The following is a 288,358-nucleotide window of genomic DNA, read 5'->3' on the forward strand; positions in this document are numbered from 1 at the left end:
TGCCACTCAGTAAAGATGGATTTGTCCGAGGCCCTGCTAAATCAATGCATATTCACTGAAATCTCTTGTCATTGTTCTGTCAGAGAAAGCTCTGCATCCATTCTGCCACATGGAGATCTGGCTAGGCTCTATCGTGTTTGTAACCAGCTGGGACTTTTACTGGCTTCATTATGCCATTTATTTTATCAGTAGACAGTTTTCCTCTAGTCTTTGTTTTGCTTGGTGGAAGTTATGCTCCTTTTGTTTGTGTTATAATAGAGAACAAGCCATTTCCTTTTCAACATTAACAAGCCCATCAGTCATGCACTTTGACTTATAATTTTGAGTGCCTTTCAGCACTTTTAGGACCAAGAAAAGATGACATTATTCTGAGCCACAACATTACGGGGGCAAGAAATTCCCTCAAGAGGTCATATAATCTAATCCTCTGACTCCAATTGAACATTAGCTTTTGAAGAGCTCATCACTTATAGATAAAATCTTCCTTTTTTGCTTTATATTCACATGACATTGAAGGAAGCTACATTTTCTATGAGCCTAGAGGAAGAGAAAATGGCTTTCTCCAAGCCAAGGAATCTCACTACTCTCATTTGCCAAGATATACAACCTGGCAAAGAAACCTGTAAACGGATCATCAGTTCTGACCATACCTAATAGTTGAAGGGCTAGGTTGGCATATTTATCTTCTCTTGGTGTATCACAAATTACCACAAAGTTAGCTTAAAGTAACACAAATTATCTCACCATTTCAACGAGCCAGGAGTCCAGGAATCCAGGTGTTTTTCTCAAAGTCTCATCAGATTGAAACATAGGAGCTGAACAGAGCTGTGATTTCATCTGTGGCTCAGGGTCTTCTTTCCAGCTACTGATGGTTGAAAATTTTCAGCAGGAAAAGTAAGATTCCCATTTCCTTGCTGGCTGTCACCTGGGGGCTCTGAAACCTGCTCACCATTCCCTGTCATGTGAACATCTCTACAATACTGCAGATTCTTTTTTCAAGGGCTTCTGCTTGAAGTCCCTCTGATCTCTTAAGGGCATATATTATTAGATCAGACCCACTCACAACCATCTCCTCTTGACTATCTCAAAGTCAACTAATCAGAGACCTTAGTTACATCTGTAGAATCCATTCAACTTTGCCTAATCACGGGAGTGATACCCCTTAATATTCCCAGATTATATAAGGTGTGCAGGGGTAAGAATCTTGGGAACCAATTTAGAATTCAACCTATCACAAGTGGAGACACAGTAACCCATGATGTTAGCTTTGATGCTTATAGGTCAACCTCAAACTTAGTGACTTAATAATAATTGATGATTCACTTCTAGATTCTATGAGTTGGCAGTTTGGGCTGGGCTCAGTTGGGCAGCTCTGATCAGCTCATCTGGATTTACTCATACAACTGCAGTGAGCCGCTGGATTGACTTGGGGCTCACTGGTCCTGGATGATCTCATTCACATTTCTGGTGATTGGCAACAATGCTACCATTCTCCAAAATCTAGAAGGCTGTACCAGTCTTCTTCACAAGGTAGCTGGGTTCTAAAAGCAGCAAGAGGAATGGAAAGCACCTTTTCACCCCTGGGTTCTATCATGTTTCCTAATTTCCTTTCAGTCAAAGCAAGCAACATGTCCAACCCAAGATTCAAGAAGTGGAGAAATATATTCCTAATGGTAGGAGTTAAAGATATTGTAACCACATTTTAAATCTGCCACACCTACTAGAAATTTAAAGTCTTTCAAACAGGATAAGAAAGGCCACTGGGAACAGCATCACCATACCACACAGATATACTCTACTTCTGAAAAGCAAATAATGATTCTAAAATTCATTTGAAAAAAGAACTCTTTTAGTTCATCTTTTGAAATTAGACCATTTCTTTTAAAACCAGAGTTTTTCCATATTTCTTTCAATTTCTATTTTTCCTCTGGTTTCTTTTTAAAGTAGCTTTTCTACTTAATAATACAATATTGAAAGATATAAATCACTATTTCTCTATTACCTCATGAAAGATTTTGTAACTACATGCCCCCTTACAACCCCTTCTTATTTCAGCTTCATTAAAAATTAGGATGTACAATAAGAATATGTAATTTGACTCAATTATATTCAAAAACCAACCAGACTTGGACCTCGTCTCTGACATTGGAGCCCTCAGCATTCAAAGAAAATTACAAATGACTCAGCACATTTAATGATAATGCAAGCAGCTCTCTCTTCTTTCTGATCAAAGACTATAAGAATGAATGAATATCAATCAAAATAAAAGATTACAGGAGGAAAAAATATTTATTTGGCTTCATCTTGTCAGTAAAAATAAACCAAAGCAAGAAAAATCTCAAGAATAGTTTCTGAGAAAGTAGAAGGATAAAGAGAATGCTGATTTAACCTTATAAAAAAGGCACTATAATATAGGATTTTGGGAAAAAAATGTTTAAGATAAAGATATGAGCATTAAAGAGTAAGGGAGTAAAATGAGAAGAGAAAGGCCGGACAATATCTCTGTAACAAAAGCAAATACCTAATTTAAGTATAGCTAAGTATGTAGTTTAAATATGTATCATTTTATTATACTTAGGTTTCAAAAAAAAAAGTAAGCAAGGGAAAAACATTATATAGGGTCAACTTCCCTTAATACTACCAGCAGAATTGCATTTTTAAACAAAGGTGTGTTTGTATCCTTTACCTGCTTTAAAGAAGAACAAAAGCACTGATGGATTTTTATTATTCCCAGGATAAACCCCAAACTGGCATAGTTAGACCTAATATACCTAACAAGAGTTGCTTCAATCTCTGTGTTTTTATTTTACTCCATCTACCCGGAGGATTCATTAGTGCAGTTTTGGACAATTTCTTAAGGAATAGTAAGGTTTTGTTTCCCAAACCATTGTTAATTATTCTAATGGAATTTACCCCTGAGCACAGTAAATATTTCTTCATTAATCTGTCCTCACTAGATTGTGAATGACTCTAAGACAGAGATTATACGTGGTCCATTGTTAAAGTTGTAGCACAGAGCCTGAAACATATCAGGCGCTCATTTTGTGAGAATGAACAAATCAATCAATCAACAAATAAATAAATGGAATTTTTTTTATGAAGTATAAAAGAATCAGAGGCCAACTTCTCCAGCCTTCAAAAGCACTGATTACCAGAGGTCCATGGACTCCCTTAGAGTGATTTGACATGTCACCTGTCATTTTTTTTATAAGCTGATTGAGTAATACCAAATGTTAAAGTCAGCCAAATAGTGTGCCCTGGAGACTCTCTAATCAGTTTTTTTTTGGGCCATATACTAAGGTGTCCTTTTATTTCATTGAAATACATGTTGGATTGCCTCACTAAATATGGTTTATGCCTGTTGTCCTGGTATAATTATTATTTGTGCCCTTTTCACTTCCAACAGTATTATTCTGTGGATCCTGAAACTCCAGTCATTTCCTGTTAGCCTAAAGTGTCTAATCCATGTGAATATTTAGAGAGTATAGAATAGATTGAATTTGGAACCACAATATCAAGGAATTAGGAGATTTGGATTCTACTTGAAGACTTGCCACTAACTTGATGTAATATTCATTGGAATCCACTTAACATTGAATTTACTTCAGCTATATTATCTGGAAAATGTAATAGGGGAAGGAGGTAAAATAGTATGATATAGTTTAAGATTTAAAAAACAAAAGTCCATGGTATTTTGATAGGGATTGCATTAAACGTGTACATTGACCTGGGTAACATTGACATTTTCACAATATTAATTCTTCCAATCCATGGCACTTGATGGGATGAGCACTGGGTGTTATTCTATATGTTGGCAAATTGAACACCAATAAAAAATAAATTTATAAAAAAAAAAAAAGATAAAAAAAAAATGAAATCAGGCAGCCAGGGTGGCTCAGTGGTTTAGCGCTGCCTTCTGCCCAGGGCGTGATCCTGGAGACCCAGGATCGAGTCCCACATCGGGGTCCCTGCATGGAGCCTGCTTCTCTCTCTGCCTGTGTCTCTGCCTCTGTGTGTGTGTGTGTCTCATGAATAGAAAAATAAAATCTTTAAAAATAAATAAAATAATTAAATCAAACTCTAGATTGTACAAAGTTAGAAGAAACATAGCATAGAGAAATGAAATGTACAGAACATCCTCAGATCTTATTATATTCATTACTTTTTTTTATGCTATCCCTTTACTAAACTTTTTACAAGAGTTGCAAGCAAATAAAATGTTGACTGTTTGTCTGTCACATCTTTTTTCTCTAGTGAAGGTGTAAATGAGCAATAAAATGGTTACCTGGTTGGTAATAGAACAGAGACAGTGAAAAAGTGGAGGACCAAAGCAATCTATAAATAGGCTAATGAGAACCAGAGTAACTGAGTAGATTGCCAATGATACTGTCTTCCTCAGAAAAGAAGGAAAGTGATATATATGATATTATATATATAATATATTATATATATTCTGGGATTAACCCCATGAAAGCCAATCTATAAAATATTAGCTTTCTTAGAGTTTATTTGATCTAAGAAATAACACAGGGCAAAACAAAAGCAAAAAAGGTCATAGCCTGAAGACCCCAGGTATTCTGTGTCCTACGCTCCACCGCGCTACATCTCACAAAACCTGCATGCAGTACTATGGGCTGGCATCAATCTCTAATGGGAAGAATGATTTTATAAATTCCACATTTCCATTAGAATTATCTTACAACATAAATGTTACTACCTTATGTAAAATCTCACAGTAATTTATTTGCCATTGCCCATGGGATATAATTTAACTACTTTAATAGTAAATAAGAAGTTTCCATGGTAATTAATATCTACCCTTCAAGTGTCTTTTCTTATCCCTTCACCTCACTGTTTACCATGTTCTCAGCACACATCCTATAAGAAAAGTTATATTGAAAACTGATCATTTAGAACTTTGCAAATGCCCTTGACTCTATATGTAATGCTTGATGATCTTCTTCTTGTACTTCAAAGATCAGGTGTGATGTCATTGTTTGCTCCTTCCATCTCTTCTACCTCAATTCACTACTATAGATCACCTTATTTAGACTTGAAAGAGGCTTGGAAGTTTTGTTATTTCCTGAAACCCAGCCAGCATTTTTCCATACTTCACTTGTCACACATACCCCCCTATATCGGTGAATTGTGAAGAATATGACCGTGGAATCAGAGAGATTTGGATTTCAGCTCTGCCGTAAGCCAGGCATCTCTGGATATCTTTTAAAACTTCTGTTAGTCTTAGTTTCCTCACCTAAAACAATAGTGAAACTAATGTCAAGCTCATAAGACTGTTCTGAGGATCAAGTGAAAAAATGGACAGAAATTGTTTACTGCAATACCTAGAAGTCAATGAAAACTAATTGTGAGGGACACCTGAGTGGCTCAGTGGTTGAGCATCAATCAGCCTTTGGCTCAGGTCATGATCCTGGGATCAAGTTCTGCATAAAGCTTCTGCAGGGAGTCTGCTTCTCTCTCTGCCTATGTCTCTGCCTCTCTCTGTTTTTTTTTTTTTTTCACAAATAAATAAAATCTAAATAAATAAATAAATAAATAAATAAATAAATAAATAAATAGAAACAAAGAATGAAAACTTTGAAACAAAGAAAGAAAAATTTTCTCACTAAATTGTGCAATAAAAATCTCATTCAGTTTTGTGTCTCCAGCACCTTTTCATGGTGCCTGTCTCAAATATGAAGGATTTTAATTACTCATGTCATTCCTTATTCTGTTTTGTGCTTCTATTCCAGAAGAACTGATCAGAAAGTCTATGATTATTTTAAAATTAACATCTAGAGGACTGTGTAAGTTTTCCCGAGGTTTTATCTGGAGAAAATATTCCTGGATGTCTAAGACCTAAGCCTACCATCAGGGAGAGGTAGATACACTTGGGTGGGGATATGAGTACCATTTGCCTACTAACTTACTAGAGAGAAAATAATCTTTTCTTCAAACTGCAAAGGCTGACCACCACATCAAAAGAAAATCTCTTGTTTTTCTCTCTGTAGTCAGTGAGAGGCCATGCCTATCTACCACGGTCTTTCCCTTCATCCCATTTTGTGCTTCCTCTATTCTCCTCCACATGAAATTCATTCCTCACATTATTCAGATTTCTTGAGAAAAGTTTTTAGTCACTCACTACTTCAGGACATAATTTAAATGACACTTCAGCACTATGGAAAGATCACATCTCTTCTCCACACCCAGACATTATTAACTCTGTCAGAGTCTGGTCATGGTGCCTCTACCTATGTTGAAAGAATCCATTAGAATGAAAGAGAATATACAGACTATTTCCAGCACCACCACTTCTATTCTTGTTTGGAGATGATTAAGAGGAAAATCCATGTCACAACCTGAGCCGGAACCAAGAGTCAGATGCTTAGCAGACTGCACTATCCTGGTGCCCTTATACAATTGATATTTAAAAGGTTTTTGTATTTCCCCCAACCCCCAAGAGCCATATTGGAAGCTTTTAAGAAGTGTGAGCCAGTTTGGTCAGCTTAAAAGAAAACACATGGAATTGGAGTCAAAATGAAGTGCTAGGTCTCATTCTGCCACTATGACCTTCAGAATGTTCCTTCATCTCCTTAAGCCTCATTTCTTTATTTTTGGCATGAAATGTAAGCCTATATAACATCTAATTGAGGTGTGCATATTTCTACAAACTATAATGAATAAATGTATCCTGAAATATTTAGGCTTAGATAGAACTTTTCACATTTAGAATCATGTTGACAAAATCATGGCTAATAGTTCCTACAGTGTCTATCATCCTCAGAAGCACTAAATTCCAGAGTCCTATATAATCTTCTCCACCTATCTATTCCTGTAACATTTAAGATCATAAACAATTAGTTACATTGAATTCTAATTTCCAATAAGAAAATATTGACTATGGAAGATGATAGCCTAGAATTAATTTCCAGAAACGAAGGAGTGAGTGAAAACAAAGACAATAATAAGAGTCTACCTAACATGGACTACCATGGTGATTACAATCCCACAAAATGCTTCCTACTGACAGACATCATATTAGCTCTAATATTAAACAAATTATTGTCAGGGTTTCCAACCAGATGGTCAGCAATCACGAGCTCCTTGCTAAGCAATTCTTGAAGGGGTGCCAAAGTGGTTGTGTGGTTCTCGTGATCTTCCTGGATGTCAGCCATGTTGTATCCCTTGTGACTTACATCCTGGGGACAAACACTGGCCACAAATCGTCAAAGCGATTTTGGTCATTGAGCTGCAATATCACATGATCAGCAAATGCTCTTTGAGATGAGGAATAGAGGTAAATGCATATACTTGCTCACACTCCATAGTGAAAAGCTACCTTTTAAGTTCAATTACTAAACGATTTAATGCAATACTTTTCAGGTCCCATGATGTCCAGGTACGCTTCTGCAGAAATCTAGAGGAAAGGACTGCCTCATATTCCTCAAGGGCTATGCAACAAAAATATTCTATTTGTACTCTTTGCAATTGGAAAGGTACTTGAGCCTTTGCCCTTGACATTGGTGGGAATAGCCCCCAACTTTTAAGAATCATAATGTCTTAGATCACTTAAGGGTTTCTCTTTATTTACATCACTACATTCCTTTCAGATATGTTTGTGCTACATACCTAATTGTGAATCAGGTCTGGAAATTTTTTATTCTTAATATTTGTAACTACTTGGAGAAAAAGATTAAAAAGTGCCAATGAATGATTCCTGGAACTCCTTCAAATTTCTGAGGTGCAAGGGGACAACAAAAGAAAAAGGACAGCTCATATTCTTATTTTTTCTATCATTGTTTTATAACAGTTGACAAATCCTTAGCCTTTCTGAGACTCAGGAACATAACTTGAGAAAATCAGAGGACTTCTGGAGTCTCCACTAGCCCTGACATCTATGGTTCATACACAAAATAAATGGAAGTGACTAACTATTGGAAACTTGTTGTAATGGCATATCATTTGTCACAAGACGTAAAAATCCTTCATGCTCCTGAGCTGTTGGGAAGCAGAAGCATGAAGGAAAGTGAGGATGTGTACATATTGTGGGGTTTTTCTTGTGATCTTTAAATAAAATTAATCATGTTTATGTCTTATTACAAATGTAATCGATTTTTGCCAAAAGCATTAAAAATTATAGAATAATAATAAATAAAAATCACTAATAACTATCAAAGAGAAATAACCCTTGAAATTTTGAAACAGAATTCTCCAGTCATTTTTATATTCCATCTTATACACATATATCTTTAACACACTCAGTCTTTGTCTTTAACAAAATTGAGGTATCTCCTTACTGTTTGTAATCTGATTTTATTCTTTGGAATTCACCTGATACTTGTTCTAATGCCATTAAATATTTTTCAACAATAGAATTTAAATAGATGTATCTTTGTACTATAGGGATAAACAATGATGCATGTATTCAATCATTTTATACTGTGAAGTTAATTTATTCCCAAATTTTGCCACCACAAATAATGGTAAAATAAACATTCTGATAGATAAATACTTTTGCAAATGTCTCATTATTTTCATACGTAAACTTCCCCAAATGAAATTACTAGGCCTAGTACCAAAAGTAATTTTTAGGTCATCAAAACATAAATCATTGAAATATATTTAACATTAAAATGATGAACTAAGAAAATTCTAGAGGTGCAGAGCGTTATGGAGTCCACAGAAAAGATCATACTCCCATTTTTAGATGGCAAAAAAAGCTCCAGAGTCAACAATTTTTTCACCCACGTTATTGTTAGAACCTGAGGTTAGAGTCATAGTCTATACCCCAATTTAGCGGCCTTATGTCCAACAATAATGTCTTTCTCCTTTTCCCCAACAAAGGGTTCTCACTATTTTTATTTTTAGTGGTAAACTGGAGAAGTCCACAAGAAGTAGAGGCACTGGCTCTGTCCGTCCAAGGAGGGTGCACACTGGAGGAAGTCAGTATCCTGTAGCTATCTGGTGCCAGCAGGGGACTGAACAGACCTAGACTGAGCACTCCCTACTTGCTTTTTGAAGACACAGCTACTGGAGTGCAACAGTCCTTGCTTCCCCTGAAACTATCTTATCAGTTCCCACTCCTGATGCCCTGTGGATGCAGGGAAATTGTTAGCATAAACACTCCCATAAACAACTCAGTCAGCCGAAGTGCCAAAATTAAGCTTCTTAATTTAGCAGTTTGATTTAAAAACCTTTTTCTCTCTCAGTTTCAAGTCAGTTATTTATAAAAGTTTTCACTTATCTGACAGAGTCCAGCTCTTCCAAATAACTTTCCCCTCCCTCTGGGAAGCACTTATTTAGTAGCTTGCCCTCTGAAACAATGAAGAAAAGCACACCTAGGGACATACGGACAAAAGGCCTCAGGAATTGCCAGAAAGGAAGACATTCTAAACGAGAGGACCCTGATTTCACTGAATTCAACATCATAAAGCAAGAGCCATCCAGAGAGGTCACTAAAATCAATCATGTAACTATTTAATGAATATTTGCTATTGGTTGTCTGGCCCTGTTTGGAGGCCTGGAATAGAAGATTTAAATCTGAAATTCACAGATGTTGCTCATGTACAGCTTCCATGTGAATCAGAGTCAATGAAATTAGAGCTAAAAGAGACAGTAGAGATAATCAATCCTAGTCTTTCAATGAGGCCAGTATATCGGGCAATTGGGCATTCAAGTTCCGCATCTTTCATATTGCAGCTCTACAGGAGATATTCAACACCACATGCCAAGGGCTCACCATACCCCAAATGCCCTTTCAATGACTGAAGAAAGAACAAACCATTTACAGTGTACTTGTGTTCAGTTTCGGTGCATTCTTGTCTTCAGAAGTCTAGATACTTTTAATATTGCCAGATTCTTCTTGATATTTTATAAGTATTGTATAATGTATACATGATTTTTCTTTTTCTTTTGTTTCTTGGAAGTTGAGAGGTGAATGGGAAATCCAATTAACATCTAAATTTGTTTTTATGACCTATATTTTTTTATGTTTACATGTTGTTGATTTTCTACTTATATTTTATTTGTGTTGTAAGTGGCTTAAAATTCTTTATGAGATAACTAAAGTGTATACTAAATTAACTTAAATGTCTGGCATTTCAGTTCAATGTAAACTGTTACTGCACCATCAACCTTTGATAACTGAATTATAAAGTGGGATGAGAAGTAGAATGAAATCCTGTTTGAAGTGGCTTTGAATAAATTTTTTTTAAATGCAGTTAAAAAAAAAAGTCTAGATAGTGTATCTAAGGCATCACTATTAATCAGGATGCTTGTATTAACTGTTTCACTTCTACACTTGGATGAGTAAGTATTTCTATATGACAAAGTGAACCTGCTACCATAGTCATTGTCAGCCTTTGGGTCCACTCATTTTGCTGAATTCACAGGGTTGTCTTAAATGGGAAAAATATATATGGAAGTGGTCAAATATATAAGTGTACTTTTTAAGTCTATGAAGTACTCTTTCCATATAAGATTAGTTTTTTTAATAGAATCAGTATACTGAGATTGCAAGTCTAACCATAATTATTTACCTTATTTGTTGCTTATTATCAAGCTCAACTTATGAGGATATTAATGATAATAATAAGCTGTGAAGGTCATACCGGGCTAATCATAGCAGATGCACATAAAAAAATATATCAGTATGAAACACACCCAAGGAATCTCATTGATGTGGCATGAAGTCAGAGAAATTTTTTTGGAACTGAAAGTCAAGAAACGTAAGATACCATTCCAGCTCTGCCTTTTCCTATTTGGCTTTGAGCAAATCACTTCCTTGTGTGAGCCTTTCTTCTTTTGCTCTGTGAAATAAGGGTATTATGGAAGATGGTCACCCAGGTGCCAGTGCCCTTAGGCTTGAAGATTTTACTGATGTTTATTAATCAGAAAAAAACAAAGACAGCAAGAATCCCATCTGACATTTAGAGATGATTGGTCGAGGGACCACGAGTTTCCCAGAAGTGGAGAATGTAAATTTGAATAAAGACGTGATGTAACTTTGAAGGCAAAGTGACTGTGTCTCTGTCAATTCCTGAGTGACGGGCTCCCTGGGTGGCTCTGCTGGCCCTGGGAAGACAAACCGTATTTGTAGTCAGCATGGAACAGACTGTAGGTCAGAAATGAGCCCCTTTAGCCACACTTGAATGACTGGATAGCAGCCTTGTCAGATGTGTCTGTGCTCAGTGTCGAGAACAGTGATAGACATATGCTGGCCATCTTTCCCATCCGTTAATATTCTAGACATTTAGGAAGAATGTCTTGTAGATCAAGAATTCAGAAGTCAGTTACTGGATGTGCTTAGATTTTGCAACACAGTTTTTCTGTTCAAATGCAAACTTCTACTACTTGAATGTTAAAAGATACCTATGGTCCTCCCCTGGGCCCATCTCTTTCTACTTCTGAACAAACAACTTAAAACTTTTTGCTTAGATTCAGTCTTGAAATTTGTGCTGATTGATATTGATGTCCTCATTTGTATCCTTGGTGTTGATAACAGAAAGAAGTTCTAGCTCTTTGAAGTAAATGTGTTCAAAAGGACCCCTAATTATCTTCTCTTAGTTGGAAATCGGTATCTTACTTTACCTCCTGACCAGCATAAATTTATGTGAAAATGGATGAGACTTTAACAGAAAACATATCCTGTTCCCAAACCAGCATATATATAAACTTGGGAATAAAGAAAGAGAAAAATGAAAGTTACAATAAAGTGTGGATGAATGCAACTTTATAAAAAGGAATAAACAAATGGAAATGCAACTAACTCTCCAAAATTATAGAATTATAGAGCTGATAGGAACTTCAGAATCATTTTATCCAAATCCTTCAGTTAAACAAAGAACCTGGGCTCAAGATGATAAAAATAGCCTGCTCATAGCCAGCTGGCTACTTAGTGATAAAATCAGAATTAGAATTCAAGTCTGTATAACTTATTTATTCCATTTGAAATTATAAAATCGTGAGGTCAAGTCTACGCCTTTATTTATGTAATAACAAATTTTTTTAATACTTTTAAGAAAAAATTATGAAAGTTACTCTTTTAGGAGGAAATATCTTATGCTACTTACTATTAATCTTAGTCAAGTAACCTTCAAAACCAATGCCAGGATATTCCTTAAAGAATATTCTTGGGGCATCTTGGCTAGCTCAGTCAGTAGAGCATGTAACTCTTGATCTCAGGGTGCTAAGTTCAAGTCCTGTGTTGGGCATAGGACTTACTTTACTTTAAAATATGTGTGTGTGTGTGTGTGTGTGTGTGTGTATTTTCTCACTGAAATTATAAAATGAGGAATTTTCATAATTAAAATTTTCTGGCAGGTATCATAAAAAAGCTATCTGCTCCCTAAAACTATGAGCGAGGACTCTGAATATTTTCCTCCCTGGAGAGCTCCAAAAGGCAATTAGGAAGTATAAGAAAAAAAAAAAAAAAAAACAAGAAAAGAGGCCCAGGGATTAGAATATAACAGCCCAGGATAATAAGGATAGGCACTATAAATTAATTCTATAATAAAATAATCAAATATTGGATAAACATAATCTGACTGGTCATCTCACTGATGTACTGCAATTTATTCCAGAGATTGGGAAAGAGAATACAGATGGATCATTATACATCCATCACCACACTTGGAAAACCAACTTCAGGTTCCCACTCAACAGATTGCAATGTGTAATCATTATTCACATTTATCTCCCAGATATATGTACTCATACATATAACGAAATGAACTATGTAGACAAATATATATTGGGTGTCAAAAGAATGACATAAAGAGTAAAAAAAGGCAAGAAAAGTAGCAGAATAAAAGAAACAACGTTTGAGTAGGATGTTCTGTGGGCCAGGCTATTTGTATATAATTACATTTCAATTTTTCAATAAAGAAGTGAAGCAAATACTACTATTCTCACATCAACAATAAAGAGGCTAATACTCAGGAAGGTTAAATACCCTGCCCTAGCTCATAAAATCTAATAAGTGATAAAGTCAAAATTCAAACTGATACACATCTGACTTGAAGAGGAGAGGGAAATCCCTGTGAACTAGGGTAATTAAGGAAAGCTTAATTTTATGCAACCTGAGAATGGTCTAATAGAAGTAAGATACAGAGAAGGCATTCTAGAAGACTATGCATGGAACTAAGTATGAAAAACTAAAGGTAGATGGTAGATAGATCACTTGAGAAACTAAGCTTCTGATTAAAATTAAATTTATAATAGATAACTCAAGACTTCACTCCAGTTAGCTTTCTTTCTGGAAGAGTGTTATGCTTTTCTAGAAAATATAAGTCAAAATTTAATAATTTCTAATGCCCTGTTAAAATAATCTTGTGGCATGTGGAGGAAGACTGATTCTATGGTGGCCCCATGATTTCCCATCTTCTGGAATTCATGTCTTTATGTAATCTCTTCCCTTGAGCATGAGTGGCACCTGTGACTTGCCTTAACAGTAAAATATGACAAAGATGTTGACATGTCACTCCTATATTATGTTTACATAATATAACACTTCATCTTGTTAGCCAACGAGCTCTTGCCTCCCTGCTGGCCCTGAAGAATCAAGCTGTCATGTTGTAAACTGCCTACAGGGCAGACCACACGGCAGAGAACTGTGGACAGTCTCTTGGAGATAGTGGCCTCCCGTCAATATGCAACAAACGAAACAAAACAAAAACAAAAACTAAACCAGAAAGTTCACATTCTACAGTGCAAGGAAATGAATTCTGCCAATAATCTGGATGAACTTGGAACTGAATCCTTCTATGATTGAGCCTTCAGATAAGAAGGCAATCTGTAGGCACTTTGGTTATAGCCCAGTTAAAACCCTGAAGCAGAAACCCCAGCTAACCGTGCCTGGACTCCTGACCTGCAGAAACTGCAAGGTAATGCCTTGGTTTTGGTCATTTGTTATGCAGCATGGATAACACACTTTCCATATGGTAACTTGTCCAAGCTGGAAACTCACAAAGAGCTGTAGTTATTAAGGAATCTCCAGTCTTAGACTGTTTGTTCATTCTAGTTGCATTTCTGATAGTGATGACTCTTAATGACATAAATGGGATAGTAATTTGTTCAGCTGTTTCTAACACATGTGAATCATTGGAGACAGCTTCCAGAAACTATTCCTCTAAGTAGCATATCTGGATGATACGGCCTGCTGTGTGCCTTCTGCCCTTAAATTGTTCCTGCTACTTGTAGTCATGACCCTTTTATCACCTCCATTAGGGAATAGGTCACACCAGAGTCCCTGATTAGCTGGAGTGACCAAATAAATCATTGTCCAAACTGAAACAATCTTAAGAGCACAAGGAAAGAGACTGGTCTTCTCTGCTTCTAAGATATCATGATTCTGTGTTGTGAAAGCTTGAAATCTTAGATTTCATGGGTTTCAAATTTTGATGGAACTCAAAGGTGATATATGATGCACATTAATCAGTATCAGTAGAGTAAAACAGTACTGTTCCATTAAAATTGTCATGGCAATGGCTTTCAGTACAAATTTATAGTGTATCTTTTCTGACAGCCCAAATCTTTTGGTCCATGCAGCCATATATAGTCTCCATGCAACTGCAGATCATTTATTTTAGCACTTGAAATAACAACCGGATTCATTTGATCCTGAGTAATCTTGTACTCACACCTTGTTTTTGTTTGTTGTTCTTGTTTTGCCAAAACAAAAATAAAGCTAAAGTGTTTTACCAACAGAACGTGTCTATCCCAATGGAATAATAGAGATACCATGATTTTTTTAGTCCTGGAAGATTTCATGAGGAAGTACCATATGAACTCATGTAGAATTATTTTTATGTCTTTATTTTTTTTTAGGTTTCACATTACCGGATGAGAATTACTAGGTCCAATAAGATCCGCGCTTACAGTAAAGTCTGTGATAGAGAAATATTTGGTAATACGTCTTGTATTAACACAAAAATACAAAATTGCATTTAAGTACTTTGTAAAGAGATCTGAAGATTGATTTTTGTCTATAATTCAATTTGTGGGTTGAATACCTGCTATAGGCTGCCTGTGTCTTCTCTCACTTTCCCTCTTTTAACCATGCCAATTTGATTGTTAGAAGCTCCTTAACCAGAAGGGCAGAGGCTAAAGAAAAGAACAGTTGTGAAAATCAGTTCAGCTATTGCCCTCATAAAATTTTAGTGAAGACATTTGAAATTACTAGTTGGAGGTTTCATATCTCCTTGCAGACTTTCCTCCATTAGGTATAATTGAGAGTTATCTATGTATGAGTTCCATAAGCCACTTTAGAAGTTATGATGTTTATTTGCACTTGAATATTCAAAAAAATCTGTGAAAATATTTTAGGCTATTACCTGTGAGTAGAAGATTTTCTTTAGATTCCACTTAAAATGCAATATTGTTTAGCCTTGCGTATTTGCCTTAAGTAGTCGGTAGATTTGAACTTAGTGGCATCTATAAAACCACTCATTCAGGGAAAACAAAGTAAATGGAAGAAGGAAGAGAAGAATTTTACCACCAGCAGATAGATTTTAGGTATGAAGTAAAGAAGAACTTTTGGGGTGGTAAATAGTAGCTACATTTTGGGGAAAACCTAAGAAAATGAGTAAAGAAATTTTCTTCTAAGCTTTATTTAAACACAGGGCACATTCTTTTCACTGAGCTGTTTTTCTTGTGGTCTTACTGGAAGGCAAGGTGAGCCAGGTGAAATCATGGCTCTTTCTAAACTCAGTGGTCCTATGCAAATCATTTCAAACCCGTTTTGTTTAAAAAGTTGCTTGCACATGATTTCCTGCCTTTGAGAAATCTTTATGATATTGCTTATTAATCTTCACATGCGTGATAGCATAAAAAAAGTCACTTCTGTTTAGATTCAAGAAAGATTGCCATCAAATCCCAGTACACTATTTACAATGGAGTTTCCATAAAAGCTGTTCAGAAGCCCTCACGATTACATCACAAAAACACAACACATAAGAAAGGAAAAAAAATCAACTTTCAGAAGTCTAAAATAATCACTGAATAGAGCAGCAGTTTAAGAGAGTCACAAGCACACTAAAGCTGCATTGATTTATATTCCACTATTATGAAATTTTAAATGATTACTTGACAGGTAGATCTTTGAAAAAAAAAAGTTTCCATGTAATTATGTAGTATAAATAATATGGTTTAGATAAATCTAGCATAGGAATTAATTTTGAAATATTAATATGGAGGCAAGTCATTGGCCAACTTCAAAGGCATCTATTGTTCAATACGCTCAAGCACTAGCTTGTAATCTTCCCTCTCCAAACCTGGTTCTCTCAGTTTTTTCAATTTGTTAAATTAAACCACGATCTATCATTCTTTATGACAGAAATCATTGTTGACATCCCCACTACTCCCCAAACAGATCCCCTTTAACAAATCCTGTCTGTTTTACGTACTAAAGAGTTCTCATGCCTGTGTAGGTCTCCTCTTCTCCACTACCATCATCGCCCCCTAGTCCAACTATTATCTTTTTGCCTATATTTCCACAGTAATCTCCCAACTACTCTCCTTTCCAATCCTTTTGTCTCACAGTGGCTAGAAATTGCTTTTCAGAATGTCATTCCCAACCTATACCTCTTAAATCCTTTATTCACTTCTTATTACTCCTAAGATAAAGATAGAGTTATTTAAAGTCACCGACAAAATCAACTTTGTCGTCGTCTAGTCCTGCCTACATCCTCTACCTGAAAACACTCTGTCTATCTTTTGGGAGAGAGGATTACTTAACCCCTATGCTGCCTTTTCCTTGTGAAGAGTCCTCTGCTTTGAGTAACACCACTAGCGTGTTGTCTACCCTTGCTCATTCCAGTCTCCATTTACCTGCCACCTCCACCTCTCTTGATTGGTTCTGTGCTCCTCCGAGAAAGAAACAGGCATTCAACATTGACCACCAACCACTACAGCAGAATTGTCTTTATTTTCACCATTCCAGCTTTCTCGCTTCTGCCAGAGACTTTTCTCCATGGTTCTCCCTTTGCTCTGGACATACTTCTCTTCACTTATCACTTCCTATATTTCAGTTCAAGTTCTTTCTTCCTTTTCTTTTTCACTGAGGCAAATCCTCCTTTTATAGACTGCAGGATCAATGCTTACTACATGGCAAGTTCACAATTTTTTTCTAATGATTTGACTACTTACTATCCATCTCTTCACTATTCTAGAAACCCTCTGAAGTCCTGGGCTATCTTGTTTTTTTCTTCACTGAATTCCCACTACCTAGCACAGTTCCCTTTAAATATTTGTTGGTTGACTAAATAAATGAATAAATGAATGTCAGACATTCTTAGATAATGGTAAAAATTATAATAAAAGCTCCTTTTGATATCACTTTCTATGACAATATATACCACAACATTGATCAAATAAGCAGAACTCTCAAGTTGTAAGAAATTTTGGGTGAATTTATATTTATCAAATATTTCATAATTCAGGTTTTTTCCTATTTAGCTTAGATCCCTCCCTGCCCCCCCCACACTATGTTATATTGGCAAGGTTCTACTTTATGTAAATAATTAAATATAAGGAATACCAAAGGAGAGGGCTAAAGACTAATTCATCAATTGATTCATAAAATAGTTGCTAAGTGCCATTCCTACATTTGGACAAATTGCTTAACTTCTGGGTGGTAAGCCTCATTTCTTTAAATGTGAAGTTAATATCTGTATCACATGACTACCATTGTGCTAAAAACAAGATAAAGTATGTGAAATTGCCCTGCATATCACTTGTTCATTGTAGGCTTTCAATGATGACTTTTCTTTTTGTGGTATAACATGTAACACTATTTTATTTTATTTTTACAATAGCCAAACAATTAGCCAAACAACAAAAGAGTTATTCCCATATCTCTATTTCATAGATCATAAGTCTCAGAGAGTTTAAGGGGCTTGTTAACATTTCCCAGGAATTAACAACAGAACTCATGATAAAATCAGTTCTCCTGATTTCTACTCCACTGTATAATTATTTTTAATGAGGAACATGTGGTCAGAACTTAAAATACTGCAACCTGAGTCTTATCAGAGTTCAGAAAAGAGAGAGATGTCACTGTTTAATAACAATGGAGCTAAACATTAGGCCCAATGAACCATTTTGACATTTCTAATCAGCTGAGATAATACCTTTTCTCTAGGTTTGAAAGATTTGAAAGTAAAATAGCCTCTGGAATTAAACAAAACAATAACAAATAAGCAAACTAAAACAATAACTGTATCCCATTCCAGAAACAGGAGAAGAAGGTAAGAACTGGAATTTGCTGACACACTTTTTTAGTCTCCAGTATTTTATTTTTTATTCTATTTTATTTTATTTTGGTTTCAGGAGTAAAATTTAGTGATTCATCACTTACCCATAATACCCTGTGCTCATCACAGCAAGTGCCTTCCTTAATCCCTCTCACCAGTTTATCCCATCACCGTCTACCTCCACTCCAGAAACCCTGTTTGTTCTCTATAGTTAAGAGAGTCTCTTATGATGGGCCTTCCTCTCTCTCTCTCTTTTTTTTTTTTTTGACACATTTTGACTTTATTTTTTTTCTTTTCCAATTTGTATTTTGAAATATCTTCACGCTAATTTGCAGCTATTTTATTTCACATGCTTTGAGTGTTTACTGCCTCCTCCTTCTGAATGATCTTTGCCTTTCCTGATACTCCACATATAGGTTCTTGCAATTACTACCCTCTCACTTCTTACCTCTCCATTACCCAAATTTCTTCATCACTTTCCCCAATTTCTATTGGCATCTTCTCTGCGTCCTTAACAATGAGACTTCCTTGTTATGCACTTCCTTAATTTACGTATGTTTTTATACAATATTCACTACCAAGACATCTGCTCCCTTCCAGTCATTAGAAACATGTAGAAAGAAAAAATATTCATTTCTCCAATGAAAACCACTTAAATGGTTAAGTAAATTCATTAATAGAAATTCTCCATTACTTTTTGTTCCCTTTGTTCTGACTTATCCACTACCACCTAATATCTTCAGGACTATATTTCTGCCCTCTCTCAAATATTTACAGAGTAGCTGTACGTCTTGGGTTTTTACCTCCTTGGGATTGTAAACAAAGAGACAAGATGATGGTGAGAGATATGTAGATAAATACATACATACACGGAGTGTACATTTGTGAGTATCTGTGCATGTATTGTGTGCTTCCGTGTATGCGTGTAGTGCCTGTCCTCAAAGATCAGAAAGAGAAACAAATAATTATAATTTAAAATATCAATGAAAACAAAGTACAATCTATTTCTTTCTCTAATGACCCTTAGGCAGTATCCACTGAACTGAACTATATGAAATTGTCAATATTCAATGGTTTATGACCACATAAGGAAAAAAATGGCTTTGCCATAATATTTAACCTAATCAAAGCATCGAAACCATTTGTCAAAAAGGAAAAAAAAATGTCATCCCCAAACTAAACCCAGCTGTTCTTTCACCATGAAATGAGATAACTGAATTACTTCACTTTTTAAATGAATTAATGGAACTGACCTGCTTGGGCCTTCCATAGAAGCATTTTAATTTAAGCAAACTTTAGTTTCAATGCTACTTTACTCACATACGGAGTGTAGTTAATATAAAGTCAAAGGCCAGTGACCCACTAATTGGTGCTCCCTTTTGGCGTCTTCCAGTGGAGCATGCACAGGGAGAAAAATCTGCGTGGTTGCCTTAAACGCGCACTTTTGCGCTCCCCCAACCACTACCCCACCTCTCTCTCTCTGACTGTGCTCCAAGGCAAACTTAAGCAAACGTTTTTCTTTTTTTTTTTTCCACAGTCAGGCAACATTTATCCTAACCAACATTTACCCAAATCGATACATTTTAATTGAAACTAATGGCAGTTAGCTTAAACCAACAGATTTTTCACTGGCCTAAGTACATTAAATCAATGTATTTCTCAAAATTGCTATATCTATGTAAAACAATGCATTTTCATTTTATCCAGGACACATTTTTATTCCACTCTAATCTGCCAAGTTAAAGAGTCAGACTGAAGTAATAGATTTTTTTTTCATACCAGCCCTAAGATCTTGAATGAAAGAAACATATTAATCATTCAGATATATGAATTCGATTTTCATTCGATTTAATGTAACAGACATTTATTGAGCACCTACTGTTTGTGAGATACTGTGCTTGACACTCTGGAGAGTACAAAGTGATTAAGATAGAGTTCCTGCCCACAGAAGCTCATAATTTAGTGGTGAATACTTCCATGGACAGGATTAATTATAACATAAGACAAACAGCAAGGGAAATGCAATGGAGGAAGATATTAACTATGACTGAGGGGTTCAGGAGGAGCTATGAAGGAGGTTGCATTTAAGCTCATCTTTGAACAATAGATACCCGTAGTGGGAAGAACGTGCTAGATAGATTGGATGGCTGGGATGATATATCAGTTTGATAATACCAGCTATTATAACTAAATATACCTCCTAAATGTTCAATAGCTTAATGAAATAGAAATTAATTTCTCACTACACAACAGTCCACAGTGGCTGTTCCTGGTCAGGAATCAACTATCCTTAACTGATGTTTCTAGAATGAAGGGTCCTTTCCAACTGGTGACTTTAACATCTCCTAGGACTTCAAAAACTCTGCATCCAGCAAGTAGAAGGAAAAGAGCTTGGAGAACACACATTTGCTTCTAACAGCCTTAGCTGAGAGTGATACCAGTCACTTCATCCTTTGTTCCGTGGGTAGAAACTCGATGCAAATGGACTGAAGATGTAGATCGTACCTGAAAAGCTACACCCTAGCGATAACTGTATACTATAGAAGAAGGAATATGAACTTAAGTGGACAGCCAGTTACTCTGCCACAGAGACACCAGGTGAGAAATACAGAGGGTTATGAATGTGGCATAAAAGACATATAGGGAATATTTTAGGAGGTTGGATAGGCCAGAGGATGAAGAGTTTTGTACATCACCCTAACTATTAATTCTACACATATTGGGAGCCACTGAAAGAGATTAGTTTTCTTACAAAAGAGACCCCAGATGGAGCTGGAGTGGATTTTGCTAAGTGAAATAAGTCAGTCAGAGAAAGACAAATCCCCGATGATCTCACTCACAGGTGGAATTTAAGAAAGGAAACTGATGAACATAGGAGGAAGGGGCAAAGAAAAAGAGGAGAGGGAAACAAACCATAAGAGACTCTTACTGATAGACAACAAACTGAGGACTGATGGAAGGAGGTGGGTGGGGGATGGGCTAGATGGGTGATGGGGATTAAGGAAGGCACTTGTGATGAGCACTGGGTGTGGTATGTACCTGATGAATCACTGAATTCTACTCCTGAAATCAATATTGCATTGTATGTTAACTAAAATTTAAATAAGTGAATAAATAATAAAATTACAAATTAATAAACGAGACCCCACAATGTCCCCCTCATGCCTTCCATCATAGGAGGACAGAGTGAGAAGTTAGCAGTCCACAATCCAGAGAGAGCCTTCACCAGTACCTGAGCACACTAGCACCCTGATCTAAAACTTATAGTCTCTAGAACTGTGAGAAATACATTTGCATTGTTTATAAGCTACCCATTCTGTGGCAATTTGTTACAGCAACTCAAACCAACTGAGACAGACCCCTATTTAATTTTCTAACCCATCAAATGAAAAAAGCAGTGCCTCTTTGAGAGGGTGGTTTACCCTGTGGTTTACTTCTAGATTACCCAAGAGGACAGTAATGGGGACTTTTATAATTGTTTCTTTTAAAATGAGAATATATGTTTATGTCACCTAGGTTTATAAGCTTAAGTAGAACAATTCATGAGATGGTAATATAGCCGTCACTTTTTGAGGAACTACAATACACTAGGTGTGCAATGTACACTATTTCTAATCCTTACATTTTAAAAACCTGGCCTTCAGATAGCCTCCCCTACCCTCTTCATTCATTTTACTAAATTCCATCACTGTGATGTGAGTAAACTGCTTAAATGCTCTGTTTTCAAGAAGATGCACCTGCACTGCAACTGGGCAAAGCTGGCAATTGCATGCCTAATCGGGCACACGATTGCACACTGACAACATGCCAGCATTTCCAGCAGGTGGGCCCATGAGAAATGAAATTAACTCTTACCTTGACAAGAGCCTGCAAACAAGTATTTGGTCCTCAGCTAGGGTTCGCTGTCCTCTCTTTGAGCATTCCATTACATACACAAGATTATTTGCTGCTTTATTGCTTACCTACAATTTACTCATGAATTTATCTGTGTTAATATGATTTATTGAAAATCATCTGGTTTGCAAAGCTTTGGATCTCCATTTTTTTGTCTTATCACATTCCTAAACCATAACATGTGACATATACATTGGCTATAAGTACATATGTGTTTGTTTATAAAAGTGGCACATTCTCTAACAATGAGAAAAAAATCCCCTTCACTCCCTCATCCTCAATGAATTTCCTGATAGTGTTTCCATCTTGCCAAATGGAACATTTCCCCCTCTTTGCCTCTCCCAGTACAGCTGATTTGATATGGTTGATTAAGAAGAAGAGACCTTCCTACTTCCTGTTCTGAGAAGGGAGGGATCATGTCTTATGTTGGTTTTTATAATGATTATGGCATCTGAGAATGCAGGTACTTTATCTTCAATTTTCAAGACCTATGAGGCTGCTGCCAATGAGCTTATTAAAGGCCACTGAGAAACTGAGCAGAACCAAGTACCTGGATTTGATCTATTGACTTGATTCCTTTATGCAAATTTCAAAATACAAATATCAGTTATGGGGCATTAACTATAGAATTTCTTTAATTTATCACCATATATGGTTCTTGTTAACTTCCTACAGGCATGCAGAAGTGCTTTACACATCTGAACTTTGGAACAGGGAACTCTGGGTTAAAGTCTTTGTTCTATCACTTATCGATTATGTGATTGAGAACAAGCACTAAACCTCTGGAGTTGCAGCTCTCTTTTCTGTATAAAAAAGGAATAATAGTTAACTTACAATTTATTTTGATGATTAAATATGTTCCATATTTAGAGTCCATCACAATGTCAGCCACCTAATAGTCTTTAAAATGTTGATATCAATCTGTAAAAATATATGACATAAGCTTAATGTTTACATACTAAAATTTATATGACACATATTAAATATATAACACAAAACTGAGTGGGACCTTTTTTTAAAGATTTCTATTTATTTATTCATGAGAGATACACACAGAGAGAGAAGCAGATACATAGGCAGAGGGAGAAGCAGGCTCCATGTAGGGAGCCTGACGTGGGACTCGATCCCAGAACTCCAGGATCATGCCCTGAGCCAAAGGCAGATACTCAACCACTGAGCCACCCAGTCATCCCTGGGCTTTTCTTTTTGCCCTGGATTTAGTGCTTGAGGCCCAAAGTTGAAGACAAATTGGTACTGTGTTGCCTACATGTAAAAAGAGAACTTGTAGTAATTGTGTCCTGACATCATCTACTGAGTCATATTTTGGGGAAAAGAACTGGCCCTACTTTCAGGTGCCCAAAAGGAATGTTCCACTAACAGCTTTCTGGGTCTTAGAAACTAAGACCAAGAAGACAAAGTTAGCTGAGAATGACTGGCATCCTAGAGACTGTAGTGTTTATGGTTAGAAAGGAGGTGCTCCTCCACTCCTTTGTGAAACTGTCACAATGTTAGAAGCACTCGTCCTAGAGACTAGTGTTGTCCTAAAGGAGGAAAGACTTGCATCTCCATTTCCTGCTAAATGACTGAGAAACCACAGAAGCAATGAAAGTGAAAGTGAGTTGTTGGAGAGAATGACTTGCATTTTCTGAAGACTAGGAGTTTATAAGAACATAGAGCCTGGGGTCCAGGTATTGTCAGGAGATTGCTGAATATGAGAGACTTGCTTTTGACAACAACAGGACAAAAAGGGATCACAATATCGTCTGCTTAGGGAAAAGATGGGGCAACTTCCCGCCTCATCCCAGTTTCCTGCAACCCTTAAAGGACATTGATAAGGAAACCAGTTATTCCTGATTCCAGAGAGCCCAAGCGCTTTGAGGTACCTTATGCTGGCCAAGTCTTAAAAACTAAGAGAGCATTTTGGAGGCATGGATCACTAGTAAGAGCTGAAGAGAAGCATGACTGCTCTCTCTAAATGGGTTAACTGTAGTAGAGAATTCTAAATTAAGGCTGATCACTGCCTCAACAAAGCTACATGAACTAACCATGTGGAAGCCAATCCGCTGGCAGAGATACCAACAACGAACAAAACGGACCAAGCCAGAGTTAGATTAGGGATGCCTCCCCACAACTAACAAGCTTGAAAAAAATGATGTCTTCCTCACCTATTTCCCTTCCCATCCTTCACACAAGAAGCTTTAAAAGGGAACAGATACTAGAATAGGATGAAAAATGAAAACGAAGGCCCTTTTCAACCTCAGATCTCTTTAAGCCACAGGTTAACTGTGTGCTGAGGGAAATGATGAATGATAATAATGAAAATAATAATTATTATAATGATAGCTAACACTTCTATCTCTTTCATTCTATACCAGGCAACATTCCAGGTTCTTCATGTATAGAAAATCACAAGAGCCATATGATGTAGCCTATTTTCCTATCTCCATTTCACTGCTGAGAAAATGGAGCTCATTTGAGTGTGAGTGACTAACCCAAGAAACCAGAGCTAATAGATGGGGCTCTTGGATTGAAATTAATAGAGTCTGTCTCTAATATTTGCACTCCTAAACTGCAGTTTAGAATTGTAATATGGGCTGAGATTCTAATATTCAAAATGTATACAAATTTTCATTGAAGGACATGAGAAGACAATTTGACAGAATAAGTTTGAAGACAGAGATCGAAGGAAAATAAAAGCATTGCATATGTATACCGTACCAAGTTAGCTGCTCAATAAACTCTCAATAAGCTGATTTTAAAAGTATAGTATATATGATAAATGGTACACACATATAACATATACATTGCAAATTGGAGGCTCACAAGGGCACCCAATAAATTTTTGTTAAAAGAATAATATTTGCTGATATAACAATAATTACTGTAATGTGTATCATTCGCTACTATAATGGGTAACATATGTGAAATTCTATGCAAATGTCCATAATTGAAATTATTGATCACAAGATATTGGATTTATCTTTATTTCTTAGATGTTTGCCATGAGCTTTCTTTATTGAAAAGCCCGAGAAGATAAACACAGATGCACCCTCTTAAGAAAACAAACTCTCATTTTTTATTTTTATGTCATTACAATGGAAATGGTAGATGCTTGATCACAAGGGAAGTTTAATATTAGATTGAAGAAAATATTAAAAAGTACAGACACTGGCTAAAACAAGTCTATACAGGCACAGGGGAGGGTCCTGGTGACATGCTAGGTCTTCTCCACATCTAATTTTGATAATATGATTGATGATGTGATTTCTCATAAGTGGTGGAAAGAAACAACATCAAAACTAATCACATTATGCTGGCATTTGGAAGTCTAAATAAAAGGTATGTGAACTCATTACAGGAAGATATTTTTTCATTTGAAATTTAAATTTACCAGCCCATCCATATTTGTCTGGAAAACTTGTGAATTTGTTTGTAGATGAAAATGACCAGAGTTGAGCAATCAGTTCCAACTGATTACGGTTTATAATAGGCAGCACAGGGACTTCCTGGCGGTTACAGATCTGCCTTTACAATCCCAAGAATCGGGAGGAGGATGCCATGCTCTGAATCTTCATAACCGTGTTTCGCTGTCCCTTCAAACAAAGAAACGGCCCTCCAGATGCTAATGGAATTTCTCTTTGCAAATTTAGCTTCTTCTGTGGTTTTATTTTTCTGTAAAATGGAAATGTTTAAGAGTTTTAAGTTGAGAGGATAGTATGCCTTTATTTCATAGACGTTTCAATGATACAGTCATGGCTGTGTGGCAGTCTCTACCAAGGGGGAAATTAACTTTAATATAAAAACACGCAGCTAGGAGAACTCAAGAAGTCTATCATTTTTCCAATATGCAGTATTCAAACCCCACAGTTGCACACCCTACACTTAAGCTATCAAGAAATTTAGGCTATTTGAAATGTTACAAATGTGCAAGCAATACCCATTATCCTAGATGGGCGATACAATTTATGGAAGATATAATAAATAGAGGGAAATTTAGTATGTTTGTTCAATATAGAGTAGGTAATTGAAGTACAGGATCCAAAGTAAAACCATAAACAATAATTAGATAGTGGCAATGTGGAGAGTTGGCTGTGACCCACATAATAATACAGCTGAGCCTCAGCAAAGACAGAAGCTGGCTTGCAGTTGGAAGCAGATTATAAAGGGAATGTATGTTTAATAAACATCTGGAGAAACTGTGATAATATCCGAAGAGGAATCTTCTGAAGGAGGGAACTCTCTAATCTTAACCTTACAATCTTAATTTGTGGAGGAACATATGATTACGTAGATGTTATTATGTACATCTGGCGTGGAGTTAGCGTGATGTCGCTGGGAGCCTCAGCATTGAGCAAATTGCAGTAAAAATGTGTACAGTTGCTCAGTGCAGATAGTAGCACTAAAAGTTCTCTTCAAGGTTGTTGTACTCTTTAGGGTCTTGGGTGCGAATAATAGAAAGAGAGGCTGTCTACTTTAAGGCGAAAATAAAATTTAAAGGAGGGACACAAGAAGCTCACAGCATTACTGGGGGGTTTGAGGAAAGGATTTGAAAAATGAGAAGGCCCAGGCAGCAGGAACAAAGTGAACAATGCGCTGTCATTTCCGTTGGAAGACGCATTTTCTAATTAGTGTCTACCGCTCACTCAGAAGCCAAACTACCGGGAGAGAACCCCTGATGGATTGATGGTGAGGTGAATGTGCACCCCTCATTGCATAGAACAGGGAGGGGTAGAATATGTTCCTTGAATCTTTCCTCAGGAGGTATATGCTTTCTGATGCTTATTACATAATCAAATTATAGGTATAATCATATCAGAGATAATTTATCTATTATGTAGTAATATGTAACATAACACGTACCATAATAATATATTTTAAAAATACTCTAGAAAGCGCTAGGATGCAAAAGCTCCACCTTTCAGGAATCTCTTTCAGACATGAATCATTGAAGGAAGTAGGAGGAAAAAAAGCAGTACAAGATAGAGCCCAAAGAGGTAGCTGCTACTACCCTCATTTTACACGAGTGGAGAGAAACCTAAGAGAGTAAAATAAGATGCCACATATTAACAGTCTGAAAGGAAGGAAATGAATATCATGCCTAATGTACAATGAGGCAGTTGAGATGGGCATAGTTTATTGACAAAATTGGGAAAATTTTGAGACTGAAAGCATCGCCATTAATATTTTTGACAGGACAACAGGTTTAGACACAAGTATCCTCGGCATATCATATCCTTGGCATATCAGAATGCAACAAGCCTGAAAAAAAAAAAAAAACACTACATCATACAAAGGACACAGTTTACTGGCTTTGGTCACTTTGGTCAGAAGCAACCAGAACAGAGCTGCCCCAATAGAACTTTCCACAATGATAGAAATATTCTATATCCAGGTGTCCAACATGAGGAATCTGTCCAAAGTCTGGCAGTCACTAACCACATTTGGCTATTGACCCCTTGCAATGTAGCTAGTGTGACTAAAGAACTAAGTTTTTGTTTTGTTTTAATTTTATTTATTCATTTGAGACAGATAAACAGAGAGAGAAAGTGCACGTGTGAGCTGGGGGAGGAGCAGAGGGAAAAGGGGAAGCAGATTCTTCACTGACCAGAGACCCCGATGTGGCCATGGTGTGGGGCTTGATGCTGGATTGATCCCTGGATCCTGGGATCATAACCTGAACCAAAGTCAGACTCTGAAGCCATTGAGCCACTCAGCCACCCCTAGAAGTAAATTTTTGATGTATTTAATTTTAATTAATGTAAACAGCTACATGCCTCATGGCTACCCATAAGGAGAGGTCAGAAGTAGACTTACTTAATGTTCACTAGATTTTTATAGCTATTTATTATAGCACTCTGAGAGGTGTTTTAACACGGGACTTTATCAAGACAATGGGTGTCATTAGACAAAAAAATGAGTACGTGAAAAAAACATACAACTAGAAAGGGGCTGGAGGACTGAAACTTTTTTTTCCCTAATGCATTGCACTGATACTAACAGGCAGCTCATGGTATACACAATCTACCACATACAACCAATGACACTAAAACCAATCATAAGCAGCGTCATGACACCTGTCTGTTGACTATGGGATGTCACAGTGATGGCAAATTGCAATAAAAGTTTCTAGACACCTTTCATTTGTACACCAGCAACAAACAGTGTGTGTATCAACTCCAGTCCATAGATCACGTGGCAAGGGGCCCTGCTATAGGTACAATAACTCAGGTATAAACCTACCATGTTCATAGAAGCTATTACAAAAGATGGGAAGATGGGGAGGAAGAAGGAGAAATCAGCTCTCCATTTTAATGGCCCGTGTATTAGATACACAGCATATTACTTGCACCCTGTTCTTACTGAGATCACTAATGGACATTTACATTCCCAGCAAATAAAGTGCTCTATCGTTCAGCTCCACTGGATCCAATGCAGAGAATCCAGATGGAAAAGCTCTGCAGCTGTTGTGGGGTAGAGCTGAGGGAAGCGGTTCTCAGTTTGCCCTTACAGATCGCTCAGATAGGAAAATAAGTGGGAAATACTTAGATTTCTAGTCGGCAGGAGGGTAAGGGGATCAATGATAACGGTAACTAGGGGGTAACAATGTAGTATCCTGAAAGAGAAAATCTGCTAATCACTTTGCTGGGGAAAGTTAATGTTGTTTTTACAGTTTACTCACTTTGATCCCAAAGATTATCAACATGTCAAGCCAGATCATATCCCCTTGGCCATCTTTTATAATGGAAAGGCAAATTTAACAAATGTGTTTATGAGATATATACATATATGTATGCATATATACATATATATATTTAAAGATTTTTTATTTATTTATTCATGAGAGACACAGAGAGAAAGAGAGAGGCAGAGGGGGAAGCAGGCTCCATACAGGGAGCCCGACATGGGACTCCATCTCCGGTCTCCAGGATCACGCCCTGGGTTGAAAGTGGTGCTAAACCGCTGAGCCACCCGGGCTGCCCTGTTTATGATATATTTCAAAAGTGAATAAAGAAATGTATTTTCTCTTTAAAAAAAAGTATTTTTTATTATAAACATAGATGAAATGGACATATGTTTATTGAACTGAGGCAGGAGGGACCCACAACACTAATGAGTAATTTTTGTACAATGTCCATGATTTTGCAGCTCCTCAGAATTCTTTCTGATAATTTTACACATTATAGAGTGCTACTTGCTATAAAAAATATAAAGAAAGAAAGAAAGAAAGAAAGAAAGAAAGAAAGAAAGAAAGAAAGAAAGAAAGAAAGAAAGAAAAAGAAAGAAAGAGTGGCCCCTAATATTATCCCTAATCCCAGCATCTAAAGATTAGGGGCACCTAGGTGGCTCAGTCAGTTAATTGTCCTGACTCTTGATTTCGGCTCAGGTCATGATCTCGGGGTCGTGAGATGAACAGAGGTCCTAAGAAGGTTCTCTCTCTCTCTCTCTCTCTCTCTCACCCTCTACCATTGCCCCTCCACTCCTGTCCCTCAAAAAACGCAAACACCATATTTACCTTGTGGTGTATCGGATGCTATTCTTGCAAGAACACCTATTTTTGTGCTGGAAATAAGTCTGCTTTCCTAACAGTCCCACTTCGCAGAGCAATACGTTCCTGTGGGAAAGGAGGCTTCCAGCGCTGGAGCCGCACTCTGAACAGCAAGCTTTGTTGATGCACCCACTACAGAGTTGGACTCTGCTGTAGGTCTTGTGAATAAGACCCTGATACTCACAAAAGAAGAACTTATCTGGGGGTTTTTGGTTGGTTTGTTGGCTCAGCGAGAATCCATTCTTAAGTCATATCTGAATTTCTGTAAATTCAGAATTAGTGGGGTCCGCGTTAATGAGGTTCGATTGTATCCCAGGCTATTGATAAAATTGCCATGCCCCAGATTCAACGCATGCCTCCCGCAAGTTAGACTGCTGCTTCCACACGGGTTGAAGAGGGCAGCTTCTTCCTGGTACACAACATCAGCGCTTTTTAATTACACTATTATGTGGTGTAAGGTGGACCTCTAAGATGACCTACCCGAGGAAGTCAGCACTTTTTGAGTAAGCACCAGCATATTTTTTTACTTCGCTCTGCAGCCCCCTATTCACTTTCAAATGGATCAGGTTTCCTTTCTCTAGATCTTTAGCTTTTGTCCATTAGAGTTTCCCCCAAAGACCATTTTATCAAACAAAGCAAAACACTTTAGAAAAGATTGTAAGTTCTTTTCAGAGTTATAGCTTATGCTTTGTTTATGTATAGTGAACACTTACTGAGTTAGCACTCCCCAAAGGAAAATCTGGGGAGATATCAGAAAAATGTTTTCGGTAATTGCTACTTGGTCTGATCTCCTGGTATTTTGTGGTGTTTTATGCAGCATTAATGGTATCGCCTGAGATGCTCAGGGTACAAAAGAACTTCTAAGTACAGGTCCATTATCAAATATAAGGGAGTCATTTTCAAATCTCTGAGGGAATCAAGGGAGTTGGTATTTAAACGCTGTTCTTGGAGCAATGTGACAACAACATGCCTCGAGAAGATTTAATACACTTTAATGTGTGTGTGTGTGTGTGCGAGTGTGTGGACACGCATCCCTAATCACAAATGCGATGGGTAAAGATCCAGTACCTCTCTGTCAGGCACGCAGAAATTTCTCATCACATTATGATTATTATTATTTATTATTATTTTGCTAAACCAGCCATTAACTTTCAGTATCCTTCTAACACATGTTCGGAATTTATGTAAATCTGGGAGCTACTGAAAAGCCTTTCAATTTCATTTAATTTGCTCTCCAAATTGTTATTTGGGGTCTTTACAGCTTAACTGTTCTCACTTGCAAATACTTGGCAGGGAGAAGGCCCAAACAAGCCTACCTCTCTTACCACCGTGGGTCATTCCTTAAGTTCCACTGCCCAGTGAACAGACTCTTCCTAGACCTGAAATCTGGTCTCATCCATTGGTGATAAAAATGCCCACTCATTCGGTGGAAACAGAAGCATCTCCCAGTTTCTGTCATACAGGACACACTGTATTCTTATTCCATATTGTGTCTTTATTTTGCTGTCTCTTTGTTCTTGGATTCACTAAGTGCCTCCCACTAGACTGCAGAAGCTCCGGATGGATTCACCTGCATCTGGTCACTACTTCTGCAGGACTGGGGGTGCAGTCTCTGGAATTCTAGCTCAGGTGGGCCCTGAGAGCTGCTTTCCCGATGGTAGGTGGAAATGTGACGTATTCACGGTTCAGAATCTGGATGCTGAAGTTCATTGGCTTGACTCCTACCGGCTGGGTTTTAACCTAGGTAACCTTTTCCCTCTCTTCTGCAAATTTCCCCTTCTCCCTTCCTAGCCTTTTGTTTGGGGAACCGGGTTACCACCCTGAAGACATGACAAAGGAGGCCGGCAGCACCTACACAGTGCCTGTCAAAATCGGCTAGATCCTGTGTTTCCCTATAAAAGCCCCAGCCCCTTCCTTCAGGCAGGCTTGTGGTTTTGAAGGCCAGAGCCTGCTGCGGCCTCCTTTGGCTGGAAAAGCAATAAAGCTTCTTCCTCTCAATACCCAAACTCTGTCTTCGCCTTACAGATTTTGGTTCTGGAGCACAGAGGCAGTTTTCAACACCTTCAGAAAGAAAAGACAAGGGGAATACAGGCCTTTAATCTCTAAAACCATCTACCCACTGAGTGTGCTATGGACCTTGAGATCCCAAAGTCATATTCCCCACGCCCTTGGATATTGAAGAACATGTGTGAAAACAGCAAAATAATAATAGTAAATTAGATGATCATCGTTAATATAGATTGAGTCATTTCTAGGGAGCAGAGGCTGTCATAATACTTAACTCTATGATCTCATTTAATTATGTCAGTATTAAAAATAGTACCTAATATTTACTGAGTGCTGACAATATACAGTCAACATTCCAGATGCTTGATTTAAGCTCAAAAAAAAAAAAAATCCTTTGACGTAGATACATTGTGACATCCACTTTTAAAAATCAGGAATCAGAGGTACAATAAATGAATAATTGGCACAGATGCACAATAAATAAGGCTAATTTGTCCAATGTTATATTGCTAGTAAACAACAAAGTCAGATCAGGAACCTGGACGGTCTGAGTCAGGTATAGATCCTGTTATTGCTCAAAGTCACCAAAGAGTGTTTTATCCCCATCCCCTATCCCGCCTCTAATCTGAGTGTTGATGTGTCTATAAAAGAAAAAGAATAGCATAACTATGTCAGTGATTTGAGTGTCTTCAACGTGTGAACAAAAGTAGTTGTGTTTTATGTGTCAAAAGTGCGACTCTGGTTTCAGCAAACATTAAAAGTGATCAAGAGAATAGGACTGGTGGTGAGTGTGTTGGTTCAATGCTTGGCTTCAAATCCAGTTCTACCAATTCTTAGCAATGACTTCTGGGTTCCAGCTCAGCTTCCTTATCTTCCAGCAGGCCTACTAGTGCAGTACCTTCTCATAGATTTCTCTGAATTAATGCAAGTTAATGTGTTTAAAATATAACCCTGACGGAGTCAGCAATGTATAGGTTAGTTAATATTATCATTTGGCTCCATTATGCAGAGCTAGAATCAAAAGGGGAAGTTTCTGTGAACAGATTTCAACTCACAAAATAGAACTTATTCAAAAGACTGTCCAAAGATAGAACTAGGAGAAATGAGCTCCTCTTAATAGAGGCATCCAAGGCACTGGGGTTTGGTAAGGAATCTGCAAGGTCTATTTATTCCCTGGATCGCTGTCAGACCAGTCCACTCTAAACTGGCTTCTAATTCAGAGGTTTTCTATTCCCATGATTACCCTTCATCATTTTTGTCAAAGGTGAGCGCCTTACTGCCAATGAGCGTGTAAGAACGAAGAAGAAATAAAGGCGCTAGAACAGTGAGGTACCGTGGAAAAAGACACAGGCTTGAGGCAGCTGAGCATTTGACCTTGTGACTTTGGGGAAATTCCTTAACTGTTTTGAATCTAAGAAAAGGGTAGGGGAGGCAGTGCTGGAATGTAGTGCACATGAAAGGTACTTAGAACCTACAAAAAGCTAGAGATGAGGGTCGCATTTAATTCTAGGGGGAAGGAATCAATGCAGACCTAGAGTATGGAACACCATGCAGGCGGGTCTAGAGCTAAAGAAGCAGAGATTCAGGAGGACTCTGGTTTGCTGGAGATGTTGCCTTAAACCAAAGAGGAAAGCACAGAAGGGAGGAGGAGCCAGATTTAAAAGCAAAGCCGGTTGCTGCATAAATCTCCTTGAGGTCTCCAGCAACAACTCTGCCTCCCTTTTTTGAGAAATAGCCCTATCTGGGTTTCCCAGTTATAGCTCAGTCGAGAGAATGCTGGAGAAATAAATTATGCCCCCACCCCACATTTTAGCTGTCTTTGGCTACAATACTATGGAAGCCACCATTCTTAAAGAGCGTCATCTTTTATTTATTAGCATCATGAAACATCCTGCAAGTAACTGAATTATGTGATCAATGTTAATGCTAATCAAAGTTATCAACGTCGAGTGTTCTCTTCTCCACATGGCGTGGTCCTTGCTGCTCCCATGATGCCAATTGCATGATTTGTACATAGCCCTAATTTGCTGATTAGACTGATCGTCTCAGTTCCTGCTATTCCGAGTTCTTACCCCCTTGCTATTTTTGGTTTCAGTTCAGCATTAATATTAGGGAAATGCCATCAGAAAGAACAAGGTATTTGGAATTAAATCCAGCCAGACAAATTTTAGAACTTTAAATATGTGAATCTTTTGAGTATCTGAGTTATTAACCATTAGACATTTAATAAATAATGCAATCAGATTAGGAGGAAAACTGATTTAAAAAATATATACATTTATTTCTCATATAAGCCTCAGTCAAAATTTAATTGGAATCAATAAGTCATATGCCAAGTACAGGAAATTACATCCTATAACAAGTGCATCTTGTCTTATTTCATTCATTTTCAGATGGTAAGTACAAATTCATACATAAATGTGTTAGAATATCAATACATAATACTCTGCTCATAATATTTCTGCTCAGACAGAGGGGATTCTGGAATCAGAGAAGGACACGATTCAAGGGGTGTTAAAAGGGAATGGAAGAGAATGCACGCAGTGGGTGCAAACTCTATCCCATTGCACCAAAGCCAGAAGTGCATCGGCTGCTCCCCTTTCTTACTGCCCCAAGTGAAACGGAATCACATCTCTGTATTTACTCTGCCATGTGGCGTTGTGCAGTTTATTTCACATTCTATGAGAAATGCCTGTCTCTTGAGAGGTGGTGAAAGTGAAACAAATCAGCAAATAGGAGCTCCTCGGCTGCAGTGCTGGACATAGCACACAGGTGGAGCTTAATAATTGCTCTGGTTCTGCTTTCTGTTTGTTGTGATACCTCACTCTGTCACACTTTGACATTCATCATGACTTGGTTTTGGCAAAACAAAGATGTGTGTTGGGGTGAGAAATTACAGGAGTGGATAGTACAGGTCTAGCTCATCACCGGGAATGATTCCATTTCTGGCTTTAGAATTGAATTCTTTAATGTCTTAGTTTTCATACTCTTGGTACAGGTGTAGATTGAAGAAACCCCTACCGTAGTATTCTGGGTTAGTTCTTAAAATAACCTGTGCTGTTGTTGTTGTCTTTCTGATTATAAAGTTATTGCTTCCTTAATATTGTTAGTTAGGGTGGGGGAAAAAAGGAAAGTATAAAGAATAACGATAGTAATGGTAATTCCACAGTTTATTGTTAACATTCTGATATATTTCTTTCTGGTCTGTTTTTCTATCCATCTGCCAGTCTCTGTGTCCATACACACCTACATACATATAGATGAAAAGAAATACAACCATATATGTATATATAAACACACACACACATATATATATTTTAAAACATGCATATTTATAAATATGAAAATATATTCATAAAATACATATAAATGAATATATATGACATATGCAACATGGATGTGTGAAATATGGACATATAAATAGCTAACATGCATGTGTTTATATATGATTTACTAGATTGCTCCCAACTTTTTCTCTTTTATCAATCGTGCTGTATATATCACAAACTTTTATCTTAATTTATATTGTAATCTTAAAGTTGACTTCAAAATGTGGACACACTGAATCCAAGGCAAGTCTAATATTTAGCTGCTATGCACCCAAGTGGCATATCCTCCAGCATTCATTTGGATTAATCAGTGGTAATGCTATATCAATAGTGTAATATTTTGAATAAGAACTATGTTCTAAGATTATGGAAATTTTGAAATGTGTTGCTTTTTAAGAGAGATTTTTTGCAGTTCGATTTGCATAAGCCCCCACCAAGCCAAGCTGGGAAAATAAAATCTACTGGGTTATCTCGAAGTTCTCTGCTTGCAAACACACGAGCTGCAAATTTATCACGGAGGGTTAATCAGTAGAATATAACACAACAAATATTAAATCTGTAGATTACCTCAAAAAGTGAAAATCTCCCTCAAGTAACATTCCTAGAGTTCAGATCTATGGCCCAGGCTCACTCTAGGCATCCAGAGAAGTAAGTGGCTTCTTACTTACTTAATGGTGGCTTCCACCATTTCTGTTCTCTCCAACGCTCCCACCCCAGGCCTGTCCTGTGGGGCCACCACTCTTGGTTCCTGATGACTAGGCCCTCATTACCATTTCCACCATATCTCAGTACTCTAGATCTACTCCAGTCTTATTTGGAAAGGAAAGGATTCCATTCTTAGGTCTTCTCTGGGAACTACCGCTTCCTCTCAAAGTGGGACAAGCCCTCTTCCTGCCTCCCAGGGCAGCACACAGACAGCATTACCTTCGGTTTCCCTAAGGAGGTTTTGCTGGCTCTGACCTCAGAGCAGGCATGTTTCTCCTTCGGTGATAAAAAGATAAAACTATCCAGACACACCAGGAAAAATATAAAGAGAATTTTCTGCTAACCAACAGTTATCAAAACTCAGCTATAAAAAATATTATAGGGGATTGTCAGAAGTATATGTATATTTATCCACCTTTCTACTAAATTTTAACCTTTGATTACATTTGATGATGAGAAATCTAATTTCTGAATGGAGGAATGTTATAACGTTGGTCTATTGGCCTTCAATAACATCAGTCTGAAGGTTAAACACAAGCATGTGAATTAAGGCCTTTAAATTGACCACATTATTACCCAGAGATTAAACAAACAAAAGGGTGGATGATAAGTTAACTTTTATTTTTCTGTAACTATCTAAACTTCTTTAGGGGTCCCTGCCCAATAGATGGTCAGGAAGGTTTACAAAAATTACCAGTTATGGATACACCCCTCTCTTTCAATTTCACCCAGTCTCTGTCTTGCAAATATTCCATCAAGAGTGTCCTCCCTTCCTTTGCTCCTTACCAAGATGATATCTGAGAGTAGGAGAAAGCTTTCAGCCTTTGCGTACTGGTAAAGAGGTGATATCTAACCTCTGGCTCATGCTCTCCACGTCAGGCAGCTGGTCCCTGAGAGAGCACTGTTGGGCACATCTTTTGAAATGTACATCTGGCCCAGCCTCTGGATTTCCGGTTGGGGTGTGCTGCTGCTGTCTGCCCCTGGGGTCCTGTGTGCATCCACTCCACTCGGTCTGGGTTGTCCACCCAGCCTTACTTCTCACCAGTGCTGTGGGTTCCTCCAGGGACTGGACTGTTACAACTGGCCAGTCCCTGGTCTGGGGGCTGCTCAGTTGCCTTCAGTATGAAGTCATATCCTCTTGTTAGAACAATACTCCCTGTTAGGTTTTCCAGCCACTCCCATCAGCACTTTTATTCATTACTGGCCCATCACACACTCAGGTGCTCAGGGCCCAGCAGCTCTGGATTATTAACTTGGGCTCACACCTCACCACCACTGCTCATTCTACCTTTTCATGATGGAGAAGGACCACACAACACAGACTATTTCTCCCAGGAGTATGAAGAGAAGCTCATCAAAACTCTTGCTTTTATCTTTCGAGTATGAGATCTCTTCACCTCTGGAGAGAAGTCAAGAGACTTTTCCTCCTAATTCTTCCATCTTCTTTGCACAAATCACCAGGCTGGAAGAATCAGTTTTCCTTTTTCTCTCACTTTGGCAGTAACTTTTATCTTATTTATTCTCTTTCCCTCCTGGATGCCCTAAACCTAACAACTCAGTTTAATTGCAGATAGGATAAAGAAAGGAAAATAAGCTTATGTATAATGACCATACATGGATTAGAATTTGAGAAATACTATTTTCTTTATTTTATAAATACAGATTTATTAGTATAATAAGAGGACAGATTGATTTACAAGAAACCCAATGGAGTATACTATTAATGCTAGGTCAAGAAGAATACTCCTGGGTTTCACATCACGACAGTGGTACATGGTACATGCAAAGTTTTGTTCCAAGCATGTTACATGTAATCACTTCCTTTAAATAACCTATAAAGCAGGCACTGTTTTTTTTTTTTAAGATTTTATTTACCTATTCATGAGAGAGAGAGAGAGAGAAGAGAGGAAGAGACACAGGCAGAGGGAGAAGCAGGCTCCATGCAGGGAGCCCCATGTGGGACTTGACCTTGGGTCCCCAGTATCATTCCCTGGGCTGAAACTGGTGCTAAACCTAAAGCAGGCACTGTTATTTTCACTATTTTAAAGATGAGGAAGCAAAAGCATGAAGAGGTTGATTATTCTAGGCAAAACAGTTAATAAGAACTAGATTTTGAACCCAAACAACCTGGCTCCAGAGTTGGTGCTCCTGACCACCATAACATGGTGCTCTTGACCATTCCTGGGATCCTCAACCCACCCCTTAGTATCACTTCTTTCTTTCTTTTTTTCTTCTTCTTCTTCTTTTTTTTTTTTTTTTTTTTTTTTTTTAGTATCACTTCTTTCTTCCATCATTTGCTTATTGTATGTGTCCTACATTCCAGGCAATGTTCTAATAGCTAGACTCTCTGAATAAAGAAAGATAAAGCCTGAGAAATATAAAGTGAGGAGAAGTATAAAAAGCAAGCTTTGAGCTCTTTATTATTCCATAAAGAAAAAAAAAAAAGTAGTCCTCTTAGTGACCACAGTGGTAAAGTTTTGGCAAAGCAAATGCCCATGACACTAAGGAGCCCAGTCCAGGCAGGAACACCTATTTATGTTTCCTGTGCTATATTGGTCAAAGAAGGCTGTGATGGCATGGAGAATATTCAAACTTGCAGGCTCAGTAGCTTAGCAAACTTTAGGATGAGCTCCCAACACATTAGGTCATGATCTCAGGGTTATGAGATCAAGCCCCACACCAGGCTCCATACTCAGCACCAAGTCCGCTTGAGATTGTCTCCCTCTACCCCTCTTCCCATCTTCACACAGTAGCACTGTCTCTATCTCTTTCTAAAATAAATATCTGTATTTTTTTTATTATAGCCATCCTAGCAAGTGTAAAGTACTATCTTGTTGTGGTTTTGATTTGAATTTCTCTGATTCCTAATACTCAACTCTCCTTTAATTTTTTTTTTTTTAATCAACTCTCCTTTAAACAGACTTATCCTAAGTAAAAATATCTAGGCATCCAAAGTAAAAAGGTCTCTGTTGGCTACATCTTAGTGCATATTAAATAAATATAACATTTGATATATGTCACACTTGAAACTCACTACTCTTATTTTCTTGCATCCACAGCCCCTTTGTCAGCCCCCTCCACCTTTTTTCCTATTCCTTGTTTGGGAATCCCAGCAAACACAGAGCAAAGTTTATTTAAAAAGAACTGGTGAAAACTAGAAAGGCATATAAGGGAAAAAAAGAGAAAAGATTTAAAGTTTTCACTGACCATAATTTCCATATGAGCCAACAATGCAATGTGGCAGCTCAAATGATCACATGTAATATCAGCCCATAGTAACCAAAGAAGGGGTCACTATTCCATGCTCTGCACTGGCCCTACAACAAATGCAGCCTAGGCATTCATCCTGGGGCCACACATAATGAAAGATACTGGCAAATCAAGGTCCGTTCAGATCTGGGCAACCCAAGAGATATGGGTAATAAAAACAAATTCCAAATCAGAGCTTGAAGTATCTGAGGATGTTTGAACTGGAAAAGAGAAACCTAGGAAAAATGCTAGTGATGCCTAGACCTTATAAAGCAACACGAAGCCAAAAATAGATTTACTTTGTGCCAGGGAGCTATAGTTCTCCCATACATATCCCCGTGGGACACGCTGCTTTTCAGTAGTTCGGTGAATCCCAGAGGATGTCTTACTAAAAACAATTAAAGACCACAGATCTGGGATTGAGTCTCACTTATTACAAACTAGAGGAGACTGGGGCTATTCCTATAACATCACTTTTGTTCATTCTTTATTGAGAGAGATACCGGTGAATTTATATCTAGTATAAGAGAAATTACACATAAACTCAGTAATCCTCAGGGGACTCTGAACCACTCTGGAAGGTGGAACCACTGTCTGAGAATTACATACAGCCTGACTTCAATTCAGTATAATGATATGGGATCTAATAGTGAAAAGGTCAGAATGTAACCTGAAAATATAAATACCGTTAGATAGATTCTGATACTCAATATGTGGTTGGCCTCAGTGATACCTTTCCTTTCAATAAAATAATTTTTATAGAAAAAAAATTACATTTTCAGACTTTCTCTCCTTCTCTTAGCTCTAGGATTCACCTTACTTCTTATAAATATTTGTTGCATACAGCCCAGCCCTTCCTGAACCATGGAATATATATCATGTGGCATAATACGATTTTACAGATTATTGTAGCAGGTATATGCAATGGATTTAGTTGATGGTACAGAAACTTCAAATCAAATAGAAAGATATAATCTGCCCTGGGTTGCTCAGTGGTTTAGCACCTGCCTTCGGTCCAGGGCATGATCCTGGAGTCCCAGAATCGAGTCTCGCATCAGGCTCCCTGCATGGAGCCTGCTTCTCCCTCTGTCTGTGTCTCTTCCTCTATCTCTGTGTGTGCCTCTCATGAATAAATAAAATATTTTTTAAAAAAGAAAGAAAGATATAATCTTCTCAAATCTTAATACATCTTAAATTCTTACCCATCTTCCTGTGCTCAGAATTGTTTTAGGCATCTGTGGTTAAAACACTGTATTTTCATTTTATCTTTTATATGATTACTTTTTGTATAAATGGCTTCCATTTATGCTGGTATCATAAACTTCCTTTTTCATATAGAATTATTTCAGTAAAAAAAATAAATCAATATGAAGAACAATCTATGTAATGATGCGTTGGTATAGGACTTGACCAAATTTGAAAAGGTGATATGATAATGATGGATTTTGGGAAATACTAGACAGTCTTCATAAAACTCTTTCTCTTCACTCTGAAATGTCCGAGGAAAGTGTTAGTGCTCATCTCAGCATCTGTTCTCCTACTTGGATGACCTTCCTTCCCCTCCTCATTTTCCCATAGGTTTTCTGATTCACTTTTGTGGCAGCCTGCAACAATCCCTGCTAGGGAACATGACCTTCTGCACTTAACTACCTATTTATTTAGTCTATCTATTCCTTTAGAATGTAATAATACATTGTCTATCCATCTAGAATGTGAGATAGATCATATATATATATATATATATATATATATATTTCACAATAACTTTGAGTAAATAAAATTACCTACAAAAAGAATCATGGTTTTCCTACCCCTATTCAAGCACTTAGATATTTTTCCCTCTTGAGTTATGCTATATTCTGAATTTATTTTTCATTTGGACACTTTCAGGCAACAAGACCTACATTACTCTGCTTTCAGGTTTAAATTGGTGTAATGCATGTGTTATGCTTCCAAAGTTTTTAGGTTTTCTGTGTCAGTTTTGTTTGCTCTTAGTGTTTAGGTTTTGAGAGGCAAAAGTGGAGACTATATCAAACTTTCTCTGCCATCAGGTAAAATGTTATATCAAATTAAGCATATCATGAGTTCATTCTATATTATGTGCCTTTTACTCAAGAAAATGGCCACTAATGGTAAGACCAAACATGTAATGCCCCTTAGATATCATTGGTCTATAAAATAAATGACTATACTTAGGAGTTTAAGTACCTAGGACTCCTATAATTGAGATTATAATTATATAATTATATAATTATATAATTATATAATTACTCCTATAATTCCAGATTAACAGAAATTCATTTATAGGTAAATCATGAGAAATACAATTTAAAATGCAAGAACAAAAGAAAAACACTATCCTAAGTTCTTTGAGGCACCTCCACTTATGTCCCAAATTTCAAGTGTGATTAAGTACTATTTTATGCTTGATTTATAGGATGCTGCTTTTCCTCTCTCTAGAAAAACCAGAGTTTTTAAAACCACTGTCATGTCTGTCATTTCTACTGCCATGTTCTTGAACTTAGGGCCTAGATATTGATTTATTGAGACTGCTTCCAAAGCTGGCCATGTTTTATTATACATTTCTTTATCACTTCTCTTGGAAGAGTGTTCTATTTCCCCAGGTAACATTGATTCTCACCATCTTATTCATGAGGGTTTGGGAACAAAATTCTGCTTAAGCCTCACTTTTTACTCTCAGTTCTGTGGACCCAAAATGTATCTAAGGTGACAAAACCATCATAAGCCTAGGAGCTTATCTGCCAGAGTTCTCCTCCTCAAAATGACATATTATCCCATCTTTCTTGTTCCAGATGTGGTAATTCATCTTTAAATAAATGTTTCATGTGATTTTAAAGCTTTTTCTCCCTCTTCTCAGACCACAGCTTGTTTTATTTCTCCTTATATGTTCAAAGATAAGGATGAGGGTATATTTCTCATTGGAAACAAATCAAGTGAGAGGATAATAGAACAACATCTTTAAAGTACTAAGAGAGAAAACTGTCAGCTTGGAATTTTATATCCCATGAAAATACCTTTGAAAAACAAAGGCAAGACTTCCGGTTTCAGTTTCAACATGTAAAGAGCTTGGAAGTCATCACTCTCATCCTTACAACAAGAAAAAAAACAGAACAAAGTAAATATCAATGACTTTTCTTAGACCCATTAGAGAATTGAGGTGACAGAGCAAACCACAACCCCCAAAACTGTAGAGAAGAATACAAAAATATCATAGCCAAGATCACCTAAACTGCAACAAAAGCCACTGGAACCAGAAAGTGGTAGGAATGCTTAAAAGGTAATTTTGATGAGTTGCTGAAGGCTGAGAATGAAACACCCCTTTGTGTTTCAGGCAAAAGGAAGAGAAAAGTAACCATTTGAAATATATCCAGAGCATTCTCCATAACAATGCTCTGCTCTCCAAGGAAATCTGTATACAGGAGCCTTGTCTTCCAATTGTAAAGGTAATTAACCAACTTCACCCACCTCTAGCTTTCCTAACTCATTTAAAGAAAAAAAAAAAAAAAGGTTCATAAACACTTCTGAAAGTCAAAACCCTGAGATTCAGTCCAACAAAAAGACTAAGAATTGATCATAATACCATAGGATGCTTACTCTCCCCTAATGCTTACCGCTACATCAGTAGAGCCCCAGTATAATAACAGTGGATTATTAAAGAGAGGAAGACATAGAATCTCCCTAGGAAACTGCTCTTAGGGAAACCTAGAGGGAACAGGGAAAGAAAAACATAACCAAGGACACTGAAGGAAACTGTTTCCTCCAGCATCATTTAGCCATAGTAGACATACAAGAAAACTAACCATATTCTAGCTCAGAGATAGCTTAATATAAAATGTCACAATAAAGATTTCTTTATCTCAGTTCTTATTATCCAATATATCATAGCCAGTTTTAATAAAAAAGTACAAAGTATGCTAAGGGTAAGAAAAACACATCTAAAGTCTCAAAATAAACATCAGAACCAGACTCAGACATGAACAGATTTTCAAATTATCAGAGAGAATTAAAATACTAATGATTAATATCTTAATTGCTCTAGTGGAAAAAGTATACAACATGTAAAGATGGGTTGTAATGTAGAGAAAAAGAACTGTAACAGAAATGAATACTGCCTTTGATGGGCTCATCAGTAGACTAGACATGGCCAAGGAAAGAACCAGTAAGCTTGAAGTATGTGAAAAGAAATTTCCCAAATGAAATGCAAAGTAAAGTAGAAATGAAAAACAAAACAGGATGTATAAGAACTGTGGAATAATTAAAAGTGTTACATATGTATGATTGTTGTGTAAGAGAAGAAGAATGATAAAAAGGACCAGAAGAATTATCCAAATTAATAATGTCTGAACACTTTCCAGATTAACAACAAAAAACAAACAACAGATTCAGGAAGTTCAGATAACACCTAGAAAGATAAACACCAAAAACAAAACAAAAAAAAACAAACAAAAACCCCTAGAACATAAGCTAATTATATTCAAACTGTGAGAAATCAAAGACAAAGAAAAAATAGTCAAAGAAGCCAAAAGCCATAGAGGGGAAAAATACGCTTTATCTATAGAGAAATACGTATAAGAATTACAGAGGACTTCTTGTCAGAAACTATGTAAACAAGAAGAGAGTGAAGAGAAATATTTAAAGCGTAGAAAGAAAAACATAAGCACAACCCAGAATTTCACCTTTCCAGTGAAATTATCCTTCAAAAGTGAAAGACACATAAAGAATTTCTCAGCCAAAAAAAGAAGGAATTCATTGTTGGAAGAAATGCCCTGCAAGAAATGTTAAAATAAATTCTTCAGAGAGAAGGAAAATGATGTAGAAACTGGGAACTGCATAAAGGAGGCACAGTGCAAAAAAATACATTTAAGTAAAACAATTTTCTTATTTTTAATTAGTCTAATAAATCATTGTTTCTTCAAAGAAATATAAGTAACATTATATTGGGTGATCATAACATATGGTTAGGTAAAATGAATGATAAGAATGTTGTAAGGGACAGAAGAAAGAAATAAAAAAAAAAAAAATCTGTTATAAGGTACTCCACTATCCATAAAGTGGTATAGTGTTATTTGAAAGTGGACTTAGATTAATTGTAAATACATATTGCAAATTCTAGGTCAGCTACTAAAATATTTTTTTAAGTATAATTGATATGCTAAGAGAAGAAAAAAGTGAAAATATAATGCTCAATTAAAACCAGAGAAAGCAATAGAGGGGAAAATCTTTGGATAGAAATAAAAGACAAATACAATGAATATAAAACAATTATAGACATGGATATGCATAGTCACTTTAAACATAAAATGGTCCAAAATAAAATTAAAAGACAGACAAAAGACAGACAAAAATAAGTCAGACTTATTTTTCTTTTAAAGGGCCCAACTGTAAGTAGTCTGTAAGAACACACTTTAAATATAAAAACACAAGTTATAAGGAAAGTGATGGAAAAAGGGATATCATGCTAACACTAATCAAAAGAAAGTGGAAGTGGCTATATTAGCTTCAGACAAAGCAAATTTCAGAACAAGAAAAATTATCAGGATATTACATAGTGGTAAAAAGATTAATCCTCCAAGAAGATAAAATAATCTTTAATGTGTATAAGTCTAAAGACAAGCATTAATATACATGAGGTAAAAACTGATAGAAAAACAAAAAGAACTAGACAAATCCACAAGTGTAATTCAAGACTTCAATACAACTCTTTCAGTTATTGATGGATATAGCAAGCAGAAAATCACTGATGGTATAGTTGAAATAAACACCACTATTAATCAACTGGATGTATTTTACTGAACAATAGTGGAATACACATTTTTTCTCAAGCTCAAATGGAATACTCCCAAAACTGATAGCATTTTGGCCATTAAAAGACCCTTACTAATTTAAAAGAATAGAAATCATGCAAGCTATATTCTTAGACCACAATGGAATTAAACTAGGATTCAATAACAAAAAGACAAATGGAAAGTCCCAAAATATTTAGAGTTCAAACAACACAATTCTAAATAGCAACAACAACAAAATCTCAAGAGAAATTTTTAAATAATTTGAACTAGGTAAATGAAAATATAAATTACCAAGATTTGTGGGATGTAGCAAAAGCAATGTCTAGAGGAAAATTTATAGCATTGAATGCATATATTAGAAAATAAGAAATATCTAAAATCAATAATCTGTTTTCACCTAGGAAATTAAAGGAAGAAGAGAAATTTATTCCTAATGCAAATGGAAGAAAATAAATAGTAAAAATTAAAGCAGAAATCAATAAAATTACAATCCAAAAATGCAATAGAGACAGTCAACAAAACAAAATGCTGGGTTTGGGAAAGATCAATAACATTGATCTGGTTAGACTAATGATGAAAAAAGAGAGAAAATATACATTACTAATACCATAAATGAAAGAAGTGCCATCATCACAAATTCCATGGATGGTAAGAGGATAATAAAGAAATATTGTGAGCAGCTCTAGGTGCACACATTTGATTACTTAGATAAAGTGGATTGATGCTTTGAAAGACACAAACTATCAAAATTATCACAAAAAGAGAAATAATAATTTGAATAGGCCTATAATTATTAAAGAAATTGAACAAATAATTAATGAGCTTCTAAAAAGAGAGCACTAGACCAAGATAGTTTCACTAGTGGAACTCTACCAAACACTTAATAAAGAAAAAATACTGAATTTTGTAATCTGTTGCAGAAAACAGAAATTGAAGAAACATTTTCTAACTCATTCTATGATGCCAGCATTGGATTAATATCAAACCAGATACAGACATTATAAAAAAAGAAAACTGCATGCCAATTTCTCTTCTGAACATAGATTTTTAAAATCTACAAAATATATTATCACACTAAATCCAACAATGGACAAAAATTATACAAAATGACAAAGTGGGATTTATTCCAGGTATGCAAGGCTGGTTCCACATTTGAAAATAAATTTATGTAATCTACAATATCAACAGGCTAAAGAAAAATCACATTAATTGATGCAGAAAATGCATTAGGCAAAATCATGGTACAAACTCTCAAAAAAGTAGAAACGGAAAATGATATCTTCATCTTTATAAAGAACATTTACAAACTACCCACAGCTAACATCTTATTATGTACCTGGGTACCTCCCCACTAAGATCCTGAACAAGACAAGGATGCTCCCTTCTCCCCACTCATTTTCAAAATCATAGTGGAAATCTTACTTAGTAGAACAAGACAAGGAATGGTAATAAGGATATACAGATTGGAAAGAAAAAATAAGATTCTCTCTTTTTCACAAATGATGAATTGTCTATGGAGAAAATCCCAATAAACTGCCAAAAAAATCGGCAGTAAGTGATTATAGCCAGATCATAGAATACAAGGTTAATACACAAAGTAAGTTACTTTCCTTTATGCTACCAATGAACAATTTGAATCTGAAAATAAAAAGCAACGCTATTTAAATTAACATAAAAATTAAATATTTGGGTACACATCTAACAAAGTACATATAGGATCATATGTACATATAGATACATACAGAAAACTATAAAATTCTGATTAAAAATATTTTTAATTTAAATATATGGAATGATATTCCATGTTTATGGGTTGGAAGCCTCAGTATTTTTCAGGTGTTGATTCTTCCTAACATAGATTCAACACAATTCATCTAATATCAACAAATTATTTTGTGGATACTTTAAACATGTTATAAAGCTACAGTGATAAAGATAGCATGGTATTAACAAAAGAAGAGAACAGAATAAGGAGCCTAGAATTCAACCCACATAAAAGCCTAGAATTCAACCCATAACTCATCTTACTAAAGATTGAGTTCAGTCTTTTCAATAAGGTGCTGGATTTCCATATGTAAAAGAAAAGAATTTGGCCACACAACTTACTTTCACAAAAACTAGCTCAAAATTAATCATAGGCTTAAAAAAATGAAAAATCATAAAACTTTTAGAGAAAAACATTGGATAACATCTAGGTGATCTTACTATGATCTATGATAGAAAAATTGATGTTAGACTTCATCAAAATTTTAAATTCTTTTCTACAAAGGACACTACTAAGAGAATGAAAAGACAAGCTACAGATTGTGAAAAAAATATTAGCAATACCTATGTTTTACAAAGGCCTGATGTCCAAAATATACAAAGAGCTCTGAAATTGAACAATAAAAAACCCCCACAAATAATCCAATTTTAAAATGCACAAAAGATCTGAACAGACATCTCAACAAAATAGATATATAGATGAAAAATAAGCATGTGAAAATATGCTTCATACCATTTTTATTATGAAATTGCAAATTAATATAATGATGAGATACCACTACACACTTATTAAAATGGCTAACATCCAAAAAAAACTGACAATATCAAATGTTCATAAGGATATGGTACAACAGGAATTATTATTCATTGGTGGTGGCAATGCAAAATAGTATAGCCACTTTGGAAGCCACTCCAACACAGTCTTATCATAAAATCCAAGAATCATGTTCCTAGATATTTGCACAAATGTGTTGAAATTTTATGTCCACAAAGAAACCTGCACATGAACAGCAGCTTTAATCATAATTGCTAAAAACTAAGTGTAAATAATATTCCTTCTGTGAGTAAATGGATAAACAAATTGGTATATCCACAAAATAAGATATTGTTAAATGATAAAAGAAAAATCTATTAAGCCCAAAAACAAACAAAAAAGACATGGAACAACCTTAAATTCATATTAAGTGAAATCAGTCAGTCTGAAAAGGCTACATCCTTCAGGTTTCCAAATATATGACATTCTGGGAAAGGTAAAAATACGTAGTTGATAAAAAGATCAGTGGTTGACAAGAGTTTGAGATGACTAGGTGAAGCACAGGGGATTTTTAGGATAGTAGAACTGCATAATATGATCATAGACACATGACATTATACATTACCAAAATCTATAATACATTAAAACACAAAAGAGCAAACTTTAATGTATGCAAATTTTTAAAAAGTCATTTAACGAGTCAGAGAATTCTAGGAAAAAAATGCAGACTGTTACACGAGGATTTAATTGGATTACAAGTGTATGAAATGACCTCAATAAAATGGGTAGGGGAAAGGTGCTGAACTAAGTAATAGTGGAAATGAGTGGATTCTATATAACTACAGGCACAGGAAACTGTACATAAGTCCTCTATTTTAGTAGATCAAGTCCATGAGGGTAAAAGTTACTAAATATGATACTTCTATAAAGGCATATTGGAATTGAACCACTAAGGAAATGAAGGGTGATGACAGAAACCAGATTTGCAACTGTTGGAATGGAAATTTACAGACTGCAAAGGAAGAAAGCTTGGTGAGATCCATATTTTGATGGGTTAGAGTTGGAGTCGTCAGTATGAATTCATATTTAATATAGATACAGATGGCTACGTACAGAAATATTTAGATAGGTGTATATATGCAGATTTGCATGCACACATATATGTCCTTGCTTTGTCAGCTGAGAGGGGAGGAAAAGGGAAAGAAGGAAGAAAGGAGGGAAGGAAGGAGGGAAGGAAGGGAGGGAGGGAGGGAGGAGGAAGGAAGGAAGGAAGGAAGGAAGGAAGGAAGGAAGGAAGGAAGGAAGGAAGGAAGGAATACTAATAATGTATTATTAGTTTCACAGGTAGAGTTCAGTGACTCATCAATCTTATATAACGCCCAGTGCTCATTACATCACAAATCCTCCTTAATGCCCATCACCCAGTTACCACATCCCCCCATCCTCTTCCCTCCAGCAAACCTCAGTTTGTTTCTTATGATTAAGTCTCTCCTCTCTGATTTTGTTTTATTTTTCCCTCCCTTCCCCTATGATCCTGTTTTGTTTCTTAAATTGCAAATATGAGTGAGATCATATGATATTGTCTTTCTGGTTGACTTATTTTGCTTAGCATAGTTCCATCCATGTTGTTACAAATGGCAAGATTTCATTTTTGATGGATGAGTAGTATTCCATCGTGTGTGTATATATGTGAGTACACATATGTCTATACATAAGTATAGACATGTGTACATAAGTACACAAAGTACTTTCCTCCTACATCCTACTTAATCCCTTCAATAACCCATGAGGTTAATACTATTTTTCCACATTAGAAGTTTAGAAAAAGCAACAAAACAAAAACAAGACATACAGAGGTAGAACAATTTGTATGAGGTCAAGAAGTGGTCAAGTCAGGGTTCAAATTCTCTATTTTTAGGCATGTATATACACAAACCGTTGGGGCCATAATATGAGTATTAGTTTTCTAAGATGTGCTCAATTCAAATGTGTAATTTTATTGATGCCTGTACATCTTTACTAAGTAAGAGTGATAAAGTTCCTGCCTTCTTGTTTCCCATAGGAAGCTCTTTGCATACGTGCAATATGGTTTGTTGTGTGAATATCTACTTTTGCCATTGGATAGTAGGTTCCATGCTTTTTTCACTGTTACATTCCCCTACCTCTTTCCTCAGAGCCAAACACACACACTCACACACACACACACACACACATATATTACATCTTCTTTATCCATTCATCTGTCAATGGACATCTGGACTCTTTCCATAGTTTGGCTACTGTGGCCATTTCCGCTATACACATTGGGGTGCAGGTACAATACAAAGACATTTATATTTTAGGGGCATATACCCAGTAGTGCAATTTCTGGGTCATAGGGTAGCTTCATTTTCAACTTTTTTTTTTTTTTAAGATTTTATTTATCATGGAAGACACACACAGAGAGAGAGAGAGAGAGAGAGAGAGGCAGAGACACAGGCAGAGGGAGAAACAGGCTCCACGCAGGGAGCCTGACATGGGACTCAATCCCTGGTCCCCAGGATCAGGCCCTGGGCTGAAGGCAGCGCTAAACCGCTGAGCCACCCAGGCTGCCCCTATTTTCAGCTTCTTGAGGAACCTCCACACTGTTCTCCAGAGTGGCTGCACCAGCTTGCATTCCCACCAACAGTGAAAGAGGGCTCCCCTTTCTCTGTATCCTTGCCAACATTTGTAGTTTCCTGACTTGTTAATTTCAGCCATTCTGACTGGTGTAAGGTGGTATCACATTGTGGTTTTGATTTGTATTTCCCTGATGCCAAGTGATGTGGAGCATTTTTTCATGTGTCATTTTTTCATTGGTCTTTTGGGCCTTTTTTGGAAAAATGTCTGTTCATATCTTCTGCCCATTTCTTGGTTGGATCATTTGCTCTTTAGGTGTTGAATTTGAGAAGTGTTTTTTTTTTAAGATTTTATTTATTTCTTCATGAAAGACACTCAGAAAGAGGCAAAGACACAGGCAGAGGGAGAAGCAGACTTCCTGTTAGGAGCCCAATGCAGGACCCCATCCCAAGGACCGCTGAGCCACCCAGGTGCCCCCTGATAAGTTCTTTATAGATTTTAGATACTATAATCGGATAAGACATTTGCATAGATCTTCTTCCATTCTGTAGGTTGTCTTCTGGTTTTTTTAACTGTTTCTTTTGCTGTGCAGAAGCTTTTGATCTTGATGAAGTCCTAATAGTTCATTTTTGCCTTTGTTTGCCTTGCCTTTGGAGACATGTCTAGCAAGAAGTTGCTGTGGCTGAGGTCACAGAGGCTGCTGCCTGTGTTCTCTAGGATTCTGATGGAATCCTGTCTAACATTTAGGTTTTTCATCCATTTTGAGTCTATTTTTGTGTATGGTGTGAGAAAATAAGGACACCTGGGTGGCTCAGTGATTGAATATCTGCCTTTGGCTTAGGTCATGATCCTGGGGTCCTGGGATTGAATCCCACATCAGGCTCCTGGCAGGGATCCTGTTTCTACCTCTGCCTATGTCTCTGCCTGTCTCTGTGTGTCTCTTATGAATAAATAAATAAAATCTTAAAAAAGAAGAAAACAAAAGAAAATAATCCAGTTTCATTCTTCTGCATGTGGCTGTCCAATTTTCCCAACATCATATGTTGAAGAGATTGTCTTTTTCCCATTGGATAGTCTTTCCTGCTTTGTCAAAGATTAGTTGACCATAGAGTTGAGGGTCCATTTCTGGTTTCTCTATTCTGTTCCATTGATCTATGTGTCTGTTTTTGTGTCAGTTCATGCTGTCTTGATGAGTACAGCTTTGTATAGAGGTTGAAGTCTGGGCACTGTATCATAATTAAAGGGTCTATCCAACAAGAAGACCTAACTAACAATTGTAATGTCTATGCCCCAACATCGGAGCAGCCAATTATATAAACTAATTAATAACCAAATTAAAGAAACACATTGATAATAATACAATAATATTAGGGGACTTTAATCTTCCACAAACTGCAATGGACAGATCATCTAAGCAAAAAAATCAACAAGGAAACAAGAGCTTTGAATGATACACTGGACCAGATGGACTTCACAGATAAATTCAGAGCATTCCATCCTAAAACAACAGAATACACATTCTTCCTGAGTGCACACGGAACATTCTCTAGAATAGATTACATCCTGGGCCACAAATCAGGTCTCAACTGGTATCAAAAGATGGAGATCATTCCATGCATATTTTCAGACCACAATGCTTTGAAACTGGAACTCAATCACAAGGGAAAATTTGGAAAGAACTCAAATACATGGAGACTAAAGAACATCCTACTAAAGAATGAATGAATCAGCCAGGATATTAAAGAAGAATGAGAAAAATTCATGGAAACAAATAAAAATGAAAACACAACTGTTCAAAACTTTTGGAATGCAGCAAAAGCATTCTAAGAGGGAAATATACTGCAATACAAGCCTTTCTCAAGGAACAAGACAGGTCTCAAATACACAACCTAACCCTACACCTAAAGGAGCTAGAGAAAGAACAGCAAATAAAGCTTAAACCCAGCAGAAGATAATTAATAAAGATTAGAACAGAAATCAATGAAATAGAAGCCAAAAAACAAACAAACAAACAAACAAAAACAAGAGAACAGATCAACAAAACTAGGAGCTGGTTCTTTGATAGAATTAATAAGATTGATAAGCCCTCGGCCAGACAAGAAGAAGAAGAAAGAAGAAGAAAGAAGAAGAAAGAAGAAAGAAGAAAGAAGAAAGAAGAAAGAAGAAAGAAGAAGAAAGAAGAAGAAGAAAAGAGAGAGAGAAGGAACCAAATCACTAAAATCATGAATGAAAGGAGGGAGAGACCACAACCAACACTGAAGAAATACAAACAATTATAAAACTTATTATGAGCAACTATTTGCCAACATATTAGGCAATCTGGGAGAAATGATTGCATTCCTAGAGATGTATAAACTACCAAAACTAAAACAGGAAGAATTAGAAAACATGAACAGATCTATAACCCGCAAGGAAATTAAAGTAGCAATCAAAAGTCTCCCAACAAACAAGAGTCCAGAGCTGGATGGCTTACCAGAGGAATTCTTTCAAACATTTAAAGAGAATTAATACCTATTCGGAAGCTATTTCAAAAATAGAAATGGAAGGAAAACTTCCAAACTCATTGTATGAGGCCAGATATTGGTTTCTAATGCCATTATCCAATAAAAATAATCAGAACTTCTTGAAGAAACAGTTGATTCATTGATGGGTAGGGAATGTGCTAAAAGGGCCTGGAACATTTTATAATGGCAGAAAGTAAAAAAGTTCTTAAAAATTTTAAATAGTAATGTGACTATGTCAAAAGGGCACAAGAGCTATCTGAAAGAGCTCCTACTAGGTAAATCTGGAATAATTTTAATAAGAAGATAAGGTAGTATTAGATTTAAACCAAAGCATAAAATAATTATCAATGCATCCATACTTATATAAATAAGTGATTGAATAAATTAATAAATGAAGAAAAAATCTCTCATGCAGAATTCCTAGTAAATTACATAAATAAGCTATTCTAAAGAAGATGGAGCATAATTCCTCACTCCTTAAATGTAGATTGTGCAGTGACTGCCTTTGGAAAGAGGACAATATGAAAACAAAGGAAGAAAAAAGTGGCTTCACAGCAGAGAAACCTTAAAAACACTATCTCTGTTAGGTGATCATAATTAACATCAACAATGATAAGAAGTCATGCTGAGGGATCCCTGGGTGGCGCAGTGGTTTGGCGCCTGCCTTTGGCCCAGGGCGCGATCCTGGAGACCCGGGATCGAATCCCACATCGGGCTCCCGGTGCATGGAGCCTGCTTCTCCCTCTGCCTGTGTCTCTGCCTCTCTCTCTCTCTCTCTCTCTCTCTCTCTCTCTCTCTCTCTCTGTGTGACTATCATAAAAAAAAAAAAAAAAAGTCATGCTGATAGTATGTATTCCTGATCTGATGTGATGAAATGGCACTTTCCCTCTGTGATCTTCCTTCCAAATCTCACAACCTCAGTATCATCATGAGAAAAAAAAATTAGATAAACACCAATTGAAAAAAATTTACAAAACACTTGACCAGTAGTTCTGAAAATCATCACGGTCATCAAAAGCAAGGCAAATTTGGGACTGTCACAATGAGGAGGAATGTAAAAAGACATGACAACTAAATGTAATGGGATGCTGGAATAGAAAAGGATAGTAGACTACAAACTAAGGAAATCTGAAAAAACTAAAAACAAGTGTACTGGTATTGAGTCATGAATTATAGCACACATACCATATTGATGTAGGTGCGAATAATGGGGGAAATTGTATAGGACTACATGGGAAATCTCTGTGCTGGTCACTCAATTGTTCTGTAAGTCTAAAGCTTTCTGTAAGTCTAAAACTGTTCTAGAAATAAAACTTTTGAGTAAAATATTTAAAATAAAAGTGAAATAAAGTCATTGAGGAACACACAAGCTAAAGGAATTTATCACAGACCTGTGCTACAAGAAACATCAAAGAAAGTTCTCAGGCAGAAGAATTATGGTATCAAATGAATATATGTATCCACACAAAGAAGGAAAACATCTGGGACCCCTGAGTGGTTCAGTGGTTGAGCATCTGCCTTTGGCTCATGTCGTGAACCCAGGGTCCTGGGATCGAGTCTCACATCAGGCTCCCTCTGGGGAGCCTGCCTCTCCTTCCACCTATGTCTCTGCCTTTCTCTGTATCTCTCATGAATAAATAAATAAAATCTTAAAAAAAAAAAAAAAAGGAAGGAAAACATCTGTGAAGGGATACAGATGTGGGTAAACATAAAATACATTATCCATTAGTTTTAATCTTTTTAAGTGATAAGTGATTATCCAAGACAAAAGTAGTACTAAAGTATTATGGAGTTCATAACATATGTAGAAATAACAGTATGACAAAAAATAGTATAAAGTATGGGAGGAAATAAATGGCAGTGTTCCAACTTAACTTTCTTATGTTTTACAGAAAGTTACATAATATCATTTGGCAGTACACTGTGATAAGTTAAATATATATATTGTAAACATGATAGCAACTCATATAAAAGAAGTATAATTAGTAGATTTATATTGAAGATAAAAAGAAATAAAGTATTCAGTCTAAAATAAGTCAAAAGTGAAAATAAGAAATAAAAAAAATGGGACAGATAGAAAACAATTTGAAACATAGATTTCAATAATCATTATATTAAATGCTAATTGTTTAAACTAAATTAAAAGACACAAACTGTAGATAAGATTAACAAGCAGGATCTAATAATGTTGCCTACAAAGAGATTGATGTTAAGTATAAAGACGTAGATCTGTTGAAAACAAAAGAATGAATAAATATACCACACAAACTCTAATCCAAAATGAACTGAAGTGGCTATATTAATATCAGACAAACTAGACTTGAGAAAAAAGAAATATTACATTATATAAAAGTAATGGGATAAATTTATCAAAAATATAGAACTCTAACATGTGTCTGTGCCTAATAAAAGTATTTAAAGTAAATAAATAAAAATCATATAAGAAAATATATTTGAATCCATGATTTGTATTGGAGAGTTTAACACTGAAAATAGGCCTTTATTAAAAATCTATAGCTAACATTTTATTAATGGTGAAAGATAGATTTCACCGTAAGATCAGGGACAAGGCAAGTATGTCTGCCCTCACTACTTCTATTTAACATTGAATCAGAAAGTTCTAGCAAAGCCTGTAAAGGAAAAGAAGAAACAAAATGCTGAGGAAGGATTTTGGAAAGGGAAAATAAAACCACTATTTTCATTCACAAATAGCATAATTGCCTATAGACAAAGTCACAATAAATCTAAAAAAAAAAAAAAAATAGAGTCAAGAACGAATGAGTTACTTCAGCAAAATATAGGATACAAGGTCAATAGGAACAAAGCTGTATTTCTATATACCCACAACCTAGAACTGACAATTGAAAAATTAAAAAAATACTTGTTATTATAGTATCATAACATGTCATATACTTAGGGATAAATGTAATAAAATATGTACAATGCCTATCTATTGCAAACTATATTATGGGGAAAATGAAATAAATAAAGAAAAAATATACCATACATATGTCTAAAGACTGAATATTGTTAAGATGTCAATTCTCACCAAATTGATCCATAGATTCAAGGCAATTTCGATTCAAATTCTGTCAGGTTTGTTTTTACTTTGTGTCACTTTTAAAAATTAAGAATATGGTTCTAAAATTGAGTCAGAAATGTGAAGAGAAGAAAAAGAGAATTCCTACTACCTAATTTCAATACTTCAAGATAAACACACAGTAAAAAAAAAAAAAAAAAGAAAAACTATCATTATTGACATATAATTGTGAACACAGAGAATCACAGAGGGCAGATATACACATGGAAAGGTGCTCAATATCATTAATCATTGTGGAAATACAAATGAAAAACACCATAAGATACCACTAATACCTATTAAAATAGCTAAATCTAAAAAGACTGACAATACTAAGTGTCGATGATATGGAAAACTAGAACTCCTCATCCATTGGTTGTGAAATGTAAGATTGCACACCACTTTAGAAAATAGTTTAACAAATTTTTAATAAAGTTATATGGAACTTTATATATGCTGATCATGTAATATAGTACTGATATATATGGATCATGTAATAGATTACTGATACATATATATATAAACACACACATACTGAATATATACTGATCATATAATGCAGCAATCCTACTTTTGGATATTTAGGAAAGAGGAATGAAAACATATGTTCACGCACAGACATGTACAGAAATGGTTATAGCAGTTTTATTTATAATAACCAGACACTAGAAATAAACTAAATATGTATCTTATGAATAAAAAAAATAATTTATAATACATTTATCTAGTAGAATGGAACCCAGAAATAAAAAAGGACAAACTAATGATATATGCAAAAATATGGATGAATTTTAAGAGCATATGCATTATGACTAGGACCTATATACTACAAGCTTCAATTTACAGGAATTTCTGGAAAAGATTAATATACAGGGACATACATTGGAAGTGTATTCAGTAGGTCTGGGAGCAGAGGGAGAAGGGAAAAGAGCAAGAGGAAACATTATGAGATGAAGAAAATATTCTGTTTTTATTATTCTGATGATTATATAACTACATTTATCTAAAGTCCTCAAATTATACACTTAACAGAGTGAATTTTATTATTTATAAAACATATATCAATATTAAAGTCTTAAAAGATAACTGAGGGCACCTGGGTGGCTCAGCCGTTGAGCGTCTGCCTTCGGCTCAGGGCGTGGCCCGGGGGTCCTGGGATCGAGTCTTGCATCAGGCTCCCTGCATGGAGCCTGCTTCTCCCTCTGCCTGTGTCTCTGCCTCTCTCTGTGTGTCTCTCATGAATAAATAAATAAAATGTTTTTAAAAAATTAGCTGAAAAAATGGTAATAATGATCGTTGTCTAATGTTTTATGATAAGAGTCAATGTTGGTTGATAGTTTGAAATAGATCACCTTCATCATCTTGGGGATTTGTTCTTATCTCCTATTCCTAGTTGACTAACGTTTTTTATCAATAATTGATGTTGAATTATTTTAAAATGCTTTTTCAGCGTCTATCAAGATAAATTTTTCTTTCTTCTCCTTTGATCGATTGTTGTGATGAATTATTACTTGGTTTCTTAATATTGAATTGTTCGTGCATTCCTGGAATAAAAACCTATTTGGTCATGGTGTGTTATCTTTTAATAAACTGCTACATTTGATTTGCTAATATTTTGCAGTTATAGTTCTAAAGATCTTTAGTCAGTTTTTCTTTTTTTAGTGTTCCATTTTTCTCATGTTTTAGTATAGGATGTTGCTTAGTTCATCACTGAATTGGGAAACTTCATCAATTACTATCATCAGACATATTTTACAACTGGTTTCAAAGAACTCAGCATGAAATCATTTGATAAAAATGACCTTTTGGTAATTATTTCCCAGATAATGTTTCTTATCTTTGATGTTTTATTTTTTGAGCTTCAACATAAAGTATCAATTTTTTTTTAAGTATCAATTTTTATAATAATTTTTTTCTGGAAATTTGTCCGTGTCATTAATTCTTTCAAAAATATACAGAACGTAAAATAAATTCTATAAATCTATAAATATTTGAAAAGCTTTAATGTCCTCCATATTTGATGCTGCATTTATTTTACCTTCTAATGTAGCATAGCTGCATTATCTCTTTTTCTTCATTAATTTTGCCAAAATTTTCTTATGATTAGTACCTTAGAACATCTAATATAGTTTGTAATAGCCTGGATAATTTTTCAATATAAACTTGTCTGAGCCCAACCACAGAATTGGTAAAGAAACATTTTTTATAAGGGAAGAGAAAATAAATATTCCATTTAATCTTTTGTCTTCCATTTTAATTTAATGTAATTTTATGAATACCTTGTTTTGTTCTGTTTATCCATGGTCTATCTCTTTCTTATTTTTCGTCCTGATAAGGAATTTGGAAATCCTGTTTTATTCTATATTTGAAAAAACTATTGGTCTTTTCTTTATAAAATTATATATGTCAAAGTAACACATATATTACTTGGAATTCTTCTCATGAGAGACTTGTCTCTTCTCCCTCATTTATTTATTTATTCAATAATTTATTTATACCCATATGTACTCATGGATATTTGTTTCATAGTCCAATATTACTTCATTTCTTTTGTTTGTTCACATTATTCCGGCATTGGCCATTGAGAGCTCTATTAACGTCTCTTGTATCTTTTGACATGGCCCCATCATAATAGGGCTTTTAAATTTTTTATTTCTCAGCATTCATTACCTCTGGCACTACAAAATACTCCAGACTCACCTTTTCTACTTCCTGCCCCAGCCTGTGAATTAGTCATTTCTCCAAGGAGCCCTTGATCCTTTTACTGAAGGATGGTACTTAGGAACTAATATCTGGGTACCACATGTACTTGTTTATAATGGGATGTCATCACTTCTAGGCGGTCTCAGCTGACAAAGCAAGAAAAGTTTTGTATATAAACTGACCTGTGTATTTACACACACACACACACACACACACACACACAAATGTATTAAACTAAACAGTATTTCATAGTGATGTTCCTTTTCCCCTTGGTTGTCTGCAAAATCTCACTTCCCACCTGGCTCTCCCCATCTACCATCCATTTACTTAATTGTTCAATTCCTGTATATATGTATAGCAATATGATAATTTTTAACTAATATCCCTGTGGAAAACAACATTATCAACTAAATTACAGTAATTATGTACTGTTTTGCCTTTAGCTTTATAGATTCCACTAATTTCTAAAGTTACTTAGATCAGCACATTTTCCCTCATCACCTTTAGTGATGCTATTTCCTAAATTTTTAATATTAGTTAGATTGTTTTGTCATATTCTGCATTATATCTTGGGGTTTCTCAACCATCCAAATGATTTTTTAAAATTTATATATACTATGTAGAACTCACCCTTAAAAAAATGGAGCATAACTGCCCACATCTTGAGTGTAGGCTATATGTGGAAATTTCCTTCCAAAGAATATATTATTGAATGATGGAATGAAGAAAGTAACTTTATGGTAGAAACACCTAACACCTAACAAAGACGACCTCAGTCATGTGATCAAAATTAACATCAACAGGGATAAGTCCCATTAGTAGTATAAACTTTTGATGGAATGTGATGAAAATAACACTTCCAACTGTGACCTTCCTCCCAAACACCCATAACTGCAGTCTAATCATGTGAAAAACATCCAATAAATCCATTTGAGGGGCATTTTACAAAGTTACTGACCAATATTCCTCAAAACTGTCATGTTCATCAAAACCAAGGAAAATCATGGAAGCTATCACAGTCAAGAGGAGTATAAGGAGACATGAATAAATGTAATATGGTACATTTGAGCAACGACAACAAAAAAAGGGCATTAGGTAATGCCCAAGGAAATCTGAATAAAGTATGGACATAAATGATAAAATATAATATCGGTTCACGAGTTGCCACAAATATACCATTAAATGTGCTAATAACAGAAGAAACCATATAGGTTCTATGAAAGCCCTCTTACTATATATTTTTTTCAATAAATACAAACTATTCTAAAATAAAATATCTATTTTTAAATGGTATATATCTAATCACTGTCCCTTGATAATTCAAATACATTTACCTTTTTTTATTATCTTCTACTTCTATCTTGTAATCTAGTATTTATATCATAATTATTATTTGAAATTTAAGTATTTGCATTGTCTCTCTCAAGAATTACTTTCCCAAGAAAATAAAACAAAACAAAAATCCCTGTTTAACTAACCAATGAATTTAGCAAAATTGTGATGCCTGGGTGGCTCAGCAGTTGAGTGTCTGCCTTTGGCTCAGGGCATCATCCTGGAGTCCAGGGGTCAAGTCCCGCATCAGGTTCCCTGCATGGAGTCTGCATCTCCTCCCTTTGCCTATGTCTCTGCCTCTCTCTGTGTGTCCCCTGTGAATAAATAAATAAAATCTTAAAAAAAAAAAAGAATTTAGCAAAATTGCAGGATTCAAAATCAATGTACAAAAATCTGTTGTATTTCTATACATTAATAATGAACTATTAGTAAATTAACAAAACAATCCCAGGGGCACCCAGGTGGCTCAGTCAGTTGAGCATCTGTCTTTGGCTTAGGTCATGAGGCCAGGGTCCGGGGATCAAGCTCCATAGGGGATAGAGCTCCATATCAGGCTCCCTGAGCTGTAGGGGAGCCTGCTTCTCCCTCTCCCTCTGCTCCTCACCCTGCTTGATCTCTCTCTCTCTCTCTCTGTCAAATAAATAAATAAAATCTTAAAAGAAAATAAAAGAATCCCATTCACAATTGCATCAAAAAGAATAAAATACCTTGGGATAAATTTAACCAATGAGGTAAAAGACGTGTACCCTGAAAACTATAAGACATTAAGGAAAGAAATTGAAGAGGCACAGATAAGTGGAAAGATATTCTATTCTCATGGAACTTAATTTGAAAAGGATGAGAAGGCCAAAACTTCAAGAAGGAAGTTGTGAAAAAGGAAAAGAAAATTGAAATGAGACTCCTTTGAACAGATTTACTACTGTAGGAGAAAGAACTGGTAGAGAAGGGTTGAAGACATAGGAGAAAAAAAGAGAAAAGAGATGGAGTGAGGTAGGTGAACAAGTAATCTAGAAAATAGTCATAACTTATTATATGCTAGGTTAAATTGGAAAATGATTAGCATGGGTATTTTTGCTTGCGGTTCTGAAGGCCTACTGAGAGTTGCAGAACATGAGCTCGTTTGTGGGACTAGAAAGGACAGAGAGTTGCAGGGTAGACATAGAAATAAGACTGAGTGGAAGAACTATCTAGCAAAAGAATGGCCTACGGGATATAGCCAAAAATCCTAAGGAAAGGGTGGATAACTAGAATGAGAGGGGAAAGTGGGAATAGGAGTTATGAATTAAAGAACAGTATAATCTGCTGATTCCCAGATTGGTGTCCTGTGGCTCACTAGGCTTCATTATTATATTTTTAATTGCTGACATTAGTTTGGTGAAAGCAGTCACAAAACCTTGGTTATTCAGAACAAATGGTGGTGTACTAAAGTCTTTCAGTAAAGAACTATTTCAACTTTTATTAACACCATTCTCCTAAATTTATTTGACTACGCTCCATTTTATCTTCCTCTGTGTGATCTTATTGACATACCGAAACACTAATTTTCCATGTAATACCATAATTTGGTAACTGATACTATAAATGAAGTAGGGAAATGAGAAAAATTGGAATGAGCAGATAGTAGTCAAAGAAGGAGCATTTGAATTTAAATTTCCAGAGCTAATACACACATAAAAGGAACAGGATAGATAGAGTACGTAAATGAGCAAGCAGTGTAAGCGAGCTGCAGTTGAGTTGAAGAGGTCAAGAGCAAATGGTGTAGGTTGTGAGTGGTTCGCTATCATGGATAGAGAAGTAACCTATGATGTGGGAATAGTATCTGTGAGCCAGATGCCAAAATAGTGTTTGAATGTTGGGACTAATGGTGAAGCTGATTGAAGAGAATATTGTAGAGAAGTTGAAGGTGCATGGCTTGTTCTTTGTAAGAAGAAAAAGTTAACAAACATAATAATTCAGGAACTTCTTTAGCAATGTTGAAAAAATTTACTCTTCTCCCTGGAAGCTGTGCTCTGAGGATGGCAGGAATGTGAGAGACCGTGCTTATTAGCAGAGGAAGAGAAAATAACAGCAGTGGATAAATGGAAGCTCTGTGTTGTTTCAGTAAACGATGCTGTTATGGGTTGAATTGTGTCTCTCCGAAATTCCTCTGTTGAAGATCTAACCTCCCAGTACCTCAGAATGTGAGATTATTTGGATATAGGGTCTTTAGGTTCAATGAGGTTATCAGGACAGACACTAATCCAATACGACTCATATCTATAGAGAAAAAGGGAAATTTGGACTTGGAGACACATGTAAAGGCAATGAGGAAAGATTTGGGGAAGCCAATGGGAGGGGCCCAGAACACGTCCTTTCTCGTGGCCCTGGGAAGGAACCAACTCTGACCTCCAGAACTATGAAGGTCAAGACATTTCTGTTGTTTGTGGTGCTCAGTTTGTGGTGCTTGGTAACCCCAGGCTTAGCAAATTAATATAGATTCATTTGATCAGAAGGTTGAAGATGAAAAGAAGTGTTTTTTTTTTTTTTTATTTGTTCTATTTCATTCATTCAGTCAGTCACTTTAGCATAGGATGGGCTTTTCTAAGAATATGGTAATAGATGTGGGAGAGAGCAGATGTCAGGAGCTTGTTGCTCTCCCCCAGGAAGCTGACACCATGGCTCCGAAAATCCAGCTGCTGGTGCTGGATGGGTTGGTCCTTGTTGCTTCCTGTTGTTAAGGGTAAGGAATTTACCTCCCAGTGCTCTTTTTCTTGAATCAATCTGCTCTCAAATATCACATCATGAAGATGTGCAGAGATGACCTCAATGTTTTCATTCCATCTGCACTCATATTTTAATTTCCTTGGATGAAAATGAATCCTCAGCAAATTAGCTGGCATTTTGCTTTTCAGAGGAAGAGATGGGAAGTGCCTCTCCATTGTGGGAGCCACTCCGTTCACATCTTTTTTCCGTGCTGCATTTACTTGCTCACTATCTAAGGCACTTACTACATAGAGATTCATGTTTGGAGGGAATAAGTTTTTCATTGCACATGACACCCTGAATGGTAATACAGGAGCCTATGATACTCTGATGTGCACAGAACTTGAAATTTTAGCGAATCAGTCCACTGGGGGTTGGAATTTTTCTATATACTCTAAAATATTTCTGTTCCTAGAAGACAGCGGGAGAAAGAACTGCTGTTTGAATCAGAGTCAGGTGTAGTATGATTTTTTTAATATATATAAAAATGAATGCTGTGCAGACCGAGGTGGCTCCTTTTCCATCTGTCAGCACATTCTTTACAACCATGCATAAACCTTATTATCACACTCAGTGTGTTACTGCAAAAATTATCCCGGCCCTCAGAACGGTCTCTCTACAGCTTTGAGTGGAATTCAAACTTCCGTGCAGTTAATATAAAAACAAGCAACCTAGGAAGCAAAAGGGGGAGAAGCAACAGACATTTTCCTTTCACAGAATATCTGATAGAGCGCCTTCATTGTATCATATGTCCAAGGCTAAATATTTTGCATTGAATAAAATAGTGGCTGATGACACATATTTGGCCTTGATAAAATTTTCCACTGTATCCACATATATTAACCTTTGATGAAAAGACCCAAGAAGGAAAAAAAAAAGCATGGGTGGAATATGGCATAATTTCAAAGCCTTTTTTTTTTTTTTTTTTTTTTTTTTTTTTTTAACATTAACCTTTGAGATCCGACCTGTTGTAGTTGTGTGTTTGGGGGTATATTTGGATAGAGACATTACTGCCATCCTGTTCATATTTATGGTCCTGACCTTTGTATTATAGTAGCCTGCTTTGAAGCACAGTTATTTTTAATTGCTTTATGTGTCCATGGAGACTGTTCTTTGCCTCTGTCAGTTATATACAGTACCCCGGCACATATGTTTGCTCAGTGAATCTTTCAATGACTGTAATATTTACAACCACATCTGAATACAAGAGGAGGAAATGTTGCATTTTGGGGTGGCGTGAGTGTTGCGTGTTTGTGTGAAAATGTGCTTTATTGTCAACGTTTCCATATACTTAATGAGGTGACAGGAAGAATTAAAAGTGACAGATTGTTTTGGCTGCACTGGGGCCATCTGAGATATGGTCTCCTGTAATGCGGCTCCATAAACCCAGGCTGTGTGAAGCCCTCAGTGTATGATTCATGGCTGCAGCAGGGCCACTCACCGAGGTTTAACGAGAGAGAGTCATAGGTTGGGCAGCGGGAGGTTGAAATTGCTGTCAGAAGACAATGAAAAGCTCTATGTGCCCAAACCCGCCGGAAATTTGCAAGGATGCCCTGATGACCAGTGTCCCTAATGCCATTATTCTATCCGGTCCCAATTAGGCGTGGGGCACAGTGATTGCCAAAAATGTCTGACTCAGGACAACTCATTTGGAGAAAAAGAGATGCCCCTTCCTTTTTGTCTGAAGGAAACATGTGTTCCTGTGTGCTTTTAGCTGGTGGTCTGTGAGGTAGAGCCACAGAGGGGACAGAAGGAAACAAGTTTATTATAGTCACAGGTCCGAGCCCGGGGATCTCCACATGCCACACAAGATCATGGGGGAAGTGCTAGGTTTTGGTCAAGGGGCGGAAGATGGCAACAAAGGCAAAGTGTAGGCCAAAAACCCTGATTGGCATTTCCAAAGAAGCAAAGCAGGCCAAGTGATGGTTTAGGATTGGCTAGCTTGAATAATTCCAGAGGGCTTTATAGAGGTGGTCCTGGTATCGACCCTGGGATGATTCAGCAGAGGCATATTGCTTCCTGGGGTGTCCTGGCCAGATAGAGAAGTTTCTGTGTCTGGACTGGTTAGTTTGCATATCAAAGGCAGGCTGCCAGCTGAGTCCTTTGCTACCTCTAAGAATTGGCTAGTGGGGGTGAGGGTGGGAGGAACAGTCTCTCCTCAGCCAGAAAAGTTTAAGATGGCAAAACATCATAATATACAAAAAGAAAAAAATATATACAATACAGCACGTCTGCGAAGTTTCTTCTGCAAATGGATTATTGCATTGTGACAAACATATCTCAGGATAACCACTGTTGATGAAACCGGCTGAAGCAGTGCTGCTAAAAATGTGGTCTCTAAACTAGCAGCTTCACCATCTCCTGAGAGCTTCTCGGGAATGCAGATTTTCTGCCCCACCCCAGATCTCTTGAATCAGAATTTCTTGGTCCAAGAAGGTGGTGGAGGGTGGGGAGGAGGGGAGATCTCTATGTTTTATTTTTTTTTAATTTTTATTTATTTATGATAGTCAGAGAGAGAGAGAGAGAGAGAGAGAGAGGCAGAGACATAGGCAGAGGGAGAAGCAGGCTCCATGCACCAGGAGCCCGACATGGGATTCGATCCCGGGTCTCCAGGATTGCGCCCTGGGCCAAAGGCAGATGCCAAACCGCTGCGCCACCCAGGGATCCCTGATCTCTACGTTTTAATAAGCTTTCCAAATAGCTGTTTTGCACACTGAAGCTATATACCCCTTAATGAACCATACAAGTGACTACAAGAAAGAGAAAAGAAAAACAATTCTATTTATCAAAGACCCAATTGCATCAAAGGTAAAATTTGTTAATGAAAACCAACTAAGTGGAATCCTGAGGACTATTTGTTTGTGTTCTTATCCTGCTGGGTATTACCTTGGACCTTCAGGAAGTCACAACCTGTTCAAGACTCAGCCACCCAGTTGGTAAAATGAGAAAGATAAGGGTACCTACCTCTCGAAATTTTCAAGACATAAAGGTAATGATGCATTTAAATACACTTTGTAAATAATAAAGTGTAGACAATGTTAGTTGTACTTAATATTAAATAATCCTTACTGCACACACCATTTTGAAGACAGATCACAATGAAACAAATTTACACCAGGACTGGGGTCATATCCCTCTCTATGTATTAGATTTTATTGTGTGTCAGACACAGGGTTAAGGATATTACATACATTATCCTATTTAATTCTCCAAATAACCCTGTTTTAAAAAGGCTGTAGAGTTGTACAACCACATTTTTTTGAAAGAGTAAAGTAGATGAAAGAAGTTAAACAAATTGTTGAAGGACACGGAGATATTAAGTCCCATCCTTGTGATTCACACTGAGAACTGTGTGACTTTGAGTGTTTTCTCTCTTCAACACAATTCCTTCTTGGGGAGAAGAAAAAAAAAACAATTTCCACCAGATTCTCTAACATCATAACTTTATCTAAGTCTTAGTCTATAGCTCCACGATTGCTGAGCAAAAATGAGGCTCAATGAGTTACAGGGAGATACCTTGAAATTAAAAACAAACAGACAAATATAGTCACTATTCTCTGAGTAATAGAGTAGAAAAAAATGTTAAAGTATTTTTTTAATGTAATAGCACAGGAGGATACTAAGAAGAGTAATCTTAGGGCCTCACCATTAAAGTGTCCATTCTCAAGTGTCTTACTTGTGCAAGTTCTCACGCTTATATAAATTATAATATATAGCACGTCACATTTCTGGGGCCCCCAGGAACCATTGTGTGATTCCTGATATGCACACTTTGATTCATCAAATATACAGGTGTAAAATAGGAGATCAAGAAGTCCCAAAACCAGACATTTCAGATGTCAAGAGTTTAACGATCCTTACAGCAACTTCCCAGAGCTTGACAATGTAAGTTGTGCCCTGTTTGGCTTGATTTCTCACTGCCAAGGGAAACAAGGGTTCAGAGTATTTAAAGTGACTCAACAGAGCTTCTAAGTCCCAAGGCTGACACTGCTTTGCTTTCTTTCTCCATCTGTGTGTGTGTGTTGGGAAGTGGAGGAGGGGGGAGGCTCTCTCCTCTCCTTAAGAAGCCTGCCCAGGCACTGCTACTGAGTGGTTTCTTTGTAGACCAGACAGTGGGAAAAACTAAAGAAGGCAAAGGGACAGAGCGACAGAGAACAACAGCAAGACACAATAGTCGCCACCTTCCTGAAAGGGAGTCATTGTGCCACACAATGGTCTGGGCATTTCAATGCACAAGAAGGCAAAATCAAGTGCACCAACCCTTCCTTCACTCACATCCTGAGATGTGAAAAGGCTTGTCCTAGTTGTGGTCATGTTCTTTTATTCTTTCCCTCAAAGGGGGCTCAGGAAACAAAAAGCTCCCGTCTATACAGTGGCTGCTCCCTGAGCAGGCTGTTGAGGAAGTGGCATTTCCTTATTCCGCCCTTTCCCAGAGTGCTTCTGAGTCAGAGGGAGCATTCCTCTTGGTGAGACAAGCCCTTGTGGATGACAGGATCACTTACTCCAAGTTCCCAGCTCTTCTCTTAAAGTCCAGATGAATGCCAAATAGCACGCTGGCCAATATTGATGGAACATTGTTAATATAACGGAAGCCAAGGGTTTACCAAAGCAATAAAAGAACTTCTCCTTGTAGAGACTGATAACATCAATTTTCCATATTTGCTCCCTTTCTCTTGATTATTTGATAGGCTGGACACAATATTCTGGGAAGCAACCATGTGATAGAATACACATTTTAAAACCCTACGGACTAGAAAAATGTTCTTAACCTTTCTGAATTTCAATCTCTTAATATGTGATCAGAATAGTAAAGCCTGATTCACAAGGGGGAGTAGGTGTGAAGTCTTAAGGTAGATGAAATATTAAACCATCTCTTCCTTTGTAAATTGGGCCAATAAACACTTTAAGTGTTTCCTATGTTCCAATACTCTACAGGCATAGCTATAGTACAATGAAAGCCTCAAAGATCGTACGGTCTAAAACTCAAAAGTTTCTAGAATTCAGGTTCTCCATGAACTTGGTTTGAAGTAATAACCATACCCTTATTTTCACTTACCTGTAACTACAATTCAACATTTTTATGTATTTTTAGTTTTATTTTTTTAAGATTTTCTTTATTTATTTGAGACACAGAGACAGAGCATGAGTAAAGGGAAAAGAAAGGACAGGGAGAAGCAGGTGCATGGCTGAGCAGAGAGCCTGACCCGGCATTTGATCCCAGGTTGGGATCATGATCTGAGCTGAAGGCTGACACTTCACCGACGGAGCCACCCAGGCACCCCCCCCCTAAAAATTTAGCATTTAAAAAAATTATGAATACATGCAACAAACCATGGTAATACTTTATCACAAGTGGAAGCCATAGATATCATGTCAGACCAGTAGAAGATATCCTGAAATATTGTTTTCACTCACCACAACCTCTGAATTACAAGTTAGTGGGCTTGCTCCTTGAATTTCTTAGCTGATGCTTTAATAAATAAACATATTTACATGTCATACTGTATTATAACACATGTTTAATATTCTGGTAACTGTCATTATAATTTATTTTCTTTGTAATCATATGTATTTTATGTGTTTAAAAACATGGGGCACCAGGCTGGCTGAGTTGGTAGAGCACGTGACTCTTCATCTCTTGAAACTCATCATGAGTTTGAGCCCCATGTTGGGCATAGAGATTACTTAAAAAAACAACAACAACAAAAAACATGATTCAGAGAATGGGTCCATGGTATAATAGGGTTCAGAATCCTGGTTCTAGAAGAGGTAGTATTTAAGTCAACAATTGCAATGCGATACAATTAATGTTTTTGCAGTGGTACAGATAACCTGGTAGGGCTGTTATGGAATCTCAATTTGGATCAGTGTGTAGGTGTGTGTACAGTGGGGGTGTTGGGGACAGCAAGTCATGGGGGGTTAGTCCTAGAAAATTTCAAATGGAAATAATGCTTTAGTTTAGCTTTGAAGAGAAGATGAAAATTAGCCAGGTCAAAGATAGGAGTCCAGGTGAGGGGTAAGATATGAGAGAGGGGAGATGGTCATGGAGCAGTAGGTGTGGTAGCAGGGCAGTGGGAGAAGGCTGGTGTACCTGGGAAACTGTATGGCCAGAGCCCGGGTATACATGCAAAGTGTGGGACATGAGATCAGGGAGGTGATCAAGGGCCAGTGAAGGAATCTGAGCATTATACCCGATGTGGTATGGAGCCACACAGGTATTTTTAGCTTCTGCTATCATCAGATATGTGTTTTAGAAAGATCGCTCTGACTGCATTATGGATAGTGGATTATTATGGTGAAGCAATTGTAGGGGTGGTGGGAGGTGGTCAGGGAAGCCCTCTAAGAGTGGTTATGAGTCTATGTCAGCAATCCAGGCAAGCAATGGTGAGGGCCTGAACCATGGCAGTGGTGAAATATGAAATCACTTTGTAAAATGTAAAAGGCCACTCTGGAGTTGAGAGAAGGAGGGGGGAAATAAAGAAGAAAGGAGAGAAGGAAGAAGAGAGGGAGGTAGGAAAGGAAAGGAGGGGAACAGAAGGAAGATCTTAAGGGAAAGAAGGAGACATAGAGGAATTGTAGTCTTCAGCTAAGCAGACATTTGAAGTCAAAGTGTTTCATTAAACTACAATCACAACTGTTAGTCTACCCCGGAGGTGTGATAGGATTACCAGTGCACCAGGTCTCAGGCAATCAGCCAGATGGCCGCTGATTGGTTCTACTGAAAACTAATCAGAGCCCTTCTTCAGTGGTTCAATTGCTGCACAAATAGCCACAGCCAAGGCAAGCTCAGTGAACAGAAGCTTTGCCAAGTCTGCTTCCAAAAGGCAACAGGAAAGGTGGCACAATTTCTTTTTTGACAGGCAGCAAGAGCTTGGTTTGTTTACAAGAAATTCCCAGAGACTGACACCTCACATACCCATAGGCGCGCGCGCGCGCGCGCACACACACACACACACATGCACACATATGCACTGCTGGAGTTTTGTATTTAAGAAACATAATATAGGCTATGTTTATATTAAATTCAGTAAAGGAGAATTGCAGGAGCACATCTAAAGGTCTAATCTGACCCAGAAGTAGTAAATCAATACACACAAAAACATGCAAATGAGAAAAAAAATTCTAAAAGCAATCATGCAAAGAAATATCTGAGGATGGCTTCAAGAGAACCAAACTGTTTTTAGTGAGCTCAATTATGTCAGTTTTCTTTAGTTGTTTTTTTTTTCCTTTATTTCTTCTTTTCTTTGATATTAATTATTGGTGTCAAGCGGGAATCACCTATTAGACACTCTTGAAGCAATTTTTAAGGGCTTTGAGCTTATTGAAACTTGTTCTTTTATGTGACTCTGTTCCAAGCAAATGACATTTTGCTTTCATTTAGATGAATTCCTGGATAATTGAATAATCGTCCAGAAGAGACTAAGTCTGATTTCGGAAAATGTTCAAAGTCAAAGATGCTAAAAGGGAGTCCCCTTCAAAAGACATGGTTATGCAAATGAACAAAGTTGCATGTACTTCCAGAAGAGATCTTAATTTAAACAATTCTCCCCAGTACATCCTGAAGATTGTATTCCAAGTTCACAATTTGGCAAACTCAAATCCGCATTCAGTGCATTAGATTTTGTATAGGAATAGGTGGACCATGAGAAGTAAAGCAAGAAAAGCAAAGACCTTAGAATGGAAGTTCATGAGAGCAGTGACATCGCAAAAGCATAAAACTACATTAAAAAAAAAAAAAGATGTCAACATAGAGAGCTGTCTTAAGATAAAACTTATATGAAGGGTGCTATTTCCCTATTAAATAGATTAACATTGAAGTCCATGTTTTAAACAATTTTGATGGTGCTTCTGAAGCTAGAGCATGCTGCATTCTTGTTCCCAAGATTTAGGAGACCAAAAAAAAAAAAAAAATTCATGCAAGTTCTATACATGAAACCCTTTCCATTTTGAGGAACTGGATTTGTGTGAACATCTGCCAGCCCAACAGAAAGAAAAGCTCTCATTTCACACAGTTTGTCTAGAGGCAGAAGCATTTCCAACACGTTCCAAAAGCCACTAATGATACTTCACCCAGTTCAGCCTCCTGAAGCTTGGTACATAATTAATGAGGTAGTGGAAGTTCTCTAGAATGAGTTTTCATCTAAATAAAGGTGCCCGATGTTTATCTGTACCCTTTGTACTCATTGTTGCCTTGAATATACCGAGCTTCCTGTTGGTACAGGAACTATCGATTTGCTGACTAATCTTTTTATCTGATCATTATAGATTGTAACTCTCAGTCTATAACCTTTACACACACTGCTATTGTGGTTAAATAAAACACAATACAAAATAATTAACATGTTCCCATATCGCTATTTCTCTTCCAGGCAAGAGCAGAATGTAAGACTTTGATTTGACAACTGGACATTCATATTTTTAGAGAAAAGTATAAATAGAAGATGAATATACAATCTTTAGTTCCTTAATATAAATTACTCAGGAAGAAATAGTATGTAGCCTTGGGGAAATCAACAGCTTCTTCAATTGGATTGCTTCTGTCACTGTATGGACACAGTCTTGTTTGATGTCCTCCTACCATTTGTCTTGTATGGAGTCTTTTATCTAAATCCAAAGTAATGCAGTCATCAGGGCTGCAATTCAATAATAGCTCCACAGGAGCTGTCATCCACAGTTTGCTATTCATCTTGTAAAAGGCTTTGAGTTTTCAAAGTACCAACTAAGGTTGGCATTTCAATGCTGCGGACAGAGCACTTAAAGTTCTTTTGTGTTCACAAGAAAGGGAGTGAAATTGAGAATGGGGGGAGATTAAATGGCCAACCTGCTACTCTACCTGACTACCTAAGGGTAACCCCAAGCTACCCAACGGAGTGAAGACATTAGGTGATCTGACCCTCTCTGTAATGGGACATTGTGATGAATGGGGGACTCGTTGAGTGGTGTTTGGTTCATACTGAGCTCCACTGCTATAATTAAGAAGCAACACGTTTATGGAAATTGACCAAAAAAAGGAATATTAAAAAAAATTTTAAAGGAAATGTAAAGGAAGAGAATAATTCCTTGAAACATTTAGAGAATCAAAACATTTTAGAATTAAGAACATCTGTAATGGCTTCAGAGATGGATAAACTAAAGCTGAAAATGTCGATTAGTAGCCTCAAGCTCTCATGTGTGGCTGTTGTTCTGTGAGCAGGCTGGACTTGGATTACCATCATTGGGACTGATGGATAATTCCATTTTCCAATCAGATTCAGTTTCCAAGTTCTTCCATGACCATGATGTGTCCATTAGAAATGGCTAGCCTGAGACCATGGACTAAAAATTTATGGAACCATGAAGGAATTGAACCAAATACAATTTCACAGACCCTTGACACTTGGCTATTTGTTTGATGGCCCCTGAGTATAAAGGAGGTTGGAGACACTTACCCAATACCAAAGGTACCCAACTCCTGCACTACTTCACTGTGATTCTGGCCCTCAGCTTGCACTTCTGGAAAGAGGAGGTTGGCTGAGAGGAGCTCTAACATAACAAAAAGAGATCAGAGTACTACTGGAGACCTGGAGTCTAAGTCTAGCTCTGTCACTGTGATTAGCTGTGTGATCTTAAACAAGTCATTTGGTTTCTAGGTTTCAATTTCTATCTAAATAATGAGAGATTTGTGGGGCACTTGGGTGGCTCATTTGGTTAAGTGTCTGACTTCAGCTCAGGTCATGATCTCGGAGTGCTAGGATGGAGACTAGTGTGGGTGTCTGTGCTCAGTGGGGAGTCTGCCTCTCTCTCTCTCACTTTCTCTCTGCCCTTGCCCCCACTCATGCTCTCTCTCTCACATAACTAAATAATCAATCAATCAATCAAAAAACATTTATAATACAGAATTTCAAAGGTACTTTTCCATGATCCAATGAATATAATAGATGATGACTACATTTTCTGCACAAGTCATAGATCCATTCATGCATGCAACATCATAAACAATATCAACAACTCCATATTATATCCTTATTTGTCGAATTCTGTGTCAGTAACTGAGAAGAGAATAGGTTTTCAAAGCACTGCCCTCGTAGAATTTGCAATCTAGTGCTAGACATAGACACTTTATCTGTTCACTTTATCTGTCATTATTTATCAATAATGGCACCAGTTGTAAATTTACAATTGTGGTCACTGCTAAAACTGTGAAAAATGCATCGTGCTATGAAATTCACTTGACCAAAGAGGTCAGGGAAATCTTCCATGTGTATGTAAAACTAAGTCAAGATGTGAAAGCTGCTGAGGTGATCTTGTTTGCCATGGTCAATCTAACCTCCATTCTGAAAAGAATCAAGAATTGTGGGAAGATTTTAAACAGGAGGTAGCATACATATTTGCATTTGTATCAGATATGAGAAAGACCATTCTGCTGAAAGAATAGAGAAAAGGTTGAGGGAGAGCAAGACTAGAGGCTAAATTAATCTTCTTCATAAGATAAGACAAGTGGAATTAATTTTCAGCAGGAAAATTAGAAGAAAACCATAGTGCCTGAACTTGCAATACCAAGAATCAGGGCAGGGCACACCTCAAATCTACCTCTCAGGTAGATTTAAGAGCATCATTTACCTGTAATCTGTGACCACGTTACAGAGTTTTTCGTCCATTGGCAAATGTGAGTTTAAAGAGATATAAGTTGACTTTAAAGAAGAAAATTTTTTTCATCCTTCTCCTCATGCATGATTTAATGATGGATGGGTTGCCATGGGAGCAGATATTAATATCTGTGGCACTAATAAACAATCCTGAAGAATTCCAAAGCTGAATCATTACTTTATGATGGTTGGGCCACAATGCACATCCCATGAAATTTAGCCAGTCCTTCAGGATGGCCCATAATCTGTGAAAGGTTATTTTGTGAACATGCTTCTCAGAAAGGTCACGGGTAAATGGAAAATCCTGATTGATCATTTTAAAGGCTGTTCACAGTGACTGATATATTACTAAAAGGAAGAATTTCCAACCAGAATCAAACTATTTCTTCAGGGTAACTTCTAGGTATCCTGTCATATTCATAGTTACAGCAGTGAAGACAACATGTTTTTGGCTTGAAACCCCTACTCCAATTTTATTACTCACATTTTTTCTCACCTATATATTCACCTTTCCAAATTGAATTTTTGAGTGTTCCAAAATAAGCTCCACATGACTTGATCTTCACCCTTTACCTCAACTCACGACTGCATGCTTCCGCCCTCTCACAATCTATTCAATGCCTAGCATCCTTCAAGGTCCTGTTCCACATTTTACCTTCTCAAAGAAGATGTTCCATTGTCTCTTCAGTCTATTCAAATCTCTCTCTCCTAAGTTCTACGGATGTTATTGACCATGGTACCCTTGATCTTTACATCCTTATACTTAATTATTTTAGCTTATATGTAATATATAAATACACAAAGTATATGAATATATTAAGTATTATATGTATTTTACATATATACATACATATATACATATATGTATATATGTAAGACCTACAAACAGAATGAGAGAGATCCTCTAAAGAACTGGGGCAGAGTCATTTATTTTTCATGTCCTCATCCTTGCAGCACCAGAAGGAAAAAGAAATCACCTGAAAGAATACATAATAAATATTTGCTGATTGATTAAAATAATACCTACTGAAGAATGCCTCGAATCCTTCAAAAAGATTAGATAAAATAACTCCAATGTAAAAAGTCAAGTTATAATCAGGATATCACCAAGGAAACTGATTGATTTGCATTAATTTTTCTAAATCATGGTGGAATCTATTGGATGCTTTCTAGTGTAAGAAATTATACTAAAATTTCTAAAATCAAGAACTAATATGGTAATCAGAAAAATAAAAACAGAGTAGGAATTATAAAACCTTGACCAAAACTCACTACTGCTACTCAGGGCATTCATTTAGTAAATATAGCTTTTGCTAAAATTAATGTTTTGGACCATTATTAGGGGACTTTTGGTATTAGCTGGATATTTATAAAACTTAAGAGCCAGACATACTCAGCCTTCTCTAACCCCATCAAATTATAGATTCCATGACTTTCCCTGAAAAATCCAAAACAAAAAAGTATATGGAACCTCAAATTCATTGATGGCTTGGAAAATTACCATAAAGCCTAAAGAGCATGAAGGCCACATCGGTAGAGCTGTACGGGTCTTACCTTGGCTTATAAGACCCTGCATGATTTGGTCCCCGCCTCCATTTCCAATCTTATCTTGGACCAGTCAGTCTAGTTTCCAGCCTCACTGGGTTACTGTCTGGTCTTTAAGCATGCAGAACCCATTCACATCCTGGATACGCATTCTGCTTAAAAGTTCTTAGCATAGATGTTTGCATGGCTCACTCCTTATTATTCATACTTTAAATGAAATGTCACCTTCTCAGACTGTCCTTGTCTTACCACCTGGTTTGAAGTAAGATTCCATACATCAAACCCACTCTCTATCATCCAGATTTGTTTTGTTCATAATATAGTATATCATGTATATGTGTGTGTGTGTATGATATCCACATGTCCATGTTTGGCCCATTAGAATCACTTACACATTCTTTGCCCTGGGGTGTGAAGTCTTATCTCCTTCTCTAACATCTCTGCTTTCATCCATTCACTGAGACAGCAGTGATTTAATCCAGCTCAGATGATTTTTCAGATGAAAACCAAATCATTAATTAAATCCTCTTCAAAAAGCATATGAGGCTCATAGCAGTTCATTGAAGGTTCTCTCTCTTGACTTGAGGTGAAGAGTGAAGTAACCCCACCTCTCACCCTTGGGGATTTCATGGGACTGTAACGCAGTACTTCCCAAAGCCATCTTGCTCCCATCTCCCTGATTCTCCCGAGCCTTCTGCACATTTCAAGTGAAGGGTGGAATAGTTTGCTAGTTGCTCCCTGAACACTTCTCTTTACTGGTCTGTCCCACATCTCACTTTATTACCTGATCTGTACAGACCTTAACCAAAATATCTGTTTTAACAATTTAGCATCTTTAAAATTTCTTTTTAATTAATGTATTTTCTTCTTCAGAAAAATATTTCTTCCGCAGATCCCACTTTTATTTTGTATTTGGAAGCTCCAAGCAATAGGCGAAAAGCTGGGGAAAAACAATGCAGTCCAGAAGAGGCATGGAAAAGGAAAGAAAGGAAAGATAGCTCTCAACAACAAGCCCTGAGTTTACCAGCTCCGCAGAAAATATATGACCACCATTAATTTAAGGGGAGAAGATAAGTGTCAACTCAGTGAATTAGGTCATCATTTCTCAAACATTTTAATCTCAGAACCCCTTTAAACTTTTAAAAATTAATGAGAATTCCAAAACATTTTGTTTATGTGCATTATATCTATCAATATTTACTATACTAGAAATTAAAACAGAAACTTTCAAACACTAAAATATATGTGTTCATTCCTTTAACCATCAAAGCAATGACATCATCGCATTTCATGCAGCTTCTAGAAAACTCTGCAACTGTTATGAGAAAATAAGAGAGGAAAAAAAGTAAATAATGTTACTATTATTATGGAAATAGTTTTCACTTCACTGTGCTCTCGAAAGGGTCAGAAACCCAAAGGCATTCTCGGACAATACTCTGAAAACTGCTAAGCTAGGTGGCCAGTACCTAGTATTACTTTATATCTGAGGGGCCTTCAAAATTACAAACTTGAATTTTAACTTCTCACAGGGGAACTTCCATTTCAGGCAATTGCGTATGAGCATAAACCTTTCCAAAAACTCTCAGCTCAAATAAACAATCAATTTAATAGGGCGAAGGGGTTAAAATAGCCTGTCTGGCTGTAAGTAATTTGATTTAACATATGTCTAAATCCATTCGTCTTTCCTATTATACTCTATTCATTAGCTATATTTATCTGAGGAAAAATAATAAATATAATTTTGTTCAGTTATATTGGCATACAATCTATAGTTATTGATAGGTCACAATAATATAACATGAATGTATTTTTCTCTCTTTTGAGTAAGGTCTGGGAATTACTCATACCTGCCACATAAAATAAACTTTAGATCTAAACTCTCTCCAACAGCATTGGGAGATCCCACCTGCAAAGATGATGTTGTAATTGCACTGTCTCACTAACAGCACCAAACTTGTGGGCGTTCTCCTCACAAAGGAGAGCCTGACCTACTTTATGAAACATCCCAGAGGACATCTGAGAATCAATATCTTGGACTCAGAAAACTTAAGATATTTTTTTTTAAATTAGCCTTCAAAAATGATCACCTCCCTACTTTTTTAATAAGGATACCTTCCCCAGGGGAGAGACTTAACAAAAGTGCCCACGTGTCCAGGGTGGCAGAGATAATGGTTAAAACGGAGATTCAGTGGATCTCCCACGCAGGTGCTGTGATAGGTTTGGGAAGAACTACTTAAGCATGGTGCCCCATCAAATTCCCAGGGATTTTTATTGCATCTCTGACAACCAGTGTCAGCTAGAGCTGGAGCGCAGACAGCAGGTGCAGACAGCGAGCTCCTGGCCCAGTGTTGCCCAAACAATGGGAACAGAGAAAATTCACTAGCAGAGGGCCCAACCCAGAAGCCACCAAGACCAAACTACCCTTTTTTCTGCCAAGATGATAGGTAAATTCTGCTACAGAGCTTAAGGAAAGAGGAGGAGAGAAGAATCCTGCATTAAAGACTTCATCTAAAATGGAAGCTTCCAGGTTGATCATGAATTGACAAATTTCAGCTTTCATCAACAGGAGAAATAGGGCCTTGAGAACTAGGCTTTTTTTTTTCAGTTATAGAGACATAAAAATATCTTTGCACTTTGCATTTAGAGAATATTGTGACAGTAAACTTTATATTTGTTACGCGAGAATATAAAATTCTGGCTTAGGACAGACCCAATGACAGCAAAATACTATTTAACGGGAGCAGACTTGATTGCAAGGCAATCACATTTAAGCTTTGTATTACTTTTGTATATTTTTTTTTATCACCGGTCACCCCACTCCCACCCCAGGAATCAACCCTGTGAAACCTGAAAGTTTTTACTTTATTTTCTTTTTACCCTGTGCCCCAGCACTCAGGGGCTGGTGGGACTCACTGAGGCAGAAAGCTATGGCCACAGGACCCTGTTCCAGGCTGCATTTTTAAGGGGCCAGGGAATGCACACCTCTCCTACTCCCGCGGGAGAGCTTTCCTGGCAGCTCCATTTAGTGGAGTTCTAGTGCTGTCTCTTTAATATGCTAGTTGCCCTTTTAAACCACAGCCTTTTTTCTTTATTTTCTTTTTTTTTTTGTCCAAAAGGAAAGAGGGATCTGTCCCTGACCCTCATCACTATCACGTCCCGCCCCCCCCCCCGCCACTGCCCTTCCCAGGCTCCAGCAGGGCTTCCCCACAGTGTGTTGTGTCTTCCTCTCTCCTGCTGTTCTCTTTAGCCATTCTTTCCATCTTTTGTCATGCAGAAGCTGTTCCCAGGGCCCTCATTTCTTCTTCAGGAGGAATTATTCTATAAATAGGTATAATTTGGTGTGTTCCCTGGAGGAAGTGAGTTCCGGGTCTTCCTAGGACACCATCTTGAGCTGGATCCTTCCTTCCTTTTTTTTTTTTTTTTTTAAAATCAAATTTCAGATTTCAGGTGTATGACATGGTGATTTGACAATTATATATATTACACAATGATCACAATAAATGAGTCACCATCTGTCACCATACAATGCTACTATAATATTATTTATATTCCCTGTGCTGTACTTTTTATCCCTTTGACTCATTTATTTTATAACTGGAAGTTTGTACCTCTCGATCCCTATCACCTATTTTGCCCATTCCATCACCGTGCTCTGCTCTGACAACCACCACGTTGTTCTCTGTCCTTATGACTCTGTTTTTGGCTTCTTCGTTCATTTGCTTTGCTTCTTAGATTCCACATATAAGTAATATCATATTGCATTTGTCTTTCTCTGTATGACTTATTTCACTTAGCATAATACCCTCTAGTTCCATCCATGTTGTTGCAAATGATAAGATCTCATTCATTTTTTATAGCTGGATAATGTTCCATTGCATATATATACTACGACTTTTTATCCATCCATCTATTGTTGGACACTTAGGTTAAAGCAAAGAGTTTTGTCTGCTTTGTTTATGACAAAGCCTGGCACACATCAAAGACTCCAAAAATATTTGTTGAATAAATGAGTGAATGATTTGACAAATTAATTAGACGCTCCTGAGAAGCCTTTTTTTAAAAAAATATATTTTATTTATTTATTGGACAGAGAGAAAGAGAGAGCATAAGCCAAAGGGAGAGGCAGAGGGAAAAGCAGACCCCTTGCTGAGCGGGGAGCTTGATGTAGGGCTGGATCCAGGAACCCTGAGGTCATGACTGGAGCTGGAGGGAGACACTTCAGGACTGAGCTACCCAGGCACCCTTCCTGAGAAGCTTTGTAAAGTATAATATCCATGCCCAGCCCCAGAGTACCTCTAAAGTGGGCGCTGAGTCATGTATTAACAAGCTCTCCAGATGATTATGATACACTTTGAAGTTCAAGAATTGTGTGACAGGGCTGGTGGGTAGAGTAAGCATAGAAAACCAGGTAAAGGGTATGGGGTTTTATGGAAATGTAGTTGGGAGAAAGGACTTAACGTGCACTTGCACCGAATCTCTCCATAAAGCAACCCATACCCTGCCTTTAACTTCTATCTTAATGAATTGCGATTTTTACATTTCTATAGATCGAAGAAAATAGGGCCTTCGGTATAACAAATTTTAAAGGTGAATTTCTGCATCTTGACATTTTTCTTTCACATTTATAACAGTTTCTTTCTTTTCATTTTCTATGGAACATTATTATATCTTAACTTGGAGGCCTCATAGGTTTCTTCAAATTAGCATGTCTTTCGTACAATTTTTCATGCCCACCTGATCCTAAGATAATATTTTATAGAAAACCTAACATTTCATAGCAGTTATCACAATTTATAATTATATTTAGATCTGTTTATTACTTTTAAATTTTATTTTATTCTGATAAGTACACTTAACATGAGGTCTACCCTCTTAACAATTTTTAAGTGTACAGTAGTGTTAAATGTACAATATTGTTCATTATACTATAATGTTGTACAGTAGATATCTAGAGTTTATTCATCTTGCTTGAGTAAAACTTCATGCTTATTGATTAGTAACTCCCCAGTTCTCCTTCCCCCTCATCTCTGGAAATCCCTATTCCACTCTTTTCTTCTATGCATTTGATAATTTTAGATATCTCACACAAGGGGAGTCATGCAGTATCTGTCTTCCTAGGACTATCCACTTGGAACCTACCTTCTGACTCATCCATGTTACATACTGCAGAATTTCTTTTTTTAAGCTGAAAAGTATATTCTGTTGCATGTATATATCACATTTTCTTTATCCATTCACCTACTGGTGGACATTTAGGTTATTGCCACATCTTGGCTATCATGAATAGTGTTGTAGTGATCAAAGGAGTGCAAAATTTTTCAAGACGCTGATTTCAATGACCACTTTTAATTCTTTGAGGAACCTCTATCATGCTTTCTATAGCAGCTGCACCATTTTGTATTCCCGTCAAAAGTGTGCTGGAGTTCCGGTTTCTCCACATCCATACCAACAGTTGTTGGCTTTTTGATCAGTGTTTGTTACTTATGTCTATTTTCTACTTGAGAATGTAAACTTTATGAGGGGCATTCATTGACTGCTGTGTTTCTGTTAACCTGGAACAGTGTCTGGTATATAACTGACTCTCAACAGTATGTGATGAATGGATACACAGGGGAAGGAATAACTGGAGATGGATCCTGAATAGTAGCTTGACTGTATAAATAGAGGAATGTGGGTAGTCATGTCACACAGCTGCAGCAGCAGCACAGACCTTACCATAATGATGATGCCTTCTTGATGTGCAGCTTCCTGGAGTTGAAGGAAACGTGTAGCAGATGCTGGGACATCAGGCCAGAGACGAGTCATTATGTGGACCCCCCTAATAAGAAGATGGAGACAATTGAACTTAAGCCCCTAAGTGAAAGACCGATCAGATGAAAGCAGGATAATGGAAATAGTCTGACAGATACTATAGCGTATCTTTGTTTTGTTTTTTCCCCTACAGCCTACATGTTATCCTTGGCCTTGGAAACCATCCTTTAAGGCCCTGTCTTCCCTCCCTCTTGAAGCAGTAGAGGCAGAATTAACTGCTCCTGAGTAATTTACTTTTCCACTCATCTCCCAACCAGCACTCTGGATGGGGTTATCTGATTCCTGGCTACTTCATCTCTGCAAAGGGCCACTGAAATGCATCTTCTTAAATCAGGATATTCACAAGTGGGTGAAAAATACAAGACTAAACAACATTACATTCAATTCCCAGCTAAGTATGGATTTGAAAACATGCAAATTACAAACAAATTGATTAGCCACTTCTTTCTACTCTTTAATCATAATAGCTGGTGGATTCTGATCTCTGAAACATGGGGAGGAGTCTGTAAGTAGAAAAGAAGGAAACCAAAAAGAGCACGCACCTGCTGCTATGGATTTAGGTCTGTTGCTTCACTTGGAAGAGCCAAAAGTACCACTTGATATCACGTGTGAGACAATAAAGAAGTAGAAATACTAGGAAAGCTTTACATTTTACATGTATTAACTCAAATAATCCTCACCTCAATTCCAATAGTTTCCCTTTTTTCAAGATTTATTTAATCATTAGAGACACAGGCAGAGGGAGAAGCAGGTTCCCCATGTAGAGCCCCATGTGGGACTCTACCCCAGGGCCCTGGGGTCACACCCTGAGCCAAAGGCAGACGCTCAACTACTGAGCCACCCCCGTTCCCCTAATAGAGAGTTTCTATTTCAATCCCATTTGATGGGTAAGGAAAATCAAGTTGATGATGTTAACACGTCTGTGTCATACTGTGTCTGTGCCATGAACCACTGTGCTGTCTTGGTGACAGAGTATACATCGTGCCTCACATTTTTATGGACTATGAGTTTTATTTTAGTTTTTTTGATTATTTATTTATTTATTTATTTATTTATTTATTTATTTGAGAGAGAGAGAGAGAGAGAGAGAGAGAGAGGTGGAGACACAGGCAGAGGGAAAAGCAGGCTCCCCACAAGGAGCCCGATGTGGGACTCAATCCCAGATCCTGGGATCACACCCTGAGCCAAAGGCAGACACTCAACCACTAAGCCACCCAGGCATCCCTGGGCTATGAGTTTTAAAAATGTCTTTGTATACGCTGTATCTCCCTGACACTCCCACGAGGCAGCCCTGGTTACTTTCCCCATATTACAGATGAGGAAAACAGGCTTAGGGAAGATGAGTGACTAGTCTAAGGTCACACAGTTTGCAAGCAGCAAAGCCATGTTTGAAATGTGGGGTGCCTCTTTCTTCCAGATGGTCCTTTGTTTCGTTTCTTCCCCTAAACCCTATATGCCATCCTTGGCATGATTGCCCTCCTCATATCCAATATAGTTATCGAAAGAAGCAATATCCTCAGTGAAAAATATATCATTATTACCCCAGTTCGATGTCTCTCTTCTCTGGCCACAAGTGTTATGGGATCTCAGTCTTCAATGACAGGTTTGAATCTGAAGGAGGCTAGTATATTTCTTAGAGTATTCACAGTAACTGTCTCATTGTCCTAAACCCCATTCTTGTGACCCTTTTTCACTATTGACAGCGTTTAACAGAAAATTTCCACAAGCATGGCTATTAATTTTTCCCAGTGTGCCAGAATAGAGACAGAAAAATAGAGAAGGACACTGAACAAGACAGGTGCAAAAAGAGAAAGCTGATGCTTGGTAATGAGGTAGAAGGAATCACAGGAAAACAAACACCAGATGGAGAACATCTTATCTCTTAGAGAGAGAATATCCTATTTTCTTAGAATTGGTAGCCCTGAATCATGGAGAAAAGTTTAAATTACATCCAAATACACTTTTCTTGGGAAGTCAGAGAGGTGGGTAATTCATTTGTATAATGTTTTTTTTTTTAAAAAAAAAAAAAGTTTACAAAATCTGTCACTTGAAAACTTCACTTACTTAGAAAATTGACATTTAACTTTAAAAAGGGTAGGCCAATGGAAGCATTATTGCTACCTGCTCTCACTGTTGTTCAATATTCTTCAAGGTGACATATCTGACAGTCTCCAAATGGACATGGTTATCTTCTGTACCCTTTCTGCTTCCGAATGCTCTTTATCAATCACTACCTTCACTACCTCCAGTGTTTTTGTCACTGCCTATTTCAAGCCATCATCTAGATTGGTGCATTATGGAACTCCATCTTCCGCTTTCTTTATCATGGTCCAGGTCCTCATCCCAGGGCTCCCATATTGTTAACATTTGACATTTTGGGCTGCTAAGCATTCATCCCTGTTCTTGGTACAGTAGCCTAGTTTGGGCTCAGATATTTATTTCTCCACTTCACAGCCCAATGCTTTAGGGAAGCTGACTTCCTTCCTGATTCTAGAAGTGGGCCTTGTGAAACCTCAGTCATCTGGCCACAGCAATATTGTTTCAGGGATGAGTACAGGACTTAAGATCCAATCAAAATGAAGTCCTAGACTTCAGTTCCACCACTGAGAGAAGAGATGTCCTCTGCTTTTCTGCATGCACACACTGTGCAGCCCCTGGAGGTGCAGGCACCCATCTAGAACCATAAGGAAATAGCATTTGTGAACATGAACTTAAGACTGATTAAGTGGAGAAAAGAAATAGAGAGAAACCAAGTCTTGGTCATTCACTGAGTAGCCAGAGGAAGACTTGAAAGAAGCCAGCTATGTGATCCAAAGATTTCTGTTTCATTTAAATGGGTTAATATTGAGATTTTTATTACATATGACCGAAAATATCCTAATTCATATAGTCAATCTACCTTGCTCTGTTTCCTATCTATTTTCACATCTTTGCTGGAATAAGTCTCCTGCAACATTTTATTCCTCTTCTTTGTGGGTCATAGGCACTCCCCTCACTGTTCCACCAAAGATCCCCAGATTCCTATCTCACCACATTTTGGCTCTCATGACTAGATTGTTTGTTCAAAACAAGCTAATGTGCTCACATTTTTTTTAAGTTTTTATTTATTTATTTGAAAGAGAGTGAGCAGAAGAGAAAGAGAAAGAGAGAGAGGAAGAGGGCACAAGTAGAGGGAGGAGGGAAAGAAGTAGGCTCCTCACCCAGTAGGGGAGCTGGTGTGGGGCTTCATCCCAGGAAGAGGGTCATGATCTGAGCCAAAGGCAGACCCTTAACTGACTGAGCCACCCAGGTACCTCTGTGCTCACAATTCTTAAAAAAAAAAAAAAAAAAAAAAAAAAAAAAGAAAAGAAAAAAGAAAAAGAAAGAAAAGAAAAGAAAGAAAAAGAAAAAGAAAAACCTTTTTATGCTGTTTTTGAAAAGATTAGTTTTGTCTTCCTCTCTCCTTTCTTTTCTCATTGTCTCTCACTGAAGCATCCTCTTCTAAAAATGCTAACTCAGCAAACAAACAGAATGGCTTGTGTCTGACCCCTATGCATCCCATTAGGCCACTTATCATAACGGGATATGTGAATATGTGAGTAATATTTGCCTTTAATACAGTATTAAACATTATTGAAGCAATTTATTTCCATGATTTCACTTGAGCAGCACAGTTTCTTTATTACTAAAGGAAATTATATATTTCCATAAGTTTTATACACATATGTGGTATAATGGAAAGAGCAAAGATTCTTGTGCCAGAATTAAATGAGGTTCTCATCAGGTTTTGTCACGTAACCATTGTATGATCCTGGGTAAATTATATATACAAATCTAAACTTTCCACATTTTAAAAATTGAATTTTCACATAATAAGATCAAATATAAATGTATCTTCACTTTATATTTTATACTTATGTTTTCTAATACATAAATATATTTTTAAAGATTTTATTTATTTGTTCATGGGAGGCAGAGTGAGAGGGAGGCAGAGGGAGAGGCAGGCTTCCCAGGGAGCAGGGAGCCTGATGCAGGGCCATCCCAGAACCCTGGGGTCACTACCTGATCCGAAGGCTGACACTCAAAAAAATGAGCCACCCAGGTGCCTCCTAATGCATAAATATTAATGCAATTTTTAAAGTTTTAAAATAAAACCAACTTTAAACCACATTTTAAAAGATTATTGCACACTTCTAACATACAGGTCAAGAATATATGTATATATGTATTCTGAATATATATTTTTTACTTTGTGAAAGTAATGTATATTATTAGATGTATATATATTATAGTATTGCATATGGTGGTATATCGTATATGTACTAGTACATGCACATTTTAAAAAATATGGAGAAACGAAGGAAAAAATAATTCTATCATTTAAGAAATAACTGTTGATAATATTTTTGTATGTATCTTGTTATTTTTTTCTTTTTTTTTATTGTTGCAAGAACACTACATGAGATCTACTCTTTTACCATAAGATCCACAAATTCTAAGTATACAATATAATATTGTTGATTATAGGTATGATGCTGTATAGCAGATCTCTAGAACTTATTCTACTTACTTCTTGAAAATGTATGCTCTTTGATTAGTAACTCCCCAAGGAATATATTTTTAAACTGATATTTTATATACTCATAACTAAAAATTTGGTTTTATAGACTATTTTTTAATAGTTTTCAGCAATATTACCTATTCCTAGTATACAACTGAAACCTAAGACTGCTTTCTTTTTTTTTGGTTGGAAAATTACCTTATCTTTAAAGAATTACCTTCCTATGATTCTTTCAAAAAGCATTCAATATCTGACACTTTTCCCTTCTTAAATCAAAACAGACCTCATTATTTCTTGGCAACCTCCATAATTTGTTTTGGTAGACATTACTAATGTGCATCAATATCTGGTTCTTCTTCAATTCTAAACTTCAGCCTTCTTGCAACTGGAGGGATTCATGAGACTACATCTGGCCAGTGGTTGTGGTCAGATATGACATGAGAAGTATAAAAGAACTGGCCAATACCTTTCCAGCTGTCTCTTTCTCTACTATGTTGGCTGAACGGGTCATGTATTCCAGATGATAAAGGCATAAGATGATGGAATCTTCCTCAGCCTGATGGCTGCTTTAGTAACAGGACATTTGCCCTTCAGCTGAAGCCCCAAGAGACAATTAAGCTTTAATCTATGAAGGCAAATAGACCTCTCTCCTTGTATCTAGAATGATAATAGTATGTAATGTCCTTGGCATAATTGAAAAAATAGTTGAGTTGTGAAAGGCTGCCCTACAATGTTGCCAGACTTGCAGTGGACTTTGCCTGAGTAAGAAATAAATTTTGTTGGGTTAGTCACTGATATTTTAGATTTCTTTTTTGCCACTACAGAACCATCATTGCTGTCCTCAGACTGTTGTTTTAGGAAAATCTTACTTTGAATATCATTTCAAATTGTCTCAGTGTGAGGAATCCCAAATCAAGTTCCTTCATATGCAGGTAATTTAATTCTTCATATTACATCTTGAAATGGATAAAATATATCAATTTTCTCTGTTCCTAGAGACCCATAGACTACATTTCCAGCCCTGGATATTCTTATAGCACTTATTTGTATTATTCTATTTATTTACATTCCATTTTTCCTCTCGAAGTGTACTTTAGTAATGTTTGGATAACTCTTACTATTCCAGACTGAAAGAGAACATCTGCAATGGTCATAAATATGGTCTATGACTCTGAATTTCCATTCAACATAATTTCTAAAGATAAAAGCATTCTAACTCCCTCTCTTCTTCAGGCAGCATCCCAAGTATCTCATGTGATTTTCTTGGCATCCACTCAAGTTCTGATAAAGCTACTAGTGCCAATCTCATCCCTACCTGCTACCCTGAATCTGCTGCCTTTCTGCCTTGCAACTTGACCTTGACATTGTTGCTAGAATGTGACATTGCTAGCACTTCCCATATTGCTATCACTCCTTCTGGCAGTACCAAGGCTCTTAGTTGAGGTAAAGGAGGTCCTTCTACCTATCCCCTCCTCAGTGTTACCAAAGAATACTAGGAGAAAATGCAACTCAATGTTTTCGGCTAGCTCACAGGAGTGCCTTTAATGTCCCTTCATTAGCAATGACCTATTATTGATCCTAAGACTGGGAAATATACCTTAATTCTAATTTCCATTGGATAGTGGGGCTTAGATTTCTGGCAACGCATAGTGTCTTGGTCTAGATAACCTCAAAGACCATAGCAGAACTGAGCTTGTAGTACTGGACCTAGGTATGAGAATGAGGCAGAAAACAGATGAGGGAACATCAAGGTGGGAAGAGAGGAACATGAGGCATACTATTTTAAACATAATGAGTTTGAGGTACTGTGATGAGCATGAAAAGGGAAACACTGCTCAGTGATTTAGAACAGGAGAAAAAACACTCAGATTCAGCAGCCAGCAACACAAATAAAGTGACGGGAGTACATTTATGAGAGTATTCTATATAGCTGATAAATTACAAAGAAATACCATACCTGAAAACATGGTTAACTAAATACTAGAAATTTTTTTTCTGTTATGAAACATCTAGGAGTATTGAATTATAATATAACAGTTATCTGGAAGTACGCAGCTAATTTTACAAGTAAAAAGAGTGCCTGTAGGGGTACAAGGTCTTAAAGGAAGCTGAAAACAAGGAAACAAGTGGATGATGAAATCATGTTGACGGCATGTATGAATTTCTTGTCACCCAGAAACTTGTATGTCAATGATGTTGGGTCCTCTCAAGGTAAGGATTTGTAGCTGGAACCCAGAGACCTCAAAGAGCCATTTGTTCGGTGAAAGTGTAGACCATAAAAAAGTCTGCCTGAAAGCAAAGAGCAACATATATATTTTAGCCCAGACTTATATAAAAACAAAAGTTTCTCCTAAGAATTTATACAAATCAAGCTATCCCTAAAGAGAAATTGGAATTATCATTTGTATAATTTATATGATCTTACAAACTACACACATTTCGAATTAAATGATATCAAGTGAGTAGAATCCTACAATGCTAAGCAGAAGCAAACATAGATATTCTCAGGAGAAATTTGCCCTAATACAAGGCTTGTAGAATTTCTAAAAATAAAACCCAACCATTTGAACAAGAGTCCGTAATCCAAAATTAATAATACTAAGAGAAACAAGCTCCCAGAATGAACGTCAGAAGAACCAACAAGCAGTAGAAGTAGACTTCCCAGGGACTTCTGATACTGAAATCCTCAGAAACAAAATTTAAATAAGTATTTCTTAAAGATATAAGACACAAAATTAAAATACCACATAAAAATAAAAAACAATCTGAACTGAAAAAATAGAAATTCCCAAGATAAAAATACAGTCTTGAAATACAAAAAGGCAACAAAGGTATTACATATAAGATTAATTACAACTGAAGTGAGGATTAGTAAATTAGAAGGAATCTGAAAAAAATTACCTAAAATTCAGCACAAAAAGGAAGAGTTTTCAAATATGAAAGACAGTTTTAAAAATAATGGACAATAATGAGGTCATATAAATATAAAGGAAATGAGAGAATACAAAGAGAGAGAGTGAAAGAGAGTATTTGAAGGGTTAATAGCTGTGAAACGCTCACACTTTCATGGTCAGTTGCTATTGCCACACAGGCGGTCTTCCCATGCCATGCAACAAGTTCTCAGCAAATGAATGTAAAAGGAGGAGATGGTCACCGTTTATTATAGTGAAGAATAGATGGGCAGTTCCCATTGTCAACTTCCCTCCCTCCATTCTCTTTTTCCGTCAGTCTCTCTCAACCCCTTCCTATGCCTCCCTCTCTCTTTCCCCACCAAATATGATAAATTGATGATGGCATGTTAAGCTCAAAGAAACCTGGATCCCTCAGTTCTTGTTGTGAGGACAATAGCCCAGGAAAGCCAGTAAGCCAGGAACACCTGCACTCAAGTTTGCATGAGCAAGAGGGAAGAAATAAAATAAACAGTGTGTTAAACCAATGACTTTGGGGCCTTTTTGTTATAGCAGCTAGTATTAATGACCCTAACCAATACACAGAGACTCAGGAAACCCCGTGAATCTTAAGCATGATAAGAAGTATTTATGTGTATCAGATAAGATAATAAGAGCATAACAAGAGGAATAAAAACAATAGAAATTAAGTTCTATTTATTCTTCCTCTAATGTATCTCTTAAAGTTGACTGCTTTTTCCTGTCTCCATCACAAATACCGAAGTCAAAGTGTCCATTATCTTTTTAGTGAAATACTGAAAAAGCCTCCTGACTGGTCTCTCCATCCTACATTCTTACTCTGCCTCTAATTCTTTTTCCACCTGTCAGAAAGAGTGATCTTTAAGAAGTGGAAATCCATCATTATCATACTTCTGCCATAAAACTTGAATGGAATTCCATTTCTTTTGAAATATGGTTTAGACTTCATAGCATAATTTCCAAGACTTTCATCAATATGACCATGCCTACCTCACCAATTTCGTCTCTTGTTATTCTCACGGTCTTTAGCCATGCCAGACTTATTTTATTTCATTTAATGAGTTATTCTCTCATTTCTAGGTGTTCTAACATTGTTTGATTATCTGGAATATATTCATTTTCACTTACATATCTTTTAGCATCCTTTCACCAGAGAAGCTTCCTCAGGTAACAAAGATTAGTTTTAATCTCTAGCTTCTACTTTGAAGCATTCAAAATTATCCCAGAGTAGATATGCCTTACTTCTACTTTTAAAGCATTTACCATGGCAATAATGGTTGATTTCTTCCTATTTTGAGATTGAGGCTTAGTTCATTTCATAGGAGTTAGGTTTATAAATTTCTTCGTGGCAGTATACTAAGTATAGGGTGTAGTAGATGCTCAGTAAATATTTCTAGAATAAAGTTAAGAAAATGAATGAATAAATGAATGAACCAAAAGAATGCAGAGTAAGGCCATGTTTCAGGAAATTTCTGCTTATTTTAAAGATGGTTATTGAATACTGGACTGGTACTTGATCTTGGTGTCCATCAGAAAAATAATCAAATATTGGCAAATAAAGTTAAAAAAAAAAGCAAAAACCTCATCATCCCTAATTCACTCTAATTTTCAGTGTGAAACACTGAAAAAGCCTCCTGACTGGTTTGTCCATCCTACTACATTCCTACTCTGCCTCCAATTCTTTCTCCACCCAATGGGCCTTAGATATGCAAAATTTTGCATATCACAAAACTTGGTTCATTGTAGATTCTACCACTTAGTATACATATGGTCCTCATTTATTAATTTGCTTGTTTTTTCATTTGTTTATTTATTCATCTATTCATGATATATTCATTCATCCAACTGTAGCAGTATTAAAATGAGCACTTGTGAACACACTATCCAACCTAAGAATTAAAGAACTCCCCATGCCCTCTTGCCCCACTCTCTGGTGTAAGAACTGCCCTTGGGGGATGCCTGGGTGGCTCAGTGGTTGAGCACCTGCCTTCAGCTCAGGGAGTGATCCGGGGTCCTGGGATCGAGTCCCACATCAGGCTCCCTGCAGGAAGCCTGCTTCTCCCTCCGCTTGTGTCTCTGCCTCTCTCTCTCTCTTGTCTCTCATGAATAAATAAAAAAATCTTAAAAAAAAAAAAAAAGAACTTCCCTTGGTCTTGTGTTTATTATTGTTTTCTTTTCCAAAATTCTATTATTATGTACATAGATATACCTCAATTTTATCTTTTTACTTTAGTCCTTAACTTTACTATAAGAGTGTTATTCGGCACGTTGTCATCTGGGACTTCTTTTGCTCAATATCCCATTATTGAAATTAATTCATGTTTTTGTATGTAGCTGAGTCTATTTATTTTGCTGCTGTTTAATATTTCATTATATAAATATGTCATTATTTATTTATTTATCCTATTAGTGGACATTTGGTTGTTTCTAGTCTTTTGCTTTTATGAATAGTGTTTCTCATGAACATCCTTGTACTTGTACTTTATGGTAAATGTGAAAATATTTCTCTCATGTCCATATGTAGGAAAAGCACTACTAGAGCCATAAAAGCATGAAAATATTATAAAACTTACTTCCTTGTGGTCATTTTATACCTTTCTTTGCTTTCTAATATGATAAAATATTCAATATCAAAATGGCCTATTTACAAGTTAAGTGAGTTCTCTGCTTTTGAAATGTTTAAAGATTAATTAAACATTCACCTGTTAGGCTTTCTTCTCTGGGCAAGAGATGAGGCCATTCATCATTCATTCAACAAACATAATTTAGGATCATGTTGGTTATTGAGAATATACCAGGAAACAAGATAAGTATGGTTGCTGCTGTCTTGGAGCAAGACCCTGATAGTCAATTATTAATGTAATAAATGCCATGAATAAGTGTAGGACATTATAGAGTGAATAACAGAAATACCTCTTCTGGTCAGAAGATGGGGATGATGTAGGGGAATGCTTCCTACAGGAAGGATCCCAAACACTTAAACTTGATTTAGGCATAATTTTACCCAAGAGTGGGAAAACTGCAGATTTAGTGGAAGAGGTCTTCCTGATAGAGGATATTGCCTTAGACTTCTGTCTATATTTCTTCTCTTTCAATACTTAAACAGATTCTAGGGTCCAAGGCAGAAATTAGTGCCTCAAACAGCCATCTTCATGTTCTCCCTATCTTTCTTTCTCCCAGGGAGGGCTCCCCTCTGCCAAAAGAACCCAAAGACATATCAGCTTCAAATGATGGATCCTACACATCAGTTTACCAAGCAAGAACGCATGTAATGTCTAGCTGGGAACTCCTACTGCATTTAAAACATAATAGTTATTGAGTATTTCTGAGAAAGGAATGCAAACTTAAGAAAACAATACGGGGAAGTGGACCTTGCAGAAGATTGGGTCTTACCTAAGAGCAAACTTAGCATCTCTAATACATGAAGTAAATAAAAGGATAATAATGAAAATGGAAGGGTTTTCTCTAATTGGCATTGCATTTCAATATTTTTAATCTAACATGTATGTCCTTGCTTATTCTAGGGACTAAATTTATATTTTATTACTTTTGAGTTGTTTTTAATTCAATACACTGAAATTAAAAATCTGTAGACTTATTACAGAAACTTTTTTTTGGTCTCAGCATCAGACAAAATCAATCAATAATCAACAATAATTTTTGTGAGTCTCCTAAATATTCATTACTATTCTACAGTCTAAAAATAAATGAGACAAATAAAAGATGTCATATCTGAACCCCCAGAATATTCACTTCATTGGGTATATTTCTTTACATAGGAGTATTCTTTTATTTAAATACTTTATATACTATATAAATATATATATAATTATAAATTAATATATGTACTTTTCCCACCATTCAGCATTCTCTTCTGAGACCTTAATTTTGAAAATTAAATTTCTTCTGTTCCAATATAAAGCCTATGCATGGCCTTCTAATATTCTTTGTGAAAACTATTTGACAATAACAAACTTGTTCTCCTTTAATCCTTGGGACAAACAGTAATTTCTATTTATTTAAGTCTTAGTTTTCTGACTATTAATGTGCAAGGGGTCATATTGTGAAATAAAGGCTTAACAACTGGCCTGTTTGGAATATCAATGAGTTACTTTTAGTCATCACAAAGAAAATGCAAAGATTCTTTTAAAAAGTAAATACTAAACTGTCACAGAATTCATTTGGAGAAAAAGAAATAAAAGAATATTCATTTGCAACTGCCTGCGTACATTTGTTTTAAGGCATGGCAGTCATAAATCTAGAAGGAACCTGACAGCTTCTCATATAATCAAGTCCCTAGATAACCTGTCCATTCTGTAGATAAGGAGACTGAGGCCAGGAAAAAAATCAGTCCCAATCCAAAAATCACACAGCGACTTCGATGCCGTCATGTATAGAACCCATGCCTTTGACACCATGGATTGATTGCTCTTTTCCCTAAACTATGGTTTATTCCCTCCTGATAAGCAATTTCATTCCAGAAAAATGTTTATGGTCATGGTAAAGTTGGCAAAAGACAAAAGAAATAGGGTTGATAGAATGGGCATCATTTTATCGAAAATTTTCTTGAAGTAGGGTATCTGCCTACCCTACCACCACATGTGCCTGCGCACACACACACACACACACACACACATACAAATACAAACATGCGTAGATGATTGCAAGATATTGGAAGACGATCCAGTTTCCTATTTTCTTGTGATCCCACAGGAAAGAACCTAGTTCCTTCCACGTAATTAAGCTGTGCTGAAATTCTCTAAGCATATCTCAGCATCCCTAAAGCACACAGAATACCCATTTTATTCTGTGAGCTTGAGTTTCCACTCCTCATTTTCATTCTCTTCTGGGAAGGGTGGCTGCCTAGGGTGGGCAAAGGAGTTCAGAATCTGAAGTCAGACAAAACTGGATTAAAATCCACACTTAAGTTTTACCGCATGTGCTATCTTAGGGGAAGGTAATATTGCAGCATTGAACATTCGGTTATCTGGCCCCAGTTCTCAGGTAGATTATCACATACCTGGTGGGAAGATGGCTTTGGCTGTCAGCTGTCTGTCTCTATGCTTTCAGGTCTTATATTTCTGTGTGCACCAGCCTGACCTCTTGCTCATAGCACCTTTATCTTTTTGCTGAGGTCTTGTGTGTATAGCAAGCCAGAGGCACCTGAGAATTATCTTCTTTCCCCCCACACCTTCAATCCATTAGCAACAGCCCCTCAAACCAGTGACAAGTGGGCATTGGTATATAAATAAACCAGCTCCCTCACTCTTCCATGAAATAACTCTGAGACATATATTTGACAATGACTTCTAGGGTTCCTCAGCTGATTTATGTTCCTTTTGCCAACAATGGTAACTTGTCTAATGATGTATACTTTATCGGCTTCCTTCCATCCCCTGACTCATTTCTTCACTCCCTTATCAGAGTTTCCTGGACTCAGATCCTTATTAAACTATTTACAGCTGAATCCTTGTAGCTGCTTCTACATGAACTCAAGTGGAGAGATACAGACAAGTGAATAGGTCATTATAAGATGTGAGTGCTATAAGAATGTTAAGAATGGGATATTGTGGATATGCCTAACACAGATTGTAAGGGGCTTTATTCAAAGATGATTTCCTGGAGTAAGCAGTATTCAAGTTGATATTTTAAAGTATGAAGAGGGGTCCCTGAAGGTGGGAATTGCAAGTATAAAGTCTTAGAGGCAAGAGACAGTATGTCATCACATTTAAGTAGCTGGAAGTGGTTTAGTGCACCCAAAATAAAAGAGTGAGCATACAGGGCAAATGATGAGAAGAAAGTCTGGACAGGTAGGCAAGGGACAGATCAGAAAGTCGTTTGTTTGCTAAGGCAAAGAGATGTTCCTTTATGCAAGAGCAATAAAGAGGCATTGTGGGAAGTTAAGCAGAGCAGTGATATGATCAGATTTCTGTTATAAAAAAGATTCACATTTGACAGCACTGGGAAGAATGGACTGCAGGCATCAAGATAAAAAGTTGGTAGGCTCATTGGAAGCCCATGGTAATAATCCAGGTAAGAAATGACATGAATCTAAAGTAAGTTAATAGTAGAGAAATAGAAAAGAGAGGACAGATCTCAGAGTTATTGCTGGGTCAGACCAACAGGACTTTCTGAGGAATTGACAATGGAGGCATAGAATTTAAGAATGAGTCCACATGTCCAGCATCAGTGATGGCATCAAATGATGGTCATGCTACCCAAAGAACTGGCAGTCAAGGGGGAGAGGTAAGTCCAGAAAGTCAAATAGTGAATACAGTTTTTGATATGATGAGGGTCATATGCTTGGGAAAGTCACATGAAACCAGAGGTCTGGCCTAAGAGGAAAAGAAGCTAGGTCCAAAGGTGTAGAAATTAAAATCACTGTCACACAAGAAAGTGATGCCCTAGGAGTAGATGGAGTCAACCTTGGAGAAACATGTAAAGGGGAAACACATGACATTACTATGTAGCACAGGAATGCCAATATTCAAGGGACTACTAGAGAATAAAGAGCTTCATTAGGAGACTGGCAAGGACAGAGATGCCCAAAGCCCATTCTTGTGCCCACAGCACATGCAGGAATTTATCACAGACTTCTTGTACTTTGGGCCCCAATTTAGCCTTAAAATCTTCAACTTAGCACATTTGGAGCAGCAAGGGTCATAACTACGTCAAAGAGCTGTCGTATAGATTAAATAAGATAAATATGTAAAGCACTTAGCACATCCCACAAATTGGTAAGAACCTAATAAAAGATACATGTCAAACCATAGAGGTGGAGGCATGTAATTCTGTGCTAGAGGGCAGGGGAAGGAAGCTGAGGGAATTCTCTTCTGAAAGTCCTTATTTTCTCTGAGTAGGCATCTGGGCCATGTATAAAGAGGAGTAGAGGAAGTGATAGGGTGGAAGCATGAGAAAACTGGAGATTGTTCCAGATAGCTAGTGTAGGAAATGAGTACAGAAGCTGGCAAAGGACCCACATGGGAATTGTCCAGAACTTCTGAGGATCAGGAATGTGTCCGGAACCATAAATGATGATCATAAATAGAAAGTTTTAATCATAAAACAACAACAAAAAACCCATAACCAGTGAAAGAAAGGAAATAATAAAGATTAGGGCATAAATAAATGATGTAGAAACTCAAACAAAACAACACACAATAGAACAAATCAATGAAATCAGGAGAATCAGTCTCATTTTCCTTTGAGGATGAGACAGGAGAAAAAAAAACTCACTACATTAGAAAAAAAGAATAAAGTAAAATAATGCTCATGGAAAAAATAATCATTATGCTATGTGTGTTGCATAAGTTATATAAGCTTCATGGAAACTATATGAATGGATATTATTATTTCCGTTTTTCAGATGAAGAAACTGAGGCTGAAGTTTTTTTGTTCATTTGTTTGTTTTTTTTATAAATCACTCAAGATCACTTTTGTAATAATAGGCAGACCCGGAATAGACTCCAGGGCCTAGAGCTCAAGTGTGTGCTATGGGCAGATACATCTTCATCACACCAAATCTCTGTTCTCAAAACATGATTTCTTATGTGTTTTAGCTTCTTTCTCTCTGTTCTCTGTTGACATTTCACTGCTAATATCTAAGGGGATCTTTTAAATTGAACCAAGAAATAGACACTGAACAACTCATAATAATCTCAAAGCAGCCTTTATTATTTTGTTGCAGTTGCTGTTTCTCATGTCTTTGTGGATTATTTGATCTACTCTACTTCAATTAAAATTTATTTTAATGCAAATATTAAGATAAATCCCTTGTTAGTCGAGATGATTATTCCAGAACAAAGAACACTTTAATATTCACATTTACAATTATTTTATCTGTTCTTACTCTCCCTCCCTCCCTCTGCTTATCTGTCTGTCTAGCTAGCTAGCCACCTACCATCCATCCAGCCATTCATCTACCTATCTGTGTGATTCTCAATATTCACAGTAGTTATGTTCTAGAAAGCCTCCACCAACACCGAATTAACAAATATTGAACCATTGCTCCTAGGGGAAATACAGAGTTAGGTTCCTATGAGCCTCTGGTCCCAATGTTTTTTATAAAACCATCAATGCAAAATAATGTTTTATGTGTCTCTGCTTAAAAACGCCTTATGTAATATTATTTTTGACATGCCAACATTGAACTCAGGGCGAGAAGCATTCTGAATCCTGCCCAAATGAAGCTTATCTGATACACTTATTTTCTCATAGCACACAGTAACCGCACTTAAGAACTTTCACTTAAGAACACTAGCTGGGATTTCAGCATTGTGCCAGGGAACCATTTTAAATGGTGAAATCACCAAAAAATAACAAAGGTGTGAAAAACAAATGTGTATACAGTATGAGAACAATAAGGCAGTATCATCCTGTTGGGCTTCAGCCAGAAACATCAACACCTCAAATCTTCACCAAAAATAGTTTTAAAAATCCCATGAGTTTTGATTTGGGGGTTTTAAATCAGTTTTAACAAGTCAGTGAATTCACATGGGCAAAATCTGAATAAAGAAGATCGATTCTGTGTGTGTGTGTGCGCGCGCATAGGTGCATATCTGTGCTTTTCACAAATTAAAATGCTATTCTGAATATCAGTGAGTATTTCTTTATGTATCAGAAACTGTCCCCTGCCACACACTGAAAGGACTGTCTATTGATGACGAGTTCTATGTGGAGTCTCCTAAGAAAGGGACCCTTAGACACATTTGTGAAGTCTGGAAACTACTGGAGAACAAACTCTCACATTGGAACAGCTTTTTCCTTTAATAATATGCCTCCTTTGAACTGCTTCCTTTCTGTTAATTTGTATATCTTTGCATCTCTTTCAATATCAGAATATCAAAAATGATGTCTACATGCTGTGCCCATGAAGCCAATGCAAGGCACTGGACCGGAAATACCTTGAGGTGTGTTTAAAGCATTTCTCCTTTTGCCAGAATGTGAAAAACTAATTTTTGGCTTTTCTTTCTTAAACATTGGTGGTCAGGATACACTCATATACATTTTTTTTTTTTTTTGGCCAGTCCTGCAGCTTATGGCATTCCTGTTCCCTCAACAGGTTGCTCTGCTGCAGTCAGACTTACTGTCATTGGAGAAGACAGTAGCAAATAGGGTATGAGCTCACAGCAAAAAAGAATTTGCAGCAGTGCCTCCTCTTACCCAAACTTAGTAGAAAATCTCCTGCTGTACTCCTAGGTCTATTTTTTTCTTAATTAATCCTGTTTTGTATAAAAATTATGATGACTCTTTTGCTGCAAAACAATTGTAGAAGCCGTTAGTGTTTTGAGGCTCTCAGTGAGCTTCTCCTCTGATACTCAGAATTACCACTGAGTCCTCCCTGTTTGCTCTGTCTTCGTGTGTCATCATGCAGCCAAGTCGTTACCTTTTGCTACCTCTTGGGTACAATGGTGAATTTTGTTTTTCCCATTCATAGCCTAAATCATTTCATGTCAAAATAGATTGTATTTCCATGAATCCCGGATGTTTAAAATCTCTCTATGGTAAAGGTCACCCCATTTTTAGAGTCCACAGTATCATTGCTAAGTTATCAGCCCTCAGCTGTCCCCTCCCCAAACACTGCAGGTGTATTCATTAGGAACAATTCACCCCTCTAGTGGGAGGATGTGAGTACTGCAGCTCAAGCTCCAACAAATAGCTAAGTTTATGGCTGAAAGAGTAACTACAGACTTTTTTATATATAAGATTCCCCTTTTTATGCTGGTTTGTTATTAAATATAACTCAATAAAGAAATCTCTTTAAAATGTTCCTTTACTTGCTTATGTTTATACACAGGGAAATGCTTCAAGCTATAAACAGGCAGTATTAACACTAATACATTTTTGTTTACACTCATCTCCACTTTTCCCTTGTTTAGAGTCAAATAGAAATTGATTGGAAGAATGTTTTTTTGTGTACTTTACTGAGTTAAGCAATAATAGAGGATGTCTTTTTTTCCCCCGTATGCTTCCTATAAACAATGAGGTTTATGTTAAAATCCACAACTCAGCACCAAATGGAAAAACTGTTCAACTAAACTGGGTTACAGTGGGAAAATAGTGCTATTACTACCAATGAATATTGGTCGCTATTGTGGAAATGATGTCAAAATTCTGATTTCAGCTCTGCTGTTGTCTTGTTCTTGTCAGTTAATGTGTGCACTCACTGAAAAATGCCTTCAAGATTTACTAGGCCAGAAGTCCTGAGAGGTGAAATAATCTGCCCAAGATCACACAGTTAGTTAGTGGCCAAGCTGGAGCCCATTTCTCCCAATGTGGAAATGTGTAACCCTTCCTAGCACACAATCCCAGTCATGGTGGCGCAAGTCTGAAGTCACACTGAACAAGTTGAATCCCACTTTGGCTGTGGCTTGTCTGGGAAATCATGCACAAATCCTTTTTATCCCTATGGTGAGGATGTTGGGGATGCCCACCTCAGAGATGGCTTGTAGGCATTCAAATGAGATGTTGCTGGAAAATTACTTAGCATAAGATATGATGCATAATAAGTACTCAGTATCAGTATTATTATTACTATGAGCTTTTCTCTTTGCTGTTTTGGGGCAGTCTAAAAACAGAACTTCTCTTCACTCTCAGGAGTAAATGAGTATGTAAATTAGGAAAATTTAGTCTTTGTTTTTTATTCCATTACTCATAAGTATTTCAGTACTATGAGAGCATTACTAATCTTATCCTTCATTTATGCAGTAATATAAGGGTGATAACAGCTGTTTTAAGAGAGGATTTTTTTTTTCCAGAGCATCATATGCATTGCCTCTATTAAGCCAGATTTGAGAAATAATTCTAGTATAATTTAGATACTATGGCATATTAGAAACCAAAGATTATAAAGTGCAAATGAGATTTTTTTTTCTTCTGCTGACATCATAACAGTTTTTACAGAGCTATTATCATCTCAATGGATACGGATGTCATGCAGTCATTATCCTCAGATCATAACGAGGTGGACCATTAGTGCCTTCTTTGGAGACCTTATGGTCTGAGATGTTAATGAGCCTTTGGGGAACCCTAAATCCTGGGATGGTTGGCAGGATACTCCAGACCATAACAGAAACTTCTTTGCAATGACAATGGATCCTGTCAATTTCTATTAAGGAGCTTCTTAATTCCCCAATCATTAGGATACTAGAAGGACTTATTACTCTAGCCTATAATTAAGAAAGCTTTCAGCCATAAATCCCTTCCGTAGAGTCCTTCTCTCTGTTCAATATGGAATGAATAAAGGGTAAGAGTCCCACAAGAGGAACTATGGAGACAGCATCCATCTCAGGAAAATCTGACAGGATGACAATTCTCTCTGGTTTCTCCCAAATTCCCTCAGTGCCCATCCACTCCATCACAAAGGCACAGAACAGTGATGCCCCTTGACTAACACACACACAGGTCTCCAGCAACTGATCTGGTGGCGATCTTTTGTCACAATTGTCATTTGGGTTGGACTGTGTCAAGTAGTGATGCTGGGTATTATGACAGAGAAACACAAGTTCAAAGCACTGTTTCTGCCTTTAAATAATTCACGATCTTATTGGAAAGAGCAGATGATGAAGTACAGCAATGATATCAGAACGTAAGGCAACAATACAGAGAGGGAGAGGCAGTGCTGAGGTGATTGCCCAACAGTTGGTGGAAAGAGTACGTGCCATGAATTAACTGAGAAAATACGTACGGAAATAGATGCTTAATGAGCATTGCATTCTTTCCTATTTTAGAAGAGGAAGAGATCAATGTGAATTGTTTACTATTGATTCATTTCAGTATGCCTCAGTTTCTCAATAGTTAAATGACTGGATTCATACATCTTGTTGTAAAATATCACCAGAGAATCAAACGATCAGGTTACATGCGTTGTTATTTTCTATAAAAGGAAATAATCTCCAGCATGCAAAAGTGACAGGTGCTATAGAAATATTCAGATAGGGAGACATGCAAGCTTCATTACAAGTGAGGTTTACTATCATAACCTGAAATTTATTGCTTTAAAAAAAGCAAGGAGCCAAGTAGGAACAGAAATTATGTGCTGCCATAAAAATCAAAAATGAAAGAATCCAACCCGTTGACCTTGAATGTACAGAAACTTGAAGTTCCCTCATTCTTTTTGATAATCCTGGACTTTTCATCTAAATTTCATTCGACCTCAAGCAGACCTGCATTTGGCTTATTACTGAAATTTCATTGCTGAAATTTTCCAATGTAAGAAGTTTTCTAATCAGAAGTTAAATTTATAGAAAATCTCCACTATACGGAGGAAGAAATAAATGTCTGCTTCTACATTTTGTGCTTCGGGAATTTGAGTTCGTTTTATTGTGATGTTTCCAAATCAGGTCTTCTTCAGTACTAACGGGGGAAGGAATTGGACAGGACTCCATCTCTGAGTCAAAGCCCTGAGTGAATTGAAACTTTATAAAGGGGTCTGAGCTTCTGCTTTAAGTTGTTAATAAGAATCCCCTTGGTCTCGGTCTTTCTCATCTTAGGTAACTGTTGCTTTAAGGGCATTCAAAAACCAAGGTCTATGATCCGATATTTGAGACTTTCTTCATTGTTCTGTTTAAGTTCCTTGAGGCAGTCCATCCTTTTTGTTTCTTCTTTGCTTATAATCACTTTGTATTTGACGATCATGTCAGGGAAATCTGTGTAGTTATACTAAGCCTAAAGATAGGTGTAGTAAGCAACTGGTTTGAACATTTTCAGCTTCCAAGGGCATTTCACTAGCATACCTCAAGTTCATCCATCACTCCTGCTCCTCCTACTTCCCATAACATGAAAGGCCCTCTAAAGCACTGCCCACTCTCTGCTGTGCTAACTATTCCCTACATAAGCACACAGCCTTCTGACCACAAAGCTGCTTAAAATGAAATGTAGGAAACAAAAGAAAAACAACAACAAGAGTGACTCACATGGCTCCTTGCCCCCTGCCTGCGTCCTGGATCCTGGAGATGTGATCACACACACACACACACACACACACACACACACACACACACCACATAATGTTTTTGATCCCTCTACTTATACGTCTCAAAGGACAGCTCTGTGGCAACAGTTTTTATTTAGAAAGTCAGAACGCATTTCAGAATTCCATTGGGTATCTGAATAAGCCCCAGGTTTACACAAGGTCTAACTCCAGAACTGAACACCTTCTCCTCAAAAGATAGCTCTGGTCTCTAACAATTGCACGAGCAACTTTCATCTGCATTGTCCAAGAGGGCACAGGCCATCTCAGTCTTCAGATGTGGATGATATGCGTTTATGAGAAGTGTATACCAGAGCTCTGGGAAAAAGACCTGACATTAGTCCCAGATCAAATTAGAGATTAGAAAAAAAAAAATTGAACCAAATGTAAGCCCTTGAAGGGCAGATGTAAATTGGATAAGCTTCAACATTACAACTAACAAGAAAGAATTCTGAGACAAGAATGGAAAGCAGGATTCATTCACTCTAAGTTGCTGCTGAAGGAAAAGATAGAGCAAAATGGGCTGCATTGGCTGCTTTTTCTCCTTGTATAAGAAGGCATAATGGGGGCACCCTTGGGAGACCATGGCAATTATTGGTAAGAGCTATATCTCCCTCCAGGAGGTGTCCAGTGATACTAAGAAGACAAGACACAGGGTCGGCAGGAAGGAAGGAGGATATACAAGCTGATCTGCACAATGCCTTCCAACTTGGGTGTGAAGGAAACTGTTTATTTCTGAGACTGGTAATACTCTAGCAAATCCTGCCCAGTAGAATTTTCTGCAATAGTGCCATGATTCTTTATCTGTTCAGTCCAGTATGATGGCCACTAGTCTCACCTGGCTAATAAGGCCAGGAATTCTTGTTCATTCCCCAAGGAAAATTAATTTTTAATTTTATATGATTATAATTTACATTTAAATAACTACCATTGTAGTGGTTGCCTTATTGTACAGCATGACTGTAAGAGATAAGCATCGTTACAAAGACGCTTGCTGGACCACATGATACTGAGATCATCTCAGTACCTTCCCTGAGAGGCTGTGGGACCTTGAACAACTTATTCAACCTCTCAGAGCCTCAGAACCTTTGTCTACAAAGTGCCTACAACAGTATTTAGTTCTTGTAGGTTAGTGCCTAGAGCCTCACACATAGTATTCCAATATCCCTGCCATATCTGAGCCTGGTTCTGATGTTCACTCTATTTCTTCAAAATTGTGATAAATGAGTCTTTGGTAGTATGATGGTGAAGCGTGGGGGAGAAGTGCTGTATGGCCCTATGATTAGGTCTTAGTCTTCACTGAGCTGTGTTTGTAAACTGTGAACTTTCATATGAGCTTCACGGTCCTCCCCTCTACTGTCTTAGGTGGGGAAAAGGGCTACAGTGGGCTGAAGTTGAGTATTTCCTTTCTCCCAGGTCAGTTAGGGGTTGATAAAGACCCTAAGCTCCGGCAAAATAGTTTCTATTATACAAAGAACAGAGTACTCTGGCTTGTTTCAAAATAGCTAGTTTTCCTCTCCATCTGTTAGAAGCATGAAGGGTTTTTTCTCTGATATTCTATGAGGATCTGGTCAAGCCTTTGAAAACTTTTGCGTGTAAAACTCACAAAAGTGTAGGTTTCCCCATACCTGGGCCACCCTGGACTTTTTGACTCTCAGAGTTGTCTCCACTGAGCCTCCAGTGACTCATCAATTACAGTTCAGGCCCTCCTGCCCTGGCACTGATTCCCTCATAGGTTTCTGCTCCAGGAAGTTGTGATTCTCTGTGTATACCTGTCAGGCTCTCCAGGTGGGAGGACAGCCACTTGTGAGCTCTGCTCTCTGACGAATCTAAGAGTTCTCTTTCAGTTGGTTTGCCTTTTCACTGTTGTTAGGATAGATGGACAACTTCCAAGCTCCTAACATACCAGACCAAAAATGGGAAGTCCACATCGTATTAAGTTATGAAATTACATGATGAAAAAGAGGAGAGAAGCAGGTTGATTGCAAAGGGTATAAAAAGAAAGAAGGGAATATAAAAGGATGTAGGAGGACATAAAGGACATAGGGAAGCAGAGAAGGAGAGAGAGGGAAAGAGAAGGAAGAAGTAAAAGGAGCACCAGAAGGAAAAGGAAAAAGTGACCCATCACAGTATCAAGCATACAACAGGCATTTAATACCCATGAGCTCCCCTCCCTTTCTTTTGCTGATTCCTCACAAGACAAAAGAAAGTGCCCCTCTCCTGTCCACCACACCACAGTACCTGCTGGTTCCTTCCACGGAGCAAGGCTTCCTTGGACCATCTACGTTCCCACCTTACGTGAAGGGTCAGTTATTCTAGATCACAGATGAACCAAATGTCGGATGGAGAAGATGCAAGACAGAGAAGATGCAAGCTTTCTTAAGCTTAAAGACCTTCCAGATCTCCTCTAACCCAGAGGTCTTCTGACCAAAGTGATTAAGTAACTAAGTGCTCCGGGATTAAACACCTTGACAGCTGTTATCCCTTTCATGCAGCATCTCCTCGGCTTTCATTTGCTATTTCCACCTATCCTATCTCGAAAGGAGACCATGTTAAGCTGTTCTCAATCAGTAATAGCTTGGCATGGATCCAATTATCAGAATATTAATTAGATCTTTCACTTGTCAAATAGGTATCAAGTACTCACTCTTCCAGAAAAGATAGAGGGAACTGGGGGACATCATAGCAGGCCAAGATAGGCACTTACTCTCTTCAATGAGCTCAGATGTTAGAAAGAAGAGTCTTGAGTGGGTCATAAGACAAGTCAAACACGGAGCCCAGGCCTAAATAGGGAATTTTGAAAAATGTACCAGAACACAGAAAACAAGAGGAAGAGCCCAAAAGTGGGAAATCAAATCTCAAGCAGATAATTGGGTAGCTGCTGAAAACCATCTATGTAGGTCTTACAGCTGCACTTAAGAATGATACTATCTGTATCCCAAAAAGCTGAAAAGAATTTGCATTCAGTAAAATTTGAAAAGCACAGTTAACAGTAAATCAGCATCGCAGATGCAGACAAAAGTTTAATATTTTCGTCTGGCTAAGTCTAACTCTCAAAAACAAAGGTGGTACACAAGCACCCAGATCTTATTTTCTAATGCCATTCTCCAAGTAAAGACAGGAAAAATACCAGATAAGTTTGGAACATCAGGTCATTAAGTAATCAAGTACTCAGAAAACAAAATGATGGGGTCGTCTCAAAGGAGGACAGGAGCCAACTGATAGAGTTCCCATTGGCCAAGCTGGAACATTCAGAGCAAAGAAAGTAAATAACATGGTATTGGATTATAGCTCAAAGTATAAAATAAATATCCACGTGTCCACTATGAAATAAATAAGTAGTTGAATAAGTAAATGAATGAATGGGGAGAAGAAACATATCTCCCATAGAGAAGAATTTCTAATCACATATATAGGCCCATCACCTTCAAGGATTAAAGTTTGCAGTTTCTTTTACTTTTACTTTATTTAGTTATTTTTATTATTGCTGTTTTTGCTATTTGTGATATTGCTAAGACTTGGCATATTCTTGATTTATTTTGTTTTAAATTAGGGGTAAGAGAGCCAAGAGATATGGACGAAAGTCAACAGGAAATATTATTTGAGACCCATCCAATTAAATGGGCCCATGTGTGGAGAAGGAAGAGGGAAATTACTGGTAAAATAGTGACATCGAAATTTTATCATGCATTAGACACTAATACTGCTCCATGATGCTTCAGGTATCAAAATGGGATTGTCAACTGGTGTGGACTTCCCCAGCAAGGAAATACACTGACTTGTAAAATTAGTTATGTTTTATTTTTCTGTGGTTCCACTATTATTCCTACAATAGAAGAAACATCTATATGGGCTATTTCCTTCAAGAGTGTAGCACCCTTTCCAACTAAACTTCATTAATCTTCCCAGCACCAGCTGTGGCAAGGGGCAAACTCTGTTCTTTAGAGCTGCTACCTCAAGCCTCAGTTTAATGAACCTTAATTAGAGTGTGTGGCAAGGCCAAGATGGGCTCCGGACCCAACTCATGCCTCCAGGCTCTGAAGATTCAGCAACTTCCTAGGGTATTCCCCCTGAACAATGTACAGAAGGAAGGAGATTTTCTTCTGGCTGAATGTTGCACCCTGAAAGTGTCACACCTGCATTTTCCTCATAAGTCTGCATATAGAGAAGAGTTGAAGGAGTTAGTGCCTCAATGAGTCAGCAGTGGTCAAGGAAACTAAGCATAGGACCCCAGAGCTTCTTCCAGTGATCTTTCTAAAACGATAACCAAAAATCAGAAACTACGGTTATGTCCCGCCACCAACATTATCAACCATCGCCTCGAAGCCTGGGGAGAAAATGCAAAAGCTCTGGGCATACTAGGCAGACCCTTTGTGAGCTAGTGCTAACTCTTCAGACTCACCTGTCACACCCTGATCATGCTTTTCTATCAGTGAGACCAAACTCGCTCTCACCCGATGCTGTGCCTTTTTTGCATGTTGTTCTCACGGCCTGAAATGGGCTCCCACCCCCTCCTCCACCTCCATGAGGCCCACTTGGCAAGCTCCTTTTACCATTCAAATCCCTCATGTGAAACTTCTGCTACCACCGACTGGGACCAACCATCTCAGTTTGCATGGAGTTGAGGAGTTTCCAGGGATTTGGAATTTGAGTGTTAAAACCAGGAAAAATCCAAGCAAGCTGGGACAAGTTGGTCACCCTACTTGACCTCTCACTGACAGAATTAATCTGTCTCTCTAATTTTCCTACACTTTGTATTTTTAATGTGACTCTGAGTGGCACACTGCATCGCATTTATTCACAGTTTCCCCGATTAGAGTGTAAAATCAGGGGGCAGGGATCGGGCTTCATCTACCTGTGTAGCCCTAGGCAGTATTCGTTAAGGGCAGCATCATGTTAGAATCACCTGGAAAGCTTGTTGTTGTTGTTTTTGTATTTTTGTTTTCATTAAATGCCCTCCAACTCTCAAAGATTCTGAGTTAATTGATCCAAGGTGAGGCCTGGACCTGGGTTATTTTTTGAAGCTTAACCAAGTGATTCTAATGTGCAGTCAAGGTTGCTAACACCTGCTCTAGGGTAATGATTCTCAGCTAGGGGTGGTGTGCCCATCAAAACTAAACACATCACCTTAGGCCCAACTACCTACAGATTCTAATTTAATTCATCTGGAATGGGGGCCAGGCAGCTGTCTCTTTAAGCATCAGGTGATTCTAATTCATGGTTATGGTTAACCCATGTTTACATATATGCATATAGATAACCAAACTAAATTCCAGTCCATTCCTATTGTCCTTAACTCTTGCCAGGCCTCTAAATATTAATAAGGGCTGACCACAGACAGATTTTAATATCTAATGGAATTAATACCTTTAATATTTGGCTCATTCCATTATAAAAGGTTTTTGTCTTGTTTTGTTTTGTTTTGTTTTGTTTTGTTTTTGGCCTCCAAAGTATGCCCAAGCAGTGTTCATACCCTCCCCACACCAACCAAGTACATGCTATACTATCTTCAGGTCCTCACACTCATTATCAGCCATTCTCAAAGCCTTTCTCCCAAAGTTTTTGTTACTCTGCTCATATTCATGGCTTTATTTTCCTTCCTTCCCACTGTCTAACACTTGTACAAATAGTTTTCCAATTCTGTTGTGCCATCTTTCTAGCTCTATCCAGGTCTCCTACAGCTCCCTTGACGACCTTCACAGACCACAAACACAGTGGATGGCTTTTTCTCTCTTGAACACACTAAGCTAATTCTCCAAATCAGAAAAATTTCACTTTGAAAATCTGTGAGCAAATCCTTTCAGACAAATGTTTTGGTTCTTTCATGTCACTAAGATATGGGCTCAAATATCCCTCCCTTTGAGAGACCTCTGCTATCTGCCCTGTCCAGAGTAACTTCCCACAGTTACCATGCTCTATCATGGCAGCCCTGATTAGTTTCTTCATAGCACTTACTAGTTTCTGAAATTATCTGGTTCTGTTATTTGCTTGTATTTTTATGCCTAATTCCTCTTTATAGAATGTAAGCTCCAGGAGGAAAAACAGTGTTTCTTGCTGTATCATCAGCATGTACAGCAATACCTGGCCTGTAATATTTATAAAAATGAAATAAATACCTATCTATGCATAGATAGCATAGGAGCTAATTGGGTAGCCAACGTTGCTGAATCTGGAGCTACGGACTTTTCTGGAGCATAATTCAGGCTCTATAAATAAGCAAAAAGTAGGTCTCCACTAGCCAAAATTTATGCCACATATTCAAGACAGTGTGATTTCAGGAACATCGTGCACTCTGATATGAGATGCTCTTTGATTGGAATTCCATTGGTCTCCTCCCTACCCAAATCATCCAGGGCAGATTCACTGACCATCAACATTAGCATCACATGGGAACTTGTTAAAAATGCAAATGTTTGGGCCCTCCTGACCTGCTGAATCAGAATCTCTGGAGAGGGGGCCCACAAAACTGCTCTACAGAGCTCTTCTTATGATTCTTAGGCACACTAAACTTTGAGAAGCACTGATCTGGGTCAAATTAGAAAACCCTCTAAGCCCCAGTAACTTCCTTTATATTGCAAAATTGTTAAGAGGCCAAATGATAATGATGTATGCAGAAATACTTAGCACATAGGAGGTACTCAAGAGATAATGTTTTCCTTGCATTTACCTTTAAGGAAAATGATGTAGACCTAATTACTTTTAGGTGGGCAGAATTTTGATAATCTGCTTTTTTTTCTGGATGTCCAACACACTAAAAGGGAGATGCCTGTATTATTGAAAGGAAGCTAACTGCCTATCCATAAGGAAAGAAACAGAGGAATTATAAAACGTATGTCCATCTGGGGTCATTTCAGACAAGGGCAAACAGTCCTTCATGCCCCAGTAGCCCCTTATACTTCCGCACAGTTTAATAATTGATATCCGTAATGATGATCCTGCATTATTAAGTAAATGCAAAATTCTTCTCCAGAGTCTCTGCTCAAGTATGTTCAACTTTTATCAGAAAGAGTTCCATTTGAAAGATTTAAAATCGCTTTTTGGGGGGCCCAAATGGGAAAAACTTTGGTTACTTGGAACATTCGACTTGATAAAATGAGCTCACTCTCTGAGGATTGCAGAGAAATTAGACATTAGTATATGTTTGTCAACATATTTCCCCCTGATGAGTAGGGTACTTTTTAACAGAAGGGTCTCTGTCTTCTCTGTCTTTGGAAATCCCGTTCAGCATTGAGTTCAGGTGACTCCACACAAAAAGTCCCCAGAAAGATGGAGTCCCAAGAGGCTGGTTGACCTCAACAACTTGCATTTTCTACTGGGAAGAGAATGGGTCATCACTGTAACCACTGCCTTCTTGGATACCCTTTAAGCTTGTGCTCTTGCCGGAAAAGCTGAAGGGATAACAATTCTCAAAGTCACTGGCATTTATTGAAAGCCAAAGAATTAGTGAGCTCTGACATTTATAGGTCTTAAACATTAAAGAAGTTAAAAGTAGTTCGAGCAAGGTTCAAGTCTTAAATGTAATGGTATATGAGTTGCTGTTAATTCTCCAATAATTATTCTGTTTATTATTTCAACAGCCAGATTTGCAGTTCCAGTTAGCCCTCATTTTAACGACATGGTCTCTCCTTCCAAACTTTTCCATTTCCTGATGACCTAAGTTGTCTCTGATGGGACATTCCTTAGTGATTCACAATTTTGAGCACTTCCTACGTGCCAAGATTTGTTATAGTTGTTTCACATGTATTCATTCATTTAATCATCACAACAACCTAATAGGGTAAGGACTGTTATGAAATTTGCTTTACAGATCGGGATTCAAAAGCACACCGAGGCTGTGTAATTTACCCAAAGTTGGACAGCTAGTAGGTGGCACAGCCATGATTTACTCAGAGTCGGTATTCTCAGTCATTCTGCAATACTGTCTTCCAACAAAAGAAGTTTTATTTGAGGAAAAGATAATAGACTCCTAATTATTCACTACATGGGAGGGCAGTCAGAAAAGTCCAACCTAGGGAAAACTAGGATGCAGGGAAATCTTTCTGTCCTACTGGCCTTCTCCCTCCTTTCTCTGCTGTAGCATCGACGGCCCTTATCCATAACAGCATGATGAGAATGAATAGAACCTTCTCTCTCTCAAGTTTATGTAAAACAGCTGTATGACTTCTCTGTAGCATTTGCTGTTCCAAACTCAGTGCTGGTAGTCTGCTTAGCAAGAGCTTGGGGGAAAACAACTTGTTGCAAATGAGGTCAAAACCATTGTTAATATGAAATTTGGGCAAGTCTTTGTTGATTTGACTTTACTCAACTGTTCCTGGTCTTGGTCTCCATTAGCATCAATAATTGATGCCTGGCTGTATTTCTTTTGAAACTGCTGACTTTGAATAATACATATACATCCCTATACACAATATACACTATACATACCCACATATGTATACGTACATGAAACACACGCATGTGTGTATGTATACATGATGCACATACACATATACATATATGTAAATCTGCACAGCTAACACCGTACTTTAGAAGAGAAGATACTGGAGAATGCCCGTATGAAAAACTAATTTGAAAGGAGGCAGGCATTTGCTTAGTGGTATTGAACAAAATAAACAAAACCTGCCAGACAAACCTGAACTATAAACAAAATAAAGCCTCTGATGAGCACAGCAGGTTCATCCTTAAAAGAAGCCACTTTGTCTGGACAGGTCTTGTGCGTGAAGTTCGATGCGAGAGCAGATAGGAGAGGTCTCTTTGACGTCTTCTGAGGGAGATGCAGGGCTCGGTCGGTATGGGTGAATGAGAAAACTCTTTTGGCTTTTCAGTGAATACAGAATAAATGTCACTTTCTTTGGAAATGACCTTTCTGCTATTCTCATCTTTGTATATAAAGTTGCTGTGTGAGAAAATCCATGCCTATGAATTTCATTTCTGAAGGTACAACAGAATCATTCCATAGACATTTTCAAGATGGATGGACTAAAAGGTATCAGAATCAGAGATGAGAGTCGATTTCTTCAGTGATCTTGAAAGAATCAACATCACCAGGTTCTCGTCCAGTGTAATTCAGTAGGGGTTTTAGATTCTCATCAGATGAGTATTTGGATCGAGATATGCAGTGTATTTCTTAGAAAGGGGATTGTCTGGAATTGTTAGGTTTTCATTCACCAACAAAAATTGACAGCATGTCCCCTTCTTGGGGACTTTTCTTGACCCTTGTGTCCATAAAACACAGTGACCTCAAATTAGCTCCCTTATAGTTTTAGAGATGGGTGCACTCATGACAGTGCTAATGAAAAACAAAAATGTATACTCTGTTGCAGGACTGCCAGAAAAAAACAGAGGTCCAACACATAGGTCTTAAGTGGCCTGCATTTGTAAAAGATGGATATTCTAGCTTGTACAAGCTGAGAATTGCTACAAATGTGTTGCATTCTTCCAGGACTAATAACACAATGCCAAAAGCAATCAAGCTTTTAAAAAATCTCAGCTGTCCAGCAAATGGATGATCATTATTATAGCAAATCACTATGCACCTAAGAACAAATGAAGTTTATAGTTCAGTGTAATTCAATGGCCGGATTTCATCACCAGCTCTCCAAAGTAGTACAATCTATCATAGGAATACAATTGGTAATTTCGATTTGAAGACCTAACCAAGGTCTAATTAAGCAACAACTGCAATGTCCTCCCATCACCTTCCGCCATGCTGGAAGCTTCTTCATCTTTGAATGGTTACCTGAGCTCAATGATCCTTTGGAAAGTATTCTTTTAAAATTCTGCCCAGAAATTTCATCCTTTTTGTGTCAGGCCTCACCTCACAACACTAATGTCAGCTTTCAGTTAAAAAAAAAAAAATGTGCATAAGTATTATCACTGGGTTGCAACCTCCTTGAAAGAAGCAACTGTATCCTGTTCACTAAAATGCCTAGAACACAATGCCTAGAACCCAACACTATAGTTACTAGATATAGTAAATGTCATTAATTCAAAATTCTTTAACATAGGATTTGTGTTAACTCACACAAGTCTTGAGCTTGGGTTTCGATCTGCACCCTTTTATGATAAAAAAGCCAATTTTTACTTACTTCTTTAGGAGTAATACATTGACAGTTTGCAGATATGGATTGTGAAGGATAAGCTGGGTTATATAGCAGCACTTTAAATGCAGTATTTATATACAAATAATTATTATGCTAATTTCACAGCATCTTGATCTACTCATTAACACAGATACAAAGAATCAGCATGGTGTGGTAGAAAAGCATTAAAAGGGTAATTAGGAGCCCTGGGCTCTGATCCCAGCTCCACCACTCATTAGCAGTGTCACCTTGGCCAAGTCACTTAACCCCTCTGAGTCTGTTTCATCACCTGTAAAATGAAGAGATTGAACTAGCGCCCTTCCAGCCTTAACATCTTATGACTCTATGATCTTAGTGAACACCCAAGTGGCAACCACACTCTCCTTTTAATGCATCATCTGCAACACTCTCCCTGCTATCTCAAGACCGGCTTTTATAAGTGATGTTCTCTGAACCTGAGATGCTCTTCCCTTTGCCCACACTTCCCCTGCAGGAATTAACTCCTCTTTTCCTGGAGGAAACCATTTCCTTGGGGAAGCCTTCCTCGATTTCTCACGTCAAGTCCTACTATAATCTTGCACAGTTATGCTCCTCCTCTCTTCACAGTATATACCACCATTCTAATTTCTAATTGCTCTCCATCACCTCTATTAGATTGTTTCTCCATGAGGACAGAGACAATTGGAATATATGGAATAAACATCCGAGTGAATGGGTGAGCATGTGACATAGTCCAAACACCTTAATGTCTTTAAATGAAAGAGGGCCAAGGATTGACACATGCTAGCCTGACTCTCATTGCTGTGAATTTAAAAGTCACAAAATTTCCCTTTTTCTACTGTACCTCATTTCTTTAATTTAGCTCACTTGCAAAATTTCCCAAGGCAAGAGGTTGTTTTACTAGTTTCCATGTCAGAATTGAAGCGATACAAACTTGAACCAAGATTTTTTGTATTATTATTATTTATGTGGTGACATTTGCAGAAGGAAAAAGGTGTGATGGCTAGATTCAACATAAATGTGAACTTCTATAGTCTTTTTCTTCCACAAATACTGCCATCATTCTGTCTGGGTATGTGTACAATTTCAGCCCTAAGTTTCCCTATCAGTTTCTTCCATACATTTGTGATCATCAGTGAAGATTATATATAGGTACGTACATAAAATCTCACTAAAAAGTCTCAATGCCAAATCATTCTCTTTAGCTTTATCTCCTGTTTCTCTTGTTTTTTCAAGCCTGTTATGTTTTCAAGCAGTTTTCCCCAGTCATTTTCTCTGGTTTTAAACCTTTCCATTGGTAATGAATTTCGATCGTGAAGCACAGAAACTTCACATTTGCAGAAGTTCACTGTATGAATATATTTCATGCTATTAACTCTAGTCTCAAATCATATGTAACTAAGCACAGGCCCCCCCCTGTCATCTTTGTCTTCTACCTCTTGCTTTTTTTCAGAGAAAAGAAGAAATTGTGATTTATAATAAGTCCTGGCATTAAAAGAATATCTCATATGTCTCCTTTTGTGATTGTTCTGGACTTGAAGAATGACATGTAATAATAAATAGTCAGGTTTTAAAGGTGACAGTTTAGAATTTTAAAGAAGAGAAATAATGTATCAAATAGCAATATTACCATCAGAAGTGTGGCTAAATAGACTGAGACAAATGAATCTAATTCACTACTTTTGTATGTGAGCCCCTGGCTATAGATCCCAAATTATCTATTCCGATTTTCACACAGAATAGCAATGCTTGCCCAGTATCACTGGGGAGCCTACAATGTGTTAAACCTCATAGGTAAGAAGCTTTTTATTTGTAATTATTCTAAATTTACCAAAACTCAAGACACTACCACCATGGGCTTCATTAAGACATTCTTCACATAGACAGCTCCAAATCTTCTCTACGCCCAAATATGTGGGCTGGTGACTGTCGAGTGCTTAGGAAAGCAAAAATTGGACTATTGCCACTCCAGGGATAGTCTTTCCTTCCCCTTTTTGCCTTTGGCTTGAACTGTGTAGTCTGATGTACCCACATCCTTTGACCCATCCAGCAGTAAGCATCTCACTTTGGGGAGCCTTTGGGTTTATAAGTAAGCCAACATAGAAATCCTAAGAGAGACATCTGCCCACTGGATCTTTCCAAATAATAAACCATCCCGCATTGTTGAGAGTCAAGTGTCATTTTGGTGTCTTTTCAGGTCTGTGCCAAAAGATCTGGTCTGTGCCTGGTGACATCTACGTTCAGCTAGAGACTCAGCTGGAGCCTCTTTCTGTTTAGCTCTAGCCACTGAACCTCAACAGCTCCACGTGAGTGCCACAGTTTAGAATCAGAAACAAAGACCAGAAACTCTGCTATGAGGTTCAGTCTGTGCCTGTGTGAGGGAGATAAAAGATTTCCAAGTACTCTGGCAGAGCCAGTTTCCCTCACTCCTACTGTCTCGATATTAAGATGTTGTATAGGAGAGAAGAATAGACAAGAAGAACCACCCAGGCAGGAAAGGATGACACTGGAAAACAGCTTTCTGCAGAGAATTTGACAACAGTTCAAAGGAACTGGCTGCATTCTGAGTCATCAGCTAGTTATTCTTCCCATTGACTTTAAGACAAGACAATTCCATCTCTGGAGTCCATCTCATGATGATCACCGTATCTGGGGTGATGTTGCTTTGCTTTGACACCTACACAGGGCTCTCTGCAAGCTAACTTGTGTGGAAAAGAACCAATGGACTACTCAGAGCATGAGTGAATTTAGAAAACTTTAGGAACAATGACACAGAAAAATACTCTTATTCCTGAAGAGTGTAGGACTAGACAAAACAACTTTGAAACACACCACTAATCTATAGCAGCCCATGTTATGCTTTTTATGAAATATGTGAGTATTGATGCATCTTAAGCCCATTAGCAAAAGTATAAATACCTTCCTCTGTCTCCATTTTCTCCAAATCTCTCTGAATACATATAATACAGGTCTATGTGAGTGTTGCAATTTTTAAAACCATATTTGCCAGCCTTTTCAAATTCTTGGGATGCTTAAAAATTAAATTTGGGATTCACTTTCCATGAATATGTTCCTTGCAATAATAATACCGTCATCCTCTGAGTGGGCCATTAAATGTGTTTATAGATCAGACATGCAAAAGACATTTTATCATAATCATTTCTACTGGTTTGTATTTAGATTGCTTCTTGCAATTTCTACTTTTAGTGGTTAAGAGTCTTTCTGGCTCACTTTTTAAATGCACAAAATCAAAATGCAAAGGCAAAATTCCTGTCAATGTTGAAAAAAAGATATTTAAGAACTGTTCAAATCAAATTTATATTTCAGTCATTTGATTTCCCCCAAATGGAGAAAAAAAGCCTAATCAACAGAAGAGCTTTTCCCCAGTGGTTCATAATTCTCTTCAAGTAAGGACTCAAGAAAAACATTCTCCCAGAATCACACTGAGGAAAGAAGGAAATCCCTGAAGTCATATTCAAGCAGGGAGGGGAAAGGGAGAAGAAATCACAGTGGACTGTCCCAGTCGTCTGAAGGAGTCAGAACTAGGATGGCTCCAATGAATAGATATCCAATGAAACTAGAATTCTGTACCAGCCTTGGACTTCATAGTCCATCCATATATTCAGCAAGGAGGACTCTGCTGCTGGCCATGCAATGGCTGCTTTGGAGACATGGAATCCAAGGGAAGAGGAGCAGGGGAAAAGTGCAACTTTCTCTATGGTGATAAAGAACAGCCACATATCCAACTTTGTGTTTTCAAAGGCTCCCCTTTTGAAATGGTATATAGTAACACCTCATAAATTTGGACCCAATTATAGGCCGTCTCTCCCAGCAGTCAGGATGGTTTCCTGGGAAAGTTTTATTGCCCACCTAAAGTCAAGGAACTCAGTGGGAAAGACTGATGTGACAGCTCAAGATTGTTTTGCAGAAGTACATTTTTATCCAGGCTTATTTTAGTCACAAAACCTCCCGCTCCTTTAACATATAGCAGGATGGGAAAACCTTCTATTTACAGGAACTTATGTCCTTTTTTTTTTTTTTTTTTGCTATAAGATTCTGGCTTGAACTTGGGGTGTCAGCTCAAAATCACCTCCTCATTGGAGACATTGTCTACCCAACTATGATAGCCCCATTCAACCTTTCATTCTGTTTTAATGTCTCTTTTTCTTAATAGTTCTTTTTACTATCATACTGCTATTTACGTGTTTATCATGTCTTCCCCATGAGAATGAGAGTTCCAGGAGAGCGAGGACCTACCCAGGGATGTTTAGTACTATATTAGACCAATGCCTGACATGTAGGAAGCGCTCAGTAACAATTGCTAAATGAATGAAGGAATGATGTAGTGCTGGTGGGCACTATATTATGCAGAGAAAAGTGATAAGGAAAGGTATCTAATTTGGGTTCTGGTCCCCAATTTCAACATTTGTGTGTGGAGGTTCCCCTACACCAACAAGCAATGCTCAGATATCCACTGAGTGTTCTACGATCCAACTCAGTTCTAACACTACAGGAAATGGAGTCAGATTCAACAGGGCTGCCCCCTACCCACTTCGGATGCCAGTCACAAATCCAGGTTTTTATCACCTGTGCTTCTGACCAATGAACTATAGATAGGAGCCTCCATTGGATTCCTCCTTGGACTCCAGATGCCAGTCGTAAGTCCAGGTCATTTTCTGTACTTCTGACTGACTAGCTACAAATCAGAGGTTCCCACGACCCTCTTCTTAGGTTCAATTAATTTTCTAGAGTTGCTCACAGAACATAGATAAATTTTTCTCTTACTAGATCACTGGTTTATTAGAGAATGACATAACTCAGGCACAGCCAGATAGAAGAGATGCATAGGGTAAGGTATGGGCAAAGGGCCTGGAGCTTTCATGCCCTCTCAGAGAGCACCTCTGTCCTCAAATCTCCACATGCTCATAAATCCAGAAACTTTCTGAACTCTATCCTTTTGAGTTTTTACAGAGGGTTCATTACATAGGCATGATTGATTAAATCACTGGCCACTGGCAATTGATTCTACTTCCAGCCCCACTCATCTCCCCAGATGTCTGGGTGTGTGACTGAAACATCTAACCCTCTAATCACCTAGTTGATTCTTCTGGCAAATAGCCCCATCCTTAGGTGGTCCAAAGGTCACTTTATTCACATAATGGGAGACACACTGAGCTCTCTTATCATAGGAAATTCCAAGGGTTCCAGGAGCAGTGGGCCAGGAACAATGGACTATAATCAAATATGTGTGAGTAATACACTTTGGTTCTCTAAATGACCAAATATATGTTTCTTATAAGTCACAATATCTCAATATCTATAAGAAGATATCACTGGTGCTGACATCTGATGGATATACATAGTGGGAGTCAGCCAAGCCAGGAGGGCAGGGAGCTGAGCAAAGGGTGGTTGGATGAGACAGACAAAAAGGGAGGCAGTAGGGTCCTGAAGGTCCTGGCCAGGAGTTGAGATTTTATTCCAAACACAGTGACAATCTGACTTACATTTTTAAGTGTTCAGCCATGGTGGATGCATTTTTAAAAATTAACTCCTATTAAAAACCCTGCAATGCAGTTACATTTTTATCAAAGTGAGATATAAATAACTGTGGTTTTAAGCACCATTTAAATGGCTCAAAATCTCGGGGAATCCCTGGGTGGCTTAGCGGTTTGGTGCCTGCCTTTGGCCCGGGGCGTGATCCTGGAGTCCTAGGATCAAGTCCTGCATCGGGCTCCCTGCATGGAACCTGCTTCTCCCTCTGCCTGTGCCTCTGCCTCTGTGTGTGTGTGTGTGTCTCTCATGAATAAAGAAATAAAAAATCATAAACAAATAAATAAATAAATAAGTAAATAAATAAATAAATAACTCAAAATCTAACAATTAATAGGCGGTGTGAAAGGAATCTATACCCAGGTCCATTCACTCCAAAGAAAGTTTCATTTCCTCTATTCCACACTCTTACAAGGGGCCATGCCATGCAAAAAAACCATCACACCCATTTATATTTGCTAATTGCCATGCGAATTATAAATGTTTTTCAAGTTCTCTGTTAAAACAGGTTTCCCAAGGAGATCTGCTTTGCAATACTTCACTTGGTCTGGTTTGAATAATTGCTTGCTCTTGAACACAGGAGGGCTGCATAATCTATACAACAGCTACTATTTTTTGATCATCATATTTAACCATTCTAATTTTCCTTGAAGTCACCATCCCCTCCAATCAGTAATGATCAGATATGTGCAACTGTACATTTCTATAGAGAATGGCTCTTTTGAGAACTGAACTCATAAGATCTCAGTGACTAGAAAAGTCACAGAAACTTCAAGCTCCATATTTCTCAAATTTGAAGAAATAGGGTCACAGATGGTTTCATTTCTAAGACTATGTGCAATCTTTTCTTTCTTTCTTTTTTTTTTTTTCTCTTTGTTCAAAATAAGTTTCCTGACTCAACTTGAGGGAGTGCCCTCAAGCTTTCCATCTTCTTGGAAAAATAATTGACAAAACCTCTTCTTTTTCCTATAGTAATTAGGAGGTTTCTGCTCCTTCTTCCCCAAAAGGAAAACATTTTTCACCAATTTTGCCTCTGCTGCTTTAGAGCTCTGGATGAAATTCTGGGAACTGCATGAAGTGTGTGTAGGTGTGGCATCATCACCGTTAACCCAAAGCAAATCTCTTCCTCTGACACCACGCGCTTCCCATCTCCCCAGAGAGTGTGAATCTGTTCAGCAACACCTGCTAACAACTGAAAAAGGAGAACTGCCTCCTGAAGGGATAATCCCACACAGTTTTTGATCTAATGTGGCAGCCAGAAGGAAGACTTGCTATGGGGTCAGAAGCATTGCTATTCCCAAACTGCTAGGCACCACCCCACAAGCATCATGTGAGGCCTGGGAGACAGAATAATATAGGAGTTGACAAGAGACTCTGGTAACGGGGCTGCTGAAGGCTTTTGATGATAGGCTGGGAGCTGTCCTTGCCCCTTCTGCAATGCGAACTGGAAGAGAAACTTGCCTCATTTAAAATACCCCTTAGAGAAAGAAATAGCAGCAGGAACTTGGCAAAGTAATATTGAATCACTCCTCCAAAAATGCCTCTTTCTATGGACTGGCTGCAGAGGTCGTGACCAGGGTGGGTTGTCTCTTGCTGTTCCTTTTGAGGTGTGGGTTCTAAGCTGTGTGCCTTTGTCCTCCCCACCTCCCCAAATGTAATTTTCCAGGTGGCTATCAATAAAATCAGATGATTTGTCAGGAATAAAGCAGACCAGGTGCAGGGTCCCCAGGATCCCAGACACAGCCTGCTGCTAATGGAATCAACTGCTTAATGAATGAGGGGCTTTACAAAGACCCTGAGGTTAAAAGTCAACAGGAAGGGCTTCAACAACAACTTTATTAGGCAGATGTGCGCCGTGGTATTCTAGCCTGAAAAATACCTGTCTCAGATGGTTTCTCTTCTATTTAAGGATTCCAGTGGACAAAAATCGATTAAAATACACACATGCACACACTTAATAAATTACCCCAGGGTAACTTGCTTTTCAGGTGATTAAAACCATTTGGCTTGAAGCTTCTGCCTTAAAAATCTTCCCACCCTCTGGAAGATGTGCATATAATGGCCTAGAAGTATCAGCCTATTACATTTGTTAGGCAGATTTTTTTTTTTCAATTATGGCCAATATGTATACCAGAAAATTACCAATGGGGGAGTTCTTAACACAGGTTGGTAGGAATTGATACACTGCCAATGTTATTACATAGTTTATGAACTTAAGAGGCACGTTTGTAAACTTAATTTGAGAAACAGAGGTTCCAATTCTGATTTTAATTGGCATATGACTAGTGGCTCCCGACAGACCCACTCCAAGTTTTCCACAAAAATGTGGTCAAATGGAGATCAAAATAGAGATCAAAATAGACTCACAAGGTTACCAAAATTTAAAACTACAGTCAACTTATTGCTAGACTCTTGGAAGAATTAATACTATAAATAAAGTCAGTGGGAATACAAACTCTACAATAGATTAAAAATAAGTGCACAATGATTAACAGGGCTTAAAAAATACATTAATCATCAAAAGTTTCTAAACTAGCAGCATGAAAAATAAATGGCTAAAAAAAAAAAAAAAAATCCTGTATAAGGAATGACCAGTAAAATCCTGAAATCTACCAGAATATAGAGAAGAAAAAAAAAGAGAAAATATATGAGAAAAGATCTGATGTCTAGAATACCAGTAGACATGTTCCAACATCCAAAATAATAAAATTTTCAAAAAGACAAAAATAGATTAATTATTAGAGCAATAAGTAGCCAAATCCCCAGAGACACAAAAAGGGCATATGGCATTCAGCTCAAAAGGCTTACTGAGGGGATCCCTGGGTGGCGCTGCGGTTTGGCGCCTGCCTTTGGCCCAGGGCGCGATCCTGGAGACCCGGGATCGAATCCCACATCGGGCTCCCGGTGCATGGAGTCTGCTTCTCCCTCTGCCTGTGTCTCTGCCTCTCTCTGTCTCTCTGTAACTATCATAAATAAAAAAAAAAAAAAAAAAGGCTTACTGAGTTTCAGCACAATGAATAAAAAGAAAACCATACCAAGCATCACTGTAAAACTTGAAACTCCTCAAGATAAGAGAAAGTTCCTAAAAGCTTCTAGAGAAAAAAACTGATCACTCCAAAATAAGCCAAATCAGACTGGTATTTTTCCAGCAACTTCAGAAGTGAGAAGGCAATAGAATAGTGCCATAAATATAGTAAGGAAAAATTGTTCTCAATCCAGATTATTATACCCAGCCAAGTTATCTATAAAATTTAGAAGTTAAAGATTTTCAATAAGGAATCAGAAAGTGCTTTGCACACACTATTTTTAGGAGATACATGAGAATATATTGCAGCAAAAATATGCTAAGAAAAAACAATATCCAAATGATCTTTTCAAAGATGGGGTGAGAATGGAGATTATTGCTCTTTCTTAATTAAAATATTTAATTTAAAAACTTAAATTAACATTAATGTACAGTGGATTAAAAAGTCATTTGCTTAGAAGATAATTTTTCTATTTTTCTGAGTTTCTTTTAAATTAATAAATAAAAGGTCTACACTAATCACTAGATCAGTCACTTACAAACTTTAGAACTTATAAGTAGCTGGGTTTCTGAAACTATGAATTAGTAGGTCTGGGAATCTATTTTTCAAGTCATTTTGATGAAGCTGTCTATGGACCATATGCTAAGAAATAGTAGATTATGCGTTTCCTGAGGAAAAAAGATGGCTGTTGTTGTTGTTTGCTGTTGTTGCCTTTTCCTTGACCATAATGTCTATGGAACACAGCATTATTATTTTTTTTCTTTTTATTTTTGGAACACAGCATTTTTAATAAAAAATTTAATGTGTAAGAAAACTGGATCTCAGACTATCTTCTGTGTGAATGCTGCCTTTTGGGATGGAGTGCTATTTCCACTTAAACATCAGCAATGCCTCTTACTCTGCATCTAGTCCTAGATAGAGAATTTCAGAAAACAACTGAAAAGTAACATGAAGATAAACGGCCCAACTTATAAGCCCTCCAAGTAAAGGACTGTGAGTGAGCCAAAGTGGGAAAAACCTGGAAAACAGAGTGCATTGGTGATTACAGCTTTTCTCTTCACAGCAGGGAGTAATGATTAGGGATGAGCCCATCTCAAGCCAAAGGAGAGCCAATTCAAAATCTGCTTAGAATTGCAAACAACGTATATTCCTTTCTTGCTAGCTCTAAATCCAAAACAATGATCTAATCAGCACCCAAGAGGAAATCATTCACCTGATTTGTTGACTTGACTTGACTGACGATGGGACCCTGTAGAAGAAAGCCTTGAGATACGGCTGGAGTGCAAGTAGGTTAATGGGAGGACATTCCAGGAAACTTTGATCTGGGAGTAAGGAAGCAATACGTAGAAGGGAAGGAAGCCAACAAGCTCATTGAGAGAAACAGGTGCTCAGACCCACTGCAGACCTCTGGGAGTACTTAGGACATGCTTTGAAGTTGTCCACACAGAGAGGTTAAGAAACTGGGGAATTCGTATTCCCCATTGGGCTAACACAGTGAGATCTACTCCCCGGGTTGCCAACTCTCCAGCACTTCTGTCCTGTACCCAAGCAGGCCAGAGAAACCTTCAGGTGTAGAACCCCAGATGTCTGCAGGGGGAAGCTATTAGCCTGCCCAGAGATAGATCGACTATGTATCTGGTTTGAAGAGATTTCTTTTCATTAGACGACAAGAAATCTAACATAGAATCATCACTTCATGGAGGTGGGGGGATTTTGGAATTAGAAAAAAATTCAGCTTGAGAACACACACACACACAAATCTCTGAAAAACATTTACTATAATAACCAGAAAAGTGTTTTGGAAACGGTTTCTATTCTGAGGAGGATACAAACAGTGCAGCCTCTCGAGCCAAAGCAGAAAACCAGGGGAGAGAATAGATTGTGTTGAAGAGACCAATGGGATGTAAAGAGGTGGGAAAGAAAATTTGGGGAGAAAGAAAAATGGAGTTAATTGCAGAGTCAAATTCTGGCACTGAAATGAGTAAAGAGTACAATTGCTATAGCAGAAAATAGAATGAGTATTACAGAAGAAAATTTGAGATCTTAGAGAATGCATGAAAAAAAGACAAAACAATAAAATTTGCTGAAAAGGAAAACCATGAAATTCTATCGAAGGGCTATGAGATGGCCTCCCCAGCATCCCCCAAATTTATTTAGCAATGCAGCCGCCACCCTCTTCCCCACCCCATAATAGGAATATACAAAACACAACAATAATAAAGCTAACAATAAAATAGCAGTAACAATAGCTTACCTTTGCTAGACTCTTGCCATGTCCCAACACTGTTCTAACAGCTTTATGCATGTGGACTCATTTATTCCTTTGGCGTCCAGCATGTGGACTGAGGCAAAGGAAGCCAGTATGTAGCTAGAGAGAGAAACAGGCATATGTACAGGATGGCAGATATAAGACAGGGACATGGGAAAGGTGGACCTTTGTCATTTCCATTGTTCTTTTCTAGCCAGTGCTTCTTAAACTACCCAGGACCTTTCCACTAAGTTCCTGGTTTTGCTTACACTGGTCTAGCATCTCCTAAATATAGAATCACACTTTAAGAAAACCAGATTACCATTGTTATTAGGTTCCTGAACTCCAAGGGAGTGGATTTGTGGTGGGCGTGTACCCTTAGGTGACTCTTCTCTTCTCCTGGTAGAAACTATCACTCACTTGTAACCAAAAGAGCATGGCAGCAGTGATGGGCTGTCACTCTCATGATTACATTTCAACATATAAAACTCTGTCTTAACAGATAGAGATTCTCCTTGCCAATTTGAAGAAGGAAGCTGCCATGTTGCAAGGGAGCCTATGAAACCAAGCGTCTTCTAGGCATAGAGGGCAAACTCCAGCCTACAGCCTACAGAAGAGACCCTGAGCTTTCAGTAAAAAGAGACCCTGCTATAGGAAAACGGATTCTGCTGGCAACCTCAGTGAGCTTGGAAGCAGATTCTTCCATGGGCAAGTGTCCAGATGAGAATGCAGCCTGGTCAACCCTTGATTGTAACCTTGTGAGACCCAGTCCAACTGTGCCAAGACTCCTGACCCACAGACACCATGAGATAATAAATGGATATTGTTATAAGATGCTAGGTTTGTAATTAGTTAGGCAGCAAGAGATAAGTAATGCAAAGGTAAGAGGCTTATAGGTTTCTGGTAAAACAAATGAGAAATGAAAAGAATAAACATATTTATTCTGGCAAAATTTTTGTATATTTCCTGGCAGATATTTTGTATTACAATTATCATTTTTTTAAAAAAAGTCCTACAATGACAAAACCAGGAAAAAAAAGAACTGTTTCTATAGGAACAAAAATCATATTTAGTTATTTAAAAAAATTTACCTCAGACTTCTTATTTGAAACACTGGAAGTCTAAGGGCAGTGTGGCAACATCTACAGAGCTGGAGAAAAAGAGTTTTTATAAGGAGCTTTTTCTATCACATTTTTCATGCTTGAAAGAAAAATACATTCTTAGGTATATGAGAACTCAGAAACCATAATATTTTTATTTATGTGTGTGTGTGTGTATACTTTTTTGACTTTGGATTGGCTAATATGTGTGTGTGTGTGTAAAATATACAAATATGTGTATATCTAGATAAACACATAAATGTATACATGGAGATACATATAAATAGATGCATTATATGTATATAATGGTTCCTGAGTTCTTGTATTTTCCTCTATGTACCTAGTTATTGATATGTTTTTATAAATATGCTTCTACACACACAAACACACAGATCTTAATATATGGCTGTGTGTGTCATGTACTGAATGTCTATGTCCCTCAAAATTTGTATGTTCAAGGCCTAACCCAAAATGGGATGCTATTTGGAGGTGATGCCTTTGGGAGATAATTGTGTTTAGAAGAGATGTTGAGGGTGGGATCCTCATAATGAAATTGGTTTTCTCATAGGAAGAGATCAGAGGGCTTATTCTCTCTCTCCTCTGCCTTGTGAGCATATATAGCAAGAAGGCAACCATCTGAGCCAACAGGAGGGTTCTCACTAGAACCTGACCATTCAGACTTACCAGCCTCCAGAACTACGAGAAATAAATGTCTACGGTTTAAGCCACCAAATCTATGATATTTTATTATAGCAACCTGAGCTAACATATGTATCAGCCAACCTAAAATTGAGCAAAATTAACACCTCAACAGTGGGTATGATATAAAAAGGTGTGGTTTCCTTGTATGAATATGCACTGGTTCAAAAGCTAACCAACTTACCACAAAGTCCTAAGACGGAGAATCAGTTTGTAAAATAAATTTGATTGAATTGGCACCAATAATGAATTTCTAAGATTATCGAGGAGTGCTGTTATTTCACAATACCATTTGGCAAAAGTCTATATGAAAAGAATTTTTTTTTTGATCCACTGTCTTTTGTAAGAATGGTCTATACTGAATAAAAGGACGCAGACTTCTAAAATTTCTCTCTTTTAGCATCAGATTCAGAAATACTAATAAATGGCATTATTGCTATTTATGAAAACCAAACAGATGAAGTGTGGCCAGGTGTAGAAGATGGATAAGGATGGGAGCAAGGTGGAAGGAAAGATGGCAGATTCTGGGTGTGTCTGTCTAGATAACACTACAATTAGAAAATTAGCCAATTCTTTTCAACTATTCCTTTAACAAACAGGATAACATAAGCTTCCTTTCTAAGAAGAATAAATATAAAACAAGAAATAGGAGTCTCTCTTTAAGAATGAAATCTGCATAAATGAAAGGAAAAATCTGAAGACATCTCAGAAACATTAATCCAAAGGCGATGCAATAAGTGACCTAGATTTGAATATTTTGAGTAACTTATGAACAAAGAAATTTCAAATCTTGTTTTCGTAGACTCAGTATTGCTGTATGCCCTCGTGTATAAGCCCTGGTCTACCTGTCCTCAAGGCTCAAGGAGATGAGTGATTACTAATGTGTATAGAGTCATTTTTTATATGTTTTCAAAATAATTTAATCTAACCCTATATCAGTATGATGTCAAGTGTTGTAAAAAATATTTTAGATACTTGTATAATTCTCAAAGTATAGCTACTAGCTAAATATTTAAGAGACAATGAGATCTCAAAATCTTTTTCCCCCTTTTCCACCTATATATATAGAGAGAGATATATCCAGGTATCTTAGTTTAAACTACAAAAATTCTATGTAATTTCTGGTGTTTGAGATAGTGAAATATTCTGTGTATCTGTTCCTTGCTCTGGCTCAATTAAATATTCCTTAAGAAATCTATGTGATAGTCTGAACATTTGAGGCAGTAATACATTTATAGGAATTTATGCTAAGGAAATAATGGGAAATACAGTCAAATATGCAATAGTATTTAGCATATTATTTAAAAATAAAATTTGATGCATTCTAAAAAAGTAAATTAAGGATATAGTTAAGTGGATTATGGCAAATTATTGGGCAGATAAATATCATGGTAATCTATTAAAACTGCATATACTCAATGGCTTGCCTTCTATTTAATGATTCTAGGGAATAAAAACAAATAAAATAATGCTGTAGATACATTTTCACTTTTATATATATACAGTTATATATAGAAAGCTTATAAAATACAGAGCTGTAAAATAAAGAAAAAAAATCACCCATTTTCATCACAGAGTGATATCCAATATTGGCTTCCTAGTTCTTTCTTATTCTCTTTTAAACAATTCTGATATAGTTATTTAGCTTTCTAATTTTACTTAATAATTTACCATAGAAATCAGTTCTGAAGTCAGAGTGCCTAAGTTCAAATCCCAGCTAGACCACTTACACACTATATGTCATTTTGACAAGTTATTAAACCTTTCTATCCATATGTTTTCTTATCTGCAAAGTATAGATAATAATAGTACTTATTATAGTAGACTTATGAAAGGAATTATTTTAAAGAATAGTAATACAATATATATTGAGAGCTTAGCATACATAAAGCAAAACAGACTTGAAAGAAAAAAATAGACAATTGAACCATAGTGTTTGGAAATTTCAACAATCCTCTCTCAGTGTCTGCAAGAACAAGTAGACAAAGAATCAGTAAAGGTATAAAAGATGTGAACCATACTATGAAATTACTTGAACTAATTGACATTTATAGGACATGCTACTCAATAACAGGAGAATATACATTCTTTTCCACTGTAAATAGATATTCCATAGACAATCAGATAGACGATATTCTGAAAAATGAAACAAATCTCAATAAATATAAATGAACTTAAATCATTAAAAAAGCGTCCTCTAGGGAAAAAAAGTGTTCTCTGACCACATGGGATTAACTAAAAATCAATACCAGAAAATACAAGAAAAGTCTCCAAATGGTTAGAAAATAAACAACACAATTCTAATAATACATGGGTCAAAGAAGAAATCACAGTGAACTTTATAAAACATTTTTAACTAAATGAAACTGAAAACATATCAAATTTTGTAGGAATGCATCTAAAGCAGTGCTCAAAGAGAATTTCAGAGCATGAAATTAGATTTATATTTAGAAATTAGATTTATATTAGAAAAGAAGAAAAATTTCTAATCAATACTATAATTTTCTACCTTAAGAAACTATGAAAAGAAAAGCAAACTAAGTCCAAAGTAAAAGGAAGGAACTAGTAGAGATAAGAGTATTGATATATCAGTGAACTAGGAAAAAGAAAAATAAAACCAAAAGCTATTTTTAAAAAAGTTTAATGCAGCTAATAACCCTCTAAATATACAAATGCTTTTTTTTTTTTCCAAAAAAAGAAAAGAGAGGGATGCCTAGATAGGACAGTCAGTTGAGCATCTGACTCTTGGTTTCAATTCAGGTCCTGATCTCAGGATAATGAGATCTAGCCCATGGTAGAGGTCTGAACTTAAGACTCTCTCTCTGCCTGACCCTTCTCCTCCTGTGCTCTCTTTCTTTCTTTCTCTAAAATAAATAAATAAATCTTAAAAAAAAAAAAAAAAAAGGAGAGAGGGAGAAAGAAAACACAAATTTCCAAGTTCAGAAATAAAAAAAAAGAACATTACTATGATTCTATAGCCATTAATAGGGTAACAAGAGAATATTATGACAATCATACAACCACAACTTAGATATAATGAACAAATTCCTTGAAAGACACAAATGACCAAAGTTTATTCAAGAGGAAATAGATGACACAGATAGCCCTATACCTGTTAAAGAAAGCAAACTTACAATTAAAAGTCTTTAAATAGATAGGGATGTAAAGAGGCTGGTGGATCCTGGCCTAGATGGTTTCATTGATGCAATCTATCAATATTTAAGGAAAAAATAATACAAATTTTATACAAACTCTTTCTGCAAATAGAACACTTTCCAACTCATATTATAAAGTTAATATGACCCCTGGGGCATCTGGGTTGCTCAGTCTGTTAAACATCTGACTCTTGATTTCAGCTTAGGTCATGACCTCAGGATCATGAGATGGAGCTCTGAGTCATCTCAGTGCTCAGCAGGGAGTCTGCTTGAGATTCTCTAGCTCCCTCTCCCTCTGCTCCTCCTCACCCCCCCCACCTTTCTCAAAAAATCAATCAATCAATATTTAAATAAAGTTAATATTACCCTAATACAAAAGCAGAGAAAGATAATTCAAGGGGGGGAAAACACCTACAGACAAACATATCTTATGGATATAGACACAACCATCATTAACAAAAAAATAGCAATTGACTCCAGCAATACATAAAAAAGACAATATATCATGAACAAGTAAATGAGTGAGGTTTATCCTAAGAGTAAAATTTGGTTTAATATTTGAAAGGTAATCAATGTGAACCATTTTATCAACAGATGAAGAGAAAAACTATATGATCATATTAATAAATGCAGAAAAAGCACTTGATAAAATCTAGCACTCATTATCATAAGGACTCACAGTGATCTAAGAATACAGGAGTATTTGACCTGATAAGGAACATAAACACACGGTTATGCATATTGATATACCTAATGGTGAAAGACTTAAATAATTAATTAAATATTTAAAGAATTGTTTTAAACTATTGTCACTTGTAGACAATAAAATCACATATATAGAAAATATTTAGATATTTAAAAGTTATTAAAACTAATTGATGAGTTTAGCAAGGTTGCATAATAGAGAATCTATATTCAAAAATCAATTGTGTTTCTCCACATTAGAAGCAAACATTTGAAAATTGATTTTTAAAATACAATTTATAACAGCATTAAAAAACATGAAGTATTTATGAATAGATTTACCAAAATATGTGTCTGATCTATGCACCGAAAACTACAAATCATGCTGAGAGAAATTAAAGAAATCCTAGAGAAATGGAGAAAAATGCAGAGTTCATGAACTGGAAGATTCACTACTGTTAAGGCATCAATTTCCCCCAAATTAATCCACACACTTAGCACAGTTTCAGTAATAATCATTGTATATTTTTGCAGAAATTGCAGGCTGATTATAAAATGCATTTGGAAATACAAAAGACTTATCATACACAAAATGATTTTAAAAAGAAACAGAAGTGGAAGAGTTATATTACCTTCCCTCAAGATTCATTTTAAATCTCAATATCATTGATATAAGAAGAGAAATATAGATCAGTGGAACAGAAAAGAAAATTCATAAATAGAATTGCAAATATACAGTTAATTGTTTTGTTTTGTTTAAGAAAAAGGTAACATGTAAATTCATTGGGAAAAGAAACCTTTACAATAATAGTATCAGAACAATTGGATAACTATGTGCGCACAAATGAATCTCAACCCTTACCTTACAGAAATTATCTCTAAATGAATCATAGAACTGAAAAAAGAAAAGAAAAGAATTTTAGACCTATATGTAAGAGCTAGAATTACAAATTACTTCTAGGATCTTCGCATACTTGAATTAGCTAACAATTTTTTAGATAGGACCCAAAAACAAGTCATGGAAGAAAACTGATATACTGGGGCTCATCAAAATTTAGAATGTCTTCTCTTTGAAAGACATTATTAAGAAAATGAAAATATAAGCCACTGACAGAAAATGAATGGAAGTCACATGTAATGTAAAGAATTCTTATGACTCAATAATGAAAAGACAAATAATCCTGCTCCCACCAGATTAACACAAAACAAAACAAAACAAAACAAAAACCCACCTGGGTAAATATTTGAACGGACACTTTGCAAAAGATGATATACAAATAACCATGAGCAGCACCTCAACATCACCAGAAATCATTAGACATACAAACTAAAACCAGAATGAGATACCATCACGCACCTACTAGAACATTCTTATCAGTCAGGGTTCTCCCGATAAACAGAATCCGTAGGATATGCATACATACACGAAGATTTATTTTGATGAACGGATGTCATGGTCATGGAGGTTTGGCAAACCCAAAATCTGATGGGGAGGTTAACAGGCTGGAGATTCAGCAAGGAGTTGCAGTTTGAGTTTAAAGCCAGTCTGCTAAAAAAACAAGAACTAATGTTGCAGATTGAGAAAGTCTGCTAGAAGGATTCCCTCTGGCTCAGTGGAGGTCAGCCTTTCTTTCTATTCCCACCTTCAATTGATTGAATGAGGCCCATTCATATTTCAGAGGACAATCTGTTTTACTTAAGGTCTATCAAGTTAAATGTAAGTCTCAATGAAAACACACTCACAGAAACACGCAGAATAACGTGTGACCACATAGCAGGGCAGCGTGGCCCCGTCAATCAATGTGACACATAAAAATCAACCATCACAAATAACTGAAATTTTAAAAGGCTAATAATACCAAAAGGGGGTAAGTGAATGAAGCGATTGTAGGTCACATACATTGTCGGTGGGGATGTGAAATGGCACAGCCACTTTGCAAAGGGTATGGCTGTTTCTTTTAAGTTAAACATACTTTTATCATATATAACCCAGCAATTCTACTCTAAGAGACGTGGAAATATGTGCCCACACAAAGACCTGCATGCAAATGTGCATAATAATGACATTCCTAAGAGCCAAAATATTGGAAACAACTTGGCTTTCTACTAACTGGTAAATGGGTAAATACATGGTGGCATGTTAATATAATGAAGCACCACTCAACAGTAAAAAGGAGCAAACTAGGGATGATGCAACATTGTGGATGGATCTCTAAACTGTCATACTGTGGGAGAAAAGTCATCTGTAAAAGACCATATGCTGTAGAGCCCATTTATCTGACATTCTAGAAAAGACAGGACTATAAAAATAAGAAACATCCCACTGGTTGCCAGGGACTGAGGTGAGAGGAGTCCATAAACTACAAAAGGATTCACGGGAAGGTTTCTAGGAAAAAAGTTGTTCTGTATCTTTTTTTTTTTTTTTTTGTATCTTGATTATGATTGTGATCCCAGGATTGTTTGCACGTATCAAAACACTTCAAACTGTTCACTTTAATAATGAAAATTCTATTTCAATAAACCTAACTTCTAAAAATGGATCAAGAAATACAACCCAATCAATATATCAATCACACAATTAACTGCTAATAAATGTTTTCAGATTATGGAGATGGAAATCATCGAAAAAAATGTTCAAGAAGTATTCGGTATTGCGTCATTATTATTTTCTCAAATCATCAGAAGTCTTTTGAGAACAAGGTAGTCTGTAAATTCAAATGGAAGGATCTCCGTCTCTCTCTGTTACACACCCCTACGAGCACATACACACACAGATGCACACACACCGGGTTTTCTGGAACCCTGGGGAAGGCAACCAAGATTTCCGTGGGATCACCCTGACAAAAAATGACACGCCAGAGATTTGTGTGAGTACAGGCTGGATTCTCCTCTTTTCCACAGGGTGCTCTTTAGTGTAAAGGCGCTGGCCTGGAGCAAACTTAAGGGAGCCAATTTAAGCATCATGAATTCAGTAGGTGAAACCCAGCAAAGTTAATACCAGGGACGATTAAAGGTCTGTTTGTGAGCAGAGGCAGAGGTGGAGGAAATGTGGCAGTTGCCACGCAGTGGTGAAAATTACATGTTCAGGATCTCTCAAGAGGAAGCCCTGGGGTCTTCCATAAATAGTTGATGAGACGTTTTTCCCTTCAACGGCAGGTAGGTGTGAGCCTGGGAGATACGTTTGACACTGACTCTAATGAGCACACAATGTTCCAAATCCTGATGTTTTGATCTTTGATGTAACAGAAGCTGTTTCTACACGAAGCCTTCAAACAGACTGAAAAGCAAAAGGCCGTGTGATGTTTGTGAGCGCATTTGAATATCAGAGCTGCATGTTTATTTTAAAGCAAGTAGACATGCTCTGCATTTGGGGGTATGAAATCATTGTCCACAACCGTCTGGAGTTTTGGAGCTTCTAGGTTTGCTTCTGCCTCTGCCCCAGTTCTGCGATTGGGCGAAGCACTTCGTTTTTCTAGATCTCATTTTCTCCACCAATGAATTGTGTGGGCGCTGAGCGGGGGTGGGGGATGTTAACAGAGTATGAGACTCGGAAATGACAGGATTCAGGACCCAGGCATATTTTGTTTGGCATTTTTTGTTGTTGTCGGTTAAAAAAAAATTAAATAGGTTGCCAACACTGAAAAATCAAGAGATTTTTCTCAACATAGAGGTTTATAGCTGCTTCAGAACACCTTGCAGATAATCAATCTTCATTTGAGCATGAGACCAAATGGCTGGGTTTGAGTTACAGTTGCATTATTTAGACAAGGCGTCACTCTTCGTTAGCCACAACCCCCATTCCTAAATGTCACCTGCCTGGCTCTGTAGACATGAGAATTCATGACACCTGAACTAGCTGCTACTAGGTCCCTTCCATCCTCAAGATGCCGTGACTCAATTTCTTTTTTGTCTTTTTTTTTTTTTTGTAATCGTTGATATACAACCTAACATTAGTTTTAGCCATTTGTTGTTGTTGCTGTTATTTTTGCCGAGGGTTCCAATGTAATTACCTCAAGGAACCAAACTAGTGAGAGCTGCTAGAAAAGGCTGGAATCTACCAATTGCTTATGCTATTGTCTAACTGCCTGTCGGTGCCAGAGCATTGCAGACACCTTTCTTCTGATCAGAGAATAACATCTGTGGAAGCTGTTTCACAAAAGAAAGGAAGGAACGCAAGATGCAAGTCCGCTGCTTAGTAACCCAAAGCAGAAGACTACCCCCTGTTAAAACTCCCTGACCTGACCAACTATTTTAGCAATTGAAACTGCACCCACTCTGTCCAGGAAGATTAACATCATCGTTAAATTTCATTTGAATGAACATGTTTGAACACCTGCTGAAGACCACACGCTGCACTAACCTAACAAGAATACAGAGATACATAGGGCACAATCCCTGCCTTCATAGTCTTCAACACTCCGGTGCAAGATTTAAGATACAGATACTTTATATAACATAAAATGTGTTTGATTTTAAAATTTTAATGATTAATGACTATAAAATATTTTGATTAAAATGTCAATAGAAGTAGACATGGCACAGAGGTCATGTAAACGGTGGTTCTCCAGAGCCTTTGCCTTTACTGTTCCTCTGCTTGGAACATTCTTCCCCTAGTTTCTCAGTGGTTCACTCTTTCTCATCCTTCACATCTTTGCTCAAATACCTTTGCTGATCAACCTGTTTAATTCAAACTACCCCTCTTCCTTGCCTTCACATCCCATAATCTTGGTGCTGTTCTCTTTTTTCTATAGCACTGATGACCATCTATATATTTTGCTTATTTATTTTGATTATAGTTCATATCCCCTACTGGAATGCAAGCTCCAAGATACAGGGATTTTTTTTAATGTTTTGTTCACAATCATTTCTGCAGTTCCTAGATCTGTGCCTGACATGTGGAAGGCACTGGGTAAATACCAGTTGAATGTCTCATTGAATGAAGTAATCAGTTCTCCTCAAGAAAGTCAGGGAAAACTTCCTGAACAGATGGGTTTTGAAGGACGAATATAAGTTCATTTTGTTAAATGATGAACTGGAGGGAGAGCAGTTTAAGAAAAGAGAGCAACATGTTCAAAGGCAAAAGTGTGAGAATGGTCACTGTATATTCAAGAAGAGTATCTATATAGAATTATTATATGTATATTATCAGTAAATCTGCAATCGTTGTAAGTTATAGTCTCTGAGAACGTGAGATACTCTTCTAAGCCCTCTGTAGACAATGCTTCATTTCACTCTTACATAACCCTTTGAGGTTTAATTATAAGCACTCATCTCCCAGATGAGTAAATGGAGACTCAAACAGGTTGTATCTTGCCCAAAGCCACATGGCTAGTGAGGCCTAAACGGGAATTCAGATTTGTTTAGTGCATCTAAACCTGCGTTCCTTCCACAGACAGACTTCCAGTACGGCTTCCCTCAACACTGGCTCCATCATAAACTACCCAGAGGGTCACCTAAATAAAGTACAGCTGATTATTCTCATGGTTTTGAATCTTTTAGGAATATTTTAATAAGGCACACACATCACAAAGGGACTGGATAGCATACAGAAATCTTCATTTCTTTGGTTTGAAATGCCTTAGTTGCAACTCAAATTAGTGTTTCCCCTCCCAGGTTCCACTTGCGTTATCTGTTTGTCTAATATCACACATGCACCCTGTGATAAGAAGCCAAAAGTTTCAACCAAAAGTCTCCTTTGTTGTTTGCAAGAATCCTTTATGATATTTTAAAGGAAAGAAAAAGGAAAGGGAAGTTATAGAAAGCAAAAAAAAAAAAAAAACAGATAACTTCTGATTTCAAAACACACTAATCTTGTCTCTCTAAGGACTGCTATTAGGCATTTGTTTAGCTGGTGCTGATTTGGAAACCAATTGAATATACAGTGTTTATTTCAAAGCATTATTTTCCCCTGCCACTCTGTAATTTTTCTGGGAGAATATTTGCATTTAGATGCTACCTGTACAAAGCGATGGCTATGACCATAAACAATTTGAAGACAATGAAAAAAAAATACTTAAAGCAGAGTGAAAGAAAGAGCACTTGCAAAGGAAAGAAGTGAGAAGATAAAATGAGAAAAGGGTGCTCCTTGATTTAGCTTCACATAAAATAATAAGAAATCAAAAGAGAGCCAGGAAAACAGTGAGGACAACTCAAAGAAAAATCGGAGGCAATGAGGGTGCTATTTTTGTATATTAAAACATAATTAGTATTCATCATGCTCTCTAAAGAGGAAGTGGGAAATTGAGAGAGACAGAAAAGCCAAGGAAAGGAGTGAGTACATGGCTTGAGATAATCAACGGAACACAGAGCAGTGGAGATCACTGGAGAGACTGGAAGGCCAAGGTCAAAGTACCAACAGTCCAAAAAAACGCCATTCTTATAATGTTATAACATACTTCCAGAAAAACAATAATCAGTCCATCCATCTATTCATTCAGTCATTCAACCAGTGTTCGGAGGGTACCTACCGTGCACCAGTCCCTTTTGATATTTCATGCATTTTTCTGGTTGATGCTTGTTTGCTCTACCTGAGTCATAGGTCTGGTCTGACCACACCATTCTCCTACTTGATTATATTCAATGGCTCCTGTTATTTCTGGTTATTTACTAAGCATTCTAGATCATCTAAGACCTGACCCTCCTTTCTCTTTCCAACGTTATTTATTTATTCTTTCTCGTTTTATCCCTTGGCAAACCAATAATTCCCTCATATTACAGAATGCCCTAAAGTGTTCCATTTCCGTTGGAAATATGAAGATGAATAGTGATGACCTTTTCTTCAAGAAATCCAGAACTGGACACTCAGATTATGATCAAATCTTGAATAGAAATAAATTAAAGAGTCATTTCATATCGCTTTTCCACTAAAAAAATTTAAAAATGAGTTACTTGAATGTGTTCGCTATGCTGTGTTAAACAGCAGACTCTCATATCTCATCTTTCATAATGAGATCTTTTGACCTATACTTGGCATTCTGTGCAACCCGCCTGTGTCATGGGTTTCAAACGCAGAGGAAAGAAGGGGTATAGGATAAAAAAATATATGGTGAGAGGTGAACTTTGTAATTTATAAAGAGTGAAACAAACAAGAATGTAGGTCTGATTCAAATCATGTTTTAACAAAATAAGCAGTTGCCTGTTTTCCTGCAGACATCCATAGGACTAGAAGGAAAGTGGGTACGTGCATGGCTGTGGGGGTGCTGGCGGTGGGGGTTTAGGCGTGGGGGATCTCAGTACACGAACTGGCTGATAACCTCGAAGCCAGTGAAGATCTGAATTATGTTGAAGGAGAGACACAGCGAGTTGAGTCAGAGGAGGAGTTCTGAATGTTAACGTGTATAAAGTAAAGCAAGCCCTAAAAGGAGAGAAAGAGCTCTGACTCAAAATCAAGAAGAATATCATCTTCAACTGGACATTTAGATAGTCCCCTTCCTTTTCCAGTCTTTTGATATCTCATGCTTTTTTCTGGTTGATGCTTGATTGCTCTACCTGGACCATGGGTCTGGTCTGACCCCACTGTTCTCCTACTGGATTATGCTCAATGGTTCTTGTTATTTCTGGTTATTTACTAAGCATTCTAAATCATCTAAAACCCGACCCTACCTCCTCTTTCTAATGTTATTTATTCTTTCTAATTTTATCTCCCGGCAAACCAATAATTCCCTAATATTAGGGAATGCCCTGAGGTGTTCCATTTCCAAACCTGAGTCTATTCCGTTTGCTTGGCCTCCCTCTCCCCATCTGTTCATGCTCTAACTCTGCTCATTCAAAGAGCCAGTTCAAATGTGACTTCCTCCATGAAACCTTCCTTGATATTACCAGATGGGGATAATCGTTTTCATCTCAGAATTCCCATAGCACATTTATGTAATAGCAATGCTTTTCTCTCTTTCTAGATTATTATCTCATTAAGTAAAATCCTTGTTTCTGAGTTAGGTTTATATCACCTAAATAAATGGTGAAACACCGTATCTGCCCATAAATGACTAAACTAACAATGGAAAGGAGATCATATACATGGGCTTAGATGAAAACAGACAAGGCCGGAAATAGACGGAAACAAGGTGGAGCAAGGAATAGACAATAATTAGAAGATGATCCTTAAACCTCACAGCCAACCTCCAAACACTCATAAGTGCTATGATGTTTGTCAACACTGAGAGATATCTTAAATAAATTGCCAGAAGCTACTTTAAAACATGTATTTCATGTGCTTCATTTATTAAACAATATCTAATTCAAGAATTACATTTTTTTCCTGCACTGTGTGTTTGTAGAGAGAAGTATTTGCTGGGGTTATCAGATGTGTTTATTCATTTGAGATGCATTAAAAATTTTATACAAAAGAAATGGAACATTTGCTCATAATTTCTTATGTTTGCTTCCTCCCCCTATATCTTTACTTTTATAATTGTATTTTGAATATTTATAAATAATTGCATCATGTGCAATGACCTTGTCCACAGGGGACCTTTAGGCCTCCCATTACTGATTTTACCAAGCTAGAGAGCCTTCCTGTGTGTCTCCAACACACCCTAGAGTCATGGGGATGTGCCCTGATGTAATTGGCCCAGCAGGCATCTGAGGACACAACTGAGACTTTTGCATGTGATCAGAACCCATCACTGTTGGAATATTGTTTTAAATCCTGGACAACCACAGCCCAAGAAGCTTTACAAGCAAACCTCGTGCATAATCTTCTTCCATACATGGATGGTAAATATCTACAATGTGTTAAGTTTGGTAACCAGATTCCATAAAGCCAAGCAATTTTTGCTTCACTAAATTCCCAAACTATATCCAACCAGATAAACATATCCCCTTTAGAACTGAGTTATCTACACTTTTCCCCAGAACTAGAGACTTTTCTCGCAACCGCTCTGCAGTCAGACCCCTTGGGGTATTAGTTAGGGGATCTCCTTCTTTCCCTTGGTCTCATGTTCCCATGGGGCAGCATCAGCCAGAGTAAAAGTCCTAGTCGCTAACTGCAATGCAGTGTCTGTTAAGGAGGACGGGGAGTTCCTTGTTTGTTAGGTGCCATTAATTTGTCCATGTTCTTCATTTGGTTGTAATGAATCTAATAAAAACCTGGAGGCCCTGGGGGCTATCTTCCCATTCTTTTCTCTCCTCCATTGATTATTGTAGGGCAGCAACCTTGGCCTGCCCAGGACGTGCATGCCGGCCTGCCCTGCACCCTACTGGCATTCTAGCAGTTAGTGATTGAGTGGGTCAGTCTGTCTCGTTCCAGGGCTGATGGATTAGCAAGGCTACATTTCCAAAGATCTCAAGTCACATATTTCAATCAGTATTAACACTATAAACATGGTGCGTTGCTGTATAATTATGTAACTCCTAATCCATCTCTGAATTGGCTCCAAATTCAGCACAGAAAAATGGGCATGTTCTATATATATTGGCATCCTGAAAATCCAACCATATTATTTTGAGACTCTTTGATGGCAGCAAATTTACTTTCTTTGAAGTTGTCTTTATATTTTGAAAGAGCCAAAGATACTTGGTAACTCTTTGGGTGAGGTGAGTGTGGTGGGCCAAGTGGCTAGTGGCAGAATTGGGTGACACAATTTCTGACTATAAAATAGCAAGTCTGTTGGTTTTATTTGATTCCTTAAGTTGGCACTGAATGCATATTTCCAAAAATGTAGTTTTGAGCCACAGTAGTATCATTAGCTTAGATTCACAACCTCCCAAGGTGATGACTTGGAATGATAGCACTCATTTGGATGCAGAGTTCCAATGTCCTTATTAAACAATCAATCATGCTACTTTATAATTACACTTGGAACTTGAGGAGAATTGTTGCTTGGTGCTTCAAGCTGGATTACTGGGTATCATAACCCTCCACTTTGAGTTGGTATCACATGAACTTGTTCTTCCAGTACCGTGTTTGACACTCTGCCCCCAGGTTGGGGGGAGAGACACCGTAGGAAAAGTTCAACCACCCACTTGCCACTGTAGCTGTTACTGCCATGTCAATGACAGCATGTTACATGATCTCACACCGCATCCTACTTCTGAGGGCCCACAGAAGAACTGTAGTTGAGTTTATCACTAGGAAAAAAAATAGTCCCATTCTAAGCCAGCATTCTTTGATTTTTTTTTTCCTATGGTATTGCATGTGTTTCTTTCCAAAGGCATGAAACCACAATTGTAACTAAATGGACTAGAAATAAATGGAAACAGATGTGAATAACTGTATTTACTTAAAGTGTTCTTGTGAGTATTATTCAATATGCTTGAAAGAAAACCTTTTATAAGCCTCTTGGTGCAGGGGCAAGATCCAAAGGACATGCTCCAATAAAAACAGCAACAACAACAAGCATTTATGAGCTCTGGAGATGACAGCATCGAGTATGCAGGCTGAGTGTGGAGACAGGTGCCTAACTGCCTGGGTTCGAATTCCATCTGTGTCTCCTACAGACTATGTGACTTAAGCCAATCACTAAATCTCTCTGGCCTTCAATTCCATCCTGTATAAAATAAGGATGAAAAATCAAAATGCAATCCTTATAGGGTTTTTTAAAGATTAAGTGAATTAATGCATATAAAATACTTAGAAGACTGACACATAATAAGTTCTATGGAAACTTTACCTTTTTTTTTTTTGCATTTATTAAGTAATGACTCTTTTCCAGTCAATATTCTGAGAGTTTAAATGGACTCTCTCATCAGATCATCATCTCAATCCTGTGAGGCAGGTAATAGTCTGTCCTTTGTACAGATAAGAAAACCAAGGCACAGAAGTATTATATACTTGTTTGAGGTCATGTGGACAACAATCAGTAGTCAACAACTATCACAAAATGATCACTAAAGTGAATGTGAAGACAGATGGGTCCTGGTAAGCACAAGGTTTAGGGCATTTGTTGTTATTTTGGAATACAGGCAACCTTGTTTTATGTTCTTCACTTACTGCACTTGGCAGAGTTGGTGTTTTTCACAAATTGAAGGCTGTGGCAACCCTGTGTCAAACAAGTTTATTGGCACTATTTTTCCAACAGCATCTGCTCACTTCATGTCTTGGTGTCACATTTTGGTAATTCTCACACTACTTCAAACTTTTTATTATTATTATTATTATTATTATTATATTATTATTATTATTATTATTATATTTGTTATTGATAGTAATTACAACTTGCCAAAAGCTCAGATGATAGTTAGCATTTTTAGCAATTGAGTATTTTTTAATTAAGGTATGTACATTGGGTTTTAGACATAATGCTCTTGCACACTTAATCACAGTATAAACATAACTCTCATATTCACCATGATGAAACAAAAAAAATTATTTGACTTCCTTTATTATGATAGTCACTGTGATAATCTGGAGTCAAATCTACGACATCTCCGAGGTGTGCCAGTATGCATGATTCAAGTAAAAATAGAATTGCTCAGGACAGCCAGTGAGACACTGAGGTCTGTGGGGAAGTCCTAAGAAAGGGTACATATGATACTTTGGAAGGGAGTAAATGTGAGATCAGAGGTATCAGATGACACAGTATTGGAGACAGTTTGCTCTGAGTATGGAATGTAAGTTTCCTCTTCCTATGACATCTTTAGTAATGTGCACAATATTGTACAATATTGAATAATTCTCCTCATAGCAGAATTATATATCCACATCTTTGCCACGGTCTCATTATCTTTTAGATTATCCATATTGTTTTGGCCAATGAGGTGTTGTTAGGTGTGATGTGAGTACATATTTTAAATGTACTTGTAATTGGCTTATTCTCTTGTGCTTTTGGCAAGAACAAACTCTAGGTGTCTACCACCCTCCAGCCTGGGATCCAGAATGAGACACATGGATCTGACATGCCACCTTGGATCTGAGCCCTGTCAATCTACAGTATAAAGTAGAGGTAACCCTGCTGACCATCAGATGCATGATTGACAAGAAATAAAAATGCTCATGTTCCTAAGTACCAATTTCCTATAGTTAGGCAAACTTCACAGGTTAGGGGCAAAATCCTTCTTATAAGACTACTTCAGACATCAGCTACAAGTCTGGGGGGTCTCTAGCTCACCCACATTTCTGATACACTGGTTATAAAATTGGGGCTTCTCACTTTCCCTTCAGGTACAGTAATTTACTAAAATTCCTCACAGAACCAAAGAAAGCACTAGACTTGTGATTAGTTCCATGAGAGCAAAAGGATTCAAATCCGACTCAGCCTAAAGGATCGACACATAGTGGAAGGTATAATAGGCTTCCAAACATGAAATTTGCATTGTCCTCTCTCCCCATAGAGTCAAGATGCATTAACTTCCTGGTACATTGACATTTGACAATACTAAAGATATTACCAACCAGGGGAGTTACCCCAAACTTTGGTGTCTACATAGTCACGATTGGCTGAATCATCATCCATGTGGCTCACTCTCTAGTCTCCCTCCTTTCCCTAGAGGTCAGGCTGATCTCATATAACACTCTCTTCACCCCAATACTCTCATCACATGATTTGTTTTTTTAGCATGACCAGCCCCTGTCCTGAGTTAGCATAACTGATCAGGACCCATCAGGAAAAACAAAGACCCTCCTATCACTCAGGAAATTACAAAGATTTAGAAGCTACTTTCTAGGAACTGGGAACAAAGGCCGGCCATATTCTTTTTTTTTTTTTTTAATTTATTTTTTATTGGTGTTCAATTTACTAACATACAGAATAACCCCCAGTGCCCGTCACCCATTCACTCCCACCCCCCGCCCTCCTCCCCTTCTACCACCCCAGTTCGTTTCCCAGAGTTAGCAGTCTTTACGTTCTGTCTCCCTTTCTGATATTTCCCACACATTTCTTCTCCCTTCCCTTATATTCCCTTTCACTATTATTTATATTCCCCAAATGAATGAGAACATATAATGTTTGTCCTTCTCCGACTGGCTTACTTCACTCAGCAGGAGCGGCCATATTCTTTATTGTATAGTAAACGCTGAATCTTTGTGGTCGTTTGTTATGCGTGATTATTGTGGTAGTAGCCAACTTAAACCAAATGTCTACCACACACACACACACACACACACACACACACACACACACAATCATTAAATGCCATGATGGTTTGAATTTGTTATGAAAAATATCAACAGGAATAGGGGAACAATCATACATCTGGGTTTGAATCTACATTCAAACAAATAACCACAATCACTTTAAAATATACTGACCTATCCTTGATCAAAAAAAATGTTAAGATGACTGCATATTATATAATTTATTATATTTGACATGTTACCTATGCCTTCCTTGCTTTGACCTAAGCCATGAGAATTCTTAGGGCTAAGGATAAAGTTTGTGGCTTTTGATGGAGACTTTCTCCATGAGGGACCATTAACCATAGCTCATTTTGGCTTTAAACAAGTGTTAAAGAAGGAGTAATTTGTTTATCCCAAATTAAAGTGGGGCAGCCAGTTATCTAGTTAGTACTTATAGAGAAACGTCTAAATATGCTTAAATGGAGGTTTTGAAGGTTCTCCCCAAAAGTATCTCCAGTGATTCTTCTTTCCATAGTATATTTAAAGGCATAGTTAAACCTGGTGTCATTTTCATCTTTACAGCTGTAGTGTAATAGCAAAAGAGAACCATTAGTCTACCAGTCAGGAAATCCATCTTAGAGGTTCTATTCTTCATTTGCTATGTGACATTGAGCAAATCACTTCTCCTCACTAGACCCAAATTCTTCATCTATAAAAAAAAAAGAAAGATGAACCAGCAGACCTCTGAGTTCTCTATCAGCTCAAGTAACTCTGCTTCTCTCTGACTTTACAGTGTGACCTTGGGTGATTCGCTTAATGTCTTCAAGGCTGACTTTCTTCATGTCTCCTCCTGTATACTCCCTCATCTCAATTAATAGCAAATGCACCCTTGGAGCCATCCTTGACTCCTACCTCTCACACCCCATATTCAATCCGTCAGCAAATCCTGTGGGTTCTAACTTCAAAATGTATTCATAATCCAGCCACCATTTCCACATCCTGTTTTCAGAACCCAATGTGTATTTTATACCAAGAGTGCATCTCCGTTTGGACTATCATCTCAATTTAGAGAAGCCATGTTTCTTTTAAAAAAAAATTATATATAGAGAGAGAATGCATGGGGGAGGGGGCAGAGGGAGAGAGAGGGAGAAGCAGTCCCCCTGCTGAGAGTGGAGCCCAATTTGGGGCTGATCCCACAACCCTGAGGTCATGACGAGCTAAAACCAAGAGTCAGATGCTCAACCCACTTAGCCACCCAGGTGCCCCATAGACCAGCCATTTTTCAAGTACTCAAGAGTGACATGTGACTAGTGGCTCTTGTATTGTAGAGCACAAGTCTAGAGTAAAAGTGCCAGCATCCACATTTTAATGTTCCAAATAGAGTTGCTTGCCTTCAATGAGGTATCATGTTCTAAGGGGTTACCCCCACCACCCCCACTACCTCTTCCACCCCCATCACCAAGCTCCCACCACTACCAGTCTTCTTGGGACTGATCTGCTAATTTCCAAATCAATTCTTACAAAAGTGCTCAAAAGAAGCATTTTGATACATGCCTTTATTTATTCAACAATATTTTATTGAGATTCTGCTACCAGTCATAAAGTGTTAAACTCCTAGACAACTGCTCCCTTAAGAAGAAATGCTGGAGGAAGCCTACTGTTACCCAAAGGGATAAATAGATCTCTAATGGTAAGATTCATCATGAAGTTACGGTTGAATTAGGGATTAGAGCAAGAAAGAAAAAGGATAATTTAAGGCATAGGTGGATTTTTTATCTTGTTCCCTCTATCATAAATATAGCCTCCTTCTCTTCTTATGCATTATAAGAGTTAAGATTGATGTTCCTTTTCTTTTTTTTCTTTTTTTATTGGTGCTCAATTTGCCAACATATAGAATAACACCCAGTGCTCATCCCATCAAGTGCCCCCCTCAGTGCCCATCACCCAATCATCCCCACTCCCCACCCACTTCCCTTTCTACCACCCCTTGTTCGTTTCCCAGAGTTAGGAGTCTCTCATTGCTTTTCTTTTCCTATTCATTTGTTCATTAGTTTATCGAACACTAACTAAGTGCTATAAAAATATAGTTAGATGTTCTCCATATTCTTCATAAAAGGGCATTAGAATGCTTTCTCCAGATGGCTTTTCAAGGCATCATCTAATTATCTTAAATGGCAGAAGCAATGAAAATATTTAGTTATGCTAGATGCATACTTACTAATACCATGCATGACTTATATGGGCATTTTACTGTAACTTCTAAACTCTTAAAGTGAATCTAGTGGTCAAAATGATAAAAGCCATATGATCAAGTATTGAAGTGTAAAAGCATCTGGAAACATTTCTCCCTTTCCTGGAATTTCAGAATCTGAAGATGATAGAATCTATTGGGAACCCCAAAAGATCATCTAGCTCCACACTTTCATTCCAGAGCAAATAGAAGTGGGCCCAGATGGCGAGTGGCTTTTCCAAGACCATCTGATTTAAAGGAATGGTAATAGTGCTGGGGCTTTTATACTTGGTTTTCATTGTGTTTAGGTCTTTGTACAAAGAAAAGACAGATAATTTTTTTCTTTATTCTCCGATTCCTTCTCCCCTGAGAATTACACAATATTAAGAGTGTGATGGATTCCTTTCCTAAGACTGGTGGTTAAATGACAGCAACCAAGGAGCCTCAAAAGATATATTGAGCTGTACCCTTCCCACAGGCATTAAGAGCTGTGAGAGGTCAAGAGAGAGGCTGTCAGGTTGAGCCACTGGAGGGCACCAAATTATCTCTTTTAACTAGAACTATCCGCATCTAGCAAGGAGAAAGAGCCATAATGGACTGGCATGTATGGGGGTAAAGAGAGAAGAATGGAAATTTCTACAATGCTGATTTGAACTCCACAAGCCTAAAGCTAAAGAAACAAAACACAGGGCAGGTATTCACAGGTAGGTACAATTTCCTGGGATCCAGGCCCTCCTGGGTTATTCCCAATCTTCAGTGGTCCAAGATCCAAGGAGACTGATACTCTGTATTTTCACCAAGTGTTTCTTTACAAAGGACCAAGAAAAGTTGGTGCAGAGACTTTACTGAACCAGAATGATTTTTCACTTTTATTTTAAACTGTTCAGCCAGAGTCACTTGCCAATAGCCTCAGGAAAATATAAGATGAATGTCCATCTGTTCAGACACCTACAGAATCATCTGTTTTCATGGAGATGGGATTCTTGCTAGAATGTCATTTCACTTCTTATAATTCACCCTCTTCATCCTCCAGCTGTTTTAGGAAGTATTTCAACTGGTGACCCTCAAAGACTGCTAATAAGTTTGATGCTCCTTCTTCCTATGCTGACTCTTCATTTGGTTGAGAGATGGCAAGAAGCAATGAAATGTTACCTGGCATCTCTGTTCTATAGCAAGAGGAGATAATTGAGACTCCAGAGCAACACCATAGGCTCACTTTGGAAGAGAAGCAAGCTTCAGTAATATGTGCAGTCACAAATCTTCAGCAGAGCTACTGAAGGCTTTCATTTCTCATGGTCATAGAGAAATAAAAAGAGCTCTGGTTTAGCTGATAAAATGAGAAGTGGGCAAAGACCAGCCTGGACATCTCAGTTAGCAATTAGGAACATGGTGTTCATTCTTAGTCACTGTGGAGCACTTTGTAAACTCTGGAAGATGTTATGTGAAATATATTTAGAACCAAGTTATACCTTGCCCTTCTACACTTGTGCTTTCCAAATAATACACCTAACCTCAGACACACGGAAATGACAAAATGCAGCCAATTGCTTTTTCTCTTTTAAAGATTTTATTTATTCATGAGAAACACACAGAGAGAGGCAGAGACAGAAGCAAAGGGAGAAGCAGGCTCCTTACAGGGAGCCCAAAGTGGGACTCGATCCTAGGACGATGGGATCATGCCCTAAGCTGAGGGCAGATGCTCAACCACTGAGCCATCAAGGTGTCTGAGCTGATTGCTTTTATATCACTCTATCAGAACAGCCAGGAACTGGATCACTCAGGCTTAACCTTTGTTCTAGAATTGGACAAGTCATGGAGAAGGCATTGGTCCAGGTAGGAACTACAAGTCTATGAATTCTACTTCTAAAATAAGTATGTTGTTTCTAGTATTTTATAAGAAGATACTTCTCATTTCGGTCATCTAATGATGCTAATTCCTCTCTAGTTGGCAAAGTCTTCCCCCCTACATCCTACTTAATCCCTTCAATAACCCATGAGGTTAATACTATTTTTCCACATTAGAAGTTTAGAAAAAGCAACAAAACAAAAACAAGACCTACAGAGGTGGAACAATTTGTATGAGGTCAGTAAGTGGTCAAGTCAGGGTTCAGATTCTCTATTTTTAGGCATGTATATACACAAACCATTAGGGTCATAATATGAGTATTAGTTTTCTAAGATGTGCTCAATTCAAATGTGTAATTTTATTGATGCCTGTACATCTTTACTAAGTAAGAGTGATAAAGTTCCTGCCTTCTTGTTTCCCATAGGAAGCTCTTTGCATACGTGCAATATGGTTTGTTGTGTGAATATCTACTTTTGCCATTGGATAGTAGGTTCCATGCTTTTTTCACTGTTACATTCCCCTACCTCTTTCCTCAGAGCCAAACACAGTAACTATCTATATGACAGATTTTCCAATATTTGTTGAATTATATTGAATTAGTTATTATAGGAAGGTTTGTGATGATCTGAGGCATCTTGCCAAATGATTCCTGCTTCAATTATTTCCAAGACCAAAAATGGGATATTTGTGTTATACTCTATTTTGAACAAAAAGAACTTTAAAACTGATTTAAAAACCATAATTATGGAGAACTACAGAGACCCTTCACAGTGGTCCCCTCCCTGCATTCTCACCTTAAGGACCTGAAAGCACTGGAGCGTGGAGAGCCAGAGAGATTATTGTAGTAGTAAGCAAGATATGGCAATTTTGCAGAGTACATCCTTTGTGCTCTCAATGGTTTTGTCCAGTAAGAGTTCATGAATCCATTCATTTACACCCTGGAACAATGGATTGTACTGACCTGTAGGATCCATCAATATATATCTGGAGACTCCTGAAGAAGGCCTTTTTTTGTTTTGTTTTTTTGTTTTTCCCTGTGGGCTGAGGAAGAGAAGTCTTCTTCTCTTGGTTTCACAGACATTCTCAGACTAAGGCTGGTGATAAACATGAACATGGTCACTGAGAGCATGATGAGAATGTGTGTATACGAATACAGTTAGGGGGGTAAGGGAGGATACAAACTATCATGTCCAGAAGAGATGAAAATATTGAGAATGATTACCCTGGAGGTTAGACAATGTAACGTGAATATTTAGAGAATTTCTGACCTGAAGTAGGTGTGACCACTACACACAATGTATAGTCATGTGCTATAACTATGATTTAGGATGGCCTGGACAGAAAAGCAGCAGTGGCTAGCATGTCATATACAGAGATTCCTCTATCATTCTTATTCAATCTGAAACTTTCCATGTACTGAAAAGTACAGTCTCTCTTCAAGATTCAGTTCATGTAACACCTTCCCCCATGAAGAGTCCCTGATTTCTCAACGTTATTAATTAGTTCATTTAGACCTCTCATTCAGCATTTTTTTCTAGCTTTTTGTTTACTTGTTTCCTTGACTATCTTCCTACTAGACTTTGAGGTTGGAGTGGGATGCAATGAGCATAGTTCTTTCATCTTTGTACACCAAATGTTTAACACAGGGTTTGGCATGTACTGAAAGTTCAGTGAGGATTAAAGGAAGGAAGAAAAGGAAAAGAAGGGAGGAAGGAAAGAAAAGAAAGGGGATTCCTTAGGAAAGATTGTTTATTGAAGCTATAATGCAACACAGAATTGAGCTACAGCAGTCATTGCCTTAGCTGTTGAGGGTATAAGGTGGAAATTTAATAGTGTTGCACAGGGAATGGCATGGTACCAACAACTGAACAGCATTAGAAACTGAATGATTCTACCATAAAAAACATTGATTGCCTCCGTTGTAATACCTCTAAACTCAGAGAAAATGGCGTTCCTACCCAAAAAGTTTATCTGCCCCCAGAGAACACAACCTCAGTGCAGTCTGGTTAAAGAAGCAGAGAGCTGCAGCATCTGGCAGACTCAGGAGCCATCTCCCTCCAACTCTAGAAGCTTTGGAGATTAGTACCAAGAGAACTGAAGAACAGCACCCTGTGGTAGAGAGCACAAGGCAAGAGTGGATTGGAACGCCCACAAGAGGGTGGAGACTTGGGCAGAACCAAAGAGAGATGATATTCTTGCTTATACTGGGTAAACAATGTCACCAGATTGTTAGTGAAGAGGAAGTAGAGACCTACATGAGAACATTTGGAAACACCCCATATGGTTTACTCTGTGTATATGGAATCAACTGTACACTGTTCCCACCATAGAGATGGATTCAGTCATTCTCACCAAAGCATTCTCTTTATGAAGTCTCAAGTTAGCACACCTATCTAAATAATTATCTGTAGAAATAAACATACACCTGGAAAGGATGACCTCTACCTGAAGGTGGAAATCAAGATTCTGATGTTCTCTGTGTGAGAAATGGGTAGTTGCTCTTCAAGAATTTTCTAATAAGTCTATCACCTGTGGTTGTGTATAGCCAAAAACTTCAATAGTGATCTCTCTGCTTGCATTCTGAGATTTGCTTTGTATTCCCATCCATAGCCTATTGTGTTAACCTTATATTCTGATTCTACTTCATCACGTGATCATACTATAACATGAGGCTTGAGTCCCCCAGCTCTAGAACTAGCCATGCACAATTTTTGGCCGTACCTGGGAACAAAGGCTTCAGATCCCAGGCCATTCTTATGAGCTCATTGTGACTCACTACTTGCCAGAACTCTCCACCCTAGGTTTGTGACATGTATGATGATGTATGCAATAGGCTTTTGAGAACAGAATTCCTTTCTATACAGCAGGGGTGTCACTCCCTTATCAGTTAAAAATAAATCTGTATGAGGAAGCCTCGAAAATTATAAAAAGGTTTTTGTTTTTCACTTGTTGGATTCCAAAAGAACCCTGACACAAATGTCTATACCTTCACCATACTCTACTGTGGGAGAAATTACATATCATTGCCCAGGTTTTCTGCTCCATGAAATGGCAGCCCACAGAGTATGAGTGCATCAGATCAGGTGCACGAGTTGGTCAACTACAGAAGGGAAAGGGAGCAAATATTCTTAATCTGACCCGCCAGCACCTTAGCCCTTAAACTATTACAACATTCTTCCATGTAGAATTCTAGAATTCTAAAAATGCTGCTTAATAACTTCCATGAATTTTTTTTTTTATGTTGAAAGAGTGTATCTTTGAAATGCCACCTGCAGTCACAAGTTTATGGTTTTAAAATGCAGTATACCTTATACTGCAGTTAGGGTCATTAAAGTAATCTTTAAAACATCAGCTTACTTTGATGACAATTGCCATATTAGAGATTTTCAATGGAAATTTGGAAGCAGTAACTTGAAAAGCCTGGCATTCTAACTCCAGAAAGCTGAGGAGCTCTTGTGATGAGCATAGTCAGCTGTTTATAACTGAGACAGTTGGGCCCCTGGGTGGCTCAGTGGTTGAGTGTCTGCCTTTGGCTCAGGTCATGATCCTGGGGTCCTGGGATTGGGCTCCCATAAGGGAGCCTGCTTCTCCCTCTGCCTCTGTCTCCCCCCCTCTCTCTGTGTCTCTCATGAATAAATAAATAAAATCTTAAAAAATAACCGAGACAGTTGTGAGACCACATTAAGAGCTCAACACTGGAAGTTCACCAAAGGAACAGTTATGGTGATTTGAGGACAGTGAGGAGACGCAAATGGTCTCTAAGTCCCAACTCAGCCTGCAGAGAACCCTGAGCAAGTATCCAATCTTGCTAGGTCTAGAGCCAAAAGTCCACTTGGTCCAGTCACAACAAGGCTATACAGCTGCCATTTATTTTGTAAACAATCTTGGAGCAAAGTATTAGGAACAGAAATCAGCCCACCTCATTGATCACTGTCCAAGGAGCCTGTATCAGTTTCCCAGGGCTGCAGTAACAAAGTTAAAAAAAAAAAAAAAGATGTTGGCTCAACATAACATAAATATATTTATTTCCTCACAGTTCTGGAAGCTAGAAATCTAAAATCAAAGAAGTCTGAAATTCCAGGGAGGGACTCTTGGCATTTCCTGACTTGCCGATGTGTCACTCCAGTCACATGGCCATCTTCCCCCTGCATGTCTTTGCATCCTCTTCCCTTTGTGCATGTCTCGCTTTTCATAAGCACACCAGTAATATTGGAATAGAGCCCATCCTAATGACCTCATTTTAACTAATTGTCTCTACAGAGGTCTTATTTCCAAATAAGGTCACATTTTGAGATAATGGGGGTTAGGACTCCAACATACCTTATTTGGGAAATACAATTCAACCCACAATAGAAGTGTTAAAAAATCAAACTTCTAGGAAAAAAAAACTTACGTCCAAAAATGTGATGGCTTTTAATTTTCATTCATAAGAAAAATAAATTGAAGCTTATGTTTTCTTAAATGTTCTCATTTCTGAGCAATGATCTGAGTTGGCATTCCAAAGTCCCTAATTGATTTTGGGACACCAAACCTATAAATAAAGGCACTTCTGTGTCATTCTAAACTCACTCCTCACCTCTGTTCCCACAGCTACTCTCATGATATTTATCATTTCGTTTCCAGTGTATCAGCACACACAAAATTCTTCCACTGGACTGTGAGGTCTTAGGTCAGAACCTGCTTTCTTTTCCTTCTTTTAATCTCTAGCATTGAGGAGAGTGTCTAGAACAGATTGGTCACTTAGGAAATGTTTGTTTAATGAAGGAATGAATTGACAAAAAGTAGGGACAATATAGTTTTCATGAATAAAACTCAATGCCCCTGCTTGAGCAACAGGCTCTTGCTAATGAACTACATGACCTTTTGCAAGCCACTTCACCTCTCTGTGTCTGGTTTCATCATCTATATCATGGCGGTGTTTAACTAAATGACCTTTAAGGTCCCCGAGGGATCCCACATAGAGGATTCTAAGTGATTTCATGCCACCTGAAATAGATGGCAGTGAATATCAGACCTCGCCCCGGCATTATTATGCACCCTTGAAACTGACTAAGGCAGGCAGCGAAATACAATGGAACGCTAAGGACTCAAGCTCTCATTACTTCCTTACAGTTCTTCAACCTCACCCACATCTCCCCTTTGACTCCCTTGACTAGGTTTATGCCTCTGATCTCCTAAGAAAGGCCACTTTGTGCACATGGCTCCTTTGCTCTTTGCCCAGCAATCCCATGATCTGTTTCTGATGTCCTTTTGGCCAGTTAGTTCTTCCAAAGGTGCACAGAACTCTCTGTAAGTTGTGGGTCATGACCCTCATTGTTCCTTTCAAATAGGACAGCATACCCACTGTTTCCCTCAACACCTTGACTGTGCTCTCTCTCCCTTCCAAAATAGATTATGATTCAACAATCCAGCGTGTCAGTCAATTTTGATGTTTTTGGCAAGGGTTATAAATATATCTGTGATGATAGAAAAGAAAATCCATTTCTATATTCAAGCTTAAGCCAACAGGTTCTGTATTAGCTTCCTATTATTTAGTATTTTGTCTCTCATTCTTATTCCCATGATATGCTAGAAAAATACCATGTCCTGGACTAGAGATAGAAGGTAGGAAAGGAAACCGGATGGGGCCTTGGTTGTTGTTGCTCTTGTTTCAGAACAAAGGACTAAAAGGCAACGATATATACTTTCCAGTGCCTCAGTTTCCATTGGCAAAATGAGTTTAATGGTATTAGCCACCCACCTCAAAGATTTGTTGGAAGGATTGATTAGGTAATTACCAAACCCTTTGATCTTGTCCAATGTACATTGTCATCTAATGATGTAGCAGTCTATCTCCTGGTCTTTCAGAACCCCAGACTGGGATTCACTTATAACCAAAAAGTTGTATTTAGTGAGGTTTCCATCATTTTCTTCAAAATTAAACTAAGGGCTTTAAAAGACTAAGTTATAACCATATCTGAACATAAAAGAGGTAACATAAATTTGTCATGAAAAGAGATTCATCTCTGGATCCCCAAGCCTGGGATTAAAAGATGTTCAGGCACTCTTTCAAAATCAGGGAGCTCACTACAATGATTCAAAAAATATGGAAGGTTATAAAAATCGACTTAGAAATAACAAAAACCTAGTGATACATCGTGGGTTTGGGCTTCAGGAAAGGTACATTGATATCCTTTTCCTCTTAGAGTATATCTTATGGCAGGTTTCAACTAAAAATATATATATATATTTTTAAGATTTATGAGTATTCCCTTTTCCTTTGTGGAGAGGAGGTCTTTACGTATATGAAGCAAAGTGGAAGTTCTGGGTTTATTTCTTGTAGAAAACCCAAACAACTTGACTCTTAATGCCACAAGGCCCAGTAGGTTTGTCTGTGGGCAGCGGAGTGGTAGAGGAAAGGAAGGAAAGAGACCCTGTGCCATTTGGCTGGGTAAAAGGTAGAACCAAAGTGTGTAACCCTTCTTGGCTTTAGTTTATTGATCTGCAAATGGAAACCATATTACCTGCTCAGCTATTCGAGAGGATTTAGGTTTCTGACTTCATCACTTCATGCTCTTCTTTTGTAAATTTTGTTTCTAGTTCTTCCATCTTTTGTACATGCTTTTCAGAATCTGGATGCCTGAAAGGGCCCCCCCGCCTAGCCGTACTGGTTTCTGCAGCTGTCTGAGGTCAGATTTTCAGAATCACATTTGAGAGCAAGCTGTCATTCCTTCCTAGGCCATCTCTCCTTTTGGAAGCTCTGATCGTAGAAGCATGTCTCTTCTTTACCTTAGTCTATATTGACTGGCTCATTGTAAATAGCCTATAACTTTGTTGAATAAATAGTGAATGAAATCTGATTTCCTAAAGTAGTCAACTATACCCCAAATTCCATTGCTGGGCTGTTAAAGCTCCTAGAAGTTTATTACATCCACTCTCTCCCAAGGTCCTCATCTCTTTTGCCTCACAAGAATGAAGCTTAGGGCAGAGGTTTTCTGGTTAGCTTATTCCATCTTAAAATCAATGAAAGTGGAGACAAGGGAGTCAAACCTTTATTAGATTATCCCTTTTCCCATGAATGATATCCTCATTATTGAAATCTCTCCTTCATTACTCAACCCTCTAGATTGGTGCCGCCTACACCTACACAATCATAAAAATTACCTAGAAAGATTGTTGAAAATAGATAACCAAGTCCTTCCCCAAACATGCTGAGTCTAAATCTTCTGGGATTTAAACTTAGACTCTGCATTTTTTTAAGATTGCCCTAAGTGTCTCCAGTTACGGCCAGGTTCGGGAAACAGATCTTAGAAAGTTGTCCTTGAAGCCTGAACAGAAAGCCCTCCCAGGTTTGTCTTCTGTTTGTTTTGTTTCATTTTGTTTTAATAAAGAAACAATAGAGTCTCCCTCTTGAGGTGGGCAAGGCAAAATATTTCTCTTTGAATGAATCTATGCCTTAGTTTTTTGTTTTCTGTTTTTTAAGTCTGATAGTTAGGGTTGGATTGATCTAGGACTGTTCTAATAAGTCTCATAGACTTAGTGGCCTAAAGAAGAGAAATTTATTGTCTCACAGTTCTAGAGAGCAGAGGTCCAAGATCAAGGTGTCTACAGGACAATGTTCTCTTTGAAGGCTCTTCGGAGGGATCTACTCCAGCCCTCAATCCCAGCTTCTGGGATGGTCACAGCCTAATTGTAGTCATTGCATGGTGTTCTCCCTATGTCCATGCATGTCTGTCTGGATAGCATAAGTTACAAAAGATAAGAGTGGACAGAGTGCTTCATATGCTTGCACTTTTCTTGCTATCTTTTTAACTGCCGGAATGAAAATAGGAAACAGATTGCTGGTCCTAAGATACAGAAAGGGCAAGATCCTACTCTCAGGAAATCAAAGGTCATGGTGGGAAGAGAATTTCTGTAGACAAGACATAACAGGAGAAACGTCAAGAGACCTGCTGACTGGTACATGAAAAATTTACAATATAATTGACAGGAAATTATAGCTTGAGCTGAAGTGACAAGTCGTTAAATGAATATCAGAGAAAATAAACTGAAAATGATATTCCTCAGAGACAAATAACCCAGTAGACACTACCAAGAAACTGCTAACAAATGTGCACGTGGGAAAGAAAAAGAGCTTCAAAGCATCATTTGTGGTGACAAACAGTGACAAATGGTGAAGTATGACTTCAACTAGAAAAAGAGACTGCATCGCATTCCAGGGTGTTAGCAAAGGGGGACACAAGACCATGCACCAATAAAACCTGTCTAAAAACAGAGCAAATGAACTTGGACCAAAAACTGAAGACAAAACCTGCAGAAACACTGGAGTATTCAACTGACTGGGTTCAATCTAGTCACTTTGAGAAAATTAACAAAGTATTCTAATTTAAAATACTGACCTTGCACCACCTAAGGTACTACCAAAGACCCTCCTTCTTATTTTTAAGTAGTAATTGTACTTTTAGAAAATAGTCTGAAAACTCAATCCTATGTAACTGATGAAAATTGGAGCAAAGTCTATTCTGAGAAATCTTTTAAAAATGCAGTAAACTCTACTGTCCTGAGTCATTGGTATATCTTCTCCTTATTTGGTTTGCAAACAGTAACATTTTAGCAATCCAAATCCCAAATTCTAGCCACGTTGCCTTTATGAAACACGGTGAGAACTAAAAAAATAAACACAGATGTCCTTTGAAGAGTCAAAAGTTATCCAAAATGTGTTTCTTAAAGCCCATATAGTTCACTCTTGGGGATATGCTCTGTTCCTCCTTCTGAAACTGTTTGCACACACTTTACACATAGCTACAGCATGTATGATTATCTGGTTTCCCGACTAGTGTCAGTGGAGGAGCAAATGATTGAAAGGATACAGTATATCAGCTTATGGTGACACATTGATAGCTGTAGGAAGTGACAGCTGACAGCAAATGAGAAATCATAGAAATGATAAAAATGAAACTTGAGAACAAAAAGAGCAACAATGATCTTAAGTTGTTTAATAAAGGGAAACAACTCTATGCATCTCAATGATTCCAACAGCATCACTGAATTATGGCATGCTATCATAACAGATGATTATAATGATGACCCTGAGCCATCAAGAAAAAAAAATAAATTTGGTTCCAGATGCATCATTTAAGGTGGCAGGAAAATGTGCAATAAAACTTCCAAAAGATCTTCATCCAAATGATTTCTTTAGGTTTTAGTGCTTAAAGTAATAAACCCTTACTATTCAAAATATTCAGCTCTTAAAAATGACTCATTCTTTGTCATATTTATAAAATACCATATATCTGCAGCCCAGACCTGCCTCCTAAGTTCTAAATCCAGATTTGAAAAAGTTTGCTAAACATCTCTGTTTACATCTCACACTTGTTCTTCCTATTACACATCTGAACCCAGATCATGGCATCCCACCTCAAAGCTTGTCCTGGTATCAATCAAATGTCACCACCACAAGTCAAAACTTTTGCACCTGTCCTTGATTATTAATCCTTGATTATTCCTTCTGTCTCTTCCTTACATTTAGTAAAACTAAGTTTTCCATCTTCACCTAGAAGTCTATCTTGTATCTAAATTCCTAGTCCCCACTTAATCGCCTTGTCTGAGCTTGCACTATTTCTAGCATTTCTTTCTCATAACCACCCTCTGTTAGAGTAACACCAGCTCACTTGCCATTTGCCATTCCCTCTTATTGTTTCATGTCTTTCCTCCCACCTGGTCAGAAAGAGTCAAGTGCCCTCTTATTTAGGCAAACTCATTTTTGCATGCATGTGTTTATGTATGTATCAGTCTTTTTTTTTTTAATTTTATGATAGTCACACAGAGAGAGAGAGAGAGAGGCAGAGACACAGGCAGAGGGAGAAGCAGGCTCCATGCACTGGGAGCCCGACGTGGGATTCGATCCCGGGTCTCCAGGATCGCGCCCTGGCCCAAAGGCAGGCGCCAAACCGTTGGCCACCCAGGGATCCCCTATGTATCAGTCTTTTGCAAGACAATGAAATACTTGAGTCTAGGCAATAATTCTTAGGCACTTAGTGAATATTTCTTGAAATATTTATTGAGCAACTAGGATGAGCCACGCAGTCTGTGAGCACTGGAATAACAGCAGTAAATGAGAAGATCCTGAGATTTCTGAAATATACAATATATAGAAAAATCACATTGCCCAATTATTATAGTGCTTTCATATCTATTATCCATTTTTAATGAAACTAGTGTGTAAGCAATTAACCAAATTTTAAGTACCTTGCTTCGTACATGTCTTCATAGAATACAGGTTTTCACTGGATCATCTCATTTGTTTTTCACAACAGCTTCCTGATAGTCATCTTTACTGTCCTTGTGATGATAAAGAAGCCAACTCTCTCTGAGATCTTAGGATTTGTTCAGGTTTATCTCTGTAAGTTGGACAGATACAAAAAGCAGACAGATGGACAGATACAAAAGTTTTCTGACTTAGTCTGATATTCTCTCCACTGTTCTTTCTTCTCTGCCCAAATGCTCATCTATCAAAACATAGCTTGATCCAATATGAAAATCTTAGTGCAGAGGAATGCAAATGTTTAAGGACTAACAACTACTTTTGATTTTCTTAAACTATGGATAAGTATTAGCTATTCCATCTATAAAAGGAAATTATCAGTAGAGGTACTGATAAGAATCAGATGATCCACTCAAAGGGTTGACTGAAGAAACCTCAATGAAATCATTAGTTTCAGAGGGAAAAAAGAGGGTCAAGGTGATCATCAAGAGAAGATGCAGCATCTGGGAACTGCAACAGTAGGAAGCTCTCATCAATGGAGGTCTGAAGGGGTAGGAGAGGGAATGATATTACTGGTGAAAAAAAAAGAAGAAAAAGAAAGGAAGAAAGGAAGAAAGAAAGAAAGAAAGAAAGAAAGAAGAAAGAAAGAAAGAAAGAAGAAAGCAACGACAAAAGAAAGGAGAAAGGAAGAAAGGAGGAAGGAGGAAGGAAGGAAGGAATGAAAATGAAGGAGGAGGAGGTACGAGCTGTGTCAAGAGAAGAGGAAGTGCCTTACTGGAGATGTAACTATAGGAAAAATAATACAATTATTACAAAGACTACCCAGCAGGGGAAAGTAGAGGAAAAAATATTGGTAGCCTTTCTGCATCCCTTCCTTCGATTTCTTGCCAATAACTTTCATAAGCAAATCCCAATTAGAAGTAGAGAAAATCAGAGCCCAAGTGATGCCATTCTAGAAATCAGATTTTTGGAACAGAGTGTAGGGAAAGGAAGGGGAAAAAAAAAAAGGACTTGAAAAAAAAAATGGAGAATGATCAGCACAGAAACTCTTCTACATGCTGAAGAAAGGAAATATGTTATTCTCTTATTAATTATTGGGATTCTCATGGTAGTAGGATAAGGGTGATGTTATTCAATGGCTTTTGATTAAAATTAATTATGTCAAGTGACTCTTGGCTTAATGAGGCCACATTTAAGATCATGGACCTTGGAACCTGCCCAAACAGTCTCCTCTATTCAACAGCACTGTGAATAAGTATGGTACTTAATTTCTCTGAACCTCAGCTTCATCATCCGATAAAGAAGGGAAGTAATCTTATCCACCTCATAGCATGGTCTGAAGAATTAAATGAGACGATGGGGGTAAAGTGAAGTATCTGACATAAATGGTAAGAGTCCAATACACATTTATGATTTTAAAGTCAGGGTGTAAAGAGTAAAGGATATCCAAGGAGTGCCATTCCCTGATAGGAAATCTATATTAGGTTCAGAAAATCTGTGGAAAATTAAAAAAAAAAAAAGTATTGCTATGACCTTATTTTATGAATATTTTATTCACTAGATAATGAGTTTTTATCCATTTCTGTGCCATGTCATTGCCAAGCTGAAGAAACTGTGGAAAATAACAAACTCAGAATAAAGTTTTTACATGGGTAAATAAAATTCATTGGATTATTACAATTATGGAAACATTTACATATTTATATATAAACATGTCATAGAAATAGTTAAAGAAAAAGTATGATATTGTAATGTGTGTTCTCATTTAGTAGTACATTATGAAATAAAATCTAATAGTAACTCTAACAAATAACATAATCTTGAAATAATAACAAAGGCAGCATTTCTAGGTAATAACAGTAACTATAATTTGATAAGAAATATTTGGGATCTCTAATGGTGACACAAATCATAGATACTGCTAACACTGCCGAAATTTGCTGCTTAACATTTGCAACAAAGAGAATTAGTGATTAGTTAGTAAGAGATGGTAGAAAAAAAGATTTATTTTTCCAGCACAAGTTCATAGGTCACATTAGTTTTTATCCACAGTGTTTGAGATTCTGACCTGGAGGCTTACACAATGACTGGTAAGTAGAACACATTCAATAAGTATTTGCTAAACTGGAATAAACACAACAAAAGGACCATACCTACAGGCATAAAATTAGAATACTTTGCAGATAGTGAATTACTCTTCGTAAGCCAATAAGATTGGACTCATGCAGGCAAGATTTCAGTAGATCTCACCTGCAGGTCCCATCAAGCATAGACGTGAAATGTCTCACATGTAGAAAAGAACCAGCTCTTTGCGTTATTCTGTAATCACAAGGTTTCATAGGAAGACATGAAGAAAAACTACAGAATAGGTTAAAGATTAGACCTTTAAAACTTCACAATAAAAGAAAAGGCACACCAGGAGTAACAATATTTGCATACATGAAGTTTCTTTTCTGAAGAAGAAAAAAAATTCTCCTAAGTCAGTAAGTGACTCCAATCAACATGGTAACCAGTCTATGAGGACATACTTATTCTTTTGAAGAAGAAAAGCATTTGGGACGTGAAAAATAACAAGACACTCCTCTTATCTATCAAATCATATTTTAAAAAAGGGTAGGTAGATTGTAATGATATAAGAATTTTACTTCTGAGAATGTAACTTGGAGCAACCAACCATCTGGAGAAGAATTCAACAACAGGCATGAAAACCCTACCCGCCACTGAAGAGCTGTATGTACATTATACTATTTAATACTTACAATGACCTGAGGAAGCAGATATGTGTATATTCTCATTTTATAAATGAAAACCCAATGGATCTGTGAGTTAAGTAATTTGTCAAAGCCACAGAGCTAGTGGGAAACAAAAGTGGGATTCCAATCCATATCTCTCTAGCACCAAAACCCATACCTTGTCCACCATATCAGTTTTTTAACTTTTGTTTAAGTAATTAGATCTTTGCTAATTGAACCTAATACAGTATTTTGAATACAAAAAGGCTACATGCACCAAGACAGTTATTGCAACACTATGAATAGTATTAAAGACAAGCTCAAAGATCAACAGTAGAGAAAAAGTTAAGGGGATTATCATGAATTACTTTTCTTTTTTTTTTTAAGATTTTATTTATTTATTCATGAAATACAGAGAGAGAGAGAGAGAGAATGAGAAGCAGAGGGAGAAGCAGGCTTCATGCAGGGAGCCCAATGTGGGACTCGATCCCGGGACTCCAGGATCACGCCCCGGGCGAAAGGCAGGCACTAAACCGCTGAGCCACCCAGGGATCCCCATGAATTACTTTTTTAATTAGTCTGTAGCTATTTGAAATTCTGTTGCAAAGTGCTGATAGTAACACGAAGAGATATCTATGGTAACTTAAGGAAGAAATGAGAGTAGAAAATAGTGTGATCACAACCACAAAAAGTATAAAAAATAATTATGCATAGAAAATAACATAAAATGTTAAATGTCAATGGTTTATTCTGAATGGTAGACTTTGAGTAAATTTTTTCTTTCTTCTTTCTACTTCACTGGATTCCACATCTTCTATAATGGACATTCCTAACATTTGTGATAGAGGCAATATACATTTATTTTAAAAAGATGAAAGCAGAATCATATTTCAACATATAGATGTATCAAACCAATACTCCTCAAACTTACAAAATGTTATATGTCAATTATATCTCAGTACATACAAAAAAAGTTTTTTAATCTGAAAAGAAGAATTAAATGAGATAACTAATATATTTAAATTATATAAGAGCTTAACTCTCACAATGCTAAGTCATAATCTTGTTCTGTCAAACGTAGCACTCCATCTCATACCAGTGGCTTATTAACAGGTTGTAGGAATCATAGTCACCTACTTTGATACTGCCCTCAAGAGACTAGGAATCGTGGCCATCATGGAAACATGGTCGCAACATAGGGTTGAAAGTTCTCAGTTTGTCCCCGGACTCTACAACTCATTAATTAGTTTTGTGATTTGGGGCAAAGTCCTGAAATTCTCCGAACCTTATCTACAAAAGATTATTATCATTCAATTGTTATTAAGATGGTTACAAAGAATATATTGGTTGCTGTGTGTATTGCTCTCCATGACCTCAAGCCATACGTGATAGAGTAAAAATTATCATCCCATACAGATATTTACCTCAATGTATTTAATTACAGTACCTCTTTCTTGAAAGAAAAAGAAAGAAGAAAGAAAGAAAGAAAGAAAGAAAGAAAGAAAGAAAGAAAGAAAGAAGAAAGAAAGAAAGAAAGAAAGAAAGAAAGAAAGAAAGAAGAAAGAAAGAAAGAAAGAAAGAAAGAAAGAAAGAAAGAAAGAAAGAAAGAACAAATGAACCAGCTGGCAGAAGAAATAAATATAGTACAATTAATTATATAGAAATAAAAGTTTGGGTTGGAAAGATGGTCAGCGGAGAAAAGCAAACATTCCAATCAGAGGGTCAATACAGTTTCTGTGATCAAGCATAAAGTCTGGCTCTAAGTTCTCAGCAGTCAATGCAAAGCTAGTGACACAACGTTAATGATCAGATAGAAAGAAACAGGCTAGAGCCTCGAGGGTCACAAAGGTCTTACCAGAAACAAACTCTCAACATTTTTTTTTTCCTGTGTGGGGTATTATGCACAAAAATTGAATGATGTAATTGGCAACGCTGACAAATAATTTTTTACAGCAATTGGAAAAGTAGATTCCACATGGCTATTTTTTATAGTGACTTCTGTGAAAAATCACACATTTAACACAAATCCCTAAGTCAGTGAAGGCAATTCCGTAAGGACTCAGATGACATCCTCCAAGACTCTGAGCTTCCAGGCACGCTCTTTATCACCCTTTCCCTCTCTCTTCCCTCCTGCCTTCCTTCCCCTCTTTAAACCCATTTGGAAGCGGCCACTAAAAAGTACCTAGGAATGTGGACTTTGGGATCATATTCCTTGGTTTAAATTCTCATTTCCATAATTACCAGTGATTGGCTCTGTGCATACGACTTAATCATTCTCCTCCGTAAAATAGAGTCAATCATAACAATTAGAGAAAGCCCACAAAGTGCTTAAAATTGTGCAAAACACATGTAGCTAGCCCATAAAGGTTAGTAAACACCGCCGCTAATACTACTATGAATAATTATTTCATCCATTTGGCGATCATTCTTGAAGGCCTACTATGTAGTAGGCAATGCACAAGGTGTTGACTGTTCAAAAATAAATTGTTCCCTGACCGCCAGAAACTCACATATAACGGTGGAGGCAGACATCTAAACTGATGATTCTAAAACAAGTGTGTATCGTAGATGATTGTAAAGGAGGCGCCAAACTCAGTTTGGTAGAGAAGGGCAGGAGTCGAGGAAAGCTTTCTGGAGGAGCGCAGCGAATCTAGGAAGAGCACACACTTGCCTGATGCCTTATCCTGTGCCATGTGCTCTCCCAGGTACTTGCATATCTTAACTCACTAAATCCTCCCCATAATCCTGTGGTGTGATTCTATCCTCGCTTTACAAATAGGGAAGCAGACACATGGGGAAATTCAGCAACTCAAATCTAAGGGCATAAAGCTAGAAAGTGACAGAGCGGAGTGGCTGTGCTCTTAATCACTGTAAGCGCGTCTACACTGTCCTAGACCCTAAAGGACTCGTGACAGTTCCCCGGGCAGTGTGAGGCACATCTCTGCAGACAGCGAGGATAACATGAGCTCCAGACACAGAGGTAGGGGACAGCACGGGGTGGAGGAGGAAGGTGGCATTTCCCAGGACCAGGCGCATCGGGAGTGAAGCAGGAGGAGGTGAGCGGGACGGAGGCACAGGGTATGAGAGATCAGGGAGAGTCTTGGATGCCATGCTAATGAACTTGAACGTTAACCTGCTGGACCTGAAAATGACTGTACACGAGTGTGAAACATGCCACTCGGGCAAGAATTTTGCTCTGTATGACATGGAGCGAGATACTAAATATCTTTAAGTTTCAATTTCACTAAGGGAAAATGGGACTAATAAAATTTACATTACAGGGCAAGCGGTAATATATGCATACATGCAAAATGTGTGGTATTTAGTAGACATTCAACAAAATGGTCGTTATCCTTTTAAAGCACATTATGGGGAGCCTGAGTGAAGAGACAGGCATCCCCAAGGTTCAGCTGGTGCCAAATGTGGTGCCAAGAACCTGCATCCTGACAGAGAGCTGGGGCCTACGTGGAGCAGGTGCTATGGTCTGAAAGTTTGTGTCCCTCCAAAACCCATTTGTTAAGCTCCTAATCCCCCCCAAATCATGGTATTTGTAGGTGGACCATTTGATTAGCTCATGAATGGGCTTCACGCTTTCATCCCCTTCCTCCATGTGAGGATATGCCCAGAAATCAGCAGCCAGGAAGGGAACACTTAACCTCACCATGCCAGCAGCCTGATTTTGCTCCTCCAGCGTCCAGAACCTTGGAAAAATAAATTTCAGCTGCATATAATCTGCTCAGTCTGTGGTATTTTGTTCTAGAAGCCTGAATGGACTACAACAGCAGATAAAAATCCCATGGAGCTAAAATCCACCCTTGACATTCTTTTAGGAAGTTGCTGACATACCATTTCTCAGCCAATACAACATTCAAGCACTGAAATGCATTACTGTTTGCTCCCATTGATGAAGGAGATGTATCCGTCTCTGTCTGCTTGTCTGTGTGTCATCTCTCTCTCCACGTGTCTATCCTCGCTGAACAAGGATCACTGAATTCACATACGTTAAGTGAACATATCATTCAAGTCCTTCTTAAATAGGCCAAAGGGAAAAAAAAAAAAAACAAACCATCGTATTATTTTCCCATTAAGGGGGGAAAAAAGAATCTCTCCAGTAGACAATCTGTCACTAACTGAGCCAAAATAGAGCCTTTATATACATTACTTTTTTAAAATATTTTATTTATTTATTCATGAGAGACACAGGGAGAGAGGCAGAGACACAGGCAGAGGGAGAAGCAGACTCCCAGCAGGGAGCCCGATGTGGGACTCGATCCCAGGACTCTGGGATCACGTCCTGGGCCAAAGTGCTCAACCACGGAGCCACCCAGATGCCCCCATACTTCACATTTTTAAGCAAGCTATCCCTCCAATTTATTTTATTTGCAGTCTCATAAGTCCCTGGGATTCATGCATTGTGTGGAGGAAAAAACAGGCTAAAAAAAGGAGAGCGATGTGTTGAAAGCAGCAGAGCTGGTCATCTCAGGATTAAAACCAGGAATTCTGCTCTGAGGCTCAGGGCTCTGCACCCCCTGCCCCCCGTGCCCCCAACAGTAGGGGGGCTTCCTCATGCTGCATCGCACTGGGGAGAGGCCTTGGTACAGGGACACCAGCTGGCAGGTCACCAAACAGCACCGGGCAGTATTGACAGGCAGGAGTCATGAGGGCACCGGAGCTAGCAAGGCAGGGAAGAGGGAAAGGAACAGGGGTAGGCAAGGACTCGACAGACTGAGGTCTACCCCCAACAACAGCCTTCCCTGGGAAGGAATCAAAGGACTCTACATTTCAGAACCAAGCTCCCCGAATGGCTAGAAGCACACCGCACTGCTTCTCATTAGAACAGAGAGCATCACCCAGGAGGCTGGGATAAATGGGAGCTGGAGGATTGGGCGAGATGCAAGCAAGGGGTGCTCCACCTGCCCCTGTCTGTCCGGAGCAAGCCCTGAAAACAGGCTCTTGGAAACACTTTCTACGTCTCCAAAGCTGATCAGATCCACCTGCTGAGAAAGGAGATGAGGAGATAACACTTTTCAAAGGTTATTTCAGGAAGAAACCGTTTGGAAATGCTCCTTATATAATATTTACAATGAGGCGGATGGTTGACAAGTGGAGTTTGGGACGTGCTTCAAGTTTGGCCAGGATTACAAAACGCACCAAGTCGTCTGGAGAGACAGGAAAAGGGAGTGATGATGTGCGTGGAAGGAGCAGTCTCTGCGGTGCCTCTGCCCTCCCAGGCGGGCTCCGGGTCCACCTGCCACTGGCATGAACCGGAGCAGAAAGGGGACATAACCCACGTCTAAACCCTTCAAATAGTTTTGCCACAAAGCCCTGAAAAACAAACAAATGATGTCACAGGAAAGAAGAGAGCTTATTATATAAGAAGCTAGGGAAACAAATGAGTCAGGAGAAGAACCAAAATGAGATACATAAAACCTCTTCTGTGAAAACAGAACAAGATTGGAATAATATAGAGAGAAAAAAAGGCATCTGTCCTGTGGGAAAAAAGTTTTCCTTTCCTGATTATATAAAATAAAGTTGGGTTTGTGGGCTCATGCGTTTTAACCCGGGCCCTGGTCCCTAGGAAGGATCCACGTCCCTTGGTCAGCTTTAGGGCGGCAGCGTGGCACACCGCCCCTTCCATTGCTAGCAGAAGATTTCTTTCTCTTTGACTTTCCATGTTGGTGCCTGAGGGTCAGCTACTGCTGCTCGAAGGCATATGCCTTCTGACCCCATTACTCAGGTGAACAAACAGCCTCTTGTAGGGAAATCTATTTATAAAATCCAAAGAAAGTCATTACCAATCTCATGCATGTGCATAATAAGGCCACTCAATGTTTACTCATAAACCTTAGAATCAAATCCCCAAACTTTGTCATGCCGTGTAGGTCCCAGACATCTCCATGCCCCTTCCTATCCACTCATGCTACCTTCCCTCTCGGTATCCTCCCCCCACAATGGCTCAATTTCTTTCAATTCCTTGAACACACCACATTCTTTGCAACCACAGGACCTTTGCACAGGCCTCCCCCTATGTTGGAAATGTCCCGGCCTCTACCCTACAATGAGTGAGCCCTAGTTATCCTTTAGGCCTGAGCTTAAACGATCCTTCCTCAGAGAAGTCTGCTTTGATTCTTCCATGAAAATGAGGACCCCTTGTAATTATCTCTGAAAGTTCCAAGTCTTTGTTTACGGTGCACGTCTCACAAACTGTAAGGACAGGGCTGATGATTATTTCCTTTCTTCTTACTAGATTGGAAGCCAGATGAGGGCAGAAATAATTCTGATATTTTGAAGAGATACATTGCTTTCTTTCCCACATTTAGTAATTAATACTGTATATCACACACTCAAATATATGGGCAATGAGCTGAGTTGTGGCTAAGGATCTGCTTACAGAATTATTTGTAAATCCACCAAAACTAATTGAGAATCTACCATGTGCTAGGTGCTGGGAATAGAGCTGTGACTGGGCCAGACCCATTCCCTGCCCTCATGGATCTTGCAGCCTATACCCCACATTTTCTATGGGGATTTGTTCAAAGCCTTTTTAAAATGGAAGGATGGCTGGGGTGCCTGGGTGGCTCAGTGAGCTAAGTGTCTGCCTTCAGCTCAGGTCGTGATCCCAGGGTCCTGGGATCCAACCCCACCCACATCAGGCTCCCTGCTCAGCGGGGAGTCTGCTTCTCTCTCCCCCTCTGCCGTTCCCCCTGCTTGGGCTCTCTTGCTTTCTCTGTCAGATAAATACACAAAATCTTAAAAATAAATAAAAATAAATAAAGAAAATGGAAGGATGGCATTTACGTACCTGATTTTCCCCTTGAAAAGAACGATTCATGGCCTAAACACCAAGTCAAAGTAGAAATTCTGCCTTCGATTCAAGCTACCTTTTCATTCACTCACTCTTCCTACACCAGCAGATCAAAAAGGGACAGGTCATCGACTTTGATCTCAAATTTCTTCTGTTCATTTGTGTCAGAACTGTAATGTTATTTAACCTTTGCTTTTTTGTGCTTAATGGATATGAGTGTTCTGATAAATGCAGCGCAGCAGTCAATAACGCACCAAAGCCTGCCCATAATTGGCTAACTTGGGAAATAAAGGGCCCTGCTTACTAAGTCTTAAATAATATACTCTGGACAAGTCTGCACATCATTTTATCAGTGATTATAGGAATTTAGATATTCAAACTCCAGGATTGTTAATAGGAGTTGCAACCCAGGTGCTCACAACCTATTCTAAAATAAAATATACCAAGATCCATACTAAATTCTTTATTCTCTTTCCTTCAAATTCTTACCTGATTCTTGCAGGTGAAAACAGGGTTAATATACAACCTCAAATACTTTAAAAATATATTTCATTTATTTATTCATGAGAGACATGAAAAGAGAGGCAGAGACACACGCAGAGGGAGGAGAAGCAGGATCCATGCCAGGAGGCTGATGCAGGACTTGATCCCGGGTCTCCAGGATCACACCCTGAGCCAAAGGCAGACGCTCCACCACTGAGCCACCCAGGCACCCTCAATCTCAAATACTTTTTAGCCTGGCACAATTAAATAAATTTAAGCGTGTAAAGCCATGCCAACTGCATATTAGTAGACAAAGGTATGCAAATTAACCACATAAAAACTATAAAATTCCTATTTAAATTATAGGAAAAAACAAATAGTACCTCAATTAATTTCTATGTCAGACAATTTGCAATGACTTTTCATTCCCAAACGTGATGTCAGAGTACAAATTGTGTCATTTGGACTTTGCTAATAATTAGCAGGAAACATTTGACAAATTTTCAAGTGACTCCACATACAGAAGCAATGTAAGCTAATAGTCTAATGGTGAAAGCTTTGATACTTCTTCAATAGTGTCTAAAAGGCCACAGCATGCTAATAGAGAATCACTTTGCAGTAAGGCAATCAATCGGAGGACGCATATGCTGGCTATCAGTTTCATGTGGTACCTAAAGAAGAATTTCCTGGAAGCGTTTTCAATGTGCAAAGATAATAAGACACAGCATTCATCAAGTAGAACGTACCGAAATGTGCCTTCTTAGGCAATTCTTGAAGAAATAATACCTAAAAAGAAAATAATCCATTCAAATCCACAGAGTCCACTGCCCCATTTTAAAGCGGCAAATGACTGATCAAAACCAATTTCGGTTGACATAGCGCAGATAACCTACACAATACAGGAGAAAATGAAGGCTTCCTGAGGAAACAACAAATGGAATTCTCAACCTGGGACTGGAAATCAGGAACCCTTGAGTTCCCACAGACACAGTAGACGAGACTGGCTGATGTTGGGCTGTGTCAGTGTCAAATGTCTATGATACATGTCTGTTCATATGTCTATGGCTTTACCTAACTCTGTGCCTCTGTCTACCTATGTCATCTGTATCTATCCACATTTATGTTCAAACTGATATGTGTTGAGGATCCTTGGATGGCTCAGCGGTTTAGTGCCTGCCTTCAGCCCAGGGCATGATCCTGGAATCCTGGGATTGAGTCCACATCCCTGCAGGCAGCCTCTGCCTGTGTCTCTGCCTCTATCTCTCTCTCTCTCTCTGTGTCTCTCATGAATGAATAAATAACAAAATCTTTAAAAAAAAAAAAAAAAAACTTGCTATGTGTCAAATACCAGTTCGGTGATAGTACCGAACATTGGGGAACTCAGTCAGATAGAAGAAAGAATGCCATCCCAAAATTAGCAATACAAACTTAGAAAGCTTTTACTCATTGGGTATGACAGACATACCGGGTGAGGCCAATGAGCTTTTCAAATGCCCCAGGAAAATATTTGGATCTTGAATTTAAAAATCAAATTGCTCACTCTAAAATATGAAATCAACTGCCAAGTCAAAAATCACAAAGATTTAATTGGATGTCTATAAACATATGTCAACTTCATTCATGGTGATATTCAGAATTCATAAACATTTCATTATACTTGAATACAATTTGTAGGTTAGATTTTCTCAACTATGGACAATGACTGCTGAGAAATCATAGCTGACTTCAAATCAAATGAGTTATTTGTGGCCAAATAATTTTGAAGCCTATTTTAGAAACTGTCACAAGCGATGGCTCAGTGGTTGGGCGTCTGCCTTTGGCTCAGGGATGACCCCAGGGTCCTGGGATGGAGTCTTGCATCGGGCTCCCTGCAGGGAGCCTGCTTCTTTCTCTACCTGTGTCTCTGCCTCTCTCTCTCTCTCTGTGCCTCTCATGAATAAATAAATAAATAAAATCTTAAGAAAAAAAACCCTCATAAAACTGTATACTGGCCAAATATTTTATTTTATTTTATTTTATTTTATTTTATTTTATTTATTTTATTTTATTTTATTTTAATTTTAATTTTATTTTATTTTATTTTATTTTTATTTTATTTTTCAAGTATATTATTTTAAATGTAGGATTTGGGTGCATTTTTGAATATGTTGACATGATGTAGGGTAGGGTCTCCAAAATAAAAAGTACCAAAGAGCTTATTGAAGTCTCAGAATCACCTGGGTATAGCAAGAAGGTATTTAAAAAGAAAGGCCTTCTTTGGAGATATGAAGTTTAAAATATGATGAAGAGTTTATTCAACAAAGGAAGAGAAAATACATACACATTCATCAGAGCTAGCAGGTCACTATGCACGCTGGAAGATAGAAAGAGGGTCTGAAGAAATATTAAGGCTGAACAGAGAACAACTCAGAAGAAAAGGAACTGTGAAGGTTCCTAAACAAGAAAATGACATGATCAGATGCACTTTCTTTTTTTTTTTTTTTTTTTTTTTTTTTTTTAGTAAGATAACCCCAGTGGCAACAGGGACAATACGTGTAGCGGGCATAACCATGCAGAGGCCACTGCAATATGAGACAGATGAAAGATGATGAGAGCCAAAGCTCCGGCTGGAAATGTCCAAATTCAAGAGACATTGCAGCTTGGAGATAAAAACAGTTTCTTACTCTGTGCTAAGCCTTTGAGAGCAATTCTGAGAAAGAAGTGTTGAGTGGGATCATTTTCTCTGAGGCACAAGTTATTTTATAAAGTGGGTAAATCCAATCCATCGCAACCGTTAATGTCTCCCTTCTCTTTTAAAAATAGAGTGTGATTCTCTTTTGTTGAATCCGCCAAAAATTTGAGTGCCTTTTGTGTAAGCAACGCTATTACTTGCTAGAAGATAGCAGGTGTCGTCATAGAGTTTGGAACATGGCTATGGCTCCTTGACTATCCTTTTGCCTGTTCTTTGTACTTGGATTGGTGTGTTTGTTTGTTGTTTGTTTGTTTTGTCTTCAGCCAGTTTGGTTGCCATCCCCAAACAACGTCCTCATTGTGAACCAGGTTGCTGACCTCACTACTCCTTTCATGTTCCTACCGACAAGCCCCTGGTTATGCCTGGCTTGGGCCGGCCGGTATCAAGCCAGTGTACCTGCCCTGCGACCCATCAATATCCTTCACCCAGCATTACTCTCATGTTGGCTTTCCCTTCTAACCTTCTACTGACTGCATTTGTCTGCTAAATTTGCAGCTCTGCGCCTTCTTTTCATTCTTAAGTTCTAATATTTTAAAGCCTATTATAAATTGTCTCAATTCTATTGTTTATAACCTAATAATATCTTAACATATTTAATAAGATCATGACAACCCCTGCAATTCATTACTCTTTCTAGTCCTAGAGACAATGATAATAAAGGAAAGGAAATGTGATTTATATATCATCAGGTAAGCAAGAAACCTGCTTATCCTAAGAGAGGTGGTAAAGAAAGATTTTATTATTGCCTTTTAAAAAATATAGTGACTGAGCCAGAGAAAGGTCAACTGGCCATAGCTACCCATTATTCAGTTTCCATGCCAAGATGAAATCCATGCTTCAAATCTATTTCCATACCCTGCTCACAAACTTTTTGGGTCTTTTTCTTAAGAATCCTTTACCTCAACAGAAACCCAGCACAATTCTTATAAGGATGTGTATCTTACAAATTGATGTTTGCCTCTGTGGATCAGATATTTATTTTTGTTTTACTTGAACTGGTTCAAGTTGCATTCCCCTGAAGATCATTGTTCTGGCAGTCTCCATCACTCTTGGTGGGCGGGGGGGGGGGGTAGGAAAAGAGACAGATGATATAATTGGCTCTCTTCTTCTTTCTATCCCCGCTCCTGCCTTCCTTTTCATCCCTAGGTTTTCCCATTGTTAAATCCTGTACCAATAAAGTGAAAAATGAAATCTAGAAATGAAGAATGTGAAGAGTTCATGAGGTCCTCTAATTAGCCACTGAGTCATAATGGCCTTATCTACAGTGTTCTCTGGTTGGCTATGTTAAAAAATAACATTATCTGAGGACATTCATAAAATAATAGGTGTTCAATAAATTTTGTGTTTTTTTTCCTTCAGTTCACTCCAACCAACAATTTAAGTTCAGTTATTTCTCTAGTCCCAAATTGCATGTTATTCTAATTATGCATAGATCATACATTAACCACCATATTTTTTAAATTATTCATTTTGCATATTAGCCATCTTGTAATTGTATTCATTAAAATGATCCTTATTTGAACATCCATTTCGTGCAACCTTCAGCTTGCTGAACATTTCTGCATAACCTGGATCTATGGGCTTCGTTTGGCTTTCTTTGTTGAATTACTAGCAAATATAGAGAACTGCTTTTGTGCAGTTTTATTTGAATTTTGAAGGCAGGTAATTTACTAATCCTCCTTTCAGATGCTTCCTTTGTTCTTTCCTGAGATGTGTATTGACTGAATGTTTCAAGGGCTTTATTGTTTAAAGTCAATGAGGAAATGGAATTCCCTTTGATAAACTAAACTTGTTGACCTAGTCCTTTGCAGAAATAAAAAAAAATCATCATTGTATAAATATATGTTGATGGAGATGATTGTACCTCTTGGTGAAACATGTAGCTGCCTGTCTTTATAAAAGCTGATGTCTTAATAGGACAGCATAACTTCCTTTTTTTTCCTGTTGTAACTTTAACCATCTAAAGATGTCGGCAGTAAAGTAAAAGAAGCAGGAAGTTGAATAAAGACATTAATAATTTGTAGAAATCTACAAATCCTCATTCTCATAGACACTTCCTCTCCTATGCTACATCTATATTTAAATAAACAATTTACTTTCTTGGAAGCATTTCTAAACATTCTCCAATGAAGCCTTTCCGCCCCGGTGACCTTCATCTGGGCACCACATGCATGCTCAGTTGCTCCCCTACCATTGCATCCCACACTTCACACAGACTTTCACTGAACTGAGATGCTTGCTGGAGAAAAATAAGGAAAAGTGATACTCAAGAAGTAGGAGACGAGTTCTACGGCCACAGTTCACCATTCATTCTCACATTCAGCAAATCACTGAAATTCTCTGGGCATCATGAATCTTACCTGTGAAAGTGAGATACGATATCTTCTTAAAACTAGATGATCTCTGAATTCTCTCTCAAATTTAAGACTTGTTCTCATATAAGTATATGAAATGGACTTTAAGTCTTATCTGATATAAGCTTCGTATTTTTAAACATGGCAGCACATATGTAATCTGTTATTTTAAACACGTGTAAGATATCTGGGCTTACCATCCCTATCTCTAATAAGAGATAAAAAACAATTATTATAGAAAAGCAAAGCAAAATATCTTAACAGCTAGCCTCATAATGTCTCTTAGGGTAGAAACAAAGCTATCTCTGTTTAGAGAGATTACCTTGAAAGGTTGCTTGTTAGAAGAAGGTGAGGCACACGTTCAGAGGAACCAAGGCAACAAAAGAGATAGCTAGACCACATTGAACCGAAATGTTTTATTGGAAGCCAGTGAAGCAGAGAAGGGAAAAGATAGAAAAACGAGGATGGCCAAACAGCATGATGGACATCAGAAGTCTCAGATGGATTTATACTTCTCATTTTGACTTGAGTAAATCCCACACATGTATATGCTAGAAAGTCTGCTTCACACACAAAATTCTGGTGTGAGTAGTTTTTACAGTAGAAATTATAGAAAATGCCTAAGTTCTGTTTCTGAGTCCATGCTTTATAGCTGATGGATAGTAAAGTCCAGAAGTGAGATGTTCTCTAAACTGAGATAATTCAGTAAAAATAGAATCTCAGATCCACAGTAGTAGAACATGAAAATCCTTACAGCATGAAAACCTTAGGATAGTTGTTAAATTTTCTTTGGATCATGGTTTGAATCTAACTTTTCTGAATATTAAGGGCAGGAGACCAATCCCAACTGATATCTGAATAATGATGAGAAGGTTGGGGACAAAGAACAGGATAGATATTAGGAGAATTTGTACTTCCAGAGAAATTTAATCCTGAAGAAGTAAAAGAACCCGTAAGTGGGGAGGGGGGGAAAGGATTGTCAGTAAAAAGAAGAGCTTTATAACCAATATAATTAAGAACTGAACCAAAAGGTCACAGGTGATTTATAACAAGTTGGGACAGAGAAGTGGGGAGCAATCCAGAAAAGAAATGTGAGACCTTGAAGGAGATGCTATGAGGTTAGACTCTATCTTAACATGCACAACAAGTTCTCATAAAATTAGCATTCCTTTTTGAATCATAATTATTGTAACATTAAAGGAAATAATTGAAATGAATTAGTAGTCTTCTTCAATAAATGTCTTAGCTACTATTTCAACTAATAGAACAGATGCATTTCCAGAATTCATTTATAATAGTAAGATGAAAAGCAACATAAAATGAAGGTGACTAATGTGAGCGAGGAAAAAAAAAATTGGACTCAAAGTTCTAGGAAGTAAATTCAAACCCTGCTTTAGCTATTGAAAATTATGTATTGAATTTCTGTGTGCCAGACTTTGTGTTACATGCAAAGGTATAAAAGTGATTACCATGGGACGCCTGGGTGGCTCAGCCATTAAGCATCTGCCCCTGGCTCAGGGCATGATCCCAGGGTCCTGGGATTGAGTCCCACATTGGGCTCCCCGCAGGGAGCCTGCTTCTCCTTCTACCTGTGTCTCTGCCTCTCTCTCTCTCTCTCTCTGTCTCTCATGAATAAATAAAATCTTTAAAAAAATATTTTAAAAAATGACAAAATGACTGACTACCATGGCCCCATGGTACTTCACAGTCTACCCAGAATGACTACTCATAGTCTACTCAAAAAAAAAAAAAAAAAGAAAACTGATAACTCTATTATAAATATAGATAACAGATATATAATATATAAATGCTATTGTGTAAATTTGAGCTGTAAATGTAGTGTATTGTGGCAATAGAGAGCACTGATCCAAGAGCCAGATCATCAAGAGTTCAAATTCTGGTTAGAACCTTTAATAGTTGTGTGATCTTGAGTGATTTATGTAATGGCTCTTTGCCTCAGCTCCCCCACTAATAAAATGGAAATGCTAGGATTTCTTCCTGGGGTTATAGCAAGGATTAAATGAATTGAAAATTTTAAAATACAAAAAAATAATCCTGGTACATAGACTTGTGTTATCACCATCCTCTTCACTATCATTATCATCATCAATATCATCATCATCACCACCACCATTATCACTATGGACACACTTAAACGGGAGGAGCTAATGTCCAGGAAAAACAGGAAAATCTTCACAAAGTAAATGAGACCTAAAGTGGGTTTTCCAGGTAGAAAAATGGGAAAATACATGCCAAACAGAATGACATACATATCCAAGGCAAGCCCATTGAATTGTGGGGTACGCCCATGGCAAGACTGAAGAGGTAAGATGAAACAAAATTGTGAAAGACCAACCACATGGGCCATGGTGTCTTTTAAATAGATGAATGATGGGCAGCCCGGGTGGCTCAGTGGTTTAGTGCTGCCTTCAGCCCAGGGCGTGATCCTGGAGACCCAGGATCGAGTCCCACATTGGGCTCCCTGCAGGGAGCCTGCTTTTCCCTCTACCTGTGTCTCTGCCTCTCTCTCTCTCTGTGTGTGTGTCTCATGAATAAATAAATAAAATATTTTAAAAGAATAAATAGATGAATGACATCAGAGTGCTTATGTTTCAGGATGATTACTCTGGTGGCCCCATCTAGAACCCTAAAATCTCAGTGACTTCCAACGAAGGGATATTTCCCACCTATATCACATGTTGGTTGTGGGTCAGCCACATCTCTTCCATGTCCTCCTCCTTCCAGCAGCCAGGCCAAATGAACATCCTTCATTTGGGACATTGCTATTTTTTTTGATAGAGAGGGAAGGGGGAGGATGGAACCACATGATGTCTCTTAAAACTTCTATCCATAGTGACCTATTATTTCTGCTTGGCCAAAGGAAATCACAGGGCCAAGTCTGATGTCAATGACATGAGGAATTATAATCTCCCCAAAGGGAGGAGTACCATAAATCAGGTTTGCAAAACCTAATCCCAATTGGGTGGTGAGCTATGATTCTCTGGGAAGGGTGGGGGGAGACAAACAGCTCATGATTCTTAGTTAGACTGGGATAATTTGGAATCTGTAAGTGGCTTATTCACTCGCCAGGAATCACATAGCCAAGACTGGCTAAAAGGTAAGGCTCAGCTGGGCTTCTCTCCCTCTCTCTGGAACCTCAGAGCCCCTCATGTGGCCTCTAGAGCATAATGAGTAGTCTTACTGACATCTCAGGGTTTCAAGAGACTGAGGCAAAAGCTGCTGGTTTTCTGGAGGTCATGTGTCCATTACACTCCTTGGTCAAGAGAGTTATAGGCCAGCCCAGATTCAAAGAGAGAAAATTAATCCCACCCCCTGAAGGGAAGAGGGTCAAAGAATCTGTGAGCAACCTCCATATAGGTAAAGGATGGGAGGCAGATGGAGGAGCTATTTCTGACATAGCATATCAACAGGATATGCTGTTCACCTAAATGTGAAATGGAAATGGAAAAATAGAAGCCTGAAACAACCTGATCAAAGATGAGGGTCATTTCTGCAATGCTCATGCACAAGTACTGAAAGGACATTAATCTTAAAAGAGGGAATCGCTTTATCAGTCCCGAATTATCCAAGAAATTAAAAGGAAGAAATTTTTATCAAGATGGCAATCACATCCAAGAGATTTATTTCAAGATGTTATTTGTGTATGAGGCTTGTAAAAATGCTACAAAAACACACAAAAAAGCATATGTTAAATCAAAACAAACTTTATTTTAGAAAGTCACTTTAAGTATGTGGTGATATAATTAAGCCTTATTAATATGCTGTTTATTTAACAGATTAAAAATGCATAAGAAGCATGTCCCATTCATCTTAATTAGACAATATGCTTGTCACAATTATTTGCTTTATATTTTCATTTTTCATGAACATTTTGAGGATATCCATTGATGCTATTAGAATCAACTTTCCCCTTGGTTTGTAGTTCTCTGATCTCAGTACCTTGGCTCCCTTGAGGCACTACCCAGCATTTCTCACCTGACCCTCTGCCAATGCCTCATTGTTAGAGCTGATAGATCTAGGGCTAAGAACAGCTGCAAGAAAATGACCGTATGCATTTCAGTGTTCTCAACAATGTCCTCTCTATCCTTCTCTGATTCAGATTCAAAATATTCCTGTTCCCAAGTATTGCACACAGCTATGGGTGTGATATTGTAGATACTGGTGGACATAGAATATCAAATTCTAGAGCTGCAAGAGATATTCAAGATTATTTCGTCCAATTGTTTCCAAACTCAATTATTTACTCACCACTTTCTCCACTGACATACTTTTCTTCCTGTAAATTTATTTATATTTTTTATTTAGTACATTTTAAGAGAAAAAGTATATACTGCATTAGAAATTCAACACTAATTGAATTTTCTATAAATTAAAGATGATAACATAAATGAACACATGCAAGACAAAATAATATTGATAGATTCTAGTTAGATGTTTTCACTTGCCTGGAGTTCAATATCTGAGGTCTCCTCACTTTGTTATAAAAGTAAATTCCTAAGTCTGAGATTACCAGGATCACACTGAAGTTTTCTCTTTGAACAGAAAGATTAGAGAAAAGTTGTGAAAGCATAAACACCTTCTCCATGTCATCCAATGGTCAGCTCCTTTGAGGCACCACAATTTTTTTTTTTTTAAGTAGCATGGAGTCCTTGTTTGCAAACATTTCTTATTCCTTTCTTCCATTCCTTACTCTCATTGAGTACACTCTGTGTTCAAATCTTGGTTTCTGATACCATTACCCATAAAAGGATCCAGGGCTCTTCCGAGAAATGGTTGATTTTAAGACTGAAAGAGGAAATATACAAGATGAGCCTGGAGCACTGGAAAGTGCCAGAAAGCACAGAAATTCTGGGGGGAAAAATTAAGTCACAAAGATGGGGATATGTCAAAGAGACATAAGAGTCAACCAAAGGAGCATCCAATGGTCAAGCCTGGAGTAATATTAGCAATAAAATATAGTAGTTTTGGGTTACAGCCTGAGGTATAAAATAAATATCCAGGAGTCCATGTGGAGAAAAATAAATGATTGAATTAATAGGGAAAAAGAGACAAATAATGCAGAAAAATCCAAATAATTTATGTAGATACTTCGTCTCAGAAAAGTATAGTATAACTTCCTATTCATTAGATATGTGTTGAGAATACTGACTCTCTTCAACAGTATGGAAAAGTAGAAAACTTGACAGTGAAGAAACCTGACAAACATTACCTCAGCAACAATGATCAAGGTCAATAACAAAAGTGAAAAGTTATGTTGATAGTATGTAGCCTTCATGCAATGTGGTGAAAATAACCACAGCTCCAGTATAATCATAAGAAAACATTAGGCAAATCCCAACAGAGCAACATTCTACAGAACATCTGACTAGTACTACTCAAAACAATCAAGGTCTTCAAGAACAAAAAGAAAAATGTGAATCATGACAGCTAAATGTAATGTGGTATCTTGATAGACACCTGGAACCAATAAAAAAAAAAAACCTACATTAAGTGAAAACTAAAGAAATTTTAATAAAGTATGGCTGTTCGTTCATAATCATAATGAATTATTAATCATTAATAATAAATAAGTTATTAGTAATTGTAGCATGTGTACCGTGCTAATGGAAGATGTTAATAATAGGGGAAACTGGGTGTATGGAATATGGAAACCATGCTATCTTTGCAACTTTTCTGTAAATCTAAAAGTCTTCTAAAGAGTAAAGTCTATTTTAAGAACACGCATATATTTATCCATTTAAATAGATTTTTCCAAGTGTCTAACTGATGCCAAGGTCCACACTAGATGCAGGGAAACAACATGGTAGTTGCCTTCATGGAAATAGGCACAAAAAAGTTATGATGCTCCTTCAAAGTCACACAGCTGGAAAAGAATAGTTGAAATAGCCTCCAGGCCCTTGATTTTGCCACTCAACTTTATCAATCTACTTCTCTCTATATTACGGCATGTTCAAGAAAATAGTCCTTGTTGTGTCACCTTTAAGGTGTTAAGTAATCCTTTGAATCAATCAGGAAATATTAAGAATGTACGATGTCCCCAGGACTGAGCTAATTGGCCAGGAGTGAAAAAGGGAATCAGTGGTCTCTACCCCAACCCACAACTAATATGCTCTTTCTGTGACTGTAGAATAAGTACATAAGAAGGAGATTTAAGGATAATTCTCAGTAAATTTTAGAGTTAGGAACCATAAAATAAATGGAAAGTTTTCAGAGGAAAAGAGGACTTGAACTAGATTGTTGTAGGTAGAGTATTCGTTCAGAACAGGGATTACTCATTAAGGTAGTAGAGTGTGGTATTTAAGAACATGATCTTAAAAGCTGAGCTTCCAGAGTTTTCTAATGCTGGCTACTCTATTTGCAAGATGTATAATCTCCAGCAACCTGCTGAAGCTCATCTGCTTTCCTCATTTTTAAAATGGGGTAATAATGGCATTTTCTTGATAGGGTTGATTTGAGGGTCCCATGATGTATCATTCAGGATCCTAAGAGAAATGATGACATACTCACCCTTGGGAAATTCGAGGAGAATCTATTTACAAAGGGGCTGTCATTGAAGATGTGTATATGGAGGAACCCAAAGAACTTGAAAGTCTCATTGGCTTAAGAGATGGGAGAAGGGAATTTTTACTGGAACCCAAAAGGAGAATCATGGGAAGTCTGCCTTCTTATGAAGAGCAGTGCCCTTTGATGGAGTCAAAAAATTAACACTCAGATCTCACACTCTTCTCTCCTTCCACTTTCTAGAAGATCTCCTTAATGTTCCTATGCAGCCAGAAGCAGAGGGCAGACTTGATGATGTAGTCTCTGCGGGTCAGTCTCCAAGGACAGAGAACAGAATGACAGATCTGGAAGGGCCAACTTGAATTAATACACATAAATATTTAGAACATATCTAGCACACAGTAATGCCCAATAAATATTAACTATTATGATTATTGTTATTATGTCTATGTTATCAGTATTTGCCACAGTTTCCATATTTCATAGGTGCTTTTAAAAGGTTCCAGTGAAGAGTGAAGGATGAGAGACCAAAAAGCAGGGTAGAGATTGCCTAGCATGTCAAAGTGGTATGAGTCATAGTCATGTATATACAATTGATCATAAATACGTAACTGACAATGACAGGAGTTTAAATGAGTTGGAAGCTGAACATTAGAGAATGGCAAGAAATAAAGTCACAGAGTAACCCCTGAAGTCTTTATTAAAAAAATCACATTATTAAAATATATATTGTTCCACACAGAGGGACAACTTAAGAAGTGGTAAGAGGCAATGAAGTGTGAGGGAGAGATTCAGGCTTTGAGACACAGAACTATGTTCACTCACCTCCATGTGTCTTTTAGCAAATTTCCTTCCCCCAAGCCTGTCATGATTAACTTCAGGTGTTGACTTGACTGAGCCACAGAGGGCCCAGACATTTGGTCACACATTATTCTGGGTGTGTCTATGACAGTGTTTTTGGGTGAGATTAACATTTGAATGGGTAGACTAAGCAAAGGAGACTTCCTGTCCCCTCTATACCCCATTGTAGGTAGGATCCATTCAATCAACTGAAGAGCTGAATAGAACAAGAAGTCTGTGTAAGAAGGAACTCTTCTGACTGCCAGGCTAGGACACTGGTCTTTTCTGGCCTTTGGGCTCTGACAGAAACATTGGCTCTTCTAAGGTCTCAACCCTGGCGGCTTTCAGACTGGAACTTATACCATCGCTCTCTTAGTTCTCAGATCTTCATATTCAGACTGGAACTACAGCATCTGCTCTCCTGGTCTCCAGTTTGCTGATATCAGATCTTGGGACTGGTTAGCCTCCATAACTCGGTAAGACCATTTCTTATAAATCTATGCATATTATGCATAGATTTCCATGTGTACATATTACATATACATTCTATTGGTTCTATTTCTCTGGATAACTCTAATACAAAGCCCCAGTGCCCTAATTTATAAAAGAGATATTATCAGTTGAATTCAGTGAGAAAACTCTACGCAAAGTGGCCAGCACATAGTAGGCATTCAGTGAATGTATTGGTTTCTCCTGCACAGTTGAGGGATTGCAAGCACAGCAAGTAGAAATAAAACAGAGGACTATCTTTCTAATAGACATCCTTCCTGCCTCCAGTTTTTAATAGAGTCCATTAATATCTATCAAACATTCCTGGGAATGGAAATATAAAGCTATCCTTGCTGTATATGTGGCAGCCTAATGAGCCAGCTTCTCCCAGAGAGGCAATAATTTACTCAAAGGTCCCAAAGTGGCCAGCATGAGTTAAGACAGCTTTCCAAATTGACCAGTTCTTGCACAAAGAGATTGCATTATTATGCTACCCTTTCTATGTGATTTGTTCAACGAGGCTTTGTGCAGGATAAACCAATGTAGATGTCTGCCCTCTAGGACCTTTCCCTGTGGGGATTTCAATGCCAACTTCAATCCCCCTGAAACCACGCAGTCAGCGCTCCTAGTCCCAGGCCAATGGAATTTTCTCAGACTAAGTCATGTTTATCTATTCCTTGGGGAGGAGCCAGAGGAAAGATGACATTGGGCAATTTCTCAAGCTCCATTTCTCAGTAAAATGTCTCAAAATTTGTGCACATAGAGCTTTTTTAGGTTGGCCAATCCATATTAGATGATGATATATGTCACTTCACAGTGATGGAAGGCCCGGCTGCAGAAGCCATTTTCTGGAGTCAAGGATTGCAGTCCCACTGCTAATTCAGCAAGGGAGATATTTATGACCTTAACAATGGTACCAGAAGGCTCCTGCCTTCCGAGTCTGGATGGTGCCTATGGAAAGACCGAACTGCATTTTCTTCACCAGAATTTGACGCTTAAACACGTGAGAAAGTACATACAGAAGCAACATGGCTAAATAGAATTATTTCCAAAAAAAGATCTAGTAGAAAGAGCATTGCCTTAGAAAGTAGAAAACTGAGTTGTCAGCCCTCTTCTAGTCTAACTAGCACTGTCACCTTGGGTGAGTCACAGTCTTTTTTGGATGAAATTGTGTGACCTGAAAAATGGGTTAATAACATCAATCTAACTTTAAAGCCTAGGGAAAGTGAGAGTTTCTGAAGTTCCTTCCAGCTCTAGGATATCTAAAATTATGCTTTTTATTGTGAAGGCAACATTGATCAGTATCAGACTACTCATACTTGACGCATTCCCTTTCTATGGTAAGACCATGCCTTATAAATCTATACATATTGTATGTACATAGATTTCCATATGTACATATGACATGTAGATCTGTACATGATTTGACATGCTTTGACGTGCTTTGATCTGACAAAGCAGTTTTATGTATGCTGCTTAACTTAATACAGCAGTCCTCCTAAAGATTGGCAAAGCAAAACTACCATTCTCATTTGACAAATGAAAACACTGATGCTCAGAGGGATAAATGACTTACCTAATGTTGCTTTCCCATGAAAATACCAAGCACATTGCTGTCTCAGTTTCACTGAGAGTCCTTTTCTCAGCGATCTCTTACATATATTTCTTCACTCCACCCAGGTCTCTCTGCTCAAATGCCACTTTCTAAGAGGCTTCCCTTCTTATCACCCAAATAAAACAGTATATCACTCTGTCCCTTCACATTGCTTTAGTCTTCTTCATAGAACTTCATATTTCAAGATAAAATCATCACTTGTATGTTTCTTTATTTATTGCTCCTTTGCCTCCTCTAAAAATTAAGCTTTGTAAGAGCAGGAGCTGTGTCAATTTTTGCTCATTCCCATATTTCTAACACCTAGAATAGTGCTTGGTCAGTAGTAGTCACTCAATAAACAATCATTAGTAAATGAATGAATAAATGAGGTAAACAGAGAAGCCACTGGAAACTTTAGTTTTTATATTTAGAAAAAAATGGAGGGTACCCTTGTCCCTTTACTGAGTTTTGAGTTTTGATTAATTTCCTAGTATATCTTGATTGATTTTTATCTTATATGTACTTTTAATCTCTCTTTCTCAAGAAAAATTGGGCCCTCTTTTCATTTTTTCCCTTAAGCCAAGGGGAAATGTAATTATGATTTTCTAGTTCAGGATTCAGAGGAGTGATCCTTCAGGTAGAAAGTAAAAGTAAAAATCCGTGATTTCCAAATCTGGTTGTATATGAAAATCACTAGGGGACATTTTTAACACTAAATTCCTGAGCCCTACCCTTGAAAAATTCTAATTCATTGGGTGTATGGTAGAACCAGAATGTGTACACTTTCAACCTTCCCAATTGATTCAAATGCACGGCCATGTTGGAAAACTAATGAGTTCCCTGATAAAGATTCCTTTCTGCTCTCTGGATTGTTCTCTGGGACTTGAGCAAGTACCAGCATGGTTACAGCCATAAGATCTGCATTGGAAGAATAAAAGTCATGTTAGCCTCAGGCACAATTCCAAAATGAGTTAGCCATGGGGATTTCTGAGTAAGTGTGTTGAGCACAGAGGTCAAGCAGGTATACTTTCCTTATCCTAAAGATATATCCTCAGGGAACAGACATCCAATCACTCTGCTGGGTGTGAAATAAAGCTTTTGTTCCCCATAAGGAACACTTGTAAACACAAAATAGTACAACCCAAAATCTAGAAGCAAGAATTAAAGCAAAAATTTGGCTCAATACATACACTGGGCCAGCATGATAGATAGAAGGAGGTGAATTGGAGAACATTTACTAAGCTTTCCATGGATATTTACTGAACCACTACTAGGGCCTGGGAATATAGCAGAGAACAAGATATGGTCTCTGTTCTCCAGAAATACACACTTGATGCCCAAGAGAGAAATATACCAAACATAACAACAGAGGGGGATGGAATTATAATGGTTAAACATTTAAGGAGTATCTACTTCAGTAGTGGTATGAGGAAAATTAGCTCCTAATTTACAACCTGAAGACTGGGTGAAAGTTGACAAAGTGGAAAGAGGATGAAGAAGAGTATTGCAGAGGCGAAAAGAGAAATATGTTGGTCAATACAGTTTCAGCATTTAAGGAAGTGAAAGTCTAGAAAAAAAGAAAATGACAGAGTTTTGAAGTCTGAAGTGGTAGAGAATAAAATTGGGGAGACTGTGTATGATCTTTTTAATGAGCTTTTAAAAGAGAAATACAACGTTTTTTAAAAATTCTTTTAATTTATGTTGTGCCTAACAGAGGTCATTTATTGGTTCCAAGCATTGGGGATACGGTGGAAAACAAAGACACACCACGTGCTGGCAACCTCAAAGGTAGCATTTGAATTATTGAGTTAGACAGTAAGTGAGTGAAAAAAAAAATGCAACCATAAAGTGATGGTGATTTAGGCTAAGTCTGGTGATGAGTACGGAGAAAATGAAGAACACGTAAATGACCATCTGCAGGGATGTAGCCTGTATGAGAAATATCGAACTGTTTGTATTCTGCTGAGATGTATTAGGAAGGAATTACATGAAGAACTTGAGACTGAGGCTGACCCTATTTATCTTTGTAGAATAATAATCCTATACATTTGGAAAATTTGTTTATTCTTTGTAGAATAAACAAATCCTATACATTTGGAAAATTCTCTAAACAAATCCTATACATTTGGAAAATTCTCTAATTTATTCTCTCTGAATTCAAATATTGGTCTAAATATAAGACACCCAGATGCCCTCTCTAAACCCCAGTGACCACGGAACTAACCTTTAAAATAATTGTGAAGGTGACAACAAAACAATGGGTTTAAAGTCAAGATTAAAGCTACATTTATCTTGTTTTCTTTTATAATGAGGTGAACTTGTTATTTGCCTGAAAATCAGATATCTGATAGCAGTACACCTTTTGAATTATTGCATTAAGATCTTATAAATCTCTTTTCAACCTTGCATGTGAATGATTCATAGATGTAGAATGTGAGAACTGGCTTATAGCAAGTGGAGGAAAGTATCCATAATCCAAGTGGACATAGGCAAGAAGAATTAAATCATGGTAAGACAAACAGAAGAGACAAGATCTGAATGGGTTAAGAGAGGTTAATCAAAATGTGTTCGTACTTCAGAAAAGATGGGGAAAGGTAGAATAATTGATTGTCTCTGGAAAAATACAAAAGGTATGAGTAAGAGCAAAAAAGCAAAAAAGCAAAAAAGCACATGCATCCTGGAAATAGCATGCTAGGAAAAATAAGGAAATCTGGATGCAATAGTTTTAAGAAAAGGCCTTTCTAACAAAGGCAAAGTCATGTAACACAAGATTGTACTTTACTTTGGGCGTTTTAATTTTCTTCTCAATCACTCCAAGAGCTTTCTTGTCTCCTTTCTTCGAGTCTCTCTTTATCTGTTTCCTATACTCCAGCTACATTGGAATAACCTTGATCTTGTGGGTTGATTTCTAAGTGTATTTTCAAAGTAGGTTCATCTTCACCACTTAGAGAGAGGTTTATCTGCATTTTGCTAGACAAGCTGTGTGATCAAGTCATTTAATATCACATATTTGAGATATAGGCAATATGACTTGTTGAGATCAAGCAGAGTTTTACAACGGAAATGAGTATATAGTTGTTGACTGACCTCTAAGAAAACGCAATGTCCTATTTTCTTTGGGAGTTATACATGACAGGGTGGCTTTTACACCTATTTTTACGTTCTGTTTCTAAGAGGATTCCAGCAGATTTCATGCAATCCACAAAAACAAATGCTCACACCACAGAATGGCATATGCAAAGCTTGCATGTACATTTAAACCGTGATAGCTACAGACTCAAGCCAAGCAATTAAAAAAAAAAAAAAAGTAGGTTAATTTTAGATGCTTAACTGAAATGGTAGCTACAGAAACCTTATATTAGCATATATGTTTTAAAATTAAATTATAGGCTGAATATCTTTGTTCAAGGAAAAGCAAAGCTTATCTTAAACTTAGAGAAAGCAGCATGCTATAAAGTGAGATATAAATGGCAAAATCAACCCTTTCCATGATTTGTAATTTTGAAGAACCACCCCGAATGAGTACCAGAAAAGAAGTAGCTGAAAAGAAATATTAGTGTAATTAATGTATGTGTAGATCTCTAACCTGACTTCTGAACGAGGTATCTACAATGATAGTGTTATCTGTATACCACTACATGAAGCCATAACTCAAAGCACAGTGATACTGAAAAAGCCCCTTAAAGAAGTTATTTAATAGAGATACGGAGAGAAATAAAAATGCAAAAGCCAGATTTTGAGGTAGAAACTTCGACTGCAGCCTACTTTCTTTGTTTCCCAGTAAGAGCCATCTTAAGCTCTCTCTTTCCTTTTCAGTTCCCTTTGTCATATAGTGTGAAAAGGAAACTTCAGTTTCTGGGTATGAGGATCTCAAGACTTCCTATTCACTTGATAATCTTGCCCCTTCTACATAGGGAACAATTCTAACACCGGGAACCCTCATCCAAGTGGTGTAACTACCTCAGAAAGCACCCTTGGTCTACTTACTTTCTTAAAGAACTCTGTTTCAGCAAATCATTAGCAGGGACAAAGTTAAGGGAAAAACTTAATATCTGTAAGGCTGGACCACAGTATCAAAATCCCTATTTCTGAAGGAGCTAAATTTTGAAAGATTCTATCAATAGATCTTAGAAATATGACATATAAAAGTAGAATAGCATGATTGCTACATTCTAGCCTCCTTCAAAATGCTGAGCCTTCATTATCCTAATAGCTTTCCTTCCGTATCCATGGAATGGAAAGCAATTAAAACCCTCTGAGACAGTCATTGTACAGATTCAATAATAATCATCTTTACTTCTCTATTCAGGACATGTATAAAGAATAAGTTTTAATGTTACAGAAAAATAAGGCTATATATAACCAACTTCCATCAGACCAATAACAACACATTGTTGGACTAATGTTTCTAAAGGCATTTTATATTCCAAATTCTAGCAATAAGTGCTGTCCCAGCTGAACCCCTAACATTCCTAAGGATGAAGGCCCAGCACTAGATTTTGAGATCTTGAGATCTAAACCCCTTTATTTCATATACGAAGAATCTGATGAGTTATACAGTTAATTAACTACAGAGGTGAGAGTAGAAATCAAGATAGCATATTTCTAGACCAGGACTTTTCCTGATTCATCTTCCTGCCTTGCCATGCACCTTGGCCTTGTAAAATGATTTGGATGCAAATTGAGAAAAGCATGGTAATTTGCAAAGGATCTCCTGAATGGCCATTGATCATGGAGGAAGGCATTACTGAGAGAAAGGAAGAGATATCTTAATATCCTATAAAGAAAGCCAATTAGTAAGATAATTCACATAAAAATAATTAAAACATGATCTAGCAGATAGAAAGTCATGTAACCTCATACACGTAAACCACTATGACCTCTCCCTCCTCTCTCCTCCTTCACCTTCTTCACCATCACCATCACCATACAGGTCTCCTTTGTTTCACAACAACCTAAGGACAGGAGCATGGATGGGTGGGAATTTCAGCAGCACCAGAATATGGAACTCTTCATTCATACATTGGACCCTTAGTATATTTTCCTTGATTTCTTTGGCCAATATAAGCACAAATCCACAAATCAATGTCACATTGCTATCATCTTCACAGAATCATTTCCTACTGTTGCTATTAAAATAAATGTCTGCAGAGTCAAAGACTTTTTTCCCAGGAGAAAATGAAATTTAGAGTTTTCCTGAAACAAGCCCTCCATCTGGAGCAAGGGTGGGGAAGAACTAACTAGACCCCTCAGAAGAGATGAGCCTGACTCAAATACTCTCTTTGCATCCTCATCTGTTTTGTGTGAAAAGGAAACTTAATTATGATATTTCAATATTGAAATAAAATTAGTTTGGATTTTATTCCTCACTCTTGAGAGGAAATTATGCTCCATTTTTAACTGTGCAAGACAACTGCCAATTCATCTGTGGAGTGTTATTTTTATGAACATATAACTAACTGTATACAGGGCCTACTCAGGGCTTCTCTTCTTGTGGGCAACTTGACATCCAAACTCCTGCTTACAGAAGCCCATGTGGACACCTCACATGCCCCGATGGCAGCCTTGCCAACTATGTGTGTTGGCTAAATCTCCCTAGCAACAGTAAGTACAGCCAATAAAAATGACATATTTTACTCATACCCCATATTTTTGCCTAGTTATAATGGACCACAAGGAAAGGCTTAGAGAATTTTGTCCAATTCCATCTAAGTATTTTTAATCCTAAATAGATTATGTGCAATTTCATAACATCCCTAGAATATATATAGTATATTAATGAGTTGGTTAACATATTACTAAAGTTTAAAAATGATGTAATGAATTAAATATTAAAGACCACATAGCCAATGTAGTTCCACTGCTCTTTAAATGCCTCTGGCAAGGATTTAATTTAGATTTAATAAAAGAGTTATTATATTATTTATTTGATTATAAATATGCTAATGTAAATGCTATGCTATAAATACTTCTGCTAATTAAATACTAGCTGACTTATGGAGGTTTATTTAGGTGCAACTAGCAGTTTATTAAGATCTATGAGTCAAAACTCAATAGCCATATTCTCAATAATCCACTGATATTTAATAGGTAATAACCACATTATACTCAAGGTAGTGCCTTTAAATATATTTTTTCTATTGAATGTTACTTTAAAACTAATTATAAGTAGCATATTTACTAAGCTTTTATTGTTTAAGAGATATTCATCTTAATAAAAAAAGTTGTTATGCCCCAATAGATATTCATAATAATCAGTTGATATTTAATTAACATATAATAACTCCCTCATTAAACCTAAATTAAATCCTTATTTGAAATACTCAATTTAAAGTGCAACTGAAAATATCACTATGGAAAATTACGCAGCTTACCCTGCATTGCTTTCAGAAGCAAAGTGAGAGATGCTCCTAACCACCTAAGATGGAATTTCACAGGACATTGAAGGATGTTTAGGATACTCTTTAAGTCCACATATACAGACCACAGAATAAGACAAGTTTTAAAGTAAGCTATGGTTCTTATTGAGCCTATATTTAAATGTCTGGGGTCTTTTTTTGTTTGTTTGTTTGTTTGTTTTTAACCATCACTAAAATTCTACTGAACTAGAAACTAAACTAAATGACATACAAGAGCATTAGATGTTCTTAAAATAAAGCAAGTAAAGAGAAAGGGAGTTATACCAGGTATTCTTCATTTCTCCCTTTAGATCCTCTCTCTAACCTCCCCTACCCAGCTCTATGACCCAAAAGGATGACCCCTAAGGAATGTGTTACTAGCATCCCTTGCCCTCTAGATACCAGTTGGGTTTGGCTGATGAAAAATATCATCTGGAGATTGGAGTAAAAGAGTAGAGAGAGGTTGAGGTCTTTATCTTTCCATCTCTTCTTGCTAGGCTAGGTTTGGGCTGGTGGTTAGATTTTTTTACATAATGCCACAGATTCTATCTGGCACCCTTCCTATAGCTCTAGTTCTCATTATATTCTGGCAACTTTTCCTTCTCTTTGTCCTTTCAGATGGGGAAAGTAATGGTTTCTCATGCTTGTTAGGGCATTTCTCCCTTGCTGGTTCCCCTAGCCCTGCTCATACCTTTGTAAATACTCTATTAATAAAATTGTCTTCAGTTACTCCTTTTGACTGTGCCATCTATTTCCATCTATTTCAGGACTCGAGATGATATACAACTTAAATAAAATAAATAACAGGTGAAACAGCACCAATGAACCTTTACAAAACACTTCCACATGCATTGTTTCATTGCACTCTAACCAGTTCTATTTTTAGGCTACGTGACAGGTGAAAAATCTGAAACTCGGGTTATCTGCACAAAGACACATGGTTATAAATGGAAAAGCCAAAAATCAAGCCCAGGTCTTCTAACCCCATTTTCCAAATATCTTTAATTATATCAAATACTTAGAAGGATTAATGGTACTTAGTTTTAATCAAAACTCTGCTAAAGCAGTAGTTTACAAGCTTTAGGAGCCACAGAGCCCTTCTTCAAACAAAATCCAGAGTTTCAATAACTGAAACAGATAAAAATAGAGGAACTTTGGTTGAGGCTATCTTTCACAATCCCATTCAGATTGTGTGGAGATGACTCCTCAACATCCTGCACAAGTCCCAAGCCTGCCCAATTAGAGAGCTCGATCTCCCTGACCACAGTGATTAGTTCAGTGATAAGCACGTGATCCAAAGTCCTCCAAAAAATTCTGCTTTCTTCTGGAATGTCATGCTGAAAAGGTAAGGAAAGTCTTAGTTCTGCCAGAAGTTACCTTGGCTTCCATACAGAGAAAACCATCTTGAGAATAAAGCCAAATATAGAGGAAGCCTGGACCAAAAGAAGAGGATCAAAGAGTCCTACCAGCACCATTTGAACCCTTGGATGAAACTATGACCAAAGACATTCCCATCCTTTGGAATTATTAGGTATGGGAGTCAATCAATTCTCTTCCTGCTTAAGTTAGTTTTAGTTGGATTTCTGTCATTTACAACTAATAAAACAGAACTCCACCAAAGTTATTTAGATAGTTAGTCTGGTATTGACTTATATATTATCCAAAAGGCATGGTTTCCCCTGAGTTGTGGCATTAGCTGAAGAGTCAGTGGTTTATTTCTAGATTATTCCTAATGGTAGTCAATTGATCCTTGTAAAGAATTGATTCAATACAAAATTTTCCAAACTATATGTTACTTTCTGTTTTGTGTAGTGAGAGAGCCCTAAGATCCCCAACATTGTAGCCACATCCTTTGCAAAATTCATTCTCCTATTCTGAACTTCAATTCCTTACCAGTAAATTATTATTACCAATCTTGCCTTTTTCACAAGATTATTGTGAGGCCTCAATTGGATTACAATTTTTTATAATGTAGAAAATCTCTATATTGTACAAAATATAAAACAAGCTGTCAGCAGTTTGCCAAATGTCAATTATGATTATTTTAAAAACATTTTTAAATATGAAGGTGTACCACTTTATATATTTGGCACAGTAAACTCAAAAGGACATAAAGTATTTAAAAATAGAAGTCACTATTTGTTTCTTTCAGTCCAAACCCTGTAATTAATGTTCTTAAAGCACTTTATAAACATTACACGATTAGACTTCTTAACAGCCCTCTGACACAGCAGTGTTATAAAGGGGAACCCTTCACCGCTATAATGTAGACCTGTATTTATTTTCTAGATTTAAAAAACTCACTTAGGGAAACTCTAGGCATTAAAAATCGATTTAAAATACAATTAAACTATTAGTGTATCCAAAAGAGACCAATAGCAACATTAGGCTATGTCTATTCTTGGGCCAAATGAGTGGGGAGTACAGGCAAACATCCAGACACTTAGGACATAATAGCCTAAAACATCAACAATGGGAACAGAAAAAGGATGGGAACACTTGAGTTTTCCAAATTGACTCTTTCTAGTGAAATCCACATACATATTATTCTCCCCATACATGCCTAGATAAACGCAACTTCTTAGGGTTTTTTTTGTGGGATTTTATTGTTGTTGTTGTTGTTTTGGACATCAAAAGCTCAGTTGATACCTCATAGCTAATAACCACATCATACTCAAGGAATGGCCTCAAGATATCTTATTCCTATTGATTTTTTTAAACGAATTATTGGTGTCTTGGTTTACTTATAACCAAAATGTGTTTCTTTCTTGAAACCTCATCCACCAAAACTGTATAAACAAAATTATTATCAAATTGGAGTTCCTCTCTGCTCGACCCAGATCAGTTTGGGTCGACCCAATTTGTCCTGAATATACGTGAGCCTAAATTTAAACTGCAACATCCCATTCTACCATCCTGATTTATAGTGCACACAAAATAATTATTAGTGTTTTCTGGCTTTTGATGAATTAAAAAGTCTTTCCCAGTGACAAAAATAAAATTGGCATGTGTTTCTGGTTGTAATTTATACACATACAGCACCACAGCTAAACTATATTATTCTACTTGTATCAACCATAAAGGAAGGGTGAAAGGAGAATAAGACTTAGGAAACCTGGAAATAATGATGCGAGATCAACAGTTCCTGCAGACTGGTTGGTGACAGCCCTTCACATCCTTCTATAGTTCCATGGTAACTTTAATATGGACACTGTCCAGTGGCATAAATAGACTCAGCCTGCTTTATGTCTATATAGCAAATAACAAGTATTATAAGCTCTTTTAGTTGGGCCCAGATCTCATAACTGCAGTCATAGAAAATCAATAGATTGCTTGAACAAAAAATTCTATTATTGTCTTTGCTCACCACATGAGAGTATAGAGTAGTTATCAGGTATGTGTGCTTTGGTTTCAGACTATTTAGGTTCAAATCTTGGGTTCACTTCTCTCTTACTTCATGCTTCTTTGCATCCCATTTCTTCACTTGTGGAGGTAATTATAATAGAGTCTGGCTCATGATAAAGTACTTAGATGCGTGCTTCAAATATCCTATTATTAAGTTATTAAGCACTGGTTGGTGTACTAACTGTGCTTAAAACAGCACCCTAACCCCTGTCCAGTTAGCTCCTGCCCAGCTCTTAGATTTCTTTTGACCGCACACATCTCAGTCTAGCTTCTGCCTTCCTATTAAAAGCTTTCATATCACCCTATCCTTTTTTTCCCAGAAATATTATTACTGCTTGTTATTATACATTTGTGAGTTTGTATTAGTTTAATGTCTATATCTTCCATTAGACTCTAAGTTCCATAAAGAAGAGACTATATTTTGCTCACAATTTTATTCATAGTCTGATACAGAGTAGGTCCTCAATATTTGTTGAATGCATAAATGACTGATTATAATATAGGTCTTTATTTCCTTTCTTTTTTACTTCTATATTTTTTGACTAAACAACCAATGTTTCAACAAGTCTGGCCTCTAATATTCAGCCTTTTACTATAATACCAACTGTCTTGCCTAAAATACTGAATTATTTTTCATGATAGGGTTCACCAGGACCATCTCTAAAATTAGTATTTTGTAAAACTTACAATATAACTAAAACAGAATGTAAGTAACAAAATTGCTAATAGTGTTCCCAAACTGATTCTAATTTAGTATCTTTTTTTTTTCTGCAGTAACATAATGGAATTAAAAGTTTCCTTTACATTGCCACGAATCAATCAATAAGCATTTGTTTTATTCCCACTATGGCTTAAGCACTATGGCAAGGTGTCCTATTTATAACAGGCATTGTACCTGTTTTAATTGCTTTCTGTAGCACATAACCATGTAAGGACTCAATGACAAATAAATGTATCTTGATGTCAATTAAATACATTGGTGGCCACAAACCAGGGCCAATTAAAAAGTTCTGGAGTCAGAATTCCAAGGAGTTTATTGCCAAAAGGAAATGAAACTACTTAGGAGCTCCACATGGACTGGATGCTAGAAATTACAAATGCAGTGGGAATATTGGAGATGTCCACATCTGAGCAGAGTCATCACCATCTCCATGGAAACCATCCCCCGCCCCCTTCTGGGGAGAAAACAGCAGCTGTTCAACAGCACACAACCAAGAAAAATGCAAATCAGTCGGAAGTGGGAAACTCAGGATCCATTTTAAATTGTTAAGGGGATGAAATTTGGGGTAAAGGAATGAGATTAACAAAGCCATTATTTAGCAAATATGGTTCTGTTAGCCTCCTGTGTATTGTGAAAAGTGGCAGAGAGGTAGAGGTGGAAGGTGGACAGGAATTCATGTCAGACATCATTACATCGCCATGTTGGAATAATACATTGCAGGGATTTTGCAAAGTGAAATTGCAAGGACAAAAGCATTGTTTTTAAGGAAGGAAGCAGAGGAAATATATTTAGGGGTTATATTTGAAGAGAAAAGAAAGTTAAAGCATGCCATTAAGTACTACATAGAAGGAAATTTGGAAAAGGAAGGGAAATAAAAGAGATGGTGTTCTGTGGGCATAATCCATCAATCTGATTGCTTGATAAGTTTCTCTCATATGAACACTTACATGTTTCTCCTGGATGCATATTCAGCTACAGAGGTGTTGCTTATATGTGATACTCAACAACAAATAAGAAGCCTTATGTGAAAACCTTAGGTATATATACACAGCTAAATCAGGCAATTTTGATCACGTCAAGAAGGATGAAAAGCTGGACGGTGAGTGGTCTGTTTGCTCAGGATGATAATGAGAAGAATAACATGAGCACTTATAAGTGCTAGACACTGAGAAAGGCCTCCTGTCCCATCAAATTTTATCTCTTAAAAATTTGGAGCTGAGATTCCTTTAGTCAGCTACACCATGCACGACAAGGAAGTGTAATGCAAGATTCTGCAAAAGAGAGAGAAAGGCAAAAAGAGCCGATGAGGGGGCAGGCAGAGAAGAAAAGAGAGGAGAGGAGGGTAAACATGCGAAGGAAGCATGCAGAGAATTTCTAATGCCCGTCCAATTCCTATTTCTAGCCCCATTCCAAGTTTCAGTTACATTCATGCCCTCAAATACCACCCCAACACTTTTTTATCCTTATAAAGAATGCCCCTTATTGCATAAGGTAGTTCAAGTTGTTGTCCATTACTGGGAGCCCAAGGGACAGATTTTAAAAGCTCTGCAACACAGTGCAAAATGCCTGGGGGTAAGGGTCATCTTTAACTCTCTCTGACACAGACATATACATAATATTGTAATAATCGGGAACAGAGGTTAAGTTTTTGGGAAGATGGAATCAAAATTGTAGGCTTGCGCGAGGACAAGTACAATAATGTAGGTTGGGAAAAGTCTACTGGATTAATTTCCGTAGCACTCTGCAGAGGTATATGTGCTGAACTTATCAATTTATTTCCTTTAATTCCCTCTTTATTCTGGCAGAAATAACCTCTTAGCCGTTCTTCAGGCTTCGCCCAGGGTACGCTGAGATCCTAGGATCCACTGCAACGACCAGTGTTGGGTTGGTCATTGTAATCTTCAGCCACCGGCCCACTGCAGTTATGAATGAAATGCATAATGGCTCTGCTCCTGTGGTCCGTCCAGATCTGACACATGCTTCCACTTTTGAGGCTCAAGCATTTGGAAAGACCTCAGGCCTAAGAAACCAACTCAGTACCTACACCTGTATGCCACATTCTCAGGGAAGTGCCAAGGTATTGCTCTGGGCCCCACATGCCTCTCTCCCCCACAGCCTCAGCAAGTTACTTCCTAGAACAAGGCCAGCAGTCTCCCTCTCTCTCGACTCTTAGAAAGTCCTTCTTCTTCTGTCTTAGCCCATCCCTGTTTGGGAGGGGTTTGTTTGTTGTTTTTTTAACGTACTTAGCCTTTTAGAAGCAAAAGCCAGGAAGTCATGCAGACTTCTACTTTTTTCTGATATGCCATCCTCTTCTTACCGGGTTTTAAAGCATGGGCTTGAATGTGGGGCAAGAAAAAGAAGGAAAAATGGGAGAAAATAGTTAATGTATCAAATTATTTTCAGCCCACCATCCTGTAGGGAGTCTCTGACTTTCCTTTGAAAATGAACTCAAATTCTTGTAGGATATAAAATAAAAGGTTTAAAGTTCTATTCTTAAATTTCTGAAAGGGCTCAGGGCAAGGCTTCTTTGTGACCTAATGCAAATAATGGGGCAGGTTTCATGATGGCAGTTGGTTTTTCAGGCAGTTGCATCTGAGGATCAGTTTTTGAACTCTCCAAAGAGCAACAGGGACACTAGCTATCTCTAAAGGAAAGTTATGTATTTTGAATTCCATTGACCACTGACTTTGTGAAAGAATGGGAACACGGCTCTAAGAGAAAATATCTGAGCCTCAAGATACCATAAATCACATGTTTGGGTGCAATAAAGCTTTAAAAGTACATATTTAAAAGACAGTGCTGATTTCCTGATAAAATATTAATACTGTCACTCAAATTAAGCCACTATATAGAAATGTAAAGTAGCCTAAGTTATTGTTATGTTCAGCCTAATAGCTTTAAGCTCTGAAAGAAAAATTGCAATCTTCACTCAATGAAAAACAAAACACGTATGTGATTGCCAAGTTCCTCCATTTCTTCCTAGCACATTCTCCAGTTTCTTAGCAGAAGGATCATGGGTGGGGACCTTGAATGAGAAGCAAAAGAGAGGCAGGAGCAGAAACAAAGGGCACTGGGCACTAAACTTCAAATTAGGAAACAGGAAACAAATTCCTGGAAGCACATTCCAGTCATGCTCATCTTTCAAACCACTGATTGCAACCACATATCACCTCCTGAGCCTCCTCTCATTATTTTGTATCGTATTCTCATTTTCTGTGGGTGTGAAAAGTGATTTAGGATAAAAGTGGTTTGGGATTCATATATTATTAAATTCCATATTATAAAGATGCTAATATAATCTTTGATAATATTCATACTATATAAAGACAAATTCTTACTTTTCCCATTTAACAAGTGATGCATACTGTTTCATTTACTTTAAATTAATTATGTAATAAAAAGCATGAATTGTCAACAAATAAATTCAAAAATTATACATATTGTTTTCTGTTCGGAGAACTAATGGGTATTAAAATGTGGATTAAAATTTAACTACGCCTCATACCATCAAAATATAAGACAAAAAAAAACTTTTGGTGACTTATAATTTGAAGTCTTGAAAACTGTATTATAAAGAAACAACTGGTTTATTTTTTTTTATTTGTTTATGCTTTTTTCTTTTTTTTTTCCACATGACGGGATATAAATGTTCCAAGTTGTTTTTTGCCAGCAGTCTTCAAATAGCAGGCTGAGGATGTAAACACTCTTTATTCCAATAAATCAAAAGCCAAATTGGATTAAATTGTCACTATATCTTCAAGTATCAGGTAGGCTATAAAAGAACATCTGAATAATACATGCAAAGCTGTGCCATGTTCCTGGAAGGGAAGACATACTATTGTAAAGATATTAGCTTCCCCTTATATTAAACTAGAATTTCAGATAAATACCTATCAAGAGCCAATAACTTTTTTTCATAGAATTTGATAAGGTGATTCTATTTCTAGAAGAGAAAATATAAGAGGTGCTAGAAAAAAAATTAAAAGGCAGAATAATGATGAGGTCTTGTTTTACCAGATCACAAGATACATTATACAACTATAGGAATTAGAACAGTATGATACTGGTGTGAGAATGGAGGAATAGATCAAGGAAAAACGGTAAGTCAGATGGAAATAGACCCATGTACGTATCTGAAAGTGTTATGTGTTAAAATTGATATATTTCAAATCCAAATGGCACAGTATAAACAGTTAATAATATTGAAGTAATTAGCTAGCCAATTCCAAAATAAATAAATTATATCTTACTTATAAAAATAAATACTATGAAAAATAAAGATATAAGAAATTTTAGAGGAAAAGAATTTGGGAAAAATATGAGAGAATATACTTATGCTTTGGGATAGAAAAATCTTAAGATGTAAAATCATATACCAGAAAGGAAAGAAAAAGAGGTAAATTTTAATTCATTAAAATTTTTGTGTGATTGAAGATGGTCATCCTCAATAATTTGATAAGAATCAAATTAAAACATACGCTAAAAATATTAACAAATGTAACAAAGGTTTTATATTAATAAAATAGAATAAGCCTTTGAAAAAATAAAGCCAAAGAATTCAATTTAAAAAATGAACAAAGCATTTTAATAAAAAATTCATAAACTAGGAAGTATACATGATCAAAAAAGAGAAAACTAGCTAGTCCTAGAACAACTAGAAAAAAATAGAACAATAAAAATATATATTTTTATCCATCAACTGGTTAAAAAAAGTTGTAAATATCCAATGTTAGAATGTTGAAAACAAACATTCTCAATAATGAGCTATGTGGCACCTTGGGAAGGAAATTTGACAATATCTTATTTTGCAAATGCATAAAATGCATTCCCTTTTGATAAGCAATTCATTTTTAAGAATGAATTGTATATTTGAATGCTAAGACAATTGAATTTTTGTTAAAAATTATAAAATCGATTATACACATACATGTATGCGTGTGTATAGCTAGATTCTTGGACCCTGCTACCTACCCTACAATGTCTGATGTACTATCTTTAGGGATGGTATCCAGGATTTTTATTTTTAAAAATATTTCTTGGTTATTCCTATTCAACCATATTTACAAATCATTGGAGCTAATCCAAAAACAAAGGAAAACTCTTGGGCATCTGCATAGTTTATTCACTCAGAAATATTTATTGAATGCTTATTATGTGCCAGTCCCCATTCTAGCCTCTGGAAATACAGTAGTGAACAAAATAATATCTGTAACCTAATAAAGCTTCAACACTTTTAGGAAAGAGAGGAGAGAAAAGAAAATAAACTTATTACAAAGTATTCTCAAAGCTAGATGTGAACTTGTATTTTCTCGTTCAGTAAATATAAATATATAGCTACTCTTTTGAAGATACTGAAAAAAGAGGTTTTACATGAAAAAGAGTTGTTTTTACTGATAACAAAAGCAACTAGAAAAGAGAACCATTAATACAGATCAGTGTTTTCTGGCTAGCAAATTCCCCCATCCTAGGTTTCAAGAAATGATTCCAGAATATTCTCACCAATTAAAATGATCATGCTGTATTAGTTCCACTTATTCCAGAAACAGACATTGCTGAGACTGAGGTGAAGACCATTTATTTGAGAGGCACTTTTGTGAAACGCCAGCAGAGGAAGAGCATATGCCTCGGAATTATGCGAGGGAGCTTGGAGTAGCCCCCCAAAGGCTGCAGCTTCCCTTACGTGGTTTCCCTTACAGGTGGCCAACCATAGTCCAGAAGCAGAGGATCCTCCTTCTGATGTGTCATCAGAAGGTCTATAGTAGCCTAACATTACATCACAGTGCCTGCATCATTCACCTCCCTTCATCTCATCACATAGGCATTTTGTCATCTCACCTCTCCCAAGAAGGATGAATATAGTACAATAAGATAATTCGAGAGAGAGAGATTACATTCATATAACTTTTATTATAATACATTATAATTGCCTGATTTTATTAGTCATTATTAATCTCTTACTGTGCCTAATTTATAAATTAAACTTTGTCATAGGTATGGATGTATAAATACATATATACCATATATAAGGTCTGGTACTATCCAGTTTCAGGCACCCATGGGGTGGGGCAGGGGGGCGGGTGCGATTCTTAGAATGTATCCTCCATGGATAAGTTGACTTACACATCAACTCTCATCAGCCATAGAATGAGAGGGCTTTCTCAGAAAGTCCTTTCTCCAAAACTCTAACCACAGGCACAGATAGAGCAGGCTATAGGTCATAGGAAGCATTTAGAAAAGACTTGCACACACTTATAGTTGGACATTGAAACACTGCTGTGGTGGAGTTTAGGTGTCAATTTTGCTAGGTTAGAGTATCCAGTGATTTTACCAAACACTCATCTAGGGGTTGCTACGAAGATAATTTGTCAAGGTGGTTACTGTCTACCATCAGTTGACTTCAAGCACAAGAGATGACTCTTGAAAGTGGGGTTGGGCCTCATCCAATCAGTTGAAGGCTTAAAGAGCCCACACTAAAGCTTTCCAGAGAAGAAGACATTTCATCTCAAGACTGAAGTGTTGGGATCCCTGGGTGGCTCAGTGGTTGACCATCTGCTTTAGCCCAGGGCATGATCCTGGAGTCCTGGGATTGAGTCCCACCATCGGGCTCCCTGCATGAAGTCGGCTTCTTTCACTGACTCTGTCTCTGCCTCTTTCTGTGTCTCTCATGAATAAATAAATAAAATCTTCAGAAAAAAAACAAAACAAAACAAGACTGAAGTGTCAAATCCTACCTGAGTTTCCAGCCTGCCAGCCTGCCCTAGGGATTTCAGATGCCAGACTCACAACTGCATGAGCCAATTTCTTCAAATCAATCAACCACTGTCTCTCTCATCTCTAGATCTAGAGCTATAATACATAGATATACAGATATAGATGCATCCTGAGTATATATCATATTATACTATATATATTCTGATTCTCTGGAGAACCATAACTAATGTGAAAGGGCCAGGAGGATATACGTAGGGCACCGAAAGCACCACTACAAATGATATTTATACCCATTTCTCTTTTTTAAAATTAAAACACACTCAAAAATATAAATCCTATCCAACCTTGTTACAAAAACCAAAGATTCAGAGAACTTCTTTGTGTGTTTCCTGTGAGTAGACAGGACTTGAGTGGGAATCAGATGAATACATCATGTCTCAAAAATAGCACTCAGCTAAACCCTGATAGCCAGCATAAGTCTGAGTGCTATAAATATTCAATTACATACATCAATGCATCAACGTATACATCAATACATTTTTAATTTATTTCCCAAATTACAATTGTTTAAACACAGGGTTCATAAAGAACACTGCTATTTAAATACAAATTAATAAGCTTTGGGTGCCTGGCTGGCACAGTTGCTTAAGCATCTGATTCTTGGTTTCAGCTCAGATCATGATCTCAGGGTCATGAGACTGAGCCCCAGGATGGGTTCTGTGCTCAGCATAGAGCTGGCTTGGGATGCTTTCTCCCTGTCTCTGTGTCCCACCCCACTATGTGCTCTCTCTCTCTCCAAAATAAATAAATAAATCTTAAAAAGAAAGACAAACTAAAAATCAAAAACTTACCGTAAGATGATCTGCCCAGATCATTTAACCAAAACTTTTCTATGAATCACTATATTCTCAACAGAGAACTCAACATAACCTTTTGAATAATTTCAACAAGTAACGTGCAAATACATTCTTATTTTTAAAAACCCAACACTATAAAAGTATATTGATTAAAAACAAATGTAGTACTTTATGCTTTATTTGCCTCTCATCCTTCCTCTGCAACTCAGATAAGCATTGACTATTTGAAGTTTTACTTCCAGACTTTGCACCTTTATACACACAAACACACACACACACACACACACACACACACACACACACGCACAAGATCCAGCCCATTGAAGAACTACACTTTGGAAAATACCAAGGGCCTGAAAGACCTGAGGGATTTATAACTCATCTCCTTTTTGTATGTATTTTGTCAGCCTCTGATTTATTATATTTCTTATTCTGGATGCTTTATTATGGTAGGCTATGTGTAAAAACTTTCATTAAATGAATTCAATAAGTTCTACTTACTAACTCCAAAAATAGTCCTCTACTTAGGAAAAGAATTCTATATATTTTTTTTATTTAATAACTCCCGGTTTCATGTAGAAAACTCACATTTAGCTCTCAAATGTGCTGCCCAGCAAAGGAGCCTTATTGCAATAGTTGAGTTGGTAACCACCCCCCCCTCCCCGCCAAGGAAAGGGCCAGCAGCCTGCTATGGATAACATGTTTATCCACCTCCCCCCCAGCACGCACATGCTAAAGCCCTAATTCCCAGCGCACTGGTATTTGGAAACTGGGGCTTTGGGATGTAGTTAAGTTATGAGGGTCCAGCTATCACGGCATTAGTGCCTTTCCAAGAAGAGATGTGGGAGAGCTTGCTTCCCTCTCTCTCTCCACTATATGAAGATACAGCAAGAAGGTGTCCCTCCACAACAAACAAGGAACTGAATTGATTGATTGATCTTGCACTTTTCCACCTCCAGAATTGTGGAAACACAATTTCTGCTGTTTAAGCCACCCAGTCTATGGTGTGTTTGTTATAGCAGCATGAAGCAATGAATTCAAGCCCAAATGACCAAATCCGAAGGAATGCTGATCTAAGGTAGCTGATTAAGAGCTTGAGGTAGAGGTAAGGGCTGTAGCTAATGAGCGAAGACACACAGGTCAGCAGCTTTCTTTCTTTTTCTTTTTTTTTTTCTTTTTTTTTTCAGCAGCTTTCTTGACATACAAGGACAATAGACAGTTTATTAGGGTAAACCTGTATCTAAATTTCTGTTAATAATTAAAAAGTCTAGTTTTCATAATTCTAGGGTGACCCAATGTGTCAAATCATTCTGAGCTTGTAAATGTTCTATTTCTCAGCTAATCTTTGATCTATTGGGTCTTATTCATGTCTGGTGTGTTCAGGAAAACATAACTTGGAGATAATCTAATGGGTTACAGAGTCTTTTGCAAAGAGGTCACTCTATACTGAATTTGCTCCTGTTAAGGAGGCTTCAAAATACTTAACAGTCCTCCACTATAAAATTTAAATGAGTTGCATGAGAATAAAGGTCTAATAACAAAACTATGAATTTTAATTTACTCTTGAAATGGAATTTGTTCTCACTAATACAAAGTAACAAGACATAGTTTATAAACTTTTTTGATCTTCCATTTGCCCATGATAAATGTTAAGCTGCAATTTCCTATAAATTTTTATTTCTAAAGGAAAACATAGTACCTTACACAACTATAACATTGAAGAGAATGTTTGATTATACTTTATAAGACTATTCATAAATTTAACATTTCTAGGAGTCGGCATTTATGATATTCAGAATAATAGGCTACATTAGATAACAAGAGCCCATAAGCTGCTGGTGCTATATAAGTGACCAGTTCTCCTAACAGGTGCATCTATTTGCTCACCTACATATATATATGCATATATATATATATATATATATATATATATATATATATATATATTTCTTACATATGTATGTATACATAAAGATGTACATATTTACTTCAGCCAGTTTCACATTTTTAAAAGATTTTCTTTATTTATTTTTGAGAGAGATAGTAAGAGAGTGCAAGTGGGAGGAGGGGCAGAGGGAGAGGGAAAGAAAATCTCAAGCAGACCCTGTGCTGAGCATGGAGCCCAATGTGGGGCTCAACCCCAGGACCCTGAGATCAGGACCTGAGCTGAAACCAAGAGGTGGATGCTTACACAACTGAGCCACCTAGAAGCCCTCCCGTTCACAATTTTAATGAAACACCGTATCTATATATACACGTACACGTAGAAAACTCATGTGTGTAGGTATGTATGTGTGTATATATGTATGTGTGTGTGTGTAGGTATAGATAAATGTATATAGGTACATTAGAAATGTATGTGTATGCGTACATACATACGTACACAGACATATCACATACTGTATACTATTATAGATACATAGATAAATAATCTAAACAGATAGATAAATGGTACATAGGAGGTTCTGGGTGACTCCATTGGTTAAGCATCTGCCTTAGGCTCAGGTCACGATCTCAGGGTCCCAAGACCAAGTTCTGGGTCGGGTTCTCTGCTCAACGGGGAGTCTGCTTCTCCCTCTCTCTCTCCCTCTATGTTTTCCTTTTGTCTCTCTAAGATAAATAAATAAAATCTTTAAAATATATATATATAAATAATATATAGATATTTACACATAATGGAAATATATGATTCATACATATGCAAACCAAAATACATATTTAGGGATAAGAAATCCCTGAGTCCTTTATTTTACTAAGCAACCGAGGCCCACAGAAAATAAATGACTTAATCAAGTTTATAGTGGTGAGAAAAAAAACAAAAACCCAAGTGTTATTATTCCAGCACAGTGCTTTTCCCACTTAATATTTTGATTTTACGTCTTGAATTTTAGAGACTGAGCATGAACTGTAGATCCTTGCTTCCCATCCCAGCTTTCAGCTGACTTGTGTGCTGAGGTTTGCCTTCTCTGAGATTTGGATTCTTATCATCAGGCTCTGTTTTGGAAGTACCAATTGCCATTTTAATGCAACTTACTGATCATGCAGACAGCCAGCCTCTCATAAATCATGTAAAGTACCTGAAAATATGATTTATGAGCTAAGTTATGGGAAATGGGGTCCTTTAATATTCTTAACCCTTCAGGATGTTGTTACCTATCAGAGTCTCCTTTCCTGACTCAACTGAAGGTGCATCTGCATGTTTTTCTCCCAAACTGCTCCCTGCCCCCCACCTCACGCTAACACAGACTTTTATCCATTCGCCTTCATCCGGAAGGAATTTGCAGCTTCTTTTAAGTTCATCAACTGAATAGAAATTCTTGATCCAAACTCATAGTCCACTGTGGCTATTACAGAATGTGTTCCTGAGGCATCGCCTCACATAGTAATTAAAGAACTGCACTTAATGGCATCGTAGTATAGAATTAAAAGAGCAAGAGCATTACAGTTTGTTGAAGAAAACAGCCCATGAAAGATCCCAGAAAACCCAATATGAAACTAATTTAAACCATATGCCTTGTTGAAAAGGAATATGGAAAAAATGTCTGTAATATGCAGCAAATGAGGCCCATAACTCATTGGAGGCCTCCAATGAGTTATGTGTTAAATCCATATTTTACAACGTGGTCATGCAGGTTTTTCAATCTCCCTGTCTATTAACCCTTCTCTTTGTGTGGAGGAGTTTATAAGAACAGCATGGCTCTGCATGTATTAGTATATTTACATATGCAAATAGAAATCATATACCAATAGCTTCTTTTTTTTTTTTACCCCCTCCCTTATGGCTCAATATATTATCGCTTCACCAAACCAACAAATTAAAAACAATTTCCAATTTCCTCCACAAATACCTAGTGGCTAAATGTTATTAATGCATTTGTCTGAAAGGCACAAATTCAAACATTGCTCAGTTAGGGAAGAAGAATATACAGCGCTGATTGCTTGCAATCAGTTTCAGTAATCTATATTTTCTTCACGGAGGTGAAAGTTTATCTCCCCATAGAACAACAGTTATAATTTTGCTTCCACCATTCATCAACTCTGATATTTCACAGCCTCAAATCATCACTTTCTAGAGCTACGGAGTAAGCAAGCTGTTGACTCTTTTCTTTTTAGCACACTCCTTTAAAAAAAAAATTGTGTGCACATTATGGGTTTATCTTCTGTCTGTGAGAGACCTTAATAAATCACATTTGCTTTCAGCTATCATAGATTATTAGGCTTTTATAAACATGAAATAAACCCAATAGACTATTGCTATTTTCAGAAAATGAAAATCACTAGGTATTTTCCTCTTTGTATGAGTACGTGATTCCCTCATTTTTCAGGAGGGTAGTGTTACATTTAGACTCTGTCAGCATATTGCTTACACAACAATAACGCTTCCAACAAATTGTGGTCCAGGGAGTAGGAGAGGGAGTGAGCAGAGGACATAGAGAGTTCCAGAATCACAGGACTTTTGTTAGCCTCTGCTTTCCTCAACTTAAAAGCCTGAAGTTTATTTCACAATGTGAACCTCTCAAATTGTTCTCTTTCACCCTTTCTCTTTTCATATACGATAATTTCTGATCATCTTTTGTAGAACAATGCTTTGAAATCATTTCGGTTTTAAGGGAGTACATGAAGGCCATCAAACAGAATGAAGCCCCTAAAGGAGATTTACGTGAATTCTTTCTCAACACAATTACTGCAATTACATACACGTATACCTTTGTGTCCTTAATATTGTAATTTTCATGGGGCAATGATTTGAAGGAGTTCCTTACTAGAAATAGATCTAAAACACAGGTTTTGATGACATTCTCAGCTAAACTAATTGTGTGAGCTGGGAACAAGGTAATGAGGACAGATGTCAAGGTCAATATAATTACTAATTTCTGAATCTGGGTTAATATTTCCAAGGGCCTTGCATATAAGTTACAACGTACAACTGCCATGAGTGGAAAATTCAGCTTTGGTTTTCTGCTACGGATGTAATGTTTGTCTTTTTCCAATTGTGTCCCAAAGTGAACTTTATTTGTCAAAGGAACAAAACCAAATCTACTTTCTTGTTGACTCTTCATCATATCGAAAGATGCAGATGTGAACAACAAAAGAAACACTTGGCATGATCGCTAGAAATGTGTGCATTCCAAAACGCAGCTCATAAAAATCATATTTATCCCTTTGAGAGGAGACAGGCATAAAAGGGGACAAATTCAAGGAGGAATTGTGGTGTTGGGTTATTTACATTTCTAATAGTCCTGAAATTATTAGATAGCTATTTTCTTGGATCTTTTTTCCCTATCAGCTGCAGACTGTCTGTACATCTTGTGTCATAATTGCTGCGAAAGGACCTTATTCCAAATGATATTCATTTCCAGGTCTCTATGCCTAAGTTGCTGAATGATCCCCATGTTTCACAGTGATATAAGAGTGCTCCATAAACAGTGGCTTAGAACTCTATTCACTCATCTTGGCTGGGATAAATCAACAAAGGTAGAGAGATGCTGATTAAAAGGCATGCTTCAATGGAAAATTATTTCAAAGCCAAAATTAATAGAAACTACTCAACTAAACAGATTTGGGGGACTGGCATGTACTAGTACAAGAAAAGGACAACAATAAAATCAATCTCTCTCCACCTTCCTCTCTCCCCTTTCTTACACGCACACACACACGCACATACACACAGATTGGTTCAATAATAATGCATATTTACCTTTATATTTCATGCTACTGAAAGTTTTTTTTCTTTTTTAGTTCTAATCCTTTTTTTTTTTTTTTTGAAATGTGCTGGTTGAACCGAATTCTATTCAAGTATTTGATATTTCCGTATTCCACAGGGAGTATGGATGGCAGGCTTTCTGAGTTGTAATTGTCCAACAGGTTTCTGGAACTAATTGGCTAATTCAGAAAGTCATCTCCTGCCTTCGGCTTGACTGACTCTTCCCTCTCTACAGTATTCCACTGCCAAGCTGCCTTTGTCCATCCTGGCTTATTCCATTTTGACACGGAGCCTTGCCTCGTGCCAATTGCCGAGTTCTACTGAGAAATCCTTCCCTTGTGGGACCAAACCTTCAAAATCCTAACTAAAAAACACTTCTTAAATGCCACCGAAAAAGAGGAAAGGAAACCCTCCCATCCCCCTTCCCCTTATACTGACAGCTTGTCTCTCTCTATTTTTCATCCAAATAAGCAGAGCTCTGTAAATCTTGTCCAGAAGACACCGACTGAAAGAATTAATCAAAGTGTTGTTTATGAGCTGCTCAGAGCAGATTAAATGTTGTGTTGACAACACAATTTGCAAATTATCTATCAACATCAACAGACATACAGCAATGAGCCAAGCCAATTGGATACCTTTGGACACAAGAGGACGGTGTGTTTCCTAGTCTTGCTTCCAAAACTAAGTCCTTTTGAAAGAGTTTTATCCAACAATATTTATAGCCTCATTGCTGCAGATGAGTTTCTTTTGAAATTTATTTTGGATAATTCCAGTTTTACTTCTGCTACACACAAGTCGAATTTCCTATCAAAACCTGACCACAACTTTTCCTCCCAGCCCCCCTTGTACATGCCACTTCAAATACCCTGTAATTCAATTCACCACCAGATATCCCCCAGACAACTAACTACTTTGTGAAAATACCTGTGGCAGCCAATCTCCAAAATGATCCTGACCTTCTGGTATTCACACTCTGCATCCTGCTCTGTGTAGCTCATTCACATGTGACAAGGTCAGCCTGTGTAGCCAATAGAATAAGACAGAAGTGATGCTACGTTCCTTCTGAAAGTTAGTTCTTTCATCTGTCATTTATTGCTGTATACTTCTGGGCAGTATCTCGTTGTGTTGTTTTGCTATGATTTGTCTATGTATTTACCTGCTGATGAATATTAGAGTCATTTCCACTTTTGACAACTGTGAATAAAACTACTGTGAACACGTGAGCATAATTCCTTTTGTGGGCATATGCTTTCAATTCTCTTAGATAAATACCTAAGAGTGTAATTGGTGACAGAGTAACTTTATGGTTTGTTTTATAAAAATCAAAAAATTCTTCTCTAGTTTCCCAGTACTTTTACCATCTCAGCTGCAAATTATGAGAACTCCATTGGCTTTACATCCTTGTCAACACTTGATATCCTTATCTTTTGGAAATTGTAGCCATTCTAATGGTATAAAATACTATCTCACAATGTTAAACCAATTTGCGTTTTCTGATGCCCAATAATGTTCAGCAACTTTTCATGAGTTCATTAGCTATTTGTATGCCTTCTTTTGTGAAATATTCATTCAAGTCTTTTACCACTTTTTAAATGATTTGTTAGCCTATTATTCATGAGTTATTAAAGTCATTTTTATATATTCTTGATAAAATTCCTTTTTTAAGAATTATATACAGTGATTATTTTGCCCCAATCTACAGCTTAATTTTTATTCTTTTTTTTAAAGATTTCTTTCTTTTCTTGTGCGGTCGTGCTGTGGTTATTTGGCGAGGGTTATTGCTTCTTGCGTTGTTGTCGTGGCGGGGTGAGTGATTTCTGGTTAGTTCTTGTTGGCGTTGCTTCTGGAGGGTTGTTGGCTGTTTTTTTTCTCTTATCCTGCTTTCTGTTTCTTCATTCTTATTCTCCTTTTCTTCTTTCTTCTTTCTTTCATCTTTCATCTTTCTTTTCCTTCCTTCCTTCCTTCCTTCCTTCCTTCCTTCCTTCCTTCCTTCCTTCCTTCCTTCCTTCTTTCCTTTTCTCCTTTACTTTTGGGGGGATAGAGAGTGTGTGTGTGTGAGCAGGAGGGGAAGATGGAGAAGGAGAGAATCTCAAGCAGACTCTATGCTGAGCTCGGAACCCAATGTGTGGCTTGATCTTAAGGTCTTGAGATCATGACCTGAGATAAAACCAAGAGTCGGACACTTAACCAACTGGGCCATCCAGGTGCCCATTAATTTTTATTCTTAAATTTTTTTGAAAAGAACAGGTTTTACTATGGATTAAGCCTCATCATGTTTTATGATTAGTGCTTTTTATGTGACTATCTGAGAAATCTTTGCTTAGTCTAATGTTGTGAAGATTCTCTTCTGTAATTTCTCTGAGAAGTATTATAGTTTTTAGCTTCTTGATAAAAATTATAAAATCAGTCTAATAATATAAAAATATTAAAAGCTCATAGGATTTTGATGGGTCTTGCATTATACTTAGAGCTTAATTTAGGAAGAACTGACATCTGTAAAATATAGACTCTTCCTATCCATGAATATGGTAACCCTCTCCATTCTGTAATGGAGAATAATTATGCAATAATAATAATGTAATTCATTGTCAATCTCAATGTATTACTCTTGGGTGACTTATTATGTTCATTTATAGATATTTTGATGTTATTGTTATTCTTGTTTTATTGTTATTTTACTTAAAAATATAATAGACATGTGATTGATGTTGATATAAATCTTATATCCCAAACTTACTAAATTTACTTATCAATTCCAGTAGTTTCTCTGTATATTCCCCAGGATTTTCTTTTTCTTCATGTAGTCTATAATGACAAGTTTACTTCTTCCTTACCAATATGTTGCCTGCCTGTCCCTCCCTCTTTTTTTCTTGTTATATTGGCAAGGAACTCAGGTGTTACACTGAATTGAATCAGGTAGAGGAGATATCTTGGCTTTGTTTTCATTCTTAAGAAGGAATGAAAAGTATTTTGTATCATTAAGTATAATGTCAATTTAGAATTTCATAAGTGCTCATCATCAAATCCAGGAAATTTTCTTCTATTATTAATTAGATGAAGTCTTTTTAATATAAATAGGAGAATTTTAACAATTGTTACTTCCGTAATTGTAGATATGAGTACGTGATTTTTTTCCTTTTTTTCTGTTAATATAGGGAATGGTATTGATTGATTTTCTTTTTACTGATTTATTTATTTTTAAAGATTTTATTTATTGATAAGACACACAGAGAGAGGCAGAGGCACAGGCAGAGGGAGAAGCAGGCTCCCTGCAGGGAGCCTGATGTGGGACTTAATCCCAGGACCCCGGGATCACGACCTGAGCTGAAGGCAGATGTTCAACCACTAGGCCACCCAGGTGCCCCTGATCGATTTTCTTTTTAATGTTTAAACCAACCTTGCGTTCCTGGGATGAATACCACTTGGCCATAATGTGTTATCTTTTTTTAATATATTGCTCCTTTTAATTTGATAATATATGGGAATGTTTGTATCTATGTCTGTGAATGATATTGGAGTGTACTTTTATTTTTAAAACTAGGGTTATGCTTGCCTCACAGAATTTGTTGGAAAGCATTTTACCCACCTCTATTTTGTGAAAGACTTTTTTGTAAAATTATTTGTGCAAGAAATGTTTCATAGTATATAACCAGTGAAGTCATCTCAAATTTTCCTTCAGGTTATATTTCTTATTATGTCTTCAAAAACTTAAATAGATAAAGTGCCATTCAGGTTTTTCTACATCATCCTGTGTCATTTTAGGTTAAAACTATTTTTCAAGGTGTGACCATTTCATTGAAGTTATTAACTTTATTGACATAAAGCTGTTCATACTCTTCCTTAAATTCATTTTAATGTCTATAGAATCTGTAGTGATTTTCCCTTTTTAATTTATGGTTTTGCTAATTTGTATTTTATTCATTCTTGGCTTAATGATTCTAATCAGGTGGTTCTCAATTTTAGTAATCTTTTCAAAGAATAAACTCTTGACTTTGTTGATCTTCTCTATTATTTTACTATTACAATTCATTGATTTCTGTCATTTTTTCATATCTTATTATGGGTTGAATTTACTCCATTTTCCTAACTTTTCAAGTATAAAATAAGATCATTGATTTATAAATTTCTTCACTTCAAATATAGATATTGAATACTTCAAATTTCCTTCTTAGCACTGCTTAGATTCTTCCTACAAAATCTGAGGTGTTTTTATTAGCATTCACTTTAAAATATTTTCTTATTTTCCTTCTGATTTCTTCTGTCATCCATGAAATATTTAGAAATATGTCATTTAATTTCCAAATATTTGGGGGTTTTGATATCCCATTTTTATTGGTTTTGAATTTAATTCTGTTGTGGTCTAACAAAAATGCCAAAAGATTTCAATCTTTTGAAATTTATTGACTTCATTTATGGCCCAATACATGTTATATTTTGATGAACACTCTATGTTAATTTGAAACGAATGTTTATTCTGTAGTTGTTAAATATAGTGCTCTATAAATGTCAATTAATTTGGTTGATAGTGTTGATCAAACCTTCTATAGCCTTACTGATATTTTTCCTACTTGTTTCATCTTAATGAGAGAAGGTTGTTAAATTTTCCAACTATTATTATGGATTTGTTTATTTCTCCCTTTGCCTCTGCCAATTTTTGTCTCATGAATTTTAAAGTTCTATTATTAGATGCATACATCTTTAGGATTGTTATGTCTTCCTGATTCATTGCTCCTTTAATCATTATAAAATGTCCTTCTTTATCTATAATAATATTTCTTTTCCTTAAATCTATATAAACCCACCATAGCTTTCTTTTGATTAGTATTTCTAGTGTATCTTTTCCTATCTTGCCACTTTAACCTATGTATATCTTTATATTTAAAGTGCATATCTGATAGAACATAGCTGCATTATTTTTCATCTTTTCTGACAGTCTTCACTTTTAAATAGAACATTTAAACAACTTGTATTTAATGTAGTCATAAATATGATCAGGTTTAAGTTTATATTCCTGAAATTATTTTTCTGTCTCACCTGTTCTTTGTTTTCCTCTTGTGGGCCTTCTTTTAGATTAATTGGATATATCTTATTATCCCATTTTATGCCCTCTATTGACTTATTTTAGCTACCTTTCTTTTATTTATAATTAGTGTGCTAGCATTTATAATACCCATCTGTAACTTATCAAAGTCTATTCAGAGTCAATATATTATCACCTCACACTTCATACCTAATAATTCACACTCATAATTTTTCACATCACTACCGACAAATTTACTATTCTATACATCATAGTTCCCATTTCACAAATGGAATAATCTTTTGCCTTTCCTTGTACCATTGTTGTTATTTCTTTAATTCTACATATAATTTAACCCTGCCTTGATATTATTTTTACATTAAATAGCCATTCGTTTTTTTTTTTTAATTTTTTTTAGCCATTAGTTTTTAAGGAACTTACAAAAAAGAAAACAAGATTTTAAAATATCTTTTTCCCATTTTTCATTCTTTCCTTCCTACCTGCAAATTTAACTTTCCATCTGGTATCATTTTCCTTTACTTTGAAGCACATCTTTTGTGTTTTTTGTACAAACACTGGTACTGATGGTAACACATTATCTCAGTTTACATCTATCCAAAAATGGCCTCATTCTCATATTTTAAGCGTATCTTTGCTATTTCATTTCTAAATTGAGTTTTTCTTTTGTTTTTAACATTTTAAATGTGTCACTCATGGTCTTCTCGACTCTATTGTTTCTTATGAGATTTTGTGATTATTTATATCATTGTTCCCCTGTATATCATATGTCTTTGCTCCTAGCTGGTTTTAATATTTTTTCTTTTCCTTTGGATTTTAGCATATCTGATGTACCTCAGTGTCATTTCTTTGTATATTCACCATGGAGTTCTAATCCTTTTTGATCTATAAGCTGGGGTTTCTGTCATATTTAGGATACTTTAGGGCAGTATTTATTTAAATCTTTTTTTTTTAGATCACCGTCACTGTCTTCTTCTGGTAATCCAATTATATGTAAATTATACAAATTAGTATTGTCCATTAGGTCCCTGTACTTTTCATTTAATTCAATTTCTTCCCTTTCTTTTTAAATTGTGCGATTTCTATTTATTTGTCTTTAAGTTTATTGACTCTGAATTCTGCTGTTTCCAACTTGCTATTATGGTCATTAGTTAATTTTTCACTTCAGTTATTATATTCTTCCTTTCTGGAATTTGATTTTTCCCCCTGTACTTTCATTTTCTGAGATTTCCTATCTTCATAAATTTAGACCATATTTTCCATGAGTTATTTGAACATACTTTAATTCTTTGAACACATTTATGGTTAATGTAAATTAATGTACATTCTTTGAACACATTATATTAGCAGCTAACATAAATTCCTGCTAACTCTCATATATGAGGGTAACATGGATTTGGTATCTAATATTAGTTTATTCATTTGTGGGTTTTTTAACAATCTGGGTTACATTTTCCTATTTCCTTGCATGTCTAGCTATTTTTTATTATATACTGGCCATTATGAATAATGTAGATCCTAGATTCTCCTATTTTACCCTTCAAGGGCTTTTGTTCTAATATACATTTCAATTATGGGCTGGCCATCTTTAAATTATAGAGACTTGATTTTGTGTGTTGTTAGAACTTTGGAAAGCCAAACACTTCTTCAGTCTCTCTAATATTATACACTCTACCTCTAATGTTTTTTCTTTTCTAGCTTGGCCAGAACTCCAATGTCTCTCAGCATTATTCAAACTCTTGTATCTCTATTCTGCTATCAAATCCATGTCAAACCCATCAAAGCAGCTTCTCTTTGTAAGCCTGTGTTGTCTTATTCTGTGTAGGGGAACTTCTGTCCCACAGAATTCTGGACTCGCCTATCACAAAGAGCTTCTTTCTCTATAGTGTGCTGTCTTGCAGATTCCAGCTTCTTTGAGAGTTCCTACTAAAACTGTAGCTTCTTCAGCTCAGCAGAAACCATTATGCTTTTTCTTGGAGTCTAGTTCCTTGTACCATAGCTGGGGATTTGTCCCAGGTAGAGAATCAGGGAAATCATGAGGCTCCCCTCACAGATTTCCCTTTTTAGGGGATCACTGTTTTGCTGTCTACTGTCTAAAGCTTCAAAGTCAATGATTCATATGTTTTGTCCAGTTTTATGGTTGTTTATGGTTAATTATAATGTAACAGTCTAGTCTAATACTCCATTATACTTTTAATGGTTTTTTTTAGTAAAGAAATTTCAATGCAGATTATTCATGCTTATGAATAAAACTAATTAGCTTCCCTTACAACCCAAACTGGTCTGGGCTTAGGAGTCAATGTAATGATTCTGCCTAATAAATATGATTTAGATTTGCCAAGAAAGCTTGTCTCTAAATCCTTTACCCACCTGCCTGGAAGACTCCCGATATTTTCTTCCATGGTTCAAAATTCCCATTAGACTAATTTTTTTCAGTGTTACAATAAATGTAGGGACATAACTGCAATAGACACCAATTAAAATTCAGTTTGGGACATGTTTTTGAGAGGGTACAAATAAGTGTTTGAGAAATATAGTTGCAGGGATCCCTGGGTGGCGCAGGGGTTTAGCACCTGCCTTTGGCCCAGGGCGCGATCCTGGAGACCCGGGATCGAATCCCACGTCGGGCTCCCGGTGCATGGAGCCTGCTTCTCCCTCTGCCTGTGTCTCTGCCTCTCTCTCTTTCTCTCTCTGTGACTATCATAAATAAATAAACATTAAAAAAAATTTAAAAAAAAATTAAAAAAAAAAAAGAGAAATATAGTTGCATAAGTCCAGAATTCAGGGTTAAGAGGATTACTCAGCCTCTCAAAGTCTCAGTTTCCTAATCTGTAAAATGGGTCAGAACAATTTGTGAGTCGCTAAATTCTGTCTGAAAAATGCTTATTTCATTATGAGGCACTGATTAAAATATGCCTCCTATTTGGGAGGAAGAGGCAGAGAAAGGATAAAATACAGGGGAAGCATTTTCTCTGGCTTTTACTCATTATCACTAATTAATTTGTCAGAATATTTATTAGCATAGAAAATCTAATGCTGAGGAAATAAATTTCAAGCCCATCTCATTGAAATGAGAATGCCATAAGAAATGGATTTATGGCAACCAAAATAACAACAATGTTGGGAAGTACCACAGAATGAAAGGAGAAATATAATAAGCTTAAGGAAATTGCAATAGGGGCAATGAAGATAAATTACATCCAAATAACCTTGATTTTCAATAGCTCACTCTGGCTTATTAGTCATTTTTACCTTCATCAAATAAGAAACTAGTAGATGGTACCGATATATAAGCTGCCATCGAGTGCTTTATATGGATTATTGCACATGGTGGGTACTATTTATACCCATTACACAGAAGAAGAAATGAAAGCATAGAGACTGTAGTGGACAGACTTTAAGGTGGACTCATGTTCCCTGCTTCTCTGAGAAATTCCTTCCTCTCCAGTGTGAGCAAGATCTGTGACTTGTTTTTAACCAGGAGAATATGTCAAAGGTGATGAATCACTCCCATGATTACAATACATTATATGAGAGTCCATCTTACTAACAGACTCACTCTATTGGTGACTTTGAAGAAGCAAGTTGTCATGAATCCTACACCTGCAGGAAGTACTGACTGCAAACAGTCTGAGAGAGGTTAGAATTAGATCTTTTCCCAATTGAGCATCTCCTGAGAAACCAGTCCCAATTTAAACCTTTGTTGCAGCCTTGTGAAGCACTAAGTAGAGGACCCTGTTAAAACTCGCCCAAACTCCTGACCCACAGAAACTATGAAATAATAAATGCATGTTGTTTTAAGCCATTAAATTTGAGGTGATTTGTTATGCAGTAAAAGATAACTGACACAAGAAGTAAAGTTGCTCAAGGTCATGTAGCTAGAAAGGGGTAACAATAATAATCAAACCAAACCCATTTAAATTCAAAGTGCTTACTCTTTACCAGTATTCTAAACTAAATCTCACTCCTTGCCCTACAACACCCAATCCCCACCAGGGAAAGCTTTTGGAAATGCCAAGAAGCTTTCCAGTGCAGCCCAGAGTTTCAAAAACTTTGAACCTTGACTTGAAGTCTACTTGTCTTTCATGTGAAATGGTGGCAAAATCTCCATATGCAAATAGCCGACACCAAGGGAGCTTACCATGTTATGAAGATCCATTCTCAGGAATTGATGTGTTATCTTATTAAATTTTTCTCCTCTATTCAGGAGAGGCTTGCTTGGGATTTTTAGAAAGGAGAGAAAAATAAATTATTCCCACTTTGGGAGAATATGTGTATCTGTTTAATTCAATGCAGAGCTGCAAATTATAATAATAATTTTTGTTTGTTAGTACTTCTGTGTTTACATACTCTTCTACAAGGTTGAATCAGGACTGGCTATGACCAGTCACAGAAATGACAGTGTGTACTTTCCAAGACTGGATCATAAAAGATATTCAAACTTCCAATTTAGTCTCTTGGAGGTCTCCATTTAGGGGAAGATAGTCATCATGCCATGGAGATATCTAAACACTCCTGTACCCTCAGGAGTGGGTCTCCTCTCTCACATGGGGAGAAACTGAGACCTACCACCAAGAGCCAATGCCAAATTGCCAGTTGTGAGTGAGCCACTATGGAAGCAGATTATTAAGTCTCAGTCAAGCATTCAGATCAGTGGAATCCAACATATTTTTTACTGTAACCTTGTGAGAAATCTGAGCTGGGACCACCAGCCATGCCATTCCTGAATTCCTGATCTATAGACACTGTATATTATACTTTTTAAATTATAGATTATAGCTATTTTAAGTTACCAAATTTTGAGATAAGTTGTTACACAGCAATAAATAACTATATTAATCATGTATTTAATACGCATATAGTTTTTAGAAGGAAGGCTATAAAAATAATAAATGACATCTTCCTGGTTACAAAGAACTTACAAACTTATTGGAAAGATAATGATAACACATATGAAAAAAAAAAAAAACATTCCCTTCCATATAGTTGACACACAGAAATGTATCATTATTTAACTTTGGGACCAATGCATGATAGCCTTTTAACAAAGGCTAAATTGTGTAATATAAGCAATAGCTCTGAAGACATCTGCCCACCATTTGCTATACCCAAAAGGTATATAATGTTCGTAGGAGCAGATAAACATAAATACTAGTTTAAATTGACTTTAAAAATTAAGGTCCTTTATTTCTACATTAGAATTTGAAAATCTCCTAAAGTTCAACTAATAGATGGTTTCTGGCTTATTAGGTACTGTTTTACATTTTAGGGTTATAGAAACCATCCTAAGAATGGTTTGTGAAATGCGAAAAAAAGCAAGAGAGCTAACAGAGTGATCAATCAATAATCGATAAGTTTATATAATTAACATTTGAAACAGAAGATGATTTGGTCAAGAATTCTCAGGATTAGCTTAATATCAGGAAACAATAGCATTTTGCCCCCTCAAGATAGAAGAATGAGGGACCTGGGTAGTTCAGTGGTTGAGCCTTTGGCTCAGGGTGTGATCCCGGGATCGAGTCCCACATTGGGCTCCCTGCATGGGGCCTGTTTCTCTCTCTGCTATGCCTCTGCCTCTGTGTGTGTGTGTCTCTCATGAATACATAAATAAAGTCTTTAGAAAAAAAAACAGAAGAATGGAAGGAATAGTATGACCATTTTGCCAAAGATTTACATCAATGGAGACCTTAAAACATAGTATTTCCTCACCTACAAGCAGCTATTTACAACATATGAAACAGGAACTAAGAATTTCTTTAATACAAAACAAAAAAAAATGATAAATATGTTTGCTGGATTCTACAGGGTAATTACTAATATGTGAAAAATAAATTCCTATAATATGGTCAGCAATTTGCTAAAGGACCAGGAACATCTAATGCCAATGATTTCATTAAGCTATTAGATTCTCTTTGATTAAAACTAACAATTGGTGTTACACCACCTGACAATGGAAGCTTTTCATCAGAGCAGCTAGTTAAACTACAGCGGTGTTGTCTCTCTTATCACGGCTTCCATATGAAATGCAGAAGAATAGAGCATCCTCAGTCCAACAGCTGGAAAACCCCACTTCTGAGATAAGAGAGGTTGTGTTCATCATGACAAAAAAGTGCAATATTATGAAGGAATTTGCAGAAATAATAGGATCTACATGGAAATGCCGAGGACAATTGAACAAATGTGTCCAGACACTGACTTATGTTTTAAGCTTCTCTTCAAAACTGGGCATTGCATTTGCGGCTGCTATTTAACTTTTCAGCTTCAGATAATCACATGTAGCTATTCTTTCTCTCTTTCTCTCTCTTTTCCCCAACAACAGAAATGACATTTCATAATCAAAACTCAGAAAAGAATTTACTACAGCCAGGTTTTTAAAATCTAGTAATGATTTCTTTTTAAGATTTAAGGTTTCTTTTTTTAGCAGAAATGAACTAACCCACTTGCTAGGCACCAGACGCAGCTATAAGCAGTTTACTTACATTGACCCACTTGAGCCTCACAAGAACCCTGAGAAGTAGTTCCCTTTGATTATCTTCATCTTACAGATAAGAAAACTAAACCTTCATGAAGCTGAATGAGTCACCAAAGGCCATATAGTCTTTCCATTTGTCTCCAGACTTCATGTACTTATTGTGTGATTTACCAGAAGGCATACCCCCTCCTTTTTTTTTTTTTTTTTCATTTTTTAATGTGGTAGCAATCAATGAATCAAAACTCTGGATATAACTGCCTGACTTTCAGATTAGACAAAGTGGTTTTTTTGTCTGTTGTTTCATCTTTTAAAAATGGCTTCAATGTACGCAATCCACCAGTTAAAGCAAATATATAAATTCTTGGAAATGTGCAAATCTAATACGTTTGTACATTAAAGGGTATTTTAAATGAACTAAGAGAGCTACTGTTTAAATTACTTTTTGAAGTACATTTTAGAAATTCAAATTCCCATAACTTGGGCTTGGTTATAGCATGTCACCTTGTAAATGATTTTTTTTACCCTTTTGGATAAAAGAGAAAGAAAGAGAACAAAGAAGAATGATAGAAGAGAAGCCAAACTGTAAGAAGAAAATATTATTAAATGTATTATTTAATCATCTGATCCTTGAATAAATAATAATAATTATAAATTCCTGCTTGTAGAGAACTTTGTGGCTTACAAAAATGCTTTCAAATTCATTTGTTATTTAATGTTTAAAATGATCCTGTGATGAAGAAAGTCCAAGTATAACTAAAACCACATTGCATGTGAATAACTGCTTGGCTATCAACTCTTGAAAGATAGGAATAGCCTTGTCACTCTTCACTCCTGTATCCCAGCTTTTAACGTAATACCTGGAACATAGCAAGCATTCAATAAGGGGCTGCTAAATAAATAAATGAACCATTCAGTTAATGAGGTAATATATGGATGAGAGATCAAGATTTTGATATTTGGCAAGACTGCAAGAGGATGAAGCCCCCTTAGACATTCCTCTGTTGCTTAAACATTTTGTAACTTCAGGCAGTTTTTTAACATCTCTGAGTGAATCTTCATATAAACATGGGGATAACAGTACCTACGTCATCATGAAAAGATGCAGATAGGACAGCTAACACAAAGAAAGTACACAGAACAGAGCTGGACACATAGTAGCTGCCCAATGTATATACCTGGTAGGTTAACGAATAATGCAACAGTCAAGTGAACTAAGACTTAGAACAAGTCTCTGACTCTAAGTTCAGGCTCTATTAAGCTATGACATCTTCAAGTCCTGTAAGATCCACCCTCAGGGCATGCAGTTTACAAGCCATGTAGCTAATGGCTGACCCAGAAACTAGATCAAGTTCTGGATAGAGCCTGGCCTGATAAGAACCTAGATCCCACAACTCAAGTACTGATGGTTCCTTCAAAGCTTCTCTGGAACTAACCTTATATTTTTAGAGTCACCTAATCTGAAACCCAAAGGATAGAGTTAAATTTAAATGCCTTAGGTTTATGGTTTTATATTGTGTTCCTAGTGAACTACAAGTTCTTTGAAGGAACAACTACTTCAATCTTGTTCGCCAGAGCTTAACATAGTACTTGGTACCTAGTGAGTACACTATAAGTATGTGTTGAATGAATGGACACTCCATACAAACCTAGCAAATGTAGTTTCACAGAGCAACTTCAGGATCTCAAAAATGTTTTATTAATATTAATTTAACTATTTACTTAAAATATTTGAATTCTATCAAAAGCTGCAATAAAAATTGTGCACATACTCAAATGCATTGTATTTTTAAAGTTCACATATTAGATATCACCAATACAATGAACCATACAGTCAGATGAACTAGTCCAGGTGCTGAGTTGAATAAAGTATTTCTTTCTTTCTTTCTTTCTTTCTTTCTTTCTTTCTTTCTTTCTTTCTTTCTTTCTTTCTTTCTTTCTTCTTCTTTGTTCTTTCTTAATTTATATTTAACAAGTATTGATTAAGCACCTACTAGGTGCCAGGTACCATCTAGGTACTTGAGATATATTGGTTAAAAAATGGACAAAAATTTCTCCTTATGGGGCTTACATACTAAAGGAGAGACAGATAATAAGTAGTCAATTGTATGGTTTATCATAAAGGAATAAAAGCATTCTAGACTGGCTGGATGTTGGAGATAGTGAATGGAGGTTTTAATTTTCATTAGAGTGGTCAGGGCAGGCCTCATTGAGAGGATCACATGAGAGTAGAGACTTGAAAGTAAAGGAGTTGGCCAGGGGGATATCCAGGTAGAAAGGTAATTGGATGCTCATATAGGAAAAAATAATAATAATTCATGCCTCATACCATAAACAAAAATAATTTTTTGATGGAACAAAGATCTAAGTATAAAATCCAAAGTAAATAATACTTTAAAAAATAATGTAAGAGAATAACCTCAAAACATTGGGTTGGAAAATTTTAATAGGACATAAGAGCTCTAATTATAAAGGAAATATTAATCTAACATATTTTGTTCATCAAAATCATCATTAAGAAAATAAAAAGACAAGGTTGGATTGCGAAAGTATATTTTCATCATATATAACTGACATAAAACTAATATTTACCCTATATAAAAGATTTCCATAAATCAGTAAGAAATGACAGCAACAGGGCAGCCCGGGTGGCTCAGCGGTTTAGCGCCGCCTTCAGTCCAGGGCCTGATCCTGGAGACCTGGGATTGAGTCCCGTGTCGGGCTCCCTGCATGGAGCCTGCTTCTCCCTCTGCCTGTGTTTCTGCCTCTCTCTCTCTCTCTGTCTCTCATGAATAAATAAATAAAATCTTAAAAAAAAATAAAAGGAAAGGAAAGAAAAGAAAAGAAATGACAACAACAAAAGAGAAAAAAACAAAAGACAAGAGACTTGAACAGGTACTTCACGGAAGAGGCTATCCAAATAGGTAGTAGCCAAATGAGAAGGTGCTCATCCTTATTAGTCATAATAGAAATTTAAACTTAAAACACATGGATTATGGCTACAGGCCCCTAGAATGGCTGAAAATACCAAGTGTTCTCAAGGACGTGGAACAATGGGAAGTCTTACGTACAGATGGTAAGAATGTAAATTGACACCTTTTGGAAAACAGTGCGATGTTATTTACTAAAGTTGAAAATATGTCTCTATGACTCAGCAATCCCACTTGCAGTTATATAACCCTCTGAACTGTGCACACACAAAAATCAAGAGACATGTGCAAGCATGTTCGCGACAGCATTATTCAAAGTAACTCAAATCTAGAAACAAACCAGATTCCTATCAATGATAGAAATGGAAAAATAAACCGCAGTACATTCACATAATATACAGCAGTGAACATGAACAAACTGCTATTGCACACGACATACAGGTAACCGCTCACAAACATAATGTGGAGTGAAAGAAGCCAGACCCAAAGAATACAATAAGCTCAAAGATGGCACAATTCCATTTATGCAAAGTTCAGACACAGACGATATGAAACTTGACTATTTAGAGATACATAACTGGGAGATCTATATAACAGAGATTGACGTCAAAAATCGGGAGAGTGATTACCTATTAGAAGAGACAAGGTAGTAATTGGAAAGAAGCATATGAAAGGCTTTAGAGATCCTGGCAGTTTCCACTTTCTTAATCTTGGTGGTTTTCATGAAAGTTTCTTTATAATACTTTATTAAGCTATCAGTTCACATTTTAGGTAATTTTTGCATGTGTTATATTTCACAATAAAAAATTCTAAAGTCTTTAGAAAGACTTCAAATTTTAAACAATTTAAAAAATTTGGAGAGCAGGGGTTATATAGGAAATCTCTGTAACTTCCTCTCAGTTTTATTATAAATCAAAACTGCTCTAAACACAAACGTCAAGCCTTAATTTAAAAAAAAAAATCAGGTAAGAATAAAAAAATTTTTCAAGGGGAAAAATTAGAGATGATTAGTACAGATGATACTTTTAGGGGAATTTTGTTTCAGAGGAGAGTAAAAAAAATGAGGCAGTAGCTGGTGGGGGAGATGATCACAAGAGGAAGATTGATGGCAGAAATTGACCTAGTAGAAAGCAAACGGAAGAGGAATAAAGGAGAATTGCTGAAGCAAGGTCTTGGAATAAGCAAGAAGAGATGGGATTCAGGGCACAAGTGGAAAGGTTGGCATTTACCTAGGAGCCTGGCTACTTCGGGTTTGGAAATGGGCAAATTGTACTGATAACAGAGGGCTGACAGGTAAGTCAATGTGTTGGTGGTGCCCGACAAATATTCTCTTCTCATAGCTCCTATTTTCTCAGTGAAATAGGAAGCACAGTCATTGGCTGTAAGCGAGGCTAGGAAAACTGTGTTAGGAATTGAGAAGAGAGAAGAGGTATAAAATAATCTAGAAAGGTGGAAGAATGAACTAAAGAAGTATAGTATTAACATCAGACTGCAAGGAGTCTTCTTCAGTTTAGTGGAAATGAATATAGGGTGAGAAAAGTCAGTGCACCTAGTATTTTCCTCCAGCCCCTTTCAGCAACATGGATGCAGATTTTGATTTTAGTACACGCGCACACACCTACACTGAAATATTTATATGCGTATATATACACCTATGTGTGTGTTTATTTTTTGCTTCATCTTGTTAGAATGTAGAACCCAGGAACCATTACCTTTGTTGTTTTATCTTACACATCTCTGTACGCCCAGCATCTAAATGAGTACTGGTCATATAGTAGAGTCTGAATTGAGGAAATGAATAAGGACAGTTGTCAATGTTTTGGTTTTAAAACAAAAACTTTCTACTCTGTTTCTCCCAAACATCTGATTCATTTCACTCTAAAGGTATCTTGAGATTTTAAAGACAATGGAGTTAAAAAACAACCAACCAAACAATTGCAACTACTTCTGCTTCAATCATAATATTCTGAATATTGCACAAAGAAAATATTCAATAAGTTAGGTGAAGACATTGATCCGATTTCAGCTGTCATCCATAAACACTGATTTGAAATTTTGTGTTCAACAATAAGCACCTCATTTAGCTAATATGAAGGTCTTCATAATGAATAAATATTAATAATTTAGCTTGCAGAATAAAATTATACTGACAAATAAATGTCTTCTTTATATTTTAGGATTCTGTGCCACAATTGACTTCAAAAAGCTTTCTGTTTATGTAAATTTTAAATCCACTACCTTAGAAAATAATTAGAAAGACACACTCATCAAATATGAGAGTGACACAAAACTAGGGGAAAATGTCAAATTCACTGGAAAATATTTTGACAGACTGAAGCATTGTATGAAATCTAGTATGTTAATATTCAAAAGGAAAAAATTATTTATTTTGTGGTACCCCCCCCCCAAACAACTACACAAGTAAAATACAAGGACCATTTATCTTAACAGAGCTCAGATGAAAAAAGTTGTTTTAACTGGCAATAGTCTCAATGAGTACCTATGATGATGATACGGAACTACACCCACTCCCCCCAATCCCTCGCCAAGAACTAATGGGATCTTAAGCTGCATTAATAAATATAGACCTTGGACAAATAAGAGAGCAATATTTTTTTCTCTGTGCTACTCATAACACATCTTGTGTACCCAATCAACTCTAAGTACCACGATTTAAGGCAAATCAGAACATTCACAGAGGACACTGTATAGGATGGTGAAGAAAATCCAATATCCAAAGTAAAATCATTTCTTACAAGATGAAGTTATTTATCCAAGAGAAGAGAAAACTCAGAAAACATAAGTCAGCCTCAAATATTTGAGTATCAATATATAAAAGAGGAGTTCTACTCATTATGGATCCAAGAAGTAGGACTGGGACAATGGGTAAAATATAGGGAAACATATTGGTTTGATGTGATACGGTATGAAATGAAATCTCTGTCACAACATTTTTGACATCAGAAAACTGCAATTTGGGAGTTTGCCAGAAATTTTTGCATTCTAAGTTACAGAATAGAATTTATCTTTGGAACAGATCCACCTTTATTCAGAGAGCGATCCCTCTGGCAAGCTTCTTTGGTCACACAGGTGACAAGAATCCACTGATTATTCCTATGGGAAGCCTAATAGTTTGGAATATCCCAGATTGAATCATTAAATGCTCTTCTTTGAACTAAAAATTACTTGATCATTGGGTTTATGGGTTCTTGTTCATCAGTTTGCTACAGGGCGGTTGGAGATTGAGCAAAGATCAAATCTAGAATCTTCACATCAATCTGTGAACAAGGAAATAGACTCATCACATGCTGCCTGCATTTCCATTCACTCAGCAAATTTTATTGAATTTCTCTGTGTATCAGGCACTGTTCTAAATAGTGGGCTTACAACAGGGAACACATGTTCTTCCTGCAGAAGTCAGTTTGCCTAACTATCTGCGATACTGTGATTTATAATAAAACATACATATTTGGTCTTCAACCCATTCCTGGAACAGAGCTCCTAAAACCCTTGGAACTTCCAAAGTGAAGATAGTTACCAATGAGTCTTTTGTTATATTAATGGATGACTTTGGGACTGCACCTGAGGATGGGGTTGGTTGCCAGGGGAATCAAACACATGATCAGAGGGTTGAAACCTTCAGTCCCACCTCTGACCTTCAGAAAGAGGAAAGAACCTCAAAGTTAAATCACCAAGGGCCAATGATTGAAACAATCATGATTATGTAATGAAGCCTCCATAAAAACCCTAACAAATGGGGTCCAGAGAGTTTCCCGTTTGGGGAGAGTGATCCTTTCAGAGAGAGTATGGAAGCTTCCTGCCTTTTCTCCATACCTTGCCCTACGTATCTCTTCATCAGGCTGTTGACTCAGGTCTTTTAACATTTTTTTTCGTAATAAACCAGTAATCTAGCAAATTTCCTGAATTCTGTGAGCCACTAGATAGATAGATAGATGATAGATAGATAGATAGATAGATAGATAGATAATAGATAGATAGATAAATAGATAGATAGATAGATAGATAGATAGATAGATGCCAGTCAATCAGAAGTACAGGTACTACCTAGACTTGCAACTTATGTCTGGAGTGGATGTTGTTGGTTTTGTGGGATAGAGCCCTTAACCTATGGAATTTAATGCTATCTCCAAGTAAATAGTGTCAGAATTGAGTTGAATTCTGAGATAGTCTCCAAACACACACATATAAACACTGAAATTAGGTCCAGGAACCCAAAATATGATCAAACCTTCAAGTCTTGACTCAATCCTCACCTTCTCAACAAAGCCTACTCAGACTGTGCAACTGGACACTACATCCTGCTTCCATCACATTAGATTCTTACATTGGAGTCCTAGTCTCCTGTTTTCTTTTCCTCATTTTATTTTCTCTTTTTCACAGCATTTACTGCCTTCTAATTCAGGTTGTTATTCTCTCACTTGGAACTTAGATCCTTCAAATAGATTTTTATCTATTTTGCTTACTGTTAAACTCCAGTTCTTAGGCCCTGGCCAAGCAATAGTAGACACATAGTAAGTATCTGTGAGTGAATAATAAAATCCCTGGCACTGCCTGCAAAGTGTCTTGGTTGTTGCCAACTCTCCTCTGGGACTTGTATGGATTCCTGGCCAATCTGGTGGTCAGTGTCAGGTTAGCCCAATTGTAATAACATGGCAACGACCAGTGTAAGACTTGCCCTAGTTGGGCAAAAGTGTCTGCCTCCTTTTAGACAATAGTTATGGAGACATTAACTTACATGGAGGATGAGAGGGAGGACATTGTTAACCACGGTGGGCAGAAAACAGGCAAATCATAAAAACTTTGGCCGGTGGCTTAGGAAACGAGGGAGCTGGTGTGTAACACTTGATAAAGAAGGATGGTAACAGATGAGCAGTACTACAGTTCATTACCTGATGCAGTTTGCTGTGCCCTCTAAGATCCATTCGAGATGACTATAAAGGTCTTACAGCATTTTGCAGTAGGTCCTAGCCGCTCTAAGAAAGCTTTAGCCGTGCCAGGGAGATTCCCACAAGATAGACTAAGTCCTGTGAGAAACCAAAAGTGAAACATTAACTAAATCTTAGGGCTTTTATCAGCCAAATTGGGTTTATAGTGCTGATGGAAGGGAACCAAGAGGAGGAGAAACTCATCCAAAGAAGCCTAGATAATGTCTTGCATTCAGCCGACCTGCCCCAGAAAATTCCCTTAGACCTTATGTTGAAAATGTGCAAGAACTTAAGAAATGTCATCTTGATAATGGTGCTGCAAATGCCCCAGATTGAGGTGGGCTCCTTAAAAACATTGACATCATGAGTCAAGCCCAAGTTGGCTACAAAGTACAATCCCTATGAGCCCAATCAGAAAATACTGTGGCTGCTAAGTCAAGGGGTCTTTAAAGCTGAAGTAGATGATGTCAGTAATGATGACATCCCACCTGAGATAAAGCACTGTGTGGGTCGAAAGCACTGGACATTTGTTTGGCAGAACCACAAGCCACTACTATACCACTCAAAACCAAAAGGCTTGTTTGCTGGTGTCATTCCCTATCCATGGCTTCTTCTTCCTTCATTCTTATCTACTGCTTTAAGGATCTTTACTGCTTTAAGGATAAAGATGATTAAGGGTAGATCAAAGATCTCATTTCCAAAGGAGACTGAAGGCCATACCCACTCATGTTGTACACAACAGAATTTGAGGGAGGGAGGGACACAAACTTCTATGGCTTTGTTAGATAAAGGAGCCTTACTATTTGACTCAGGAGGAGGAGACACCTGGATTCAATGATGGAGTTTGAGTTAAGAGCAGGGAAAGAAAGTGAACATAATATTATATGTGGAGGCTTTGGACCAACTTAATATACTGTTGCTGTTACTTCTACATCTGAATGCATGGGACACTGGTGTATTACATGCTTGTATTTTCCCAATCCCACAAACACCAGAGGAGAGTCTCTTGATTGAGAAGAACCATGTGTAGGGAAGTGCTATTAACTCTGAGACTCACAATCCAATGATTCATTTAAACTAATAATCACTGAAACTGAAAATTTTGCCAACTGGAGCCACAGGCAAAGGTGGTAGCCTCAACCCAGAGAAGCCCTTTGGGATTTGGACCCACTGTCTTGATGGCTCCCAAGAACACTCCTTTTGAAGAGAAAATTTTAGCTTGCTACTAGGCTCTTGACATAAATTCCTGACTCATGAAATTCTTGTGACTCTCCAAGCTGAGGTCCCCATTTTAGGGTGGGTCAATTCAGAATAAATAGCTAATGAGGTAGAAGAGGTCCAACAAGACTTGCCTGTCAGGTTGAAATGATGTATTGAAGAGTGCACCCAATCTGGCCCCAGTAGTATCTCAACTTTTTATAGAAAAAGTGGCAGTTATTCCTTTTAGGGGAAATATTATACCTCACAAAACTGCTGAGCCAGCGGGCCCTCACTATGCCAAAATTCCTCTAAATTCCTGGGTCCGGTTCACTGATGGCTCAACTAAACTGAAACTACTGGGTACTGCAATTGTTTGCCCTCAGCACTAGCTATGTAGAACAGAAAATGGACATGGTTGCTTGGCTCTATGGGCAAAACTCAAAGCTATTCTGAGCTCTTTCTAACTCTTGGGCTCAGGCTTCTTGTTGCCAGTAGCCTAGCTATTTGGGGTACCATTTGGAAAACTATAGACTGAAAGATTAAGGATGCCCTTTTTTAGAGCTACAAACTATGGGGACACATCATGGCTAATGCTCAGGCTTCTAAGCCAATTATGTGGATTCCCATGGTAAGGGTTAGTTCTGTGATGACCAAGTGGAATTAACCTGCTGATGCATCCTGCACTTCCCAGATTACTAGTGCCACCTGGATTCCCTCATGGTATGAGGCACGACAATGCATTCACCATCACAGCCTGGGCACAATACAAAGAATTTTATTGAGGCAGAGGCTATAACTGCACACTAGATTTGTGAATCTGGATGACCAATATGTCTTGCAGTGAGGGAGACCAAATGACACAGGGTGTAGCCCCCTACCTCTTCTCTATAGATTATGTCAGACCTTTGACTTCTCTCAGGACTATTGGTGATGCTTCACCACTCTTTCTGGTTATGAGTCATTGTGTCAGTACAATCAGCCAACTCTGGTCATACTATTGTGACCTGTAAAACTAATCTGTATGTTTTCGGCTTTCTGGACCATTTGCAATCTAACAATTGTGCACGTTTTACTACAAAAACCACTCAACCACGGGCTTATAGTCAAGGTATCCAACAGACCTCTCATAATCCTACCACCCACAGGCATCTGGTATGGTTGGTGGTTGTAACGACTTCCTCAAAAATTTACTCAAAAATCTTTATGACTCTACCCTCTCAACTCCTTTTGGCCCATATGCCTTAGTCACTTTGTTACTAAACATAGCTTTCCACAGGAAAGGATTATCTCTTCTTATCTGTGCCACGAATAATTGTCAGGAAGAAGGTGGTAGACATCATATAGACCTATTTTGAAAATTCAGGATTCCATCTTGACTATCACTACACATAATGCTTCTTCCTTCACTTTAACTCAGAACCCCAGAGTGACCTAGTTGGTACACCATCAAGGTGCCAGACCAAAAGGAGGTCTAAGGGACTCTGGTTCAGCCATCTGGAATCTCCAGTTGGATTGACATGGCACTAGATCATAACAATAATGAATACACTGTTCACTGCATCCCTCAATAGTAGCTCAACTAAGTCAAAATACTGTAGTACATAAGAGATGTCTGTACATTTTATTAAAATGTCCATAGGCCTTTTGCAACAGACTGTTCTGAACAAGAGGTCTCAGTGGGAGTAGGGACTGACTGAGGGAAAAGGTGAGGTTACAGCTACGGGAATGGGGCGCATTGATTTTGTGGCAATGGAGAGAGAGCCACAACTCCAGCGCCTGGTAACTTAGAGCCTGTGAGGTACATGTCAGAGAATGCAACCTCTAGAACTTCTTTCATTAAGGAAAACACCCTGGTACAGCTCTCCTAAAGTATTGCAAGCTGCCACTCTCTGTAAGACATCTCTGAACACAATTTGATTAACAATCACCTTAACCTTGCGGAGAAATCTATCAGAAACAGCGAGGGATTCCCCAGTCTCTGTGCCTTTCACTTAAAACACCTATCAGCATCTCCATATGGGTTTCTCACCTACTGCCATAGCTCTTACACAGCTTGTGGTGTAGACAAACAAGACATATTGGATTGACTGTTCTCAGGCAGTCCTTCCATGAAAAACAACCAGACTCAATTATTCAAACTTAACTGGGAATCCTAAGGCTTTAACAGGGCCTCATTCAGGAGGCCATGTTGGAGGCGCTCTCAAATTAAGTCCCTCAACTGATGTAGGTCCCACTTGGCTGTGGAGGGGTACAATTGTAAATAACCGTTTTGGGGAGGGCACACCATGCATGTCCCCAGTACTATGCTTCTTGAATGGAAACTAGGCGTTCACGTGCCTCCCTCCCCAAAGCATGGTAACTTGCACCACGGCAAGTTGAAACTGCAGGTATAGAAGATTGCAGGGGAATTGCTTTGGGTATATAGGAGTCAGCATGGGAGAAAGGGATGCAAGCACTGAAGAGGAGCTAGTTCCCAGTAACTAGACCATTTGGGGATAGATTACTTTTATGTAAAAAGAATGTAACCTCATTCTGCAGTCATATTGTAGGACTAAGGAAATAACACATTATGTAGGGCGGAACAGTTAGAGTACTTCCAAGATGGGAGGACTAAATATGCTGATTGTGAGTATTCAGTAACTAGAGGCATTCAAGTGTGGAATACATGGTTATTTAGTAAAAGTATTTTAGAAGAAATTCAAATGTTGGCTGCAAGACTAGACTAGATTATATGATACTTCTTTTCTCTCTTTTTGGATCTGGGGGGGAATACCTCAGTACAGAAATATACACAAAAATTTTAGACTATGAAGATTCAAAACGCCTGAGTATGTCATCAGTATAAATCACCTCTCTGAATGATACCGCCCTGCTCATTCACCTGAGATTCTTTGAGTAATAAGGCATCTCAGAAATCACCAGCCCCTCTTAGGGATTTTACAGATACAGAAATTGGTACTCAGTACAGATAAATGGCTTTCTCAAATTTCATAGATTTGTGACATAAAAAAAAATTAGAAATTGAGCATCGCAACTCTCAACCAGCCTTTGGTGGGGTGCGGGTGGGGGGTCTTATGTAACCACAAAATTCAAAAACATCATTTGAATGACTGTTGCCTGGGTATTTCCAAAGATGGTACGTAGCCCCTTTTAGATGAATAGAAGAGAAGGCAGGTTTGTAGATAGTTGGATACCTAGAGTGCTGGATGTTATTGTCTCCTGGAACCCTAGCTGACATGGCTGTCCTCGGCACATGCTGCATCTCTCCTCCCACCCAAATCACACATTTTGTCAATATAAAGGATTGCTTTCCCCTCAGAATTATCAGGTGATCTACAGAATACAGTGCCCCACAGGTAAAATGCACAGTCCATCTATAGCCTTTGGGTTCTTTGGTAGAAACTGAATGAAGCATGCCTTGAGAATTTGCTGCAAACTACGTTGGTGCTCTGGCCTTTAGATGGTGAGCAAACAACCTTACATCACCAGGCCTCACGCTATCTCAGAAAAACACCAACATTTCTATCCTCAATATACTGTTTGCTGAGCAAAATGCCCAATTGAGCCACTTTGGAGTTCAGTGCTGATTAAGTCCTTATTCTTTAAAAAGAAGCACATTTCCTGAGCACTTTTGGGGGAAGTGGGGGAGGCCAGGGGCCAAGGCACAATCTGTGCCATGCTCTGTTCTCTTTGTCTCTATATTAAAACAAGCTGCTAAGGTGTGCGAGTGTGTGAATTATTATTTTCCTAACATTAAACACTTGATTTAAAGCATATTCCCTTTGAAGGAAGGTATAATTTGGGAATTATTTGAAGTCTCTAAGTGGTTAGAAACTGGGTTTAGCCAGATTTCTAGCTGTAAGCAAAAGTCAGCCTCTGATAAGAAGCTGTTGTACTTTATTGATGCAAAGGAGGTAAGTACCCTCTTGGGGGTTTCTCGGTTCAAGAGCATCCTAGTTGTTATTTGCAAACTGCAGTGTGCAATTCTGAATGTTTTCAGATACATTGGCCCCATATAACTGAGTTCTCGTCAGAGGAAGCTTCCAAGTACCTGGGCGAAGTTTTAACGACATATTGGTTGTAACATGGGTTTTGTGAGGCAGGAAAGCTTCCCTCCATTACCTATTCATATGCAATATTGAATTATAAAATAAAGCACAGAACCGAAATAGATAGACTTTCCAACAGAGAAACATGCAGCCACATTACAAAGTCTATTTCATATAGGGGATCCTGCGCTGAATCATTTAGCTATTTAGGAATGCGCTTCGCAGCTAACTCATCCTGGCAGGCCCAACGGGATGCAGTTCCTCTTAAAATAAATATGGAGTCATCAAACAGGCATCATTGTGACAATTAACTGCTGGGCTTGAAGGAACTTTTGCTTGGCTTTTCAAAGCAGCCAGAACAAAAAGAGAGACTCCATGAGTCACAAGCACAATCTACATATGGGAACAATCTTTTGCAGAAATCAATCTCGAATAAATACACTACATTAGTTTTCTTTTTGGCTCAGAACAGTTAAGAAATAACTGGATTTTTCAGGGAACTGGAAACATAATAATAATAATAATAATAATAATAATAATAATAAACAGTGGGATAGAGACATTTCTAAATATATTCCATAGACCTCAGTTTCCTTATATAGAAGTTGGGTTATAATTCAATTTTATATGTTCTTTAGTTGACTTAAAGTCACTGATTTGGGAAGGTCTTGCAATAGTTACAGGGAAGCATGCTCAAAGTCTGGACCAGGGTGGCAGAGGCAATGGAGAAAAGGGGGAAGATTTGAGAAATATTTGAGAGGTAGAATTGACATAAACTAGTGATTGATTGAATGTGGGCCAAGGATGAAGGCGAATATGACTCCCTGTTCTGGTACAAATAACTGGGAAGATGGGACTGCTCTGCATGTGTGGTCTTCCATGCATGGCGATGTGATGCATGGGAGGAGGAACAGGTTGTAGAGGAAAATATCCAGCATTTAATAAGATCTAGAACTTAACAGAACTTAAAAATAAAGGGAAAAGACCCCAGCAGGCCAGGAAACCATTGTCTGCAAAACTCAGACATGAGTTAGATACCAACTTGGCCTAAGCTCTCCCTCAGAGCATATTGACTCTTGATCGAACCTCAGTTGTAGAGCAGGAGATTACCTGGTTCCATGGTTTTGTCGTGGTTGGCAGCAGCACATGAAGGAAGGCTGCATAAAACAGACACACAGCAAAAGCAGCGGCTTCAAGTCTGAATAGAAAACCAGTGTATCACAACAGGAAGCAATAGGTAATGTTTCTCAGAAAGTTGCCTCGACTGGGTGAGGATTAAGTGACCTATGATCTAGCTATAAGGCTTATGGGTCACTATTTTTAGTAATACTCAATGCAATCCTTTGTGGTCAGTAGATGATCAGCATTTTACAGATGAGCCGATGGATGCTTGGAGAGGTCATATCACTTGCCCCAGATCACATCCGGTCGGTTGGCTAAGTTGTGATATTGATGAATGTGTGTGTGTGTGTGTGTGTGTCTAAACTTAATGGCTGATTCTCGTTTTCTTTAAGCTCCACAATCAAGCCAATTAATGGAATTTAAGGATGGGATAGCTATCAACTCTGTTAAAAACAAAACTTTCGGGGCCCCTGGGTAGCCCCTGGTAGCTTAGTAGTTAAGTGTCTAACTACTAGTCCCACATCAGGCTCCCCGCAGGCAGCCTGCTTCTCCCTGTACCTATGTCTCTGCCTCTCTCTGTGTCTCAAATGAATACAAAATTAAAACAAAACAAAACTCTTCTGAACAATGAGAGCCATTCATTTAAATTCTGGGCGTTATGAAGTGGTGAGCTCCCTGTCACCTCGATGATTCCAGAGCATGTAACTGCACACGTCCCTTGCTTTTTAGAATGGGATTGCCACTCTGGATGGAAGAGAAGGTAATTAAGTTCCTTTTGATGGGAACATTCTATGATTTTAGAATCAAAGTTCAAAGGAAACTGTTGATAAAACAGTGCCTCAGATATTGCAAAGTGATATTAAAATGTCTGCATTTTTGTAATTTGCGTCAATGTGGGCACATCAACAAACCCCATTCTACAATGGGCTGAATAATATAATACTTAAGTACTATAATTAGACAATCCTACACTGCCCTGTCCACCCTCATCTGCCTCGTCCTTTCTAATTCCACCTAGATTGAAATGCATGTCATTGAAGTCATTTCTTTGAATGACTAACAAAATTAGGCATTTCCTCCAGAAGGCCACTATTGAAATAGACACATACGCCAGGGATGAGGATTGTAGGAGCTCAAAGGGCCTCTCTTACTCTTTTGAATGATCATAGTCACTTAGATAGAACTGTTTAACTGACTAGCTAGTGGCTCCTTTGGGAGGTAGAGACACATGGACAAATCACCTTTGATTGGGAGTGATGGGAAAATGTGGCAGGAAGACTCTTGCATTATTAATTTATGTTTTCTCTCTGTCTTTCCCATGTCCTTTGCCCCATTCAAGCAGGCAATAGGCTTCAACCAAGAAAGATTTGTGACGAGACTGTCTAGCTTTTATAGTCAAAAGCCTAAGCTCATTAAGAATGGCAGGACTTGAAGTAAGAGGGATACCCAACAACTAAAAGAGATTTCCCTGGCTGAGAGACAGTCGGTAGAGGGGAAAAATAAGTCACGTGGCTCTGGATGCTGAAGAATCTGCACACTACTTCCTTATAACACAAGAGGAAGGAGTAAAAATTCCATGGAAGACCATATTGTGTACCAGGGAGGCTAGATGCTAGGACTCAGGCTCACAATCTTACCAAATATTTCTTCCATGCACTGTGGACCACAGAGGTTAGGACCATACACTTCTCCACAGAACCTGCACATTGGTACTTTATAATGAGCCTAAGACTTTAGCACAACCTCAGGGAAGCAGTGAAGGGAAGCCCCAAAAGATGTAGTTTAATTTTCCATAAGCCAAAAGTGTGGGAACTTAAAGTTAGAAATTTAGCTGTTCTGAGGTCAAAAGGTAGGAAAAAAAATTCATTCTTGTGAGTAAGAATGGAGATGGAAATGGAGACACATGTCCACTCTAAAACCTGAACCCCTAATGGACAGGCAGAGAAACTTCAGGGAGAGTCAAAATGGAAGAAAGAGCAAACTCTGGGAAGAAAATCCAAGAGGAGCCAGGAATTTCTGAAAGGATATAAGACCATGGGTGACAAGCCCTAGATAATGAATACCCTGGGTTCAAATGGGAACTAAGTGTTGCTGTGAAGGGGATGAAGCCCCCAAAGGAAGAGGGTATCCTATATCTACTGTGCCAACCTCACATATTTCCTGAACAGCAGCCTGACCTATGAGAGTCAAATTCTTACGTGTTTTCATGGCAATCCTAATTTTACCATCTCCCAAAAGGCCAAGTAGAGCCTAATTTAGTGTGACACTTTCATGTCCAAACTACTTTTATTCCTCAGAGTGAGCAGAGTCTGAACATCAAAATGAAATTTCAACTACATTAGTTTTTTTTTTTTTTTTTTTTTTTTTTTCCCCTAAGCCCTCAAACTTTTGCTAGAAATGCCACGGCACTGTGAAGTATATTCTGTTTTCTAGCAGAAATATTATATTTCCCTCTATGGGTAATAGACCTTCACCCATAAAATAAACTCCAGCCATTAGCCTCTTCTATGGGCAAGTGAAATCCTGGGCTTTCTTTCTGCATATCTGGAACCAGCATGCATTTCTTTTCTTCTCCTCTCACCCTTTTGTAGTGGATAGTCCCCAAAGAAAGCCATCATCAATTATCCTTTTTCCTGTATATGCAGCTGGTCCTCTTATAAGGAGGGGGAGTCTATTCCAATCATTCTCTTTGAATCTTGGCTGGCCCTGTAATTAATGGAATATGCAGAAGTGACATTGTGCCAATTTTAGGCCTTACTTTGAAGAGCCCTGGCAGCTTCCACTTCTACACTCTCTAGGGAAGCCAGTCTCCATGCTATAAAGAAGCTAGCTAGACTATTAAATTATGAAATGCAATGGGGAGGAGAGAAAGAGAGAGAGGAGGGAAGAAAAAAGAGGCAGGGACAGAAGGGGAGACAGAGAAAGACCACAGGGAGGTGTCAGACAGGTGCATGAACTAACCTCAGACCTTCCAGTCTCATCTAGATCCAGTTGCATGCAGCCAAATGAGTGACCTAAGTGATGACGTTTGAGCAGAAGAACTAGCCAGCTGAGCCTTGCCTGATTTCTCAGCCATGAAAAACAATAAGCTGTTATTATTTTAAGCCATTAAGTTTAGGGATACTTTGCAATGCAGCAGGAGAGGAATGAAACACAAGTCTAGACCTTATGGTGTATTATTTCATGATAAATATTTCAATATTTGCTAACAATTCAAATCCTGTGAAAAACCTCAATGGAAAATCAATTAAAACCTTTATCTTCTCCTTCTAGAGAGGGTCACTGCAAATATATCTTCTCTGTCCTCAGGTGGGCAATTTCCCTCAACAGCTCTTCCATTTGTCCCTCAATCATTCTTCAATTCTTCACAGTGGGCATTACAATATTCATTATGCTTTCCCCCACCCTCCTGTTCCTTTTTCCACCTCCCTCAAACACAGACCTCATTTTCCACTTCAAATAATAAAGAGAAATAGAAATTCCCTCAATCTCACCAATTTTTGGAGATGGGGGACTGTATGCTGTATCACTGGATTCATGTTTCCAGAATTAATTGATTGCTAGTAGAGGAGAATGCCTGGACATGCTCACTTAAACCCCTTTCTCTCCCGATATGTCTGCAAAGAGTGCACACTGGCATCTACTCTGCTGCTCTTGGCTTAGCAGTAAGGGGTCATTCCGTGTGGGGAAGTTAAGAGATGTCCGGCTGTCTAGTCTATATGTCTAATTCAGGGCTAGAGTATCAGCAAGTCTATGTGCCTCTATTTCATTGCTACAGTCTTTAGTTGACCTATCATTTATGAAACCTCCATGTTGATTTTTATCTCTCAGCTTCATTGTGTTACCCCATTTGGTTCCAAATTCAGGGGACAAGGACGAAGGGAGTTATAAATTTATTCCTTAGAACCTTAATGTTTCCCACCTATCTATTTGTAAATATCACTTTCTTTTTCTCTCAACTCCAAATAACAAGTAGTCTTTCTCCTCTCTGGGGCTAAAGCCTCTACCAATGATCTCCATCCCAACTCCTATCATTTGCCATGCAGAATGGGACCCTTACCACAAGGCCAGGAACAGCCTGTTCTTTCTCTCTCCTATATTTTCAAACTCTGCCCCAACACTAAATTTATCAGCCCAATGAATAATTTTTGTTTGAGAAACTACTTTTTTTTTCACCTTTTGGCCAAATTTAACCCCTGCCTTCTTCCTATGCTTCCTTTTGTTTGTTTCTTGAAGGCTCATCTGTAATTATAATCTATCCATAATATCCCTTAGACCTGCCAGTACACTGTAGTTTGGTTTCCATTTCCAAAGATCCTCTAAAAATTTTTCTTAATAATTTGGGGAAATCCCTGAGCTCTCCATTTCTTATCTTCAATAGCCTCTCTACAGTGCCTCGTCATGGTGGCCATTCCTTCCTTTTTTGCCTTCCCACCACTACCCCTTCCTTATCTTCCTGAATCTTTGACCATTTGTGCAATATCCCATTCACAGGGTAGTATAGTATTTTCTCTGTCTGACAATTAAATAGTAACTTTTCCCAGAGCGTGAACCTTAGCTCTCTTATTACTCTGCAAATTCTGGCAGGACTATGAGACTAATTATCGTGATTTAACTACCATTAACTATCACTGACCAAATCTCTATCACTTTCCTCCGTAGACTTCTATCTTAAGTTCCACCCACTTAATTTACTTATTTTTAATTACCACATCACTCCTCTTGGGAGTTCTCTAGCACCAAAAACTCAACATTTCTTTAGAAAACATTATTTTCCCAAGCATGCTCATCTCTTAATTTTCCACTTACAGCTAATAGCATCACAATCCAACTGGTCACTCATACAAAACATGTCAGAATTATCTTAGACTTAGCCTTGCTCTTTTTACCTCATATGCTATCAGTCACTGAATCACTCAAGGTCCTCCTTTCAAATGTTTCATAGACGTGGCTTTTCAGCTCTCTGTATTCCATTGCCTTAAATAAAGCCACTATTCTGCAAATGGCTTCTTAGCCTCTAGAGGCATCCTTCTCTCATCCAGCCTGTGCTATCGTTACATTAAAAAATTCAAATATGATAATTTCTTCTTTGCTTAAAGTCCTTCAATGTGTTTCTATTGTCTTCAGGATAAATTTGACCTCTTTTGCTTTGCAGATAAGATCCATATTACCTGGCCCCTCTCTATTGCTCCACCTATACAACCTCATTTTAAACCTCTACTGTATAGGTTCCCAATAACATACTGAGGTATAGCCTCCTTCCCAGTATCTACACAAATTGGTTTGTTCTCTCAGTACATCAGTACCTTGACATTTGCTGTTCTTTCTATATGGAATGCCCCCCCGCCCCAACACACACCTTTGACATTTCCCCTTAATATTCTACGTGGTGAACTTCATATTTTATTTTTTATTTTATGTTATGTTATGTTATGATTTTATTTTAGTAGGCCCATGCTCAGTGTGGAGCTCAACATAGGGCTTGAACTCGTGACCTGAGCTGAAATCAAGAGTCAGATGGTTAACCAACTGGCCCACCGAGGTACCCCTACCTGGTGAGCTTCTAATCATGATTCCAAATCCTACATTGATGTTACCATTTCTCTGAACATTCTCTCAAATTTGTCTCTACCCCCATGCTAACAGGGAGGGGAAACTTATTGCTTTTAAATAACTACAGACCTCCATCAGTACACTTAACAGCTGAATTGTGTTTACATTACATTGTCTCTCTCCTTGAATACAGGTTACTTTCATTTATTCAACAAATATGTTTATTTGTTGAGCCTACTTTTCTTAGGCACTTTTCTAGGCTAGGGAATAAATCACTGAACAGGCAAAGATCCCTTTCTAATGGAGTTTACATTCCAGTGAAAGATGAAAAATAATAAACAATAAACGTGATAAATAAGTGAGTAGTATAATATGTTAGAAAGAATAGGGTAAATGAAATCAACAATGTGCCAGAGTTGAGGGAGGGAAGGAAGCTTGATTTCAGCTTTAAACAGGGTGGTCAGTGGTAACTGAGTAGGTAAGGTTTATGCAGAGAGTCGATCATTCAGATATTGGGGAGGAAGCCAATCAAAACCACCATGTTGGGAGTGGGGCTGACTCATGTGGAGGGGAGAAGGAAGAGGTGATCTCAACAACTGAAAGGAGGGCTGGATCATGGAGGACCTCATAGCCTCTCTATGGGCTTTCATTTGACTTGAAAGAAAGACAAAACCAAGGCAGGATGCTTTACAGAGGCAGATGTGAGCTGACCTATGTCCTAAAAAGACATGGATCTCTCTGGCTATGAGCACAAACTGAAGGGGTAAAGGTAGAATCAGTGAAACCAATAAGAAGGTCATTGCAATAATCCAAGCAGGAGGAATGAAAAGAAAGATGAAGGAAGTTAGGAAGAAAGGAAGAGAGGATAGGAAGGAAGAAGGGAGAAAGGAAAGAAAGGAGGGAGGGGGAAAAGAGGGAAGAGTATAAGGGGGTAGGCAAGAACAACAAAGCAGAAAAGAGAGTAAAGAGGAGAAACCATGAAATGCTGAAATGTAGGGTGGTGAGTGGGAGATGGTCTCCCTGCGCAGACTCCGACACATTTGCTAACCCATCAGCATGATATTGTATCAGCCTCAAACTTTCAGTGTATTGTTTACTCTTCTGTTTCTGGGGCTACTCTTCTATTTCTTGCTGACTTTTGATTAATTCCAGGGTATTTTCTGCTGGCTAAGCTACCTGCCTGTCGGCATGTTGCTTTTTGAACAATATCAGCCCTTGAGACAAGAGACTAAAAGAACTTGGGGTAAATGTAATGGAAATCAGGCAACTCATTTCAGTATAATGTTATGTCCTATTCTCTCTTCTTTTTCTCTTTTCCTTGTTTTCTTGTGAATCTGTGTTTGGGGGAAAATATCTATCCACATTTGCTTCAAGAAAATGTTTGTGTTCTCTTAGCTTGGTAGAATGCTGAGAAATGGAGTGACTTAGCAGAGACTCAAGGTGTGAAGGAAGAACCTGAAAAACAGGAGAGTACAAATCTCATTTGAGAAACCAATGGGTCTCCTGCCTTGATAAAATTATCTTAATTGAAACTATTTTCTTCAAATTATTTGAAATAAATAGTCTTAAAATTGTAGGTTGTTCCATACTAATAACATTTCTATTTTCCACCTATACTTTCTTACATGTCGCTGGATTTTTAGCTGTGGATTAGTAGTCTCTCCATGTTTCCATGGTTCTTTGCCTGCTTCCCATTTTCTGCCCTATCAGCCTTCATTACAATGTTGTTTTGCTCAGACAAACTTTGCTAGAATATTTAATAATTGTTCTTCCTATGCCAGAAGTTATTATATTGATCACTTTGAGAGATAATATTTACTTTTTGGTCTGCATGTACTTGCTCAGTGCATTCCTAATGCAGTCACAGCAATTATCAGAGCTAATTCTTGAAAGTTGAGCAATCTCAGTCCTTGGCTCTTATCTATAGGTTTTCCTTCACTTTTACAAATAATGATTTATGCAAAGTCACCAAGACAGCTATTGCTTCAATGCAAGGTTTATTATCTCCAAGATGAACAGACAAGTCATTAAGCACTCATGGAAGGATTAGTGTAGAGAAAGATCACCACATTGTGATTTTCTGGTTACATGGTTCAATACAATGATGGTTTAAGGAAGTAAAAGCCAATTTTAGCACTGCCATTATGGAGTTGTGTATATCATCAATAGGCAGTTATAAAAGCTGTGACTGATAGGAATTTCCCTACCATAAAAGTTCCTTCCATCACATACCCCAGTAAGTGAGTCTTTAGAAGAACTTCTAAAGAGTGTGATTGATTCCTCGGGTTTTAGTTTATGATAGATTTCTTATACGAGCCAAGGCTATCAAGTGATAAGATAGATTCCATGAGAGCTTTGTGCAATTAGCCTCATTACTTTATAGCCACATTTTATGTGTATGTCTCTTAGTGAACAGAGTATGTGTTTGTGGGTCTGTGAACACAACGCAGGCTGTTTTAGTTATTACACCCAATGTGCCATGGGGTTGGGCGGGACACGTAGATAGTAATTTGCCAATGGATGAACAAATGGATGAATGCACCAGCAACCTCTTAGATGTCTAACTGGCCTCCTTGCTTCCACCCCCACCCATCCACTTTAATTTATTTGAAACATTGATGCAACTCAGTTATTCTCTTACCCAAAAGATTCAAAATCCACTATTTTCCTTAGAACAAAGCCCTGTCTTAATAGCGTGATGCTAGAGATATTCTGTGGCCAGATGTCAACCTCTCTTGCCAGCCTAGTTTCCTACTGCCTCTCCCCACAGGCCGCCACCTCAATCAGGCCTCTGTCTCAGGCCAAACAGATCTCTACCTTTCTGGCTGTCATCACACTAGGATCACCCCTCTCCATATTTCTTTCGTTGGCTTTCCTAAATTTCTAATGGCATTTGATAGGGATGACAACAACAATAACAACAAAAATAGTAGTAGTTGTGGTAGTAGTAGTAGCAGGCACAGTCATAGATGTAATAGCAATACTAGGCATAGCAGAGTAGTCATAGTAATTGTAGTAGTAGTAATCATAGCATCCATCATAGTCATAGTTACAGTAGTTGTAGTAGTAGTAGTAGTTGTCATCACTATCATCACAGTAGTAATAGCAGCAGTTATAGTTGTAGTAGCACTAGTACTCGTTGCAGAGTAATCATAGTAGTGGTAGTAGTCATAGTTGTATGTTTTTGTCATGGTAGTATTAGTAGTCACAGTAGCATTCATAGTTGTAACAATACTAGTTGTCATAATTATCATAGATGCCGTAGTCACAGTTGTAGTAGTAGCAGTCATCATAGTAGTAGTAGAACTGACATTTGTACAGTTGGTGTAGTTTAGTAAAGCACACAAGTTTGGGGCTGGATGTCTGAGTTTTAATCAGGGTTTTCACAATTCCCAAAATAAGAAAAGTCACTCAATCTCTCTGTGACTCAGTAGCCTTATCTTTAAAAGTAAATGCTGACTAAAATCAGCTCTGACTACAGAGCATTTACCCATACAAGGCAACATACTCAGTATTTTGCATGTCTTCCTTAATTCTCTGCATGTCCTTCCAGATAGAACCTATTATTTTCTTGACAGTTTACTGATGAGGAAACTAAGCTCCAAGTTACTTCTCAGGGTAACTGACACAAGTTATTTAACCAAATTCGCACAGCATGGGAGTGGTTGGGCTGTAATACAAATCCAAGCAGCCAGGCTCCAGACCCTGACTTTTGACCGCTGTGAATTTACTCCTTTCCAAGAACCACTAAAAATCTTGCCTTTTATATTGAGCTTTCCTTGACCACTAAACACTTCAATATTCTATCACATTTATTATTAAGACACTTGTTTGATAGTAATATTATTTAAATGTTCATTAAATACTAAGCATCTAACAAAACTGCATTAGCTCATTTAATTTAATTTTTGTAATTTGATATTTCACATCTCCTCTGTTAGGTTGTTATTAAAATCATTTGTATGGGGCTTTGCTTCCCATATTCCTTTGTATATCCAGTTTGTACACACAAAATATTCTTTAAACATAATAAGTGCTCATCGGAATCACTGGCAATGCTTGTTATGGGTGATAATGGTGACGACATTGATCACAGGCAAATATATTATAAACATATGTGATAATTTTAGTTTGAACATACATTGAAGCAAGGCAGTGAATCCCTAGGGTTTTAGAAGGATAAAATGAAAACCATTTTGTTAGATGGATCCGACACCAGACTAAGAATGGGGATTCCTAGGTTGAGAAACCCCGCTTTGTCACAATACTCCATGTATCTTGGGGGTGTCACTTGCTGCTGTGTTACTCACTTGTATTATCCATAAAAGTGTATTAGCAAAATATTGATCTAGTCTGCCTCACAGAGGTGACAAGGCCCAAATAAGATAATGTATGTAAAGCAGCTCCCCACATGTACACAATGAACCGCTGACATCGATAAGGGTTATATCTCAAGAGACAGCTTCTTAATCCCATATGTGAACATTACTGTAGCATATATTCTCTTCCTAAAATGCATTTAATTACAACTATAAATCTGCAATTTGTTTCTTTAAAGCCTTAGTTAAAATTACTGGGCGTGCAACAATAAAGGGAAAACAAAGCTGCCTTGAGCTGTGATTCATGGATTGTCCATCAGACTCACTAGGCAACCTCACCATTTAAAATGTGTCCTAAAAGCCAGTTTCCTTGGCACCCCCCAAAAAATGCAGAACCTCATGCCCCTCCCTGGACCTAGGGAGTCAGGATATGAATTTTTGTGAGGTCCTCTGTTGATATGTGTTCAGAGAAACTAAATCACCTGCCATGTGTGTTTCAATTATCCTACGTATTTGCCTTCAATGACAATGAATTCACATATGAACAAAATTAAGCTAATACTACCTTCCATGGATGGCCGAGATCACTCCAAAAATCAAAGCCACAAATTTTAAATTCCAAGCATCCCTGGGATTGCAGGTAATGGGCCACATACCTACAATATGCTGTCATTATCAATAAATGGAGCTATGCAAGTATCTTGTCCACCAAGTGATGCTGCTTGATAAGGAGTGGCCATTCTTAGATAAAAAGTTGCACTCTGGGCAGCCCGGGTGGCTCAGCGGTTTAGCACCACCTTCAAGGCATGATCCTGGAGACCCAGGATCGAGTCCCATGTCAGGCTCCCTGCAGGGAGCCTGCTTCTCCCTCTGCCTGTGTCTCTGCCTCTCGCTTTCTCTCTGTGTCTCTCATGAATAAATAAATAAAATCTTAAAAAAAAAAAAAAGTTGCACTCTACCCAGAGCAATTTACACATTCACTGCAATCCCTATCAAAATACCATGGACATTCTTCAGCAAGTTGGAACAAATAATCTTAAGATTTGTGTGGAATCAGAAAAGACCCTGAATAGCCAGGGGGAATATTGAAAAAGAAAACCAGAGCTGGGGGCATCACAATGCCAGATTTCAAGTTGTACTACAAAAAGTTACACTCTCCTTAGACTAACTTACCTACCGGCACCTAGAGGCATGGAAAGGAGAAGAAACAATTAGTGGATGAATGCAGGATATCTAGAAGGCCAATTTTCCCTCTGAAAAAAAGCTGTTTCCTCAATAAATAACATGGCATGTCTTGTGAGCTACTGATCTGCCATTTCCACAGGGGCTCAGCTCCCGCAGATTGATGATCTTTGAGGACGTTTTTCACACCTGTGGAATATGGGTGAACTAATGAAGCAAATATTTGGTTCATTAAATCATGCACAAACATTCGGGGCATAATTATTGTCAATAGTCCCCTAATTCTCATATAATATTGGAGCATAAAGGATTATTACCATTTTACCAAAGCAGAAATTTTATCACTTCAATATCGTCCACTGAGAAACAGAACTGGGACCCAAAAAATAATTTGAGATACTTTGCTTTACCTTCCAGTCTCCAAATTTAGTTATTTTTCAAAGAAATGTTTATATGAAGTCCCAGTGGGTGTTTAAGACTAGGTCAAGTACAGAGGAGTAGTGAAATGGTATAGAGGCAATTATCTACATAATTTGGGATAATTTGCTTCCACCTGAATTGTAAATTGAGACAATAATGGTAATAAGAGTTCCATGAGAATATGGATTTTGTCCACGTTGTTCATTAATTATATAATTAATTTGATAAGCAGTGATTTTGTTCTGTTCTCTTGTGCCCTAAGCTCAAAAAGCTAGCACACAGTAGATGCTCAGTAAAAATTATCTGAATACGTGAATTCCAAAATTCCTTCAATCGCTAATTTTTTTGTGGGAAAATTTAATATCTGGAGATTTATCATAGCACCTCACAGAATTTTCAGAAGCCACAAATGCAGGCAACTAAATCATGTTTCTGTGTACTGACCATTTATAATTGTCTCTTTATTTCACTGGATTTTCTGATTCTAAGACTAATCTATTCCATTTATCAAGACTTTAATATTGTGAGATGACACGAAATAATTGAAAATACAGATATCGAAGCTAGACTTTGGTGTGAGTTCTAACTCTGACTCCCACTGTTTTTTTTTGTTTTTTTTTTTTTTACCTTCTAACTTTCTAATCTTTAAAAAAAATAGGGACAATATTTTCTTTACAAGAATATAGAACTTCCATATGATAACATAAGTGAAAGCACTTAGCCTAGCACTCAACTATATCAGTTATATTATCATCGCTAATGTTAAAGTTGTGCGTGTAAACACAACCGAGTAAATGTTGCTATAAGTCAATGACTATACGCCCCATGTCTTAGAATATAGTACAAGTTAGAAAGGATTAGAAGTGGAGAAAAGGCAGGGAAAATTATTCAAAACAGGCAAGGAGGGAAAAGGATCCTATTGAAAGAGGTATGACCTGCCTCTTCACCTAAGAGTCAATTCATCCAGCCTTACAAGGAAGGTCATTAGACCTCACATTTCCTAGTCATCCTGAAAGACTTGCTTTAATACTTTCTTGTTACCCACACTGAATAACGTTACTGCATTCTCTGCTGAACTTCATTTGTGGCATTTTGACACAGATACAGATTTAAGGGACAAATCAATCTCAGGAGATCTTTATGAGACTACACTTTTCCACAAAATTCTACAAAATGAAGGCTATTTGTGCTTGAAGTAAAGATCACAGCTATGCCTGCAGCTTAACTGCGTGCTCAATATTATTATAACCTGGGTGAAATTGGAGACTGTCTATAACCATCAGACTTTCAGCAAAATGTGAATTCATTCGCTCATTGATTCATTCATTCATGCATTCAACCAGCAAATGTTCATTAAGCATTTACTACATTCCAAGCTCTGTGCTGAGTGCTGGAAATAGAGATTACTAAGACTTCCTCCTCTCTTCAAAAAGTTGGCAGGACAACTAACCCATTACAATACACAGTTACACTTCTTATCCTGGAGGTAATATAGGTGCCTGTAAAAACACAGAGGGCAGTCCCTTAAACGAAAATGGATGTGATAATACTGTGAATATTGGGTTTGAGTGGTGCATTAAGAAGAACAATCCTAACAGCTTAAGCCATCAATGTAGAAGAGCAATTTGAGGAGATTTTGGTTTGAGAACACCACAGTGCCAGATAATGAGATGGGTAGGAAACCAAAAGGCAAGGAGGTGACTGCCCCCAGGTAAGTTACAACAGGCCAGGGTCCCCTGTCCTCCATCCCCATCTCTTGTTGCCATCCTCTATGCATCCCTCACAGAAGGGAAGTTAAAGTACTTAACTACTGGGGCACCTGGGTAGCACAAGTTAATTAAGCAACTGACTTTTGGTTTCAGCTCGGATCCTGATCTTAGGGTCTTGAATCAACCCTTGGATCAGACTCCTGCTCAGCATGGAGTCTGCTTAAAAGACTCTCCCTCCACCCCTCTCCCTTCCTCTCTCTCTCTCTCTCTCCCTCTCTCTCCAATAAATAAATCTTTTAAAAACAGAAGTACTTAGCCACCAACCCCACTTCATTTATAGCTGAATAAATGAAAGCTCTCCATAATTATGTGAGTGGTTAAGGTCACAGCTATTTGATGGCAGAAAAAATTAGAAGCCCCTGAGGTCTCTAGGACCTTTGCTAAATACCCCATTCCCAGGCTTATGGAATCTATAGCCCCACCTTTCTGGCTCACCAGAATCCTGTGGATAGAAGGGTGACTTCACATCACTCTCCAACACCGAACACATGACCACCCTCCACCGCCAATCGGTATAGATTAGCAGTTCCCGCATCTTGTTCACATCCTATAATTATACCAGCAACGGGGCATTAGAGCTGATTTTTTTTTTTAACTTAGGCTTTTTTTTTTTTTTTCACCATACTATAAACTCTTGAGGGAAGAACAGATTCTCTCTTATTCTTTTTTTTTTTTTTTTTTTGCATGTCAGCATCTACATTAGCTCAATATTCATTGAAAGAATCAATGAATACATGTATCTATATTTGGCTACCGCTTTCCTCCATTCTCTGAATTCAGTCCATGGTATAGAGCACCATCAAAAATTCTAGAACAACCCCTTCCCCCCCAAATTTCCCACAACTTGGTTTGAACTCCCTCTGCTGGTGAATCCAGTAAAATCCCTATGACTACTGATCTAACTTCCAATGTTCACTGAGAAAAAGAGAATGCTATCAAGCAGAAAAGAAGTCTAAAATGGACAGCATTTCCTGAGGGAGCATTAAACTTCATCTTTAAGAGATCATTGCTTTGTGCAAGGAAACACTATAAAAAAGAGTGAACCTTATCATCGGTTCCACTGTAGTTGAGCCAAGGAGTAAAGAGCAGGGATGGAGAAACCTCCTTCGCCGAGATAGGAGGATGACTAATGAACTAGAAGATATCTGGGGTGTGTGATCCTTAATTGTACATTTCATTGCTTTTACTATTTTCTATTACAACTTTATAGCTGGCTAACCGTGTTTTTCAAGAGGCAATACTTGGCAGTAAGAATTTGTTTAAGAAAATAAAAAGAACTGCTCAACTTCTTTAGAAACTTTTTTCCCTTTAATAGATTTTTTTTTCTTTCTCTCCTGAAGAAGCAATTCTTTGAAAAACAAGCACATTAAGTTTTTTCCAAAATGAATAGGAAACTTAATATCTCATACTCATTTTCCCCTTACTTTTTTTTTTTTAAGATTTATTCATTTATTTGAGAGAGAGAGAGAGAGAGAGCCCTTATGAGTGGGGTGAGGGGTAGAAATAGAGGGAGGGCAAATCCCAAGCAGACTCCTTATTGAGCGTGAAGCCCAAGGTGGGGCTCAATTCTATGACCCTGAGATCATGACCTGAGTGGAAATCAAGAGTCAGTTGCTTAACCAAGTGAGCTATCCAGACGCCCCTCATTTTCCCCTTATCTTCTTAAGCATTTTTATTCCTTATATTTCAAACTAAAGCAATATTGTGAGTCATAAGACTTATCCCTAATGATTGCAAGTAGAAGCATTGAATGCAATGGAAATTTATTTCACTCTCAGACAGCTGAGGAAATTCAAGCTTTTTATATGTCATAAGTGGTTACTGGTTTTGAGTAGTGCAGAATTCCATGGCTCTTCATTCCACCCAAAAAGTTCTCAAATGAGGTCAGTTAAACTACAAAATCTCTTAAGATCATAAATACTCATACAAACTTAAGTGGGAAAGAAAACAAAAGGCAAGGACATAAACATTTATTTAGCGTTTAATATGCACATGAGATTCTCAAAAATATTTCATTTTTTCATGCCAATTTATCTTCATGGAAACTCTGTGAATTGAGTATTTTTATTTTTGTTTTATGAAAGGACTAGGCATAAAGCAGTTAGGTAACTTGCCCAAGGTCACACGATGAATAGCAGAGCCAGTTTAGAAATTCGAGTCTGATGATCATAGAAACTGAGAGTGGAATGGTGTTTGCCAAAGGTAAGGGGTGAGGGGGGGGGGAGGTAAGGGAGAGGCATCAGTGGAAGGGTACAAAGCTTCCATTATGCAGACAAATTTGTTATCAATGACCTCTCATAAATCTCAAATTAGTAATAATGGGTCCTGTCGAGGTAATTTCTACTCCTCCTTCCTTGCTCAATGGAAAATTTTCAGGATCTCCCTCCCCTGAAATTTCCAGCAGATGCTTATAAATTTGTTCTTCATTCTGTAGGTAATATGCACACTAAAGTATTTTATCTTCTAAAAAGAGAGAGAGAGATAAAATTCAGTCTGTTGGACTCCAATGCCTCTTGATAGTGATTAAAGACATTTTTAGCATGGAATGTTAGAGCCAGAATGAATCTTAGATGTTCTCTCCTTTCTTGTCCCCTTAGTGATAGAAATAGTGAGGCACAGAAGATCTTAAAACTTGTCAGTGTCAGATCTAGAGGAAACGTATCCTGATCAATTGTTTGTGTAAAGCATGGATGACCCTTTACTTCACTTACTTGATATTTCAGTTGAAGTAGTTTGAAGATTTGAATCACCTCAGAGAGTAATCCACATCTGTTTTGGCATATACCTGCTATGTCCACGAACTGGACTGAATTGAACTAAGAATTTCCATAGAGTCAAGTTGGTGAGAACTGTCCCAAAGATCCATTTCACCAGTAAACACAAGGCCCTCTAGCCGTCCTTTTATCCAAGTCTTATTTTGAGGAGACAGCATATCATTATGCAATTTAAAAACATACATAAAATATTATATATATATATATATATGGTCACTGATAAAATTTTCATTCTGAGATTCCATTTGAAAAAGTGTGCTAAGTGTGCTGAATTTTTCCCAGAACTTCTAAATAAGTACTTGCAATATAATGGTTCCTTACATATTATGTTCTCTGGCATTGCTATATCATCTGGACCTCACAACCACCCTTGAGATGAGGAAAACTAAGACTCAGAGAAGTTAAATGCCTTGTCCTGCAAAGTCCAGTCTTTTTGAGTCTAACCCTAGGACTCTTCCCATTGAGCTTGCTGCCAACTAGAAAATCGTACCTGGATGACTACACTCATCACACACATTCTCATTGCTCACATGCAGACAGGATCTTGTTAGACTAATATTCCTTTATCAATACTGACAAGGCTAATAAAGGAGAAAGAAAAAGGGCTGACATCAGAAAAGATGCCCTAGCCTTCTCCTCTTCTCCTTCAAAAATCAAGCTCTCAAGGAGAAAAATGTCACCCCTAGGAATATGAAGTACAAAGGGTGTCATCACTCATAAAGGAAAGGAGAAATAGCCAAAGACACCCAAAATCTTGTCAAAAGAGAATAAGGTTGAGTAACACTATTTCACCATTTCCCCTTTCATTGTGGGATCCATGCATGGGTAGTATGTTCCATTTGGGAAACACTCAACTTACAACCTTCTTTTGGTCAATGAATACCTGTTGCTCCTTTAGATCTCAGCTCCATAGAAGTTTCTACAGAAAAGGCTTTCCTAGTCTTCTGAGTTGGGTTAGACCTCACTCTATATACTCTCCTGGCACGATACACCTTCTTAGCACTCAATTATAATTTTATATTTTTATGGATATGACTTATAGATGAATGTCAGCCTCCTCTCCTAGATCCTAATATCTGTAAGGATGGAGACTATATTTGGCCCACTATTGTTTTTCTACTGCCTATCATAATATCTGTTATCTAGCAGATAGCTATAAAAAGGTGTTCAATGAACAAACGAATCAATGACTGAGCCAAAAGACTATGGAGGAAAAGACTAGGATCAGATGCAGAGACAACTGAGAAATTTTCAATTACTCAATATGTTGAAACCTATATGAATAAATGCAATGCAATATTTTAATTATTGTTATTATTTTGGTATTAAGTTTGACTTGTTTGGGGGGGGGCGGTGCAGAGAGCAGGTTAAGGAAGAGCTTAAGTAGAGAAAGAAATAAATAGGGAAATTATTTGATGTAATGCTTCTGGTTTTCTGCCCTAATAAATCAGTGGTTAGGTGGTCAATACAATGAAGCATCCTTCAAGGACTGCATTTCTTACCCTCTCCCAAGACAAAAAAAATCTAAAAGGAGTATATTTCTAATTTACTCTTTGAATCCTTGAAATAGCATAAAACTTTGAACTCTGAAAGAATTTCCTAAATCCAATTCCCTTTCATCATTATGCCCTATACTCAGTTTTTAAACATTTCATTCTAAATGCTATTATATTACAGTTCACAACAGAAATGTTTAATTCCCCCAAACACCTGTTTTTCCTCAAACAAAGCAAAAACCATCAATGCAGTTCAAGTTCGGTAAATCCCATCTACAATCCCCATTATTTTCATTGGGAAATGATAAAGAATTCCTGAACCTGAGAACTGAATGCTCCACGCCACTCCTGTGAAAGATTTTCCTCAGCAAAACCCAGAGCACTCCAGTTGACAATGATGAGATTAGAGTCTTCTAAAACTATTGTATTGTTTGAGCTATCAGATAGTGCTCATTTGACAGTCTCTGTGTTTTAAGACCTAATGAAGATACGGCCAGGATCTATGCAAATTAAACTCTGTTGAGAAAAACCATATTGTCCACATCATCAGAAGACTTCATGTGGAAACGGATCATTTCTGTGGCTTGGAGTAGCTAATTATTTCTGAAAAGGGGAGGGGTGGTAGTCAGAGAAGGAAGTGCGGTTGGAGAAAATGGGCACTTGGAAACAGCAGAAAGTGAACAAAGATAAAAGAGGGCACTTGACTGCTGAGATGGAGTGACAGAAAAGCCAAAGTTGCCCCAGCTTATCTCTGAGCTGTAAAATCAGCCCAGGATCAGGTGAAAAACATCATTAATTTCAACATAATTAAATATCATTAATAAGATGTTCTGGAGTGTGTGCTGCTTAGAGATAATGGAAGCCCCTGGGCATGACCTATGGGGAGGCTGTATCTCAGGATCACAGGGCTCCGGGTTCCCAGATGGAGTCAGGAAAGTAAAAGTTGTGCACTTAGTTAACTTTGCTTATTGACTTCACAGCTCTTTCAACCACAGAACCTCCAATAAAAGAGATCAGAGAAGATGGTGCATGGCAGCCATAAAATTTATCTTTGTTGAATCAATAGAAAGGATGGTATTTCCTAAAGCCAATCCAGGAAACTAGTTCTCCTTAACAAAAACCCATATGACAAAGTACGTGGTAGGAATGCCTTTTTAAAAGGAAAAATATCTTACAAGGGTTTCAGTTCTACACTCAGCATATAAAGTCATGTACAGTCAAACCAACAGGTGCTCTCCCTGGTTTGGTGAGATGTTCCCACATGCCTGTGATGACTGTGAGGTTGGTCCTCTTATTCCATGAGTATGAGACTCAGTTATGACTCCCTTGGGGAAAGGAGAGAGGCCCAGCAAACAGGCATGGACTGAAAGAGCAGGAACAGCTACTGCTCGGGTTGAATTTTTTATTCTCTCTCTCTAAGTCTCTCTTCCTCCCTCCTGTTCTCTCTTTACCTATTTCTTTCTCTCTCTCTCTCTCTCTCTCTCTCTCTCCACAAATAAATAAATTCAGGAAAATACAGTGTTAACCAAATGCTATTACCTGTACCCTTCATTCTGTCTGGAAGATCGTTTCTCATCTCTGTTCTCATACCTCACTGCCTTCACAGCCTACTTACAACCCACACACCTTTGAGACTCTACTCAAGTCAATTCCCTTGACCCTCCAAGTCAAATATAGTTGACCCTTTTGTGAGTTCTCTTCCAATCCTTTGTGTCTCTCTGTGCAATCACTTATCATGTCTACAATGATAGTTGGTTTATATCACGGCTGCTGCTCTAGATGAGGAGCTCAGTTACATGTCTTTTTGTAACATTAGCAGTGAAAACAGTACATGGCATCTGGGAATTGTTCAGCAAATAAGGAAGAGAGGAAGGGGAGGAGAGAGGGAGAAAGAAGGAAAGGGAGAAGAAATGAGATATCTGTGTGACTTGAGCAACTTCATCGAAGTGGTGTCAATTTCCTCATCTGGAAAGTGATGGGGTGGCTACTTCCAATTTTGGAGAGTATTATTTTGTGATTCTAGACTTGGAACAACCTCACTGAGACCTAGCATCAGGCCAAAAAGAAGCAATTAAAGGAAATACTTTAGATAAGAAATAGGCTTTAAAAATAATCCAATCAGCAGAATGCATCTCAAAATATGTGCACAGCTCTGAGCCACTATCTTGAACAGTTGGGAAGTAGCATGTTCAGCAGTGAAGAAATCTCTAGGGACTTGGCCAATATGAACTCACAGATGTTTCTATTGAAGTCAGCTGATGAGTTTCCTCCAAGCCATGTTTAACCAGAGTCCTCAGTTCACCTCCAGGGCACAGCCCACTCAGCCCCTGCACCCTTGGCTTATAAAAAAGAAAAGAAAAAAGGGAGAGATGAAAGTAAAGAAAGATGTCTCCTAACATAGATATTACAACTCATACTTAAGTGTCCTAAGAGTTGGTGACCTCTCTCTTTCCAAAGAAAAGTCTCCATTTGAAGTAAGAGAGCCAAAATAATAGATTTACTCATTATTTTATGGTTTCTCTTCATTTATCCTTCTCCCCACGTCAGAAAAGCCCTTCCACTATCCCCAGGCAGTGGGTTTAGAGACTGGCAAGCATATGAGTTTTCTTGTCAAGGGACTTTTTTAGTATGGATATAGGGAGATTGGAAGGATGTGCGGAAGAAATAAATAATCTCTTGAGTGCTGACTCTGCAACGAAAGCTATACATACAGTATCACATTAATGTTAAGCATCACAAGATCCCTTCCAGGTACTATCAGAATTTTACAAAGAGGAGGAAATGGAAGAAAAGGGATTTCAAAACAACTTGCCTAGGTCATCCAACAAGTAAATGACAGAAGCAAAAGTTGAGCCTCTGCCTTGGGCAATGCAAAGCCACCAAAACTCCCGCTGACCAAACTCCCACCTGCTGGCTCAGCGTTTTCCTTGTTGCTGTACAAATTCTCAACTGGAGTACCATGGGACCTAAATGAGCAGGGTGCTGTGTTCAGGTCTCAGGGCGATCTTGTGGGGGCAGGGGAAGCATGAATCCCTGGGTAAAGTGACTTTACCTGTTTAACCCAATGTTCCAAACAAATAAGGTAGATGTGAAAAACTTTGGGAAACACTCTATCCTTGTCTTCTGGCCTCCTATACATGTGATGTTCCAGTCACACAGTTATATAATACAATAAACTTAACACATACATCTATGTATATATTATGTCAATGTGGATTTAGTCATGATGCATCCCCTCCACAGAATGCCTTCACCTTTTTCTCTAGCTGGTTCATCCCTACCTACTTCCAGATAAATTAGAATTTAACCTCAAAGAAAATCACATGTTCTTTTCTTCTCAAGCACTGACATTGTACCTCAGTTAGGGTACTTATCACATGGTACTGTAATTTACAGGTTTATGTGACTGTCTCATCCACTCAAAGTACAAGAGAGATATTCAATAAAGATATGTTGAATAAATAAATGCACATAACAGGGAGGGCAAAAACTGCATTGTAATCATTTTAGCCTTACCATGAATTAGCTAAGGGGTTTAACAAGCTATGGTCACAGGGTCAAATCTAGCCTATGGTCTTTTTCCTTTATTTTTCCATTCCATTCCATTCCATTCCTTTCCTTTCCTTTCCTTTCCTTTCCTTTCCTTTCCTTTCCTTTCCTTTCCTTTCCTTTCCTTTCCTTTCCTTTCCTTTCTTTTTCTTTGTTTTCTTTTCTCTTCTTTTTCCTTTCTTTTCTTTCTTTTCTTTTCTTTCCAATTAAGACTTTATATTTTTTTTAGAGCAGTTTCAGGTTCACAGAAAAATTGAGGGGAAGGAAAAGAGATTACCCATACACTCTGGGCCCCGTGTATGCATAGCCTCCCCCATTAACAACCAGAATGATACACTTGTTACAACTAATGAATCTACATTGACATAACATAATCACTCAAAGTGGCATTTTTTTTTTTATAGCCAATAAGCTAAGAATGTTTTTTACATTTTTAAAGAGTTGCTAAAGAAAAAAAGAGAGAGAGAGAGGGAATATGTGAAAGACATTGTGGTCCCCAAAGCCTAAAATAATGATATCTGGCCCTTTACAGAAAATTTTTCCAATCCTCAATAGCTAAATCAAACAAGATTGATCAATTTATATCAATTGATATAAAACACTGATTAAAGAAATGATTAAAGAAGTAGAAAGACGTGCCACACACTCATGGATTGGAGAAACAAATACTGTTAAAATGTCTATACTTCCAATCTACAGATTTAATGCCATCCCTATCAAACTATCAGCATCATGTTTCACAAAATTGGATAGAATAAACAATCCTAAAATTTGTATTGAACCACAAAAAACGTTGAATAGCCACAGCAATCTTGAAAAAGAAAAACAACACTAAAGTTATCACAATTCCGGATTTCAAGTTATATTACAAAGCAGTAGTGATTAAAACAGCATGGTACTGGCATAAAAACAAAGAGACCAAATGATTAGAATGGAAAACCCAGAAATAAACCCACAATTACACAGTCAGTTTATCCTTTACAAAGGAGAAATGAATATCCAATTAAGAAAAGACAGTCTCTTCAACAAATGGTATTGGGAAAATTGGACAGCCACGTGCAAAAGAATGAAACTGGACTGCTTTCTTTTACCACATACACAAATAACTAAAAATGGATTAAATACCTAAATGTGAGACCTAAAACCATAAGAAATCCTTGAAGAGAGTAAAGGCAGTAATCTCTCTGACATGAGCCATAGCAACGTTTTTCTAGATGGGTCTCCTGAGGCAAGGGAAATAAAAGCAAAAAATAAACTCTTGGGACTATATCAAAATAAAAAGTTTCTGCACAACAAAGAAAACCATCAACAAAACTTAAAGACAATCTACAGAATGGGAGAAGATATTTGCAAATGACATTCCTGATAAAGGGTTAGTATACACAATATATAAAGAACTGATACAAATCAATTAATCAAATAACAAATAATACAATTTAAAAATGGGCAGAAGACGTGAGCAGACATTTCTCCAAAGAAGACATCCAGATGACCAACAGACACATGAAAGGATGCTCAACATCACTCATCATCAGGGAAATGCAAATCAAAACTACAATGAGATATCACCTCACACCTGTCAGAATGGCTAAAATCAAAACACAAGAAACAGGTGTTGGGAATAATGTAGAGGTAAAGGAACCCTCTTGCACTGTTGGTGGGAATGCAAATTGATGTAGCCACTGTGGAAAGGAATAGGAATGTCCTCAAAAAAGTTAAACATAGAATTACTCTATGATCCAAGAATTGCACTAGTGGGTATTTATCCCAAAATACAAAAACACTAATTCAAAGGGATACATGCCCCCCCCCCAATGTTTATTGTAGCATTATTTACAATAACCAAACTATGAGAGCAGCGCAGGCATAGATAGATGAATGGATAAGGAAGAAGTAATGTAGATATATTAAATATTGTTTAGCCACACACATGCACACACAAAAATGTAATCTTGCCATTTGCAACAACATAAAGGGAATTAGAGAGTATAATACTAAGTGAAATAAATCAGAGAAAGAAATCATATAATTTCACTCATTTGTGGAAATTAAGAAACAAAACAAATGACCGGAGGAAAAAGAGATAGAGAGAGAGAGAGAGAGAGAGATATCAAGAAACAGACTCTTTATACAGAACAAACTAAGAGTTTTACTAGAAGGAAGGAGTGTGGAAGATAAGGGAAACAGAGGGTATGGACTAAAGAGTACACTTATCAAGAGAAAAACAATAAATAATAAAAGTACATAGCCCCAAAAAACAAATAAAACAAAAAATAAATTTTAAAAAATATTGATCAATTGGTTTCATAAATATAACATATATAAATAATTTTTCTTCTCTACTCTAGCTCTCAATTCTCAACTCTTATTTCTCAGGCCTAACCCTGTTTCTGCCTTTTTTCCTATTATTTCTCTACTCAATATTTCTTTACTTATTATTGAACTACAACCCACATACAAAAGAGGCAAAAGCCAGAACTGGAGAGCTCAATGAGTTATCACTGAGTGAGCACACCTGGGTAACTACCAACTAGGTCAAAAAATAGAAAATTTCTAACAAATCAGATGTCCTCATGTCCCTTCCCAATTATTTCTTAAAGGTAACCATAGCTATGATGTCTACCTCCTTAGATTAGTCTTGTCATTTATATAAAAATTTCTATCTTTATATAAATGGAATAATATATCATGTAACTATTTCTATCTCAGTTTCTTGCTCAATATTATGTTTGTGATATTTTCCAACTTGACTGTGGGTAACAATTGTTCATTTTCATTGATGTGTAATACTCCAATGTGCACACAAACAAGTGAGCGAGGGAGAGAAACTGAGAGATCTATTTTACTGTTGTTGGACATTGGCCTATTTTTCTAATTGTGGATGAACATGAATAATTCTGCTCTAACCATTCATATGCATGTATTTTGAAGATGTCTCTGACCATTCTTCACACTTAGTTGAGCTCCCGTATGACTAAGACTCACTACCTCACCTCCTTCTGCTCAGCATTTTCCCCATAGTTACAGATGCTAGCATCATCTCAGGGAGACATATCAGGGTGAGGTCAAAAGCTTAGTGTCTGGAGCTAGACTACCTAGATTTAAATCTGGATCTTCCATCACCATCTATGTCATCTTGCATCGATTACTTAACCTTTTCTGCACCTTGGTTTTCATAGCTATAAATCAGGGTATTCCTGTTAATTGAGTTAATTTGTAAACTGCTTAGAGCAGCATTGAGACATTGTAAGTGATACATATGTGTCTCCCCAACATTCAAATAGTGGCACTGACACAATTGTTCTGGATTTAGAAAGATACCTTTGACCTGAACAGTTCACATGACAGAAATTTTTCTATTTCTGTCTTTCTACTACTAATACTTTCTTCTATTTGAGGGATACAAAAAAAAAAAAAAAACAACAAAAAAACAAAAAACTAACTGTTTAGGAATTAGAAATCCAAATTAAACACTCACAAAATATTACCATAGCCTCAAGTCTTTGTTTAGGATTATATTCTTTAAGTACTCTACCCTCAATATTATAATTAAAAAGCCAGACAGCAGTTGCTCAATAAAAACTTACTGACTAAAGGAAATAAATACCATGTCCCCCAAAAAAGGAATGAAAATCTAAATCAGTTAACCCAATATCCAACTGTTTCATTTAGCCAGTTCATTAAACTACCTGAGAAGTATTCTCTAATTCAAGTTAAAAACCAAGTATGTACTTATTAAGTCATATTCTTAGTGCTGTACTGAAGTCTCTGAAAGAACACAAGAGAAGTATAATATACTATATATTCCCTCAAATGCTTATCATTTTGTTATTCACTCATTTATGGTATACTTACTGATTGGCTATTGGGTTCTAAGCATATGTAAGGCTATCCTGCTACGTATAAAATGTTCAAAGAATATCTGATGAGAACTAGTCAAAAACTAAAGCAGGGTTGGGGTTTTTTTAAGGTTTTATTTATTTATTTATTTATTTATTTATTTATTTATTTGAGAGAGAGCACACAAGAGCATTGGGTAGGAGGAGAGGGAGAGGGTGAGGGAGAGGGAGAAGGAGAAGGAGACTTCCTACTGAGCAGGGAGCCTGATATAGGACTCGATCCCAAGACCCCAGGATCTTGACCTGAGCCTAAGGCAGACCTTTAACTGATTAAGCCACCCAGGAGCCCCAAAACAGGACTGTTTTTGTTCCCAAACCAAAGCAAAATGCTTTTCTCAGAGTTGTACAAGCTGAAGCAGCACCCCTGAATGTCATTTTAATTAGATTCATGTTCTATCTGGATGTAATTAATATTCAGATGAAGTAATACATTTTGTTGATTTGGAGGCATGTTTATGAATGAAATAAAATTTTCATTTCATCACATGTTTTTCCTAAATCAGTGGAAAACTTCCATCTCTCCTGAGTCTGTTGCAAGGCCAGCCTATTAATAAAGGTAAGAAAACACTAGGAGGAAAGAGGAAAAAGAGTATAGGCAGTGATGTCATAGTAAATGTTTAACAACTGGCTCTGTAAAGAAAAAGGTCTGATTTGTATCATTTGCCCGCTTTCATGGTGTAAATACTTCCAGCATGGCTGCTTACAAGCACGCCCCCAAGGAAGATGTCACTTACCGTGGGGTTGGAAAGAGTTGCTCACCATCAGCTATCATGAACCAACACAAGCTGGTTCCAGGGCACCACTGAGTGCTGAGGAAAAGAACTTCAAATTCCCTTTGAAGAACAACCCATCCTCTGTTGCATGTCAGACCTGACAATGAAGGTGTCCCACCCTTATTTGGGGGAATACTCATAAGAACTAGGACTGGTCAAATAGATTCTCTCTCCCAAGATTCTGAATCTTGAGTAGGGCATGAATAAAGAATAAATGATTTCTCCAATGCTTGGAAAAAGTCCTAAAAGGTAGTAGTTACTCTAAACCTAGCCCCCTACCCTCTGCCCAGGCTCTAGTCCACCTAGTTTATGATACCTGGGTCTTTCATGTTTTCCCATGGTTATATGAGGTTTCTTACATCCTCCTAGTACATGTTTCTCTTTAATCTGCCCAGAGTCAGCCTCTTATTTATATAAGGAGTAAAACAACAAATTTGGTATTTATTACTTTGTGATAGCATGTGTTTAACTACCCACTTCACAACGGTCTTCTCTCAGACTCACTCTGAGTCTTAGCAGGATGGAGGCAGCATGGAAGTCAAATATAATTCATTCACAAAGGCACAAGGTGACACATCTTTCCCATCTTTTCTCATTATGCCGACTAATTATATCTAATATTAATCGAGAGTGGTTTGGGGTGGTAGAGGAATACTATATGAAGGTAAAAGTAAGCTGCCGTAATGGGAGGCCTAAAACATGATGGAAAAGATTTTATTTCTCTGTCACATAAGAGGTCCAATGTGGGCCATTGAGTAGGGTGAGCTGCTCTGCTCCACTTGGTCATTCAAACACCCAGGCTTCCATCATCTTTCTATCCCACATTTCCTTAGACGGGCTACCTATGCCTAAAATTGGGTTTCTATCGTAATCCATTGCCAGCCAACAAGCAGTAGATGGAGAACAGGGAGGAAGCATGCTCACACTCCAAAGGCAGGAATTGTGCCTTATGAAAAAGTGTAGTTAACTGGTCATCCGCATATCTAGATACAGCATGGTTACAGTGCAAGAGAGAACGAAAGCATGGCAGAGAAGGAGCCTTCTAGAGCCATTTGCTGCTACTGTCTTTTAAAAAGAGCACAAGCACCACAGATGTGAAAAGTGTTCCAACAGATTAAAATAGAAATAGTCCAACCGTCTGTGGGTTTTTTGTGTGATAAGTTCACATAGGCCAGCGGGTCTGAACCAGAAGTAGAATCATTCAATAGAAGTCTTAAACATTTATAAAAATATATCATAAAGAATTTGTTACTGATAATCATCAATAGTACTAAAAATTGGAAATATTTTTTTTGAAAAATTAGGGCAATTCAAGATTATTCCAATGTTTCCGAAACTTTGATCCTTCAAGAAATACTATCAGAATTTTCTCTCTAACCATATTATTATGGTAGCATATCTGTACTATTATATATTATGAGACATTGCTGTTATTTACTTACATCTTTTCCTTTAAATGGACTCTTTTTTTTACTTAAATTTATTTATGAAAGAAGCTTTGTCGGTACTATAAATGAAAACCCAGTATCACTTGCCAAAATAGGAAATAAACTTAAAAATAATACAGTTCCCAGACAATGTTGTTACGTGTTAGCTAGATACTGTTGCTAGCTGAGAACTCTGAGTCAGAGCTGGTCTTTGCTCTGTTCAAAAGGGAGATAGTAAGAGCTGAGATGCTTAAAGAAACACTAGCAACAAATTGAGTTTTTTCCCTTGATGTAATCTGAAGAATTGAAAGAGAATTTAAATAGGATTAAGTGACTATGTGCGTCAATGTTATTTGATTCCTATCTATGAACTACCTGAAACCACTCTTTGAGGAACCCTGCCTCAAGGAAAATGCCTTTTGCATATCCATTTGCGCATGGATATGCTTTTTGGAGTGAGAGAGAGAGAGAAAGGGTGAAGATACAGTTAGCACATGGAGAAATTCTAATAATCCTGCCACAGCGCCATAGGCTTTGAATATCATGCTTCGTGTGTGCCCAGGTGGTGGTGGTGGTGGGGGGGCAAGGACATGATGTCTAAATCCAGCTATTGTCTCACAGCCTCGAACTGGTGTTAAAAAAAAAAAAAGTCACAGAAGATTAGTCATCCATATAGGGCCCCACGTCTGAACCATCTTTCCCTCTTAGGTGCTGTTTATTTGGATGAAGTTGATTTCCGGCCTTTAGAGGACCGTTTCCCACTTCCAGATCGCTTTGACACGTTCTCTGGAATGTTTGTGTTAGATGCTGTCGCAAATGCTTTAATCAACCAAACACTCCTCCCATGAAAAGAAGATGATTTGAATATCAGGTCAGCAAACCTAACCTATAATCATGCTGAGTATGTGGCTGCCTTTGAGGTTCCTAAACTCATCCTGCACTCTAGGAAAACATTTTTCTTTTAGAAGAAGGCCACTCCCTCGAGTGGCATCTGGTTATTGCAAGTCATAATGGCTACCAAGAGGAAGACTTCAACTCTCCCTAAAACTGGAACGGTAAAACTCCAGAAAAACAAAGACGCAGAATATGCCACCCCAAACCACGGCTCTTTGGCTTACGTATTATTCTGAACCGAAGGCAAGCAAGAAGAAGCAGATAGAAGAAAAAGTCTCTGCCAGGCCTTTATTTGCCTTAAAAGCAGGATATAACTTATAACTTATAAAGGTGTCCCATCCCCCGTCCCCTACCAAGAAGGACAGAAGTTAATCACTGGAGACAACTCTAGACTTTTCTCAGCCCAGAGACTACACCAAAGGAATCTACATAACAAATCTTGCTAAAACGTGCCCCTCACCTGCCAGTAGTTTCCCAAATAGTTACCTTCCCAAACTGTGCCACCCCTTGAAGCTCAAAGTCCTTTCTCTTTGTCTTGTCATTTCTCTACAAAATTATTATGCTTTATTAAGATGCTAACATAAGCTCAAGTTCTAGCCACCCCCCTTGAATTACTCATCAAGGAGTGCTCCCTTGTGTGTACCTGTGACATATGTTAATAAACTTTTGTTTGTTTTTCTCTCATTAATCTGTCTTTTGTCAACCTAATTTACAGGGCCCCAGCCAAGGAACCTAAGACGGGGAAAAGGAGAAAATGTTTGTCTTCCCCTACACAGATGCATAGACTAGATGTATAATTTCTTAACAATAAAGACCAAGCTTTAACTTAAATATCGGTTATCACAGTGAGGCACAAATTTAAATGTGAGAAAATTGCTTTTTGTCAAATGAGATGCACTCAGAGGTACCTCAAGAAGCAGGAGTGATGACGGGGATAAAGGGATGATACCCTTTATTGCCTACCTACTCTGTTCCAGTCAGTGTGCCATGTACATTAGCTCATTTGTTTCTCTCAACTCTTTGAAGACCTGTAAAGGAACACGAAGATGTCTCATTCCATTTTTACTCCCCGATGCTAAGGCAATCAGACACTCAGTCTCAGCATCCTCTGCAGATTTCAGATACCTGTCTTAATTTCAAACGTCTAGCATTTGCCTCCATACCACTTCCTTTCAAGTGGAAAGTGATGAGGTGCGGCGAGGGAGTCCCATCAAGATCATATATAACACATTGCTCTGTGTCCCCAAGATCTCTAAGGGTTCTCCTTTCTCACCGTTGAGAACCATTACCGTAGTAAATTGCCGTCACAAAGGGTAGCTTAAAATATTCTGCAGGTAAATACCGCAGTTAAATTGAGAACCACGTCAAGGCCCAGGTCAATAAATGTCTCGTGAAGATCTAATAGCTCAGAGACCTGGGCTACATATCTAAGACTGCTCCTTACATTTAGAAATGGTACAAAAACCTTGTTAGGATCGTATAATGCTCTCTACCTTTCTCAGAGTAGAGCCCAAGCCTCCAAATGCTACGTGTCTCTCCATTCCACCTAAAGCAATTTTCTTGGTGTCCCAGGGACATAGAGAGGAGGACATCTCAACATGCCCTCTGCCTTTAGAATTCTGTGATCCCATAATATAATCAGAATAGAAACCGTCATTAATATCTGTCAGGTAACAGAACCCAAATATCTCAAAACGTAAAAGAATCCTATTATAGCCTTTCCAGTACTTCTCAAATGAGAAGAAATGACCTTATCTGGAGAATTATTTTCAGCTGCAATTTTTAGCCAACATAAACCAGGCTCAAAACCCAGAGCAATTGTATAAAGATCCTTAATTTACATTTAGAAAAATATATTTAAATCTCCTCACACATGTGTATGTATTTATTGTGTGTAACTAAATTGCCTGATAACAGAAGGCTTAAAGAATGCTAGCAGTGGGGAAGAGTTGTAAGTGGGAAAATGCTGCATTAGTCTGGTTCTTTAATTACAAGCTGTTTGCACTGTGGGTTGCGTATCGATATATTTTTGTTTGTGTATATACAGGTTGATCCTGGATATTTGCAAATGAACTGGTGAATAGGAATAATAAAGATGGTTTCATTATTCCTCCCAAAGAGAATCTTGTGATTTGATCCTTTTTCCAAAAATCACAGAGGCATAAAATTTCAGGGTTACAAAGGAGGTTATGTGGTCCGATTATTTACTCAATTATTGAATCTTTCCTACAATGTGCTTGACAAATAGTCCCTCAATCGCCATCAAATTGCCAGGAGTCAAAGGGAATTTCTGGGAGAGTCTATGCATTTGCAGCAGACAACTAATGCTTTAGCTCTGCATCTTGCATTCCATATCTGAAGAAGTCACCTTGGTTTTCCTTTGGGGCTTTGGGGAATTGTTCTTCCCCCATTTAATGTTGTCTTAATGAGACCATCAGTTGAGGTGAGGTGTCCTCTTGTCAGTTAGCTAAGGAGTGCTCACGTGACCCAAACTATGACAATCCAAATCCATCACCCAGGGATTTAAATTCTGAGTGAAAGGGGATAAGAAAAGAAAACTGGTTGGAACCAATTCATCCTAATGGCAGTACCTTGAAGATCCTGGTTTCCTAAAAGGCCAGATTCTTCAACTTTAATTTCAAATCTATAAGCACCCAACATCTTCTCATAAATTTGACTTTTGCCTAGAATTAGGCAGAATCAATCTACATTAATTGCAATCAAAAACTTTAGTCCAATACCTCAATGGTCTTGTGTTTACCCATCTGGGAGAAATATAGGTATAATTCCTCTTCAATAGTATAGTCCTTTGTATGTGTAACTACTTAGAATGCCCCTCTTTAATAGTTCCTTATTTCTTTACATGGCCTTTGGGAGACCAGCTCACATTTCCTCAGCTTCCACTATATGTCTTATGTTCCTTTGTCCTCCCTCATTCTCCTTTTCTTCCACCACTGTCAAGTATGACTGAAAATATCTGAACTACAGGATGATAGATTCTTGGCCCATTCTACGCCAGCATTTTTGTAACAGTCTGTTAAGGTTGTGCGGTGAGAACTATAAAACTATGTATATAGTAATCAATATGTTGACATGTAGGGAGTGGGAGCTGGAATTGCCCATGCCACTAAATTTCATTCTTCCTCACACGTCGTTTCTTTCACTCTTGGCAACGGAGATATCTCAAATCCCTTTAATCTGACTTACACTTTTGACTTCCAGGGTATATAATGTGGTGTTTCTGACCCTCATCATCTTCAGGGACTCAGTTACTGGCATTAGTTTCTAAGACCCACAGAAAGTGCTTCCATTTCTGGCATATACTCAGTGGTTGGCTACCTGAATTTCTTTGAAAATCTATGGACATATGTTGCCAAATAACTCAGAAGTAGGAAGAAAACTCATAACTCCGTTCTTTGCATGTTATAATTATTTTCTGCTTCATATAGCTCTTACTAACTTTTTTTTTAAGATTTATTTATTTTAGAGATTGTGGGGAAGGGCAGAGGGAAGGAGAGGAAAAAAACTTCAGCCTACTCTTAGCTGAGTGCAGAACCAGGCTGCAGGGCTCAGTCTTACCACCCTGAGGTCACAACCTGAGCTGAAACCAGAGTCGGATGCTTAACCAACTGCACCACCCAGGTGCCTCTCTCTTTCTTACCTTTGAGACAAGGTAGAGAGTTGCTTCTGGCTTGCTTTGGAGACTCTCTTTCTAGGCATTTCACAGACCCTTTGTGTGGTACAACCTCTGAGGGGATGAGCCCCTCTTTTTGCCCCTGGGGAGAAGCCCACTATTAGTCAACTAGCTCGCTGTAGCATGACCTGATTCCAGATGGATTTCAACATGATTTCGTTTCAACCCTTCTACTTGATCTTCCCTAAGTATGCTCCAGCTGGTCTGTTTTACTCAATTCCATAAGTATGTACTGAGTACCTACTAAGTGCCAGGATCTGTGGCTACAAAATTGAATTGGACATGGACCCTGCCCTTGAGGGCAGATGAACACATAAGCAGTATGGCAACAAAAAGTGATGAATGCAGTAGTACAATTGAGCTGGCGCAACATGGCAGTGATTGAATCTGCCTGGTGAGCATGGAGTAGAGAAAGGTGTCATAGAAGAAGTGACCTTGAGCTGGCTTTGGAGAGAGCCCCTTAAAAGTGACTTAACAGTGAATGTGTCACCCCAGGTGTGCATAGGAAGGGGAATGCTCACTTTCTTCTATCCTCTATAATTGCAGACTATGATCATATTCATCTCTTTGGCAGCCACAACACACAGCTGGCTCACAGAGAGCTAAAGCCACTATCTTTCTTGCATTGTTTTGCCACATCGACCCTCATCCTTCATGCCAGTGAGTCATTACTCTTTATCAAGGAAACAAAAGCAAGCCCTGAGCTCCTTCATCTGTCCCTTGATCACTGCTCCTTGGTTCTGGAGGAGCAGCCTTGTCTCTCCTGCACTCAGCAAGAGAACCCCTCCGTCCTCACCAATTCTCCTTCCTCTCTCCTTCACACATCTCCTTCTAAGACAACGCACTCCAAACTTTGCAGGAGGCAGAAATCAGCTTTTGACAAGGTTTACGGAGGGTTAGATGCAGTTTCTACCCAGCTGTTGTCCAGCGTTCTCCGAAACCAATCAAAAGAAAAGAAACCAAAAACATGTTTGCAAAAATCAAATTAAAGCCAAGCTCTGATGGAGTCACAGCTATCTACGCCCATACGGGCTGCCTGCCAAGAATGTTTTTAATATAATAATCGCTCATCCATAGACCCATAATAATTGATATTTGCAATTCGATAATGCTTCTTAACAATTTTTTATTTGTTTCCAATCTCCCCGCTTCCCTCCTCACCTCATCCGCCCAACAACCTCCTGTGTCAGCACATTCATGGCTCTTAATGACCCTCTCAGCAGCTACTGATCAAAGTCAAATTTTAATTACGATTCTAATTTTGGAAGTTTGCTTCCTTTTAATCTGAACTTTTAGAAGGGAGTCAAATGTGTGCTTGCAACGATTCACAGAAAACCCATCAAGCTCCAGGACTATTTAATTGGACGAGTTCAAGTAGTGTTGAGTTTCATGCTTCCTACCAGCTTGGATCTACCAGGTGATGACACCTACAGAATGTAAAGTACATGACTAATGACTGTAGTCCAGCTTGAGGATAGGAACATGAAAACGAGATGCAACCATATGACCACAGAACTTTCCTGTCATCATTTCAGAATGTCTACTCTTTCTCTTCTTCTCACATTTTGGCCTGAGCCAAACCTCAAGCCTTCTCTGCTCCTTTGTGCTAATTCCATATCTCTTCAAAATATCGTGATTTAGCCTTTGGAACTTCTTAACAAGACCACCTCAAAAACTCAACCTTCTCTGCAGCCTTTTCTAATCCCTCCTGGTAAAAAAGACATCTCCCTGGAAACCCTGGAGCACTTACTGTCATCCTTAATATCAAGCAGCAATCATAATAACAGCATTCACCGAGTGCATACTGTGTTGGCACATGAGAAGCAGTATCTTACTTTATCTTCCCGATAAACCTACTGTGTACTATTATCATCCCCATTTTATAGATGCAGAAACTGAATCTTAGACATATTAAAATGTGTTCAAAGTCAAGTAACTACTTAATGGCAAAGTGAGAATTTGAATGTTATGTCTATTCACAGCAAACCACAAGGATTTATATTCCTCCTACATGCACACAAATAATCTCAATTAGAATATAAGCCTGTGCAAGAAAAAAAGTTCTATCTCATACTTCTTTGAATCTCCCAATGTTCACAAAGTTGTCATTCAATAAATATTTTTGGATTGAATGACTCCATCTTAGAATAAATCCAAATATATTTAGAAACTTGCTTATGAGGAGGAATAAGTGACTTTTTAAAAATTATTTCTCTGCTTCTCAACAACTTCTTTAGAAATATGGCATTTCGAAAAGATAACTAAGGTGGTGCCTATACAGCACTCCAAACCTTTAATGGAAAGACAAAAATACAGACTTACGCATCAACGGTATCGTTATTAGCCAGCCTTTATTAAGTACCTAATGTGTGGGAGGTGCTATAGAAGACATGAAGATGAAAATAACTGCTCTTGCCATCAAAGTAGCTCACCATCTCATTTAGGGACACGATGAAAACCCAGTATTTGCTTCACTAACCCTGATTGCCTTCTGAAAAGGTAAGGTAATGATAATAGCAGAGTTTTTGTTCTGGAGAATATTTGGATGAATAAGTGTGTGCATTTAGAGTAGGAGCCAGAGGGAGAACTCAATTGTTATGAATAACAATTTATAACACGAAGAGGAATTACAGATAGACACTAGAATGAGAAGAGAAGAAGGCAAGAGAGATCAACTGTCAGTAACAACATTTGAAGAAGGAAAAAAATGTGTGCTATGAATTTTGAATTGTTTGCTGTAGGGTGCAAAGTGTAAAGCCTTCCACTACGAAATCATCAGTAAAGTTTACATTGATCACTCGCAATTTTATGTCCATGAACTTTTCTGGGAATTAACAATATGTTTAATTGTACATCTGTGTCAAAGCAACACAGTCCAGGGACATTATGAAGGATGTAGGGGGCCTCATAGATTCACCAAAGCTAAAACGAAAGAACAGCTTCTGTTCAAGATAATCACAGGATACATGCGGATCCCCTTCCCATCCCTTCCTATGGAGATGTTTGTCTTTACTCTCTTCTGCCTGGCTTTGACTTCCTACTTCCTTATCACAGGCCCAGAACCCGACTCTGGACCTCTTTGCTGGGATGTAATGCTCTTCTAGATTCTTGGGCTCTGTGCTGGGATGAATAATGTCCTCCAAATATTTGTGTCCACCTAGAACCCCAGAATGTGACCGGTTTGGGTAACAGGGATTTTGCAGATGTAATCAAGTAGAGACGAGATCATAATGGATTTGGATGGGCCCTAATCTCGTGACTGGTGTCCTTTTAAGAAGAGAGGAGTGTGGGCACAGACGCTCAGGGAGAGCTCCACATAATGATGGAGGCAAAGACTGAAGTGATGTGTCTACAAGCCAAGCAATGCCAAGATTGTCAGCAAGCACCAGAAGCTAGGCGAGAGGCACAGAACACATTTTGTCTCAGTGCTTCCAGAAGACAACACACCTGCCAACACCTATATTTCTGATGTATAAGAGAATACATTCCTGTTGATTTAAGTCACCTATTTATAGCAGCCCTAGAAAACTAATACAGACCCTTATTTTCCCAACTCAAGGTCTGGCATCCTCCAACGCTCAATGAGACAATCTGCCACTGACGCAGATCATAGAACCCAATTCTACTCAGACCTGCCCAGAAAACTGTGAGTTATCTGTTGAGATCCCAATAGGACATTATTTAGTTTGTCCCAAGACCCTGACAAGGAAAAAAAAAAAAAAACTAAGGCATATATTTTTTTCTCTATTACATTTCCTAATTCTCTATAAAATAATAGCACACAGGACTCTTCAGAGGTTTAGAGCTGCTGCATGATAAAACCCCTATAGGAACTTAGTAGTCCCGTCATGTTGACAAGACAGTAAGTACAATGTGGCAAACTTCATTTATCCTTGAAAACACAGATGATAGGATTGTCACTGTCCACAAACTCCTATATACTTACTCCATACACCATAGCAAGATAATAAATAACACGCGATTAGAGTTAGGATATTGCTCTACCACATGGGCATATCTTTAAATGACCTCGTCCAAGAATTGTCATATGTGACATGTTCAAGATGAATACTATGCAGCTTGATAAATGACCATTCAGTCATTTGACAAATATTTATTTTGTGCATATTACAGGCCATAGCATTTGGAACTTAATTCCTTTAAAGAAGACATGGGACTTTGGGTACAGTTGAGGAGAAAGAGATGTGAACACTTACTTATAATTCATGGAGATGAATACCTCGGGAACTTGTAGATTTTACTGAAGCTTTACAAATCCAGGAATGAGCTCAAGACCCTTCTACAAATTTGGATTGCCCAGTTCAGTTGTTTATTTTGTGTACGAGTCTAGCTAACTGCCCAACATTAACATCTCCACATGGGTTTGTTGTTCTCTATCCATCTTACGTACACAGTTACTCCAGTGAGTGATAAAACCTGTTTCTTTGTGGGAAATGATCCTCAAGTGAGAAATAAAACTTTAGTGTGAGAAGAACAAGGCAATAACTTGCTTGGTGCTTCTAAGCACTTGGAAACACCAACAAACATGGAATTTAAGAGAAAACAAGTCACTTATTTAAACATCGTCATTGCAGAAACTGGAGAATCTAGAAGATGACATGATGGACCATGGATAAATGGTAAAGGTCTACTTTGGTAAAAATGAGAGAGAGGGAGAGAGCAATAGAGGATCTTTGAGTTTTTTTGAGCACAGTTAAGTGATGAAGGTCTAATTGCTCTTTTGTTTTGGGGTGAGAAGATTGGAAAAGGTTTGGAAGAGAATCCCTGTCTTCCTGTCCATGTATTTCCATGAGAAAACTTCTGTTAAGAGTAAAAATTGCTGGCCTCTCTTAAAGATGCTCATCTGCTACTCTGTAAGAAACAGCAGGACCAATGCTCTTGTCTATGCCTTCAACTTGACGGCTATGTTTAATTCAGTAAAAGCAGGTCATATGGAACTCAGCTAAGGCACAGACACCCAAGCTGCACTTCCAATCAGCTTAATCAATCACAAAGCATCTCCTTCTCCACTGGCTCTAAACTCAGGAGAGGAAACATGTGGTATTATTTATCTACCCCTCAGATAGTCCCTCCTTGCTGACTCCCCTCTGCACTGTCCACTAGGATTGTTCCACACCTTGTCTTACCTCCTTAACTCCACATCCCTGCCTGCCAGCTTGTTACATTATGAAAAAATTGATAGACTATTTCCAACGCTGGGAACCTGTGTCTAACCACACAGACTCTCCTCTTCCACTGAGCATCCATGGCATGGCATGTACATGACTCTGTGGTAGTTTTCCTTCTGCCTTGAATTGTAGTTATTTGAGTATTTGTTTCAACTACCCTGTTAAACTCACCATACCATCATACCATCTGCTCTAACCTCATCCCCCCTTCCATTAAGCTCTTCAATAATAGGGACTTAAGTCAAATCATGCAATACCTATTCCACTGTTTGTCAAAAGGGGGTACATTTGCAATGTATGTCTTCATTTCATTAAGAAACTTTATCCTGATACCAGTTTGTCCTGTTTCACCAGTTTCAAGGTACAGATATCACAATTTCAATTAACTATTAAAATACTCCTATGCCTATTTTAGCCAATCTGGAGGCTCTCCAATACCACAACGTTTAGCTTAGAGGACTCTGTACTCATGTAAAAGGGTCAATTCTTCTTCAATATGGCATTGAGAGAGAGAAATGAAGGATCTTGCCAGTTGCACAGCCACACCTAGGTGTCAGATGAGCTGTCACTCATCCATCCTCTTCTCTTTTGGAAAACACGGTCCCTTTGGGGAACTTCAAGTTTTTTTTCCAACCAGTTACTTAAAACCATTTCAATCTATCAGAGAGGTTTGAGTTGTAGCCTGGTTTTTCTAGGAGATACCTTGGTCCCTGTGCAAATTTTCCTGCCCCTACTCTGTGCAATCAACTCTGGATTCTGGGTGGCTTAGGAGGGGCAACTTCAGTCAGGGCTTAAAATATTTGGTCCCATACTAAATGCATCCACATTCATCTTACAATTGCAAAACTGAGTAACTCTGCCCTGAAAATACAATTGTTAGCAAAATTCAACTGAGTTTTTCAGTTTTCTCAGTAAATTTAAAGATGTGATTGGATTTATTCAAAGATTCATGAATTGGGCAGCACGCCGTCTAACAAATAGAAGGGGGCTCCAAAGAGTTGTACAAAATGGAAGGGTTTTAGAGGCAGACTGAGGTGGGACAAGGAAGTTAAAAGAGTGCATTATCTCAGACAAGGTTATCTTCCCTTAGGAGAAGGCAAGTCTTACTGGGGCTTAGCAAAAGTGACTCCATTTTGGCCCTGTTGTTTCTTTGTAACAGGATGATGTTCAACACTCACTAGCTGGGTTCACCTAACAAAGTGACTGAGTCTCTAAAGCTAAAATATAAAGTTAGGTAAATAAAAATAAATTCCACCTCACCAGGCACCTCAATAAAATTCCTTATGCCCAGAAAATGTGTGTGTATGTAACTCTGTTTGTTGGCCAACACCGAGTTCAAAGATTTTGTTAAATACAAATGCCTTTAGGAAGGATATATATTCTCTATTCTCCACAGGAGCTACCTACACATGGAAGCTCAGCTTTCTGCCTGGCTTCTGTAGGCATTTGAGTTTGAGCACTCGGCTTTATGGGTTTACATGATTAGCTATGCCCCGAATATGCACACATACACACACACAAGAGGCCACGTAAGCTGAAAGAAAGCATAACTTTCACAATATCTATATGTTTCTATTATTGATCCTAGAGCTCTTTGTAGCAACTTGTCCTTTAACCACAGATAAAGAGATAGAAATTTGAAGACAAACTACATAGGAGGTGTCTTCTCTTCTTAATGAAGAGAAGACACCATAATCACCTCTAGGCATGAGACTTTTCCTAGTCCTGCATGTTACATTGATGGCCAGATTGTCTGTTGAATGGTTAAAAAAAAAAAAAGAAAATTTACTCCAAGGGGATGTACTGAAGTAGGTCAATAATTGTCTTGTGGGTGTCCACAGGGTCCATCTGCAAGAGGTGGGGTGGGCTGAGGGGTGATAAAGGAGAATCACACTCCACCATCGCTGCCACCAGATACTACCTTCAATGAAAGAAGTTCTGCTTCCATCTGCTTTATATATTGGTGGTCCCACTAGGAGAAAGTGAAGCAGTTGAGAAAACCACTGGGATAAGTTAAAATAATTTTTTAAAAGTCTTCTTTTTTGAAAACTCCATGCTTCATTTATTTTTCTTAAGAGCAATTGAACAGTAGTGGTCCTCAACCTTAGATGTACATTAAAATCATCTGGGGGAGATTTAAAAATACTGATGTTTCAACCTCCAGAGATTCAATTTATAATTTGAGTAGGGCATGATCTGAGCAGGGAGGTATTTTAAAACTGGCATATTTCAATGTGTAGCCAGGGTAGAGAATTCCTACAAGAGAGGGAAAAGGATAGATTTTGGAGTTAGGACGATAGGAGTAGACTGACTCATCCCTAACTGTCCATAATATAAGTTTATCACATAAATTCCAGAGTGTTTATTTTATCCATTTATAGAGTTGGAAAAATTTGTGAATATGTTTGTTGTTGCTTATGCATACCCTTTTGTGTTCTCAAAATAGTTTCAGGTGCCTTAAAAAAATGAATGTAATATAGCAAGGAAATTTTGAAAAAGAAAAATTGAAGCTGGAGTAGAATATTCCCCAGTGATTGTCAAACAGACTTCCTGGCAGACTTCTACACTTCCTGGAGCTTCTTAGCTGTGAGGAGAAGAGACGAGAACATATAATTGCTTGCACAATCTATAGCTTCTATAAACTATTGACAACTCGGAGGATTATTACCAATAGGGTTTTTGTCCTGAGGGTCCTCCAATGAAGTCAATGCACAATGTGATAAACAGAATCCCCAAAAGCCAGAGCAAAAGCAATAAAGAACTCAGCAGAGCTGAGCTTCAGTTTCCTACATTGATAAGATGGGGACCATGACAGAGATTGCTAGTAAATAACCTATAACTGGTCTCACCTTCTTCCTTAACAACAGAACTATGTCTTTGTTGGGGTCAATAATGTGCCCAGGTAAGAAGGTGGAGGAGGAAGAGGATGAGAAGGTAAAGAAGAGGGACAAAGAAGAACTGGGAACAGAAGAGGGAAAGGAAAAAGAGAAAGAAAGAGAAGAAGGAGCCTCTTCCCCATTTACTTACAAATAGTGGTGGTCAACGGGATGTAAATAGAAGCCCTTGAAGACAAGATTTTCAAGGAAATCTCTTTAGAAGGGACTGTTCTAGGCTGGAAGAGTGTTCTTATTCTTTTTCCTTTCCCATTTATAACAAGGATGTGATAGCTGGAGCTGCAGCAGCCATCTTAGAAGCACAAGGAAAAGCAAACAGAATTTCAGATTCCTTGGTCCTGAACAACCAGCATCTAAACTATAACCAGTGACACTTGGACTCTTGATTACAGTAAGTGTTAAAATTAGACCTTTATTGTTTGCAGTCAGATTTTGGCAACTTGCAGCCAAACTCTGCTTGACAAATTCAGGGATGATTACATCTTACAGTCTTATGAGACTGAAATTGACATAGGCAGTATTTCTGGCATTTCTTAGTAATAATTATATTCATTCATTCCATCAGAACTTATGAAATGCCTACTCCATGCCAAGCACCATTCTTGTTGCTGGAGAACATGACTCTGCCCTCACAGAGATTATATTCTAATAAAACATTGCTGCTGTCTGCCCAAATGTTTCCTATTTTTATCTTCATATACATTTTTGAAAATGTCTTGGTTTATGCAAAATCAGGATTTATATGTCACCACTTTCCACAACCCATTTTTAGACCCATACATCTACCTATTGTTCAGATAGGATTTGCACATATGCATGAGTATTTGCTTTGCAAGTACCAAGCATATCGTGAACTTCTACTAGGAGAGTTAAGACTTAACTGGATAACAAAAGCCAAGAAGTCCAGACAGACCATAATGCTAGTACCAATATCTAATGATCTAACTTATGCGTCATGCATTTTTCAAACGCATTACAGGAAGTTTCTCATTTACTCCCCACATCTCTTAAGAGAATGGCCAATATTATCTTCATCTGTAGCCTGAGTAAACTGCCCCAAATCACGCCTAAGTGATAGATTCAAATCTACTATGTCCAATACCAAAAGCTGTGTATTTCATGACTACTCCAAACAAACTCCAGGTAGCTGAGAGCTGCCAAGGAAAGAAAATGGCAGCCATCAAGGGGGAAGTTTGTTCAAAAATGATTCATGGAGCTCCTTCTATATTCCACACGTTGATCAGGATACAACTCCCTAAGAAAATAAACAGAAATAGGAAGATAGCAAGGACAACGGCCCTTCAAGGGGTCATGACTTACAGTGTCATGGTGTCAGTAATCACTGTGACTGAGAAAAAGATTCCATGTTGGGAATGAGGTGAGATGCTTTTGGTATTAAGAATTTTTGAATACCTGCAAAGAACATAGACCGCATTCCTCTGTAACCCATCACAGGAAATCTCATCGTTAGTGACTCGATGGCCCTGCTCTTCTCAAATCACTTGTGGAACAACTAAGCTTCTATTCTCTTTCTCTCACTCCCTGGAAGTCCAGTGATGACTAATTTTTTTTTTTTTAACTTAAAGATTTATTTACTTGAGAGAGAAAGTGAGCACACACAAGCCAGAGGGAGGAGAAAAAAAGAATCACAAGCAGACTCCCTGCTGAGCAAGGAGTCTGCCTCAGGGCTCAATCTCAGGACCCTGAGATCATGACATGAGCTGAAACCAAGAGCTAGACACTTAACCATCTGAGCCACCCAGCAGCCCTTGTGACTGATCTTTTAAGTCCCCTAACACTTCCTTTCCATATCCCCTTAAAAAAAAATAGGTGTCAAAATAACAGTCTGTGAGAGTTTGCCCAAATTTGGTGAGATGTGAGAGGTGGTGACCACCATAGCAAACTAGAGTTGTATTTCAAGGATGACCCTGCTATGAGGGAATCATTTACAGAGAGACCAGTTATTAGCGAGAGAAAGGGCCACAAATTCATCCCCAGTAGAAACCCACAGACACAAGGGGTGACGATGCTTTTCATCCCAAGGGTTCTTTGCTTTCACAAACCACAGTAAACCAAGTCAAAATAGGATCCAATTGTTTTTAAGAGTAAAGAATATTCTTAGCTTCATATCTTCAATATTTACAAAAAGAAAAGAAAAAAAGAAGAGAAAAGAAAGGAAAGAAAAGAAAAAGAAAAGAAAAGAAAAGAAAAGAAAAGAAAAGAAAAGAAAAGGAAAGGAAAGGAAAGGAAAGGAAAGGAAAGGAAAGGAAAGAAAAAAGAAAAGAAAGAAAAGAAAAGAAGAAAGAAAAGGAAAGACATAGAAAAAGAAAAGAAAAGAAAAGAAAAGAAAAGAAAAGAAAAAGAAAAGAAAGAAAAAGAAAGAAAAGAAAAAAGAAAATCCACAAAGCTCTAATACTTTTTTGGAAATAAGGTAGTCTGTTCAGTAAATACACAGTATCCATGACAAATAATAATCTTAATTTTTTAAAAGATTTTATTTATTTATTTATTTATTTATTTATTTATTTATTTATTTGACAGAGAGAGCAAGAGAGCACAAGCAGGGGGAGCAGCAGAAAGAGAGGGTGAAGCCGACTCCCTGCTGAGCTGGGTGCCTGATGCGGGGCTCTATCCCAGGACCCCGGGTTTAAGACTTGAGCCAAAGGCAGACACACTTAATGAACTGAGCTGCCTAGGAGCCTCATTATAATATCATTCTGAAATATTTACTTCTGCTTTGCATCTGTCACTGCACTCAATGCTCCATGAGCATTTTTTCCTTGACTCTGCAACAATTCCTGTGAGGTGGAGTGTTTTGTGTACTCCATTTTCTAGATGAGAGAAATGAGACTCACGAGCTGTGGAAGTCAGTCTGGAGGTTCTCAAAAAAGGTAAACATAGAGTTACCTTACAACCCAGCAATTTCACTACTAGATATAAACCCAAAGACTTGAAAATGGATACCGAAACAAATGTGTGTACACAGATGGCTGTCACAGCACCAATCACAATACCCAAAAAGTGGAAATACCCCATATTTCCATCAATAAATAAATGGCCAAACAAAATGTGGTGTGACTATGTAATGGAATATTATTCGGCCATAAAAAGACACAAAGTACTAATACAGACTAGTATGGATGAACCTCAAAAACATTTTGCTAAATAAATGAGATGCAAAACATCACATATTGTATGATTCCATTTATATGAAATGTCCATAATGAGAAAAATCCATAAAGATAGAAAGTACATTAGTGTTTGCCAAGGGGGCTAGGGGGAAGGGGAAATGGGGAATAACTGCTTAATGGGTACTGGGTTTCCCTTGTGGGTGATGAAAATGTTTTTGGAACTAGACAGACGTGGTGGTTGCACAACACTGTGAATATTCCAAATGCCACTAAATTATACACTTTAAAATGGTTAATTATATGGTTATGTGAATTTCACCTCAATTTCAAGTTTTTGAATTTCAAAGGAGAAAATCTGTAGTGGCCATGGAGGTGCGACATGTAGACCTCTCTGGAGGAGGACAGCCTCCAGCCACCAAACTGTTGGACCCCTACTAGAGTCCCTACTATGGGACGCCTACCCATATCCTCCTCTATCCCGCCCCACCACACACCGTATTTATACCACAGTGAGTGCCATGTGAGCTGGCCCCAGTCAGTGACAGAGCACAGCTGGGGCACTAGAGCTGCCCAAGCCTGCTCAGGGCAGGACTCACCCAGCAGGCAGTGTTTGCTTACAACCGACCTGCAACCAGAGGGCCCTTCCCCTCACTTCCACCTTCACCTCTTCTTTCCCATGTCAGACCCGTATTTCACTCCCCCACCTATACCTGTTACTCATCACTTTTATCCATCACAGACACTTGCCTGCAATAAATCTCTGGCACAATTAACCCCATCTTCACGTCGGCTTCTTAGAGAATCCAAGCTGACACAAAGTCAAATCAATTGCCCAGAGTTACGTAGATAGCTGGTGGCAGAGCCAAGACCCAATATCTACATTACTAACCCTCATTCAACTGAACATAGTACAAAATAACATTTATTTGATGATGAGAGCTACCTAAATAGGTTGTCATGTATTCCTTCTAGAGTGGGTCTGATTTGCTCATTAAATAGCTGTGATTTTTTGAGCAAACCACTTCCTTTCCCATTTCTGTTTTCAAAAATGTAAAAATGAAAGGTTGCCCACTTACAACTTGTAAATCACTTCGCCCTCACATGTCCATGGCTGACCTCATTAATCTACCCTCAGTCCTTCCTCTTTCTAAGATACCAGGCTGTTCTTCTAATAGATAAGAGTTGGAGAGGGGCACCTGGGTGGCTCAGTCACTTAGTTAAGTGTCCATCTTTGGCTCAAGTCATAATTCTAGGGTCCTGGGATGGAGCCCCACATCCGGCCCCTTGCTCAGCAGGGAGCCTAGCCTGCTTCTTTCTCTCTACCTCTGACCCTCTCTAATGCTCTTTCTTTCTTTCTTTCTTTCTTTTTCTTTCTTTCTCTTTCTCTCTCTCTCTTTCTCTGTCAAATAAATATCTTTTTAATTTTTTAATCTTTAATTTTTTTAAAACATAATAGTTAGAGATAAGTAGATTGATTGATCTTGGATTTCATGGAGATATATATATATATATATATATATATATATATATCCAGATATCCAGGTATATCCATGAACTTATTTGCTTCAGATGTGTAAGGGCCCACTCTAGCCAGCTCAGCCCAATGGGATTAAATGGTCATACTATTTTGACCATGGTACTACCCAAAGCAGTGAATACAAGCAAGACCTCCACTCTTTCCTGTCTGGCACCTTTACCACCATAATCAGCCTAAACCAGGATTTCAGGATAAATGGATCTTATCCTACTTTCATAGTTATGTCAATGAACACCAGCACCCCATCTTCCAAGTGCATCCCTCATCACTCTATAATTCTGCATATCCTCCTCTCTGACCTCATCTCCCTTTTCTCACTGTGAACCTTCTAGAATTTGTGGTCCATTATCAGCAAACCCCTCCCTTTATCATCATTCCTCTCTGTTTCTCTAACTTGTTCTAATGGAAATCTTGCTCTGTGCTGAAGACCCTGGATCTCTTAAGCTCTATTAAATAATGGTTCCTTTCCCTTCTCCCTTATTCCACTGAACCTAGAGGTAGGTTGCCATCCTTGAACTCCTACTCATTTCTAGATCATTATCTTTTCTGTCTCTGAAATTACCAGCTTTGAACTTAACTCAATTAGGCTATACTACCAGTACCACCTCCTTCTTCATCTAGCTCTTAATCACTCCTCATTTCTTACCAATGTAGCACCTGGTTCATTATTAGTCTCTGCTATCATCCTGTCATGATTCTTGGTGAGTTTTAATAACCACAGGGATAGTTCTTTGATCAGTCTGGCCTCTTGCTGGGAGATTTCTCATTCTCCCACTTTCAGGATACTGTATACTCAATGTCAGCCACCCCATCGTTGGGACATTTTCTGAACTTTGTCATCACCATAATCTCCACTTCAAGTATCTTCACCTCCTGCCACACCTCCTTTCTGTACAGCTCACTCACTCTTGTGTCACGACTCAAACATTAATAAACCCCGCAGGGTCTATAAATCAACATCAGCACTCACTGCTCTCCTGACATCTCCCTCCGTACCCAACTTGGATTTCATGGCTCCTTGCAAATGGCTCATGTCCATTCCTCTCCCTGGCCAACCCTCAACCTTGACCAACTTAATTCTCCACTTCCCTGTGCCTGCCACATGGTACTTGAACTTGGCTGAAGAAAAACATACACGAATGCTCACTCACATCACTTAAAACCATTACTATGCCTCTCAGGAGGGTTCTCAAAGCTGCCTGACCATCCTCTACCATTCCCAATTCTGTTTTCTGTCTCATGATTCTAGGGGACAACTTCATACCTTCCCTTTACAGTTCTGACACCTTCTGCCTCACCCTCATTCCCCTCAGTGATGTCACTTCCAAGTGCACTGAAAAAATAGAAACAATCAGAAGAGAACTTCCACGTGCTGCCCCTGCCACATTTTCCATCCTCTTACTCTTCTTCTCCTTCCCCTGTTTTCTTACTAGCCTTTAATAGCCCTAATAGATCTGGCACTCCAGATCTATTATTTATGCAACGGATTCTTTATTGGGGTGCCATCATTTTCCCCTGTAGAGTCTAATTTCCAAGATAGTCAGATTCGTCTTTATTCATTGCTATATGCAGAGCAGTGCCTGGCATGTAGTAGCATCTGACAAATATTTGCTAATTGTGTAGCCATTATGTTGAACAGGCACAACTCACAGTACGCAATCACAAAGTAACCTTATTTGGGCTCCTGTGTTCCTTTCAATCTGCTCTCAAGGTGCTAGTTTTGCTAGGAACTTCTGCCGAACTCATGATTTTTTGGATCATCCTTCAGTATACAAAGATTTTTTTCTTGTCACTTTAAGTCACAGAACACTGTCTCGATTCAGTAATTAAAATGTGTGGTTCCACGTAACAGTATATCTTTAATTAAAATTAAACCATCTCCCTCTCCTCTAGCTCAGACTGCTCCATAAATTAATAATAATAATAATAATAATAATAATAATAATAATAATAATAAAGCAGCTTATGGTCAGAAGGAGTTAGAGTGTCCTCTTTCCACTTTCCCAGCCTTTTCTCTCTTCCCCAATTTGCAATTCAAAGTTTCTGATGGCTTCCCCCAAAACCCAATGTTGATGAAAATGAGAAGAGAGTAAAGAGAGAAGGACATTTATTAGCTGACACTACCATGTTGATTTGTCATTGACTTTTTCTGAAGTTGTCAGATGTTCACAACTAACTCTCTTGTGATGCTTTCAAGAGTCATTCAGTGTCCTTCCATCACTGGGGACCTCACCTGCAATTTCATAGACAAGGTGAATGTGTCTCTATTTTGGCTCACTCTTGCTCCTTTCCTGCAATCCTAAGAGCCCAGCAGTATCCCCAGCTTGTCTCTGCTTAGATCTGCTCATCTCTTTCGGACAAGATCTAAGCCCACTCTGCACAGGCCTCTTTTGGGTATAGATACATGAATCACTAAGAAATATTTATTCTTTCTTTGCTCTGACAAACTCTAAAGTGCCTGCTGCCCAGTTCAGCAGAATTGCCTTTGTTCTACCAGTTGAGCATTCAGCCAGCCAGCCCATCCATGTGTAAATTGACAGGGAACCTGAGTCTCCGAATAGCCACGTCATCATAGGTAACACTTAATTTAATACTTAATATGTGCCAGTAGCACTTGAAGTCCTTCAAATATATTAATTTACATAATCCTCAAACAGCCTTTAGAACTATATATACTATAATTATTTCCATCCTACAGATGGGGACCTGAGGCACCTCCTTTGTGGCCAGTCCCACATGATGAATTCTAGCTCCACACTTTGGTATGTGGTTTCTGTTATCTTTAGCCTCAGCCAAAACAAGTGAACTCCTTAACTAATAAGTCTAGAGTAGATAATTTCTGAGCTCCTTTCCAGTACTTAAAATATTGAAATTTAAAATGTCACTGCCCCATGCATCCGTGGTAAGGCACAGGAATGATTTTACTTTGTGATGGTGGCGGTGATGACAATCTAAGACTGGAAATGGATTTTCCTGGCCTAAATTCCTAGAAGTTCCCCCATGTGATTCTAACTATGACTTTGTAGTTCAGCAGGAGACTAGCAAAACTAGTCTAGATGGTACGTACTCATGGAACCGTGAACTCTTCCCTGGTCCTATTAACAGATGTTTAACGGACCATTCAGACTTGCACCAAATTCCATGCCACAAATGAAAGCATGGTGCCCGGGAACTGGACATGAAGACTTGCTTTTTGTTTTTTTTTTTAAGTATATACTTAAAAACCAAACTCCCAACTCTTTAAGTATCTCTGCCCCCATACAATTCCAACATTCTCTTATTGAAAAGATGTTAGAATCTTTTCTAGTGGGAAGCAAAATTAACTCCCTGATAACTAGTTGGAGGTTTTCTGATATGGAAAAATGAGGCAATGAACATGAATTTTATGACAGTATTTTGGTACCCCCAGCTGAGGCATCTCTGCTCTGAAAGGGAAAGAACTAGGGACTCATCTATGGTTTCAGAGGATATTTAAATTGGTTTCATCATCTGTGGTCTGTGATGATCATGGAGTTTTGGTACCATTTGTTACCGTACCGTTTGTTAATGTCCAGCTAGAAAGCACAACCATGATGTAGGAATAAGTACATCAAGGGAATATTAAAAAGTTAGAAGACTCCTATGCCTCAAATCTTGGATTTTGAAGGCTCTGCAGTGCACCTGAGGGCAAGAGTCCCCTGTCTGCCAGTCTGCAGCTGTGACTGGAGAGACATCTGTGAACTTAGAATTAAAAGACAAGGAGAATCCATAAAAGTAAGCATGTGATAATAAGATGGATCTGGAAAGAAAATGACACCAGGCCCTTGCCTCTCTAGCCCTCCTATTGCTATCTTTATTTCATTCCATCGTAGTTATCTCTTAACTCTTTTCTCTGCTTTCAGACTTTGCTACTCCTATCCAAACTCAACTTCACAGCCAGAGTCATATTTCTAAAATGCAAATCTGATCATGTCACTTCTCTGCTCAAAAACTGTTGCTCCCCACTGCCTACAGGCTAGAGTCCAAACTCATTAAAATGGAAGTCAATGCCCTTGAAAGGCTGGCACTGACCCACCTTCTGGCCTCATTTCTCAATGTAATATTTCCAAACCCATCATGCTCTCTCCTTTCGCTCTGCGAGCCTTTGCACATGCAGCCCTCCTATCCAGAATTCCCTGCAGTTAGGAGGGGGAGCCGTGGCAAGTAAAAGAAAACTCAGCGTAAATGGGCTTTCACAATGCAGCCTATGTGTTGGTCCACAGATTGGAAAGTCAAGAGGTTGACAGCATTCATATTTGATTGAACCAATGGCTCATTGGCATTATCAAAGGCCTGGTTTCATGCCATTTCTCTTCTCTGTTTTCTGTAGTATCTATTTTGGTATCAGGGAGGCTTGTGCTTGTATAATAGGATGAATATCAGCAGCAAACAGGTCTACATGGGAGGAAGCATACACATTTTGAGGAAAGAGTGGTTCTCAGAGAAAAATCTGGATGCTAAAAAGTGAAATGGAGGAATATAGGACATCCTTGAGTCTAAATAATTCTCAGACATCTTTCCAGTCCCAGCTCAAGGGTTCAATGAACTATGAGGAACACCCCCTGTTCCTCATGCTAGGTTAACAGTTTCTTCTTTCATGTTTATCTGTCACCTTATGCACAGCTCTTTCATTAATATGCCTACAAATCATAAAAGTTTTCCTATTGACCTACTATGTGTTGATTGATACACATGAATCCACTCAACACCAATAGTAAAACTTTGAAATAGACACTTGGTACCCATGCTTTATTTCTGAAGAAAATGTACTAAAAAGTTAAATAACTCTCCCAAAAATAACACAGTTAACAAAACTCTAGCTTTTGCCTTCATGTTGTTTGTTCTGTACCATGTAAATGAAAACACGTGACAAAATATCCACTTGAAAGTAGGCAATGGAAAGACGTGTTGAATGGATCATAATTTTAATCACAAGGTCTTGTATTTATGGGCCTCCCCTACATACCAAGTATAAAACCCTTATTAAAAGGAATTGTATTCTATTTCAATTGAGAACCCTGGAAAGTCATGATTGAACATGGACTGTAGAGACAAAGTGGCTAGGTTAATACCTGAATTCCTCCACTTCCTGTGAGGTTGTGGGTGAATTTCTTAACCTCTCTATGCCTGAGTCCCCGTATCTGTTATATGGGGATAATAATAGAACATCACAGAATTGTTATGAGGATTGAATATACAGAAAAAAAAATCTGAACACCTATGCTTGAAACATTGAAAAACCTCAACAAATTGTACCTAAAAAGTATTGTGTCTCTTTCATCCCCTTAGGATAGTGCCTGATACAAGGAAACATAAAGTCAATGAAATATGACCAGAGTCATGGATAAGATCCTTATCCTATAGAAAACTTAAGTTTTCTTCTAATTTTCTCCACTGTCTTCTAGCTTTATGGACACTGAATTATTTTGTGCTCTGCAAAGCAACCAGGGCCTGGTTGGCACTCAACAATGACCTTTTGGTATCCTGGTTAGAACACATGGGAGAAGAAAAAATATCATGTGACAGTGAGATGTAAATTAAAGATGGTCAAGGGATCAGCAGATTAGGTTCCTAGAGCTGTTCTTAACTGTGTGGGACATTGAAATGACATCAAGAGAACTTGATGACTGTCCAAATGTTCTAAGTAAAGAAAGAGAAATTTGGGATCTTTCTCAGTTATTCTGATATTGGGCAAACCTATCAATGCAATAGGCCTTGATTTCACATCTATAAAACAGGGAATAACATCATCAGCCTTTTTCACTGCATTGCTCTAAAGATCAAATAAACTTCCCATTTAAAGACTGACACCCTGAGAAAGAGCCAACATGACCATCCAAGCTGAAGGAAGAGCAGCAGCTATTGCAGTGTCCAAGAAAGTCGTGCTTCTAGTTCATGTTAAGGACTTGAGACTTTATTCTAATGGATGGGAAAGCACTGAAGAGCTAATGCAGTAGAGTGGCATTATATTTACATTTTAAAAATATTTCTTTGATTACAGTTTGGATAAAAATCATGGAAAAGCAATGCTTGCAAAACCAGTAAGGGGTTATTGCAGGAATCTAGGCAAGGATTAATGGGAGATTGGACTGGGGTTGCAGCCATGGGAAAGAAGAAAATGCATGAATTAAACATGTTCATTAGAACTTGGTGACAGGCTTAATGTGAGCCCTAATGAAGAAAGAGGAATTAAGGATAATTCCTAGATATTCTGATTTATCCAACAGGGCGAAGGCAGTGTCACTCTTTAAGATGAGAAAACTAGTAGATCAAAGTTAAAAATAATCATTCTTTTCAGAAATTAAAACAAGACACAGAAGAAATTCTTACCTATTACATTATAATGCGGACTCAAAGATTTCATTGTAATGATTTTAGAGCAATCATGATGGGATCTAGTCTGGAGAATAAATATGTGAAATTAAAAGAAATGACAAGAGAAGAATTTATCAAGTCCATTTATTCATTCAGCCAAGATGTCACATACTATTCTAAGCACCTGTTCGACAACAGTAAAGAAGAGGGAAGGTGCTTGCTTGTAGGAAGCTGATATTTTAGTGAGGGCAAAATATATAATAAACAAACAGGAAAAATCAGATATCAATGAGGATTCTTCAGAATATTAAGATAAGTTGATGTGATGGAAAGGCCAGGGTATGTTCTTTGGAGGCATTAGGAAGAGAAGGCCTCTCTGCTGGAGAAGACATTGAAGCTGAGGTTTAAATAACAAGAAGAGTCGGGGAGCCTTATAATCAAGAGAAAGGGCATGCTGAATAGAGGGAATAGCCAATGCAAAGGCCCTGTAGCAAAAAAAGCTCGTGTTGTTCAGGCCAACCATAGAACGTGATGAAGAGAGTGGCACACGAAGTTGGAGATGTAGGTAGTTCACTGTAACCTGGAGCTTAGAGTTGCATTTTATTTTACATGTGAAGGGAGGCCATAGACGAGATGAAACCAGTTTGCACATTTAAAAGTACCCTGTTTGTTGTATAGAGAATGGGTTGTGGGATCCAGGTGGAAAATGTGGTCTGGGTAAGAAATATTTGGGGCTTGGTGATTAAGGATTTTCATTTTTTTTTTTTTAGTATAATCATTGATATAGCGAGTGAAGGGTCCCCTGCACAGAGAAAGTTACAATGAGAAAGAGAAGCATGCACAGTGCAGTTGTGAGAGAGAAGGTCAGTGGGGGAAAGGCTTTTTCCACTGGATTCAAGGACAGCTCCACATTTATAAAGGTGAAGAGAGCACCAGATTCCCACTTGGCAAGGGGCAGACAACAGAGAATAGGCAATCACTTGGGGAAAGAAAGGAAAAAGGGAGAGAGATATAATCTATGAAGGTTGTATGTTAATTTAAGGATCTATTTATGTTTGATTTTGTTTGGAAATATATATTTCCAAATATATATATATGTATTTGCCTTGTTTATAGATCTTTTATTTCAAATTATGTGTAGCAAGAGCTAGGTATTGGGATGCCATTATCTTTGAGAGTGTACTATAAAGTTTCTGATGGTCTGAATTTATCTCTGAGAAGTGAATGTGACAAGAAATCATGAGAGATGGAGGAAAATAAAAAGAAGACAAGTTACAGGCTTTGTTCAGTTTGCAGCACAAGGAAAGTGGCCTTGAAATAAAGAAGTAGAAGATGCTCAAGACACTAAAGGATAAATATGCTGACTCTTTTTTTTTTTTTTTAAGATTTTATTTACTTATTCATGAGAGACACAGAGAGAGGCAGAGACTCAGGCAGAGGGAGAAGCAGGCTCCATGCAGGGAGCCTAATGCAGGACTCGATCCTGGGTCTCCAGGATCACACCCCAGGCTGCAGGCGGTGCTAAACCACTGCGCCACCAGGGCTGCCCATATAATGACTCTTTAACAATGAAGCAAAAGCATTGGAAAAGTCAATTTTGTACAAAATATCCAGAAAAGGAAAAGAAAAATTAGGAGGTACACTCAGAATAGTTGGAGGAAAGTGTTAATAACATCAGGAAAGAATGAAAAGGAAGGAAGGAAGGAAGGAAGGAAGGAAGGAAGGAAGGAAGGAAGGAAGGAAGGAAGGAAGGAAGGAAGGAAAATATATAAAACTTAAAAAATTAAATGGAAAAGGATTCTCATTTTTAAGAGAAGATTTTAAAAATAAAACACAAGATGAGCAACCTGTAGGAAAAAAGAAATGACCACTCTATTAAAATTATAAACTTCAGTTCATCTGAAGAATTCTCAAACAGGGGCAAACAGGGGAAAAGACAAATTGCAGACTTGGGTAGGATACACACACATACCCTTGATTGCTTTTACCTCCTACCAAGAAAACTACTATTCCGTAATTTGTTAATTATCCCCTTGTTTTTCTTTATAGTTTTATCACATAGGTATGTTTATACATAATATATTATAGCTTTGCTTGCTTTTGAAATTTAAACAAATGGAATCATAATATTTTCTTTGGGGCCATGAAAACTATACTATTATGGTTTCTAGCTCTATTCTTGTGGATTTAGGTAGCTATTTGATTATCATAGTTGTGTTGCAGTCCGTGAAACATACCACGGTGCAGTTACCCATTTCTGTTGTTCACCTTGGAGTTGTTTCAAGGGTTTTACTCTTAAAAACAAAGCTGTTGTGAACATTTTCGTACATGCCTCCCAATACTCATGGGCAGATCTCTTTACAGCAGGGGTTAGCAGACATTTTCCACAAAGAGCCAGATATTAAATATTTTAGGCTTTGCAGACAATATGGTTTCAGTTGCAATTCTTCAATGCCATTGTAGCATAAAAGCAACCACAGATAATAGGGCTTTAAATAAAACTTAATTTTAAATGTTTTAAATAAAACTTTATTTATATAAACAGATAGTGGGCCGGATTTGGAACATGAGCTATTGTTTGCCAAACCTTGCTATAGATAATAATTTTTTAAATATCCAAAACATTAATGCTGAGGAAGACAACGATAAAACATGTTACGATTCTGTTCATTTACAAAATGCAGGATAGTGGTTTTCTCGGGACGGGGAAGAATGAAATCAAGGACTCTTCAAAGATGTTGATGATATTCTAAAGCTTAAACTGGTTGGTAGATAAAAGGATGTCATTTCATTACTATTTTTAAAATAATACATCAAAGTCCTCTAGACTCCTTTATTACATAAATAAAATACGTGTGTGTGTGCTGCATGCGTATGTATGTGTGTACATTTTATTTCATAATAAAAACAAAGAATTAAAAAAGATGTTTGGTTGTGTCTGACACCCAGAGCTCATCACAGCACCTCATGTGTAACTGATAAATCATTGAACAGTACATCTGAAATTAAGTATGTACTTCATGTTGGCTAATTGAATTTAATTAAAAAAAAAAGTACAAAAAAAGAAAAGATTATTATAGTGGTCCCAGTGATAGTGGTTTAGTCCAAGTGGCTGGGGACTAAAGTAAGGGGTCAGATTTCTAATACATATGGAGTCAGAAGTGACAGGACTTTGTGATTATTTGCAGGTGAGTGTTGGCAGGGGGCCGAGGTGGGTGCTCAAGGGTGACTCCTGGGTATTTGCATCTGGCCTGTGTAGACATGGCATTATTTCTTGACATGGGAGGATTTGAGTGAGGCAGAGTTCAGTCTTGAGTGAACTGGTGATGGTGGTGAGCTACCCAAGAGGAGGCGGCCCTAGGCAGCTGGGTGGGCAAGTCTTGATCAGGAGAGGCTGAGACTGAGCCTCATCAGGAAGTCAGCAGCACCATGATGGCATATCATGCCAGGGAGTGGTTGGGATTAACAGGTACTGAGCACAGAGGAAGGCCATATGTTTAGTGGTGGGTGCTTAGGTGTCAGAGTCAAATCCACACTCTGCCACCCACCAGCCAAAATGGCTTGGGAAAGTTATTAACTCCTCTTTGCTTTCATTTCTTATGTGAAGTCAACTGCAATTAAGGTACAAGGTCCTAACACATAGTAGGTGCTTGATAAAAGGTAGCTCTTAACTAGTCTTACATCATCAAGGTCATAGAAAATGTTGACCTGATGAACGGACAGAGAGACATGAGAAAGGTTTCCTATTCAATTCTGCCTTTTTTACTCTTGATGGGGAGAAATATCCACCCTTCTCCCAAAACTGTATCTTTTATTCCCAGCTTGAGGCAAGTGGAAAGCAGTGGGGAGAAGCCAAGGAAGGAGGAACAAGGGAGAGAACACTGGCTCACCAGATTATACTGCATTTTAACACAACATAAATCTCCCCGAACTCGTTTCCTGCCCATTAGCATCACATCCTGCTCTCTCTCTAAGTAGTCTGCCCAAGTCCCTAAATGTATCTGGACCATGCATAAACTTCATTTTCCCTTCCTCTTTTCTCTACTTTTCATTAAGCTCATCCACCCACATCATTTTCCCTCGATGAAAGCCACCATGCTCATCTGGAAAAACATTAAGCTCTCAGTTTTGTCTGTCACTGGGAAACATTTTCAGATATTTGGTGTGAAGGTTGCTGAAGAAAAACAAATTGTGTTCTCTCCTACCTGCCAGGATGGCTGCTGCTACACCAAATTTAATGAAAGATTGCCATCAGGTGTCTAAATGCTTAAGCGACCCAAAGGTCAGAGGATGCCTTCTCTGCTGTGGTACAACCCAATGTGAATCACAGGCTTCTCCTGCTGAAGGCGGAGGGACAGTAAATAACAGATACAACCATGAAGCCCCTTGTCCAGTGTCTTGTCCAGATTTTTATGCAAAAAAATCTTAAGATATTAAGTGATTTAAGGTACTTTCAATGAAAACATGTGAAATCAAAACTTACCTTTTCCACAACTCACTGCTACGTGTTGTTACATCCTCTGAAATTCCAGTAGTTTCTCTGAGAAGTATTAGAAATGATCACTTTAATTGTAAACTTATTAATCAAAAATATCATTCTTTCTGAGGGTCAGTGAAATGCTATGAAACATGGAAGTGGTTTCAACCTTCAGAAAATTGCAAAGCTATACTTCAGTTTCAAAGATAGTAATTCATTCATTTATTCAACCGCGGTTTACTGAGCACCTACTAAGTGTGCCAGACTCTGGGGAGAAGCAGCAGGAAGAAATAGACCAAGTCCCCATACGCAGTTTACATTAGAGTTGGGGAGTGAAGTTGAAGTGAGTTGACATTAAACAAACAAACAAAAAACCCTGATTACAGGGCAGAAAAGCTACAGAGAAGTGTTGGGGAAAGAGGGCAACCCCTTCCAGGAGGTGATATGGGTGCTGATGCCACAAAGGTGGGAGTGAGCCATTCAGGTGGTGGTGATGGGGAAGGGCGGGCATGGAGGAGTTTCTCGGGCAGTGAGGATTGCAAAGGCAAAGGCTGGGCAAGGAATTGGGCATGTTCACTGATGGCAAAGGAAGCCACCGGGAGTGCACGGAGGAAGAAGAGCAAGAGGCCATCTGCAAAGCCTTAGGGGCCCTGAGAGGGGTACAGCCACTGTCTTTGGACCCAGGCATTCTTACCCGTTTGTGCTCAATCTCAGCAGAAAATGGCCATGAATCTGCAGGCTGCTTTGGCTTCTCCTTCTTGGTTGAGCTGTGTTCTGTTGTTGCTTGGGTCTGCCCCCGCCACTTCTACAAAGCCCACCCAACGCTCCGGGACTAATGAGGCCCTTGATCACCTGGCCCATTGAAGAAGCCACAGGCCCTGGCTTCCTGCTGCCTCCCTCTCCTCCTTCAGCCTAAAGCTGATCCACTCTGCTGCAGAGTTAGCTTGTTAACATACCTCCGGCCAGGCTGCTCCATCTCAGCAGACTTCAGAAGCTCCCCACGGCTCAGATTGCTGAGCACAGGATTGCAGGGCCCTCGACGTCTAGCCTCAATTTACACTCCTGCTTCACTCCTGTATTGGGTTCCTAGGGCTGCCTGGACAAAGTACCACAGGCTGGGTGGCTTACACATCAATCTACTATCCCACAATTCTAAAGGCTAGAAGTCCTAAGTCGAGGTGCTGACAGGGTTGGCTCCTTTTGAGGGCTGAGAGAGAAGGAGCTGTTTCAGGCCTCTCTCCTTGGCTAATAGATGGCTGTCGTCCTGTGTCTCTTCATATCACCTTCTATTTGTGTCTGTGTTCCAATCTCCTTTTCTTATAAGGGCACCAGTCATATTGGATTGGTTTGACCTTGTTTTCACTTGATTACTCTGTAAAAACTGTCTCCAAGTAAAGTCACATTCTGAGATCCTAGAGGTTAGGACTTCAACATATACATTTGGCGGGGGGTGGAGGGGGGGTGGATCGGTTCAACCCAGAACAGCTCCCATCCTCCATACAACACTTATGCTATGCTCTGATCCCGTTTAACACTGCAGCCCCCAAATCATCCTCGAATCTTTGACACTACCTCGAACACCTTTGACAAGTGTTCCCTCATTCTTTTCAGATCAAATTCCCTGCATGTCCTACTCAATTTGGTAAGATCTTACTCACCAAAAGAGACAATCTCAAAAGTTATGACCTCTGTAAAGTCCCTTAGCCCTGTAATTCTATAGTTGGAAGAAGTGGCCTCACTCACTCGTGTTTTTGTACCAATTTGTTTATAACTGGACAAGACTTGTAATACATTATATGACTTAGTTTGGGGCATGGCCATCTCTCCAAGCAGAGCGTGGTGAGCTGCTGCATGCCCCGCCTGCAATAGACCCTTAATAAATGGTTGATGGCCATGCTTACGTGGCACTGCTTCCGTTCTTAGTCTGTTGGTTTTCTTTTTAGAAACATTTTTGTTGGAGACCTTTGACAATGACAAATGGTATTATCAGAATAATGATGGAGACAATGTAATGGATCATGTTGTCAGGCTCTGCAGTTTCTTTTCTACATGAAGTATTGACCAGCTACGTGATTGAAGGAAAATAAAAGTATTATCCATTGGGTGAGTGGTTGGACTTGACAACCTTTAAGGTGTCTTCTACCTCTCAGGAGTTTTACAGAACTTTTAGTTGAATTTGAATACTGCTTCCTTCCCATCCCCACTGTGTAAAGAACACTTTATTACACAGATTCTAAACTCTGGGAAATGAACTATGGGTGGTAGAAAGGGACGTGGGCAGGGGGTGGGGGTGACTGGGTGACGGGCACTGAGGGGGACACTTGATGGGATGAGCACTGGGTGTTATTCTATATGTTGGCAAATTGAACACCAATAAAAAATAAATTTATAAAAAAATAAATAAATAAAGATGCATTGGAATGAATAATAATCCAAAGAGCTAGCCCTTGAATAAAGGTGTCCCATGGTCAAATGAGTTTGTCTGAAGCTAACTTCCAAATATAACTCTTAAAGATGACCATGATGTCAACATATTAAAGATTCTGCAAAATCAAGCAGCAAAGACATTTAAAATTTGCTTCAACTTTCCTCCCATGCATCTGATTATAGAATCTTTTATATACGTAAATATATATGCACACATCAAAAATGCATAAGTTTATAAAATACTTATTTGCACATAAAATATCTAAATGTATTTACATATGTTATACAATATATGTTTGTAAATAAGTGTACATAGAAATGCAGATAGATATGTAGATAATGACAGTGCAAATTGGCATTTCGGCTTAGGAAACTATGTTCTGTAGAACTTGCAATAGGAACAGCAGTCTTAGTAGCATTCAGTGAACCTAGTAACAAAGGAGTATATTTTATTAGAAGAGGGCATTTATATTTTTTATGTTTTCTAATACTCTAAAATACTTGTGTTTTTCTCCTACTCCACACACATGGATTGGAGGTAGCAATATAAAACTCATTCCTCTACCTAATTCCTACCTAAAGACATAATAGCAGCAAGTCCTGAACCTCTGAAGACATGGTAAAACTAGTGATTATCATTTCAAGGTAAAATTGTTAGCACTTCAGGTAACAGACTCCCGAAATATTTGCTCAACAGAAGTTGTCTGTGATTTTGGAAGAGCTCTACCTTAGATCTCTGACTCATGAGGATTTTGCAAATGATGATTGTGATGATCAGTTTTATGTGTCAATTTGGCTGATGCTAGCCTGAGGTTATTCAATCCAACACTAATCTAGGTGTTGCTCTGAAAGTATTATGTAAATGGGATGAAAGTCCATAATCAGCTGACTTTGAGTAAGAGAATTTGTTTTAGATAATTTGGGTGGACCTGACTCAGTCCATTGAAAGGCCTGCACTGCCACTGGGACCTCCCTGATGAAAGTAGAAGCTTTGCCTGTACCCAGAAGCTTTGTCTGGAAAATGTGAATGCCAGCAGCCTGTCCTGATGGACATCCTACAGATTTTGGTCTTGCCTAGACAACCCCCACAATTGCATAAGCCAATTCCTTGCTCTAAATCTCTTAATGTGTATGTCCTCCTAGTTCTGCTTCTCTAATTGAGCACTAACTGATACCAAGGTGATATGTTTTCTGAAGCTGTCTACAGTTTCTTTCACTTTTTTTTTACCAGAAGCCTTGTAAGGACAGAGAACAAATCCCATTCATCTCCATGGTCCCAGTATCTGTTTGACTTGGTAGAGTTAAGCTCAACAAACGTGAACTGAATGAAATAATTAATCAATACAGGGCTAAACTAAGACAATGGCATGCTTAAATAGACTCCTTTGTGATTTCTGTGTGGTTTTATAATAACCCACTGAGGTCATATTTTTTGTGGTTTTGCTGACGAAGGAAAATAATTCCATTTTTCTCTATTCTTCTATAGAATGAAAGAAAAATATAAAAACACTATAAACACAAGCATTGGCTAATTATTACGGGAAATTACATGGAGGAAGCACAGCAAACAAAATAGTTTCAAGGGTAATAACTCTGTGGCATTTTTATGTAACTATAGAATTTTGGAACAAAAAGGTTTTACCAATTTTATTATAGAATCTCATCATTTTACAAATAAGAGTAGTTTTTTTTAAGATTTTATTTATTTATTCATGAGAGACAGACACACACAGAGAGAGAGAGAGAGAGAGAAAGAGTGAGAGAGAGGCGGAGACACGGGCAGAGGGATAAGCAGGCTCCATTCAGGGAGTCCGACATGGGACTCCATCCTGGGACTCCAGGACCATGCCCTGGGCCGAAGGCAGGCGCTAAACCACTGAGCCACCCAGGGATCCCCAAGAGTAGATTTTTTTAATCATTTTTGTCACACTCTAAAATTCACATACATCATAAGGAAAAACCCAGGGTTTCAATGGGGCTGTACT

General features: G+C 37.7%; 1 long non-coding RNA gene across 2 annotated transcripts; it reads right to left on the bottom strand.

Annotated features, from left to right (window-relative positions):
• Positions 1–22,976: 22,976 nt before the first annotated feature.
• Positions 22,977–146,985, bottom strand: LOC119870884. 2 transcript variants are annotated; one of them, XR_005356459.1, is made up of 4 exons: positions 145,255–146,985; positions 80,147–80,249; positions 25,534–25,814; positions 22,977–23,063 (listed from the first exon to the last, which is right to left on the bottom strand). It is a non-coding gene; the product is annotated as an uncharacterized LOC119870884 (long non-coding RNA). The 2 variants fall into 2 exon arrangements; XR_005356458.1 differs by lacking the exon at positions 22,977–23,063 and having other exon boundaries at positions 25,217–25,814.
• Positions 146,986–288,358: the final 141,373 nt, after the last annotated feature.

This window comes from Canis lupus, chromosome 3 (genome assembly GCF_011100685.1).
Source record: "Canis lupus familiaris isolate Mischka breed German Shepherd chromosome 3, alternate assembly UU_Cfam_GSD_1.0, whole genome shotgun sequence".
NCBI lineage: Eukaryota > Metazoa > Chordata > Mammalia > Carnivora > Canidae > Canis > Canis lupus.